The sequence below is a fragment of the Salvelinus namaycush genome, chromosome 2 (assembly GCF_016432855.1).
Source record: "Salvelinus namaycush isolate Seneca chromosome 2, SaNama_1.0, whole genome shotgun sequence".
NCBI classification, from domain to species: Eukaryota; Metazoa; Chordata; class Actinopteri; order Salmoniformes; family Salmonidae; genus Salvelinus; species Salvelinus namaycush.
The window spans coordinates 44434625-44722982 of NC_052308.1; the positions used below are offsets into that span (position 1 = coordinate 44434625).

Here is a 288358-nt window from a genome sequence, read left to right on the forward strand (position 1 = left end):
CTTCCACGCCGCAGCAGGATCATCAAGCTCCTATGCCTCATCCGGCTCACTAGGTTCCCACGTCCCTGCCGGTTCGTGGGGAGTTTACCCCAGCCGGCTTGCCCAGCGCCCATGTGTCGGCCGGCTTGCCCAGGTGGGACGCCGGGTGGCTCCCCTAGGGGGGGGTACTGTGACACCTGCTCCAGCTCTTCCCCCCTGGCACTCGAGGGCGCCAGGCTGCCCTGCATTACGCTCTCCTGCCACCATCATTTACGCACACCTGCCTTCCCTCGTCACGCGCATCAGCGATATTGGACTCACCTGGACTCAGTCAATCTCCTTTTTATTACCTCCACTATATTTGTCAGTTCCCCAGCTCTGTTCCTCGCTGCAGCATTGTTTGTCATCTGTCTTTGTGTTTCCCAGTTCTGACACTGTTCCTGTCCTGTTGCATGTCCGTTCCTAATTAAATGTCAACTCCCCGTACCTGCTTCTATTCTCCAGCGTCATTCCTTACAATTTGAGTATCATGTAGTAGCCTAAACCTATCGGTGTTACATTGAGCTGGGTGAATGGAATATGAATGACAGTCATCCAACATGCTGTAATAGAAATAAGGCCATGCTCATGAAATGACACTGACCGCCACTGGCATCAGAAATTGTCTACCACCCAAATGACATCCAGCCAACTTGACACAACTGTTGGAAGCATTGGAGTTAACATGGGCCAGCATCTGTGGAACGCCTTCGACACCTCGTAAAGTCCATGCCCTGACAAATTAACACTGTTCTGATACTTATTATTATTCAATGCTCCAAGGGGCTCGGCAGAGCTTTGTATTTCTCTGTCATTTCTAGGGAGACAGGCAACAATTCTTTCCTTGAATACACTGTGGTGAACAGTGGTTGCTGTTGGCAACCATTTCAGTCAGTCAGTCATTCAGCCAGTCAGTCAGTGAGAGAACAAGGAAATATAGTAAAGTGGATGAAAAACAAATAACTACAAGAGAGATTTTTCATTTTCTCTTTATTCTTTTTCCTGATTGGAAACAAATTGCAGGGTCATTATTTTCATTAATCACATTACATGACATGATGCACCAAAATGTTACTCTATCTGTTTACAGGAATACACTGAATAGAACACAAGATTTCACAATGGATACACGACTGATGTTTCGCCCATTGCACTTACAACAGTGAATGACTTGAGTTAAGACTTTTTCTGGATTTTTTGTTGCATTTTCTCTTTGCTTTTTCCTCTTATTTCAATCTCTTTTTTTATTTTTTATGAACGGATCATGTCCCATCACCTTTGAAACCTCCCGATAGAATGACAATAGAACGCCTGGATAAACTTTTGCCATGGAGGTATTTCTCCTTGTTTTACAAACACAATATGTATAGAAACTCTACAGAGACCAGATATGTTTTCTGAATACAAGTTGTTCCACTTTTGCCAACAGTCACATACACTGCTCATTTCATCATTATAATCATAATATTTAATCATAATAAATATTATATTATACACAAAAGCACAAAAGTTGGCAGCAAGTACAGCGTGGGGATGCACAAGACGGCCTTACTATGAACTCAAACGCTGTACAGAAAAATCCATCTGTATTTACAGTGACAATGTCTGTCTGTCTGTCCTTGTGTCTCGCTGGACGGCTACAGTCAGGGATGGCTGTTCTGTCACATGCACCTCTTCTCTTATCGACCACAACGTCTCCATGAAGATGGTGAGCATGCATCTATCTATACCTAACCACCACTAAGGACCCTCTGTGATTAATTCTACCCACACTCATTCATATTAATGACATGAGGTACTTGATTTGTTTTACCTCGCCTTGAAATTGTCAACACATTTCCTATTGGTGTGTCATATTTCTGTGTCTTTACAGACAGTATAGCGACAAACTGTTACCAGTCAGGCTTGTGCTTTCATTATAAGTGCCCTGATTTGGTAAACGACTGCCTTGGGGTCAGCAGCACGTCGAGTCTCTCGGACTTGGCTGACAGTACTGTAGGTTCCCTCTAGGTTCCCTGGAGGTTCCCTCTAGGTTGGCCTTGGATATGGAAGGTTCAGCTGTTCACTGATTGAGTTCTACACATGCTTCTGTTCATTTAAGGGCGTATCTTAACTTCAATTTAAGTCACATTTTCACTTAGTCTCCCAGTGAAATGAATGCACGACTAAGTGGAGGTTAGGATTTCCCCCATTGTTCCTCCAACTACTAATAATACCTTGATTTGTTGTTCTTTAAATGTACCTTTTAGTGGCTTCAAAGCACTTTAATGTTGTTTCCCACATCATATATTACCACATGAAGCCATCCCGATATGCAGTGAGGCATACAAAACAGTTCTATTTGTTGGACGGTCTGATCAACCAATCAGATACCAGAAACAACACCCTCCCACCCACCCTTCAGATTATACACCGACCGTAATACGCACAATTACATTTTACATGGAGAATTTCTTGACCAACTGCATCACAGGTTTGTATAGCAGCACGGATTGGACAGTCACTGTAAGCCGAACACGCCACGGCACAGTGGAAACCTGCTCGAGCCACACACACGCCAAGACTTAATGAGGTCATACAAACAGCCGGACGAAGCCAAGCAAACCCATGCTTTTAGCAACAAGATGTTGGACATTCATGACTGACAGTCTATACAGTTAACCCTTTGGCAACAAGTCCCCCGTATGGGGAGTGATGGGGTACTATTAAACATGCCACAAAAATAAAAACAAGTCTAGATTCAATAGTTCAATATTAAGATCCATACATACAAGTACAAACATGTTCATAACCGTTTTCTGACGTCTTTCAGTTCACAATGATGTTGGGAGTCGTGTGAGTAACATTGGTCATCATGATATTAAACTTTTTTGGAGTCTTTTCCAGTTTCAAAATGAATCATTGCATAGAACATTTGAAATGATGATTGCTTCCAACCAATCCTGTGTGTGTGTGTGTGTGTGTGTGTGTGTGTGTGTGTGTGTGTGTGTGTGTGTGTGTGTGTGTGTGTGTGTGTGTGTGTGTGTGTGTGTGTGTGTGTGTGTGTGTGTGTGTGTGTGCGTTAGCGTAAATGTCGAGATTTAGGTGTGTATGTGTGGTTATGCAACTCTCTCAGACACATTTACTGATGTTTATCAACATGTTTCAGATATTCCCAAGCACGAATTTAAGCAACATTAACACCATTGTGCTGTATAACGTTTTCTGCATGCTATTGCTTTTAAAATCAACCAGCAAATTATTCAAACACAAGATAATAAATAAGAAAACCATAGACCATTCAAATATAAATAGATTTACCAAAGAAAAACATGGAAAAAAAAACAGAATTCACAAATATAAATTCATAAATACACAAATTAATCATTTACATTATCAGTGTTCTAGCTAGATGTATATACATACAGTAGTATACATTTGTGCAAAAAAATTAATTAAGAAAGGTATGATATGGACGTCTCAAAACATATGAGGTATACAAGTAAAAAATATGTACCGAATAAGGCTCTTCTTTTCCCAAAAAATACCAGGCAAAAATGATAAGAAACTAAACAAGATGAAAATAAATCAACAAATAGCTCATAAAAAGAAACGAAACAACAACAATGTCCCAAAGTGCTCTGGGATTGACAACTGATGGCTTTGCGATGGCAAAAAAACAAAAAACAGCCGTGGCCACGCTTACTTGCGCTCCATTTGGTTCTCTCTTCTGTGTAGATCTCACACTCTCATTGGTGGGGCACACTGGTAGTGTCCTCCTCCTCTCACGATCCTACTCGTCTAGTAATGTCTAGTGGCCCCTCTTCTGGACATGGTGGTGGAAAAAGTATCGAAGAAGATATGGGTTTCTATTCGATTATTATTATTATTGTGCGTGCATTCCCATGTCCACGTGTACATGTTGCATTCTGTAGACATCATATCATCACAACAGGTGGACGAGAAATAAAAACACATTCAAAGAAAGGGTCATCGTTCCCTATACTGGAATGTAGAGATCATAGAAACCAAGCATTCAAGGGTTTAATAACAGGGGCATTGTTTGTTTGTTTTGTCTGTCGCCGTAGTAACATCTTGCCTCCTCCGGTGTAGTAGTTAGAGGGTCATAGTTAGCGAAGAAGTCTCTTTGGTACTAGTAAAACCTATGAGCTGTGCACCTCGATCTACCTCCTCCATTGCGTTATAATGGTGATGCTGTAAAAAGGCCCTTTGGGCACAAAAGCGTGGAGTCATGGATGATTCTGGTCAGATGTGGACTCCTCAGACAGACCCTGCATCCCAAATGGTCCCTTATTTCCTATATATGTCCTATATAATACACGACTTTTGACCAGAGCCCAATGGACCCTGGTCGAAAGTAGTGCACTAAATAGGGAATAGGGTGTCATTTGGGACTTGTCCCGAGTAGATGTGGATTCCTCAGACAGAGTGACTTCCCCTCAATGCCCTGTAGAGGGCACTATGAAGCTTCCCTCAACTACAAACGCTCCCATCTGGCCTGGTTTTCCAACAGGAGAACCTCAGCGAGTGATACAAGACATTCAGATGAAAAAACAGCATCCTCCGTTGCTGTCCCCCTGAGCTGAGAGATGCCGAAGCCAAGCCTAAGGTGTGTGACAGCTCCCTGTCCTGTACCTGGATCAGGACTTATATCTCTCAGGAAGCAGACAACCGACAGGGAGGTGAGGATTCTATCTGTCTTATTCACTCTCTTACGGGAGCTGTGAGGCAGGCTCTCCCTGGCATTCTGTTGATGTATCTGAAAACACAAGGTCAAAGATCAGTGTCCCTCACCTGGAGATCATTTCTACTGAGAACTAAAGGTTCCAAAATTCCGGTAACTTTCCCAAAACTCCCAGATTGTCCATCTTCGTTGGAAGATTCCCAGATTTTGAGTTTATTTCCTCGTGAATCCAGGAACCTTACAAATGGGATTTCTGGAAAACCAGGGATTTCTGGGAAACGTACCAAAATGTTGCAACGCTACGAGAACAATATGCACTGAATCTATACGGTATGTGTTGCATTAGGATCCAATATGTCACAGGCATTTGAATCATATGACAAACACAGGCAAAACACAGGGCATACCATTTACAGTACACAGAGATGTGTTCATTACTGTCCCATAGAGTTCCTGCGACATTATTTTGTTGACATTTTATTTGATCTCTGAGAAATGAAGCTAACTAATTGATTAGTCACTTTATATGTACGTACTGTATTCTAGACATACTGTAGCTCATCCTATGTAACTACTGCTGGACATCCGGTACCTTTTCCTACTTATACATTGTCCAGACTGCCTATACACGACCACATATTTATATTCAGGACTCTGACATTGCTCATTCTGATATTTCTTCATTTCTGTTTTTGTTTCTGTGTGTGTGTGTGGGGGGGGGGGGGGGGGGGGGGGGGTGTATTTGTGTATCAGTATTGCACTATTAGACACTGCATTGCTGGAGCTAGATATGTAAGCGTTTTGCAACACCTGCTTTAACATCTGCTGATCTGTGCATGCGACAAATAAACTGTGATTTGATTTGAACGATTTCAGGACTTGATTTCGCCTCAAGGGGGCAGCGGAGAGCTGTAGGGACTGTTATACTGTACCGCGGGAGGGGTAACTATGTGTGTGCGCACACGCCTGCCCTACAGGCAGACAAAAGGGCACACATCTACACACAATTCCATTCTCATTCCTCACACATGGTTCAGCTCAGTGTCCTTAAAAGCGAGAAAGAGATGTAAACATACAGTATGTTTCCCATGCCAATTAAGCCCTTTGAATTGAAAATGTCAATTGAATTGAGAGAGAGAAAACAGACAAAAGGAGAGGGAAAGAGAGAGAGAGAGAGAGAGAAAGAAACAGGGATAGAGACAGAGAGAACGAGAGAAAGAAACGGGGACAGAGAGAGAGAAAGAAACGGGGACAGAGAGAGAGAAAGAAACGGGGACAGAGAGAGAGAACGAGAGAAAAAAACGGGGACAGAGAGAGAGAACGAGAGAACCACTGTCTTTATTCACAGTATTCCCTTAAATCCCTGAGCCAGAGCTCATGCAGCATGGAGGGTCATCCAGTGGCTAACATTCTAGTGCCAGACTCTATTTACCATGGGAACCAATCCCACACCCTAATACCAGGGAATTATTGTAAAACTCTCTATAACAATACTTTTTGATGTTGAACAAAGTCATTTTTTTTATTTTTTAAAGCTCCGAGCTCTAAAATAAGGCAATAAATACAAGCTTCATCCTAATGTACTGAGTGTTGCTCGTGACCTTTCCCCTCATAGATTAGTTACGCTATACTTCTAACGCGGCTGTACAGTAGTAGGCCACACCCACCACGAGTTGACACCTCACTAAAAGAGACCACACCCCCTATCTAAGACCTCACAACTGGCCAAAGACAGTCACGCTGAGTGCTTCCAGTTTCACTACTCCCCCCTACGTGTCACTGGGCTAATTCGTTTGGCATGGCCCGGTGCCCCGGGTGGGTGGTCATTTCACTTAAGGACCAATGTAATGGCCTAAAATGTGCAAACTCCGCCCACCGGGCCACCAGGCCCTTGCAAAACAAACTCGCCCACTATGTCCCAAGCCCCTCCCTCCCCGGGCAGCCCACTATGTCCCAAGCCCCTCCCTCCCCTGGCGGTTGCAGCCAATCAGAGCCCTGCTGGGATTGTCAGTAATCCCCGGGGCTGAGAAGGCTTGCCTGCTGCTCAAAGAGGCACTGAGCTGGGTTTATCTCTAGATCCCTGCACTGGATCACAGGATCCCTCACCCCCTGCCCCACACACAGAGAGGCACCTGGCGTCACGGCCTATGATATCACGGTCAACCCAACCCAGATGCCATAATAACTAGTTCTAGTAGAGATAGCAGTGGCCAGAAAGAGAAAGCAGGGACCCTATTAGTCTTCATGTGTTTTGAACAGGGGCCCAATAGAAATGCATTGAAATGTATTTTGTTTGCAAAACAATTCTATAGTGCTACTCTCCGTGTAAGTCCGTTCTACCATGTAATGAGGGATTGTTTATAGGTTAGTAAATCATCATTCTGTGGGCTTCACAGTTTGTGTGTGCGTGCGTGTGAGTGTGCGTGCGTGCGTGTGCATGTCTGTGTGTCCGTGCGTGTGTGTGCATGGAAGGACAGTAAAGCCATAGTTAGTCTGCTCATCCATTGGCTAATTATAGTGCTCTGTGTGGACAAGTGAACAGGTAAACCTCCTGGACCTATCCTGGGCTCTAACCTCTGACCTCTCCAGCAGAGTGAGAACATGGACACAGTCATTCTGTTTACCTGACTTGACACAGCAGAGAACTAATTAACTGAAAATGCACAATAAACTGAGCACACAGAGACATACACACAGAGACACACACGCACACACACAGAGAGACACACATGCGCTGGATTAATGTACATCTGATTTCACTTACAGCCAGCAGAGGCAGCAGCAGAAGTCTCTCTTGAATAGTTTGCTCATGCTTGGGACTCCCGCTCTGACTTGATATCCATCCACTTCGTCCTCTCCTCAATCCTCTGCTCATGTCTGGAGATCCCAGCCAGTGCTGACAAAGCATCCACCCATTCTAATTCTGATCATGTTGTGTGCTCATGTCTGGGGAGTTCAGTGCTGACCAGGCATCCTTTGATTCCAGCCCTGATTGGTGGTAACGTGGGTTGAGTGAAAATAGCAAGTGGGAGAAAGAGAGCGAGAGAAAGAAAGAAAAGGAGAGAAAAAAAAAGAGAAAAACGCACCCAGCTGGTCAGACAGAATATACAATTACACTACTTAATGAGTCATCAGTTCACTCATGCTACTACATTATGCATTATGCAGACATGGATCTATGTTAATCTATGCAAATATCCAGCTGATACAACACTTTATCCATCACAGTGTGGGACTGCTGCCACAGCTTGAAGATACTGCCTGCATCCCGAATGGCACCTTATTCCCTACCTAGTGCACTTTTGACCAGATATCTATGGGCCCTGAGCAGACGTGGTGCACTATATAGGGAACAGGGTGCCATTGGGGATGCAAATCTGTATCCCGTACTGCATTAAACCTAACCTTAAACATTGGTGATAGTATTACTACTTTGAGGGGTGAGTATTTAACTTCTAAAAAGATGAAAGCTATTTCAATATATTTTAATATTTAATAAACACTCATATACATGGAAATAAGCAGAGGACAAGGGGGATCATGCTGTCCTTCCATGTACACACACACACACAAACGGCGGGACACACAGACATACATGTACACACATACACACACACAAACTGGGGCCCACAGAATGATGATTCACTATCCTATAAAAAAAATCCCTCATTACACCATTTTTCTCCGAAGTCAAGGCCCGCAGCCCCAATGTGTTAAGAAATGTATTCATCTCGCAAGGGAAGGGAGAGGTAATGAGATACTCACTGGTGCGCTCAGGTACCCTCCTCCTCCCTCCTCCTCCGTTTCCTTGTGATAGTGAAATGTATAAAATGCCGTAAACAGTTTCATAGGTTTTTCCAGTACCAAGCCTCCAATCCCTCTCCATCTCAACTCCTCATACCCTGCAAGACAAACACAAGCTGTCCCTCACCCCTGGGACTTCCACAACACACTAGCAAACTGCAAGTGTCAACTAAGTAAGCTTTACGTCTAAGAAAATCACAAAGAAATCCATCGCATTTACCCTCCTCTCTTCCGTTCACCAAAACGAAGTGAACTTCTTGCCGAGGCCAGAAATAGCTGTGTAAAAGAGATCGATGGGGAAGGGGTGGAATGAAAATAATGAAAAAATAATGTTTAAGACAGTAAGATAGTACATTAGTACATTTCACAGAATATTCTGTAGTAGGTGTGTACAGTACATCTTATAAAGGATCAATGTTTGTATTATATTCAATCACTAAGAAAGAACATCACCGACTAAGGACACACACACAGCGGTGTAAAGTACTTAAGCAAAAATACTTTATAGTACTACTTAAGTAGTTTTTGTTCACTATTTATATTTCTGACAACTTTTACTTCAATACATTCCTATAGGAAATAATGTACTTATTACTCCATACATTTTCCCTGACACCGAAAAGTACTTGTTACATTTTGAATGCTTATCAGGACAGGAAAATGCTCCAATTCACACACTTATTAAAAGGACATTCCTGGTCATCCCTACTGCCTCTGATCTGGCGGACTCACTAAACACATGCTTCGTTTGTAACTTATGTCTGATTGTTGGAGTGTGCCCCCGGCTATACGTAAATAAATCAACAAGAAAATGGTGCCGTCTGATTTGCTTGATATAAGGAATTTGAAATAATTTAAACTTTTACTTTTGATACTTAAGTATATTTTACCAATAACATTTACGTTTGATACTTAAGTACACTACCGGTCAACATCTTTTAAACACCTACTTATTCAAGGGTTTTTCTTTATTTTTACTATTTTCTACATTGTAGAATAATAGTGAAGACATCAACACTATGAAATAACACATATGGAATCATGTAGTAACCAAAAAAGTGTTAAACAAATCAAAATACAGCGGCAAGAAAAAGTATGTGAACCCTTTGGAATTACCTGCATTTCTGCATAAATTGGTCATCAAATTTGATCTGATCTTCATTTAAGTCACAACAATAAACAAACATGGTGTGCTTAAACTAATAACACACAAATTATTGTATTTTTATTGTCTACATTGAATACAGAATTTAAACATTCACAGTGTTGGTTGGAAAAAGTATGTGAACCCCCTAAGCCAATGACTTCTCCAAAAGCTAATTGGAGTCCGGAGTCAGCTAACCTGGAGTCCAATCAATGAGACACGATTGGAGATGTTGGTTAGAGCTGCCTTGCCCTATAAAAAAACTCACAAAATGTTTGTTTGCTATTCACAAGAAGCATTGCCTGATGTGAACCATGCCTCGAACAATAGAGATCTCAGATCTAAGAACTGTTGACTTGCATAAAGCTGGAAAAGGGTTACAAAAGTATCTCTAAAAGCCTTGATGTTCACAAATTGTCCACTCCCTAGGAGTGGCCGTCCTGCAAAGATGACTGCAAGAGCACAGCGCAGAATGCTCAATGAGGTTAAGAGGAATCCTAGAGTGTCAGCTAAAGACTGACAGAAATCTCTGGAACATGCTAACTTCTCTGCTTTTTAAATGTATTTTACCTTTATTTAACTGGGAAAGTCAGTTAAGAACAAATTCTTATTTTCAATGACAGCCTAGGAACAGTGGGTTAACTGCCTTGTTCAGGGGCAGAACGACAGATTTGTACCTTGTCAGCTTGGGGATTTAAACTTGCAACCTTTCGGTTACTAGTCCAACGCTCTAACCACTAGGCTACGCTGCCGCCCCCTGCTGATGAGTCTACGATATGTAAAACACTAAACAAGAATGGTGTTCATGGGAGGACACCACGGAAGAAGCCACTGCTGTCCAATAAAAACATTGCTGCACGTCTGAAGTTTGCAAAAGTGCACCTGGATGTTCCACAGCGCTACTGGCAAAATATTCTGTGGACAGATGAAACTACAGTTGAGTTGTTTGGAAGGAACACACAACACTATGTGTAGAGAAAAAACGGCACAGCACACCAACATCAAAACCTCAACCCAACTGTAAAGTATGGTGGAGGGAGCATCATGGTTTGGGGCTGCTTTGCTGCCTCAGGGCCTGGACAGCTTGCTATCATCGACAGAAAAATGAATTCCCAAGTTAATCAAGACATTCTGCAGGAGAATGTTAGGCTATCTGTCTACCAACTGAAGCTCAACAGAAGTTAGGTGATGCAACAGGACAACGACCCAAAACACAGAAGTAAATCAACAGCAGAATGGCATCAACAGTAGAAAATACACCTTCTTGAGCGTTCCAGTCAGAGTCCTGACCTCAACCCGATTGAGATGCTGTTGCATGACCTCAAGAGAGCAGTTCACACCAGACATCCCATGAATATTGCTGAACTGAAACAGTTTTGTAAAGAGGAATGGTCCAAAATTCCTCCTGACTGTTGTGCAGGTCTGACCCGCGACTACAGAAAACGTTTGGTTGAAGTTCTTGCTGCCAAAAGAGGGTCAACCAGTTATTAAATCCAAGAGTTCACATACTTTTTCCACCCTGCACTGTGAATGTTTACACGGTGTGTTCAATAAAGAAATGAAAACATATAATTGTTTGTGTGTTATTAGTTTAAGCAGACTGTGTTTGTCTATTGTTGTGGCCTAGGTGAAGATCAGATCAAATGTTATGACCAAGTTATGTATGAAGAAATCCAGCTATTTCGAAGGGTTCACATACTTTTTCTTGCCACTGTATATTTTCTATTTGAGATTCTTCAAATAGCCACCCATTGCCATGACAGCTTTGCACATTCTTGGCATTCTCTCAACCAGCTTCACGAGGATGTCACCAGGAATGCATTTCAATTAACAGATGTGCCCTCTTAAAAGTTCATTTCTGGACTTTCTTTCCTTCTTAATGTGTTTGAGTCAATCAGTTGTGTTGTGACAAGGCGGGGGGGGGGGTGGTATACAGAAGATAGCCCTATTTGGTAAAATACCAAGTCCATATTATGGTAAGAACAGCTCAAATAAGCAAAGAGAAGTCCATCATTACTTTAAGACATGAAAGTTAGTCAATGCGGAAAATTTAATGAACTTTGAAAAACTATCAAGCGCTATGATGAAACTGGCTCTCATGAGGATAAGTTCATTAGAGTTACTAGCCTCAGAAATTGCAGCCCAAATAAATGCTTCACAGAGTTCAAGTAACAGACAGATCTCAACATCAACTGTTCAGAAGAGACTTTGTGCATCAGGCCTTCATGGTTGAATTGCTGCAAAGAAACCACTACTAAAGGACACCAATAATAAGAAGAGACTTGCTTGGGCCAAGAAACACGAGCAATGGACATTAGACCGGTGCCAATGTGTCCTCTGGTCTGGAGTCCAATTTTGGTTGAATTTTGGTTCCAACCACTGTGTCTTTGTGAGACGTGGTGTGAGTGAACGTATGATCTCCGCATGTGTATTTCCTCCATGGAGGAGGTGTGGGGGTGCTTTGCTGGTGACACTGTCTGATTTATTTAGAATTCAAGGCACACTTAACCAGCATGGCTACCACAGCATTCTGCAGCGATATGCCATGCCATCTGGTTTGGGCTTAGAGGGACTATCATTTCTTTTTCAACAGGACAATGACCCAACACAGTTCCAGGCTGTGTACGGGCTATTTTACCAAGAAGGAGAGTGATGGTTCTGCATCAAATTACCTGCCCTCCACAATCCCCCGACCTCAACCCAATTGAGATGGTTAGGGGTGAGTCGGACCACAGAGTGAAGGGAAAGCAGCCAACAAGTGCTACGCATATGTGGGAACTCCTTCAAGGCTGATGGAAAAGCATTCCAGGTGAAGCTGGTTGAGGCAAAGGGTGGAATCTGAAATATTACATATATTTTTGATTTGTTCAACTTTTTTGGTTACTAAATGATTCCATATGTGTTATTTCATAGTTTTGATGTCTTCACTATTATTCAAGAAAATAGTAAAAATAAAGAAAAACCCTTGAATGAGTAGGTGTTCTAAAACTTTTGACCGGTAGTGTATATTTAAAACAAAATACTTTTACTCAAGTAGTATTATACTGGGTGACTTTCACTAGTACTTGAATCATTTTCTATTAAGGTATCTTTACTTTTACTCAAGTATGACAATTTTCCATACTTTTTCCACCACTGAACAAACACACACCATACAGAATTTGTTCAACTGTAATTCCTTCCACATCAGACTCTTGTTGTGTCCCAAATTGTACCCTATTCCCTCTATAGTGCACTACTTTTGACCAAGGCCCATAGGGCTCTGGCTAAAAGGAGTGCACTGTATGGGAATAGGGTGCCATTTGAGATGCACCCAGTGTATATGTGTCAGTTTTCCAGTATTCAGGCACTCAGGGCCTTACCATCACCCAGTTTCCCTGCCTGCTCGGCAGCCCCTCCCGCCCCTCCCAGGATATTGGTGAGAACGTTTCCCCCGTCCGCTGGGGGCTGGCCTGCCGCTGCACTGCCGATCCCACCAGGCCTGCTACCTATCCCTCCAGGAGGGGCTGCTTTAGAGCCTGCAGAGGAACAACAATAGCACTGTCAGATGGTATTTTTATTTATTTCATTTTTATTTAACCTTTATTTAACTAGGCAAGTCAGTTAAGAACAAATTCTGATTTTACAATGTCGGCCTACCCCAGCCAAACCCACCCCTAACCCGGACGACGATGTGCCAATTGTGCGCCGCCCTATGTGACTCCTGATCACGGCCGGTTGTGGTACAGCCTGGGCTCGAACCAGGGACTGTAGTGACGCCTCTAGCACTGAGATGCAGTGCCATACACCGCTGCGCCACTCGGGAGCCCAAGTATGTCAGGGGCTTGTCATTCTGTGTTTGGGTAGTATGTCATTCTGTGTTTGGGTAGTATGTCATTCTGTGTTTGGGTAGTATGTCATTCTGTGTTTGGGTAGTATGTCATTCTGTGTTTGGGAAGTATGTAATGTGACTATAGGGGAGATGTCAGTCTCACCAATGCCTGTGAGGGGGGGTGTGACTGTCTTGGGAGGCTGTGCTGCTGCTGCCCCCCCAATCGCTGCTGCAGGTTTCGCCCCCCCAATGGCTGCTGCAGGTGTAGCAGGAGTCGCCTGTCACAGAACAGAAAGAGAGGGGAACAAAATCATTACTGTCTAGCTGTTCAAGAGGTGGAAAGTAAGATGGCATACATTTTCACATGACATTCAATGGATCTTGAAATACCAACCTCATCCAAGATGTACTTACGGCTGTGGTTGGTGACTGGCCCGCGGTGGGTCCAGCTGGCTGCCGGCCTTGTGCCGGAGTCTGGCCAGGTTTATCCTGGTGCTGTGCCGCTCCTGGTCCTGCCCCTGGTCCTGTACCTGGTCCTGTCCCTGGTCCTGTCCCTGGTCCTGTCCCTGGTCCTGTCCCTGGTCCTGCCATGGGACCTGGCCCTGCGGTCCCTGGATTGGCCTGAGGCCCCCCAGCAGTGGTCTGAGGAAGCTGGCTCTGCTGCAGGGGCTGCTGCTGCTGCTGCTGCTGGGTGCGTTGTTGCTGCTGGCCAGGCTGCTGGGCTGGCTGTCCCCCGTCTGGCCCCTGAGACCCAGGCTGCCTGCCTGACTGGGACTGCCCACTGGAACGCTGCCCCTGCTGCTGGGGCACCCCTGGACCAGCCTGGGGTTGCTGCCCCTGGCCCTGCTTGGCCCCTGTAGAGGGCACCCCCTCCTGTCTCCTGGAAGATGAGCCCGGCGGCCTCTGACCCCTGCCCCCGGTGCCCTCGCGGTGGTGTCCGGAGGCCGGATCACGGGAGGAGTAGTCCCCAGAGTCCCGATCCCGGTAGCCCTCCCGGGAGGAACGGGGTTCCGAGCCTCCCCTCTTCTGGGTGGAGGAGGATCCACGGCCCTCAGAGCGGGTGGATGGGTCTTTGGGGTGTGTTCTGGAGGAGCGGCTGGACGACCGGGGCTCCTCGCCAGAGTGGCGGGAAGATGAGTGCCTCGCCGAACTGCCGCCGCTACTGCCATGGTAACCACGGTGGTCACGGGATGATGAGGTGGACGAGGGGTGGCGAGGTTGGTTGTTGTACTCATCCTGAGGCCACAGGTCCTGCTCCTCGGGGGGCTCGTCGTAGTCGTGGTAGGTGTGCTTCACGTTGGCGCTGGTCTGTTGTCTACCTGTGGAGATGTGGCCTGCGCTCCCATGGTGTCTGGAGCGGTTGGCGCGAGCCTCCCTCGGCTTCTCAAACCAGTCCGTCTCCTCCTGACCCAAATGATAGGCTTTTGGACAACAAAGATTAACATCAGTCAGTTTCCTTTTGTTTTGTTATGTGTAGAGAGGAGAAGAAGAGAGACATGCAGACTGAACTGAACCCATGCAGACGACAGACAAAAAGACGGGCCCAAAGTCTCAAAAACATGCAAAGTCTTTCAGAGTCAAACAAAAAACAGCAAAAACGTGTAAAATCACAAAACTCAAAAAATGGAAATGTTTTCAGCATGCAAAAACAGAAAAAGATATACGAAACATAGGCATATGCGGTTTATGCATTGGGCACAACATGCGCGTCTTTTCAAACAGTCACATAACAGAAGGAGCCGTCGTGCTGCTCTGAAGACCACACTTGGCATACAGACTCTTTCCAGCAGACAGAGAGACAGAGGAGGTCAGGCAGTTAGTGGCATTCAGCACCAGTTACCTTCGCTGTCCGACACAGCTGCGTGCATGTCGTCTACAAGGTATGGGTCATCTGGTTTGTACACGTGGCTCCTGGGCAGGTCCTTCATGTGGTGATCCTGGACGTCCGGCAGGGAGTGGCTAGAGCCGTACTGGTTCCTCACGTCATGGGGATCCCCTGGTACCCCGGTGCCGCCTCGTCCGATCCCCACAGGCTTCCCCACGGGGCTGAGGGGGCTCTCCTCCTCTGAGTTCCGTCCACCGCGGTTGCCTCTCTGAGACCGCTCCAAGGCGTCCCTCTCGTAGGACTTGCTCCTGTAGCCTGAGGAGTCCCTGGAGGAGATCTTGTCCATGCCATAGCCTGTCGACCGGGATCTCCCCGAGCCATACATCCGGTCCTCCTCTTCCAGGGCTTCCCGGCTTCCCGGCTGGCCGCCATAGTACTTCTGCTGGTCGTAGCCGCTCTTCTTCACCCCGGACCGGGACACCACGGTGCAGCTGCCGCCGGTAGAGGTGGTCATGGTGTAAGAGGCCAGGTCAGACTCCACGTCCCGCGCCTCCTCGATGGGGGAGAACTTTGAGATCTTCTGCTCCATTCCTTGCTTCCTGTGCTTGCTGCGCTTACCGGAGGAGACCACGGCAGGGGCCAGGTTCTTGGATGGGTGTTTCTGGGGCCCTGGGCCCCCTGGACGTGTTGTGCTGGGGTGTTTATTATAGTCGTCATAGTAATAAGAAGATCCCCCAGTAGTGCTGGTCCGGGGGTCCACAGCGCCCTGCTGGTGGTAGCCCGTGGTGCCTGCAGGCATGTACGGGTCCACAGGCTCATTGCCGTAGCCAGTCTGGCGCACGGGGCCGTTCTCACCGTAGCGTCCTCCTATTGGATGGCCAAGAGCATCAACAGCAGGGCCCGTGTTCTCTTTGGTCAGCTCGCTGATGTCGTCAATCATGACGTAGTTCCTGGGGATATTCTGCTCCAGGTTGGAGGTGTAGAGGCCGTCTGCAGCATAGGCTGATGTGGGGCTGTCCACTCCGTGGGTCAGCACAGGTTCCGGGGGGCGGTACTGCCCGTAAGCGTTGGGCATGGTGTTAGAGGAATAGACTGTGCCAAAGCAGGTGTCTGGAGCTGATGTGGCCACCGAGACGGCAGGGTTACTGATCACTTCGTAGTTGGTGGGCAGCTTCTGTTCCAGGTCAGCCAGGGAGGTCTGACGAGGCCTCTGGTGGACAGTAAGGATCTCAGCCTGGGGCTGATAGGACATCCCCTGGCCGGGGTAGGGGCTCTGACCTGGGTAGGGGAGGTGTTGGCCTGGGATAGAGGGGTTGGGAGGCTGGAAACCCTGGTGGCTATGCTGCTGCATGCCCAGGTCTGTATGGTAGGAAGGTTGGCCATAGCCCCCGTGGGCTGGGTAGCCTGGCTGGGTCTGGTAACCTGGGCCTTGGGGTGGGTGTGGCTGGAAGGTGCCTGGCTGGGGCTGGCCAGCTGTTGGGTACTGAGGGGGCTGGAAACCGATCTGTTGGTAAGCAGCGGTTGGCTGCTGTGTGGGTGTGGGCTGGCTTTGTGGGTACTGATAGGCCATGTAGGAGGACGTGGGCGGGTACTGGGAGGCCGGGCCGAGGTCGTTGGTGAACTGGCTCAGCGGCGCCGTGCTGGGCCTCGTCAGCAGACCGTTACCATCGAACGTCCCCGTGGCCGCAACCATCCTCAGGTTGTTAAGCTCGGTGTCCGACATGTAGTCACGGGCGTCGCCCATGCAGCGCATGTAGGCCAGCTCCCTCCTCTCCCTCTCCTTCACCAGGGTCTCCTTGCGCTGATGGATGCCTAGTTCCAGGTACCGCAGCTTGGCGTCAATCTCCTTCTCCTCCTCCTCCAGCTCCTGCTGCTGCTTGCGGAGCTTGGTAGACTCCTGCTCCACGGCCTTCAGCTCGCTCAGCAGGCCAGCCTTAGTGACCCCCTGGGCGGGCCTTGGCAGCACCCTCTGGGGCTGCATCCCCGGTGGGCTGCTGTACATGTGGGACATGGCTGGGGTGACGATGGGGAGACTGCTTTCTTCTGGAGGAGGGCTAGGCAGGGTCCTCTTCACCTTTCTCATCAGAGAGTTCTGCTGCTGCTGCAGGGTGGCCATCTGGAGCTAGAGGAAGAGAAGCACCATTAGGACGACACGCACATAACAATGAACAGAATGCCTGCATGGAAATCAGACTAATTGCACAAGTGCTTATGTGACGATTACAGTCCAGTCTCCCTCTTCTACTCATTGTAATTTTTTTTATAGCTTAATTCAGAAAATGTCAATTTCATAGAATAGCTTAGCATCAATTTAAGGTAAAATGTATAATTATGTTTCAAATTAGTTTGGGTCCATTAAAAAACACTTCCATCATAAATAAATGAGCAAAAATAATAACCAAGAGCAAGTTTCTTATTAAACAGAACTCTGTAAAAGATGAGTGCTACAATGGGAAGAGACCGTGAAGAATAATGTCCACGTGAGAGAGAATGGACAACCTGGGAGCGATTCTCAGGCATAAATAATGAATATTCTGATTTTCAGAGCCTTATAAAATTCTAATCGTAACATAGCCATCCACCTTTTCCTTACTTATCTCAAAACCAAATGGCAACAACAACAAACTAAGAGCAATAATAAATCATTGTTCACAGAAGAGAAAAAACAGTCGAACATGGCAAGATTCCTTCTTTCTACTTACAGTTTAGGAGTTGTGTAGACCCATGGTGAATTGAATACGTATCCGTGAGAATGCCATTTTTACAAATGTTGATGAATGGCCAGCACAAATAAAACAAGAAAATATATGCAAAACTCCTCTTATGATTTCTATGTGTGCCTGTTCCTCTGACAGCCTTCGCACCGAGTGCAGAAGGATCTGACTTTACTTTGACCAGCTGCTAACATGCCGGAAGACAGCAGGGCTGTAGCAGGATGCCTTCACATTGTGTCTCCCCTTGGCATGTCTAAGGGCTTTGCCAGATATAGCGGGGATAGCATGATGGAGAAAAAGAGGGATGGGGTGGGAGGGGGAGTGTGTGTGTGTGTGTGTGTGTGTGTGTGTGTGTGTGTGTGTGTGTGTGTGTGTGTGTGTGGAGAAAAAGAGAAATGATGGAGAAAAAGAGGGATGGGGTGGGAGGGGGAGTGTGTGTGTGTGTGTGTGTGTGTGTGTGTGTGTGTGTGTGTGTGTGTGTGTGTGTGTGTGTGTGTGTGGTGTGTGTGTGTGTGTGTGTGTGTGAAAGCTAGAAAAGGCAAAGTCGAAAAAATAAAATGATATCAGGGAAAACTATGGAGTGAGAAACAGAGAGGATGGTATAATGGAGTAAAGGGGAAGCTTGCTTGGTGCCTGGCATGGACAGCTGCTCTCCTGAGAACATTCTGTCACGTCCTTTGATGCCAAACCCTGTGTGATGCATATGTGCTCTCACACAAGACTCTAGTCTATTCAGTATCACTCTGTTCAGTATTGTGTTGTCTACTCTCTGTGCTCTCAACTGTATATAACACAGTTATAATAAAAAAGTTGTTTGAGAACAAATGCTTGATCTCTTCAAAATAATAAATGTATGTATTTATTTTCATAGCAGGTCATTATGATTTACAGTGTCTTAACCCTGTTAGTCCCAAGTATTTTTGCAAATGTATTTTTGCAACACACGAAAATACCTCTAGTTCTGGCTCAGAATGTTTGTTTCTCAATTTCTACATAATCTCTATATTTTAGAGAAGACAGGACATACACCAGTTGCTACTAAGAGTTACATCTAGGTCTAAACATGAGTTTACCCAGCAAACAGGGGATGTCCTAAGAACATTAGGCGACGTTCCCAATAGGTCCCTTTAAGGGTTTTGGCGAGACGTTATCCAACTGACGTTCTGAGAACGTTCTAGGAACATTGAAACATGACGTTAACCGAGGGACCATAAGAGCATGTTCAGTACAGGTCCCAGTTTGGTCACAGTATAACGTTATAAGGTATTTTGATGGTCATTAGGGAACGTTGGGAAAATGTTCCTATTTGGTTCTGATAGGATGTTATCCATGGGACATTCAATGACCACAAGGGGACGTTTCATGAAGGTCCCAAAGGAGCATTCTCTGGGGGACCTTTGTCTACTTCCTGTTAGTTACCAGGACGTCATTGAGGACCATGTTAGGACTTTTGTAAGATGAACCCGGGTATCTAGTGATGCCTCTAGCACTGCTCTTAAAAAAGTGTGCCATGGCTATAAAAAATTATATATTCTGAATCAGGGCAGGATAGATGTTACGTCTGCTTCCAACTCACAAACACGTAGATCCCCTGAATGCAGCTCACTTTCCAGCTCCCACTCTCAAACACATAGATCCCCTGAATGCAGTTCACTCTCCAGATCCCAATCACCTGAATTCTGATCACCTGTTCACACACCTGTATGTCATTATCACACACTATTTAGTTCAGTTCTTTGCACCCCATCATTGTGAGGTATTATTTGTTTTGTGACACATTTCTATTCGGAGCTCTGATTTTCTCTGAATTTAATCCTCCTGTGTGTGATCGTTTTTGCCTGCCTCACTAATGACGCCTTTTGCCTATTCCCTGCCTGTACCTTAGCCTATCGGATTTCCTGTTATCAACTTATTGCCTGATGTCCCGGACGACGTTATTAGCCTTTTCCCTGCCTGTACTGTTGCCTTTTTGGACCCCCTGTGTATGACCTTCTGCCTGCCCCTGGACCCAGCTACCTGCCTCCTCCTGTGTATGACCTTCTGCCTGCCCGCTGTTGCGCCTTCTTCACCACACTGTCTGTGTGAGTGGACTATTTCAGTTCGTCTGTGATGTGTACGCCGAGGAACTTAAAACTTTCCACCTTCTCCACTGCTGTCCCTTCGATGTGGATAGGGGGCTGCTCCCTCTGCTGTTTCCTGAAGTCCATGATCATCTCCTTTGTTTTATTGATGTTGAGTGAGAGGTTGTTTTCCTGACACCACACTCCGAGGGCCCTCACCTCCTCCCTGTAGGCTGTCTCATCATTGTTGGTAATCAAGCCCACTACTGTTGTGTCGTCTGCAAACTTGATGATTGAGTTGGAGGCATCTATGGCCACGCAGTTGTGGGTGAACAGGGAGAACAGGAGGGGGCTGAGCACGCACCCTTGTGGGGCCCCAGTGTTGAGGGTCAGCGAAGTGGAGATGTTGTTTCCTACCTTCACCACCTGGAGGCGGCCCATCAGAAAGTCCAGGGCCTCCAGCTTGAGACCTAAGGCCTCCAGCTTGATGATGAACTTGGAGGGTACAATGGTGTTAGATGCTGAGCTGTAGTCAATTAACATCATTCTTACATATGTATTCATTTTGTCCAGGGATAGGGCAGTGTGCAGTGTGATGGCGATTGCGTCATCTGTGGACCTGTTGGGGCGGTATGTAAACTGAAGTGGTTCTAGGGTGGCCGGTAAGGTGGAGGTGATATGATCCTTGACTAGTCTCTCAAAGCACTTCATGATGAAAGAAGTGAGTGCTACGGGGCGGTAGTCATTTAGTTCAGTTATCTTTACCTTCTTGGGTACAGGAACAATGGTAGCCATCTTGAAGCATGTGGGGACAACAGACTGGGATAGAGAGTGATTGAAAATGTCCGTAAACACTCCAGCCAGCTGGTCTGCGCATGCTCTGAGGACGTGGCTAGGGATGCCGTCTGGGCCAGCAGCCTTGCGAGGGTTAACACGTTTAACTGTTTTACTCACATCAGCCACGGAGAAGGAGGGGGGGGGGGCAGTCCTTGTTAGCGGGCCACGAGGGTAGCACTGTATTATCCGCAAAGAGGGAAAAGGAGGTGTTTAGTTTGTCTGGAAGCGTAACGTCGGTGTCCGTGACGTGGCCGGATTTATTTTTGTAGTCTGTGATTTCCTGTAGACCCTGCCACATACGTCTTGTGTCTGAGCCGTTGAAATGCAACTCCACCTTGTCCCTGTACTGGCATTTTGCTTGTTTGATTGCCTTGCGGAGGGAATAGCTACACTGTTTATATTCAGACATATTCCCGGACCTCTTTCCATGGTTAAATGCGGTGGATAGCGCTTTCAGTTTTGCGCGAATGCCGTCATCCAGCCACGGTTTCTGGTTAAGGTAGGTTTTAATAGTCACAGTGGGTACAACGTCTCCAATGCACTTCATTATAAACACACTCACCGAGACAGCGTATAGGTCGATGTTGTTCTCTGAGGCTGACCGGAACATATTCCAGTCCGCGTGATCAAAAGAAATCTTGAAGCATGGCTTCCAATTGGTCGGACCAGCTTTGAATGGTTCTCGTCACTGTTACATCCTGTTTGAGTTTCTGCCTATAAGACGGAAGGAGCAAGATGGCGTCGTGGTCCGATTTGTCGAAAGGAGGGCGGGGAAGGGCTTTGTATGCATCGCGGAAGTTAGAGTAGCAATGGTCGAGGGTATTGCGCATGCACGTAGAGTTTAGGTATACTTGTTCTCAATTTTGCTTTGTTAAAATCCCCCAGCTGCAATAAATGCAGCCTCAGGATGTATGGTTTCCATTTTGCATACAATCCAGTGAAGTTCCTTGATGGCTGTCTTGGTGTCTGCTTGAGGGGGAATGTACACAGATGTGACTATAACTGACGAGAATTCTCTTGGTAGGTAAAATGGATGGAATTCTAGATCGGGTGAGCAGAGGGACTTGAGTTCCTGTATGTTGTTATGATTACACCATGAGTCGTTAATCATAAAGCATACACCCCCGTCCTTCTTTGTCCCAGAGAGGTGTTCATCTCTGTCGGCGAGATGCATGGAGAAGTACCCCCCCCCCCATAGGTACGGACTCCGGCCGCAAAACCTGAAACCAAATGGGGAGGGTAGGGGGGTGACTAGTGTCGGTGGCGGCTCCGGTACGGGTCTTTGCCCCCACCCAGACCACGGGTCCGGCCATGGAGCCGGGTAGAACGCCGTGCCTGGACTGGGCATCGGCGCAGAGGAGGACCCCGGCCATGGAGCTGGGTTGGATGCCGCACCCGGACTGGGAACCGGCGCCGAGGAAGGCTCCGGCCATGGAGCTGAGTTGGCCGCCGTGCCTGGACTGGGCATCGGCGCAGAGGAAGGTTCCGGCCTTGGAGCTGGACTGAACGCCGTGCCCGGACTGGGCCCCGACGCAGAGGAAGGCTCCTACCATGGAGTGGGACTGGACGCCGTGCCTGGACTGGGCACCGGCGCAGTGGAAGGCTCCTACCATGGAGCGGGACTGGACGCCGTGCCTGGACTGGGCACCGGCGCAGAAGAAGGCTCCGGCCATGGAGCAGGACTGGACGCCGTGCCTGGACTGGGGAGACGCACTGGAGGCCTAGTGCGTGGAGCCGGCACAGGTGGTACCGGACTGGTGACACGCACTTCAGGGAGAGTGCGGGGAGCGGGCACAGGACGTACCGAACAGGCGAGGCGCACTGGAGACCTGATGCGTGGATCCGGCACAAGTGGCACCGGACTGGTGACACGCACTTCAGAGCGAGTGCGGGATGCTAACACAGGACGTACCGGACTGCGAAGGCGCACTGGAGGCCAGATGCGTGAAACCGGTGCAGATGGCACCGGACTGGTGTCACGCTCTTCAGCACGCCTGTACGGCAGCATTCTCATCGCTACCACCTCTCTCCGGAATCTTTCATCAAATTCCTCCTCCGACTCCCAAACAGTCTCTGGCACTCTCCGCTGCTCGACAGCCAGCTCCATGTGCCCCCCCCCAAAATAAAATCTTGGGGTTTCTGTGGCCGTGGTCCCCGGTGTCGTCGCTGTCCTTCCATACTCCTTGGCGACTCCCGCCAAGGAAGGGTATCGTGTCCTCTCATGTCCTCCCAAGTCCAAAACTTCCTTACCTCATTTTCACGCTGCTTGGTCCTTTGTTGGTGGGATATTCTGTCACGGCTGTCGTAAGAACGGGACCAAGGCGCAGCGGATGTTGAGTTCCACATATTTAATTCAAAGAGAAACTTAAACAAAATAAAATATAGCAATAAACGAACAACTAAACGTGACTACATGGTGCACATGCACAAACACAAAACAATATCCCACAAATGCAGGTGGGGAAAAAGCCTACCTAAATATGATCCCCAAATAGAGGCAACAATTACCAGCTGCCTCCAATTGGGAACGAAACAAACCACCAACCTAGAAATCTATAAACTAGATAAACCCCCCAGTCACGCTCTGACCTAAACACCATACAGAACCGAGGGCTCTCTATGGTCAGGGCGTGACATATATATATATATACACTTCCGTTCAAAAGTTTGGGATCACTTAGAATGTCCTTGTTTTTGAAAGAAAAGCTAATTTTTTGTCCATTAAAATAACATCAAATTGATCAGAAATACAGGATAGACATTGTTAATGTTGTAAATGACTATTGTAGCTGGAAAAGGCTGATTTTTAATGGAATATCTACATAGGTGTACAGAGGCCCATTATCAGCAACCATCACTCCTGTGTTCCAATGTCATGTTGTTGTTAGCTTATCGAAGTTTATCATTTTAAAAGGCTAAGGCTAGAAAACCCTTTTGAAATTATGTTAGCACAGCTGAAAACTGGTGTCCTGATTAAAGAAGCAATAAAACTGGCCTTCTTTAGACTAGTTGAGTATCTGGAGCATCAGCATTTTTGGGTTCGATTACAGGCTCAAAATGGCCAGGAACAAAGAACTTTCTTCTGAAACTCGTCAGTCTATTCTTGTTCTGAGAAATTAAGGCTATTCCATGCGAGAAATTGCCAAGAAACTTGAGATCTCGTACAACGCTGTGTACTACTGCCTTCACAGAACAGAGCAAACGGGCTCTAACCAGAATAGAAAGAGGAGTGCAAGGCCCCGGTGCACAACTGAGCAAGAGGACAAGTACATTAGTGTCTAGTTTGAGAAATAGACACCTCACAAGTCCTCAACTGCAGCTTCATTAAATAGTACCCGCAAAACACCAGTCTATTTGTCAACAGTGAAGAGGCGTTCCTCTGCAGTGTCTGTGTTCTTTTTCTCATCTTAATGTTTTATTTTTATTGGCCAGTCTGAGATATGGCTTTTGCTTTGCAACTCTGCCTAGAAGGCCAGCATCCCGGAGTCGCCTCTTCACTGTTGACGTTGAGACTGGTGTTTTGCGGGTACTATTTAATGAAGCTGCCAGTTGAGAACTTGTGAGGAATCTCTCCTGACATGAACTGAAGCCACGTCTCATGCCACTGGCATACTGAATGTTTCCTCTCCAAGCACTGTGATTAGACCTGTCAATTTTCTGTCATTACTGTATGTAGTCAATCAGAGACACACATACACAATCCCATTATTACACATCAATGATTTTACTCCTTGATTGTATTAACTCATTCTTAGCTCTTTTGTCTAACTGTGTAGTGTATTGTGTAATAGTTTTTTGTCCTCCCAGTCAAATCCTGTCCTGCCCTTAGCGGAAGTTGAGCTGTTCTCCAACAACATCCATCCATAACGAGCCTGTCCTGCACTGAAGTCAAGACTCTGAACACCACAACTCATGCCTCATACCCTCATTCAATCACTGCTGTGATCCCTTCCCAACACTGTTAGTATTCATCTTATTCCCATTCCCCATAATATCATACTATAAATGTCTTTGAGCAAGGCAGTTAACCCCCAACAACTGCTTCCCGGGTGGCCAATGACGTGGATGTCGATTAGGGCAGCCCCCCAGTACCTTTCTGATTCAGAGGGGCTAGGTTAAATGCAAAGGAAATCCCCCTTTCCCTTTCCCAGTACATTGTACAGCAAGCAGTTTAACAGTTAAACCGACGGGCCCCGTTGGCAATAAATTAATACAACCGAAAGCTTACCTTGACGTGGACGGGTTCCAGTGTTGGATAGACTTAGTCAGCTAGCGAACATAAATAGCATTCTTCTCTGCATGAGCAGGGTGTTTGAGTAGGCTAAATTAGCTAGCTGGATTAGCTAGCTGTGAAAGTGTTGTTGTTTTTTTTACGAACTATAAAGTACCTTCAGAAGGTAGTCATACCCCTTCACTTATTCCAAATGTTGCTGTGTCACAGCCTGAATTCAAAATGGATTAAATATATTATTGTCCTCATCCATTTACACACAATACCCCATAATGACAAAGTGAAAACATGTTTCAATACATTTAAGCAATTGTACTGAAAATGAAAAATATAAATATCTAACTTAAATAAATATTCACACCCCTGAGTCAATACATGTTAGAATCAGCTTTGGCAGTGATTACAGCTGTGAATCTTTATTGGTAAGTCTCTAAGATCTTTGCACACCTGGATTGTACAAATTTTGCGCATTATTATTTTAATTCTTCAAGCTCTGTCAAGTTGGTTGTTGAACATTGCTAGACAGACATTTTCAAGTCTTGCCATAGATTTTGAAGTCATTTTAAGTGAAAACTGTAACTAGGCCACTCAGGAACATTCAATGTCGTCTTGGTAAGCAACTCCAGTGGATATTTGGCCTTGTGATTTAGGTTGTTGTCCTGCTGAAAAGTTAATTTGTCTCCCAGTGTCTGTCCAGCAGACTGAGCCAGGTTTTCCGCTAGGAATTTGCCTGTACTTAAATCTATTCTCTTTCTTTTTATCCTAAAAAAACTCCCTAGTCCTTGCCGATGACAAGCATACCCATAACATGATGCAGCCATCACCATGCTTGAAAATATGAAGAATGGTACTTATTGATGTGTTGTGTTGGATTTCTTTACTACAACTTTTGCAGTTATACTTTAAATCAAATCAAATAAAACGTTATTAGTCACATGCGGCGTATACAACAGGTGTAGACCATACAGTGAAATGCTTACTTACGAGCCCCTAACCAACAGTGCAGTTTAAAAAAAATATGGATAAGAATAAAAGATAAAAGTAAAAAGTAATTAAAGAGCAGCAGTAATATAACAATGGCGAGACTATATACAGGGGGGTAACAGTACAGAGTCAACGTGCGGGGGCACCGTTTAGTTGAGGTAATATGTACATGTAGGTAGAGTTATTAAAGTGACTATGCATAGATGATAACAACAGAGAGTAGCAGCGGTGTAAAGGGGGGGGGGGCAATGCAAATAGTCTGGGTAGCCATTTGATTAGGTGTTCAGGTACCGCTTGCCATGCGGTAGCAGAGAGAACATTCTATGACTAGGGTGGCTGGAGTCTGACAATTTTTAGGGCCTCCTCCGACACCGCATGGTATAGAGGTCCTGGATGGCAGGAAGCTTGGCCCCAGTGATGTACTGGGCCATTCGCACTACCCTCTATAGTACCTTGCGGTCGGAGGCCGAGCAGTTGCCATTCCAGGCAGTGATGTAACCAGTCTGGATGCTCTCGATGGTGCAGCTGTAGAACCTTTTGAGGATCTGAGGACCCATGCCAAATCTTTTCAGCCTCCTGTGGGGGAATAGGTTTTGTCGTGCCCTCTTCCAGACTGTCTTGGTGTGCTTGGACCATGTTAGTTTGTTGGTGATGTGGACACCAAGGAACTTGAAGCTCTCAACCTGCTCCACTGCAGCCCCATTGATGAGAATGGGGGCGTGCTTGGTCCACTTTTTCCTGTAGTCCACAATCATCTCCTTTGTCTTGATCACATTGAGAGAGAGGCTGTTGTCCTGGCACCACACAGCCAGGTCTCTGACCTCCTCCCCATAGGCTGTCTCGTCGTTGTCGGTGATCAGGCCTACCACTGTTGTGTCATCTGCAAACTTAATGATGGTTGTGTCTGGCCGTGCAGTCATGAGTGAACAGGGAATACAGGAGGGGACTGAGCACGCACCCTTGAGGGGCCCCTGTGTTGAGGATCAGCATGGCGGATGTGTTGTTACCTGCCCTTACCACCTGGGGGCGGCCCGTCAGGAAGTCCAGGATCCAGTTGCAGAGGGAGGTATTTAGTCCCAGGGTCCTTAGCTTATTGATGAGCTTTGAGGGCACTATGGTGTTGAACGCTGAGCTGTAGTCAATGAATAGCATTCTCACATAGGTTTTCCTTTTATCCAGGTGGGAAATGGCAATGTGGAGTGCAATAGAGATTTAATGCCTTATTGCAAACAGGATGCATGTTTTGAAATATTTTTTATTCTGTACATCCTTTTCACTCTGTCATTTAGGTTATTATTGTGAAGTAACTTCAATGTTGTTGATACATCCTCAGATTTCTCCTATCACAGTCATTAAACTCTGTAAATGGCCTCATGGTGAAATCCCTGAGCGGTTTCCTTCCTCTCCTGCAACTGAGTTAGGAAGGACGTGTGTATCTTTGTCGTGACTGGGTCTATTGATACACTGTTCAAAGTGTAATTAATAACTTCACCATGCTCGAAGGGATATTTAATGTCTGCTTTGAAAATTTTTACCCATCTACCAATAGGTGCTCTTCTTTGCGAGGCATTGGAAAACCTCCCTGGTCTTTGTGGTTGAATCTGTGTTTGAATTGCAGTTCTCGACTGAGGGACCTTACAGATAATTATATATGTAGGGTACAGAGATGAGGTAGTCAATCAAAAATCATGTTAAACACTATTATTGCACACAGAATGAGTCCATACAACGTATGTGACTTGTTAAGCAAAGGTTTACTCCTGAACTTATTTAGGCTTGCCATAATAAAGGGGTTGAATACTTAATGAGTTAAGACATTTCAGCTTTCATTTTTAATTCATTTGAAAACATTTCTAAAAACAAAAAAATATGGGGTATTGTGTGTAGGCCAGTGACACAAAATCTCAATTTAATAAATTTAAAATTCAGTCTGTAACACAAAAAAATGTGGCAAAATTATGAATTAAGAGAATGAATACTTTCAAAAAAGCCCTGTAGCTGGCTCTGTGTCTGCTGCTTCTCCTTAACTTTTTAAGAAATTAATTTGTTCAAAACTGCTCAACTGTCTTTCTCTCTTTTTGAGTCAACTACTCAACACATTTTATGCACTGGAGTGCTATCTATCTGTACCTTATGCTTTCAGTACTAGATTCATTCACTGATGCTTTGATTGCGTGGACAACATGTCAATTCATGCTGCAAGAGCTCCGAATCCTCCGGAAGTCATCAAAATTACTGGGTAAGTCCATGGAAGGAGGTGAGAACCATTAACCTCCTAAGTGTTGTATTGAAGTCAATGTACCCAGAAGATGACGGAAAATTGCTGTCCTCCGGCTACACCATGGTGCTACGCCAGAGAGTCCTGTTGAGGATACTGTAGGATACTGTAGACCTTCTTTGCAAAACCGTGTGTTCTAATCTGTTATTTGGTGAGGTGAATATATTTTGTATATTTTTTGCAGGGTAGGACCTGTTGCATCTTTGCAACCGGGGGTCTCACAGGGTTTTAATGTTACTGAAGTGAAAGTGAAATAATAATGCAACTTATTACATACCTGACTGTTGGAGAGGGCCTGCTGATGATAAGGTGAGAACCTGTTCTTGGCAGGGTCTTCTGAGGTGGGGCTGAGGGGTTTGGGGTCTGACATGGAGCGCTGCACACTCTTGATGGGCCTGGGGAGGCTCTGATGACGCTGAGGGGACTCGGCAGTGAAGGCTTTCTGCTGGGGTGTGACGTGCGCCTTGTTGAGTTTCTCCTGGGAGGTGAAGGTGGTCTCCAGCATCCGATGGGGTGACAGCGGGGACACGGGGGAGTACAGCACCTGAGGAGACTTGGGAGGCTGGCGAGATGGGGACTCGTTCTGCTGCTGGCCTTGGTAGCCGATATCCAGAGGATCGGGTTTCCTCCTTTCAAACTTGGCCACCCCTTGGGGAGGAGATGGGGTGGAGCCTACCATCTGCATGGTGGTGGAGTATGGGCTGATGGTGGTGGGGACGCTGAGCTGAGGGGCCACCACCCCCTGAGACTGGACCTCTGGTTCGGTCTGACAGGCCAAGCTCTCACCCTTATGGGTCCTCTCTGGAGCAGAGATGTAGTGTAGTAGCTCCACCTTGTTTGTCTCAGCCGCAGTGATGTGGATTGCAGGTGAGACCCTGCCCAACTGGTCTGTCTCAGTCTGGCATGAGGAGTCATTGGTGGTCTGAATGGCTATGCTAGAGGAGGACACTTTGGAGATTCCGTCGGATTTGACCTCCGCGCTAGAGTCTGAGTGCTTGGAGAAGCGTGATCTCCTGCGCCTAACCGGTTGCTCCCACTCTGCTTGATCCTCGTCGTCTGTCTGGACGCTGCAGTCGGCGATGCGCCTGGTTCTCCTGCCCCTACGGTTCATATACCTGTCCTCACCATCTTCATCATCCGTCTGCACGCAGCTATCTGCAATCCTCCTCACTGGCTCCTCCTCTGCTTCATCCCTAAGACGAGGCATAGAGTTCCGCTTCTTCATGACCCTGGACTCCGCCTGATCCTCACTATTTCTGAAGGACATCTCAGAGGCAGAGCTAGGTATAGGCCTTGGGGTCACCACTGTTTGGACCACCTGCCCTTCCATGTGGGGTTGCCAGAACTGCACACTTTGGCCCTCCTGTTGAATCACCCTACCACTCTGGTCACAGATGATGAAACCTTGAGGGGTTCCTCCTCCAACTACTACCCCTTGAGCAGTAGTGGCTGTAGCAGGTGCTGCTGCCGATGAAGCAGCTGCCTCGGCTGCTGCGGCTGCAGCTGCTGCCTCCACCACTGCAGTCTTCTGCCTCTTCTGCTCCTCCAACTGCTGCTGGAGCTGCTGCTGCAGCGACTGAATCTGGTCCAGTTGCATCCTCTGCTGGGCTAGCTGTTCCCTCTGCATGACCAGCTGTGTCTCCCTTTCCGATTGCTGCTGATGCAGGACTTGCTGTTTGATGGTCTGCAGCTCCTGAATCTCGCGCTGCACCAGCATCTGTTCTTTCTCCCTGTGCCTCTGGAGCTCCATGCGGTCTCTCTCCAGTTCCTCATGTAGGCGCATTTGCCGAAGTTTCTCCAGCTCCACACGCTCTCGCTCCATCTGCAGCATCTGCTCTTGCTGCTGTCTCAAACGCTCTTCTACTTTTTCTAGCTCTGGGTCTACGGAAGTAGCAATAGTGGTGCTGGCTGCTGCAGCCTGGAGTGTGGTCTGGGGCTGGAGCTGAGTCTGATGCTGCACTAGAGCCTGGGGCTGAGGCTGAGTTATTAGCTGGGACTGGGTTTGAGTCAGGGATAAAGCTTGAGTTTGAGTTGGTATTTGTTGTTGCATTTGAGTTTGCATTTGTTGCTGTATTTGGGACTGCATTTGTTGATGGATTTGGGCTTGCATTTGAGTTTGTGTATGGGGGTGTGTCGTAACTTTCTGCGCTTGGATATGAGTTTGGGGGGTCTGTTGGTTTGCAGACTGAATTGGCATTGCAGTAGTTTGTACACTCTGTCCACCCATATGAGATACCGGGTGGGCCGGTGGTAAAGTTGCAGCTGTGTGCACAGCGACGGTTGCCAAAGGCTTCCCAAGGTAGACAGGAGCTTCCTGGGTGGAGGTGCTTGTGTCAGGTACATTTCCAGGAACGCCAGCTGTTGTAGGAAACTGGTTGGGAGAAGCGTAACCGTAAGGTCCCTGTGTAGACAGAGGCATCCTTGGGGTCACATGAGGCAACCTGGTGAGGCTAGCCAGTGGTACAGCAGTCACGCCTGCAGGGTAAGGTCGGTATATTCCTCGTGGCATGGGTCGCAGAACAGAGGAAGGCTGGGTGGTTATTGGCAAGGTAGAGGCTATTGGGCTGTTGATGGTGGAGTATGTCATGCCATCAGCTCCTCTCATTGCAGATGGATATAAGGCCCGTATGCTTGCTTGTCTGGCATTGATCAGATTGGTTAGGGCTTGGCCATGTGCAGTGGGCCTACCGTCAGGGCCATAGAGTAGGTTGGCTCGGATTGATGCTAAACTTTGCTGTAGGTTGAGCCTGGCTGCAGGGCCTGCTCCTCTTCCAGCACCATACTGCATCATGTCAGGGTTGCTGTACCGTTGACCGAACTGATCCATAGAGTTCAGAGCTGCACACATTCGGCTGATCTCCCTGGCAGTGGTGGCACTATACTGTGCCAGGTTGGCATCCGGTAAACCTGCCTGACCATAGCCGTAGTCTTGGTTGATGTTGGACATGGAGCCGTATCTTCGCAGGGGTAAGGGAGGACCTGTAACATCTCCTTCATGACGTAAGTCTGTGTAGGATCCATACTGCGCACCCATGCCAAGATATCCTCCTTCGTAGGTTTGATTCATGGTGCTCAGATCCACGGCCAGGTCCCCAGGGTCAGTCCTCTGATAGTACTGAAGCCCTGCATTAGACAGGTTGGTGTCAGACATGGAAGGTTGAAGTCTCCCTCCAGGGGGTATAGGGTATGGAGGGACTCCCTGCATTGGTTTAAGCTCCTCTGGTGCTCCTTGCATGCTTGATGTCTGGTAGCCATTATTTCCAGGTTGTTGTTGTTGTTGTTGATGATGATGTTGCTGTTGTTGTTGATGACGTTGTTGTTGTTGTTGTTTCTGCTGCTGCTGTTGCTGTTGTTGTTGTTGTTGTTGCTGCTGCTGCTGTTGCTGTTGTTGTTGTTGCTGCTGCTGCTGCTGCTGTTGTTGTTGTTGTTGTTGTTGTTGTTGCTGCTGCTGCTGCTGCTGCTGCTGCTGCTGCTGCTGCTGCTGCTGCTGGCTTACACTGTAATGTGGGGCAGGGGGTGGAAGGGCGACTTGGGAAGGTTCAGTGGTTAGATTTTTCTGAGTTAAGTTCCCTGCACAACTACCAGTGAAGGGTAGCTTGTAAACGACGTCACAACAAGCCACTTGGTTCTCTGGTTTCTGCATCTGTCCACCAGTGAGATCCAGGACCTGGGGAGGAGGAGGAGGCTCTTTGACCAGCTGAGTCACTGTGGCCACCTGAGATGTATTGCGGTCTTCCAGTTGGACCATCATGACATGGGGCTTTCCCGTGGACAGGTTCATGACCGTGGGCTTGTTCTTCAACTCCAAAGCAAGCCCACCCTGACAATAGTCATGCTGAGTGTTAGAGGAAGGTGGAGCCACAGACACTGGCTGAGGAGGTAAGGGAGATACTCTAGGAATTGCACTGACACTGACCACAGGCTGAGCAATTCCAATGCTTGTCTGGCTCACCACCAGGTCTTTCTTCAGCAACAGCGGCTGGACCTGGTTTGCTAGGTTATAGCGAGCGAAAGAGGACTGCTGGTGCTGCTGGAGTTGCTGCTCGAGGAGCTGTTGTTGCTGTAGGAGCTTCTGCTGCTGCATCTGGAGCTGCTGCTGCTGGATGCCCAGATCCTCCAGACATGCGTCAATCTTAGGAATGGACGGGTCAGTGATGGGTGTCTTAGTTTGTGTAAGACACATTGCTGATCCAATGCCTTGCCCCAGATCCATACGGTTCTGAAGGGGATCTCCGTAAACCACTGGATGCCCCTTCGGCTGAGATATAAACATGGAGGCTGCCACGGTGACTGTTGTTGGAGTGGACGCAGACACATGCGGCTGCTCTTGTGCATTCAGGTTCATGGCTGCATTCAGGTCCTGCACCGCTGTGTGACGGCTGGGTGGTTGTTCAGCATCGAGAGAATACCTCCTTGTATCAGTTGCCAGAGACGTTAGATCCATGCCCTGGTCAGTCATGATGATTGGGGCGGGCTTCATTGGTGCTCTCAGGTCCACCACAGATGCAGGTCCACTCGGATGCATTTGAATTTGGCCCTGCTCCACGACCCTAGAGGTACCTGGAACGTTGGAGATTCTACATAGGGAGATATTTTCCATTGACATTGACCCACGACTGTATGTGGTAGCTGTGGTTGTCATTGTCATGCTCATGCCAATATTAACCCTCTCAGATTGGGGCCTCTGTAAACCGGGTTGAGGGGTTTGGTGCAGTGGGTGCATTTGTGGGGATGTTGGGGAGCTTGTTGAAGGAGTATGTTGCTGATACATGGGCTGACGTATACCCTGTGTTGGCGAGGACAGGGGCGAAGTGGAAGAGTTTACAGTTAAAGGCTTGGCAGAACTGGTGGTGGTCTCAGAGCCCAGAGTTATCACCATTACTGGTGAGTCGGAGGAGGACTGTTGTCTTGTAAGGCGTGGCGACGCTGATCTTTGTGGCGTATGGGCTCCATGTTGTTGTGGCGGTATTGGGGAGGTTGGGCCACCAGCGCCAGGCTGAGAATGTTGTGGGGACCCCCCAGGCCCAGTGGGTCGTAGGGACACCCCAGGCCCTGTGGGTCGTGGGGACACCCCAGGTCCTGTGGGTCGTGGGGACACCCCAGGCCCTGTGGGTCGTGGGGATGGGGAATGAGTGGGGCTCTGTGAGGGAGAGGGAGCAGGGGAAACAGGAGGACTGGGGCCTTTAAAATAGGAGAAGAGGGAGGATGCGATGGAGGGCACTCCAGGGTCAGGAGGAGGCACCCCCTGTGCTGGTCCATGAGTACCTGGTTTTCCAGCTGTCGGGGGGATAACACCCCCTATTTTGGCAGTCTGCGTCCTCATCCTGTCTTGGGTTTCTTTCGATAGATGCTGTGTCACACTGATTCCTTGGGGGATCCCTCTTCCAGACCCACGTGGGTCGTTTGAGGAGAAGGAAACAGGTGCAGAGATCTGTGTGGGGCTGGAGCCAGGTGTTAGGGAAGCTCCAGTGTCTAGATGTTGTTTATTGCCAGGCTGAGGTGCCCCAGCCAGTTGCCTTTGTGGACTTCCTTGTTGTTGACCTGGCCTTCCTGGCTGTCCCTGCTGCTGCTGCTGCAGCATCTCTGCTTTCCTCATCATTTCTTCATAAACCTCCTCTGCACTTTTCAGTGTCTTGTCAGACGGTGAAGTGGCAGTAGGTTTTTCAGTGGGGGAGTAGAGAGACATGAACGTGGGGAGGTTGTGGTGGCTTCCTGACTTGTAGAGCTTGGAGCCCATCATTTCAAAGCCCTCTGCCTCTGAATCCATGGAAGGGGAGTACTCTGAGCAAGAGGATCTGTGGAGCTCCTCCATCTCTGCTGCCTGTCTCAGCTCCTCTGTTGGGGATGCATCCTCGATGGGAGAGAGGTTGCTGGGCGGAGTCTTGGATCTCTCTCTACGTCTCTGGGCCCTCAGCTCCTCTTTGTCTCTCTTAGTTTTCCTGGCTGTGCTGCGGATTCTCTGCAGGTCCAGATCTCTCATCTTCTCCTGCTCTCTCAAAAGCTCTTCTTCCTCCCTCAGCTCGTCTTCCTCGGATGAGTCCTCGATGGTGGGCAGGAGTGGGCCATGGGAGCGGTGGCGAGCCTTCCTCTGCTGCTTGGCTTCTTCCAGTCTTTGCCTGCGGCTGGGGCTGCTGTCACTGTCATCCTCCATGGAGGACACAGAGGTAGGGGACGTGCCGGAGGTGTAGCTGGGAGTGGTGGCAGGTAGGGTGGATGAATACTCCCCCCTGGACCGCTCCTCTGGTGATCCAGTCAGGCTCTCCATCTCCAGCTCTGGCTCTCTGAGGTCATGCTCTGAGTTGTTCAGCTCGATGGTCTTAAACCGCCGCAGGCCTCCTTGGGAAGCCATCATACCTTCGTCTTCTTCACCATCAGCGCCCTTGGTGTCCTCTTCAAAACTACTGGAATGGTGGGTGAGGCTGCGTCGTTTCTCCTTCCCCAAATCCTTTTTGTTTTTAGTTTTCTGGTAGCCGTACCCTTCCTCCTCCTCCATCTCATCCTCGTCAGCGCTCATTTCCATGATCTGCCTCCTCATGAACTCCTCATCTGTCATTTCTTTATGGGACTTCTTCTGCCTGGGCGGTAAGGGGGACAGACCACTCTCACTGCTGTCCTCCACATAGTCGTGGCGCAGCTTTGAGCTGAGATCGTCCGACACTTCCCCATCCGAGTTGTACTCCTCGTCCTGGCCAATGGACAGAGAGTGAGGCCTCCCCCGGCCCTGGTCTGCAGCGGCCTTGGACTTTGACTCAAGCAGCGGCCGCATGGAGCTCTCCAGCTTGGTTATCTCAGAGGGGCTAGAGGGGCCTCGTTCACTCAGCTTCAACCCCGGATCCTCCTGGATCTGGCCTGTGATCTCGCCCATGGAGCCGGATATCCCATCTGACGAGTAGCCCGTGTCACTGAGGCTCTGTGTGCTGGACTTGTTGGAATACTGAAGGAAAGAGAGAAAAAAAGAGAGAGGTCAGAGGGCGGTATTCGCATCAGTCTTTTTCCCCCTTGACTTAATTTATTTCTATAGCAAAAAGTCTATTACAGGCATCAGCGCACCCTTTCTTTCCTATCGTTTCACCTAACTCAACGGTAGTGTCACTTTTATGAGCATTTGTTTCACAGATGATAGGGGTTGGAATTAAAGCAATGGAGCTTATACAGGATATATTACTATTCTGGCAAGACACAAGAGAATAATTATATTGAAAGGAATTCAGTCATCTAAGCACATGCAACTATAACAGGTAATGTAATACATACAGTGCCATGAAAAAGTACTTGCCCCCTTTTCTGATTTTCTAAATTTTTGCATATTTTTGGTACTGAATGTTATCAGATCTTCAACCAAACCTCATATTAGATAAAGGGAACCTGAGTGTACAAATAAAATAAGTATCACTTTTTTTTGTTATGTATTTAATTAACAAAGTTATACAACACCCAATTTCCCTATGTGAAAATAATTGCCCCCTTACACTCAATAACTGGTTGTGCCACCTTTAGCTGCAATGACTGCAACCAAATGCTTCCTGTAGTTGTTGATCAGTCTCTCACAGCGCTGTGGAGGAATTTTGGCCCACTCTTGCATGCAGAACTGCTTTAACTCAGCAATATATGTGGTTTTTCAAGCATGAACTGCTTGTTTCAAGTCCTGCCACAACATCTGGCAGGACTTTGGGAGGATTGGGAGTCCCATAGGGCGGAGCACAATTGGCCCAGCGTTGTCCGGGTTTGGTCAGGGTAGGCCGTCATTGTAAATAAGAATTTGTTCTTAACTGACTTACCTAATTAAATTTAAAAAATCTATAATAATAATCTCAATTGGGATTAGGTCTGGATTTTGACTGGGCAAAACAACACTGATTGTGTGTTTTGGATCACTGTCTTGCTGCATGACCCAGCTGCGCTTCAGCTTCAGCTCACAGACGGATGGCCTGACAGTCCCCTGTAGAATTCTTTGATACAGAGCAGGATTCAGGGTTCCTTCTATTAAGGCAAGTCGTCCAGGTCCTGAGGCAGCAAAGCATCCCCAAACCATCACACTACCACCACAATGCTTGACCGTTGTTATAAGGTTCTTACTGTGGAATGCAGTGTTTGGTTTTCGCCAGGCATAATGGGACCCATGTCATCCAAAAAGTTATACTTAAACTCATCTGTCCATAGAACATTCTTCCAAGAGTCTTGACGATCATCCAGGTACTTCCAGGTGCTTTTTGGCAAACGTGAGTCAACTTTTTGGACCAGATGGGTCCCATTATGTCTGACGAAAACCAAACACTGTATACCTTTCTTAATAAAATAAATAAAATAAGTATATTTTTTTGTGTTATTTATAAACTCAGGTTCTCTTTATCTAATATTAGGTTTTGGTTGAAGATCGGATAACAGTCAGTATCAAAAATAGGCAAAAATAGAGAAAAATCGGAAAGTGGGCAAATACTTTTTCACGACACTGTATAAATATGACAAAATAAAAAGCTTGAGATAAAAAGTGACAAAAAAACGACAAACAACAATACAACGCACAAAGAAAAAAACATGATATTTTTGCTACATGCTTGTATAATACATTTTCCAATGCAATCACTGCAATACAGTTGAAGAATGACGGAAATAAATGAACAAGTTGATCAAAATATAATGATTAAGTAAAAAAAAAAAAATTTAAAAAAAAACGGGGCATTGCATGTTAATAACACTGATTAATCACGATCGCAATGCCAGAGAAAGATGACCATATTAAAAGGTAACACAGGCTTAACATTATGATTGATGAAAGATAAAGATACTAAACCTGGTGCATGATAAACAGCTGATGCTTGGGGATAGAGATGACGAGGAGAAGGGGGATAAGAATGATATGTTGCAATGATGATGATAGCAGTGGTGGTAATTAACATTTGAGTCATTTAGCTGACATTCTTATCCAGAGCGACTTACAGGGGCAATTAGGGTTAAGTGCCAAGGGCACACCGGCAGATTTTTTCACCTAGTGGGCTAGGGGATTCGAACCAGAGACCTTTGGTTCTAACTGCTAGACTACCTGCAGCCTCCTATTTGATATAATGTAATGATCATAGTGATGATAATGGCAGTGATGGTGATGATGCTGATGCTGCTGCTGCTGATGATGATGATAGTAGTGCTGAGTGATTGACCGGTTATTAAAAAACGAATTGACCAACATCATTAAAAAAATAAAAATAAACTATGTAATATACACAACTGAAATATTTTACTATTTCATAGTAATTTCATCTTTTTCTATTGATGTCTAGCCAATGTGGACCTGACGGAGACAATGGAATATTTTCAATGTTTTAGCAATTGAATGTTCACTATTTGTGTCTTTGAAATATCCATTAAAAAGCTCTAAAATCATTTTCATGTCATTATTTCATAATGCACTTAATCTAAAATTAAAAAATGAAAAAAAAATTCTATGATCAAACCGAAACCAAACCGACCTCAGAAAGCACTCATCGCTCAGCACAAGACAACAGACAGAGAAAGAAATGATTCAATTTATGGAAACATTTCATGATGAAGATGGTGACACTGACGAAGAGGATGACATTGATGATGACGACGTCGACAACTGTCAAGAATGACTGAAATGAAGGTAAATACAAGTCTGGCGGTAAATCAAGAACAATAACAGTGGTAAAGACGTTGAAGTTGCAAAGTTGCAGGTCGCTCACGTCATGGTGTTTTGACTTCTGCGAGTCTCCAGCAGGTTTTTTCTTTTCATCTTTTGATGTGGTGATGGTCTCAGGTGCTCCCTTCTTGGGCGAGGCTTTGACTTCTGCTTCCTTTTGAGTTTTGGTTTTCTCCTGGCCCTGCTGCTGTTTACCAGACTGCTTGTTGGGTACACTCTGGTTGGGTTTAGGTTGGGTAGGTGCACCCTTAGCAGGAGAGGGTGCACCCTTACTAGGGGTGGGTGCAGCTTTGGTATGGGAGGGTGCACCCTTGGCTGGGGAGGGCTGGGCAGGACCCTTACTCTGGGTGGTGGGTCCTGTCTGTTTGGCAGCGGAGGGTGCGCCCTTAGCAGGGGAGGGCTGGGCAGGACCCTTACTCTGGGTGGTGGGTCCTGTCTGTTTGGCAGGGGAGGGTGCGCCCTTAGCAGGGGAGGGCTGGGCAGGACCCTTACTCTGGGTGGTGGGTCCTGTCTGTTTAGCAGGGGAGGGTGCGCCCTTAGCAGGGGAGGGCTGGGCTGTTTTAGCAGGGGAGGGTTGTGCCTTAGCAGGGGAGGGCTGGGCTGTTTTAGCAGGGGACGGTTGAGCAGGCCCCTTGCTTTGGGCGGTGGGCCCTGCCTGTTTGGCAGGGGAGAAAGGAGGGCCACTTACTTGGGCACCCGGTGGTTTCTGTTGCTGTTGAGGACCAGTGGGCCGTAGCCCTGCCTGCTGATTGGGCCCTCTCTGCTGAGGCTGTGGTTGGTTGGCTGGAGCTGGGTGCCGTGGGGATCCCATTGGCTGAGGAGCAGGAAGTGGCGTGTCTCCCAGGGCCCCAGACAAAGCTCTCTGGGTCTGGCAGTTCAGACAGAGCCATTCTTTATTCTGAAACACAGACAGAACAAAAAGCGACATTTAGAAAACTGCATGGTACAGGATTGTATAAAACCAAACATTGTCTCCAAACTAAAGATTATACCACAACGATCATTCAAGAAGAAGAACATTTAAAGTCAAGAAGAAACAACATCAACAAAATACTTGTTGGCATAGTTTAGTTTAAAAGATATATATGCTGTTCACATTGACGCTCTCCATAGACTTTATCATACCATAGTGAAACATAATGGGGTAGAAGCAGGGCGGTGGTAGATGAAAAGAGGTGCTATACTTGTCAAACAACGTGAAAGTACGCTTGAGTAACATTGAGATGAAAGAGGACAGGAATAGCTAGCTGTCTACACTGCCGCTGTGCTCACAGCAGCACTTACAAATTAAGCGTGCCCTCCTAACCGGGAAAAAAAATTGTAAAAACACGACTCCCCCATAAATCAGCTGTCTGGTAGAAGGTTTAGGCTGCTAATTTCCACTGCTGCTGCGTCCCAAATGGCACCACATTCCCTATATAGTGTACATCTTCTGGTCAAAAAGTAGTACACTATATATTAATACCGGTCCCACTATGTCATTCTTCTTTCATATGGCTGTAATATACTGTAGAAACGATGTGGTCAGGCTAAGCAATAAAGTACTGTACAGTGAGACTACAGTGGTGGCAGAGAGCCAAGGCTTTTAACAGGGAGTGTACTGACTCTGAACACAGGGGACTTGTTTAACATTGACCTTTATGTTGATATGAGAGTCAACACATATGGAGAAAGACTGGTTACTCTTGCTAAAAATTGATTCGATAAAGAGGGAGTGATGGAGGGGTATAAAAAACTAAAAGCATCTTAGGGTACCATTACTAAATGAAAGAAATAGACACCCTCTCACACCATACGGTCAAAGACCAGCATAATAAAGACGGATTCAAAGGATCGGAACTTCTTCCGATTGTGATAAATTGGCCTCAGATTACAACAAGCAGGCAGTGGGATAAAGTCTCGGTTCAAGAAAGATGTTCCTTCCTAGATTTTGGGCAAACTATCTAAGATATATCTATGAAGAAGCGTGTTTGAGGTCAGATCAGGTGCTTCAAGCAGCAGCCGCAGCACAGACAGGTTAGGCCAGAGCTGGCTAAAGGACTCAAACCCCTGTAGTTGTTTAAGTCAACCCTTTCATCTGCATGAGAAGGCTTAATCACCAGACAATGTTAAGCGCTTTGAAGCACATAGGAAGACAGCCGCTGCATGAATACAAATCAGCACTATGGTTATTAGTGTTGAGACACACAGAGACCCAACTGCAATTAGTTCCACAGTCAACTGTTCAGATGTAATCAGCCCTTCACGGAGCAGATAACACTCATCGACAGAGAGTTACCCCTCACATTCAATCAACAGCAGGGTTCATCCAAAATGGCACCCTATATCCTATAGAGCGCACTCCTTTTAACCTGATTCCTATGGGCCCTGGTCAAATGCGGTTTACTATTTAAGGAATAGGGTGCCATTTTGGACACAACCAGATAGTCTCCAATGCACTGCCACCACACCTCTATGGGGGTATTGATTATGTCAACATTCTGCCTGCGGGAAAAAAAGGGTGTAAACCCATCAAAGACAGGATATTAGCAGAAACAGATTCAATTTCCGATTAAAAGAGCTGATCAATGAGACAGAACTACGGTGTCCGTATTAGGACAGCCTTAGTCTCAGCAGGAGTTGTTTTATTCTCAGATCAAATGGGAACATTTAAATGCTTCTATTACCAGGTTATGAAAAGCACAACGAGAGATGGTCGCACCATGTTTGTAGCCCAGGGCTCGTATTTACAAAGCAATCCAGGATCAGGCCCCTCCCTCCCTGTCCATGAAATCTTATTCATTAATGATTTAAAAGGCTAAACTGATCCTAGATAGCAACCATACTCTTCGACGCCTAGTGAAGCTGGGCCCAGAGCCTCAAGGCATGGAGAAATGGCATCTGTGTGTAACGTGTATCGTCGGCGTCAAGGCGATAACAAATAACCTCATAAACACCTCTATAGCCGATTACCATCGGTACCACTGTACCATAGATCCTATCTTTATACGGTGTCCATATTAGGACACCCTCCTTTATTGTTATGATGCCTTCTTTAACCTGCGAGGAGGAAATAAAGACTATAACAATAGACTACAAAACAGTCCCACAGCATAAAGCTCATAAAGGAAAGCACAACACAGGTGTTAAATGAGTAGAGGACACCACTGCAGTATACTTTAAATGTCACATTTTAAGCTAAAAATGTGTTAGGAGTTTGGATACACTCCAGAATTGAGTGTGCAGCAGCAGCATGAGGAATGGCAAGTTACAAGTGAGTTACTCTACCTGCAACCTGCTCCCTGCACAAAATGTGTAGAGATAGCGTGTTTATGTTACAAGGAGGGAGGAGATAAGGAAATAGAATTGATCATGAAAAAAAGAGAGAGAACGAGCGAGCTAACGCGCAACATTCAGGGAAATAATTTAGTCACTTTGTCTGTGTGTCTGGGCCATGGCCCCTGGAGGCTCCTGACTAACAGGCAGCCTGATATGGATGTTAATCTGAGGGCCCCAAAGAACAGCGGTTGACAGGTACAGTCTCTCCAGCGATAAGGCCTGGGAGTGCCACTCTCGCCACTACTCAGCTCCTCTGCCTTGGCCTTCTCATCTGATGAAAGTGAATTAGTGAATGTATTGGAGTTCGTATGATTGTGTAAATACAGTGCGAGGGTATGCGACTGCTTTTTGGGGTGTCAGTGTGTGCAAGGGTTTATCAGTCAATGTACACCTGTACTGTAAATGTGCAAGTGTGAGACTGTGCTGTAGGTGCATGAACAGTGATTGTTAACAGGCTTTAGAGCTGTGTTAACCTCATTCCCAGAAAATAATTGCAGGCGCATAGAACCTGTAAACACCGCGCAACAAAGTGGGACTTGAAAGGGGTGTGGTTGATGTCGAGGCAGGAGAGGGTGCGAGCCTGCTACAGCTGTATGAGATGGGACTTTGAAATATGGCGAAAATCGCCAATCAAAATAAACGTTCGATCACAATGGCCATATTGTTTTTGGGAAGCCCAATGGATTCTGAGTTCGGGGGCATACAAAGCACGTATGTGAAAGCTATTTCTAAGATGCATACTTTGCATCACTTGCACTGCTCGCTCCTTGAAGTCCACAATGTCGGCAGGACGTTCTAAGGGTTATGCTGGATGGTGAATGGACAGAGAGATCAGCCAATTAAAACCGGCGGTTGTTTCGTCCGCTCCTGCCATAGACTTCCAGTCAAGTCCCCGTTCTGAGGCGCTATGAAACCCGAAGGTTCGAGAGAGCCGGCTGGTGGACAAGATTAGAGCTGTGTGTGTGTGTGTGTGTGTGTGTGTGTGTGTGTGTGTGTGTGTGTGTGTGTGTGTGTGTGTGTGTGTGTGTGTGTGTGTGTGTATGTGTGTGTGTGTGTGTGTGTGTGTGTGTGTGTTTCCTTGCTTGTGTTCTCCAGTCTAGGCTCATTAGTAACCCAGTGTGGGGGGGTGCTCTGCTATGGTTGTGTAACACCATGAGGTGCAGAAACACTGAGGTGTACCTGAGCACCACACACACACACACACCGCTCTCTCAAACATATCTGGCACACCTTTCCAAACACACCGAGACTTACACATTCAGTAGAGGGATACCGATGGATGTTAAACTCTAACCGCGCTACATGAACGGGAATGAAGAAGCACCGGCAAGGAGTACGTTTACTGTGTTCGGAGATGACACCAAATGATGCAGGGGGAGCGCATCCATCTTCCGACCAATCAGAATATAGTCGACCATAAAACCCACCAGCAAACACAATCAAATGGCCAACAACACCACCAAGGAGAGAGATGGAGGGGGTTATAGGTCATCCTGTATTACATAAGCAGCAGAGAGTATCTCTAACCACAGCACCCTGTGAGCCAGATAATGCCTTCACTAATTCTGCCCAAATCCCGCAGAACATATACTGAAACAAAATGTAAATGCAACATGCAACAGTTTCAAAGATTTTACTGAGTTACAGATCATATAAGGAAATCAGTCAATTGGAATAAACTCATTAGGTCCTAATCTATGGATTTCACATGACTGGGAACACAGATATGCATCTGTGCGTTCTAATTGTCAGCGATAAAATGCAACTGTGTTCGTTGTCTGTAGCTTATACCTGCCCATACCATAACCCCACCACCACGGGGCACTCTGTTCACAATACTGACATCAGCAAACCGCTCGACCACACGACGCCGTACACTTGGTCTGCGGTTGTGAGGCCGGTTGGACATACTGCCAAATTGTCTAAAACAAGGTTGCATGGCGGCTTATGGTAGAGACATGTACATTAAATTCTCTGGCAAGAGCTCTGGTGGACATTCCTGCAGTCAGCATGTCAATTGCCCACGCCCTCAACTTGAGACATCTGTGGCATTGTGTTGTGTGACAAAACTGAACATTTTAGAGTGGCCTTTTATTGTCCCCAGCACAAGGTGCACCTGTGTAATGATCATGCTGTTTATTCAGCTTCTTGATATGCCAAGAAAAGGAGAAATTCTCACTAACAGGATGTAAACAAATTTGTACACATTTTGAGTGTATGGAAAATGTCTGGGATCTTTTATTTCAACTCATGAAACATGGGACCGACACTTTACATGTTGCGTTTATATTTTTGTTCAATGTAGTTGGCTGTTGAAGCGAGAAGGCGAAGGAGTGGAGGGAGTGGAGGCATGCCAAACAAACGAAACACGCTTTGTTTTTTTCTCTCCCTCAAGTGCTCTACTGAGGAGCTAAATATAAACAGGTGCAGGCAGGGCTCTCAGAACTAACCATCTGTGCAGTTTGCTTTTACGTGGAAAACCTAAATGAGATGGAAAATGTGGAATATGGTCAGAGTGTGCGTGTGATGGGTTTGTGTTGGTGTGGGTGTGAGGCGGAAAAAGGGAGCATGTAAAAAGACAAACAATTTACATATTTCGAATAATACACATTACACACTCAGGAGCACACACCCATACATGCATATTCAGACTCCACTCCCATACATGCATATTCAGACTCCACTCCCATACATGTATATTCAGATCCCACACCCATACATGCATATTCAGACTCCACACCCATACATGTATATTCAGATCCCACACCCATACATGCATATTCAGACCCCACTCCCATACATGCATATTCAGACCCCACTCCCATACATGCATATTCAGACACCACACCCATACATGCATATTCAGACCCCACACCCATACATGCATATTCAGACTCCACTCCCATACATGCATATTCAGACCCCACTCCCATACATGCATATTCAGACCCCACTCCCATACATGCATATTCAGACCCCACACCCATACATGCATATTCAGATTCCACACCCATACATGCATATTCAGACCCCACACCCATACATGCATATTCAGACCCCACACCCATACATACATATTCAGACTCCACACCAATGCATGCATATTCAGACTCCACACCCATACATACATATTCAGACTACACACCCATACATGCATATTCAGACTCCACTCCCATACATGCATATTCAGACCTGTCATGACGTTGGCAGTGGGGGTAGGTTTATGACAGTCATAAATACCTCTTTTCCCCCTTTTCCTTCTCCCTACTATAACTGATGTGACATAAGAAAACCCCTTGGTTAACATAGAGGTTCTGGGAACATCAGAAGTGGGGGGAAATGAACTATATTCTGGTAATCCGACCAACTGAACATATGCGGTGGTACTTAAGGTATATTATGTCAGTTCGGTTGCCCTCTGACACATTCTCATCAATGATAGAATGACATAAACTCTACTGTGGAAAGTCTAAACGTCAGAGGTATCGGATTCACATGGAATTGTTGTTTAATTCAAATGTTTGAATATGACATTATTTGTGAAGAGGTAAAATGTAATTTTAGCTTCCAAATGAGAGATCTGGACTTTCATAAGTGTTCCTCTGCTCACAGTGACCCGCCCCTGTGAAGAGGCATGGGTTATAAACTTTTCAGACACACCCCTCTCCCTCCACTATAAAAGCCATTGACAAGAATATAACTTTCTGTTCCGGGTACACTAGGATGACGGTCCTGTGTCAGAATGGTTCAGATAATAACTACAGAACTAAGCCAACATCAGCATGGACTTTGATTGTGAATGGTATGAACTTTGAACTCGTATTCACTACAGAAGTGATATTTCCTAGCCGTTGAGTTAGCAACAGCTAAACGCAGGTTAGGAAGGACAGTCCGAGTACTACACACAACGTTCCCCCAACGTATCCCGTGACTACCAGAGACATTCTTCAAAGGACAGAGGACTCGGGTTGGCGACACGGTCCATCTACCACCAACCTACTGAAGCGCAGCTCAGAGTAAATATTTATTGCATTTTCCTTTTCGAATGGGTGGTAATTTAGAATGCATAAGATACTGTATTTACGATAGCACAGCTCGCCTATGTTTCCAGTCTCCCGCCCTTTCACTAGGACTCAGCCCCTTCCCTTTGTGTAACAAGCTGTCATATCTATTCCGCCCGCTAGGGACGTTTTTCTGTATGACGTAATTTGTGATCAAGTTATGATTTAATTGTATATGTGTGATTCTGTGTGATTAGTTAGGTATTTAGTAAATAAATAATTAAACCCAATTTTGTATTGCTGATTCAACTTGTTAGCCAGGATTCTTGCAGATGATCAAGGATTTACAACTTTCAGATGAGACTGAATAAAATGACGATTAATGTGACTGTTATGGATGTAAAATCTTACTAAATCTTTAAGAGTTTATTCGAAAGATAACAGCTCTATAAATATTCTTTCGTGGTGTCCCTCTCTAGTTAATTAACATTTACATGATTAGTTCAATCAGGTAATATTAATTACGGAGAAATTATTTTATAGAATAGCATGTCATAGCAATTAATCTGGCATAGTCAAAGACACGACAGACCCCACACCCATACATGCATATTCAGACGCCACACCCATACATGCATATTCAGATCCCACACCCATACATGCATATTCAGACCCCACTCCCAAACATGCATATTCAGACCCCACACATGCATATTCAGGCCCCACACACATACATACATATTCAGACTCCACACCAATGCATGCATATTCAGACTCCACACCCATACATGCATAGTCAGACTCCACTCCCATACATGCATATTCAGACCCCACTCCCATACATGCATATTCAGACTCCACACCCATACATGCATATTCAGACTCCACACCCATACATGCATATTCAGACTCCACTCCCATACATGCATATTCAGACCCCACTCCCATACATGCATATTCAGACCCCACACCCATACATGCATATTCAGATTCCACACCCATACATGCATATTCAGACCCCACACCCATACATGCATATTCAGACCCCACACCCATACATACATATTCAGACTCCACACCAATGCATGCATATTCAGACTACACACCCATACATGCATATTCAGACTCCACACCCATACATACATATTCAGACTACACACCCATACATGCATATTCAGACTCCACTCCCATACATGCATATTCAGACCCCACACCCACACATGCATATTCAGACCCCACTCCCATACATGCATATTCAGACTCCACACCCATACATGCATATTCAGACTCCACACCCATACATGCATATTCAGACTCCACACCCATACATGCATATTCGGACTCACTCAACCATCCTAACACAGTAACATGGCATACAAACATGTGAAGAAGTTGGCCTGAGGTGTGTGTGTGGTCCCTGTGTACTGAAATGTCAGCTGGAAGACCCCCATCCATCAACTACAGGCTTCTGAGACATCCAGACATTTCTAGAACCTGTAAACACTTCCCCCAGAGCAGAACAAAGTACAGATTACTGCCCACTGTGACTGACCGCCCCTCTCCTCACTTCTTTCTGTCTCTCTCCCATCCCTCCGTCTCCCCTCTCTTTTCTCTCCCCCTCTCCTCTCCCCTCCCCTTCCCCTCTCCCAACACACAGTCTGGACAAGACTAACACCAGCCTGCAACAACGTCATGAAATCGATGCAAAAACAGATTAGGATTTGTAAGCAAGAGAAGGATGATTATGAAGCCAGTAATGTAAGGATGACAATGGGTCACTAGATAAGCTCTCCCATAGGGTAGGATGCTGTGTTGCTACAGAAAGTCTATGTCAATGAATGATGGCCTGGGTTTACAGGAAGTAGCAAACTGAGGCACACACACACACACACACACACACACACAACTCCCACCCACACACACACACAAATACACACCCTACCACCCTCCACACACACACACACACACACACAACACAGATGGTGCTGCCTGTCATACTGTGTGTTAGAGCGACTTCCAATAACAACACAGGCAGTCCCAGGCAGTAGAACACCATAAACACTCCACCGGTTCACAAAGGACGACGACGACTGTGGAAAGCAACGGAGTCATATCTGTGCTGTTTAACGTGTAGCTACATCGCTATCGGAACGAATTGTGTCGCGTACATAATGGCACCCACATCAAAGCCCAACCTACTCAATCACACCCACACAGACGTATCTTTGTGCGTGTGCACCCCTGCACGTGTGCGTATGTGCGTGCGTGCCTGCATATGTGCGCGTGTGTCTCATTTGCATGTGTGTCTTGTGCGGTGGGCTAGCTCAGCTCGTTAGTGAGATGATCTCGTTAGTGAGATGATCTCGTTAGTGAGTTGTTAACCTCATTAAGCCGCGGGGGGGTAGCAGCACAGGTCAGCTCATTAGAAAGCAATAGGCCCTCGAACACAATAGCACACACCCTTCTCGTTACAGTACCCTGGCTTTACGCCGTGTGAAAATATAGTAGTGCACTACACCGGCAGGGAGTAGGGGGCCATTTGGGACGCACCTCTAGTGAGGTGGGGTGAAGAGCAGGAGGAGGGAAACTGGGACAGAAACCAGAGAGAGGCCCCCAGGCCTCAGACCACGGAAATGCTGCATCGCTGGGCCCAGGTACAGGTAGCAGACCAGCCTGTTTCCTGGTGGTCACTGGTCATAACCTGTCATATGGAAACTGCAGAGGGTAAGCCGAGAGCTGCCTTGAAATGGCTGGTCTAGGATCAGCCACGAAAGAGAGAGAGAGGTGTGTAGGATGAGGGTGGGAGGAGAGATGTAGGTTTCCTGAAGCACTTTGTTTTTCCGCATAAAGATATACACTGAGTGTACAAAACATTAGGAACACCTTCCTACTATTGAGTTGCACCCCCCCTTTTGCCCTCAGAACAGCCTCAATTCGTCAGGGCATGGACTCTACAAGGTGTCGAAAGCGTTCCACAGGGATGCTGGCCCATGTTGACTCCAATGCTTCCCACAGTTGTGTCAAGTTGGCTGGATGTCCTTTGGGTGGTGGACCATTATTGATACACACGGGAAACTGTTGAGCTTGAAAAACCCAGCAGCGTTGCAGTTCATGACACAAACCAGTGTGCCTGGCACCTGCTACTATACCCCTGTTTTTAAAGGCACTTTAAATATTTTGTCTTGCCCATTAACCCTCTGAATGGCACACATACACAATCAATGCCTCAAGGCTTAAAAATCCTTCTTTAACCTGTCTCCTCCCCTTCAACTACACTGACTGAAGTGGATTTAACAAGTGACATCAATAAGGGATCATAGCGTTCACCTGGACAGTCTTTGTCAAGGTGTTACTAATGTTTTGTACACTCAGTGTACAGTAGCAGAGTATCTATTGCAGCCATAATGAATGGTTCTGGACATACAGAAACATAATTGTAGTTATGTGGTTCTGGAAACAGGGAGTGAGCCACAGCAGGATGCTTAGTGGTTATTCATTCTAATATTCATATTCTACGGGTAGAGGTCCTTCCATCCCGGCAGGGTCGGAGTTCATGTCCTTGGGGCCGGAAGAGCTAGTCTTTCCCCGCCGGCAATAATCAGGGGTTGAGAACAGCAGGTTATCAAAAGGAAAAAGGTCACCACGATTGATCCCCTCACACTCACAGAGGAACCTGCTTAGTCACTGAACCATTGAGTGCGTGCGTGCGTGCGTGCGTGCGTGCGTGCGTGCGTGCGTGCGTGCGTGCGTGCGTGCGTGCGTGCGTGCGTGCGTGGGTGCGTTCGCTTGCATGAGTGTGTATGTGTATGGGAACGTGTGTGCCTATGCATGTTTGTACATGTGTGTTTAAGACAAACAGGGCAGCCCATAACTACCAGAAATGTCATCAGAATGTCAACAGCAGGGCCTCCCGGGTGGCGCAGTGGTCTAGGGCACTGCATCGCAGTGCTAACTGCGCCACCAGAGTCTCTGGGTTCGCGCCCAGGCTCTGTCGCAGCCGGCCGCGACCGGGAGGTCCGTGGGGCGACGCACAATTGGCATAGCGTCGTCCGGGTTAGGGAGGGTTTGGCCGGTAGGGATATCCTTGTCTCATCGCGCTCCAGCGACTCCTGTGGCGGGCCGGGCGCAGTGCGCGCTAACCAAGGGGGCCAGGTACACGGTGTTTCCTCCGACACATTGGTGCGGCTGGCTTCCGGGTTGGAGGCGCGCTGTGTTAAGAAGCAGTGCGGCTTGGTTGGGTTGTGCTTCGGAGGACGCATGGCTTTCGACCTTCGTCTCTCCCGAGCCCGTACGGGAGTTGTAGCGATGAGACAAGATAGTAATTACAAGCGATTGGATACCACGAAAAATTGGGGAGAAAATGGGATAAATAAATAAAAAAATAAAAATAAAAAAGAATGTCAACAGCAAATGTGAAATTATGAAAGTGTGAAGCACAAATAAAGACACTAGGGAAAGGGTACAGGTGGTTATAGAAGCGTCAACACTTGTCACCTACGGAGGGAGCCAGAGAGGACACAGTCTCATCTGAATCATAGACAGGGAGATCAAGAGAGGCAGGAAAAGACTGGGAAATACACACAGCCATAACACCGATACACAAACAGAAACGCACAGAGACAGACAAACACGGATACGTGCTGTGAGTGACGCACACAGATCATCACAAACGCACACAGGGGCCTGAGGGCAAACACTTCATGTGTTGTGAAATCTGTTGAGAATGTATTGTAATATTTTTTTTAATTGTACAACTGCCTTAATTTTGCTGGACCCCAAGAAGAGTAGCTGTAATGGGGATCCATAATAAATACAAATACAAATACATACACAGACACATATACACGAAGACACACACAGGCACAGAAATTGCTCGTTGACACATTCTCATATAGAAATGTGAGATTTATACAGATTAGGTGCAAATCAACATTCCTTCATAATGCCTAGAAAAACCTATAAATTTAGCCTATCATAACGATATAATAATCCTACTCAGGCCGGCACAGAATTTGTCACCAAAATCTCAAACACACACATCGGATGTGTCTCAAATGGCACCCTGTTCCCTATATAGTGCACTACTTTTGACCAGAACCCTATGGGCCCTAGCCGTTCGCTATAAGGGAATAGGGTGTCATGGGGACGCCGCCATCTAGGATACTCCTGCCAGATAATCAGTTCCCAGCAGGACCTTCTCTCCCACATGCTCTCTCTACTGGGTGTAGGAACACACACTGGGACCATGAAATGTCAGCCGTCATTAAATGCCAAAACACACCCCAGTGGCCAGGAATTTCTCAGGTGGTCATTGTCAATATGTATTCATCTGCTCTTTCCTTCGTTGTCTTGTTCTCTCTTTTCTCTACTTCTCTCTCACACACACACACACTATGTCACACACATACACAAACACTCTCCCTCTCTGTCACACACACACACTCTCCCCCTCTCTCTCACACACACACACACACACACACACACACACACACACACACACACACACACACACACACACACACACATACTCTATGTCACACACATACACAAACACTCTCCCTCTCTGTCACACAAACACACACACACACACACACATACTCTATGTCACACACATACATACACACACTCTCCCTCTCTGTCACACACATACACACACACACTCTCCCTCTCTCTGTCACACACATACACACACTCTCCCTCTCTGTCACACACACACACGCACTCTCCCTCTCTCTCTCTCTGTCACACACATACACACACTCTCTCTCTCTGTCACACACATACACATAAACTCTCCCTCTTTTTCTCCTCTCTCTCTACCCCTCTCTCTTTCTCTCCCGCTCCCTCTCTCTCTTCACACCTCTGGCCCTGCTCCTCATATCTTTCTGCCACTTGTCACTCACAAAAGTGCTCGCTTGACAGCTATTAATAACCACTTTCACCCCACTGAAACAGCTTTGTTTTTATTCCTCCGAGTTTCCTACAACAGCATTTTTCAAACCTCTCCTCGGGGACCCCCAGCCGTTACATGCATTTGAACAATTCCAGGTATAGCACACCGGATTCAACCTGTCAACTAATCATCAAGCCCTTGACTAGGTGAATCAGGTGTGCTAGTTCAGGGCTACAACAAAATTGTGAAACGCCTAGGGTTTCCCTAGGAGAAACGCCTAAAGTTTGAAAAGCACTGGCCTACAGCATGCCCTCTTTAAGGCGCTATTGACGAGTTAGCTGAGAACGTCGCGAAAACGATGCGCGCGCTTCAATGGGCCAGAAGGCCCTGTAATGCACAGGTCAAAAGTAGTGCATTACATAGGGAACAGTGTACCATTTGGAATGCAGCCTGGCCAGGGGACCGTGTCTAACCTGTCCTGTCCTAACCTTCACCGTAAAAACAACAACCAAACAACTGTGATTGAGTACCTACTGTATGATGATTAATAAACAAAGATGGAGGTCATCATTAGTACACAGTGTAGTAGCTGGTCATCATAATGATGCTGCTCAGTAGAGGAGAAGCAGCCAGGTGATACTAAATGGCTGGCGTTGAACAGTGAAGGTTAGTGTGGCCCAGGGTCACTGTGAATTATTAACATCAGCAGAGCAGGGGGCCCCACTGCCAGCCAGGTGAGGCTGGGTGAGCCTTAGGGTACTGGGGAAATGTGTCACACACACACACACACACACGGGCACACACACAGAGCGGGCTCAGTAAACAGTGGGATCCTATCATTACTCTTTCATCACAATAGTAGTATTCAGCAGTAGAGGCTCCTGAGGAAGGGGAGGACCATCCTCAGTGAATTTCCTAAAAATAAAAATGGTAAAACATTTAAAAAGTTATCATATTAGACAAAACTATACGACCTATAATCACGTCACCAATTGAAACACACTATTTTGCAAAACCTAGTAGGCTTATGCTTCTCACCCCCATCCATAGACTATCAGAGCTCTTGCAGCATGAACTGACATGTTGTCCACCCAATCAGAGGATCAAAGAATGAATCTGGTACTGAAAGCATAAACCACAGCAAGCTAGCACTGCAGTGCATAAAATGTGGTGAGTAGTTGATTCAAAGAGAGAGAAAGACAGTAGTTCAACAGTTTAACTAATTAATTTCTTTCCAAATGAAGGAGAAGCGAGAGAGAGAGAGAGATTGTCTTTTATTTTTTACTTTCAGTTTCACTTACTTAAGCAAGCAAATGCAGCTAGCTAGTTTAGCCTACTGAAACACCCTGCACAAAAACACAGGGATGCTGTGTTAGCTAGCTGGCTATGACTTTCCAACACAGCACTGGAACACTTCCAAGGGAAGCTTTTGGTAACTGCTTACTGACTGTACACTGTAACGTTACTGCATGATTGTAGCGGGTTTACAAACACGTTAGTTATATTAGCTATGCTGACTATGACGTTACTTTAGCTATAGTGACAAAGATGTAGGTTGTGTGCAGCAGTTTGGCTTGGAAAGGTTTTTTCACCTGGTCACAAACAGCTGATGTGTTGTGCACTGAAGTCCACAAGCGAAGGGAAGATGTGAAGGGAGGAGAACGCATTGATGGGAGAAGGAATACAACGTGGCTGCTATGAAAGTGAACTGTGTCTACACGTGATCAGGGGTGTATTCATTCTGCCGATTCCGTTGAAAAATGTTTCTTAAACAGAAGCAAACAGAACAAAACGGGGATAAACATACCTGAATTTGTCCAAAATAAACTTGTGTTTGTAACTGTTGGACTAGTGATTACACCCTATATCAGGTAGATGCAGGCAAGAGTGTGCAAGGCGGTATTGAACGTAACTGTCCATGTGTCACTGTCTGTCACCTCAAATTTGTCTCTCGACCTAAAGTCAGAGGTTTACATACATTTAAACTCAGTTTTCCACAATTCCTGACATTTAATTCTAGTAAAAATGCCCTGTCTTAGGTCAGTTAGGATCACCACTTTACTTTAATAATGTGAAATGTCAGAATAATAGTAGAGAGATTTCAGCTTTTATTTCTTTCATCACATTCCCAGTGGGTCAGAAGTTTACATACACTCAATTAGTATTTGGTAGCATTGCCTTTAAATTGTTTAACTTGGGTCAAACGTTTCCGGTAGCCTTCCACAAGCTTCCCACAATAAGTTGGGTGAATTTTGGCCCATTCCTCCTGACAGATCTGGTGTAACTGATTCATGTTTGTAGGCCTCCTATCTCGCACATGCTTTTTCAGATATTCTATAGGATTGAGGTCAGGGCTTTGTGATGGCCACTCCAATACCTTGACTTTGTTGTCCTTAAGCCATTTTGCCATAACGGAAGTATGCTTGGGGTCATTGTCCATTTGGAAGACCCATTTGTGACCAAGCTTTAACTTCCTGACTGATGTCTTGAGATGTTGCTTCAATATATCCACATAATTTTCCCTCCTTATGATGCCATCTATTTTGTGAAGTGCACTAGTCCCTCCTGCAGCATAGCACCCCCACAACATGATGCTGCCACCCCCGTGCTTCACGGTTGGGATGGTGTTCATACATTTCTCCAAAAAGTATGTATCCCCATGTGTAGTTGCAAACCGTAGTCTGGCTTTTTTATGGCGGTTTTGAAGCTGTGGCTTCTTCCTTGCTGTGCGGCCTTTCAGGTTATGTCGATATAGGACTCGTTTTACTCTGGATATAGATACTTTGTACCTGTTTCCTCCAGCATCTTCACAAGGTCCTTTGCTGTTATTCTGGGATTGATTTGCACTTTTCGCATCAAAGTACGTTCATCTCTAGGAGACAGAACGTGTCTCCTTCCTGAGCGGTATGACGGCTGCATGGTCCCATGGTGTTTATACTTGCGTACTATTGTTTGTACAGATGAACGTGGTAACTTCAGGCATTTGGAAATTGCTCCCAAGGATGAACCAGACTTGTGGTCTACAATTTCTTTCTGAGGTCTTGGCTGATTGCTTTTGATTTTCCCATGATGTCAAGCAAAGAGGCACTGAGTTTGAAACTAGGCCTTGAAATACAGGTACACCTCAAATTGACTCAAATGGTGTCAATTAGCCTATCAGAAGCTACTAAAGTCATGACATAATTTAAAGCTGTTTAAAGGCACAGTCAACTTAGTGTATGTAAACTTCTGACTGGAATTGTGATACAGTGAATTATAAGTGAAATAATCTGTCTGTAAACAATTGTTGGAAGGATTACTTGTGTCATGCACAAAGTAGATGTCCTAACCGACTTGCCAAAACTATAGTTTGTTAACAAGACATTTGTGGAGTGGTTGAAAAACGAGTTTTAATGACTCCAATCTAAGTGTATGTAAACTTCCGACCTCAACTGTATGTTGAAAACTGTCATTCATAGGCTAGGTTGTAGCAACCTCATGATGGGTATAGGGAAGATTTGAGTATCATGTAGTAGGCTAAACCTATCACTGTTACATTGAACTGGGTGAATGGAATATGAATGACATCCAATTGTCCTCCATCTTAAACGGTTCTGACCACCACTGGTATTCAGTAACACCCTCACAGCACCTGTGTGTGTGTGTGTGTGTGTGTGTGTGTGTGTGTGTGTGTGTGTGTGTGTGTGTGTGTGTGTGTGTGTGTGTGTGTGTGTGTGTGTGTGTGTGTGTGTGTGTGTGTGTGTGTTTTCACTATCCTTGTGGGGACCAACATTTCTCACAAGGATAGTAAAATAAGGAAAATTCCAATAAGTTTTTCTCCAGTCCCCAAGAGGAAAAAGGCTATTTTAGGTTTAAATAGGGTTAGGGGTTAGGTTTAATAGTTAGCCGTAGGTTCTGGGGTTAAGGTTAGGGTTAAGGTTAGGGAAAATAGGATTTTGAATGGGAATCAATCAATCAATCAAGGATAGTAAAACAGACGTGTGGGTGTGTGTGTTAGTTATAAGGTTGCAGCCTGCCACACCCCGTCATGCTACTTCACACCCAAGCACTAACACAGCCAAGGTCAGGCCAAGTCAGCAGGTATGTGGGTTAATCCCCTGGGACTCCTTCAATGAGCGTCACATGACCAGGGCTGCAGGATTACAGAGGAAATGAAGGATCATCCACTGAGCCAGCCAAAGGGACTGAGCCACAGCTACTGCCAGGCATCGAGATACAGCGCTGCAGATCAGATCAGATCACAACTCTCATTGCATACAGTACATGGTCAGATCTATTTGGCCTCACAGGTGATTTGATACATTGATGCAATGATATAAGGGGTTTTTGAGAATGTGTATAGGACAATGAGCGTGGTGCATGCAGTGCCAGGGTTGTGGGTTCGATTCCCACTGGGGCCAATCATAAGAACATGTATGCAGCACTACTGTAAGTCACTTTGGATAACAGCGTCTACTAAATGGCGTCAATCATAATCATATAACAATTAATATTTATTAGGGCCGGGAATTACCAGGGACCTGACTATATGATATTATCACGATACTTTGGTACCGCTACGATATGTACTGCGATTCTCACTATTCTATATGTATTGCGATTCGATACTGCGATTTTATTGCGATTTAATGTTCCAAACATATTGTTCACTATATGTCTGCTGCAGAGAGACAAGAGAGAGGATGAGAAAACACATTTTGATGAGTCATGGAAATAAAAGTGCTGAAAACTATTTGGTGCAGGTACAGCCAGCCTACTAGTGCTAGCTAACACTACACTATCTACACTAGCAAATAAAATAATAATAACTAGGAGTCAAATATCGATAATATATCGTTCACAAATAATATCGTGATGTTCAATTGTATAAATGTTTTCCCTTATCAATAATATGCATCGCATTAATGTACCTGTGTTGTGAACCGTTCATTAACTTTCTCCATTCGAGGAATGCAGGAGGAGTACTTACTAATGTGTACAAACAACTCAGTTACTTAGGTGTTTAGGGTGGGGGATCACCTGACAGCACTTCCTGTCTCTCCACTAATCGGAGTGATGGATGGATTGCAAGATGGAATGTTCCTACAGTTACAGTAGTTTTTAATATCGCATTCCAGATCTGGACAGATTGTATCGCTGAGCAGAGCAGGCCTGTATTCACAAACTGTCTCAGAGTAAGAGTGCTGATGATCTAGGATCAGTTTAGCCTTTTAGATCATAATGAATAAGATTAGAGGACAAGCTCTCCATGAATCAACAGCCGTTATCCTTTCCTGAATGGCGGTTCTCAAAAGGACACAAACTTTGAGAAAGTGCCCAGTTGGATATTATCCAACATCGCGTGAAGTAGCCATTTGACAGGGCATAATTCCTACAGCAAAAAAAAAACACACTTCCACGAATCTTGGACTTTTGCAAAAATAAACAGCGTATTGACCCTTTTTAATAAAGCCTACACCCATAGAGTATGACACAGTTTCTTCAAGCAGAAACAAACTGTCACAGTCAGAGACAGAGTTAGAGTAATGCTGTAGGACAACAGTCTGTCATCGGACATTAACAGTGTGTCTCTGCAGTAACTCTTTCCTGGGGCTTGAAAGGCAGGGTGGAAGTAGGGCCAGGTCATGTTTTTATGCTCTTTATTTACTCCTTCTGTCCATCTGTGTTCGCCTCGGGACTGACAGCACACGGTCTGTCGTTCAGAACTGACAGCACCGTGTCTGTCGTTCAGAACCGACAGCACCGTGTCTGTCGTTCACCACAGACAGGGCAGGGTTTACAACACTGACAACAGGGTCTCCAAAAGTACAACACAGTCTCTTGACTAACATGACTGTCTAACTCTCAGCACTGACAACTTTGTCCCCGACACAACTGTACATGGATGGGGACGCTGACACAGCACAGACAGGGTCCCATAGTACTGACATCACTGAAATGGGACAAGACAGGACTAGGGGCCCAACATTTCCAGAAATCCTGGTTGGAAGATTCCCACAAACAGGAGGGAATACGGATTTCTCAAAAACCTGGGAATTTGTGGAAAATTTGTGGAATTTTGCAACCCTAGACAGGATGGTCTGGATGACGGGTCTGTCTCCTTTTTGCCCTTGAAAAAACATGTCTGGATCTGTGAGGAGTGGTGCCAAAGGAGCTGGCCTTTGTTTCCACTATCTACACATTAAACCCCAGTCATCCTCCAGACCAGAGCCCACTCTTCTTCCTGATGTACACAGAGCTGGGTTCAAATCGTGTTTGCTTTCTTTCAAGGACTTCATATGCACTTATAGTCCCAAAAATCCAACTCTGGCACTACAGGCAGGCTGAATCGAACACTCAACGTATTTGGGGGAAGGGCTGCTGTTTTACAGGCTCCAAACCAATTGTGCTATTTTGATTTTTTTTCGCATTGTTTTTAACTCATTTTGTACATAATGTTGCTGCTGCCGTCTATTATGACCGAAACGAGCTTCTGGACATCAGAACAGCGATTATGCACCTCGAACTGGAAGAAGATTTTTTCTTTAATGAGTCCGGTGCGAAGGATATTCTGCTTTGTCAAGACAAGGACCAAATCCCATCATCCGCGTGAAGAAAAGACGGAGAAAAAGGGGGAGGAGGGCGGGGGGCCTTTTAAGAATTTGCCGACAAGTAGGTAAACCCCCACTACCATCTGTATTATTGGCCAACGTGCAATAATTGGAAAACAAACTGGACAATCTAAGATTAAGACTATCCTACCAACGGGACATTAAAAACTGTAATATCTTATGTTTCACCGAGACATGGCTAAATGACAACACGGATAATATAGAGCTGGCTGGCTTCTCCGTGCAGGGGTGTGGGTGTGTGTCTATTTGTCAATAACTGCTGGTGCGCGATGTCTAATATTAAAGAAGTCAGGTATTGCTCGCCTGAAATAGAATACTTCATGATAAGCTGTAGACCACACTATCCACCAAGAGAGTTCTCATCCATATTCTTCGTAGCCGTCTATTTACCACCACAAAACGATGCTGGCACTAAGACCGCACTCAACAAGCTGTATAAGGACATAAGCAAACAAGAAAATGCTCATCCAGAACCAGCGCTCCTAGTGACCGGGGACTTTAATGCAGGAAAACTTAAATCCGTTTTACCTAATTTCTACCAGCATGTAACATGTGCAACCAAAGGGAATAAAATCTAGACCACCTTTACTCCACAGATAAAGACACATATAAGCTCTCCCTCGCCCTCCATTTGGCAAATCGGACCAAAATTCGATCCTCCTGATTCCTGCTTACAAGCAAAAGCTAAAGCAGGAAGTACCAGTGACTCGCTCAATATGGAAGTGGTCAGATGACACGGATGCTGCGCTACAGGACTGTTTTGCTAGCACAGACTGCAATATGTTCAGGGATTTATCTTATGACATTGAGGAGCACACCACCTCAGTTACCGGCTTCATCAATAAGTGCATCAACGACGTCGTCCCCACAGTGACCGAACTTACATATCCCAATCAGAAGCCATGGACTACAGGCAACATCCGCATCGAGCTAAAGGCTAGAGCTGCCACTTTCAAGGAGCAGGACACTAATCCGGATGCTTATAAGAAATCCCGCTATGCCCTCAGTTGAACCATCAAACAGGCAAAGCATCAATACAGGACTAAGATTGAATCTTACTACACCAGCTCGGACACTCGTCGGATGTGGCAGGGCTTGAAAACTATTACGGACCACAAAGGGAAACCTAGCCGCGAGCTGCCAAGTGATGTGAGCCTACCAGACGAGCTAAATTCCTTTTATGCTCGCTTTGAGGAAAGCAACACTGTAGCATGCATGAGAGCACCAGCTGTTCCGGACAACTGTGTGATCACACTCTCCGAGCAAGACTTTTAAACAGGTCAACATTCACAAAGCCGCTGGGCCAGACGTATTATCAGGACGTGTACTGGCCAAATGTCATTACTGACATTTACTGACATTTTCAACCTCTCCCTGAGTCTGTAATACCTACAAGTTTCAAACAGACCACCATAGTCCCTGTGCCCAAGAAAGTGATGGTAACCAGCCTAAATAATTACCGCACCGAAGCACTCATGCCGGTAGCCATGAAGTGCTTTGAAAGGGTGGTAATGGCTTACATCAACACCATCATGCCGGAAACCCTAGACCCACTCCAATTCGAATACCCTCCCAACAGATCCACAGATAACGCAATCTCAGTCGCACTCCACACTGCCCTTTCCCACCTGGACGAAAGGAACACCTATGTGAGAATGCTGTTCATTGACTAAAGCTCAGCGTTCAACACCATAGTACCCACAAAGCTCAACACTAAACTAAGGACCCTGGGCCTAAACACCTCCCTCTGCAACTGGATCCTGGACTTCCTGACGGGCCGCCCCCAGGTGTTAAGGGTAGGCAACAACACATCTGCCACGCTGATCCTCAACACTGGGGCTCCTCAGAGGTGCGTGCTTCGTCCCCTCCTGTACTCCTTGTTCACCCACGACTGCGTGGCCAAGCACGACTCCAACACCACCATTAAGTTTGCTGACGACACAACAGTGGTAGGCCTGATCACCAACAACGATGAGACAGCCTATAGGGAGGAGGTCAGAGACCTGTCAGTGTGGTGCCAGGACAACAACCTCTCCCTCAATGTGAGCAAGACAAAGGAGCCGATCGTGGACTATATGAAAAGGAGGGCCTAACAGGCCCCCATTAACATCGACAGGGCTGAAGTGGAGCGGGTCGAGAGCTTTAAGTTCCTCGGTGTCCACATCTCTAAGGATCTATCATGGTCCAAACACACCAACACAGTTGTGAAGAGTGCACGACACCTTTTCCCCCTCAGGAGACTGAAAAGATTTGGCATGGGTCCCCAGATCCTCAAAAAGTTCTACAGCATCATGACCGGTTAAAATCATCGCCTGGTATGGCAACTGCTCGGCATTTGACTGTAAGGTGCTGCTGAGGGAAGTGCGTATGACCCAGTACATCACTGGGGCCAAGCTTCCTGACATACAGGACCTATATACTAGGCGGTGTCAGAGGAAGGCCCAAAAAATTGTCAAAGACTCAACCAAGTCATAGACTGTTCTTTCTGATACCGCACGGCAAGCGGTACAGGAGCGCCAAGTCTCGGGCCAAAACGCTCCTTCCTTAACAGCTTCTAACCCCAAGCCATAAGACTGCTGAACAATTAATCAAATGGCCACCTGGACTATTTACATTGATACCCACCCCTTTTTTTACACTGCTCCTACTCGCTGTTTATTATCTATGCATAGTCACTTTACAAATTACCTCGACTAACCTGTAACCCCACACATTGACTCGGTACCGTTACCCCTTGTATATAGCCTCATTATTGTTATGTAATTTTCTTGTGTTACTGTTTTATTTTATTTCATTACTTTAGTTTATTTAGTAAATATTTTCCTAACTATTTCTTGAACTGCATTGTTGGTTAAGGGCTTGTAAGTAAGCACTTCACTTGTAAGTAAGCATTTCACTGTTGTGTTCGGCGCATGTGACAAATACAATTTTATTTTAATTTGATACACTGTGTGTCCATTTAATTAGAGAGGAAGGCGAGATCGAGGAAGAGGAGTGTGGGAAGAGCTATTTGTTTCTGTACTGAGTGTTCCAAAAGCCCTCTCTATTTCTGCTCGCTCTCTGTTTTCCCTTCTCTCATTAACAACACACAGACTAATACTGTAAACACACGGACACACACAGAACTCATATTGTACCAGTCAGCTGCTTGCCACGTTTCTACATTTCTACATCCACACAACACGTTTTCTCTTTATTTCATGCTCTTAGTTTTACGGTCAATCTGTCAAATCTGCTAGTTTGCAGGGAGTATAAGGAGGATGAATTAAGTGTTTAAGCCCCCCTTGCCACAGAGTCACGCAGCACACGGCATGATGCACACACCGACACACGGTGGTCAGCTCAGATAACTACTGGGGACATCTGCATACCACTGCTGGCTTGCTTCTGAAGCTAAGCAGGGTTGGTCCTGGTCAGTCCCTGGATGGGAGACCAGATGCTGCTGGAAGTGGTGTTGGAGGGCCAGTAGGAGGCACTCTTCCTCTGGTCTAAAACAAAAAATATCCCAATGCCCCAGGGCAGTGATTGGGGACACTGCCCTGTGTAGGGTGCCGTCTTTCGGATGGGACGTTAAACGGGTGTCCTGACTCTCTGAGGTCATTAAAGATCCCATGGCACTTATCGTAAGAGTAGGGGTGTTAACCCTGGTGTCCTGGCTAAATTCCCAATCTGGCCCTCAAACCATCATGGTCACCTAATAATCCCCAGTTTACAATTGGCTCATTCATCCCCCTCCTCTCCCCTGTAACTATTCCCCAGGTCGTTGCTGCAAATGAGAACGTGTTCTCAGTCAACTTACCTGGTAAAATAACGGTAAAATAAATAAAAAATAAAAATCTCACTCTCTGCTCATTCTGTATTTAACCTCATCTTTACGTGACAAATTAGAAAAAAAGGAGAGATCCTCTCCTCCACTCGTTCCCTACTCCTGTCCTCGCCATCACTCTTTCTCTTGCTCTCAGGATGTCTTTTTCAACTCTAGCAATCCTTCAGTCAGCACATGGGCTGAAGGAGTCCCTTCTAATGGTGGCAAGTCCTGGCCAAAGGGGGGTTGAGAACAATTTGTGCTGCCAAATCAAATTGAGGGAGATTTACACACCGGCCAATCAGAATGTGGTGTGATTAAATGCTGACAGAGAGGCCAGGAAGTTCTCAGCAAAGCAATCATCTGTATTAGCAGTATCTATTATCTCAATCATGTGTGTGTGTGTGTGTGTGTGTGTGTGTGTGTGTGTGTGTGTGTGTGTGTGTGTGTGTGTGTGTGTGCTTCAGTGTGTGCATTTGTTTAACAAAGACACTGCTTGACATTCCTACTCAAATGTTGTAGCACCTGTTACCAGAACCTAGACTGTATCCCAAATGGAACTCCATTCCCTATGTAGTGTGCATACTAACTATAAAACAGGTTTAACACACTGAGACGTTTAACAGACAGACAGACAGACAGACAGACAGACAGACAGACAGACAGACAGACAGACAGACAGACAGACAGACATCTCTCAGCAACATTACACTGATTAATAGAGCAGTCCACATTAGATCCAGAACAGCAATATAAAAAAAGACTGTTGTTCTGACTTTCCAGAAACTGGCCTCAATTTAGATTTTAAAAAACTGGAGTCCATCAGCCTCATATTAGAGTCAGAATGGTAGTCCTTTGGGCTTATCTACTGGCAGATCGCAGATCCTGGGCCTAGGGAATGACACAACAGGCAAAGGAATATCTTACGGCTGAAATTAGAACCAACATGGCGGCTATTTGGGCCAACTGCATCCAAGATGGTGGCTCCGTTGGTTAGTGCTCATTCGCGCTAATTTCGGAGCCTAGCTGCGAGGTCCGATTGGACACTAAGGGTTAATTAAACGAGGGGGTGAAAGTGAAGGGGACCTACCCAGGGTTCAAAGGTCAAACTCTAACCTGTGGTCCAGGAAGCTAACGTCAGATACCAAAATACACCACTCCTCACCAGCGGGTAGAGCGAAAAGAAATGACATCATAGTGATATCAGTTTGCGGTTGTGTAATGAGGTCATTTCAACCAGTTTCGACTAGTTTCGCTCGCTGGGTCTGTCCTGCTAGCGCTGATGCGTAATCCCTACTGTACCTTCAGTGGTATCTCTTATTAAACGTGCACCAAAAAAGCCCTGTGATCTCACTAATCTACCTATTAATATTTCATCTTCCTCTAAAAAGAGCTTGCAGTACCCAAGCCTTCAAACAGAAGAACATGCATAGCGGCATAGCCTACCTGCCTCTCTCTAAACCTGGATTGAACTTTACAGTAAGAGACAAAATGACTTAATCGTAAAGCTCCAGCACAGAGGCGTATATAGAGGTCGGTTCACTGCTTCTGTAAAAAAAGACTGTTCTTCTACAGTGACACAATGATCTATTGTAAATGCCCCAGTCCAACCCACTGATACTAATGTGTGTTCCAAATGGCACCCGGTTCCCTATGGGCCTTGATCAAAAGTAGTGCACTATAAAGGGAATATGGTGCCATTTGGGACACAGGATCTAGCCCTGTGACGTCTAAAAGGCCTAACAATAATTATCCCAATGGATGTCTATTTCCACTGAGTGAGCTCTGTGGTCTTTCTCACTGTGGGAGCTGTAGTGCTTCTACTAATGGGAGCTGTGGGAGGCTGTGGGAGGACATGTACTCTTGGCTGAGTGCTGCTGGATAGTAGCCTGGAATCCGAAAAGATATGCTCTGTATTGTGAAGTGAAACAATGGTGAAACAGAGCACATCACTTTGGATTCAGGCTAAATAGATAGATAGAACCAACAACAACATGGCCCTAGGTACAACACTTCTTGGTTCCAGGTACCTGGAACCAAAAAGGATTCTTCAAAGATCGCACATTTGTTTTTTTGCATTGTTTCACACTTTCCTTTGCCCTTTCTCTTGCACACTCCTCCTCCTCTCCTCCTTTCTCTCGGTACTAATGCCAGAGTTAGCGGGTGTACAGTCACATGTCTGAGGTGCTTTGGGGAACAGCGCAGGCGGAAGAGGAGTGCAAACGAGGTGAATGATGTGGAGAGACAAGGGGACTCAACGTGGAAGAGGGGGTGGAGGACCTGGTCCACCCCACCTCTGAGCCTCTGACAGCAGGGAGAGACACGACGCAGCAAGGGGCCCCTGGAGCATCGCTGGAGCTTGTTAGCACAGCCACCAGGCCTTGACGATGATGAGTAGTGAAGAGGTGATTAAGCCAACGCCGAGTATTCCTTATAGGCTCTCCATCCCTCATCAGACAGAGAGAGAGAGAGAGAGCAAGAGAGAGAGAGCGCGAGAGAGAAACAGAGGTAGAGAAACCGAGAGAGAGAAACCGAGAGAAAAAAGGAATGAAGGGCATCTTCAGAACAGGAGGACCATGAAAAAGAACCAGAGAGGAGAGGAGAGGTAACCAGAGTTCAATATGGTCAGTGGCTGTGCTCTCTGGAAAGTACATTAGATTCATCAACAGAGAGCTTATATTGCTGCAGGGCAGAGAGACCTCAGCACAGCCAGAGGCTGACCACCCAGTCATCTCATAAAAAATGTATGTCTACAGTTCACAGCATCCAATGAGAAATCAAACCAGCCCTTAGATATAGACCACTGCAGTATCTATAGACTAGAAAACCACCCCCTAATACCAAACAAATAACCAAGCAAATCCTTGGCATACAGTAGAGATGCTGTGTGAAAGTCTCCTGGATAAGCCAGCTTTGAGCCCCCTGCCTGCCGATCTTCCAACACAAAGGCCCCAGAGCAGAGTCGGGGGTTGGCGTTTAAGCTCCTCCAAAACCAGTAAACATATGTGCTGGGTGCCACATTAATCCACACAGGAAGCTGTCACAGCTGTTTGACACCTCCACTTCCTGTTGTCACCACACTAGTTTTTATTGGCCAATCCCAAATCACGCTAGGAACAGGGGAGGGCAGGATAAAAAAAGAAAAACAGATTTAAGGTGGACTGGTTTAAATGGACCTGAAATGATAAATATTTAGTGCAGTGCTGTTGGAACCATCTTAATTATTCCTGTACTCACAGGCCTGGGCAATTCCATTCCTCGGGGGCCTGAATGGTGTCACACTTTTCCCCCATCCCTAGCAAACACACCTGATTTATACTAATTGCGTTTTTAACTGAAAATCATGATTAGTTGATTATTGGAGACAGGTGTGTTAGCTGGGGCTGGGGCAAAAGTGTGACACCAATCAGGCCCCCGAGGACTGGAGTTGCCCAGGCCTGTAATTGTTGCACATAAACAAAGTGCCACCTTAAAGGAGAATTTCACTATTTAGGACCCTAATCTGTATTTTTGATGTAAATGGCATATTGTAGATTCCAGAGCCTCATTCTGGAGATCCAGGGTGTCCAGAAACATGTAGAAAGGCTCTAAAAACACCCAAATACGTCTTTACAAACAGCAACGCTCTCAGTATCATGATGCCGGTCTTTACACGCTGTACAAATTGTGTCATACCGAATTTGACCCACAAATTTGTAATCCATAATTTCCCGTGCATATTGGCGCGCTTACATGTACACTACCGGTGAAAACTTTTAGAACACCTACTCATCTAAGGGTTTTTCTTAATTTTTCCTATTTTATTAATTGTAGAATAATAGTGAAGACATCCAAACTTTGAAATAACACATATGGAATCATGTAGTAACCAAAAAAGTGTTAAACAAATCAAAATATATTTTATATTTGAGATTCTTCAAATAGCCACCCTTTGCCTTGATGACAGCTTTGCACAATCTTGGCATTCTCTCAACCAGCTTCACGGGGTAGTCACCTGGAATGCATTTAAATTAACAGGTGGACCTTCTTAAAAGTTCGTTATTTTGTTTGTTTGTTTCAAGTATTCTAAATAAATATGAATACTCACCACGCTGCGTATTGGTCCGATATCTCCTACTCCTCCTCAAACGAGGAGGACGAAGAAAACCGTTACAGAATCACCCACCACCGAAGGACCAAGCAGCGTGGTAACGGGCAGCAGCAGCGATCGCAGGACTCCTGGACCTGGGAGGAGATTCTGGACGGCAAGGGACCCTGGGCACAGGCTGGAGAGTATCGCCGCCCCAAGGCTGAGCTGGAGGCAGCGAAAGCCGAGAGGCGGTGGTATGAGTCTCCTGTGTATGGCTCTCCAGTCTCCTGTGGTTATTACTGCATTGTCGGAACTAGAAGCACAAGCATTTTGCTACACTCGCATTAACATCTGCTAACCATGTGTATGTGACAAATAACATTTGATTTGATTTGATTTGAGGAAGAAGCAAGAAAGCGAGGATGGAAGCCAGAGAGGCAGCCCCAAAAATTCATTGGGGGGAGGCACACGGGGAGTGTGGCTAAGTCAGGTAGGAGACCTGAGCCATCTCCCCGTGCTTACCGTAGAGAGAGAGGTTCCGGGCAGGCACCGTGTTATGCGGAGATTCGCATGGTGTCTCCAGTACGTGTGCATAGCCCGGTGCGGTACATAGCAGCGCCTCGTATCGGCCGGGCTAGAGTGTGCATCGAGCCAGGTGCCATGAAGCCGGCTCTATGCATCTGGTCTCCAGTGCGTCTCCTCGGGCCGGGGTACATGGCACCAGCCCTACGCATGGTGTCTCCAGTACGTGTGCATAGCCCAGTGAGCATTCAGCCAGGTAGGGTTGTGCAGGCTCGGTGCTCGAGACCTGTAGTGCACCTCCACGGTCCGGTCTATCCGGTGCGTTCTCCATGCACCAGCCCTCCTGTGGCAGCCCCACGCACCAGCTCTCCTGTGGCAGCCCCATGCACCAGCTCTCCTGTGGCAGCCCCACGCACCAGCCCACCAGTTCCGGCACCACGTACCAGGCCTCCTGTTCCAGCACCCCGCACTCGCCCTGAGGTGCGTGTTCCCAGCCGGTACCACCAGTTCCGGCACCACGCACCAGGCCTACACAGTGCGCCTTGGCAGGCCTGAGCCGCCCTCCTGTCCAGCGCCGCCTGAGCCGTCCGTCTGTCCCGAGCCGCCCGTCTGTCCCGAGCCGCCTGAGCCGCCCGTCTGTCCCGAGCCGCCTGAGCCGCCCGTCTGTCCCGAGCCGCATGAGCCGCCCGTCTGTCCCGAGCCGCCTGAGCCGCCCGTCTGTCCCGAGCCGCCTGAGCCGCCCTTCAGTCAGGAGCCGCCTGAGCCGCCCTTCAGTCCAGAGGCGCCTGAGCCGCCCTTCAGTCCAGAGGCGCCTGAGCCGCCCTTCAGTCCGGAGCTGCACCTCAGTCCGGGGCTGCCCCTCAGTCCGGAGCTGCCCCTCAGTCCGGAGCTGCCCCTCAGTCCGGAGGCGCTCCTCAGTCCAGTGGGGCCATTTATTAGGGTCCTCAGTCCAAGGTCGGAGGCGAGGGTCGCCGCTCTAAAGAGGCCACTGAAGAGGGTTAAGACTAAGGTGGAGTGGGGTTCACGTCCCGCGCCAGAGCCGCCACCGTGGACAGATGCCCACCCAGACCCTCCCCTATAGGTTTAGGTTTTGCGGCCAGAGTCCGCACCTTGGGGGGGGGGGTACTATCACGCCCTGACCATAGTTTGCTTTGTATGTTTATATGTTTTGTTTGGTCAGGGTGTGATCTGAGTGGGCATTCTATGTTGTATGTCTAGTTTGTCTATTTCTATGTGTTTGGCCTGATATGGTTCTCAATCAGAGGCAGGTGTTTGTCGTTGTCTCTGATTGGGAACCATATTTAGGTAGCCTGTTTTGTATTGTGGGTTGTGGGTGATTGTTCCTGTTTCTGTGTTTGTTCACCATACGGGACTGTTTCGTGGTTGTTAGTTTATTTCGTTATTTTGTTTGTTTGTTTCAAGTATTCTAAATAAATATGAATACTCACCACGCTGCGTATTGGTCCGATATCTCCTACTCCTCCTCAGACGAGGAGGACGAAGAAAACCGTTACAACTAGCCAGTCCACAACAACATGTCTACTGTAAACACAGAGCTGCTAGCTAGCTGCCGGTCGCTAATCTGACAAGCTAGCTCATAATTTTTTCTTTCAAACTACTCCATTACCAACATGTTTGACTACGAATACTAGGAGGAAATGTTCGAATTTGCAGGCGAGCGTTATTTATTTGAACCAGAATACACAGACGAAGATCTTAAACAGATGGAAGATGACAGAGAAAGGAGAGAGAGAGAGATGGAGCAGGCAGCGGCTCAGGCATATATTCAACCAGCAGCTGAGGCCCGACTCAGGACATCTGGGAAATGATGGTGTACCTGTGGGTAATGCCAAGCGATGCCCACTGAAGACAACTGTCTTCGCCTCAGGGAGTGGGACCTGCTTATACCAGCCTTGGAAAATCTATAATTGTCCAGCGACGAGACAACGTTGACCCGCGAGCCCACCCTACTCTGTGTAACCAGTTACAATGACTTTCCAGCCCTCATAAACCCAGCAGTTGTAGAAACTTTTTACCATGTGCCAAAAATAAACTGGAAGAAGAGAACTTAGCCAGAGGGACCTAATGGTCAGCTATCAATAAAGTAAGTACCGACAGTTTGTGTGTGATAAATAGACTTCCCAGCATTGCAGTATTCATAGGCTGTGTCAAATATCTAATCACCCATATGTTCATCAGTAGGCCTACATCATTTTATTCTGCTTTCGCACAGCTAGCTAACATGTTTATTTTTTTTTGGGGGGGGGGCAATATAGACTTGTGGTTTACAGTGGTCTTGGAATGGGGATTGAAAGGCGATTGACTTTGACGTGGTCAGAGACGAGTGTTACCCAGTTGCGTCGTCAGCACCATCCACAACAAGTACCCCTCACCCACCGGTGTCGACACTGGATTCAAGGAGGCAGATGGCGCATTCAGAATCCTTTGAAGAACCTTCCAATGATGGCTCATCACCATTCCCTTCCCTTTCTATATCTCCTTTTCTCATTCATTTGTTTTTTATTTGTTTACTGCAATCCTTCTTGTATCTGCCAATGTGTACAACATCAAATAGGCCTTACTATACATGTAACATATAGCCTTGAAAACCCCTGTGCTATGGATGTATAACAAGACCAAAAACAGTATAATCACTATGAATTATATTTTGGGGGGAAATAATACATTTCCAATTGAGGAATGAAGAACGTGTACAAGAGTTATATTTCACAGATGAAATACATAACAAAATATAGACACTATCTGTAGAAAATCCTCTCTGAACCCTCTCTCTGAACCTGGGAGTTGGGAAAACATTTCTGATTCTCAGGCTGCATCAAGTAGGTTACAATCCCTCGACTAGAGTCTGACTATTGTCTTGCCGTAGAGGGCTAAATGCCTTCTACGCTTGCTTTGTGGCAAGCAACAGTGAACCATGCATGAGAGCACCAGCTGTTCTGGACGACTGTGTGATCACGCTCTCCATAGCCGATGTGAGTAAGACCTTTAAACAGGTTAACATTCACAAGACCTTTAAACAGGTTAACATTTACAGACGGATTACCAGGATGCGTATGCAGAGCATGCGCAGACCAGCTGGCAAGTGTCTTCACTGACATTTTCAACCTTTCCCCGACCCAGTATGTAATACCTACATGTTTCAAGCATACCAACATAGTCCCTGTGCCCAAGAACGGCAAGGTAACCTGTCTAAATGACTTTCGCTCTGTAGCACGCACATCTGTAGACATGAAATGCTTTGAAAGGCTGATCATGGCTCACATCAACACCATCATCCCAGACAACCTGGACCCACTCCAATTCGCATACCGCACCAACAGATCCACAGATGTCACAATCTCTCTTGCATTCCAGACTGCCGATTCCCACTTGAAAAAAGGAACACCTACTGTTCATTGACTACAGCTCAGTGTTCAACACCATAGTGCCCTCCAAGCTCATCACTAAGCTAAGGACACTGGGACTGAACACCCCCCTCTGCAACTGGATCCTGGACTTGCGGCCGGGCCTCCCCCAAGTGGTGAGGGGAGACAACAACACATCCGCCACGCTGACCCTTAACACTCCCTGTTCACCCACGACTGCATGGCCGCACACGACTCCAACCCCATCATTAAGTTTGCTGACGACACAGCGGCAGTATGCCTGATCACCAACGATGATGAGACAGCCTATGTGGAGGAGGTTAGAGACCTGGCAGTGTGGTGCCAGGACAAATACCTCTCCCTCAACGTCCGCAAGACAAGGGAGCTGATTGTAGACTAAAGGAAATGGAGCGCCGAGCATGCCCCCATTCACATCGACAGACTGTAGTGGAGCGGGTCGAGAGCTTTAAGTTCCTCGGTGTCCACATCTCTAAGGATCTATCATGGTCCAAACACACCAACACAGTTGTGAAGAGGGCACAACAACACCTCTTCCCCCTCAGGCGGTTGAAAAGATTTGGCATGGACTCTCAGATCATCAAAAAGTTCTACAGCTGCACCATTGAGAGCATCTTGCATCACCACTTGGTATGGCAATTGCTTGGCCTCTAACCGCAAGGCGCTATAGAGGGTAGTGCGTACGGCCCAGTACATCACTGGGGCCGAGCTCTCTGCCATCCAGGACCTCTATACCAGGCATTGTCAGAGAAGGCCCTAGAAATTGTCAAAGACTCCAGCCACCCAAGTCATAGACTGTTGTCTCTACAACCACACGGCAAGTGATACCGATGCACAAAGTCTGGAACCAACAGAACCCTGAACAGCTTCTACCCCCAAGCCATAAGACTGCTAAATAGTTAGTCCGGATGACTATCTGCTTAACTATCTACATTGACCCTTTTGGCACTAACTTTTTTGACTCATCAAATACGCTGCTGCTGCTACTGTTTACTATCTGTCACTTTATTCCTAGTTATACGTATGGTGGAACAATTACTCAATTGTCACACTTGAGTAAAAGTAAAAATACCTTAAATGACTGAAGTAAAAGTGAAAGTCACCCAGTAAAATACTACTTGAGTAAAAGTCTCAAAGTATTTGGTTTTAAATATACTTAAGTACCAAAAGTAAATGTAATTGCTAAAATGTACTTAAGTATCAAAAGTAAAAGTATAAATCACTTAAAATTCCTTATATTAAGCAAACCAGACGGCACCACTTTCTTGTTTTTTTTTTATTGACGAATTTCCAGGGGCACGCTCCAACACTCAGACATAATTTATAGACAAAGCATTTGTGTTTAGTGAGTTCGACAAATCAGATGCAGTAGGGAAGACCAGGGATGTTCTCTTGATAAGTGTTTGAATTGTGTATCTATTATTACTTGTATTATTACGTGTTTTAATTTTCTATTATTTCTCTATTATCTTTCTCTCTGCATTGTTGAGAAGGGCCAATATGCGCACACCAGAAATGATCCGTTGAGTTCAACAAAATGGACTAGAACGTTGCGGATAAAGTCTAGTATGACAAAATGTCATGTGTACAACATCTAGAGACCTGCATCACGATACTGAGAGCTTTGCCATTTGTAATAAGATGTATTTGGGTGTTTTTGCAGCCTTTGTTCATGTTTTTGGGACGCCCTGGAACTCCAGAATGAGGCTCAGGAAATCAATTGCTTGTGTGGTAAATTTCTCAAAAATAAACTTTCTATAACATGCCATTTACATCAAAAATACAGATTGGGGACCTAAATTGTGAATTTCTCCTTTAAACCAGATTGGGCTTCTGACTCACTCATCAGACATTTAATGCATTGTTTTCAGCATTGTTGCCCTGCTTAATCATCTTACAAGGCTCACTCCAGACTATTCTCCGATGACATGTATTTGTGTGGGTGGATCTTTACAATGGTGTGTTGAGGTTAAGCACCATGCTCAAGGGGATAGCAGTATTCCCTTAACACGGATTACAAGTGCCAACACCCTGGCCTATTAGGTCACCCTACATCATCCTTCTCACTCTACCACTTCTATTCTCTTCTTTCTTCCCCCTCTCTCTCTCGCTCCCCCCCATCTCTCTCTCCTGCCTCTCCCCCCATTCTACCTCTCCTCGTCTCTTTCTCCGACACATACACCACACATACAAGCCTCCTCCGTCCTCCCATGCGTAGCAGGTCCTAACTGCTGCCTCTCTGAGCTGTTGCTGCTAAATCAACAGTCAACAGTGTGGGCATCAGGAGGGCTGAGTGCTCATGTTGCAACAACAACTGCAAGCAATTCAACCGGCAGTAATTGGCAATTCAATCAATGTGTCAACGGCAAGCAGCCTCCTACTGAGGCGGGGAGACTGGGGGAGGGAGAGAGAGAGGGGGGAACGAGAGAAGACGGGAGGAAAAGAGCAGTCAACGTGGACAGAGCAGAGGAGAGGAGCTGATATACCCAGACGAACAGCAACAGAGAGATAAAGAGAAACAAAGGACCAGCAAGATGGAGAAGGGAGATAAACAGAGAAATAAAGAGTGTGACCACCAGGCACAATAATATGCACTGATGTGATTGTGATGTGCACCCCCTACACACCAAACTGAAGAAAATAGATGGACACGCGGAGGGACTAGCTGAACTTGTCCAATAACAAACTCAAATTCTCATTGCAAAACGGTTTGGTACGGTTTGCACTAATGAATACGACCCAGGCCAGGGACACAATGCACTAGATCAATGCCTTGTAATGCTATTAATGGTGTATAGTTAAGATGGAAGCTAATTACGTTGCTGATAAAGCATGGTTCAGATGATGCTATCTGTGTGAGGTCTGAATGGCACTGCTAATCCCTATGTGGTGCACTACTTTTGACCAAGGCCCACAGGGCTCTGGTCAAAAGTAATGTACTATATAGGGAATAGGGTGCCATTTGAAATCTAGTCTGTCTCATCATCACAGGAGAATTAGGCAGGCCAGCTAAACCCATGGTCTCAGTGGGGAGATAGTATGACTTCATGCTCATCCTTTTCATTTGGCACAGCAGAGCCATGCAGGAGAGCTCTATGTGGGGCCTAATTTGACACCTGTGTGTGTGTGTGTGTGGGTGTGTGTGTGTGTGTGTATGTGTGCATGGAAATGTGCAGCTGGCGTTCGCGTGTGCGTGCCCACATCCGTTAGCACATGCCTTTGTCTACACTGCATGGCCAAAAGAATGTGGACACCTGCTTGTCGAACATCTCATTCCAAAATCATGGGCATTAATATGGAGTTGGTCCCCCCTTTGCTACTATAACAGCCTCCACTCTTCTGGGAAGGCTTTCCACTAGATGTTGGAATATTGCTGTGGGGACTTGCTTCCATTCAGCCACAAGAGCATTAGTGAGGTCGGGCACTGATGCCTGGCTCGCAGTCAGGGTTCCAATTCATCCCAAAGGTGTTCGATGGGGTTCATGTCAGGGAGCTGTGCAGGCCAGTCAAGTTCTTCCACACCGATTTCGACAAACCATTTCTGTATGGACCTTGCTTTGTGCACAGGGGCATTGTCATGCTGAAACAGGAAAGGGCCTTCCCCAAATTGTTGCCACAAAGTTGGAAGCACAGAATCGTCTAGAATGTAATTGTATGCTGTAGATTTCCCTTTGCTGGAACTAAGGGGCCTAGCCCGAACCATGAAAAACAGCCCCAGACCATTATTCCTCTTCCACCAAACTTTACAGTTGGCACAATGCATTAGGGCAGGTAGCATTCTCCCGGCATCCGCCAAACCCAGATTCAACCGTCGGACTGCCAGATGGCAAAGCGTGATTCATCACTCCAGAGAATGCGTTTCCACTGCTCCAGAGTCCAATGGCGAGCTTTACACCACTCGACAATTTGACGGACTGACTTGTTGGAAAGGTGGCATCCTATGACGGTACCACGGTGAAAGTCACTGAGCACTTCAGTACGGGTCATTTTACTGCCAATGTTTGTCTATTGAGATTATTTGTCTATTGTGTGTGTCTATTGTGTGCTCGATTATATACACCTGTCAGCAACGGGTCCACATACTTTTGGCTGTGGGGTTTGGCGGCGAACATGTGTGAGTGCCTTACGGTAGTGATGGAAACACACTCTAGCTCCATGCTGCCGAGGTAGGATGTGGGGGGTCTGCTCTGCGTTGGTGTTTCATCACCCCCTCACCCCTCTCCTCACCCTACTTCCTATGAGAGAGACCAGGCAGGCTGGGCATAGTGTAGCAGGCCTGGATGGACGGTGCCAACACACCAGTAGCCATCTGGCTCAGTATGGACCTCCTGTGGAAGAGAGCCTAGCTAGTGCCATCACCCAGGCAGCAACACTTCCCGATCTAGCATGCTCCCCAATGTTCCGGCATGTTCCGGCATGCTCCCCAATGTTCTGGCATGCTCCGCTATCATTCCATTGTTTGCTTCTTCGTGACAACACAGAAGCCATGGGTCTGCATCCCAAATGGCACCCTATTCTGTATATTGTGCACTGCTTTACAGAAGCTATTTGGGATGCAGCCATGTTGTGCCATGGCCAGGCGTGTCCAGGCATGTTCTATCGTGTGAGAACGGCTGGTGTGTTATCAAGGTCTTTACATGCCAGTCGTGATGGAGATTAAGCTAAACTGGAGCATTGTGCAACTGTGAGGAGGCAGCATAGCTGTGGGCGAATGGGAATCTTCGGTCTTAGTCAACGTTGTGGCCTAGTTAGGACGAGGAGTGGAGGCTATATTTATTTTATTTAACCTTTATTTAACTAGGCAAGTCAGTTAAGAACAAATTCTTCTTTGCAATGACGGCCTAGGAACAGTGGGTTAACTGCCTTGTTCAGGGGCAGAACGACAGATTTTTACCTTGTCAGCTCGGGGATTCGATCCAGCAACCTTTCGGTTACTGGCCCAACGCTCTAACCACTAGGCTACCTGCCGCCCCTAAATGTGCATTTAATGTTGCTCATAATGTTGTTCATAAAAATAGAAATATTGTATGTCAAGGAGCTGTGTAATTTACTACAACTATATATGTATTATCTATTTTATGTCTTATGTCAAATGTATATTCGACACAGGACCAAATGTTATACTGTAGGCTAAACGACTGTGTTACTGCAAATATACTTAATGTCTACTTAGTGTCTATGTCTTATAGAGGCCTAGAATGTATGTTAGACACAGACAGGAGCATTACCGTGTGGAAGAGCTTGATATTTACTGAAAGAGAAAGATCCATCTGTGAGCTAATGTGTTCCACTGAGACTGTATTACAGAGGGTAACCCTCTTCCCCCTTTGTCTACTCTACACCTACTAGACTGTTCATATTTGCTCTGTCACAGCTAGGCACTCCTGTGTATTTTAGGGGGTGGGGGGGGGGGGGGGCTGTGGGAAACAAAATTAGCGAGTGAGTGTGTGTGTTACATTATGCATGCGTGTGCGCGTGTCTGTGTGAGCAGTGAGCAGTTCCTGGCAGTCCCAGGCCTTTTTACACAGCCATAATCCCTGAACTACAAGAGGCAAATCAATTGACTGGGCAGAGGGTCAGTAATCCCCGGGTCAGTCGGCATGCCAGGCTGCAGCCACACACCCACTAGGTTCCAATGACCATACTAGCATACCACAATCCATATCTATTACAATGCCTTAATTCTAAGTAGACTAGTGCTAGACTAGTGTTGCTATTTGAATACAGCCACTGGCTACAGGGGTCTCTGCCTGGATATCACAAGGGCCACTCAGGGGCCATGGAGGGCCAAAGAGGAGCCCAGACAAAGGAGTGGACTTAACATAGCCACCGTGTCTTGGTGGTTTAGATTGAATACTGTACCTAGGTTTCACTTGGTGGGCGGAGATATAGGAGGACAGGCTCGTCGTATTGGCTGAAATGGAAAAGGTATCAAACACATCAAGCACATGGTTTCCATATGTTCAATATATATTTCTTCCATTCCAGCCATTGTGATTAGCCCGTCCTTTGACATGTCCGCTCACCAGCCACCACTGGTATCAAAGGACCAAGAACAACAGAGTCTCTACTTCCTAAGGCGGCTGAAGAAATTCATCATGCTGCCCCGAGTCCTCTCCGAATATTACCGTTGCACCATCGAGAGCGCCCTGGCATCACGGTCTGGTACGGGAATTGCTCCGTCCATGACCGCAAGGCCCTCCAGTGGGTGGTGAAGATGGCCCAGTACATCACTGGGACCGTGCTCCCACCCATCCAGAACATCTACTTGAAACAGTGCCTGAGGAAGGCGCATAGCATCATCAAGGACCCCACACAACCCAGCCACAAGCTGTTCTCTCCTTTATCGTCAGGCAGACGGTATTGGAGCATGAGGTCTGTTACCAACAAGCTCAGAGACAGTTTCTGTCTACAAGCCTTCAGACTGCTGAAAATTGAACTGGACTGACAACCTGCACTGACTCTCTGCACCTTAGCACAAATGCACTCACTCATGCACACACACACACACCCACACAAACACACATATACATCATAACTGCTTCAACCACCCGTGTTATACTGCTCAATTTATACACTTCCCCCCATCCCCCCCTTCCCAAAACACGTGTAAATATTGGACTATACATTGTGCCTTCCTGTATTATACTTATGCTAAAATGTTTATTCTATTCTACTGAGCCATTTACTTTATGTTCGTATTCTTATCTTCTATTATTTCTTATTGATGTTGCATTGTCGAGAAGGAACCTGCAAGTAAGCATTTCGTCGTACGATGTATCCCACGAGTATCCCGTATATACAACTAATAAAACAAGGAACACTTGTTTTATCTTCAATCAGCATAGATAGAAGGAGTTCTTACAAGATGGTGTCTAATGGTCTGAGATGGACAGAAATAGAGATAGTGACCTGCAGGGAGTGTCATCACACATATTTAGCCTAAGTCGTCATAGCTCTACAAAACCCCAAGCACTCATTGGATGAAGTACTTCATATGTCCCATTATCACTGTGCACGTGAAGCCCCAACACACTAGGGGTGATGTTGAAAGTGACCAAAATAAATACCCTGACGCCAGTGAAACAGCATCTCTCTCACACACACCCCTTACACACATACACCAGCACAAACACACACCATCCACCATCACACACACACACCATCCACCATCACACACACACACTCTCTGAACACCAGGGATCAAACGCAGCACTCTCCCTGTTCCACATTTCATACACTATTTATAATGTTCTCCCTGGATAAATTATTGATGAGCTATATTTTCTATTCCTCTCCCTGCACTTTCTGTACTGTTCTATGAAGGATCTAGTACCCTCACTAACAACCCACTCAGGGCCCGTCTCTCTCTGTGGCCTTTTCCATTGTTGCAAAAAGTGCAACACTTTTTGTTAACTCGAAATGACACAACGACAAGGTTCCAGTTTAACAAAGTTTACTCTACTATATGAACACACTACAAGGTAGCCATTACACTCAAGGCTCGGTCCAACAACGACAAGACTTCCTGCGCATGCGCACTCTTGACTGAGTGATAGCCCCGTAATAACAGAAATATAGGGATACTTAAAACACGAACTTAACAATCTCCCCCTTTTCTTTAAAGACAAATAAAACATCAACAACATAGTTAAATGTCCAAGTATTATTCAAGATCCCCATTACAAATGGGTTGTGTGACAGTTCTTATTTGTATTACTCAAGCTGCCACTTTCCATTACTGAGAGCCTGTAGGAGCGAGAGCCTGTAGGAGCACAAGACCGGATGCTCCTTTTTTAGTCAGACAGTCAGCAAGCTGTTCCTTTGTGGTCTACCACAGAATCCGCTGGATTCTCTGTGCTTGAATAAGTTCCTTGATGCTGCTAATCTCAAAGTCTTTTCTCTGTGACAGACTTGGTTGACTTCACAGCATCAACTAATGAGTAGTTGTCAGTGACACAAACTACAGGTAGGAAGTGCCGTTTTGTCCCACCAGTGATAACCTAGCGAAGCATCACGGAAGACAACTAGTTTCAAAGAGTCATCTTTTCCAACATGCTGAAACTTTAAAGTCACTTGTTGTGATTTCAGTTTACGAACAACTTTGTTTGCCTCATGAATGGTTTGTACAGTAGCGTGTTTTGTGTTAGATGCCAAGTTGCAACCATCAAACCAGGTCTACTCTGTCTCGCAGCCCATAAAATTTGTCCCATCTTTGACCTCAATTGACCAGCTTCAATTCCACAGAGGGGAATTCCTTTGTACGGCTCTTGAAGAATCCATGTGGATAGGTTGAAGATTCTTGATATAGCTCTCCTGTTGCATCAGTATTTTTCCATCAACTGTAATAAACTCTATGCCAACATAACAAAAATGATCATGCTCCTCACGGCCAACCTAGAAAACAGCTTTGAGGTGTGGAATCACAGTTGAATCAAAGGTCTGTGAGCCACCCCAGATAAAGTCATCAACATGACAGGCAAGTACTCCAGTCACATTGCAGTCTTGATCAAGCCAATAGAAGACTGCAGGATCCACTTGTGACATTTTTCCACCTGTATTCAGCATTGTTGCCTTGACTTTGTTGTACCAGTAGAGTGATCCATCTGCCAGTCCATACACACACTTTTTTATTTTCCACAGTGTTCCTTCACTTTTAGCTTCGGGCGGAGGTCGGATGTGAATGTCCCTTGACAGCTCTGTTCCCTGCAAAAATCCAAATTTGATGTCTATGGAATTAAGTTTCCATTTTTTCTGGCAGATCACTGACATCAGCAATCTGAGTGACTCTGAGGCGCATGTCGGTGAGTCTTTTGGGAGTTCTTTAGCAGCCAGCTCCTCAAAACCTCTAGCCACTAGACGTGCTTTGGGCACTATTCCAGTTAAGGATTCTTTAAGGGTACACACCCACCTTGTTGAGACGCACTTTTGGCCAATGTCTTTGACTTCCTCAAACACTCCATTTTTCCTCCAATTACTGAGCTCATCTAGCTTAGCTGAGTCAAATGACACGTCCTTTGTTTCAAGTACATCATCATTTTGAATGTCATTCTGTTTTTCTCGATTTTCCATTGGTTCAATGATATTATCTACAAGTGGCAGGTCAGCTGACCCTGTTGTACCAGAAAGTGTAGCTGGTTCAGAGTACTGCAAGTTGTACCAGCTCTTGTGTTTTGCTTTTCCTGCTCGTCCAATGACGGTTGCTGTATGTGGAATACCACTTTCTCTGTCCGTGTATTTAACAGTTTGTCCAGTTTTCAGATTGGAACAACCATGTTCTCTTAACACATGTGGCTGTTGAATGTTTTCCTCATTTGAACGCTCAACAGTATTACCTGTGGCATGGTTGAAGGTCTCTGCTCCATTTCCTGTGTTAGTTTCGGTGTCCATATCATCGGATGCGACATCTGGTAGGTTTGTGTCTGTTACTGTGTCCTTTTTGTCATTTTCATTAGGAGACTGATTCTCAGCAACAGCCCCTCTATCTTGTTGATCATTTACTTTCCGCAATCTTGAGTGATGCACCCTGACAATCATGCCTCCGTGCCTCACAAATATCACCACACCATCTTGACCAATGACTACTCCCGGTCCTTTCCACTCTTGACAGTCAACTCGTTTGTAGTACACTTTGTTTCCAGTTTCGTACTTCTCATCATCATTATTCCCTGAACTGCTGAGTAACTTCTGATGTCTGTTAACTGTATCATGTCCAAACTCTTTGTAAAGCTTTAACAATACTTTGTGTTTTTCTTTAGTGCTCATGTTCTCTGTGACTGTCAGAATCTTCATGTGCTCTGTGTCAGTCAGAATCTCATTTTTGCATGGACTCTGTGTGATGTCTTTGTCTAAAATGTTTACACAATAGTGGCCTGAGGTAGTAAGTTCAAGAGTCACTGGTTGTTTAAACATCACTGCCTTGTCATTTTTTATGTCTAGTACAGCCTCTGCCTTCTTGAGGGAAGCTTTGCTTAATAGTAAGGGGATATCTGTAGGGACCACCTCTGTTTCAATGTGACACTTAGTCTGACCAATTTTTGCTGGTATCTTAACTCTCTTGGTAGAATGGACAATTCTCCCGTCTCCAAATTTGAAAGCTCTGTTGCTTGGTGTGTCAATCATATTTTGTACTTCTTTCATATTTAGTTCACTGACATAGCTATCAAGCCATTTTGCACCACACACTGTCCGTGTACATGCAGTATCAATCACAGCAGATCCTAAGGATTCAACTATAAAAATCTCAGTATCAGAAGCAGATTCATTTGAAAACAGTGTAATGTTACACTGCTCTATCTCTGTGTTTACATTTTCCTCTGTTAGTTTAACTTGTTCATTTTTATGAGGCCAGTCTTTAACCCAATGGTAAGTGCTTTGACAAATTGCACATTTCGATCTCCTTCCATATTTGTCCAGTGGATTTGTGCCGGGAAATGGCGCCCTCTTCTGGTTGTCTTGAGAATGTGACTTGTTGGCGCCTTTTCTGTGCTGCTCGGTGTAATATGCTGCGTCACTCACTTGCATTCCATCTGTTATTGGCGCGACAGACGTCTTCTCACCAAATATTCTTTTTAGTGCCGACTTCATAGATGCAAAAGTCAGCACAGTACAAGCAGTCAAAGCCAACTGTTTCTCCCTACCATCTAGACAAGCAGTGTCTAGCAACTTGAACCCTAACACTGCATCTGGGAGAACCATGTCGTACTTGCGCATTCTATTGTACCTCTGTTCGAAATCAATGATGTAGTCTGCCATTGCAACCGAAATATCTCTCGTAACACTGTCAAAGTTTGAATATGCCTCGTAGGCACGGTCATTCTCTTCTTTGAGAAATACAGAATCCAGTGCTGTGATCAAAGTTCCCATACCGTCATCCTTGTTCAAATCCTCAACGGATATTTCCAGTGCTGTATCTCTCGCTCTTCCCTCGAGCGATAATACCACCGCAAGTGCTTGCTTTTTCGGGTCCAGATTAGTAACGCGTGTCCAGATTCCCAGTTCATTTTTCCAACTTTCGTACGACCTCTTGTCGAAATGACACAACGACAAGGTTCCAGTTTAACAAAGTTTACTCTACTATATGAACACACTACAAGTAGCCATTACACTCCAGGCTAGGTCCAACAACGACAAGACTTCCTGCGCATGCGCACTCTTGACTGAGTGATAGCCCCGTAATAACAGAAATATAGGGATACTTAAAACATGAACTTAACACTTTTGACCATAGCCCTGGTCAAAAGTAGTGCACTATATAGGGAGTAGGGTGCCATTTTGGATGTAAATACTGCTAAAGGAGACAGAACTGTAAGCAGCGGAAGGTAACCATTTCCTGCCATTATTAAAGTATTGTAATGACCCGGCTGGGTCATAAAGGGGGAAGAGACGGACTCTAGGTGTGCAGGTCAGAACACAGGTTTATTCATAAACTGGGCTATTGTTCCGGCCACAACCCACGCCGCTAAATGCCGAACGTACACAATGTTACCCTGTCGGGTTAAGAGTCACTCTCATAGGAACAGATCAAGGCACGAACAGAAGAGAGAGAGATGACACAGTAACCCCTATTTATGCATTCCCAAACCCCGCGGGATTACCCATCATACCCCCCCAACCTTTCCATCTGTCCTGACATATTTAACCCCTGCTAGTAGCCATGAGAACCATAACACACCCACAAACACAGAACACAATACCGGGTCGTTACATAGCCCCCCCCTTTCTAAACCCTAGCCCCTAGGGTTACACAACAAAATCCTTAAAACGACCCGGAGGTCGCATCAGTCTCTTGGGCCTCCCCGTGACTCTCACCGGTGAACCCCCAGAACACTCCTCTGCCCCAATGTCATTTCCAGCGCCCTCCGAAGAAGCAGCCCCCTCCCCAGGCTCAGGTTGCGCTAGAGTCTCCTCGTTAGACTGTTCCCGTGGGCTCACATCAGAGACCTCACTCCCATTCCCTACCGTTTTCCTCCCTCTGTAGGGTGCCAATCGATCCCGGTGGACCACCACCTTCCTGCTCCGTGGAGGGACCTCCACCCGGTACGTCACCTCCCCCACTCTCTCTATCACCAGACACGGCCCCACCCATGCACTGTCCAGCTTTGGGCACCGCCCCTTCTTGCGCGTGGGGTTGTGAAGCCACACACATTCTCCCGCTCCAAAGTGCCTCCCCCTAGCGCGCGAGTCGTAGTGGCGCTTTTGGCGCACCCCTGCGTTCTCGAGTTGCTCTCTTGCGAAGGTGTGAGCCGCTTCTAACCGGTTCTGCAGACGACACACATAGTTCGGGCCAGGCAAAACCCGGTCGTCATTATCAGGAGGGTGGCCAAACGTCAGTTCGGCTGGGGTGCGCAGCTCACGACCTAACATTAGTAGTGCTGGGGAGCACGCAGTCGATTCTTGAACAGCCGACCTACACGCCATAAGAATAAACGGTAAGTGGGTGTCCCAATCTCTCTGGTGTTTTGAGGTAACGATGGCCAGCTGCTGTGCTAATGTTCTGTTGAATCTTTCCACCAGCCCATCACTCTGGGGGTGAAGCGGAGTAGTGCGCGTCTTCTCCGCGCCTAACCGTCTACACAACTCTGAGAACACCCGTGACTCGAAGTTTCTCCCCTGGTCGCTGTGAATAGACTGTGGCACCCCAAACCGACTGATTATTCCCCCCACCAACGCATCAGCTACTGTCCCCGCCTCCTGGTCTGGGAGAGCGTAAGCCTCCGGCCACTTGGTGAAGTAGTCCATAGCGGTTAGAATCCACCTGTTACCGCTGTCTGTGGTTGGAAACGGCCCTACTATGTCTACCCCCAGTCTCTCCATGGGCTCCCCTACTGGGAATTGTTGTAGGAGGGCGTGTGACTGACCTGGAGGTCCTTTTTTAGCAGCACACTCGTCGCACTGCCTACAAAAGTCCTCAACATCCCTCCTGTGCCTGGCCCAATAGAAGCCTTTACGCATGCGCTTTAACGTTTTGGAGACCCCAAAATGCCCTGCGCCTACTCCCCCATGAAGCTGCTGTAACACGCTCCCCTGCAGCCTTTTGGGCACCACTACCTGCCACGTAATTTCTCCAGTCGCTGGCTTTTTCCACCCCCTCTGGAGCACTCCCTCAGCCACTCTAAGGACTGTGAATTTAGCCCACAGTCCTTTGGTGACTGGTGATAGAGGGGCTACTTCCCCCCACGGCGGTCGTCTTCTCTCTTCCACCCACCGCAGCACAGGACGCAGCTCTGCGTCCTCCTCCTGGCGACGCCTCCACTCCCCAACGTCCACAGCCTCCAGCTCCCGGCACTCTGTCACACTCAGCTGACTCACCGTGGCGGTGACTCCCTCCTCCCTGCACAGTTCTCTCTCTCGCTCCACCCGTTTGGCGCAGTACCCACAGCCATCCTCAGCACACGGGCGGCGGGACAAGGCGTCTGCATTGCTGTGGCGAAGGCCGGCTCTGTGCTCCACCTGGAAGTCGTAGGGTTGCAGCTCCTCCAGCCAGCGGGCAATCTGACCCTCTGGCTCCTTGAAGGAGAGAAGCCACTGCAGGGCGGAGTGATCCGTCCGGACCACAAACGGCAGGCCCCCCAGGTAGTACTTGAAATGGCGTACTGCTGCCACGACAGCCAAAAGCTCTCTCCTTGTCACGCAGTAGCGTTTTTCAGCCTTATCAAAAGTTCTGCTGTAATAAGCTACTACGTGTTCCCCATCAGGGCCACGCTGAGCCAGCACAGCCCCCAAGCCCTCATTGCTTGCGTCGGTGTCCAGGATGAACGGACGGTTCGGGTCTGGTGAGGCCAGGACAGGGGCCTCCATCAGGGCACGTTTGAGGGCCTGAAACGCCCGCTGGTGCTCTTCGGTCCACTGAAAAACAGTGTCCTCCTTGAGAAGGTGGTTCAAAGGAGCCGCTACCCCCGCAAACCCCTTCACAAACCTACGATAGTAGGATGCCAGCCCCAGGAAGCTCTTAACCTCTTTTTTCCCCCCTGGAACTGGCCACCCCCTCACAGCCTCTACTTTGTCTGGCATCGTGCTGATGCCCTCACCACCCAGCTGATGCCCCAGGAACGCCACCTCCCTTTGCATGAAATGGCACTTTCCCGGGTGTAATTTTAGCCCCGCCCCCGAGATCCTCTCCAACACTCGCCTAATTGCCCCCAGTGCCCCCTCAAACGATGTGCCGTGCACCAATATGTCGTCTAGGTAGACAACACACTCGTCTCTCGGAACCCCCGCCAGCACTCTGTCCCTGAGCCTCTCAAAGGTGGCAGGAGCATTACAGAGCCCGAAGCACAGCACCTTGAACTGCCAATGGCCCCTATCCGTGGAGAAGGCCGTTTTTTCACGTGCCCCTGGCGAGAGGGGCACCTGCCAGTAGCCACTGCGCAGATCAAGGGAGGAGAACCACGAGGACCCTCTCACGTGGTCTAGCGACTCATCAATCCTCGGTAGGGGATAAGAGTCTTTAGTGGTGACAGAATTTAGGCCCCTGTAGTCAACACAAAACCTAAGTTTACCCCCTTTCTTAGGCACCATGACGACCGGCGCGGACCATGGGCTATCTGATGGCTCAATGAAATCAGCCCGCAACATGTCCACAATAGCTGTGTCTGCTGCTTCCCTCCTGGCAAGGGGAATACGACGGGGCCGAATTTTAATGGGTCGGGCGTCCCCAGTGTCTATTTCGTGCTGGACTAGGTGCGTTTGTCCTACCTCATCTTCCCCCCAAGCGAAGCTATCTTTAAAGTCCAACAGCAGCTGCTTTAACTGTCTCTGTTGTCCCTCATCCAGACCCTGACAGTTCTTCAGCCACACAGCCTCGACGGCGTCGATAGCTTCCTCCTTCCCCCCGTCGGGCTGATGGGGTGAAGGAGCCAGTGTGTTTTGGGCTACTGGGCTGCCTGTGCTTGCACCATGATGGGGAGTGAAGGCCGTCGCCGCCGGAGACAGCTGCTGGGATGGCACAACGACCAAGGGAGCAGCCGGGATGACCGGTGGAGTCTCTGCAAGCTTGGAGGAAGACGGAGGGACAGCCCTGCCCCCTGCTGGCCCTCCCGAAGGCGACATTCCCACTGTGGGCCCCCCCGACAGCCTCAAAGTGCCCGACGCTAAGTCCAACTGAGCCCCACAGTTTTTCAAAAAGTCCATTCCCAGTATACAGGGGTCCTGCACCGCTGCTACCCACACCGGACACCCCACAGTTCTCCCCCCCACGGTCACAGATAGCTGACACTTCCCTAACATGGGGGCTAGCTCCCCCGTGACAGTCCGTAGCTGGACAAGGGTCGGCTCCACCCGCACCCCAACAGGTAGTATGTCTGGTCTCACCAGGGTTACTGTAGAGCCCGTGTCGACCAGGGCCAAACATTCCACCCCCTCTACCTTGACGATGACATTGCAGAAGGCCCCAACGGTGGTACGTCCCACCACAACTACAGGACTAGGAAACCCGGCGGCAGCTACACCCTGGGGGAGCAGGTCCCCACCCTCTTGTCTGCGCTGCTGGGTACCTTCTTTGCTTACAGTGGGTTCGGGGGCGGGGGGGTGGGCCCGCGCAGCCCCCTGCGCGCGAACCCGCTGTCGTTTCCCTGGTGACGGGGGAATCTGTCACACTCTCGCTGAATGTGGCCAGGCTGGCCACAACCCCAGCAGACAATAGGAGCTGAGCTGACACTGCGACGTTGCCTGGAGCCCCTCTCCATGACAAGCGAAGCAGTCTTGACTAGCCCGCCCAACTCGTCAACCCACTCCGGTTTTGTGACCCCTGGCACCCCAGCCACCGCTGCTCTCACCTCTGGTTGACTGGCGACTTCCACTCTCACTCCCTCACCCCAGATCAGCTCCCTCTTCCTGGCTATCTCCACTGCAGCCCGCAGAGATGGTGGGTCCGCCATCTGAACATGCTTACCCAGTTCGGTGGAAGAGAGCGCTCTAATAAAACTGTCCCGTGCCAGCTCGTCCTGCACCCCAATCGGCATAGTTGCATAAGCCCGCCTGGTCAGGCTCAGAATATCACTTGCCAACGCCTTTAATGATTCCCCCTGAAGTCTCTTTTTGTTACTCAGTTCAATCCGCAGCATGTTGGGCTGCGCGTCGCTGCCGAAACGGCCCCCCAATGCCTCCACTAGCGCACAATAGTCGTCCCTTTCGTCCGGGGCTAGCGTTAGCAGGCATTCCGACGCCTCCTCTGCCAGGCTCAGGGCAAGCTGTAACGCTTTCGTCTCGTCAGACCACCTCCCGGCTCTAGCCAACAACTCAAATTGAGTGAAAAAAACTTCCCATTTACCTTGTCCATTGAACTTTGGTAGTTTAGCCGCTACCGTGGCTAATGGCAATAGGTCGCCGCCATCTCTGTTTACATTAGCAGGCCCAGCCATTTCCGCACCCGGTGACGTCGATATCCCCGTCGCCGTGACGTCTGCTCTCGAGCGGTGTGAAGGAAAACCCGCCAGTTCTGCCATCTTGCTGACTGACAATTTAACTCCCGCCATGTGACTCTCCAGCCTTCCTACGGCAGTCGCCGCCTGACCCTCCCGACCGGGTACCCCCGAGCCCACAACGGACACTTTGTCCGACTCTTCCTTCATTTTCCGCCTCGCCCCAAGCATCATGACCGTAGATGCGAGTCACGCTAACGCCAACCCGGCCTATACTGAACAGCTAACTCGCCTAGTCTCTATCCCGTAGTTCGAAAGCACTTCTGACACCAATGTAATGACCCGGCTGGGTCATAAAGGGGGAAGAGACGGACTCTAGGTGTGCAGGTCAGAACACAGGTTTATTCATAAACTGGGCTATTGTTCCGGCCACAACCCACGCCGCTAAATGCCGAACGTACACAATGTTACCCTGTCGGGTTAAGAGTCACTCTCATAGGAACAGATCAAGGCACGAACAGAAGAGAGAGAGATGACACAGTAACCCCTATTTATGCATTCCCAAACCCCGCGGGATTACCCATCATACCCCCCCAACCTTTCCATCTGTCCTGACATATTTAACCCCTGCTAGTAGCCATGAGAACCATAACACACCCACAAACACAGAACACAATACCGGGTCGTTACAGTATAGTCCCATTCGGTATTAGATAGAACATCGCGGCCCTGGCCGCCTGTGGGGAAAACAACCTGTGGCTACATTTAAGAAAAGTACAACATGTCTAAAGATTACTTTTCGACATTGCCTGCTCCCGAGCGTTCTCACTATTTAGAACATTTTTATATTGTAGGCTTCCCTCATGCCCCTTTTCATGACGTGCTAGCATCCACGTGAGTGAGCGCTAGCTAGCTACCGACCGGAACATTAAGCTAGCCAAGACCAACACAAACAAAACGGACTATACAGCGGAGGTACAAATGGACTATACTAAACAAATTAAATGTCTTACCTGCAGTGGCGACCCGTCATTCAGGGCAGGTGGGGCAGAACCCTGTTTTGAGCCGCACATTTTTAGCAACAAAAAAATATGTTTTTGGACTTACCTGGTTTTTTTTTTTTTATCGATTAATTATTGCAATAATGAAGCGGGTCAACCCCACACTCTTGAGTGTTGGACCGAGTAACTTAACCTTTACACAAATGCAGAGTTCCCTCAAGCATTCTTAGTGTCAGCTATATAAAGAACTCTGCATTTGTGTAAAGGTTAAGTTACTCGGTCCAACACTCAAGAGTGTGGGGTTGACCCGCTTCATTATTGCAATAATTAATCGATTTAAAAAAAAAAAGATGATTGTTTGAAGAAATGAAAAAATTCTCTCTCAGTATGATTTTCCACGACAGTAGTGGTTTTGCTGGCATGCATCCCACATTGTAATTTTTTTTTGCCCCACCAAGATTTACATGCTAAAATCGGCACTGCTTACCTGTGATGAAATAATTTCCTCACACCTAGCTACTTGTACCCTACTTGGACACCAGGTACCCACATTTCCCACGTCGAATAGCATGAAGCCACAGGGTTCTTCTCACATTCTCTATTTCCCTATGTGGGAGCATTGCGAGCCGAACCGTAGGTCGGGATTTTATACCTGGTTACATTGAACAACACGGCAGCTTTTCAGCCTATTTTGATATTTTTTCACAATTCCTGACATTTAATCCAAGTAAAAATTCCCTGTCTTATGTCAGTTAGGATCACCACTTTATTTTAAGAATGCGAAATGTCAGAATAATAGTAGAGAGAAGGATTTATTTCATATTTTATTTCTTTCATCACATTACCAGTGGGTCAGAAGTTTACATACACTCAATTAGTATTTGGTAACATTGCCTTTAAATTGTTTCACTTGGGTCAAACATTTTGGGTAGCCTTCCACAAGCTTCCCACAATAAGTTGGGTGAATTTTGGCCCATTCCTCCTGACAGAGCTGGTGTAACTGAGTCAGGTTTGTAGGCCTCCTTGCTCGCTTTTTCAGTTCTGTCCACAAATTGTCTATAGGATTGAGGTCAGGGCTTTGTGATGGCCACTCCAATACCTTGACTTTGTTGTCCTTAAGCCATTTTGCCACAACTTTGGAAGTATGCTTGCAGTCATTGTCCATTTGGAAGACCCATTTGCGACCAAGCTTTAACTTCCTGACTGATGTCTTGAGATGTTGCTTCAATATATCCACATCATTTTCCTCCCTTATGATGCCATCTATTTTGTGAAGTGCACCAGTCCCTCCTGCAGCAAAGCACTCCCACAACAGGATGCTGCACCCCCGTGCTTCATGGTTGGGATGTTGTTCTTTGGCTTACAAGACTCCCTCTTTTTCCTCCAAACATAACGATGGTCATTATGGCCAAACAGTTCTATTTTTGTTTCATCAGACCAGAGGACATTTCTCCAAAAAGTACGATCTTTGTCCCCATGTGCAGTTGCAAACCGTAGTCTGGCTTTTTATGGCGGTTTTGGAGCACTGGCCTTTCAGGTTATGTCGATATAGGACTCATTTTACTGTGGATATAGATATTTTTGTACCTGTGTCATCCAGCATTTTCACAAGGTCCTTTACTGTTGTTCTGGGATTGATTTGCACTTTTCGAACCAAAGTACATGCATCTCTAGGAGACAGAACGCGTCTCCTTCCTGAGCGGCATGACGGCTGCGTGGTCCCATGGTGTTTATACTTGCGTACTATTGTTTGTACAGATGAACGTGGTACCTTCAGGCATTTGGAAATTGCTCCCAAGGATGAACCAGACTTGCGAAGGTCTACAATTTTTTTCTGAGGTCTTGGCTGATTTCTTTTGATTTTCCCATGATGTCAAGCAAAGAGGCACTGAATTTGAAGGTAGGCCTTGAAATACATCCACAGATACACCTCCAATTGACTCAAATTATGTCAATTAGCCTATCAGAAGCTTCTAAAGCCATGACATCATTTTCTGTAATTTTCCAAGCTGTTTAAAGGCACAGTCAACTTAGTGTATGTAAACTTCTGACCTACTGGAATTGTGATACAGTGAATAATAAGTGAAATAATCTGTCTGTAAACAATTGTTGGAAAAAATTACTTGTGTCATGCACAAAGTAGATGTCCTAACTAGAGGTCGACCGATTAACCGGAATGGCCGATTAATTAGGGCCTATTTCAAGGTTTCATAAAAATCGGAAATCTGTATTTTTGGACGCTGATTTTTTTTAATAAAAAAAGAAAGAAATTACACCTTTATTTAACTAGGCAAGTCAGTTAAGAACACATTCTTATTTTCAATGACGGCCTAGGAACGGTGGGTTAACGGCCTTGTTCAGGGGCAGAACGACAGATTTGTACCTTGTCAGCTCAGGGATTCAATCTTGCAACCTTACGGTTAACTAGTCCAATGCTCTAACCACCTGCCTCACGAGGAGCCTGCCTGTTACGCGAATGCAGTAAGAAGCCAAGGTAAGTTGCTAGCTAGCATTAAACTTATCTTATAAAAAACAATCAATCAATCATAATCACTAGTTATAACTACACATGGTTGATGATATTACTAGTTTATCTAGCGTGTCCTGCGTTGCATATAATCGATGCGGTGCGCATTCGCGAAAAAGGACTGTCGTTGCTCCAACATGTACCTAACCATAAACATCAATGCCTTTCTTAAAATCAATACACAGAAGTATATATTTTTAAACCTGCATATTTAGCTAAAAGAAATCCAGGTTAGCAGGCAATATTAACCAGGTGAAATTGTGTCACTTTTCTTGCGTTCATTGCACGCAGAGTCAGGGTATATGCAACAGTTTGGGCCGCCTGGGGCTCATTGCGAACTAATTTGCCAGAATTTTACGTAATTATGACATAACATTGAAGGTTGTGCAATGTAACAGGAATATTTAGACTTATGGATGCCACCCGTTAGATAAAATACAGAACGGTTCCATATTTCACTGAAAGAATAAACGTTTTGTTTTCGAGATGATAGTTTCCGGATTCTACCATATTAATGACATAAGGCTCTTATTTCTGTGTGTTATTATGTTATAATTAAGTCTATGATTTGATAGAGCAGTCTGACTGAGCGATGGTAGGCACCAGCACGCTTGTAAGCATTCATTCAAACAGCACTTTCGTGCGTTTTGCCAGCAGCTCTTCGCAATGCTTCAAGCATTGCGCTGTTTATGACTTCAAGCCTATCAACTCCCGAGATTAGGCTGGTGTAACCGATGTGAAATGGCTAGCTAGTTAGTGGGGTGCGCGCTAATAGCGTTTCAAACGTCACTCGCTCTGAGACTTGGAGTAGTTGTTCCCCTTGCTCTGCATGGGTAACGCTGCTTCGAGGATGGCTGTTGTCGATGTGTTCCTGGTTCGAGCCCAGGTAGCGGCGAGGAGAGGGATGGAAGCTATACTGTTACACTGGCAATACTAAAGTGCTTATAAGAACATCCAATAGTCAAAGGTATATGAAATACAAATGGTATAGAGATAAATAGTCCTATAATTCCTATAATAACTACAATCTAAAACTTCTTACCTGGGAATATTGAAGACTCATGTTAAAAGGAACCACCAGCTTTCATATGTTCTCATGTTCTGAGAAAGGAACTTAAACGTTAGCTTTTTTACATGGCACATATTGCACTTTTACTTTCTTCTCCGGCACATATTGCACTTTTACTTTCTTCTCCAACACTTTGTTTTTGCATTATTTAAACCAAATTGAACATGTTTCATTATTTATTTGAGGCTAAATTGATTTTATTGATGCATTATATTAAGTTAAAATAAGTGTTCGTTCAGTATTGTTGTAATTGTCATTATTACAAATACATTTTAAAAAATCGTCCGATTTAATCGGTATCGGCTTTTTTTGGTCCTCCAATAATCGGTATCGGCGTTGAAAAATCATAATTGGTCAACCTCTAGTCCTAACCGACTTGCCAAAACTATAGTTTGTTAACAATAAATTTGTGGAGTGGTTCAAAAACAAGGTTTAATGACTCCAACCTAAGTGTATGTAAATTTCCAACTTCAACTGTACATAAAACAATCAACGACAACGTTAGCTCTTTTACCATGAAGGTCAATGGGAAAGAATGTTTGTTTTCCCCAATTTGTGGGCGTGGTTGAGGAGAATTCCTTTTTATGATGTGAATATCAACTTGGAGTATAGGGGCTGACACTATAATCATAGTTATTTGAGTCAAAATAACATTCTCTATTCTACATGCTCTGATGAAAATCCAAGGTTGTGTGCCCAATGGCACCCTATTTAGTGCACAACTTTTGACGAGAGCTCTATTGGCTCAGGTCAAAAGTAGTGCACCACATAGGGAATAGGGTGCCATTGGCAGCCTTAGACACAGGAGGATAAAGCTTCACACTCCTATGCACACACACACACACACACACACACACACACACACACACACACACACACACACACACACACACACACACACACACACACACACACACACACACACACACACACACACACACACACACACACACACACACACACACACACACACACCTGCCTGCAGGACCACAAACACATTGTTTTCTATCAGATGGTCTGTCTTTTATAGACGCTGTCCGCAGTGTGCTGTGACATTTTACATTTGTATAAATGTCAGGAAATCTGGTAATATCGCAATCACACACACACACACACACCCAGGAGCAGACACACACACCCAGGAGCGATCATATACACACACACACACCACCAACTCCATTTAGACCCAGATGTAAATTAGACCAGTCTGCTCACACATCAGTAGAAAAAAAAAAAAAATTATGTTGTTTTATTTACCTGCACAACCAGAGGAACAATGACACTATAATAATATAGAATACACTAGAATAATACAGATTACAATAGAATAATCTCCCCTGAAAGCCAGCATTGGGGAAGTAACTAACACACACTCACAAGGACATCTTATTCACTAGAGACCCATAGAAATCCCACAGCTCTGATTGATGTGAATCACATAGGCTGCTGTAACATACAGGTAACTGACAAAATAATGGAAACACTTGAGTAAATTAGTATTTTGAAAGTAGGTGCTTCCACACAGGTGTGGTTCCTGAGTTAATTAAGCAAGTAGGTGCATTGAAGCTGTTCTGTCTCATGGTGGCCCAACGCCCTATTAAGACACTTTATTTTGGTGTTTCCTTTATTTTGGCAGTTACCTGTAAAATCTCTCTCTCTCTCTCCTCTCACTCATTATCTCTGTCTCGCACTTTCTTTTTCTCCCTCCCGCTATCTCTCTTCATCTCTCACTTCCATGCTCTCTCTCACACACACGGTCTTTCTCGCTCTCTTTCAGTAAACTGTACAGATTAAAATGGGAGCTAAATCCTCATTTGATATACACTACAGTACAGTCTATATATCCAATGGAAATGAATTATGCATTATGGCTCTCATAGGGCTGAGAGGCATTGTAATCCCAAAAATAATCCCAGATTTTCTACCCCACACTCGTAGGGAAAAAAAGGTGTTATCTAAAACCTAAAAGGGTTCTTCGGCTGTCCCCGTAGGATAACCCTTTGAAGACCCCAAACGAGTTCTACCTGGAACCAAAAGGGGTTCATCCTGGAACCAAAAAGGGTTCTCGTATGGGGATAGCCGAAGAACCCTTTTGGAACCCTATTCTCAGAGTGTAAAGATTTCCGGGTTTTCTTCAAAAGCCATGGTCAGATGAATGATTCCTTTCCACTCTGTTATGTATACAGTCACCTTACTGAGTGCAGTGTTGATACATGCAGTAGCTCCGGGCTCACAACGCAGATGGTCAAACACAGAGGGTTAGCATAGGGCTCTCGTCAAAAGTAGTGCACAATAGGGAATAGGGTGCCATTGGGAACGCACACGGCAACACCAGCAGGGCTGCACTCACTTGAGATCCACACACAAATCTTCCATTGACGTCAATGTATTATTTATATAATGTACGGGTAAAGAGCACAGGCCACGTTAGGATTCGGCGCCCCTGTGACCAAACACATAGGACAGATTTATTCGAATCTCGGTCACCCAGAACTAAAATTGTGCATAATTGCGCCAGTGTTAGAGAAGATACTAGAACGAGGAGCGGAAGCAGAACGATGAGTTTGACCCTGTCTCTTTGCAAGTTACAGGCATGTCTATGGGCCAAGTGTTCCCTCCTCTTCTGGAATTCGAAAGATGCGAACACCTGCAAAATCGGGATTTGTCTAAATGACCAGTGATGGAAAATCTGCACACCGGAACAAAGTTCCTTGTTTAGTCGTTGACAGATGCTACGATACCAGTTATGTTACGTGCATCTGCCCATGAGAGACTAGACTTCTTAAAATAACCACACACACACACAAACACAATGACAGATCACAATGCCCAAGCCTGTATGCAATGAAACTTATGTATTGTAGAGTACACCATGTAAACCACTGACTGGTCTACAGTGGTCCCGCTTAAATGTAGAGACAAGCTATGAAATGTTCTGATTGGTCAAAGGCAGCACCTGCTAGACCCGAGGGGTATATGGGTTGGCTAGTGGAGCTGTCTGTCTGGTGGGGAATGTGGGTTGGCTAGAGCAGTGGTTCTCAAACCTTTCCTCAGCGACCCCCGGCCATTCCATGTATTTGATCTATTCCAGAGCTAGCACACTTGATTCAATTTGTCAACTAATCATAAAGTCCTTGACTAGGTGAATCAGGTGAGTTAGTTCAGGACTACAACAACATTTTGAAACATTTGGGGATCTCCGAGGAGAGGTTTGAGAACCACTGGGCTAGAGAACCTGTCAAATGGTGTCGTGCTGAACGCTGGTTGGCTAAAGGAGCTGTCCGGTGAGGTGGTGCTGAATGGGGGACGGCTATAGGAGCTGTCCGGTGATGTGGTGCTGAATTTGGGTTGGCTGGAGGAGCTGTGTAGTGCAGTGGTGCTGCATGTGGGTTGGCTCGAGCAGGGTCCACTACACAGCGGATTCGACTAATCAAAGCTTGATGATGAGTTAGTTGGTCATTTGAATCAGCTGTGTAGTGCAAGGGCTATAGGAGCTGTCTAGTGCAGTGGCGCTGCTCCTCTCCTCCTTTCCCCATGCATTCGACCAATTACAGCCACACCCAGAACGAGAGAGAACGAGAGAGAGAGAGAGAACAGCCACAAATAAACCTGGAGGGAGGGTGAAAGAGATCAAGAGAGGGTTAGCCTACAGCCAGGACAGGAAAGAGGGTGAGACAGGAAAAAAAGAGGGAGAAGGCAGGAAAAAAAGAGGGAGAAGGCAGGGGAAAAGAGGGAGAGTGTTTATGTGTGTTAGTCGGGGAAGCATACAGAAGAATCAGCACTCTCCTTACACAGTTCTCTAGCCCTTACCAACAAACCTGCAGATACAGATACAACATAGGCATTGTACCAATTACATTTACATCCGAATCTGTCACAATAGAGCCCAAACAAAACCTAGTCTGCTGATGCAATCTTCAAACACACAAAGGTTTCAGACTGACGCTGCCGTAGAGTTACTCAACACCACAGCGAGACATCTCATCACTTCACTCCGAAACTTTCTGTACTCTTTGGACGTCTCATGAAACTCCTCGGCTCGGCTTGTTCAGCTGCTTCTGAATCCACCCAGGCATCAAAGCAGCGCCTGACAAACGATGTCGCCATGTTTCCATAGCGATCTATCTATCTATCTATAATTGGCCGGAGCCACTGCTACTGGCAGCCAGACGCCGAGGAAGACAAGGCAGGCCCATAACAAGCCCAACACCGGCCACTAATCTTGTTATTACTGCCATCATTCAATTGGGCCTGATTTGCATAATTAAGCTCCGTGATTGGCCTGACTCCTGATTGGCCTGAAAGCCTAACGAGCCTCTGTTCTAACGAGTGGCTTTTTATTTTTTGGTTCTATTGGAAAGAATCAGGGGGTGCGCCTTTAACCCTGTGAGACCCAAGCATAAATCCAAATGAGGATTAAAAAAATGTATTACCCTTCAGGAATACTTCTAATAGGCCTCTGATGATGAAAATAATACATTTTTGGAATTTCAAGTTTGTAGAATAATTGTATGTAAGCTTTGCAAAAATGCACCATTGACCTTCAATGGCGGGGCAAATTTGAATTCTATAAAAAAAATCACATCAAATTGGATCAAAAGTGTAAAATGAGGTCATATTTTGTCTGAAATTGCTCAATTGTTCAACTTGATCTATCCAAACGTTAGTATGTTGCAAACAAATTCATACTTTTTTTGAAGGATCAACTATTTTCTTTTCTGCGTATGGAGTACATTGAACTTATTTTTAGTAATATTTGGTTGTCCTTTCCAGTTGAACTTGGAGAGATAGCCATCCTATCTCACTTCTTCACCATAAAATGAATGCTCGTCGATGGCAGTATTCTGACCTCATAAACCAATCATTTAAAAAAAAATATATATATAAATGTTTCTTCTTTTGATACGTAGAGAGAACATCAAAGCATTTTGTTTTCCAGATTTTTATTATTTGGAAAGGAAACAACCTCACTTCTGTATTAACATATGAATGTGTCCCCGTGTCTCATTTTTGCAAACCTTTAAGCTCAATTATGTGTTTTTGGAATACTTACAAAACTACCTCTAGCTCAGAATGTTTGTTTCTTAATAAATACAAAAAAAAATCGACATAATCATCTTAGAGAAGACAAGAAAAAAAATGTCAAGTCATGGGCTTGCATGGATGGCTACCAACATCCAGTATGCTTGTTTTTTATATATTTTTTTCTTGGACCTTTATTTAACTAGGCAAGAAAGTTAAGAACAAATTCTTATTTTACAATGACGGCCTACCCCGGCCAAACCCTCCCAACACTGGGCCAATTGCGTGCCGCCCTATGGGACTCCCGATCACGGCCGATTGTGATACAGCCTGGGATCAAACCAGAGTCTGTCGTGACGCCTCTAGCACTGCGACGCAGTGCCTTAGACCGCTGCGCCACTCGGGAGTCAGACAGTATGCTTGTGTAGGGGGGGACCAGTGTGATCTCAGACGAGTGGACAGTTTTCTAATGTTTCAGAGGCTACTGATGCCACAATAATACTGACACACACCAAATACTACTATTTGGGTCTAAGGAGATGAACTAGGTAGTGATGACATCATTTTTTTAGTTTAGGACCGGTACTGGATGCAATTTAGGCAGCGTCGTATTTTTACAACCGTGGGTTAAGAGGGTTAAAGGGGTGAGTCACTCACACTGCCTTGTGAATCACCATAGGTCTTTCATTATGACTCATTGATATTAATGAATGAGTCATCTATTACTCAGAAAGGATCAAACCCAATTTAGTTTTATTGGCCATGTCAATGTCCCTAATGGCATCCTATTCCCCATGGGCCCTGGTCTAAACTAGTGCACTACATCGGGAATAGGGTGCTATTTGGGATGTAACCTAAATCTCCCTTTCCACCACAGGGGGGACTGTTGTGAGTCACAGCGCATCACTTCTGGAGCGACACAATCCCACGTGATTACTAGAGACAGACAGGAAGCAGCAGGAAGAGTGCCCAATAAACCACGGTTTGTATTCATTAGGGGCATTCAACGGAAAATGTTTGCAACAGAAAACAAAAACAAGTTCAAGTTGTCCCTCCCTGTTTCAGTCTGTTTTCTTTCGTTTGGTGCCTAATGAATACAACCCAGATGTATCGAATAGTAATGCCCCTGACACACACCCATGGGGAAGCTTTAATAGAACGCAGGTTTAAGAAAGACAGAGAAAGACTAGGGCAGCCAGAGTGAGACATATTCTATTGCACTATGACATGGCATTTTTATAGAAACACATCCATAAACTATTCTATCATCTATTTCACCACAGATGGCCCAGTTTTATCACAGGGCACTTGGCCCTTATTCAGACCTGATCAAATCCACCCACATACCTCACACAAAGCCACAAAGCTGTGTATCTCCCTCTTACACACTCCCACACACACACACACCCACACACAGGAAGAGAAACCACAACCAACTGAAGACTCCGATGATTAGAGATTAGAGATGAGACCGCTCTTACCTCCAGATGGGGTGCAGGGTTGAATCCACACAGGTTGCAGACCTGGGCGTGACACTGGGTACAGGTGTTGTAGTTGGCCGGCTCGGCCGTCACCCCCACGTTGAGACTGGTCTTACACAGGGGACAGCAGGCACCTTTGGCCTGCTGCTGGGGGGGTTCCTGTTGGGGTGCGTGGGGTCCCTGTTGGGGTGCGTGGGGTCCCTGTTGGGGTGCATGGGGTCCCTGTTGGGGTGCGTGGGGTCCCTGTTGGCCAGAATGAGTTCCTAGTGGTTTCCCAGCCCCAGCTGCAGGTCCCTGGGGTCCGGCTGGTTTGGGGGCAGGTTTGGGGGGCTGTTGGGGCTGCGGCGGAGCAGCTACTGGGTTATCTGATATGAGGGTGCTGGCCTGGTTGAGGAGGGAGGCACCGAAGCCACCGAAGCCTCCAAACAGCTTCCCAAAGGTCTGCTCGGGGGCGGCGGCCGGGGGCGGAGGCTGGCGTGACGGGGAGCTCCCTGCGCTGCGGGTGTGGTCCTGGCGGAGGGGCAGGGGCTGGTGGGCAGGGGAGCCACGGAGGTCAGGCTGGGATGGGGCTTTGGCCATGCCTGGGAGAGGGACAGCTCCTGGGGGGAGACGAGCCCCACCCTGACCCTGGGCCTGGGCTGGAGCAGGGCCCCCTGGACTTCTCTGTTGCTGAGCGGTCTGTCCCGGGCCTGGACCAGTCTGTCTGTTAGGGCCCGGTGGGGGCTGGGCCTGTGTCGGAGCCTGGTGCTGGGTTAGAGGCTGTGCCTTATGTGGGGCTTGGGGCTGGGGCTGAGGTTGGACCTGGGGCTGAGGTTGGGGCTGGGGCTGGGGTGGGGGCTGAGTTTGAGGTTCAGAGATGGGCTCTGGTTTGGCTTGGTGAGACGGAGAGTGAATCTGCTGCTGGCTCTTGGAGCGAGGTGTCTCCATGTCCATTCCCAAAGCTCTCTGCATCTGGCAGTTCAGACACAGCCACTCCTGGACCTACGGTAGCAATAAAGAAGAAATAAAACCGCATTAGCAAGAGATATCTATACAGAGTACTATACATACCCAGTGTCACCAACTGAATTCACTCAAATCATTGCGCGTTACCCGATTGGTTTTATTAACAAAAATCAATACATCAATTTCTGAAAACTTTATAGACAATCAATGGATGTTTTTAAGGAACAAATCATATGTCAAATATACATTGAGCAAGAGAACTGGAGCCGTATGTATCAAGCGTCTCAGAGGTCATGTCCCCCTGTCCGTAAAATGCAATCGAAAAAGCAGAACTGATCCTAAATCAGCACTCCTACTCTGAGAAGTTTGATACACCTTGGCTTGTCTCACTAGGAGCCTCTTGTTGGTAAACAGCAGGGCTGATAAATGACGACGTAAGCTTACTGACACATGGCATGGGATCTACCCCCTTCTGTCCTCTCTCACGCTGTCTTGTCTCAGTCTTTCTCTCCTCACTTCCCTCTTCCTCCCTTTGCCTTTCATGTCTTCGCTGTCTCTCTCTCTGCCCCTGCCCTCTCTTTCTCCCAGCTTCTATTTCTTCCACCTTCTCTCTCTCTCTCTCTCTCCTTCTCCTTACTCCCTCTTCACCAGGCAGATACTGTAACAAGACAGGAGTGACACGCCCCCCCCTCTCCCTCTCCCCCACAATCTCTCCCCCGCCCTTCTCTCCCTCTACGAGTTGAAAACCACACCGTCCCTGTCCCCTGTTCCCGCGCCATGATGCGCGGGAACAGGGGACATGGAGGGTGTGGTCTTCAACTCGGACCTTCAGAACGCAGAACCATGTGGCCCCTAGTTTCACTCACAAACCATACTAATAATGTTCACTAATAATATATGCCATTTAGCGTTTAGCTTTTATCCAATGCGACTTAGTCATGCACGCGTATATTTTTCATATGGGTGGCCCAGAACAAATCCAACCAACGATTCATGGCGTTGCAAGCACCATGCTTTACAAACGGAGCCACACACACACACAGAGATTCACACACACACAATGTCAACAACAAAAAAACAAAGGCCCTGTCTTCCCAGACATCCCTGTTTCATCAACGAAGTATGATTTGAGAGGACTAGCTCTTTCATTTAATGAGTAACGGTGCGTGGGTGAAATCACTGGGGAAGCCAATACAGAAAGAAAAGCCATATTACAACCTATGTGTTGTGATAATGGTGGCGTTTACTCTAAAACCTGTTAGTTCATTTGCCTTGTGACTGTGATATATAGCCCTAAATGCCGAGACAATAGGAAGACACAGTGGCAGAATAAATTCAACCACACATTTGTTTCATTACAAAACCGGAGAGCAGCATCTGTCCAGTGAAGTCTATGGCTGTCATACAGTACACTCTTTTAGTTTTTGTTGTCCTAGGCTACCTGGCTAAAATACTTGCTTGCTAGCCTAACTTCCTTTCATGGGCAGCTAGTTCACATTAGCATACTACATCTAGCTACGTGTTGAACTTCCATCCTCTCAGGCCAGGGGCACAACAATGTATGAATTTATGGTTGGATCAGAATCGCCGTTATAATCACTGGCCAGTACTGAGAATTTAGTAAAACCACAAGTCTAAATCTCTATCTCCATCCATGGCTAATTTAGGAAAGGAACGATTTTAGCTAGCTAGCTATCTAGCCACTGGAGGACAACAATACAACGAGATGCAAAACAATTCAAGTTTCTGTCAATAATAACACTTGCCATGTGATGTGATTGGCCTGAAGCCAACGTGTTTTTTTTTGTGCACCAAGACCATTCACAGCTGAGGTCACTCAGTTTAGCTCAATGCTGATTGGCTATTATTTTATAAATGTTTTATTAAGGGAGGCCAAATGCTCGCTGGCTTCCCTTGCATTCAATGCTACGGGCGGCAACAATGTAATGCTCTTTCTGACCAGACAGCATCAGATAGATACGCTACACATACTGAGGCAGAGGGGCACTGTTTCGTTTGGGCGGATGCTTTCTCCGGTGAGATACATTCAGCCTCTTGCAAATTGAAGGAAATGTATGAAACACAGAGAGGAAAGATACATTAGTTTCTATGTTTTTTTTCTTGATAATTTTTTTTGAGAAGCCTGGCTTCCCTTGGCATCCATGAACACACCGCCACATTTAATGGCTGTTTATGGTCTGTGGAAGTGATTGCAAGTAAATGAGTCTGTTCTTACATCATTAAGTTTCTCATTTGTACTGAGACGTAATGAATCTTGTCTTGCATATTTTTTCTCTGTCTAGCCAGTCTGTCCCAGCCACTATTGATCATTGCTCATGAATATGATTCCCTTATTACTTCCTTCTGTGTTATCGCTCTGAAGTTCCAATGTTGAACCCCTTCAAAAGCACACAGACACACATTTCGGTATTTCATTTCACTCAAAAACACACATCTGTCTAATTCCGCTCACAAACACACAGACGGACACACAAACTCATATATTCACTCATACCCAGAGACAGACACACACACACACAACATGTCGCCTAAACATGCAGTTCTACCAAGACATACACAGAGTTGTATACGGAAGATTTTTCGATGCGATATGTATTGTATTTACGTATATCACTGTTGGGCTAACATGTCCAGCGACAGCCAAGATGCCATGGCTGTGTTGTGACATGCAGTCCACACCCACTTGGCACACACTGGTTGAGTCAACGTTGTTTCCAAATCATTTCAATGAAATGACTTTGAACCAACGTGGAACAGATGTTGAATGGACGTTTGTGCCCCAGTGGGGAGTGCTCTAGATCTGTATCTGACTATCCTGTACTATCCTCCACAGGACTGGTCGTGTCAAGCATATACAGTAAGTAGTGTCCCAAATTGCAACCTATTCCCTATTTAGTGCACCACTTTTGAGCAGAGGGCAGTGGTCAAAAGTAGTGCTCTAAAAAATGGGCCTGGTCAAAAGGAGTGCACTAAATAGGGAATAGGGTGCCATTCCAAACAGGGCCCTGGTCAAAACGAGTGTACGAAATCACTTCCAGGGTGCCATTTGGGACACACCCATGGACAGCTAGAGCATATTACAACTCCAGCCAGCCAGGCACGATAGCGTAGAATCATTATGCCTGGTTGGTGAATGCTATAAAAAGAACCCCTCTCGCTGCATGGTGAAGGATGCCTCACCAGATCATACTAAACTTGAAATTACCCTGATATCACATTTGTGAAAGAACTGTGTGAATTGCTGTTCAAATAGTCCAGAGTTCACGAGGTGGAAGCTAAATGAGTATTAGCTATTAGCCACACCAAGTGTGAATGAGGGCTGGTCCCAAACCGATTCCTGTGTGAATGAGGGCTGTGAATGAGGGCTGGTCACCCGATTCCTGTATTGAACTACTTTTAACCTTTGGGACACAGCCGAGATCTCGTATTGTTGCCATAAGCCCGGCTGGACCATAGTAATGGAGAGGGCTGAGAGGAGAAGGTTGTTACAGCTATTATTGAGGAGTGCATATTTCCCATGAGGCCTTTGTTGATATTTTGTTCACTGGGTCAGGTGGTCAATGACAACAAGTCAGTGTGTTCCTGGGTCAGTCTGTCTGTCTGTCTGTCTGCCAGTGTGTGTGTCAGTCATTCAGTCACAGCAGTATCCCACACCCTGTTTTAGTCCCTGTAGTCTCTCTGAGGTTGGAGTGACGAGGCATTACTTTGAACAGTCAATCAACCCGGCGCGCTCACAAACAACAGTGTGCTGCAGGGAAAATAGATATGCAAAAAAAACAAGCCAGGGCCTTGATCAAATCAAGGTTGAAATCTCTCTCTCTCTCTCTCTCTCTCTCTCTCTCTCGTTACCCTCCTCTGTTATAGTTTCTCTCGTTTTCTCTCTTTCGTAGCATCTCTTAAGACAATTACGTTAACCTTTATGAAATCTGATCTTTTGTGGAGAGCCAGCACTCGTTTACCTATCTCTCTCTCTCTCTCTCCCTCTGTCACTCTCTCTCTTTCTCTCTCTCTCTCTCTCTCTCTGCCTGTTCTGAGGCAATCATGTGAGTCTTTATAAAATGTGATTTCTTTTTTTCCCTTCATGAAAAAGGCATGAAATTACAGCAACACTATCGCGGTCTCTCCCCCATTTAATTTCTCTCTTCTGCCCTCCCTCCATCTTGGTCTCCCTCTACATCTTTATCACTCGTTCCCCTGTCCTCATCTCTCCATCGCCGCCCTCTCAATCTTCATTTCTCTCCCATCTCGTCATCCATTTTCCATTACTCTAGTAGTGGCTGGTAGTGTGTGTGTATGTTCTGCATCCTGTCACCTCCTGCCATGGATTGAAGCACAAATTACACAGCAGCGCTTCAGATAGCAATGCTTCATATTCATATTCAGATAGATAGATAGATAGATAGATAGATAGATAGATAGATAGATAGATAGATAGATAGATAGATAGATAGATAGATAGATAGATAGATAGATAGATAGATAGATAGATAGATAGATAGATAGATAGATAGATAGATAGATAGATAGATAGATAGATAGATAGATAGATAGATAGATAGATAGATAGATAGATAGATAGATAGATAGATAGATAGATAGATAGATAGATAGATAGATAGATAGATAGATAGATAGAGAGAGAGAGAGAGCGTGCGCGCGTTTGTGGAAATGATTTAGCAGTGAGAAGCCTACAGAGAGCTGGATATATACCATATATCACAGGAATAGACCACAGCACTACCATACTACAACACACACTGTCTAAACACCAGCGGAAAATAAATATGTTAATAAAGTCTAATCGGGATCTATTTTTCTCATACGCCATTCCTCTTTCTTTTGCTCCACTATCTTTGCTGGCTGCCATGTCAAGCTAATGCTAAACATCATCAGGTCTCAGCCAGCCACACCCTCAGTCAAGCAGACAGGCAGACAGAGACACTATCTACGTCTGGAATGGCACCCTATCCCCTGCATAGTGCACTGCATAGGGAATAATTTGGGACGCAGGCAGACACAGTGGTTATGTGAGAAATGGTGTAGCAGACCGAGACAGACAAAACAGACAGAGACAGGCATAGGGGGCTCTGGTCAAAGGTAGTGCATTACATAGGGAATAGGTTTTCATTTGGGCCGCAAGCAGACACAGTGGTACTGTGAGGAACGGTGGATCGGACATAGATGGACCCAGACACAGCAGTAGACAGACGGAGAAGCCATGCCCTGCAGACCAAACTCCTGCAGTACCACCAAGCTGCAGCGGGCTAGGCTACATGGTGCTGCTGAACACTGCAGTCTGGGGAGAAAGGAGGAATTCGAAATGCAGTGGTTTATCAACTAGCACAAAACTGGGCCAGGAGACATCAAAAGGCCTCCCTGTGCCTTTGTAGCGTACACACACACAAATGATGCAAAACACAAACGGGGCGCACACACTTTCTCCAAAAGGCGCTTCCCTCGTTACTAAATGTTGCTAGGCTGGCATTCGAGTTCTGAAGCAGAAACCTTCAGCGGCTGGAAGGAAAACGATGATAGGTGTCTTGAAGGTGATTAGTGGAAAACCTCTCCGTGTTGTGAAAGCCACATCTCGATGTTGTACACCAGGAAGTGACAGGACGTTACAGGCCCAGCAGGGGCTCCGCTAGGGATCCCATAGGACTGGCATCAGATGGAATAAACTCACAGAGTAGTCTGCTTCTCAGTGGTGGCTGGTGGCACTTCGAAATCGGAGGACGGGCACATAGTCATGGATTGGAACGGAATCAATAGAACGGTATGGTTTCCATGTGTTTGATAGCGTTCCATTCCAGCCATTATTATGAGCTCCACTCCCCTCACCAGCCTCCACTGATTCTGCTGCTCAGTGTACGACACCCGTGTTTATCAACCTCCGGTCCGTGAGATGTTGCGGATCGGTTAATAAGATAGTTAACGCCCTAAGTTACAGTAAAGTCAGTTCTACAGAGCTCGGTGTAACGCAAGCGCCCCCCAAAAGAGGACAAACCCTTGTTTCGAGAAACCATGTGTTACACAGAATATTGGGCTGAGTGTGAGGTTTGACTTCGAGGCAGAGAAGCACTCTGTTGACGTTGAAGAGTGAAGCTCTCTGCTCTCCAAATAAACGGAGCCTTCAGCCTTGGTGAGGAATGGGCACATTCTACTGAAGTGAGGTATGGAACGTCTGCCCAAATGATGCATTGGACAGTTCTGCTAGCTTAAGGGAACACATGGAATATTCTATTCAGATAAGGTATGCAATATTTTGTCAAATGTGTGCTTGGAATGTGAAGTCCGAGGTGTGTCTTAGATGGCACCATATTCCCAACAACTGCCAACGTGCCACCATTACACTCTTAGAAAAACAGGGTTCCAAACGGATTTTTCGGCTGTCCCCATTAGGATAACCTTTTTTGGTTCCAGGTAGAACCCCTTTTTGGTTCCAGATAGAACCCTTTTGGGTTCAATGTAGAACCCTCTGTGGAAAGAGCTCTACATGGAACCCAAAAAGGGATATTTCCGGAACCAAAAAGGGTTCTTCAGTGTTCTCTTATGGGGACAACCGATAGACCCCACTAGATTATTAATAGCACCGTTTGTTCTAAGTGTGTATGGGCCCTAGTCAAAAGAAGTGCACTATATGGGCAATAGGGTACTATTTGGGGAACAGTCAGGGAGATTCTTAGAACGCTGTGGTCTAGTGAGGTACAGTTTGTAACTCTCTAGTTACCAAGGTTAATTATGGAACATTCTGCAGAGGTGACACGCATTTAAAAACAAAACACACACACACAGATGCATGCATACACACACAGACACACACCCGCGCACACACACACACGCATGCATGCATGGACGTACACGTGAACACACACACCCACACATGCACACACACAGACCAGCCCCCTACCCTGGGCGGCAGCTGTCATTCTGTCCCGTGGCTGGCAGCCTGTTATAAACCCTTATTTTATCTGTCACTGCTACAGTATTTAACGAACTAACTCAACCCACAGGCTCCTGCTACAGTATTTGCCTAACTAACTCAACCCACAGCCTCCTGCTACAGTATTTGCCTAACTAACTCAACCCACAGCCTCCTGCTACAGTATTTGCCTTACTAACTCAACCCACAGCCTCCTGCTACAGTATTTGCCTAACTAACTCAACCCACAGCCTCCTGCTACAGTATTTGCCTAACTAACTCAACCCACAGCCTCCTGCTACAGTATTTGCCTAACTAACTCAACCCACAGCCTCCTGCTACAGTATTTGCCTTACTAACTCAACCCACAGCCTCTTGCTACAGTATTTGCCTTACTAACTCAACTCACAGCCTCCTGCTACAGTATTTGCCTAACTAACTCAACCCACAGCCTCTTGCTACAGTATTTGCCTTACTAACTCAACCCACAGCCTCCTGCTACAGTATTTGCCTAACTAACTCAACCCACAGCCTCCTGCTACAGTATTTGCCTAACTAACTCAACTCACAGCCTCCTGCTACAGTATTTGCCTAACTAACTCAACTCACAGCCTCCTGCTACAGTATTTGCCTAACTAACTCAACCCACAGCCTCCTGCTACAGTATTTACCTAACTAACTCAACCCACAGCCTCCTGCTACAGTATTTGCCTAACTAACTCAACCCACAGCCTCCTGCTACAGTATTTGCCTTACTAACTCAACTCACAGCCTCCTGCTACACTATTTGCCTAACTAACTCAATCCACAGCCTCTTGCTACAGTATTTGCCTTACTAACTCAACTCACAGCCTCTTGCTACAGTATTTGCCTTACTAACTCAACCCACAGCCTCCTGCTACAGTATTTGCCTAACTAACTCAACCCACAGCCTCCTGCTACAGTATTTGCCTAACTAACTCAACTCACAGCCTCCTGCTACAGTATTTGCCTAACTAACTCAACTCACAGCCTCCTGCTACAGTATTTGCCTAACTAACTCAACCCACAGCCTCCTGCTACAGTATTTACCTAACTAACTCAACCCACAGCCTCCTGCTACAGTATTTGCCTAACTAACTCAACCCACAGCCTCCTGCTACAGTATTTGCCTTACTAACTCAACTCACAGCCTCCTGCTACACTATTTGCCTAACTAACTCAACCCACAGCCTCTTGCTACAGTATTTGCCTTACTAACTCAACTCACAGCCTCCTGCTACAGTATTTGCCTAACTAACTCAACCCACAGCCTCTTGCTACAGTATTCGCCTTACTAACTCAACCCACAGCCTCCTGCTACAGTATTTGCCTAACTAACTCAACCCACAGCCTCCTGCTACAGTATTTGCCTAACTAACTCAACTCACAGCCTCCTGCTACAGTATTTGCCTAACTAACTCAACTCACAGCCTCCTGCTACAGTATTTGCCTAACTAACTCAACCCACAGCCTCCTGCTACAGTATTTGCCTAACTAACTCAACCCACAGCCTCCTGCTACAGTATTTGCCTAACTAACTCAACCCACAGCCTCCTGCTACAGTATTTACCTAACTAACTCAACCCACAGCCTCCTGCTACAGTATTTGCCTAACTAACTCAACCCACAGCCTCCTGCTACAGTATTTGCCTAACTAACTCAACCCACAGCCTCCTGCTACAGTATTTGCCTAACTAACTCAACTCACAGCCTCCTGCTACAGTATTTGCCTAACTAACTCAACCCACAGCCTCCTGCTACAGTATTTACCTAACTAACTCAACCCACAGCCTCCTGCTACAGTATTTGCCTAACTAACTCAACCCACAGCCTCCTGCTACAGTATTTGCCTTACTAACTCAACTCACAGCCTCCTGCTACACTATTTGCCTAACTAACTCAACCCACAGCCTCTTGCTACAGTATTTGCCTTACTAACTCAACTCACAGCCTCCTGCTACAGTATTCGCCTAACTAACTCAACCCACAGCCTCTTGCTACAGTATTCGCCTTACTAACTCAACCCACAGCCTCCTGCTACAGTATTTGCCTAACTAACTCAACCCACAGCCTCCTGCTACAGTATTTGCCTAACTAACTCAACTCACAGCCTCCTGCTACAGTATTTGCCTAACTAACTCAACCCACAGCCTCCTGCTACAGTATTTGCCTAACTAACTCAACTCACAGCCTCCTGCTACAGTATTTGCCTAACTAACTCAACTCACAGCCTCCTGCTACAGTATTTGCCTAACTAACTCAACCCACAGCCTCCTGCTACAGTATTTACCTAACTAACTCAACCCACAGCCTCCTGCTACAGTATTTGCCTAACTAACTCAACCCACAGCCTCCTGCTACAGTATTTGCCTTACTAACTCAACTCACAGCCTCCTGCTACACTATTTGCCTAACTAACTCAACCCACAGCCTCTTGCTACAGTATTTGCCTTACTAACTCAACTCACAGCCTCCTGCTACAGTATTTGCCTAACTAACTCAACCCACAGCCTCTTGCTACAGTATTCGCCTTACTAACTCAACCCACAGCCTCCTGCTACAGTATTTGCCTAACTAACTCAACCCACAGCCTCCTGCTACAGTATTTGCCTAACTAACTCAACTCACAGCCTCCTGCTACAGTATTTGCCTAACTAACTCAACTCACAGCCTCCTGCTACAGTATTTGCCTAACTAACTCAACCCACAGCCTCCTGCTACAGTATTTGCCTAACTAACTCAACCCACAGCCTCCTGCTACAGTATTTGCCTAACTAACTCAACCCACAGCCTCCTGCTACAGTATTTACCTAACTAACTCAACCCACAGCCTCCTGCTACAGTATTTGCCTAACTAACTCAACCCACAGCCTCCTGCTACAGTATTTGCCTAACTAACTCAACCCACAGCCTCCTGCTACAGTATTTGCCTAACTAACTCAACTCACAGCCTCCTGCTACAGTATTTGCCTAACTAACTCAACCCACAGCCTCCTGCTACAGTATTTACCTAACTAACTCAACCCACAGCCTCCTGCTACAGTATTTGCCTAACTAACTCAACCCACAGCCTCCTGCTACAGTATTTGCCTTACTAACTCAACTCACAGCCTCCTGCTACACTATTTGCCTAACTAACTCAACCCACAGCCTCTTGCTACAGTATTTGCCTTACTAACTCAACTCACAGCCTCCTGCTACAGTATTCGCCTAACTAACTCAACCCACAGCCTCTTGCTACAGTATTCGCCTTACTAACTCAACCCACAGCCTCCTGCTACAGTATTTGCCTAACTAACTCAACCCACAGCCTCCTGCTACAGTATTTGCCTAACTAACTCAACTCACAGCCTCCTGCTACAGTATTTGCCTAACTAACTCAACCCACAGCCTCCTGCTACAGTATTTGCCTAACTAACTCAACCCACAGCCTCCTGCTACAGTATTTGCCTAACTAACTCAACCCACAGCCTCCTGCTACAGTATTTGCCTAACTAACTCAACCCACAGCCTCCTGCTACAGTATTTGCCTAACTAACTCAACCCACAGCCTCCTGCTACAGTATTTGCCTAACTAACTCAACCCACAGCCTCCTGCTACAGTATTTGCCTAACTAACTCAACCCACAGCCTCCTGCTACAGTATTTACCTAACTAACTCAACCCACAGCCTCCTGCTACAGTATTTGCCTAACTAATTCAACCCACAGCCTCCTGCTACAGTATTTGCCTAACTAACTCAACCCACAGCCTCCTGCTACAGTATTTGCCTAACTAACTCAACCCACAGCCTCCTGCTACAGTATTTGCCTAACTAACTCAACCCACAGCCTCCTGCTACAGTATTTGCCTAACTAACTCAACCCACAGCCTCCTGCTACAGTATTTGCCTAACTAACTCAACCCACAGGCTCCTGCTACATTATTTGCCTAACTAACTCAACCCACATCCTCCTGCTACAGTATTTACCTAACTAACTCAACCCACAGCCTCCTGCTACAGTATTTGCCTAACTAACTCAACCCACAGCCTCCTGCTACAGTATTTGCCTAACTAACTCAACCCACAGCCTCCTGCTACAGTATTTGCCTAACTAACTCAACCCACAGCCTCCTGCTACAGTATTTGCCTAACTAACTCAACCCACAGCCTCCTGCTACAGTATTTGCCTAACTAACTCAACCCACAGCCTCCTGCTACAGTATTTGCCTAACTAACTCAACCCACAGCCTCCTGCTACATTATTTGCCTAACTAACTCAACCCACAGCCTCCTGCTACAGTATTTACCTAACTAACTCAACCCACAGCCTCCTGCTACAGTATTTGCCTAACTAACTCAACCCACAGCCTCCTGCTACAGTATTTACCTAACTAACTCAACCCACAGCCTCCTGCTACAGTATTTGCCTAACTAATTCAACCCACAGCCTCCTGCTACAGTATTTGCCTAACTAACTCAACCCACAGCCTCCTGCTACAGTATTTGCCTAACTAACTCAACCCACAGCCTCCTGCTACAGTATTTGCCTAACTAACTCAACCCACAGCCTCCTGCTACAGTATTTGCCTAACTAACTCAACCCACAGCCTCCTGCTACAGTATTTGCCTAACTAACTCAACCCACAGCCTCCTGCTACATTATTTGCCTAACTAACTCAACCCACATCCTCCTGCTACAGTATTTACCTAACTAACTCAACCCACAGCCTCCTGCTACAGTATTTGCCTAACTAACTCAACCCACAGCCTCCTGCTACAGTATTTGCCTAACTAACTCAACCCACAGCCTCCTGCTACAGTATTTGCCTAACTAACTCAACCCACAGCCTCCTGCTACAGTATTTGCCTAACTAACTCAACCCACAGCCTCCTGCTACAGTATTTGCCTAACTAACTCAACCCACAGCCTCCTGCTACAGTATTTACCTAACTAACTCAACCAACAGCCTCCTGCTACAGTATTTGCAGTACAATACACTTCACTTCAGCCCCTGTTGAAAGGCCAGGATCCTATCTACAATGACTGGAAAGAAAGAAGAAATAGGCTGTTCCACATGACACCCATAGGGCTCTGGTCAAAAGTGGTGCCTATATACAGTGGCAAGAAAAAGTATGTGAACCCTTTGGAAATACCTGGATTTATGCATAAATTGGTCATAAAATTTGAACTGATCTTCATCTAAGTCATAACAGCAGACAAACACTGTCTGCTTAAACTAATAACACACAGACAATTGTGTCTTTATTGAACACACCGTGTAAACATTCACAGTGCAGGGTGGGAAAAGTATGTGAACCCTTGGATTTAATAACTGGTTGACCCTCCTTTGGCAGCAATAACTTCAACCAAACGTTTTCTGTAGTTGCGGATCAGACCTGCACAACAGTCAGGAGGAATTTTGGCACATTCCTCTTGACAAAACTGTTTCAGTTCAGCAATATTCATGGGATGTCTGGTGTGAACTGCTCTCTTGAGGTCATGCAACAGCACCTCATTCGGGTTGAGGTCAGGACTCTGACTGGGCCACTCCAGAAGGTGTATTTTCTTCTGTTGAAGCCATTCTGTTGTTGAATTACTTCTGTGTTTTGGGTCATTGTCCTGTTGCATCACCCAACTTCTGGGTGATGTCCGGTTGAGCTTCAATAGGCGGACAGATAGCCTTACATTCTCCTGCAAAATGTCTTGATAAACTTGGGAAATCTGTCGATGATAGCAAGCTGTCCAGGTCCTGAGGCAGAAAAGCAGCCCCAAACCTTGATGCTCCCTCCACCATACTTTACAGTTGGGTTGAGGTTTTTATGTTGGTGTGCTGTGCCTTTTTTTCTCCACACATAGTGTTGTGTGTTCCTTCCAAACAACTCAACTGTAGTTTCATCTGTCCACAGAATATTTTGCCAGTAGCGCTGTGGAACATTCTGGTGCTCTTTTGCAAACTTCAGAAGTGCAGCAATGTTTTTTTTTTGACAGCAGTGGCTTCTTCCGTGGTGTCCTCCAATGAACACCATTCTTGTTTAGTGTTTTACATATTGTAGACTCGTCAACAGAGATGTTAGCATGTTCCAGAGATTTCTGTAAGTTTTTAGCTGACACTCTTGGATTCTTCTTAACCTCATTGAGCATTCTGCACTGTGCTCTTGCAGTCATCTTTGCAGGACGGCCACTCTTAGGGGGAGTGGCAACAGTGCTGAACTTTCTCCATGTATAGACAATTTGTCTTACCGTGGACTGATGAACAGAGATACTTTTGTAACCCTTTCCAGCTTCATACAAGTCAATAATGCTTAACCTTAGGTCTTCTGAGCTCTCTTTTGTTCGAGGCATGGTTCACATCAAGCAATGCTTCTTGTGAATAGCAAACTCAAAAGTTGTGAGTGTTTTTGTTAGGGCAGGGCAGCTTTAACCAACATCTCCAATCTCGTCTCATTGATTGGACTACAGGTTAGCTGACTCCTGACTCCAATTAGCTTTCAGAGAAGTCATTAGCCTAGGGGTTCACATACTTTTTCCAACCTGCACTGTGAATGTCTCAATTATGTATTCGATATAGACAAGACAAATACAATAATTTGTGTGTTATTAGTTTAAGGAGACCGTGTTTGTCTATTGTTGTGACTTAGAGGGAGATCATATAGAATGTTATGACCAATTTATGCAGAAATCCGGGTAATTCCAAAGGGTTCACATACTTTGTCTTGCCACTGCATATCGAATAGGGTGCCATTTGGGACGCGGACATAGACTAGAAGAAAACATTTTTTTAAATGACACACTTTTCTTTTTTTTTTTACGTAACTTACTCAATGGAACACCGAATGTTATGGGGGAAAAAATATCCGGTGGTTTTCTTTTGATTTTCTATTGTAGTGTCTGAAAGATTCAGTGTGTTGTGTCTCGGTGGGATGCTTGACCAGTTTAGGCCAGTCTACTGACTGGAGCACACTACCTCACAACACCTCGACTCTAGACTCTGCTGTGGCTAATTATTGGTAATAGGGTTGTAACCGGTAACTTGCCAGAAATCCCGGATAGAAGATTCAACATTTCCTGCTTATTCCCTCCTGATTCTGATAATCTTCCAACTGTGATTTCTGGAGGGAAAAAAATGAATTTGGTGAAAGATTTTGCTACCCTAGTTGGTAGGTTTGATGAAAAAAATATATTTCCATTGCATATTAGATAGACATGCGCTCCAGTATGAACGTCTTGATATCTTGTATTTACTGTCAAATTCCAAGATGCAACTAAACGTGTGGATACACACGATAATGAGTTATTATAACGTAGAAGTATGGTGTTTAATACAGTTGGTGTTTAATGGAATTAGGACATGTGGGTTTCATGGAGAGATAGTAGCAGAAATCCCAGAGCCTCGGGATAGGAGGGTTTAGGATGCGTCCAAAATGGCAACCTATTCCTATACGGGCCCTGGTCAAATGTAGTGCACTATGAAGGGAATAGAGTACCATTTCGGACGCAAGCCCTATTCTCCGTGCTGCAGCTAGCCCAGTTTTCAGACCAGGCAGTTTTTCCAACTAATCTTTCAGCCAAAAGCCGACAAGCTCGCTCTCCAGTTGGTTTTCATTGTTTGACTAAATCATGAATGACTTTGTAATTAAATCTTGATTCCATCATGTTCGCTCCTCATGTGAATTCTCTGAAATCAGCCGATCCTTCATGGCTTCACATTATGGTTTAACCACGTCTGATTTTTATCGCCTTATGCTCTAATTTCATTTCCGCCTTTTCTATCTGCTCTCTCCCTCTTTCTTTGCTGCTTTTCTTATTATTTTTCTCTCCAGGGCTATTATCTTCCACTCTTCAATTCAGTTCAATTGAAATGGCTTTAATATCCCCAAACCAACGGTTATTGATGCCATGGCAAAGATAGCATGCGATACAGGTCTTCAAAAAAGGGACATCTCTCTCTCTCTCTCTCTCTCTCTCTCTCTCGCTCTCCCACTCTCTCCCCTCTCCCTGATGAAAAGATCAGCCTGTGACAGCGGAGGATGTTGTTATTGGGACACCTGACTCCCCCGCATAAGACCAGCATGTTATCGTCACATTCACTTAAAACAAAGAATTCAGTGCTGTCTGATGCAGTCTTATCTCTGTCATAGTAGCTCTTGTTCTATCTAATGCAAATGCAACGCATATGCCTAAAACACACATACACACACTGGTACACACGCATGCATGTGCATACCAACAAATACACGCATGCATACACCATACACACCACACACACACACGTACAAATATAAAATGGGGTCCGGAATAGTTTTTTAATTATTAGATATATTTTTTTAAATGTAACCTTTATTTAACTAGGCAAGTCAGTTAAGAGCAAATTCTTATTTACAATGACTGCCTACCCCGGCCAAACCCGGACGACGCTGGGCCAATTGTGCGCCACCCTATGGGACTCTCCATCACGGCCAGATGTGATACAGCCTGGATTCAAACCAGGGACTGTAGTGAGGCCTGTTGCACTGAGATGCAGTGCCTTAGACCTCTGGGCCACTCGGGAGCCCAAATTGACACCCTTGATAAAGATGAGCAAAGAATACTGTATAAAATAAATCATTCAAATACGGAGCTATATTGTATTCTCAAAAATAGCTCAGAGAAAGAGATTTTATTTAAGAAGTAATATTTCTTTCCTAAAAAAGATACGGGTCAATATTATTTAATATTATTATTGTTTTCAATGCCTTTCGATATCTCACCTTGCGAGGATAACAGCAGAGGGCCTTTTTCAAAAATGTTTTATAAGTTGGAGAACACATTGAGAGGGATCTTTCCAGATCCTTGAGATCCTTCGTCTGCATGTATGTAAGCATCAATCTAAGTACACCATTAGTGAGGATCAAATCAAATCAAATTTTATTTGTCACATACACATGGTTAGCAGATGTTAATGCAAGTGTGGCAAAATGCTTGTGCTTCTAGTTCCGACAATGCAGTAATAACCAACGAGTAATCTAACCTAACAATTTCACAACAACTACCTTATACACACAAGTGTAAAGGAATGAAGAATATGTACATAAAAATATATGAATGAGTGATGGTACAGAACGGCATAGGCAAGATGCAGTAGATGGTATCGAGTACAGTATATACATATGAGATGAATAATGTAGGGTATGTAAACATATAAAAGTGGCATTGTTTAAGTGGCTAGTGATACATGTATTACATCAAGATAGCAAGATGCAGTAGATGGTATAGAGTACAGTATATACATATGAGATGAGTAATGTAGGGTATGTAAACATTATATGAAGTGGCATTGAGACAGAAGCTGTTTTTCAGTCTCTCGGTCCCTGCTTTGATGCACCTGTACTGACCTCGCCTTCTGGATGATAGCGGGGTGAACAAGCAGTGGCTCGGGTGGTTGTTGTTCTTGATGATCTTTATGGCCTTCCTGTGACATCGGGTGGTGTAGGTGTCCTGGAGAGCAGGTAGTTTGCCCCCGGTGATGCGTTGTGCAGAACTCACTAACCTCTGGAGAGCCTTACGGTTGTGGGCGGAGCAGTTGCCGTACCAGGCGGTGGTACAGCCCGACAGGATGCTCTCGATTGTGCATCTGTAAAAGTTTGTGAGTGCTTTTGGTGACAAGCCAAATTTCTTCAGCCTCCTGAGGTTGAAGAGGCGCTGCTGCGCCTTCTTCACCACGTTGTCTGTGTGGGTGGACCAATTCAGTTTATCTGTGATGTGTCTGAGCCGTTGAATTGCGACTCTACTTTGTCTCTATACTGACGCTTAGCTTGTTTGATTGCCTTGTGGAGGGAACATGTTTCCGGTCACCTTGCCCTGATTAAAAGCAGTGGTTCGCGCTTTCAGTTTCGCGCGAATGCTGCCATCAATCCACGGTTTCTGGTTTGGGAATGTTTTAATAGTTGCTGTGGGTACGACATCGCCGATGCACTTGCTAATAAACTCGCTCACCGAATCAGCGTATTCGTCAATGTTGTTGTTTGACGCAATACGGAACATATCCCAGTCCACGTGATCGAAGCAATCTTGAAGCGTGGAATCAGATTGGTCGGACCAGCGTTGAACAGACCTGAGCGCGGGAGCTTCCTGTTTTAGTTTCTGTCTATAGGCTGGAAGCAACAAAATGGAGTCGTGGTCAGCTTTTCCGAAGGGAGGGCGGGGGAGGGCCTTATATGCGTCGCGGAAGTTAGAATAACAATGATCCAGGGTTTTACCAGCCCTGGTTGCACAATCGATATGCTGATAGAATTTAGGGAGTCTTGTTTTCAGATTAGCTTTGTTAAAATCCCCAGCTACAATGATTGCAGCCTCAGGATATGTGGTTTCCAGTTTACATAGAGTCAAATGAAGTTTGTTCAGGGCCATCGATGTGTCTGCTTGGGGGGGAATATATACGGCTGTGATTATAATCGAAGAGAATTATCTTGGTAGATAATGCGGTCGACATTTGATTGTATGGAATTCTAAGTCAGGTGAACAGAAGGACTTGAGTTCCTGTATGTTGTTATGATCACACCACGTCTCGTTAATCATAAGGCATACCCCCCGCCCTTCTTCTAACCAGAAAGATGCTTGTTTCTGTCGGCGTGATGTGTGAAGAAACCAGCTGGCTGTACCGACTCCGATAGCGTGTCTCGAGTGAGCCATGTTTCCGTGAAGCAGAGAACGTTACAGTCTCTTATGTCTCTCTGGAATGCTACCCTTGCTCGGATTTCATCTACCTTGTTGTCAAGAGACGGGACATTGGCGAGTAGTATGCTCGGGAGCGGTGCGCGATGTGCAGAGAGCCTGACCAGAAGACCGCTTTGTCTGCCTCTTTTATGGCGTCGTTGTTTTGGGTCGCCGGCTGGGATCCGATCCATTGTCCTGGGTGGTGGGCAAAACACAGGATCCGCTTCGGGAAAGTCGTATTCCTGGTCGTAATGATGGTGAGTTGACGTTGCTCTTATATCCAATAGTTCCTCCCAACTGTATGTAATAAAACCTAAGATTACCTGGGGTACCAATGTAAGAAATAACACGTAAAAAAAAAAAATACTGCATAGTTTCCTAGGAACGCGAAGCGGCCATCTCTGTCGGCGGATCACTCACACAACTAAAGGACAAAACAGAAAAAACGTCTGATGAAACTGCAGTTCCTCACAATAAAATGGCAGCTCTTAAGATTGTTCAATTCAAACCACAGGTTTTCAATGGGTTTCAAGTTCTGAGACTGAGATGGCCGTTGCAAAATGCAGATTTTGTGGCAAATATAACCATTTCTTTGTGGATGCTGATGGGGTTATTGTCTTCCTGGAAGATCCACCTGTGGCAAAGTTTGTCCTGGTACTGGATAAAGTTCATGATGCCGTTGACCTCAACAAGGGCCCCAGCACCAGTGGAGGCAAAATAGCCCCATTACATCAACAATCCACCACCATATTTTACAGTAGGTATGGGGTTATTTTCGTTATTTTCATGCGTTCTCATTTCAATGCCAAAACCCACCACTGGTGTGCGAGGCCACAGAGCTCTATTTTCAGGTCATCTGACCAAAACACCGGTTCCAATCCAAGTGCCGAGACCATCTAGCAAACTCTAGGAGTTTACATTTGTTGGATGACATGAAAATAGAGGTATTTTTGAGAATACAGTATAGTATTTGAATTACTTATTTTTTTAAAGTCATTTTTGCTCCATCTTTATCAAGGGTGTCAATCATTTCGGACCCCAATTTACATGCACATGAGGGCGCACGCGCGCACATGAGGGCGTGCACGCGCACAACATCCATCTTCCCTTTTCAGATGACTAGATGAGCATGGAGGATTGACAATCCTGCAATTGGTTGTTGGCATATCATGGCCATATGTTAGACCCTGTTAATGTCACTCTAAATTGCATGGCTGTCATGACGCTGTTTTTATGCGGCCTCGTCTTCAGCCTCACACCACCAAAAATGTCTGCGTCTCAAATGGCAGCCTATTCCCTATTTAGTGCACTACTTTTAACCAAATTATATTCGGGAATCGGGTGCCATTTGGGAATCATCCAATGAGTTCCATTCCACCAGGATCAGGATGGCACATCATAAATCAACTGTGAGGGGAAGTCAGAGCTGCTGTGTGCTGAACACTAGGACAGTGTCCCAAATGGCACCCCATTCCTTATGTAGCGCACTACTTTTGACCAGAGCACTCCTATTCTTCCTCCTCCTCTTCCTCCTCCTCATCATCAATATAGAGCGACACAGACAATGTAATGTCATTGCACCGTAAGTAGATCTGTGCTGTGCAGTAGGCAGGCAGCCACGCAGACCGACTCAGTCCATGGTAACTGGGTTAGAGGTTAAATCTCATGGTCCTGTGCTTTCTCACGGGCTAGATCAAGCGGAACACTCTGCCTCTCTCTCTCTGTCTCCCTGACAGCCTGTGACAAGCTCACCCAGGGCTCAGCTGAAAAAAATACCAACACCCACGGACCACACTGCTCCCTCGGTTTCTCTGTCTCTCTTACCCTCTCTGTCTATCTATTTATCTTCCTCTCTCTCTCTTTCTTACCCTCTCTGTCTTTATTTATTTCTCTCTCTTACCCTCTCTCTCTCTCTGTACAGTAGCTCTTTGGTCCCCATCTAATTCCGTTCAATTTCACTCTTTCTTCCCCTCTCTGAACCCCACCTCCGCTCATCTCTACTCCTCTCCTCCCATTCTCTCCTCTATTTCTTATTCTCTCCTCCCCTCCTCATGTATCCTCCTATTCTCTCCTCTCTTTCCCATTTCAAGCCGGGGGCATCTCATCTCTATCTCTTGTCCACTCTTATTTGCACACACTCACTCCAATATATGTTCATCTCATATACAGTACAGTACACACTCTCTGTCTCATCCCACACACGCACACGCACACACACACACACACTCTCTCCCATTCAGTCACAGACACATTGCTGCATCTCCAGAGGGCCAGTGAGTAGTGTGGTTGGAGCTGGTCCTGGGTCAGTGCCCAGTGGATGGCCAGTCACAGTCCCAGGATTAATTACCTTACTGTGGGTTATTTACCTTGGCCCTTACCTGGCCCTCCCAACAGGCCTTGGTCCTCGCCACTGGAGGATTCATCACCATCACCCCACCTGCATTATCTTCTCTCTGGAACACTGACTCACTGAATTGCCCATAGGGCTCTGGGCAAAAGTAGTGCACTAGTTAGGGAATAGGGTGCCATTTGGGATGCAGACACTGACTTCCTGACTCACTGACTCTATAAAAACCAACCAACCTGACCAAATGACTCTGTTATAACCTGGACCACCGTCTCTAACCACATTCTACAACCCTTACCACATTCTCTAAACCGGACCGCATTCTCTAAACCGGACCGCATTCTCTAAACCGGACCGCATTCTCTAAACCGGACCGCATTCTCTAAACCGGACCACATTCTCTGTTCCTGAGGTCCTGACCCAAACTCATCAGGCATTGTGAAACATGATGATACACAAACAATATCTTGTATAACTGTTAAACAGGTCTATAACTTTTTTTTAAATATATATTCCCCCCTAACAGTTCCACACAGCCGATCAGAAGCAGGTCCTACCTCGGTGAGGTGCGGGTTGGGGTTGAAGCCACACTGGTTGCACACCGTGGATCGGCACTGGGTGCAGGTGCTGCAGTTTGGCTGGTTGTCCTCCGTGGTGCCCGTCAGGTCGGCCGTCTTACATACGGGGCACAGCTTGCTGCTGGGCATGGGGGCGATCTGGGGCACGGAGTAGGGTGAGGTGGGGGTGACGGCGGGGGACACCGATGGGGACCGTCCTGTCCTGCTACTACCCACGTCCACCTGGAGGTTCTTGCGGGCAACGTGGCTCTGACCCTGCTGCTCCCTCTGGGAGGCCAGGCGGTCCCCCGTCCCAGGCCCAGTCTGGACCCCCGCCTTGGGCCCGGACCCAGGGTCTGTCTGGGGGGGTCTTCCAGAGATGCTGTGGAGGACAGACACACGTTAGACTCTCGCGAGAGGATGTTAGGTTACACCTCAGAAAAACAGGCCTTTTTGGGGTCAAAGATTGAACTGAAACCTCTTAAAGTGTTAAACGGGGAGCAATGATTTTGAATATCACAAGTATCAACATTTAAACACATCTATTTTTTTGGTCATGAATCCTGAATGAAAGGGTCTTGCAAGTTGCCAATTTGCTTTGGCCAATACCAATATGGGCACGAAAAAGGAAAGACTGTGTGAGCTGGAGAAATTGACTGTTTTCTCTTGGTGAGATAAGAGGAGAACAGCGTTTGGTTCCTTCAAAGAGCGGTGAATGTTTTTTTCCCTTTCTGCTTCACTGCTTCCTCTTCCTCGCCCACAGTTTTCAGCCTTCTGACCCCCTGGCAGTGGAAAAGACAGGCTGGGTCTCACATGGCACCCTATTCCCTATATAGTGCACTACTTTTGACCAGAGCCCAGGTCATAAATAGTGCACTAAATAGGGAATAGAGTGCCATTTGAGGCACAGCCTCAGTTTCCCCTACAGTATAGTAGCTCTGGAGATGGAAGGAAGAAGTAGGCAACTGAACAAACACTCGCCCTCTCCATCACACACACACATACACACACACACCTCGCCAACCCCGCAGTCCGAGTACTGAATCAAGCATGCATACATGTAATTCAAGTAGTGGTTTGTGTTGAGTCTATATGGAATAAATGTGCTGGTGTCTGCAGCCTATGAGAGGTTTAGATAGTATTGAGTCTTGGGTATGGTAGTGAATTGCATTCACCTATGTTCCTTAAAATGCCTTTCCGGTGAATTGTCTCTGTGGACTTAACGCCATGTCTCTCTCTTGATGGAGAGGGGAATGAAAAGACAAGACGAGAAGTTGGTTTAACCAGACGTTAGCAGCACTAACAACTTCCCCTCTTGTCTCTTTTTCTCTTTCCCAATCTGCCCTCTCTGCCCCGCAGACACCCGCCCATGGATTGGCTACAGCAATTCAAATAGAAATCCTAGCTTTTCCGCTTCCCTGTGAGAACAACAACGCTACGCAGGCCTTTGTTTTGATGCTCGCGTCTTCTTCAAAGTCCAGGAGTCTCCATCAGTAGTCAGGACTCTGTTCGGCAGCACACCACTTCCAGGGCGGGAGAAGGAGATGGAAATGAGGGAAGAGGAGAATGAAAATAGAACTGTTTGTGACAGTGAGTCACTGAAGACGGGCTGAGCAGAGCAGCCGGTTGTGAAGCAACTCAAATCACCTGTCTCTCTCTCTAGGAATCGTTCTGTTCTCCGAAGACCTGCTCACAGAAACACTAGCACTATAAAGGCTCGACAAGAAGTCTCCTCGACAATGTCTTCCTGGCAGTGTTCCGTATCCACAATAGAATCCGTAATAATGAGCCGAATGAAAATGAGCTGAGCGAAAATGAGCTGAGCTAGGCTCCCGGTTACATCAAATATACATCTACGAGATGTCAAATGTCTTATTAGAAGAGCGTCAAGCCTGTTGTTCTACATTGGCAAAGTGAGGGAGACCTCAGTCGTAATCCCAATTGGACCCTACCGTTGCATCTTTCCAACGACAGAAAATAAATACACACATTCTGCTATTGAGTGACCAGCATGGTTGTAATACTGACCATCAGCTATCACCGTTCAACTCGCGGAAACCGATGCATTTCTCCATTCCATCGTTTACAATTTTATTACTAACAAACTGCAACTAGTTTGGAAAGGGGTCAAATAAAGCAGTATTAAAAAATATGTTTGGTGGCAACTAATATGTTTTATTTGGGTTAAAAAACCTATTGTTATGCTAATAAAGGCTTGTAGAGTGGAATCCCTTGTGGTCCTGACAAAGCCCAAACCTCAGGCGTTAAACAAACAAAGCCCAAACCTCAGGCGTTAGACAAAACATCACAAACACACACACACACACCAGGCATTAAAACATAACGGCAGGGAGCCACGAGTGGGATAGCAGCGCTCTATGGGATAGATCTCCCCATCCACCTCTTCAAAACATCCACCAGTGAACAGCACTCTGTTGAAAGCAAAGCACCTTGGGATTTTTGCATCTGTTGTTATTAAGCAATGAGAGGAAAGGCAGGTGGTTTGCTTTATCCCAGAGTGAAAAGTATAAACGCTTGGTGCAACTCTCTCCGATAAGCGTCGCTCTGAGTCTGATGCCAGTGGAAGTGAGTAGGAAGCAGAGCCTTTTGTTGGTGTGCGGTGAGAGTGAGAGAGCTCGGCCTAGAACCACCGTGCCAAATACCAATGCTTACCTACACAGCTCGACAACGCATCTGCAGTAGGCCCACCGATGTACAGTGTGTGCAGCAATTACCTTCAGTGAAGGCTACTATAGAACACACTATTCTGAGTACAGACAGATATCTATGTTCTCAGTCATTACAAATGAATCCACTGTGTGCAGTGTATCCTCTCAGTACGGAGGCCTCTACCCTCGCTGCACATTTTCAACACGGATAATAATAGAATCATATAGGCCATTTAGCAGAAACTTCTATTCAAAGCACTTTACAATCATGCGTGCATACATTTTTTTTGTATGAGTGACCCCAGCGGGAATCGAACCCACAGTCCAGGCGACGCAAGCGCCACGCTCTACCAACTGAGCCACGGAGAAAATGGACCAAGACACAATTCCGGTACAGACAGATATTCAGACACTGTCGGAGGTACAACCCCAGCTGCTGTACTCAGCACACAGAGCTCCTCCGTGAAGAGACAGACGGAGCTGACCTCCTCAGCACCAACACAGGGCTGTGCTCACTAATGGCGCTTCATGTGGGACCTTTTAGCAGTGAATTATTCCAATCTATACGGAATATATATTGAAATAAATGGACAGGCAATTACCATTTCCTTTATGAACATGGTCAGTGGCAGGGAACTCAATATTTCAGCAGCAGGAGATGGTGCTGGGGTGTCTCTCAAATGTTACCCTATTCCCCTTTATAGTGCACTCCTTTTGACTCGTAGGTGCTGAAAGTAGTGGAACTATATGGGGAATAGTGTGCCGGTTGAGATGCAGACCGGGTATCTCTGACACCCTCCCATCTTTCTCCTGGTAGAGTTAATAGTCTGGTGAAAATCTCACACCCCAGAGAGTTTCTTAGTTTGTTCATAGATTTACATCATCCCCTCTGTCTTCTACTGGAAGGGAAATGTCTAGCCAGCTGAGAGTGAGAATTAGATTGTCTCTCTCTGTCTGTCTGTCTGTCTGTCTGTCTGTCTGTCTGTCTGTCTGTCTGTCTGTCTGTCTGTCTGTCTGTCTGTCTGTCTGTCTGTCTGTCTGTCTGTCTGTCTGTCTGTCTGTCTGTCTGTCTGTCTGTCTGTCTGTCTGTCTGTCTTTCTGTGTGTGTGTGTGTGTGTGTGTGCATTTGTTTAACAAAGACACTCAAAGACACTGCTTGACATTCCTACTCAAATGTTGTGTGTGTGCACGAAAAAGAGGGATAAGTAGGAACGTAAGAGTGAAGGTCTCGATGTGAACGTAATACGTGTGTACAACATGTTCAGTATTGTGAATGCTCTCCGTTCCAAATATCCGTGTACTGTATGTTTGTGAGATTCCATGGCAGTAAACTGGGAGTACATACATAGGCATTTATGATACAACCACCACCTATCATCACTATCAGCATGATCAAGTCAACCACTGATGCTCTTTTTACTGTGGAAACAACATCACGGATCATTCAGAGACGAGGTGAAACGTCACAAAGGATAAATAACGGTAGGGAAGAGCTTGTGTGTTTATCACAAATGGCCCCCTGTTCCCTTTATTGGGCCCTGGTCAAAAGTAGTGCACTACATAGGGAATTAGGGCACCATTTGGGATGCAAAGGATACAATTGCTGATTAGCAACAGCTACTCCCATGGGCCTTGTGGAGGGGTATCTGAGTAAGCCTAGAGACACGTGGTTGTCTGGCAGCTACAGCTTGGAGTGCTTGGGTTCATATCATAGACCTCTGTTTTTTCTCTAGGCCATTTCTACGACTACTGCTTAACATGACCAGATGTTCAGCTAAATGAAAAATACATTCTGCATAGTGCAATCTATGCTCCCATGTGCTTCATTGGCATTTTCCACCCTCATCACGTCTGATGAAGACCTAGGTGTGAAAACGTTGCCAATCAACTTCAGTGGCTCAGTCACCACACACACACACATGGCTTGCATCCCAAATGGCACCCTATTCCCTATATTCTCTATGGGCCCTGGTCAAAAGTAGTGCACTATATAGGGAATAGGGGGCTATATGGGACGTGGATTTAGGTCTCACCTCTGTTAGGCAGTTTGTCGGGAATGTGAGACGAAGATAGCAATGAGCCTTTAAAACCACCTACTGGGCTTTTTTAATGAAACATGGTAATGGGTTTCTATCTCTCTCGCCCTCTCTCCCTACCTCTCTCCTTTCCTCTCTCTCCAGAGAGACGGCTACACACATATATGTTGCAGTCTCGCACCGATTGATTTGCCATGGGCTATTGGCTGAGATATCACCATAAAACATAGCCACGGGAAAATGCAGAGCGAACAGCACCAACCGTTAACCCATCTGTGGTTGTCACAGGCTGGGTGATTTGTGATGTACATGTAGCACCACCCAGAGAGACAGAAATTCACTGATATGCGAGGAGGAATCTGAATTGACGTTCACAGAATTCACCTACTACACATGCAAAAATAGGCATACATACCGCCTGGACTAGCCTCCTGTGATCCAAAGGGTGTACTTCACTGAAAGGAGGGGCCCATAGGATTTTTGAGGGGGATACCCCGGAGCCCCCCCCCCCCCCCCCCAGATGGCATTTGAGCATGTTATAAGTCATGGCAAAAATGTTATAATTACAGGAGATTTGCAGTAAAACGGCAACATTTTCTTGTAGCCTCATGGCAAGATGTGTAGAATACCAGGACATTTGCTTTAAAATGCAGAATTTTCTCAGCCTCATCGCAAAATCTGTAGAATAGCATGAGATTAGCTATAAAACTGAAAATGTTTCACTCTGCCCCATGGCAATATGTGGAGAATTGCAGGAAATTAGCTTTCAAACAGCAAAATTTTCGCTCAGCCTCATGGCAAAGCATGTAGAATAGCATGACATTAGCTATAAAACTGCACATTTTTCTCTTTGCCCCATAGCAAAATGTGTAGAGTTGTAGAAAGTTAGCTGTTTGTTTCCCCCAAAATCACATATATAAATTATATACATTTACACACTACTGCGACTAAAAGTATGTGGACACCGAACATCTCACTTCAAAATCATGGGCATTAATATGGAGTTGGTCCCTGTTGCTGCTATAACAGCCTCCACTCTTCTGGGAAGGCTTTGCACTAGATGTTGGAACATTGTTGCGGGGACTTGCTTCCATTCAGCTACAAGAGCATTAGTGAGGTCGGGCACTGATGTTGGGTGATTAGGCCTGGCTCGCAGTCTGTGTTTTAATTCATCCCAAAGGTGTTTGATGGGGTTGAGTTTAGAGCTCTGTGCAGGCCAGTCAAGTTCTTCCACACCGATCTGTACAAACCCTTTCTGTATGAACCTCGGTTCGTACACGGGGGCATTGTCATGCTGAAACAGGAAAGGGCCTTCCCCAAACTGTCGCCACAAAGCTGGAAGCACAGAATCGTCTAAAATGTCATGTTATGCTGTAGTGTTAAGATTTCCCTTAACTGGAACTAAGGGGCCTAACCCAAACCATGAAAAACAGCCCCAGACCATTATTCCTCCTCCACCAAACTTTACAGGTGGCACTATGCATTGGGGCAGGTAGCGTTCTCCTGGCATCTGTCCAACCCAGATTTGTCCGTCGGACTGCCAGATAGTGAAGCGTGATTCATCACTCCAGAGAACGTGTTTCCACTGCTCCAGAGTCCAAAGGCGGGTTTCAATGCTCGGACATTGAAACCCATTTCATTAATCTCCCGATGAACAGTTCTTGTGCTGAGGTTGCTTCCAGAGGCAGTTTGGTAGTGAGTGTTGCAACTGACAGATGATTTTTACGTGCTACGCGCTTCAGCACTCGGCGGTCCCGTTCTGTGACCTTGTGTGGGCTACCACTTCGCTGCTGAGCCGTTGTTGCTCCGAGACATTCCACTTCAAAAGAAAGACAATTTTAAGAACTGGAAAGGTGGCATCCTACAACGGTGCTACATTGAAAGTCACTGAGCTCTTCAATAAGGCCATTCTATTGCCAATGTTTGTCTATGGAGATTGCATGGATATGTGCTTTATTTAATAAACCTGTCAGCAATGGGTGTGCTGAAATAGCCAAATCCACTAATTTGAAGGGGTGTCCACACACACACACATACTGTACATACATGTATACACACACATATATATATACAGTATATATATATATATATATATATATATATATATATACACACCTTTATATAGAATATATATATATATATATACACACACATATACACACAGTACCAGTCAAAAGTTTGGACATGCCTACTCATTCAAGGGTTTTTCTTTATTTTTCCTATTTTCTACATTGTAGAATAATAGTGAAGACATCACAACTATGAAATAACACATATGGAATCATGTAGTAACCAAAATGGTGTAAAACAAATCAAAATATATTTTGTATTTGAGATTCTTCAAAGTAGCCACTTTTTGCCTTGATGACAGCTTTGCAAACTCTTGGCATTCTCTCAACCAGCTTCATGGGGCATTCACCTGGAATGCATTTCAATTAACAGGTATGCCTTGTTAAAAGTTAATTTGTGGAATTTCTTTCCTTCTTAATGCGTTTGAGCCAATCAGTTGTGTTGTGACAAGGTAGAGGTGATATACAGAAGATAGCCCTATTTGGTAAAAGACCAAGTGTTTTCTTCAAGTGCAGTCGCAAAAACCATCAAGCGCTATGATGAAACTGGCTCACATGAGGACCGCCACAGGAAAGAAAGACCCAGAGTTACCTCTGCTGCAGAGGATTTTTTCATTAGAGTTAACTGCACCTCAGATTGCAGCCCAAACAAATGCTTCACAGAGTTGAAATAACAGATACATCTCAACATCAACTGTTCAGAGGAGACTGCGTGAATCAGGCCTTCATTGTCAAACTACTGCAAAGAAACCATTACTAAAGGACGCCAATAATAAGAAGAGACTTGCTTGGGCCAAGAAACACAAGCAATGGACATTAGACCAGTGGAAATCTGTCATTTGGTCTAATGAGTCCAAATGTGCGATGATTGGTTCCAACCGCCGTGTCTTAGGTGAACGGATGATCTCCGCATGTGTAGTTCCAACCGTGAAGCATGGAGGAGGAGGTGTTATGGTGTGGGGGTGCTTTGCTGATGACACTGTCTGGGATTTATTTAGAACTCAAGGCACACATAACCAGCATGGCTACCACAGCATTCTGCAGGGATACACCATCCCATCTGGTGTGCGCTTAGTGGGACTATCATTTGTTTTTCAACAGGACAATGACCCAACACACCTCCAGGCTGTGTAAGGGCTATTTGACAAAGAAGCAGAGGGATGGAGTGCTGCATCAGATGAACAGGCCTCCACAATCACCCGACCTCAACCCAATTGAGATGGTTTGGGATGAGTTGGACCGCAGAGTGAAGAAAACGCAGCCAACAAGTGCTCAGCATATGTGGGAACTCCTTCAAAACTGTTGGAAAAGCATTCCAGGTGAAGATAGTTGAGAGAATTCCAAGCGAGTGCAAAGCTGTCATCAAGGCAAAGGGTGGCTACTTTGAAGAATCTAAAATATATTTGGATTTGTATAACACTTTTTAAGTTACTACATGATTCCATGTGTTATTTCATTGTTTTGATGTCTTCACTATTATTCTACAATGTAGAAAATAGTACAAATAAAATAAAACACTTCAATGAGTAGGTGTGTCCAAACTTTTGACTGGTACTGTATATACAGTGCATTCGGAAAGTATTCAGACCCCTTGACTTTTTCCACATTTGGTTACGTTACAGCCTTGTTCTAAAATATATAAAATAACTAAAAAATCCTAATTTATCTACACACAATGCTCCGTAATGAAAATAAACAAACTAAAATATCACATTTACATAAGTATTCAGACCTTTATTATTATTTATTCAGTACTTTGTTGAAGCACCTTTGGCAGAGATTAGTCTCTGCCTCAAGTCTTCTTGGGTATGACACTACAAGCTTGGCACACCTGTATTTGGAGAGTTTCTCTCATTCCTCTCTGCAGATCCTCTCAAGCTCTGTCACGTTTGATGGGAAGCTTCGCTGAACAACAATTTTCAGGTCTCTCCGGAGATCTTCGATCGGGTTCAGGTCCGGGCTCTGGCTGGGCCACTCAAGGACATTCAGAGACTTGTCCCGAAGCCACTCCTGCGTTGTCTTGGCTGTGTGCTTAGGGTCGTTGTACTGTTGGAAGGTGAACCTTCAACCCAGTCTGAGGTCCTGAGTGCTCTGGAGCATATTTTCACCAAGGATCTCTCTGCACTTTGCTCTGTTCATCTTCTCCTCAATTCTAACTAGTCTCCCAGTCCCTGCCACTGAAAAACATCCCCACAGCATGATGCTGCCACCACCATGCTTCGCCGTAGGTATGGTTCCAGGTTTCCTCCATATGTGACACTTGGCATTCAGGCCAAAGAGTTCAATCTTGGTTTCATCAGACCAGAGAATCTTGTTTCTCATGTGCCTTTAGGCACCTAAAAAAAGTGGGCTGTCATGTGCCTTTTACTGAGGAGTGGCTTCCGCCTGCCCACTCTACCATAAAGGCCTGATTGGTGGAGTGCTGCAGAGATGATTGTCCTTCTGGAAGGTCCTCCCATCTCCACAGAGGAACTCTGGAGCTCTGTCAGAGTGACCATCGGGTTCTTGGTCACCTCACTGACCAAGGCCCTTTTCCCCCGATTGCTCAGTTTGTGATATCAGTTTTTTGTGATATCAGATTTTTTTTGCAAAAAAACAATAATGTTTTCACTTTGTCATTGGGGTATTGTGTGTAGATTGATGAGGATTGTTTATTTATTTTTATACATTTTAAAATAAAGCTGTAATGTAACAAAATGTTGAAAAAGTGAAGGGGTCTGAATACTTTCTGAATGCACTGTATATAAAGTATATTATTTGGGGGGGGGGCTTTCACTACCCTATGTGTTCTGTCTCAGACAAGGCTTACATACAGGCAAAATAAGCCTATATACTGTACATACTACATGCAAAATACAGGCAGCGCTATCTGCTGATGGTATTCTGGTCTTCAGCTTGTGTTATCCAGTCACAATGATGTTAGAGACCATCAGTCTGACAGTTATCTACACACACACACACACACACACAGACAGGTCTTCAGCTGAGCATCCTGTGTGTGTGTGTGTGTGTGTGTGTGTGTGTGTGTGTGTGTGTGTGTGTGTGTGTGTGTGTGTGTGTGTGTGTGTGTGTGTGTTACAAATGAATAATGAGTAGCAAATTAATATTAATAATAAACACACAGTAGGCTAGGCTACATTATACAATTGACAAAAGACAATATGGGGAGGGAAAGCGACTTTTCTTCTTCACGTGAGGCATATGATTCACTAGATTCGGCGTTGATGTAACATTAATCATGAACGTAGCATGCAAACTTGACTTTGCACTCATACGTGGGAAAATATTTACGTTTTATTTACGACATGGTGCTCCAACAGCGCAACCGACCATGTAAAAGGTGTGGCGATAGAAATGATTCAAGAGTTATGGGAACACGTTGACTCAATATGCTTTCATCCCATCACCCCGTCTCTAAAGTACAGTATGTTACTAATCTATCGTTTTTTCTTTTTCTATTGGAATATTCTCTACTGAAGAAGTGATGATTGTATTTTCTACTAAGGTTCTAACGGTCGCCTTTTAGACTGCTATTTAGCAGGTGTTGTAGTCAATTGACGAGAAAAAACGGTTGCTCTTTCTCTGAATCTACGTCACGTGAAAAGACCACTACAGTCACTGCAGCTGCTTTTCCTCACACGTCACGCCCATCGTGGAATCAAAGTGTAAAAAACAATGGAATCCCTTATCTACTAAAAGGGATATATTTTAGAGATCACCAAAAGAGAATGTAAAAAAGTATGAAGGTGGTGTTTCGCTTCATCGTAAAGAGATGGCCCCTCTAGTATAGCTACAACCTGATAGCCCAATCTCACGCACACTGTGCAAGAGCGGGCGTGGAATCTTCATCAATGAAAATGTTCAATTTGGTGGCTACAATATGCTTACGCACGCTATAATTATACAGTATAGAGCTGTGACCATTCATGATTTAAAATGTCTACCTTCTCTTTATAGCTTATACAGTAGCCGACTGCCTTACTTTAGCTTACCCGCCTGTTAACGTGAGATTTTAGCCATTTATGCATGACTGTTGCATCACATTTGTACAAGTAACCTATTCAACAAATGGCTACATTGCAAAACTAGGAATAACCTAGCCTATATGGACAATATGTGTTGACAACGATATTGTAAATAAATAATTAAAAACACCAGCTGTAGCCTATTTTCTCCACACTCTGACAAACGGCCACTATAGTCTATAGCTGATCGTCCACTAAAGGCTACGCTACATGACATGCATCACGATAAATAAATATCCTGGAAACAGAAACATTGTTGTTTTATTGTCACGGTTCTGCAGAGAACTGTCCCAGATAGTACCTGTTAATCCCCGGGCCGGGTCCGGCCCCCGTCCCTCCCGTTGGCGCACCATTGCTGGGCTTGATGAGCTGTCCAGAGCCTGCTGGTGCTGAAATGGAAGTCGGAGCCCCCGGGGAAGGAACAGTAGAGCCGGGCTGTCCCGGCTGGCCCTCTCCCTCGATGCTGCCTTCGTTCCCCATCGTCTCGGAAGATGATTCGGAGGAGAGAAACGAAGTTGTAGAGGGTTCTACAGTTAGAATAAAAAACTCTGAGGAAACTCAACGCTGCTCCCCTTCCGCCATCATCACCTATAATTCTGTTTCCTGCACGGAGCACGAGCACTGACGGAAAGACAGAGGACGCGCGCTGACGCAAAAGGGAGTGAGCGCGTACGGGCGCGTGCCCTTAAGTCCTCGTTTGTGTCGCCTGCCAAGACACTTGAACCGCATGAAAAACATGACATTTTCCAATATACACTGCTCAAAAAAATAAAGGGAACACTTAAACAACACAATGTAACTCCAAGTCAATCCCACTTCTGTGAAATCAAACTGTCCACTTAGGAAGCAACACTGATTGACAATAAATTTCACATGCTGTTGTGCAAATGGAATAGACAAAAGGTGGAAATTATAGGCAATTAGCAAGACACCCCCAATAAAGGAGTGATTCTGCAGGTGGTGACCACAGACCACTTCTCAGTTCCTATGCTTCCTGGCTGATGTTTTGGTCACTTTTGAATGCTGGCGGTGCTCTCACTCTAGTGGTAGCATGAGACGGAGTCTACAACCCACACAAGTGGCTCAGGTAGTGCAGCTCATCCAGGATGGCACATCAATGCGAGCTGTGGCAAGAAGGTTTGCTGTGTCTGTCAGCGTAGTGTCCAGAGCATGGAGGCGCTACCAGGAGACAGGCCAGTACATCAGGAGACGTGGAGGAGGTCGTAGGAGGGCAACAACCCAGCAGCAGGACCGCTACCTCTGCCTTTGAGCAGGAGGAGCACTGCCAGAGCCCTGCAAAATGACCTCCAGCAGGCCACAAATGTGCATGTGTCAGCATATGGTCTCACAAGGGCTCTGAGGATCTCATCTCGGTACCTAATGGCAGTCAGGCTACCTCTGGCGAGCACATGGAGGGCTGTGCGGCCCCACAAAGAAATGCCACCCCACACCATGACTGACCCACCGCCAAACCGGTCATGCTGGAGGATGTTGCAGGCAGCAGAACGTTCTCCAAGGCGTCTCCAGACTCTGTCACGTCTGTCACATGTGCTCATGTGCTCAGTGTGAACCTGCTTTCATCTGTGAAGAGCACAGGGCGCCAGTGGCGAATTTGCCAATATTGGTGTTCTCTGGCAAATGCCAAACGTCCTGCACGGTGTTGGACTGTAAGCACAACCCCCACCTGTGGACGTCGGGCCCTCATACCACCCTCATGGAGTCTGTTTCTGACCGTTTGAGCAGACACATGCACATTTGTGGCCTGCTGGAGGTCATTTTGCAGGGCTCTGGCAGTGCTCTTCCTGCTCAAAGGCGGAGGTAGCGGTCCTGCTGCTGGGTTGTTGCCCTCCTACGACCTCCTCCACGTCTCCTGATGTACTGGCCTGTCTCCTGGTAGCGCCTCCATGCTCTGGACACTACGCTGACAGACACAGCAAACCTTCTTGCCACAGCTCGCATTGATGTGCCATCCTGGATGAGCTGCACTACCTGAGCCACTTGTGTGGGTTGTAGACTCCGTCTCATGCTACCACTAGAGTGAGAGCACCGCCAGCATTCAAAAGTGACCAAAACATCAGCCAGGAAGCATAGGAACTGAGAAGTGGTCTGTGGTCACCACCTGCAGAATCACTCCTTTATTGGGGGTGTCTTGCTAATTGCCTATAATTTCCACCTTTTGTCTATTCCATTTGCACAACAGCATGTGAAATTTATTGTCAATCAGTGTTGCTTCCTAAGTGGACAGTTTGATTTCACAGAAGTGGGATTGACTTGGAGTTACATTGTGTTGTTTAAGTGTTCCCTTTATTTTTTTGAGCAGTGTAGAAGCAATTTAAACATGAAACTGTCATTCATCTCCATTTCCCACTGCATGTTACGTAGGCGTAGTGTTTGTTAATAGGCCTACTATGCTCCATGGAGAGGCGTGTCTCTCTAACAGTGGACCAATTAGAGTGGTGCTCTCCAGGTTGTACAACCTGTTATGCTCTAAAGCGCTGAGATGGATTGAAAATAATGACCACTAAATAGAATAAACCAAATCTTCTATGAAGCCTGCACGTTCTCTTCCTCGTTAAAAGGCTACAGTCTCAAAGGGCACTAGACAGATTATGCATCCAAAATGGCACCCTATTCCCTATTTAGTGCACTGCTTTTGACCAGGGCCCATAGGGCTCTAATCAAAAGTAGTAAACTATATAGAGAATAGGGTGCTATTTGGGTGTTAGCCAGCCGCCCTGTCCCTTCCAGTACCCCTGTCTGTCCTTTCTGGCCGCTGTTTCTGTGACTATTGATCAGTTAACTGTTGATCAGTTCCAGGCGCTGTGCTCAGCTCTGCAGGACCCAGCAGATGTCATTTCCTCCGCAGCTAAGGCTACTCCATCATTGATAATGCTATCTACAATCTCTCCCCTCAGCACCACTCTCATTCATTCACACTCCTGCGAAAAACCCGGTTGTCACTAGCTTCTATAGCCACAAAGTCATAAACCCTGCCTATTTAAAAAAAAAAATGTATCTTCTTAAAGTTGGATTTGAAACTTAACCTTAACCACACTGCTAACCCTAACCTTAAATTAAAATGAATGATAAAGGTGGTAAATAATAATCATGTAGAGCAGTGTCGGCCAGTCCATTAGGCAGCCGCCTAGAGCGGCAGTTTGAAGAGGGCAGCATTTTCCGACACACCACCAACAACACATAAAACTTCACATTATTCTGCCCATAAACAATGATAACTTCTCTCACCCAGTGGCATAAGGGCTATTTAGGTGAGTGCCTCGTGATAAGCAGTGCCCAGTTTGCCAAAGGCAGGGGCGCAAAATATTTAGCTTGTCCATGCCCTGCGCGCCTCTCCAGGGTGCTGTTGGAGAGACGCAGCACAGTGGCAGAATGAAATCAACGGGCAGAATGAAAACAGGCATATGGTCAAGACTTAGGTTAAGGTTAAAATGAGGTATAGTTTCAGTGAGGTTAAGGTTAGGATTTGTGAAAGGCATAAAAGTTAACATTGGGTTAGGATACCACCGTCTGCCCCGATTCATTTCCTGCCTAAAATAATGAAAAAGAAAATGCCAACTCCAATGTAGTCATATCAACGCACTGTTGGCTCTGGGTGAATCGGTGTCCCAAATGGCACCCTATCCCCTACATAGAGCACTACATCTTCAGGGTGCATGGCCAGCTCTATCATGGTGGTGTGACAATGCCATTGGGTTAAGGAAGATTAGAAGAAGAAACCAGTACACCGGAACAAGCCCTATTTAATACACTCAACATTCATAATAACACTTTGGCCCTAAAAAAAATGTTTAAATAACAACCGGAGTGGGTTTTTTACTTCATAATGTTGAGTTGTGCTGACTTGACCAAAGCTAAGATTGAGGCTAGCTTGGATTATGTCTTCCTGGTTGTAGGTCTATGTATAATGCTAGGTATTACAATGTGCCTAAACGTCTCCAAAGTGACACTACATTGGAATGAACCCATGTGGCGAGAGGCCTTGCTGACCATGGAGAAGTGTCGATGATATAACTGTGTGACTAAGGGGGTTCAGCAGCACATCCTGGAGCCATTGCTACACCTCGTGGACATAGGCAGCAACTCAACAAAATGGCAGCTTGGACATTCTCTACACTCACTCATCTCAGTTGTGCTGGCTGGCACATAGGGCCACAGCAAAGGCTCTTCAATTCTATCGGTCTCTGGCCATCTTCACCGTGGCCCTGCTCTACTGATGTGGCTGGAGCTCAGTCTCGACTGTTCTCTGCCATGGTGTCTTGGGCCTCCCCCGCTTACGTCTGCCCTCTGGACTCCAGAGGGTATTCTTCCTTAGGAAAGTCTCCAGCTCCAGCGGTGTCTCAACATATAAAGCTCTTGTAACGGTCCTCGCTATATGAAGCATGTTACAATTCCCACCAAGTGGATGAGTCCTATTGGCACGAAGCGTAAGTAAGGTGTTTGCGTTCCACGCCTCAGCGGGTTCGCTTTCCGCTCACAACACTATTCAAATCAGAGAGGATGGTCACGGACTAAACTCAGTCTGCTAAGAGGATGGAAGTCTCTGTGCAAGTAATGGAATAAATGCAGTCAAAGCCAAGCCCATGTGATATGTTTTTATCAAATATATGACCCAGAGCTATGGCATGATGAGAAGTGAGGTCAATAGTGCTTTTGTGGAGTTCATTGTAGTATTCATGTGACTAGGATTTTTAAAAACCACTTCTGTTACCACTGATGCTGACAGATACATATGTACAGAAACATACAAACTGTTTACACACTCCCCCACACGCATCTCATGCTCTCCAACATTAGAATCTACATTTAGAGATCATTTACAGACTTTAAAAAACATGAGTAAATCTCATCCATTCATTTACAGGACCTCGAAAGGGGATACAGTATATTCCAAATTGCACCTTATTCCCTATATAGTGCACTACTTTTGATCAGAGACCTAAAGATAGTATACTAAATAGGAAATATGGTGCTATTTGGGACGCATCGTCGGGTACTGCCAAAGCATTATACAAGCAAGCAAATAGCGGTGAACCAGCCCTTCTTGACAGGAAAGAGGAGTCACATCACATGATCCGACCAACTCCAAGACTTCCCAGAAGCTTCCTGTGTCCCTCACAATCAGTTGTCACACCTTTGTGTTCATTAGGCACCAAATGGAAGAAAAACAGACTGAAACAGGGAGGAACTACCTGGAATTGCAAACTCATTTTCATTTGCAAAACGTCCAAAAAGTTTGCCGCCGCGTGCCTAATGAACACGACCCAGTCCACAGTGTGATGGCACAGACAGAGGTCCTTTTACATGGAAACTAGGAGTGCATCCCAAACTGCACCCAATTCCCTATATAGCACCCAACATTTGATCAGGGCCCATAAAAAGTATTACACTATGTCGGGCTCTGGTCAAAAGTAGTGCACTAGGGAATAGGGTGTCACTCAGGACACAATCTAACATACAAAATTACTCTTCTGCTTACAGTAAAGCAAACAACCTGATTAAACTAATCAACAGATGGTCCATTGGATGAAGTCAGAGACTGACACAAATACAGCAATATGAATGAGTCCTTTTCTCCCTGACGTCACAAGACAGTGTCATGAGTGCAACAAGGGTTTTTGTATTTTCTCTGCTGTGATTGGTGATCGGTGATCCCGAGCAAGCACTTCCTGGGGTCACTGGCGCTTGGCCTTGTAGGGTCGCGAGCGTTTCCTGCGGTCTGGTTTCCTCTGTTTGTGTAGACGGCCGATGCTCACTCCCTGACGACGACGCACAGAGATATTCTGCTCGACCAGACTAGCCAACATGCCTGGAGACAGAAGGAGAGCGAGAACTTGTAAAATTGGTTCCTGTAAAATTGCCTATGATCTAGTAAAATGTTATATCACATTTCCTACAGGAAATCATATAAAAACACTTGTCAGAGAGGAAGACATGGAGAGAGTGTACCATTATGTGGACTACTCTCAGGCAGTGTGGGTCCCTGACTGGACAGTAGGGAGGTTAAATATAGAACAGAGATCAGCTAATACACAGAGAGAGAATAAGACTGGATGTGTGCATGCATGAAATTCCACCTTTCGTTCTACCAAGGGAAAGAGTTGAGAGGTGACCTTACCTTCTTGGGCCAGCATGGATATGAAAGTACAGATGAACTCGTCATAATTATGGGTCCTTCTCTGGTCATCGATCTGGTCAAAACACAGTTCAACATTTCCATTAACACCCACACAGCTTTGGATTTCTGTGACCAGCTCATTAATCCCACTTACTTAGGAACTTGATTAGAATGTATTATAACCTTGTATTTCTTCCTCTTCTCCACCTCCTCCTTCAAAAACACTTCATAGTTGGCGATGTCCGCCTCCACACATTTCAGCAGAGCGAGCAGCTCCTGCAGGAAAACAAGAGGGAGAAGAAATCAACTGGCTGACATTTGGTTATAAACATCAAACTGTTACATACAGCAAGTCAACCTTATTAACTATTAGACACACAATACAGTGAAAGACGATGAATTGGAAAACAAAAGGCATACAAAAACGAGTGGAAAACAGGACAATAACTCGAAAAAAGGTTTGACGAGCCATAAAAATACAGAAATCTCCAGGGATGTTTCTAGCGAGAGAGAGAAGAAAAAAAAGAGACCTACTTTAGGAGAGTATTTTTCCCCGGAGGGCTTGTTGCTTCCAACGGATTCCGTGGAGATGATCTTTTCCTTTCTGGGTTTGACGTCTTTGCGCTCCTCTTTCACCTCCGCCGATGGTCCCTCCTTACCGTCCTCCTTCACACCTTCCCCCCCTCCTGCTGGGTTGCTCCCTTGCTCTTTTACCTTCTCTGGAGTGCCTGCCTTCTCTCGCTTGGACCCCTCAGGTGGTGTATCAGCTGCACAGGCATAGAAACAACATCTATTGCGCAATAAACCCCAACAAATATTCATTATTGCACACTGTATAAAAAAACGTTTAGGAACCCCCCCAAAAAATAGAGTTTCTTATTAGACAAGTTCAGGAAGTTCCTCCCCGTTTGTCCATTTTCTTTCGTTTAGTTTGTAGCGAATATGTCCCAGCTATCAACTCGCCATCAGATTCAGTGGTGTCACCTTCCATACATTTCTGTCTGGCTAATAGGAATGTGCATCTATCCTTACAAGACGATTTGATGGACCCCGGGTACCCACATTCCCCACGTCGAATAGCGTGAAGCCACAGGGTTCTTCTCACATTCTCTATTTCCTATGTGGGAGCATTGCAAACCGAACCGTAGGTCGGGATTTTATACCTGGTTACATTGAACAACACGGCAGCTTTTCAGCATATTTTGTTATTTCTACAGTTGAAGTCGGAAGTTTACATACACCTTAGCCAAATACATTTAAACTCAGTATTTCACAATTCCTGACATTTAATCCTAGTAAAAATTCCCTGTCTTAGGTCAGTTAAGATCACCACTTTATTTTAAGAATGTGAAATGTCAGAATAATAGTAGAGAGAAGGATTTATTTCAGCTTGTATTTCTTTCATCACATTCCCAGTGGGTCAGAAGTTTACATACATTCAATTAGTATTTGGTAGCGTTGCCTTTAAATTGTTTAACTTGGGTCAAACATTTTGGGTAGCCTTCCACAAGCTTCCCACAATAAGTTGAGTAAATTTTGGTCCATTCCAAAATGTTGCTGGTGTAACTGAGTCAGGTTTGTAAGGCCTCCTTGCTCGCACACGCTTTTTCAGTTCTGCCCACAATTTTTCTATGGGATTGAGGTCAGGGCTTTGTGATGGCCAATCCAATACCTTGACTTTGTTGTCCTTAAGCCATTTTGCCACAACTTTGGAAGTATACTTGCGGTCATTGTCCATTTGGAAGACCCATTTGCGACCAAGCTTTAACTTCCTGACTGATGTCTTGAAATGTTGCTTCAATATATCCAAATAATTTTCCTGCCTCATGATGCCATCTATTTTTTTAAGTGCACCAGTCCCTCCTGCAGCAAAGCACCCCCACAACATGATGCTGCCACCCCCAGTGCTTCATGGTTGGGATGGTGTTCTTCGGCTTGCAAGCCTCCCCCTATTTCCTCCAAACATAACGATGGTCATTATGGCCAAACAGTTCTATTTTTGTTACATCAGACCAGAGGACATTTCTCCAAAAAGTACGATCTTTGTCCCCATGTGCAGTTGCAAACCGTAGTCTGGCTTTTTATGGCGGTTTTGTAGTAGTGGCTTCTTCCTTGCTGAGCGGCCTTTCAGGTTATGTCGATATAGGACTCGTTTTACTGTGGATATGTACTTTTATACCGGTTTCCTCCAGCATCTTCACAAGGTCCTTTGCTGTTGTTCTGGGATTGATTTACACTTTGAGTACGTTCATCTCTAGGAGACAGAACACGTCTCCTTCCTGAGCATTATGATGGCTGCGTGGTCCCATGGTGTTTATACTTGCGTACTATTGTTTGTACAGATGAACGTGGTACCTTCAGGCGTTTGGAAATTGCTCCCAAGGATGAACCGGACTTGTGGAGGTCTACAATTTTTTGGGCTGATTTCATTTGATTTTCCCATGATGTCAAACAAAGAGGCACTGAGTTTGAAAGTAGGCCTTGAAATACATCCACAGGTACACCTCCAATTGACTCAAATTATGTCAATTAGCCTATCAGAAGCTTCTAAAGCCATAATTTTCTGGAATATTCCAAGCTGTTTAAAGGCACAGTCAACTTAGTGTATGTAAACTTCTGACCCACTGGAATTGTAATACAGTGAATTAAAACTGTTGGAAAAAATTGTGTCATGCACAAAGTAGATGTCCTAACCGACTTGCCAAAACTATAGTTTGTTAACAAGAAATGTGTGGAGTGGTTGAAAAACGAGTTTTAATGACTCCAACCTGAGAGTATGTAAACTTCCGACTTCAACTGTACATGGGCTCCGATAGGATTCATGAACGAATAGTGCGATTCGGTTTGATTTGAGAGCGAATCGATGGGATTCGGTTTGATCCGATTCGATGCACTAACATTTGTTGCATAAACACATTCATTTTCCATTCTAAATTCAAATCTGCTGCTGATAGAGCTCATGAGTTGGGGCTCTCTGAGCTGGATCTGTCTGAGAGGGCTGTGTGTGTGTGTGTGTAAATTACATATGTCTATGGTGTAGGTACTATGTAGGCACCTGAGCTATAAGGGAGACTAGGTACCACCCCACTACCAGTTTGGGGGGGGACAATGTAGCCAGTTTTGTGTCGCCCCACTTTGATTCTGAAATCATCACCCACTAATTAACTTGTCATTTTTGCAGATTAAGTGTTTGAGCTAGCAATGCATCAATATTTATTGTTTCCAAATTAGCTATTACATAGCACACTTTAGATTTCACCCCCGCAAAGGACATCCAGCCAACTTGACACAACTGTGGGAAGCATTGGAGTCAACATGGGTCAGCATCCCTGTCAAACGCTTTCGACACCTTGAAGAGTCCATGCCCCGACGAATTGAGGCTGTTCTGAGGGCAAAAGGGGGGTTGCAACTCAATATTAGGAAGGTCTTCCTAATGTTTGGTATACTCAGTGTACACCGTTTAAAGCTAAACTACCAAAACTATTGGCGATGGTGAACAAATCAAAATAAAATCTATTGCCAGCAGGGACAGCCAATGAGAGTTGTCTCTCCTGTAGCTTACTTCTATTCTGGTAAAAACACAATTTAACAGTGCATAGATAACTATAACCTAGCAAATTATATAGGTTGTCACTCAATATAGCCTAATATCATGCAAGATCAGGAACAGGTTGCCTACCTCACGTTGGTCAGCGCGTGAAGCTGGGCACAGTGTGCAGTTTGACTAGGCTACCGATATGGCCTGGGGTTGTTCGGCATGCAAACTGAATTGTAGACCAATGACTGTCAACACAGTTACATGCAGTTCGACACTGAAAGATGAGAGGCATTTTCAGAAGGTAAAAATAAGGTAAGATGAGCAAAACATTTTAGTCAACCGGCGATTTGTAACGTTTGAATCGATTTTCTGACTGATGCATGCTACATTTGGATCGGTTTGTGGGCCGATGCACTTGTTTCTAAAAACATTTGAAATCGGGGGCCGGTGCGCATCGGTGAATCGTCACATCCCTACTAGTTAAGGCATTGTTCAGCTCTTGCATCTCCAGAGCTGTGTCAGTCTGGTATTAGATTAGTATAATCCAGGTATTAATATGGCTTATGTAATTAGGTTTGAAGGTAAGCAGCTGCTCTTTGATAATTAATTTATGATGATAATCTTAAATCCGAGTGCCCATGTTCGCTTCCCCACATGTCCAGTCTCTTACTCTCCCTATCTTGCACACACACACACACACATCCTCACCGGGTGGCGGTACAGCATATATAACACCATCCTCCTGTAGGTGCAGCAGGGCGGTGCTGACGGAGGGCCCCAGCTCTCTAACAGCCCGGTTGTGCCTGGCGTCCAGCCTCAGCAGACCCTCATCCTCCCCGAACAGCACCCGGGACAGGTGGGACGCCACGGGGCTGGAGGGCCGTGTGGCCGCCTGGGAGCGAGCCGGGGAGCGCAGTGGCGAGTTGAAGGCGCTGCCCATCTCCGAGGCGGTGTCGGTGCTCTCGTTGCTTGGCGTGGGCGAAGGCTGCGAGGTGGCGGTGATCACGATACCCCCCGTGCGGCCCTCGGTGCGGACCGAGAGGGGTGTGGCCAGAGCATCCTTCCTCTGGACTTCCTTCTTGAGTTTCTCGGCCAGGACACTCAGCGCCAGCTTGGTCTCCACGCCACCGCCACCTACACGGCCCGTACGTGAACGCAGGCCCGCCTTCCGCCTGAACCTAAACACACCAACACACACATGAACATATGCGAACATTCAAGTTACAGAGGGGAACATTTTGGACTCAAGGAAAAATGTGGTATAACCCTTTTTAGTCTGAATAACACCATCAACTAAGGCCTTTACCACAGTCTTAATGGAAACACCATGCGATAAGGAGCTGACCATAGAAATAGAATGGAAATAGAATAGAAAGAGTGACCATAGAACTAGAATAGAAAGAGAGTGACCATGGAACTAGAATAACTCTAGTTGTGTGGAGCTGACCTGGTGGGTGTGCCTGCTGCTGTGCCAGTTTCTTCCTCCTCATCGTCATCGTCAGAGAAGGGGGGCTGGTTTGCGCCAGGCACCCGGGGACGACCTACCCCCGTCACCCCTGCCGCAAGGTCCTCTTCCTCCTGTCAATCACAGAATAACCAATCATCTACCTTGTCACGGCAAACATATAGTATTGGTCCATGGGGCCAAATCCTAACTTGAGATGTGTGTACCTAAGTCAAGCCTGTCGTGACAATCCATCACACATTGATGTTAATGAGACTTGAGTGTGGAAATTTGAGATGTGTCACATCTTAACCCATCCCCCTCCTGCTGACCTGCATGGGGGACTTGGCGTAGTTGTGGTTGTCCAGGAAGGCGGGCAGGCGCGGGACGATTAGGGTGGGGCTGTTGACAGGCTGCGTGGCTCCCCCTCCCCCCGCTGGGGCGGTTGGTTTCCCCATGGCCTTCCCCTTGCCTGAGGGGCTGGGTGTCGACTGGGACTGGGCTGCTGCAGCGTCCGCAGAACAGGGGGAGAGACAGTCATGAACTCAGGGACATCAGTGGAACTGTTGCAGCACATCATACCCTGAGACATTCCCTTCATGGTGCACTACTTTTGACCAGCGCCCATATGGCTATGGTCAAAAATAGTGCACTACATAGGGAATAGGGTGCCATTTGGGAGACAACGACGGACTCGCAGAAACCCTTTCTCATGTCTATAAAGAGAATCTACATTGGGGAGGTTGGAGGTGAATGTAATACCTGTGGGAGGAGTCTGCTCGGCCCCCTGTGATGTAACAGGTTGAGGCTCTGCCTCTTCTTTTTTGATAGCAGGGGGCGTGTCCTCTGAGGGGGAGGAGTCCTGCTGCTTTCTGTCCTGGACGAGCTCTGGCTGGGTGACCCGGATCAGCTGGAGAACAGGTGACATTCATGTCAAGTCAATCGGACACACGTGGTCTATTGGTCTGGGTGCATTCGTTTTAGCTCGCCAGGGGCACTGGCTGGGTAGAGTTGGCACATTTTAGACCATTCTATTGATCCTAAAGTCAAATCTCTGCTTAACCAGGACAAAGGGCAAGCTAAAAGGAACACACCTGATGAGATACACACACACCCACCCACACTTTCTCACTGGGGTGTATCAATTGGCTCCTCTGTGTGGGTTTCCTGACCTGCTGTAATCCCTCCAGAACCATCTGTCTGTTCCTCTTGAGGATCTCTAGTTTGGACTCATACTTCACCCTGCGGTCAGGAACCACTGCCATCAGGTTGAAGCGGATATCATGGTATGGCTCTCTGAGAGGTGAGAGAAAGTGTGTGAGTGTGTGTGTGTGTGCGTGTGCGCGTAACATCTCATTCAGTGTTACTGAGGCAAGAGATAGGCCTCAGGCTCACCCAGCTGTGGCCAAGCCAATCCTCTCCATGATGACCCGTCGAGCCTTATCCGTCCACTCCTCCTCCTCTCCCCATGGCCCTGAGAGAGATTGGCGGAGGAAGAAATGTTTAGAATTGACTTCCCCCCCCCCCCCCCTCCCCACGCTGCTTTCATCTCGAGCCCACGTGGTCACCCTATGGGCCCTGGACAAGAGGAGTGGACTACATAGGGAATAGAGTGCCATTTGAAAATGAGCCACTGTAGTCTCACAGTATTTCGTCAAGGGTTGTATTGCCACACAGTAGGTGAGAGAAGTCATAGTCATGTGCTTTACATGACATTACAGCGCTATGAAGACACTAGGCCAGGGGTTCTTAAAATGTATCAGCCTGGGACCCAAATTAGAAATTCTGTGTTTTCCTGGGACCCAAGCTTATGAAAACATGGACCTATGCATAATAATTGGTACATTTCATTGCCCTGATGCCTAAAACAAAATAGACAAAAACAAATAATTTTATGAAATACCCATATACAGTTGAAGTCAGAAGTGTACATATACTTAGGTTGGAGTCATTAGTCAGAAGTTTACATGCACTAAGTTGACTGTGCCTTTTAACGGCTTGGAAAATTCCAGAAAATGATGTCATGGCTTTAGAAGCTTCTGATAAATGATGTAAATTAGCCTGAGTCAATTGGAGGTGTACCTGTGGATGTATTTCAAGGCCGACCTTCAAACTCAATGCCTCTTTGCTTGACATCATGGGAAAATCAAAAAAATCAGCCAAGACCTCAGAAAAACAGTTGTAGACCTCCACAAGTCTGGTTCATCCTTGGGAGCAATTCCCAAACGCCTGAAGGTACCAAGTTCATCTGTACAAACAATAGTACGCAAGTATATCGACATAACCTGAAAGGCCGCTCATCAAGGAAGAAGCCACTGCTCCAAAACCGCCATAAAAAAGCCAGACTACGGTTTTTGGAGAAATGTCCTCTTGTCTGATGAAACAAAAATATAACTGTTTGGCCATAATGACCATCATTATGTTTGGAGGAAAAAGGGGGAGGCTTGCAAGCTGAAGAACACCATCCCAATCTTGAAGCACAGGGGTGGCAGCATCATGTTGTGGGGATGCTTTGCTGCAGGAGGGACTGGTGCACTTCACAAAATAGATGGCATCATGAGGGAGGAAAATGATTTGGATATATTGAAGCAACATCTCAAGACATCAGTCAGGAAGTTAAAGCTTGGTCGCAAATGGGCCTTCCAAATGGACAATGACTCCAAACATACTTCCAAAGTTGTGGCAAAATGGCTTAAAGACAACAAAGTCAAGGTATTGGAGTGGTCATCACAAAGACCTGACCTCAATCCTATAGAAAATCTGAAAAAGTGTGTGCGAGCAAGGTGGTCTACCTGTCAGGAGGAATGGGTCAAAATTCACCCAACTTATTGTGGGAAGCTTGTGGAAGGCTACCGGAAACATTTGACCCAAGTTAAACAATTTAAAGGCAATGCTACCAAATTCTAATTGAGTGTATGTAAACTTCTGACCCACTGGGAATGTGATGAAAGAAATAAAAGCTGAAATCTCTCTACTATTATTCTGACATTTCACATTCTTAAAGTAAAGTGGTGATCCTAACTGACCTAAGACAGGGAATTTTTACTAGGATTAAATGTCAGAAATTGTCAGAAATTGTGAAAAACTGAGTTTAAATGTATTTGTCTAAGGTGTATGTAAACTTCCGACTTCAACTGTAAATAGCAATTCATGTTTCATTTAGCAATTCAATTCATTTTCCACCTTTAAAAACACTCCTACATATAGGTCCAGGTTGGAACTGTTGCTGTTTAAATTCAACAACAAATATTCTGACTGGAATAAACGGATTGATCACCTCACACAGATCACAATCACACAGTAGACCAGAAAACAAACATACAAAACACACACAGAGGTGCATGGCTGGTTGAAGTTTTCAACAAGCAGGTCTATTCTGGGCTCCGTTTTTGACAGTGCAACTCGGAGGTCATGCTCAGCATCGAGTCCGTTTCTGTACTTGTTTTTTTAAAGATGCCAGAGTTGAGAACCCTGACTCACATAGGTATGTGGTGCCAAACTGGATCAAAACATCTACTGCTTTCTGTCAGGCAGAAGACAGATTCCTGCTGTAGATGAGCAACCCAGAACTGTGCGTGTTTGCCTCAAAAAGCATCTTGCTTTAAATCAGTAAATTCCAGAATCAAAATGATTACTTGTATTTTAACACAACAGTTTCAACTTAACTTGCTTTCAACAATAATTTCTACAGTAAGATGTACAGTCGTCCTGATCATTTTCCATCTTCATCTGTACTGCTACTTAGGGTTGCAGTAGCTGGCTAGCTTGCTTTGGCTAATATTAGCTAGCTAGCTATTAGCTGTGTCCAAGGGGATTGTTTGAAAGAGAAACTGACATCGACTACTATGAAAGATAGTACTCCCTTATTTCCGCTGATCATCACCTGTTATAAAATGACAACAATGCCTTCCTAGCTGACTTACTTTTCCACTGTCGAAGCACTGTTTCCTGAAGCATTCTGCCCTGTTCTGAAAGAACTCCCTGGGCTCCTCATTATTTCTCAAAGTTTGTATGAAACCAAGAGAGAAACTCATCACTGTATTTGCATTTCATGACAATTGTGCTCAGTCAAAACTTGTGGCTAGCTTGAGTCCATTTGATGACAGCGGTGAGTGATGGCGAGTGGGAATGACAAGTCAGTGGCTGACAGCGCCTCATCTACTGCTGAATGACAGCAGCGTGATCTTCAATAAAACTGCAGAAAAAAGATTGGGTAAACTGCAAAGCACACAGGCATCTCCCTCCCACTCGCGCAGCTGCCAAACTGAGCAGAGACACCGCTGCTCAGCTGAGAGCGCACTGAGCAGAGACCGCAGTTGCACTTAACCAAATCAATTCCAGTAATTACATGAAATAATTATACATTTACTCAGGACAAATCGCGAGCCGCAATTAACAGGTCCGCAACCCACTTTGGGTCGTGACCCATACTTTAAGGCTCCGCTAGGCTGTCTCAACGTGAGTGAGCAGTACTACGCTGCTTCCCTTAGTCCATCACAGCGTGCAGTCTCACCGTGGTCAATGGGGTATGCCTTGAGGCCGTCTAACTCAAACAGTCGGTCTTTGATGGGCACGTAGCTGACAAAGTGGAACGCTTCCATGGTCCGCACGGCACTAATCCCATTCTGCTTCTCCGGCAGGTGCCTGGGCTCCGGTCTCCATGGAAACAAGAGAAGGAAGAATCAATCATGGGTGGCAGTCACATTTGTACAAATCAGGGTTGTATTCATTAGTGCACAACGTAGAAAATGTTTTGCAACAACAAATGAAAACAACTGTTTCTAATTGGACAATTTCAGGTAGGTACCTCTCTGTTTCAGCCTGTTTTTTTTTATGTGCCTACTGAATAAAACCTAGTTGTAGGAAGGGGCATACTCAACAGGGAGGGACAAACGCAGCAGCACCTCCTACCTGGCATGGCTGTTATGTGCTTTGGCCAGCTCTGGGGCATTTCCAATGGCGTAGCCTTTACTCTGAAAGAACACGAAAGAATGCAATGTAAAATTTTATTATAATCATAACACCACAGCAGAAATTGGAGAGAGGTAGGTGTGTGTGTCCTCACCTCTGGACCGAAGCCTTTAGTGAAGGTCTTCATGCGACTGAGGGTAGTGCCCAACTCAACCCCACTACAGTTCAGGAGCACGCTCAGAAGTGCATGGGTGGCACAGGAGTTGGGGATCAGCTGGGCACAGAAAGAAATAACCGTGTAAAGGAACTCAATGACAGAAAGAAAATAAAAACAATGCCTTCCTCTGACACAGTAGGAAATGATGGAATGCACCACATTCTGACAACAATATAGCCTCCATGCATGCAAATCACTATTACTGCAAACTGACTGGCCTGAATCTTATAGTCAAGGACTAAACTCACCTGGTGGGCAAAGAACATGTCATTAACAATGTCATCATCAATGACAGAGGTCTCATCCATCAAGGTGGAGACTTTCCTCCTAGACCTTCGCTCCTCAATCCACTTGAACAGGAAGATGAAGCCATAGACAGGACTGGGTGGGGGGGGACAAGAGTCAAGGACATCAGAAAGCTGTCCACATATTTGAGTTTATACACAAGTAGGCCTAGGCTATATATACAGTGGGCTGTATATATAATGAGGTTTTCAGAGAGTTTGACACAGTGACACTAGCTTGATGACCATTGCTCCATACCTTGGACACTTGCTTTGTAGGTCGTATATCTCCTCCACCTGAACCCCCTTCACGCCTACATTACAAACACACATGCAAAATACACAAAGGGATACTCAAACTATGTGGTGCTCACACTTATCCAGTACAAGTTTACTTTATCAACCAACCTGTCAAATCAACTCACCAAAATCCTCCACCAAGAGCGTGAATAGCCCTGCACAGATTATAAGAAAACACGTTAATTGAAAATGTAACAATGGCTTCGATCATACAAACAGAAACATTGTAGGTAAGTCCTCCTGCTGGTGCAACTAATGAACAATGTAACGTTATAGTACTAACTAGTGTGGAATTGATATATTACAAGCTACAGTAGCTAGCTGACTCATAGCCCTGCGTATAAATCTATATACCGTAATTTGCTATTAAACGTATTGTGTTTACTGGCAGTAAAACAGAGACGATCAAACAATCTGATTGTAGATTAGATTATATGACAAAGAATTGTTCGCTAACGTTAGCAGCTAACGCATTAGCTTCTTACCCGGGTCACTCTCGAGTTCCAGCCACCCTTTGTTCATTTTTGTATGTAATTACAGTCCATCGACATTTGGCTAAGTACTGAGCCAGTCCATATTCACATAACCACTACAAAAGTTTTACCCAATTAGCTAACGGAACGAAGACATATTCATTTCTAACACAAAAGAACGACAGCTTGGACGCTTTAATTGGACGTCATTTATGTGCGACTTTGATATGGTCGTATTCAAGACTACTATTCTTCTTCTTCGATTAAGTTTAACGGCGGTTGGCATCCAATAAATGTTGCATTACCGCCACCTACTAGACTGGAGTATAACTCCCCTATACCTAGCATATAATTTTGTTTTGTTTTTTTGAATACAACAAATACCCTACCATCTAACAGTAGACTCCCCCAAAAATAATAATAAATACCATATTCCAGTATTTAAATATATTTAGTCCTACTTCAGGCCAACAGTCTGAAAGGATGGGACACCACCCCTTAACACACCCTGTAACTCTTCTGATGTCAAATCAAATTGTATTGGTCACATACACATGTTTAGCAGATGTTATTGCGGGTGAAGCGAAATGATTTTCAGTAAGATTGGATTTTTGGATAGTCTAGCACAAATTCCTCTCTGCAGCTGCCACCACAACCTCTATTTTCTGCGACTTATGTGGCAAAAATCCAATCTTACTGAAACATAGATCACTTGTTGGTTTTATCCCTCTGTACTGGTACAGGTCTACTACTCACACCACTCCTCTCAGGATCCCTTCCCCTTTATTATTATTATTTATTTTTTAACTAGGCAAGTCAGTTAAGAACAAATTCTTATTTACAATGACGGCCTACCAAAAGGCAAATGGCCTCCTGCGGGGACGGGGGCTGGGATTAAAAATAGAAATATAGGACAAAACACACATCACGGCGAGACAACACAACACTACTTAAAGAGAGACCTAAGACAACAACATAGCAAGGCAGCAACACATGACAAAATAGCATGGTAGTAACACAACATAACAACAACGTGGTAGCAACACAACATAGTAGCAGCACAAATTATGGTACAAACATTTTTGGGCACAGACAACAGCACAAGGGCAAGAAGGTAGAGACAACAATGCATCACACAAAGCAGCCACAACTGTCAGTAAGAGTGTCAATGATTGAGTCTTTGAATGAAGGGATTGAGATAAAACTGTCCAGTTTGAGTGTTTCTTGCAGCTCGTTCCAGTTTCTAGCTGCAGCGAACTGAAAGAGGAGCGACCCAGGGATGTGTGTGCATTGGGGACCTTTAACAGAATTTGACTGGCAGAACAGGTGTTGTATGTGGAGGATGAGGGCTGCAGTTGATATCTCAGAAAGGGGGGAGTGAGTCTTGCGACAGCTATACAGAGATGACCAGTTTACAGAGGAGTATAGAGTGCAGTGATGTGTCCTATAAGGAGCATTGGTGTCAAATCTGTTGGCAGAATGGTAAAGAACATCTACCCGCTCGAGAGCATCCTTACCTGCCGATCTATAAATTATCTCTCTGTAATCTAGCATGGGTAGGATGGTCATCTGAATCAGGGTTAGTTTGGCAGCTGGGGTGAAAGAGGAGCTATTACCATAGAGGAAACCAAGTCTAGATTTAACTTTAGCCTGCAGCGTTGATATGTGCTGAGAAAAGGACAGTGTACCGTCTAGCCATACTCCCAAGTACTTGTATGAGGTGAATACCTCAAGCTCTAAACCCTCAGAGGTAGTAATCACACCTGTTGGGAGAGGGGCATTCTTCTTACCAAACCACATGACCTTTGTTTTGGAGGTCAAGGGTAGAGAAAGCTTGTTGGACACTAATAAAGCTTTGTTGTAGAGCATTTAACACAAAATCCAGGGAGGGGTCTGCTGAGTATAAGACTGTATCATATGCATATAAATGGCTGAGAGAGCTTCCTACTGCCTGAGCAATGTTGTTGATGTAAATTAAGAAGAGTGTAGGGCCTAGGATCGAGCCTTAGGGTACTCCCTTGGTGACAGGCAGTGGCTGATACAGAAGATTTTAAGACTTTATACACTGCACTCTTTGAGAGAGGTAGTTAGCAAACCAGGCCAAAGAACCATCAGAGACACCAATACTCCTTAGCTGGCTCACAATAATTAAATGGTTTACTGTATCAAAAGCATTGGCCAAGTTTAAAAAAATAGCAGAACAACATTGCTTAGAATCAAGGGCAATGGTGACATCATTGAGGACCTTTAAGGTTGCAGTGACACATCCATAACCTGAGCGGAAACCAGATTGCATACCCAAGAGAATACTATAGACATCAAGAAAGCCAGTCTGTTGATTATTGACAAGTTTTTCCAACACTTTTGATAAACAGGGCAAAATAGAAATGGGATCAGATTGATCTCCCCCTTTAAATAAAGTACAAACTGTGGCTGCCTTCCAAGAAATGGGAACCTTCCCAGAAAGAAGAGACGGGTTAAAAAGGTTGGAGATAGGCTTGGCGATGATAGCGGCAGCAACCTTAAAGAAGAAAGAGTCTGACCTTTTTGGGTCAAGTTTAAGGAGCTCCTTTAGCACCTCAGACTCAGAGACTGCCTGCAGGGAGAAACTTTGTAGCGGGGCAGGGGAAAAATACGGAAAAGCATCAGGGATAGTCGCATTAGAAGGGGTGGGAGATGAGGAAATGTTGAACTGGCAAGGAGGCATGGCTCAGTCAAATAGGAATCCTGACTTAATGAAGTGGTGATTAAAGTGCTCAGCCATGTGCTTCTTGTCAGTAACAACCACATCATCAAGGGTTTGTTCTCCAGGTCTTTAACCGTTTTCCAGAACTTCTTGGGGTTAGACCCACAGAGAGAGAACTGCTCCTTAAAGTAACTAACTTTGGCCTTCCGGATAGCCTGAGTGCACTTATTATTAATTTGCCTGAACGAGAGCCAGTCAGCCTGCGTATGTGTGTGCCGAGCATTTCGCCAAATGCAATTCTTGAGGTGGAGTAACGCCGCAAGATCACTGTCGAACCAGGGGCTGAACCTGTTTTTAATTCTCATTTTCTTTATGGGGGCCTGTTTGTAAACAATACCACTGAAAATATCAAAAAAGAAGGTCCAAGCATCTTCGACAGAGAGAATCAAGTTGATTCTATACCATTTTACAGAGGCCAGTTCATGAAGGAAGGCTTGCTCATTAAAGTTTTTTAGCAAGCGTCTATGACAAATCAGGACAACCGTGATCACTAAGGTCATTACAGAAAACACCAGACTACCAATGATTATTTGTGAGGATAACATCAAGGAGAGTAGCCTTTTCTGAGTGTTTGGAGTCATACCTTGTGGGATTGATAATAATCTGAGAAAGATTTAGGGAGTCCCATTGCTTTAGGACTTGGTCAGGTGGTTTAAGCATGTCCCAGTTTAGGTCACCTAGCAGGACAAATTCAGACTTAGTGTAAGGGGCCAGGACCCATCTTACTCTACTTTCTTCACTGCCTCAGTATATGACAACTTCTGCACTACTCTAACTCTGGAAACCTCAACCTGCCTCTCTCGCACCCCTGGGCACCCCCACAATTAACACAAAGCACTACTTTCTCCAATTCTACACATTAATTTGTCTCATGCCCTTCTGCACACTTCTCACACATAGGAACCTCCCTCCTACACACTACTGCCACATGCCCATACGCTTGACACCTGTAACAACGTAATGTAGTCGGCATAAAAGCTCATACAGGATAACTTATATATCCTAACATCACTTTGTCGGGCAAAGACTCAACATCAAAACTCAAAAGAACAGACAATGACTCTTCTGTTTCTCCACTCACGTCACCCTGTCTGCGTTGCACCAAACGATGAGCATCACAACCCCGGTTATCTTCCCCTTCAGTTGGTTAGCTTTCACATTTACCGCAACCCCAGTAATCACTTCTTTGAATGGCACCCTTTTCTTGAGAGCAAAACAATTCACATATCTTGGCCCCATTCGTTTAACTCCTGCTCCCTCTGACCAGCAGAAATACATACAATTATCACAATACCACTTCTGGTTACCCTCACCGATTCCACAACTCTGAAACAGCACAGCACCCACCATGAAACGTCAAATGGATCAGCCAAAAGTCAAGGGTCCACTTTTTCCAAAAACTTCACTCTTACGATCACAGACTCATCTTTATCCTGACCCTGGGTGCAAGCCCTGGGCTCCAAGAACTTCACCACACCTACCACCTCCGATACATCGCCCTCATTCACTTATATTTCAACTCTCTCTGCGTACACGTTCTACCATTCTTCTTTAACAAACCATCTCTTTTTTTAACCAACTCAAACTCACCCTCTTCCTCACTCTCTCTCTCTCTCTTAGACCTCCTCTGCCTCTCTTTTTCCCTCCATTCCTCCTCCGTATTCCAAGTATAACGCTCCTTATGAGAACACTGCACTTCTCCTGCATTACACATTGTTCTTGCCTTGTCAAGGGACGCCATTTAACCGGCTGACTCAATCTTCTTACAATCAGCACGAACCCCTCAGGATGTATCGTTCAACAGTGCATCCCACTTGTCACCGCACAGCTCCGTATCAACCTCAAGACTACACCAGCAGATGGCGCAATAACATACTTTGTCGTGATGTGCATTAATAGAACAATTACATGCTCTAATTTCTATGCTATTAACTTCATGATTTAGTGTTGGCGAGTATAGCATAAACTAAAATCAAATATGATTTTTTGGACCTTTCCTGACAGCAGTTTTTGGCTTCTTTTAAACAGTTTTTGTCATTCGAGTGTGCCTTCGGGAACCGACTTCTAGCGAGTTGTTTTTCCATCTGTGCAGGGGAACCGTGTTACTGTTACCCTTGAAGAAACAGTGAGGGGGAAATTAAAAAAAATACAGTTTGTAAAAAATAATGTATTAATCATAAGCATATCATCAATTCGATTTCCTAAGGGAATGCAAAATGTAAGTACATAGTTTGACAACTTTTTGATCCGAACTTCATTTTAGTTTTAGGTTAACAATGTTACATAAGGGGATTTCTTGATTAGCCATCCTCTGGACAATAGACGTTGGCTGAAAACAGCGGCGAATGTATGGCAACATGACGCTAGCTCACTAACAACAAGCTAGCTAGCTGCTCAAACACGCACGAGTTAGCTAACGTTAGCAGGCAGTATTTGGTACGACTCGTTTGTTAATTTTTATGCAACTCGTTGAACGTCAGCTAGCTAAACTGCTGTTAGCTAACTAATTGTGACAAATTAGCTAAGCTAGCTAGCGTAAAATACATTATCTTGGATTGTGATCTGTTTATAGCCAGACATGTAGCTAGCTACGTTAGCAACAGCATCTCTTAGCAATATTTCATCTCTGATGTGCGTTTTAATAAGCCAACATCTCGATATCCGGCTAGTTAGCGTGCTAATAACAGTAACTATTATGTTGATTTTCGCGAGTTAATAATGACATATCTGACGATGGGCACAAGGTAGAAAACAACAAGTAACTTTAAGCCAGCTAGGTATTTGCTAATGATGCGCCCCTATTCTAGCTAGTTAGCTACCTGTTTATGGTTGCACGTGATGGCTACATACAGAAGCTAGAGTTGGTTATTATCTCTTGCATTTAGCATTTTATGTAACACACTGCGCTATAATTGCTCAATTGTGTGTGTGACAGAGAGGGATTGACAGTCAGAGGTTAATGTTGGCATCCATATTATATTGATTAGCAGGAATATTGCCATTGTTGTTTGGAAACAAAATCTCAGTCAGATATATTCCTGAACTGTCTTTTCCATGTTACATTTTTGGTATTGCACCACAATAACATATTTTTTTTCTTCTCCGAAATTCAAGTAACACACAAGTATCACGCCAAGGTGCAACAATATCTTTATGTTCTATGATTTAACATTTGACACATTGAAATGTCAACAGAATGTAAAAATATACAGGGGTTGATATTGATTTGCCCTTGGGAGTTTTGATATGCAGGTGAGAAGAGATATATCATCCACATGCTGCTCAGTGTAGTGGTCATATTTGATCCTGGACATACATGTGGGTCGTTCCATGTCATTTCAGCAAGCTATGACACCCACCATCTTAGATTGTTCTTAAATCGTTCGAACTTTCGAACTTCAACAGATAAGATTAGCATTCCTGCAACATTATTTGGTTGAAATATTTTGATCTCTGAGAAATTAAGCTAATTGATTGCACCCAAATTGACAATTTTAAATGAATAGGATTCATATAATATATATAGTACCTAACATCTGATTTGGAGAGAACTTTTTTTCTAACAGTGAATAAGACGAGGAATCCAATGAAATGGTCAAACGCCACCCACAGACCCCCCCACGACAATCCCAACCCAACATCAGTATCAGTTCTCAATATCTGATAAGTATTACAGGCTGACTACGCCGCTCGCGTCGGAAAATACAAATCTATATTATTCAATTATTGCACCCACACTGCTCACGCACGCCAACGAGCATCTGCGTTGCCAAGGGCTAAAATAGAAGTCAGTTCTATTTCTGATGCAGATCGCGCTGCAAGTCCTGCCTCTTCCATCTCCTCATTGGTTTATAGAAGCAGGTACCCACGTGCCATCTCCTCATTTGTTATACCCACGTGGGTGACTGAAAGACGAACGAGGTCGGTGGCGGTAATGCACCTAATTTATGAAAGTTGCCAATCGCAATATAAAGTCAAGAGAAGAAAAAGCCTAGAAGGAGGAGAGATGACTAGAAATGATTCGGTTGGCCGTTTTATGTGTGGATTAATTGTCGGAGTAGAGGACCTTGTACATTTCAGGTAAAATAACAACTCAATGTTTATATCCCAGGACAAATTAGCTAGCTAAATAGGACAAATTAGCTAGCAAGTGCACGCTAGCTAGCTAAATTGCCATAAAGGTTTAATGCTTTTCGACCTGTCCCCAAATTAATGTAATTGGTTCAGAGTTTGTTTTGATATTTTAACCTGCGTGTCGTGATCGCGTTTGGTGTGGGGGAACAAAATGCATTTATGCACAATGGCACACGCGCACAGCCGGTTTGGGTTCCGTGTTATGGAGCTGTGGCTCAGATTATTGTTTCTTCATCCTATGTAATGTATTCTCATTGACTTTTGTGGCCCCCCCCCCCCCCCCCCCCCCCCCCCCCCCCCCGTTCAGAGAAATTAGTCATTGAAGTTGTTAGGTTTATGTCCCATCCTACATCTTGATATTACCAGGTTCTGACCACTAAATGGTCTCTGTTTATCATATATGCATAGTCACTTTAACTATACATTCATGTACATACTACCTCAATTGGGCCGACCAACCAGTGCCCCCGCACATTGGCTAACCGGGCTATCTGCATTGTGTCCCACCCACCACCCGCCAACCCCTCTTTTACGCTACTGCTACTCTCTGTTTATCATATATGCATAGTCACTTTAACCATATGTACATACTACCTCAATCAGCCTGACTAACCGGTGTCTGTATGTCGCCTCGCTACTGTATATAGCCTGGCTACTGTATATAGCCTGTCTTTTTACTGTTGTTTTATTTATTTACCTTCCTATTGTTCACCTAATACCTTTTTTGCACTATTGGTTAGAGCCTGTTGGTTAGCATTTCACTGTAAGATCTACACCTGTTGTATTCAGCACACGTGACAAATAAACTTTGATTTGATTTGATTTCTTGCTGACAAGGCTGTATTTCCGCTGCAGTCATTTATGTGGCGTCGAGCCACCGCAAAATCGCCACCATGCCCAAAAAATATGGAACATGAAAAAAATATTCCTACCAAGGCGCACTGAAGATGATAAAACAGTCCACATTTAATTTTCCTCTGCAAACAACTAACGAATAGAAAAATCAAACTACCCCATAGTAGATATTTATCTATTTACATAGTCGGCTTTGATTCAAGATTTCCATTCCTACTTTATTTATTTAAAAACGTCTAAATAGGCCCAGAGTTAACAGCGGCAACCTTGGGGTAAACCGACACCCAACCTTAAATTGTGATGAGACAGACTACATTTTTAGTTGAACAAGAGTAGTGGCAACCAGGGAAAGTGTTGGAGGGGAAAATGGTGACGTGAAGTAGGTTCTGTGACAAGTACAGACGGGGCATATTACCCCCAAGTTACCCTAACAGATAGGCCTACATATAGTCACTGTGTTTAAGTTTTTTTGGGACATACAATTCAACAGTAGTATGCTAGCTAGTTAAAGTACCTAATTTGGGATCTATCTAATGATTAGCCCAATAGGGTAAATGCAGATAGGCTGAAGCATGGGGTTGCCTACTGTATTTATTTATAGCCACTATGCTGCATCAGTTGGGCCTCGGGTGATTATGCTTATTGCTAATAGCATACCTGGTAATATAGGCTATATGCATGGACCAATATGTACAATGAATTTTAGCAATATATTATTGGACTCATTTCTGTAGGTGGAAGTTATATTTTAAAAGGTGTCAGCATAATTTTATTTTAATTCAATTTGGAGTAGTAAGTCACCAGAACTCAGCCTCCCATGACCTTTTCCCCCCACTGCTACACATTTTTCCAAAGGAAATACTGGGACACGGTCTGACGGAAACCCATGCTTTGGTTTTGTTTACCTGGCTAACGTTTCAGCATTTATGGTACAAATCCACATAGGTACCATTGGGAACTTGTTTCTCTTCCCAATATTAAAGATAAAACTTGGCTGGGGAAAAAATGACAAATAAAAAATATTTTACAGTTCCATTTGAGGACAAAAACACTGAATGCTGCGCCACACAGGTTACAAAAAAGCTTGGAAGACATCTTCGATGTACCGATCCCATGACACTGGGTTTATGAACTGATATACAAAACAACTATTGATTTAAAAAATATTTTTCAATTAAAATGATTATACAAAATTCTTGCTACCAACAAAATGTTATATATATATCTACATTCATACATGCATGCATACATACAGTGCATTCGGAAAGTGTACAGACACCTTGACTTTATCACATTTCGTTACATTGCAGCCTTATTCTAGAATGGATTAAATTGTTTTTTTCCCCTCATCAAGCTACACACTACCCCATAATGACAAAGCAAAAACAGGTTTTTAGACATTTTAGCAAATGTATAAAATCAAACTGAAATATTACATTTACATAAGTATTCAGACCCTTCTCAGTACATTGTTGAAGCACCTTTGGCAGCGATTACAGCATCGAGTCTTCTTGAGTATGACGCTACAAGCTTGGCACACCTGTATTTGGGGAGTTTCTCCCATTCTTCTCTGCAGATCCTCTCAAGCTCTGTCAGGTTGGATGGGGAGTGTCGCTGCACAGCTATTTTCAGGTCTCTCCAGAGATGTTAGATCGGGTTCAAGTCTGTGCTCTGGCTGGGCCACTCAAGGACATTCAGAGACTTGTCCCAAAGACACTCTTGCGTTGTCTTGGCTGTGTGCTTAAGGTTGTTGTTCTGTTGGAAGGTGAATCTTCACCCCAGTCTGAGGTCCTGAGCGCTCTGGAGCAGGTTTTCATAAAGAATCACTCTGTACATGGCTCCGTTCATCTTTCACTCAATCCTGACTAGTCTCCCAGTCCCTGCTCTTGAAAAACCTCCCCACAGCATGATGCGGCCACCACCATGCTTCACCGTAGGGATGGTGCCAGGTTTCCTCCAGACGTGACGCTTGGCATTCAGGCCAAAGAGTTCAATCTTGGTTTCATCATACCAGAGAATCTTGTTTCTCATGGTTTGAGTCCTTTATGTGCCTTTTGGCAAACTCCAAGCGGGCTGTCATGTACCTTTTTTCTGATGAGTGGCTTCAGTCTGGCCACTACCATAAAGGCCTGATTGGTGGAGTGCTGCAGAGATGGTTGTCTGGAGCTCTGTCAGAGTGACCATCGGGTTCTTGGTCAGTTTGTCAGAACGAAACGGTTCCATATTTCACTGAAAGAATAAACGTTTTGTTTTCGAGATGATAGTTTCCGGATTCGACCATATTAATGACCTACGGCTCGTATTTCTGTGTGTTATTATGTTATAATTAAGTCTATGATTTGATAGAGCAGTCTGACTGAGCGATGGTAGGCACCAGCAGGCTCGTAAGCATTCATTCAAACAGCACTTTCATGCGTTTTGCCAGCAGCTCTTCGCAATGCTTCAAGCATTGAGCTGTTTATGACTTCAAGCCTATCAACTCCCGAGATTAGGCTGGTGTCGGAAGTTTAGAGAGAATGTTTCTTCACCATTGGGTACGACATCCCTTCTCCTAAAAGTGTGCACTTGCACACATCTCCCCCTTAGATTGAAAAGCATAGGATCGGTGTAAGTTATGGCTGAAGGGAGTTTCTACAATTTGTTAAAATCTTGACGTGCCCACTTGGGAGAATGCCTCTGTCTGCCAGTGTGGGAGGCGTGGGGTTTGTGACACTCAGACCTGACAGTCGTTGCATAACCATCTTAAGGAACAGTGTACAGGCCTTTGTATGTGAGGTGAGAGAAAACGGGAGCGACGACTATAGTCTGTGTGTCTTTGGTTAGCCTATATATCCTGCTGTTTAACACAGTCTGTCTGAGTGGCAAAGGCCTGTTATGTAACTGAGCTCTTATGTAATTGGCCAGCTCGCTCACACTCTTGCCGCCTCGCTCGCTCACACATATTCACACATACTCACACTTCGACACACACTCACAGAGCTCCCTTTCCTCTTTTTCTCTCTGACACTTTGAGAATGCCTTAGGAAAGACGAAGGTAAAGCAACCCACCAAGCAACGACAGTTTGTTTTACTGTACTGCTCTATTTCATGCATCCCTCTGTCATAGATGATGAATGTACAAAATTTATCGATTTATTGATGCTAATAACCAGCCTGTTTTACCCAACATAGTAATTTCATACCTCAGATCAAACTCTCCCCACTTTGCCAAGCTGAAAGGGATAGTTCACCAAAATGACATGGGCATTTCCATGTAAAAATGACCCTGAGCACCAACATGTGAAGTTCATAGGAGCATATCAAATGAAAGCTAAGAGTCTATTTATATATATTTTGAAATCACGGCATATGTAAAAAATTTCACCGTTTTCCATCCTAAAAAGGAGGAATAAGCAGACTTTTGATTTCTGGTCAAACAGATGGAAAGTGGTCTTAGAAAACAACTACCAGAAAAAAAAGTATTTAAAAGTTATTAGAAATAGATCAAAACAAAATAATGTTGACGTGAAGACGCCTGACAACTAATATCAACACTTATATTTAGTTCTGGAAGTTTAAGAAACATTGCCTTGTGCCTTGAAATGCCGTTACCAAAAACCCACGTCCTCATGATGAGGGAAGATAATGAAAGTTCACAGAAGTAACAAGTACAGGTAGCCCTATCAATTAGTTAGTGTTTTTACTGATATCAATTTTGTTTATTAATTAAGTGAATAAAACTCAAAATTCTGTTATTTCAGAAGAATTTGTCATGGGAATTTCTACAATTGAATTGATTACATTGGGAAATCATAGTAGTCACAAACCACAGTTGGGTTCACAAGTTTGGACAGTAGAGCAGTGTTTCCCAACCCTGGTCCTCCAGTACCCCCAACAGTACAGTTTCATTGTAGCCCTTGACATACAACACCTCATTCAACTCATTGAAGGCTTGCTGATAAGTTAACACGTTTAATCCGGTGTGCTTGTCCAGGGTTATGATACAAATGTGTAGTGTTGGGGATACCGGAGGACCAGGGTTGGGAAACACTGCAGTAGAGTACAGTAGTGTTGTCATGATACCAGCATTTTTACTTCCATATCAGATTATTATCACAATACTCAATACCAAAACTATACCATGGAAAGGAAAAAAATGCATATTTGCCAAAGTCACAGAATGGCATTTGGTCCAGACAGATAAACTCATCTACTCCATTGTTCAATCGGCGGGCATCTTTTGAGTTCAATATCAAAAAAATTATTCTGAGACATTTTTCAGAGACAGCCATGTATGCATTAATGAATCAATTTGACTTAGTTTTTACCAATATAACTACATAACCACATATTGGTAATAATTGTATTTGAATGGTATATCTCTTCATAAACTGGTTAAATCAAGATGTAGCCTAGGCCTGTTCACAATACAGGTAGAATGCATATTCAATAGGAGTGTGTGCATGCATTGAGTTAATGAGCTTGTTTTGGGCTGATTTCATGGGGCTAAAGATGACAAACAATCTGTTTCCTTTCAGTTTGGGACTTATTTTATTGTACTGTTCAACAACATTTGCATAGAAGTAGTTTATTTTTTATAAAAGTGAGCGTTGTCTCTTTAACCAGTAATGACGTCAATCACAAGACAAGAGAGGAGCAGCGCGTCGGAGCCCTATTCAGTTCGCTGAGGCAATAGATAATCTTTGGGAGAGACGTGAGTGAGCGGTCGATCAGCTTTGAAGTCATAATATTTAGCGTAATGATTTGCGAACAAAGTCCTGGGGTAGTGAATTTATGTTGGCTTCAGCTGTAAGCTAGCAAGGATAGTTCGCCTACAAAGCTGGAAGATACCGGTATCGTCATGCATGGTAAAGTGTTCTAGCCAGACCAGCCTGTATGGGCATTGTTTTGCAAACAGTAATTAACAGTTTCACAATGCCGTGTCGCATTATTCAAGTGTGTTAACTTCTGTGCAGCGTGAGTGGGGAGCTAACATGATGCAGGCTAAGTGGAGCAGGCTCGCGCTATAAGGGGTACATCGGCTGCGCTGGTACAGACTTGAGCCGCGAGACACATTTGAAAGAAGTACCGAAAGTAACAAGAATTCTAGTACCAAACCATTTTTCATGTTCTACTATCAAAAAGGTACCGAAGTTTTGTTATACCGCGCAACACTAGTACAGTACAGTAAAGAGAATTAGAGTACAATACTGTACAGTAGAGTACAGTACACAGTAGAACACACGAGTTGAGTACACTATGTTCTGTATTGTGCTGTACTAAACTCTACTTTATTGTACTGTGCTGTACTAAACTCTACTTTATTGTACTGTATTCTTCTGAGCTCTAATGTGCTGTACTTTGATGTCCAAACTTGTGAGCGCTCTGGAGTGGCGCAGTGGTCTAAGACAATGCATCTCAATGCAAGAGGTGTCACTGTAGTACTTGGTTCAGTACCTGAATCCTGGCTGCATCACATCCGGCCGTGATTGGGAGTCCCATAGGGTGGCACACAATTGGCCCAGCGTCGTCCGGGGTAGGCCGTCATTGTAAATCAGAATTTGTTCTTAACTGACTTGCCTAGGTCAATACAGGTTCAATAAAAAGAAACAGACCTCTATGATTGGTTCAGATTTGGTCCAGTCTGGACCAACCTCTTGTTTGGGGGTGGAGCTCGTTAAAATATGTGTGTAGAATAATACCCAAAGATGCAAAGGAGGATATTGCATATTTCTACCTTTTTTGTGTACATATTCAGGATACATCACCATGAAGAGAATGACATTCACATCCATAGGTTGCGTTTCTGTGTAGTACAGCTCAGGGACCCATGATGTAATTCTGTTACCGGGTTTAAATCCACTCCGCTTTAAGCGATGTGTTGGGTTAAATGCGGGAGACACATTTCAGTTGAATGCATTGTTGTACAACTAACTAGGTACCCCCCCCTTTCCTTCCTTTGCTTAATGTAGTTCAATAACCAAAATAGATTTTTTTCCCAACTCAGCATGTCATGTCGTAGCTGACACACCATTCTTTCTGCAGATATTGTTGAATCTTTAATTCGCAGCAGATATTTCAGTTTTGGGGGAAATATGGACGCATAAAAAGAACTGAGGGAGATTATACAGAAATGTTGTTACCTAACTTCGTATCTGCACCGTTTTTACAGTAAATGTGTTTTTGTAAAGTAGTTCAACTTGGAAATCAATGGTTGTTGTTTGGCATACAAATCTGAGTCTGTAATTCTGTTACCATGGAATTGCCCACATATTGGTTTCCTTACCTTGATTTAGCCTAGGTGAACGATCCCTTTTTAAAGGGGGTCTCCATTTTGTTGTGCTTTGTTTGACCGTTGGCTTTAAGCGATGTGTATTGTATTGCAGGTACTCCCAGTGACTATGTGTGTAGGTAATGCTCTCTGAGCCCTGCAGGACGTCATGTCTGAAGAGGCCATCTCAGGAAGCGACCTGGACCCCAGCGTTAACAGCGAAGACGAGGATCTGGAAGAGGAGGAGGAGATTGAGGATGAAGATGAGGGTGACAACGATGGAGATGATGAAGATGATGCAGTTGGTGAGTGACATGGCTGGTGTGTTGCCTCTGACTTAATACTCACAATTAATACTGGTTCAGAACAGAAGACATTCTAGAAGTGGTTCTGATTCAATCTAAAGACGAACTCCGTTAAAGGTGGAGTCGGGGGTGCACGTTGTGAACAGCGGAGTCGGGCTGACTTCCGCTACAACTGAAAGCGCCAGGCTAAACTTCTACGCCGCTGTAATGCCGCAGCTGTTACGTGCTTTTACATTGCAGCGGAGTGAACCATGCACGTGCGCAGATACTGTGTACGAGTGCATCGTCTCGCATTGCTCTCACCAGCAATATTCTCAGTTCATGCTGCTGCTCGTGGCAGCGTCATATCGCCGAGTCTCAGTTTAACAATGGTTGCAAAGCTGCCAGCTGCTCAGAAAAAGTGATTCAACTAGTTTTGAAGTCTGATGCAAAACATAGGCTGTCTGTATTTCAAATGCGATCTAATGTAGTCAACCAATCAGTTAAAAAGTCTGGCACCCTATTCCCTACGTAGTGCCCTACATGAGGGGACCTGGTCAAAAGTAGTGCACTACATAGGGAACAGGGTGCCATTTGGGAGGGAGTCAGGCAGTGAGCCGGGCACTCGGGAGAGAGTCTGATCCGCCATGGCCCACATTGCCAGACGGACCAGTTTTGAGCGTGTTAGAGCAGACAGAGCAACAGGTAGGAGAGTTCAGGTCAGGGTTTGATGACTGCTGCTGTAACGAGACTTCCAGCCTGGAGCTGCCGGCATCTGCTCTGAAACTACGTGTTCAATGCCAGGAATGTGAGAGGCTGCCAGGGGTAACACCAGGCAACCCCCGCTCATACTCATACACTCGGGCCTGACTGTCGAGAAGCATGGGAGTGTAATGAAGACACTGGCTGCATCAACAAATGGCACCCTATTCCCTATTTAGTGTACTACTTTTGTCCAGGGCCCATAGGGTCAGAGCCTTGTGAAAGCCCCACTGACACACACACTCAGCCTGGCTGCCTGGGTGGAGGGGAGTCTAATGAAGACACTGGATGCGTCACCAATGGCACCCTATTCCTAGTGTACTACATTTGACTGATTAGACGTAGTGCACTATTTAAGGGAATAGGGTGCCATTTGGGAGGACAGACACTGTCTGTAACGTCAGTCTGACTGGGGCCGGACAGTAACGTCAGTCTGACTGGGGCCGGACAGTAACGTCAGTCTGACTGGGGCCGGACAGTAACGTCAGTCTGACTGGGGCCGGACAGTAACGGTCATGAATGGACCATAGAGAAGATGATCGGTTGGCCCAGTAAACAATACAAGAGTTAGGATTTAGGGATGGTTTCCCTGATAAATCATTAAGCCTGATCCTGGACTAAGAATCTTGTTCATTGGAGATTCTTCAGCTCATTGACCAGACACAGATTAAGCCCAGGCCTGGATTTTAGAATTAGTTGATTGATTGTCATTCTCTGCTCCTCTCTCCCACAGATTGTCCAGAGAGTGGCGAGGGCAGTACAGAGACGGAGACCCAGGGAGGGAGGGTCTCCCCCTCAGCTACCTCACCCTCGGAAGAGACTCCCTCTGAGCCCCCGTCTCAGCCCCCCTCCAGGGCTTCCTCCCGGCCCAACTCTAGGCCTGAGTCTCGCTCCCAGCCCCCCTCTGGCCCCAGTTCCCAGCCTCCTTCTCGCCCTGAGAGCCCCAGCCAGGACAAGCCGTCTGCGGCCAAGAAGAAGAAACCGAGGGCCTCAAAGTCCCAGGCCTCAAAGTCCTGTCCTGAGACCCCCAGCAAGGACAAGACCTCAGTTGGCAAAAAGAAGAAACCGAGAACCTCTAAGTCTAAGGAGCCTAAACCTGCTAAACCCTCGAAGACAGTACACATGAGGAAGAACATCAGGTATGTACACTCATCTGTTCGATAACAGGGGATTGAAACCACCTCTAACCACCTCTATCTCCTCTAACCCATCCCCCTGTCCTCTACTTCTCTCCTCTAACCCGTCCTCATCTCCTTCTCTCTCCTCTAACCCGTCCTCCTCTCCTCTAACCCATCCCCCTGTCCTCTACTTCTCTCCTCTAACCCGTCCTCATCTCCTTCTCTCTCCTCTCTAACCCGTCCTCCTCAACTCTAACCCATCCCCCTGTCCTCTACTTCTCTCCTCTAACCCGTCCTCATCTCCTTCTCTCTCCTCTAACCCGTCCTCCTCTCCTCTAACCCATCCCCCTGTCCTCTACTTCTCTCCTCTAACCCGTCCTCATCTCCTTCTCTCTCCTCTCTTACCCATCCCCCTGTCCTCTCTTCTAACCCATACCCCTGTCCTCTCCTCTAACCCATACCCCTGTCCTCCTCTCCTCTAACCCATCCCCCTGTTCTCCTCTCCTCTAACCCATCCCCCTGTCCTCCTCTCCTCTAACCCATCCCCCTGTCCTCCTCTCCTCTAACCCGTCCTCCTCTCCTCTTCTCCTCTAACCCATCCCCCTGTCCTCCTCTCCTCTAACCCATCCCCCTGTCCTCCTCTCCTCTAACCCGTCCTCCTCTCCTCTTCTCCTCTAACCCATCCCCCTGTCCTCCTCTCCTCTAACCCGTCCTCCTCTCCTCTTCTCCTCTAACCCGTCCTCCTCTCCTCTAACCCGTCATCCTCTCCTCTAACCCGTCATCCTCTCCTCTAACCCGTCCTCCTCTCCTCTAACCCGTCCTCCTCTCCTCTAACCCGTCCTCTCCTCTAACCCATCCCCCTGTCCTCCTCTCCTCTAACCCGTACCACTGTCCTCCTCTCCTCTAACCCGTCCTCCTCTCCTCTAACCCGTCCCCCTGTCCTCCTCTCCTCTAACCCGTCCCCCTGTCCTCCTCTCCTCTAACCCATACCCCTGTCCTCCTCTCCTCTAACCCGTCCTCCTCTCCTCCTCTCCTCTAACCCGTCCTCCTCTCCTCTAACCCGTCCCCCTGTCCTCCTCTCCTCTAACCCGTCCTCCTGTCCTCCTCTCCTCTAACCCGTCCTCCTCTCCTCTAACCCGTCCTCCTCTCCTCTAACCCGTCCTCCTCTCCTCTAACCCGTCCTCCTCTCCTCTAACCCGTCCTCCTCTCCTCTAACACGTCCCCCTGTCCTCCTCTCCTCTAACCCGTCCTCCTCTCCTCTAACCCGTCCCCCTGTCCTCCTCTCCTCTAACCCGTCCCCCTGTCCTCCTCTCCTCTAACCCGTCCTCCTCTCCTCTAACCCGTCCTCCTCTCCTCTAACCCGTCCTCCTCTCCTCTAACCCGTCCTCCTCTCCTCTAACCCGTCCCCCTGTCCTCCTCTCCTCTGACCCGTCCTTCTCTCCTCTGACCCGTCCCCCTCTCCTCTAACCCGTCCCCCTCTCCTCTAACCCGTCCCCCTCTCCTCTAACCTGTCCTCCTCTCCTCTAACGCCATCCCCCTGTCCTCCTTCTCTGCACTAACCCATCCCCCTGTCCTCTCCTGTAACCCATTCTTCTGTCCTCTAACCTATCCCTTCTTCCTCTCCTCCCAACAGGACGCTGCTGAAGGAGCACCAGATGGAGGCAGTGACCAAAGCAGCCCAGCAGGAGGAGTTAGAGAGGCTGAGGCGTCTGGAGCAGCAGAGGAAGGACTTCATGGCACCACCCGTCCAAGAGTTTTCTCCAGCAGGTGAGAGTCCTATTTCAGCCTGAAGCCCTCTGGACACTGACTGTCATAGAGGGGCTCCATTTCGTGGTTTGTCATAGAAAGGATTCTGTAGGGCCCTATAAAATATTGCATTTTTTTTTGCCTGATTCCGTTTAGGTTTTTCCCAAATTCCATTTTTCTCTCTCCTGTTTTTCCAGGTTTAAGTTCTTTCAAATGTTCATGTTTTTGCTCTCAAAATCACTCTTTTTTATATATATATATAAAAAAACAACCCAATTGGATGTTGTAAGTCCACAACAATGCTTAAACCACATCAGGAGACCACTTTTGAGGTCTCGGAAAATCTAAGAAATTCAAATTTTCGGGTGTAGTGACACTTTAATTAAATTGTGCACCAGCAAAGAGGCCATTGTTTGGGTAGCGACGTTTCTGTAGCGCTCATGTGATGGCAGAGTTTGTAAATTAGAAGACTTCCAAACTTCTCTGCCAATAACAGCTTGTTTTCAGTTTTCCCCTCCTCGCTCAGCACACTCCCATACAGTCCTAGCAAAATGATTTCTTGAGAAACTGCTCTTTTGACCATTTTAAATGAAAACATAGTCTACTTTGTAGTTAACATTTAATTGAGAAGGTTTTTGGGAAATCCATTCCGTCTCTACTAGAAGATGGCTATCATTAGCATCACCTCTGACAGGTTCTCTAATCGCTGACTGCATTCCTGTGCCGTTTCAGAAAGTTGCAGGAAAATATGAATCATTGATGCATTTTGTTAATGTCTTATGAATAACCTGGGCAAATTAATTACTTTTCTAATAAGCTGAATACATTTGGTTGATTTCCTACCAAGTTCAATAAATGTTTTAATATTGTTGAATACAGTTTTAATGTCTGGATTCCGTCTGCGTTCTCCACAACGCGGATTTTATAGAGCCCTAATTCTTCCACCCCATGGTCGAGGGAGATTTATTTTCCTAACCTCTCACTTATTTCCTGTCTCTCTCTCTGTCTCTCTGACTTTATTCACATGGAACGTTAAAATCCCTTACGTTGTCAAAGTAAAAATAGCAACAATGGTCGGTGCGCTATCTCTCATCTCCCCCTCTCCTCCAGTGGAAGCGGTGTCAGGGAGGCCTGGAGAGGAGGAGTTTCAGTGCCAGGGGTCGTTAGAGGCTGCTTTCCTAGCCAGGCAGGACGTAATCTGCCTGGACAGCAGCGACAGCAGTGGAGAGGAGGAGGAGGACGCCAAGCCACCAGCTATCCCCACTATCACACCCACTATCAGAGACGGTAAGACCAGTAGAAGGACTGCTAAAACAGAGAGAACAACCATCACACTCTGTCTAGTAGGGTTGTCACGTTGCCGGTATCATAATACTACGATACTCGATTTTCCATGGCAAAAAACACAAAGCAGACTTAACTATTTGGTCCTTTTAAAAGGGGTAGTTTGGAATTCTGTCAATGAGGCCCTTCATCTACTTCCCTGTAGTCAGATTAACTTGTGGATACCATGTATGTATCTTCGTCCAGTGTGAAGGTTAGAGGTAGTTTTGCGAGCGTTAGCGCAATGACTGGAAGTCTACAGGAACAGCTAGCATGCCAGCTGTTCCCATAGACTTTGTCATTGCGCTAACACTAGTTAGCAATGGTGCTAACGCTAGCTACTTCTTTCAAACCAAAATGGTATCCACAAGTTTATCTGACCCTCGGGAAGTAGATAAAGGTCCTCATTGCCAAAATCCCAAACTATCCCAGTGATATATGTTTTGTGTGCTAATAGCTTGGGAAATGTGACTCTGGGTGACGACACAAGGCTGTTTGTTTCCATTTAGGACTGTTTTCCTTGAGAAACGAAGTCCGCTTCTTATTTGATTGTTTCCTTGCTTCCTACTTGCTTCCATTGTTTCCTACTTTTGAGTATAGTGATACAGGTATTGTGACAACCCTACTATCTACACTACAGGCTTCGACCCAGACATTCTAGGTGAAACCTAGTTATAAGGATCCTTGGTTAGACAAACAGGAACATATCACCCACAGTTCTTGGTTAGTACTAAAAATGCTGTATCTAGAGGGAGCACAGACCTCATAATTACTTCATAATCTATGTGAGTCATAATATCATTTTTAGCTGTCAGGTTATGAATGCTTAATGTCATGAATAGATAGATATACATTTCCCTGCTCTGGACCAAGCCTTCTCTACGTTGGAAATAAGTGTGCTATAAAGCTTTCACTTTTTACATTTATTTTGTTTTTTTTACCCTCCCAAAAATAAACAAATACATCTAATCAATCAAATCCTTCCCCAACCCAGACGTGATCGAGCTGAGCTCTGGGGACGACGACACACTGCCGATCAGCAGCGATTCGGCCAATGAAGATGAAGGTGCGGGGGGCACGGAGGAGAGCAGCGGAGCGCACATCAACGACTCACTCAACCAACCAGACGCCCAGGGGAGGGTCCTGGTCAACATCAACCACCCAGCGGAGGAGGAAGACCTGTACCTCGTCCCACAGCTGGCTCGTGCAGTCAAACCTCACCAGGTATTACAGGGGAGCTACACTGGGCCGTCACTACGGTCCAATTTCCCGTACACAGATTAAGCCTAGTCCTGGATTAAAAAACCTACCTTCTCTCACTGGTTAATCTCCATTGAAAGTGTTTTTTAAGTCGAGGACTAACGTCAAGCCATGTCTGGGAAACCGGTCCTAGTCTTCTAGCTGCTGCAGTGGATGCGTGACTTTGGCCGGCGGGGAGCAGAGCGTGAACCACTTTGTCAAGGTGGTCTCGGGCATGAGCCAAATATCGAATTCGTGAAAAAAGAACTGGTGTAATTTTACACTTAGGCTTCATTGCCATTTTGGGGGGGGAGCGTCTCCCGCTCTGCAAAAGTAACGTGGCCAGTGTAGCATGCCTGTTAGCCCTTACCCTGCACCGCGAGACGCGGAGGCCAAGGTGTACCGTACACGTATGAAGATAGTTCAGAAGTGACACCATTCACCTTTTCCATCGCCGGTCTGCTCTTCACTCGGCTCTTGATTCACCTCTCGTGCTCACCCTTTGCTTTCCATCTCTCTCTCCTTTCCTCTCCCTCCCTCCCAGGTTGGTGGGATCCGGTTCCTCTATGACAACCTGGTGGAGTCTCTGGAGCGCTACAAGGGCAGCAGCGGGTTTGGCTGTATCCTGGCCCACAGCATGGGCCTGGGCAAGACCCTGCAGGTCATCTCCTTCATAGACATCCTGCTGCGACACACCGGGGCCCACACCGTACTGGCCATCGTCCCTGTGAGTTCACCGATAGGGAGAGTGGTTGGGTGTGTGGTTTGAGTGTGTGTGTGTGTGTGTGTTTCTCTTTGTCTCTCTTCCTTTCTCTCTCCCTCTGCTCTCTGTGTGTGTGCATCTATCTAGATTTTTCTCTCTCTCCCCCAGGTGAACACGCTCCAGAACTGGTTGGCAGAGTTTAACCTGTGGCTCCCATCACAAGAGGCCCTGCCCCCTGATAGTGACCCTGCCACAGTCGCAGGACGCACCTTCAGAGTCCACATCCTCAATGACGAGCACAAGTATGTAACATTATATAGTAGAGCTAGCTAACACACTGGTGTGTGTTATCTCCATAACACAAAACACACTAACTAGTATGTGTGCGTGTTTACCAATTTTGACTTGTGTGTGTGTGCGCCCTACAGAACCACGGTGGCCCGGGCTAAGGTAGTGGAGGACTGGTCACGTGGCGGGGGCGTGCTCCTGATGGGTTATGAGATGTACCGCCTGTTGTCCCTGAAGAAGAGCTTTGTGGCGGGCAGGAAGAAGAAGTCCAAGAAGCCCCAGGGACCCGTCATCATCGACCTGGACGAAGAGGACAGGCAGCAAGAGCTCATGAAAGGTCAGGGGTTAGAGGTCGCTGCAGGGCCAGCTGTAGGTGATCTAGGGCCTGTAGTAGTCTGAGTAGGAGTGCTGATCTAGGATCAGGTCCCACCTGTCCATCTAATATTATTCATAGTGATCTAGAAGGCAAATCTGATCCTAGATCAGAACTCTTCCGTGAGACCCCTGAAAATGAGAAATTGCATACCAGTATAACGAGGAAACAATACAGTATAGTGAGTTGACGTTGACGTTGGAGAATAATGCGTTATCGACATCTGCATAAATTACCATTATTCAAATGCCAAGGCTGATGTATTTTCTGCACATCAATAACATCATAGTAAATGAAAATGATGGTATTAATCACTACTGATAGTACATTAGAGAACGGTGTTATTTGATTTATTCATCAGGCATTCCCGTAAGCTGTGTTTTACTCTCTCCTTTCTCACACACCTACACACACACACACACTCTCTCTACTCCTCAATACATTTCCTCAACCTGTGCTTTGCGCTCTCTCCACCCCTCCTCTCCACCTACCCACCCAGGTATCGAGAAGGCGCTGGCCAGGCCCGGTCCAGACGTGGTGATCTGTGACGAGGGCCACCGCATCAAGAACTACCACGCCAGCACCTCACAGGCCCTGAAGAACATTCGCTCCAGGCGACGTGTGGTCCTCACGGGCTACCCTCTCCAGAACAACCTGATAGAGTACTGGTGCATGGTGGACTTTGTCAGGCCTGACTTCCTGGGCACCAGGCAGGAGTTCAGTAACATGTTCGAGAGGCCCATTCTGAACGGGCAGTGTGTGGACAGCACGCCACAGGACGCCAGGTTGATGAGATACAGAAGCCACGTGCTGCATAGCCTGCTGGAGGGGTTCGTCCAGAGGTAAGTTCCACGAATAGGATTTCTCCTGACTTTCTCCTGACTCCTGACTTTGCTCACATTATCCTCCATTCACATATTATTTGCACAACCCTTTCCCCTGACTTAACCAAAATCCTGATCTCAAGTTGTCCAGTAGCCATATGTATCGCGGGTCTCAAAGTAGCAGTGCTGGTCTAGGATCATCTGTCTATGTAATCTTGTTCATTGTGACCTAAAGGGCAAAGCTGATCCTAAGTCAGTACTCCGGCTCTGCTACATACATACATATACGACCCATTATCGCATTACTCAAGAGCAGAGAACAGCCTTACTGGTGTTTAGGGAGAAGATTTTGGGTGACCCAGACATCATCCCCAATCCCAAATCAACCCCTAGCCCCTACTCTCTCCTATAGCTCTTTGAATTGTCTAGGTATACTTTCTAGTAATAAGCTGATCTTTGCGCGTTGTTTCCTCCGTGTCTGTCCCAGGCGAGGCCACGACGTGCTGAGGGACCAGCTGCCCTCCAAGGACGAGCACGTGATCATGGTGCGCCTGTCGCCCCTGCAGAGGGCCCTTTACGCTGAGTTTATGGATCGCTTCAGAGAGGCAGGCAACAGCGGCTGGCTGGGCCTCAACCCGCTCAAGGCCTTCTGCGTCTGCTGCAAGGTTAGTCTGAGATGGCTTCACTGGTGCTGTGGGGTTAGACAGACAGACAGACAGATACAGAGAGCCAGGTAACAGCAGCTACACAATTTCGGATGATTTGGAGATGAAACGCAGGGACAAATGCTAAAACTGGGGATATTATCTTGCATTGGATTTGTGCTACAAATTCTAAAAAGTTAGCATTTGGAGACAGTGGCCAGGTAAACAAAACCGAAGCATGGATTGCTGTCATATCTTGTCCATAGACTGCTTACAGGATAAGGAAACCAATATGTAATTTGGGTGAACTGTCCCTTTAAGCAATCAGCCTAATCTTGACACCTGGACCAGAGTAACATTATTTTAGTCCGTTCATTAATCGTGTGTGTGTGTTTAGATCTGGAACCACCCTGACGTGCTCTATGAGACCCTTCAGAAGGAGAACCTGGCCAACGAGCAGGATTTGGACTTGGATGACATCACGGCGGCCGCTAACCCCCGCTGCGCTGGCCTGAAGGCCAAAGCGGCCGACTCGGCCAACAGCCGGTCCAACGTTACCCTGCCCCCGCTCAACCCCATCCAGGAGAGAGCCAATCAGGTCATCACCTACGAATGGGTACGCCTTGACACCTCTCTCTGTCTCTGTCCTCCCCACCCACCCGCTGGTTGGTTGGCTGGAATTATGTCATGTGCTTCTCCTGAGTTAGTCTGGTCAAACCACACCGAATGTTGCTGTGTCTAGTATCAGGCTACCTTAGTGTTGGGAAAAATGTAAAATAACACCATTATTGCAAAATTATTGCATGAATTTCCACTGTGGGGATTCTAACGTAGGGCTGTTACTTTGACTGTATTTACGCCACACCAGCAGTCATGATGGCAGTCAAATTCCATGTGACCCTTTAGTCATGGTAATTAGGCTTTTCCAAGGTCTGATGCTGCTGATGGTCATTCGTAGTCTACCATACTTGCTAACTGCCTGGTACTCAGTGCTCTATTGTCCCTCTAATCACTCTGACATCAATGCAAATGTTCTCAAATATCTAATCAAACACTTCATGAGAGCCCATGTTTACAAATGAAGCATTTGTGTTATGTGAGTCCACCAGATCAGAGGCAGTAGGGATGAGCAGGGATGTTTTCTTGATAAGTGTGTGAAATTGACCATTTTCCTGCATTCAAAATGTAACGAGTCCTTTTGGGTGTCAGGGAAATGTATGGAGTAAAAAGTACATTATTTTCTTTTGGAATGTAGTGAATTAAAAGTAAAAGTTGTCAAAAATGGTAAAGTACAAATACCCCCAAAAACTACTTAAGTACTTTACACCACTGGTTTCGAGTTTGGGGATGATAATTTTCAACATCAAAATGCACCTTTTAATAAAAGCATTACGTGCGTAATCGTATTTGTGTGCACATTTGCGCTTGTGATCTACTGTCGTGTGGGCATTGCTGTGCTTATTAATGTGAAGAAATAGTCTAATAGTTTATCAACATTTTATGCTAAACGTTCTCATCTGCTGCGTCAGGCTCATTGCTTAACTTTTTTTTTTATTATGGTGATTGTATTAATTGGGATCTATCGCATCCCACAACTGTCCCGGACTATGTTTGGAATATTTATTTCTCGCACAGAATAGGTAAACTTTTGTACTATGGGGGATAATAGATTGACATAGGCTAGTGCTTTTGATGTTCGTTAGGCCTACTCATCTTTTTGGTAAATGTGGACAGTTCTTCCGATTATCTTATATGTACCTCGGAATTGGATAAGGACGAGCGCAGTTGCGTCTCCGATGTGTCTGTCTTCACTTGTAGCCTGTGAGAAAGACCCGATCACGTGACTGAGAGCCATGTGAGTGAGAGAGGTGCTTCGGCACGCAGTGGGGAAAAGGAAATTCTAATTATTATATTCAGCCCAAGGGCACAATGGCCACTGGCTGCAAAACATGTATTTTTTTAGGTGGCATTACGGCCACACAAAGATGATGCAGCCGGGAAATTTGAGGCATTATCAAGTACTTTTCAAATTGTGAATGAGAGACTGGTGAAGTGTGTACAGCCTGCGCAAAAAACAAAACAAAGCAGAGCTCAAACCTTTCAAGCTACTTTTTTCAAATCATCATTAGTTGCATCATGCAGCCTTAGAATGTATTAAAAATCAAAACATATAGCCCAATGTTTGTATCACAACTAAAGTTACATTTAATAACTCTAAATTAAGCATATTGGAGTACCTGTGTCTTTGGTAACCTCTCAACACAGAATAGCCGTATGTGCGCACTCCCTCAAATCGTTTGGAGAAAATATCCTTCATTTTATTCAGCTATGTTCAATTGTATTCTTCATACTATAATATAAAATAATGCCACGGAATTCTAAGCAAATCTTGTCTGCTAAATGAACTGGTGTAGCCCACAGCCATATGGCATAGCCGGATCAGGGCCTAAAATAAAGACAACTCTATTCTGTTCTTCTGAAATAGACTCCATTTTCTTCATATGATGTTTCTTTAGACCTGTCTAAAAAAAAAAAAAAGTGATTTATTGTGATGGTGTAGGCTATATTATATGGATTTATTATACATTTTAAAATGTAGATGTTCCAAAGGTTTGCATCACTGTCTTGTAGGCTATGCGTGGAAGCCAGGAGATGCTAAATGTTTTTATGTTAATTAACAGTCAATTACCGTGAGACCGGCAGTTATTTACTTGACAATCACCGGCTGACAATGTGACCGACCACAGCCCTATTCTAACGTTATATTGTAAAACGTTAGACCTTCCCTTGGTGTGGAAGAATGGACAGCTTCACTCACCCACTTCCTGTCCTGTTCCATCTCTGTTCAGGCCAAGGACATCATGAGCAACTACCAGACTGGAGTTCTGGAGAACTCCGCCAAGATGCTGCTGCTCTTCCATCTGATCGATGAGAGCGTGATCAGAGGAGACAAGATCCTGGTCTTCAGGTTGGACCTATTCCTACGGCTGTTTCGGAGTGTGTTTATGTACATCATCGGTTTGAATGAAGTGTTTTCTCTATGAGCGTACCCTTATACTCTAACAATGTTGACCTTTTTTCTTGCAGAGGACGGAAATGTGTGTTTTTGCTTTTTAACCTAGAAGTATCCATATGGTTGTAGTTAACTGACTTGAATGTGTTTTTAACGTGTGTGTGTCCATCAGCCAGAGCTTGTCCACCCTGACTGTCATTGAAGACTTCCTGACCAGACGACCAATGCCAGCAGGCCGTGTCTCCCCGGACAACCATGGCCAGAACCAGACCTGGGTCCGCAACATCAACTACTACAGTGAGTCGTCGTCATCGTCCACATGACCCTGTTCCCATGGCAACCACTACTCCCGGGGCGGTGTCAGTGTCGTCGTTCCCATGGCAACCCTTTGACTCTCTTTCTGTGTCAGCTCAGCTGTGAACCAAGATCCAATTTAGATGCCCACTAACGTACTCTGTTGTTCCAGACTATTAGACCGGAGTTGTTTTCACGGCAAATTGTCCTGTGACATGTACTTGGCTTCAAACTGATAACTTTACTCATCTACACTCTCACTTCGACATCTCAACCATCAGGGCCCATATTCATAATCTCAGAATGGGAGTGCTGATCTAGGATCAGGTCACCTCTCTCCATTCGTTATAATCTCAGCCCAAAAAAACAATGAATGAATCTGAGCGGCCCAGGTGTTTTATTTTGCTTTATGAAGTCATACGGCCCCCTACTGCACTGACCACCGCACTACACTAGATCCACTAGTGAAGTATTTTTGCATCCCAAATGGCACCCTATTCCCTACATAGTGTACTACTTTTTACCAGAGCCCTACATGGGGAAATAGGGTGCCATTTGGAACGCAAGACGATTTGACTGGAATCGTCCCATGATGCTGATGTGGTGAATGTGTCTTGTCTGTCAACCCCCAGGGTTGGATGGGAGTACGTCTGCTTCAGAGCGAGAGAGACTCATCAACCAGTTCAACGACCCAGAGAACACCTCCACGTGGGTCTTCCTCCTGTCAACGAGGTACTAGACTGTACACACACACACACTGATACGCATAGAAGTGAAATTGCTGTGATCTGATGGCTTCTGCCCTTTCTAATAATTATATTTCTATGCTTATATATTGTTCAATCAAATACACAACAAATGCAGTGTTAACACAGGCAGCCCAATTCTGATTGTTTTTCCTCTAATTGATCAGATCAGATCAGCTCGTTTGCCTATAATTGGGCAAACGATCAGAATTGGGCTACCTGTGCAAACGAAGACAAATACACTCAATTAGACACTCACTCACACAGATATTTTTTCACACACACAATTGCATATATTCCCCCTTTTGCATACACTTGATCAGCCGTTCACTTAGGCATATATACACACACACACACACAGGGTAACACACACACACTTGTGCATGTTGTTAATAAGCCTGTGTTGTGTGACTTGCAGGGCGGGCTGCTTGGGGGTGAACCTGATCGGGGCCAACCGGGTGGTGGTGTTTGATGCGTCGTGGAACCCGTGTCACGACGCCCAGGCGGTGTGTCGAGTGTACCGCTATGGCCAGAAGAAGCCCTGCCACATCTACCGCCTGGTCTGTGACTTTACCCTGGAGAAGAAGATTTACGACCGACAGGTCTCCAAGCAAGGCATGTCTGGTAAGAGGGGGGGTACAGTGATGCACGATATGACTGTGTGGGTGTGGAAATTGCTGTGTGTGGGAATTAATTTGAGATACTTAAATCGGAATGAATGGCAGCGTGTAGAATTTGAAGTTGAATTATGAATGACGGCATAGTACAAGCCAGGAGAGTCTAATTAAGCAATTGGGCCCGAGGAGGTGTGGTATATGGCGAATATACCACGGCTAAGGACTGTTCTTTTGCATGATGCAACGCGGAGTGCCTGGACACAGCCCTTAGTCGTGGTATATTGGCCATATATCACAAACCCACCAAACAGCCTTATTACTATTATAAACTGATTACCAACATAATTAGAGCAGTAAAACTAAACCTTTTGTCATACCCGTGGTATACGTTCTGATATACCATGGCTTTCAGTCAATAAGAATTCAGGGCTCAAACCACCCAGTTTTTATAGTTGGTCAGTAACACACTGTGATTGGTTGTGTCCAGACCGCGTGGTGGATGACCTGAACCCGGTTCTGACGTTCACCCGCAAGGAGGTGGAGTCTCTGCTGCACTTTGCAGAGGAGGAGCCTGACCCGACCAAAGCCCCTCCCCAGCCCCACAAAGAGATGGAGACGGTCATCAGCCAAGCCTGTCAGCTCTACCCCCACCTCATCACTAAGGTACGCTCACACACTCACTCTCTCACAGATAAACACTGTCATGCATCACTGTACATCATTACTATGGTACACGCGCAATCGATCAACCCTGTTGATCTGTACCCTACCAGGAACCCTTCCACCATGAGTCTCTGCTGGTGGACCGGAAGGAGTCCAAGCTCACTAAAGCAGAGAAGAGAGCCGCTAAGAAGAGCTACGAGGACGAGAAGCGTGCCTCCGTGCCCTACTCTCGCCCCTCCTACGCCCACTACTACCCAACCAGTGACCAGACCCTCATCAACATCCCAGCCTTTAACCAGCGCAACTGGTGAGTGACAATCTCTCTCCATTCTCTTACCTGCGCTATCACAGCACTAACAGACAGGTAACTGCCAAAATAAAGGAAACACCAGCATTGTATCTTAGTAGGGCATTGGACCACCACGAGCAAGAACAGCTTCAATGCTCCTTATACACATGGAATTATAGATATACCTCTCCTTAATGCAACTGCTGTGTCAGATTTTGAAAAAACGTTACGAAAAAAACAAACCATGCAATAATCTGAGACGGCGCTCAGAACAATAGCCAAATTAGCCGCCATGTTGGAGTCAACAGATACGAAATTACATCATAAATATTCCCTTACCTTTGATTATCTTCATCAGAATGCAGTGCCAGGAATCCTAGTTCCACAATAAATTGTTGTTTTGTTCGATAATGTCCATTACTTATGTCCAATTAGCTAATTTTGCTAGCATGTGTAGTACACGTGTCCAAACGCTCACGCAGATGCAGGCAAACGTTGGACGAAAACTTCAAAAAGTTATATTACAAGTCGAATAAACTGGTCAAACTTAGTAGAGAATCAATCTTCAGGATGTTGTTATCATATATATCCAATAACGTTCCTACCGGAGCATTCTTTTCAGTCTCTAGAAGTAATGGAACGCATGGCGATATCATGAGGAAAGTGCGTGACCAAGAACTGGCACTCTGCCAGACCACTGACTCAAACACCTCCCATCCGGTCCCACAACACAGCATAAGCTTCATTCCACGTTCTACTGACTGTTGACGTCTAGTGGCGTAGGAAGTGCAAACAGATCCATATATTACGGGGAATTGAATAGGCGATGACTTTAACATCGACCACTCTCAGAATTCTCACTTCCTGTTTGGATTTTTTCTCAGGTTCTTGCCTGCCATATGAGTTCTGTTATACTCACAGACATAATTCAAACAGTTTTAGAAACTTCAGAGTGTTTTCTATCTAATAATAATATGCATACATTAGTAACTGGGACTGAGGAGCAGGCCGTTTACTCTGGGCACCTTTCATCCAAGCTACTCAATACTGCCCCTGCAGCCATAAGAAGTTAAGGACAACAAAGTCAAGGTATTGGAGTGGCCATCACAAAGCCCTGACCTTAATCCTACAGACAATTTGTGGGCAGAACTGAAAAAGCGTGTGTGAGCAAGGAGGCCTACAAACCTGACTCATTTACACCAGCTCTGTCAGGAGGAATTGGCCAAAATTCACCCAACTTATTGTGGGAAGCTGTGGAAGGCTACCCGAAATGTTTGACCTAAGTTTAAATTGTTTAACCTCTTACGTCTGAAATCCCATTAATTAGCCATTTTGCCACAACTTTGGAAGTATGCTCCAGGTCATTGTCCATTTGGAAGACCCATTTGCAACCAAGCTTTAACTTCCTGACTAATGTTGCTTCAATATATCCACATAATTTTCCTGCCTCATGTTGCCATCTATTTTGTGAAGTGCACCTGACCCTCCTGCAGCAAAGCAGCAAACCACAACATGATGCTGCCACCCCCAGTGCTTCATGGTTGGGATGGTGTTCTTCGGCTTGCAAGCCTCCCCCTTTTTCCTCCAAACATAACGATGGTCATTATGGCCAAACAGTTATATTTTTGTTTCATCAGACCAGAGGACATTTCTCAAAAAAGTATGATCTTTGTCCCCATGTGCAGTTGCAAACCGTAGTCTGGCTTTTTTATGACGGTTTTGGAGCAGTGGCTTCTTCCTTGCTGAGCGGACTTTCAGGTTATGTCGATATAGAACTCGTTTTACTGTGGATATAGATACTTTTGTACCCGTTTCCTCCAGCATCTTCACAAGGTCCTTTGCTGTTGTTCTGGGATTGATTTGCACTTTTCGCACCAAAGTATGTTCATCTCTAGGAGACAGAACGTGTCTCCTTCCTAAGCGGTATGATGGCTGCGTGGTCCCATGGTGTTTATACTTGCGTACTATTGTTTGTACAGATGAACGTGGTACCTTCAGGCGTTTGAAAATTTTGTGGACTTGTGGAGGTCTACAAAAAAAATGTCGAGCTCTTGGCTGATTTTCTTTTGATTTTCCCATGATGTCAAGCAAAGAGGCACTGAGTTTGAAGGTAGGCCTTGAAATACATCCACAGGTGTACACCTCCAATTGACTCAAATTATGTCATTTAGCCTATCAGAAGCTTCTAAAGCCATGACATCCATTTTCTGGAATTTTCCAAGCTGTTTAAAGGCACAGTCAACTTAGTGTATTTAAACTTCTGACCCACTGGAATTGTGATACAGTGAACAATTGTTGGAAAAATGACTTGTGTCATGCACAAAGTAGATGTCCTAATCGACTTGCCAAAACTATAGTTTGTTAACAAGAAATTTGTGGAGTGGTTGAAAAACGTGTTTTTAATGACTCCCAACCGTATGTAAACTTCCGACTTCAACTGTAAGTGTTCAATTTGGTTGAGATCTGGTGACTGAGACACACACACTCTTTAAACCCCCCATGCTCATTTGAGACCTCTCTTTCAAAGTCACTGAGACGTTTTATTCTAGCCATAGTAGGTCAAAAACATTGGACAACTGGGTATTTTTATACATGACTCTAAGCATGATGTTTATTGCTTAATTAACTCAGGAACCACACCCGTGTGGAAGCACCTGCAAATACTTCAATAGGGCTGTGCAAGCCTAAACTACTACCTATCCAAACAAATGATCCCTTTAAATCATTGTAACAACTGGCATTTGACAACAAAAATCACCAAATTCCTCTTGGATCACTTGAATTAGGATCTGTATTTGTCTATTTCGTAATATTAATATGTTTATATATCAGATATTATGCATTTTATCACAATTTCCACCGTTTTCAAAGCCCCAAAAGTTGTAAACAAACCAATTTCTAATAATTTAACATTGCTCACATAATGAAAAGGCCTGAGTCGAACATAATTCATAGATTTCAAATGTAATTGTTAAAAGGTATTTTCTCATTACCTTAATGAATCTTGTTTTCTGTCATCTTCTGAATCTTCTTTTTTGTCAAAATAACTAGGTTTTCTGTAGGGTGTTCACCCATAAAATGATTTAATTCATTGTTTATGAATCGTACATGGTTTAAAAGTTAGACGTTTACTCAGAGGATTAAGCACGATTTAAAGTAAATAGTATGTCATTATGGCCATGGTCAAAGAGTGGTCGCTGCTCAATAGAACACTGTCACTGCTCCATGGGCAGAATGGCAGTAACTTCAAACGTCAAGTGACAAGCTAGCTAGTGGCTGCAGCCTCGTGTGTGTGATAACATGGGCTTCTCTAAATGAAATCCACAGAATACCAAACAAAATTGAGCCTCACTTTTTCCACATTTTGTTATATTACAGCCTTATTCTAAAATGGATTGAATAGTTTTTCCCCCCTCATTAATCTACACACAATAACCATAATGACAAAGCAAAAAACAGGTTTTTAGAAATGTTTGCAAATTTAATATCACATTTACATACGTATTCAGACCCTTTACTCAGTACTTTGGCACATTTGGCAGCGATTACAGCCTCGAGTCTTCTTGGGTATGATGCTACAAGCTTGGCAGAGTTTCCCCCATTCCCATTTGGGGAGTTTCTCCCATTCTTCTCTGCAGATCCTCTCAAGCTCTGTCCAGTTGGATGGGGAGCGTCGCTGCACAGACATTTTCAGGTCTCTCCAGAGATGTTTGATCGGGTTCAAGTCCGAGCTCTGGCTGGGCCACTCAAGGACATTCAGAGTCTTGTCCCGAAGCCACACCTGCGTTGTCTTGGCTGTGTGCTTAGGGTCGTTGTCCTATTGGAAGGTGAACCTTCACCCCAGTCTGAGGTCTTGATCGGAGCAGGTTTTCATCAAGGATCTCTCTGTACTTTGCTCCGTTCATCTTTGCCTCGATCCTGACTAGTCTCCCAGTCCCTGCCGCTGAAAAACATCCCCACAGCATGATGCTGCCACCCATACTTCACTCTCGGGATGGTGCCAGGTTTCCTCCAGATGTGACGTTTGGCATTCAGGTCAAAGAGTTCAATCTTGGTTTCATCAGACCAGAGAGTCTTGTTTCTCATGTTCTGCGAGTCTTTAGGGGCCTTATGGCAAACACCAAGCAGGCTGTCATGTGCCTTTTACTGAGTAGTGGCTTTCGTCTGGCCACTACCATAAAGGCCTGATTGGTGGAGTGCTGCAGAGATGGTTGTCCTTCTGGAAGGTTCTCTCTTCTCCACAGAGGAACTCTGGAGCTCTGTCAGTGACCATGGGGTTTTTGGTCACCTCCCTGACCAAGGCCCTTCTCCCTTGATGCTCAGTTTGGCCGGACAGCCAGCTCTAGGAAGAGTCTATGTGGTTCCAAACTTCTTCCATTTAAGAATGATGGAGGCCACTGTGTTCTTGGGGACCTTTCAATGCTGCAGAAATGTTTTGGTACCTTTCCTTAGATCTGTGCCTCGACACAATCCTGTCTTGGAGCTCTACGGCGGTTCCTTAGACCTCGTGGCTTTGTTTTTGATCTGACACGCACTGTCAACTGTGGGACCTTTATATAGACAGGTGTGTGCCGGTCAATTGAATTTATCACAAGTGGACTCCAATCAAGTTGTAGAAACATCTCAAAGATGATCAATGGAAACAGGATGCACCTGAGCTCAATTTCGAGTGTCATAGCAAAGGGTCATGGTAATGAGGCCCTTAGCTAAATCTGCAAATAATAGGAGACAACCATTATGAGTCAGCAAACAATTGACCACATCACTAAAGCCCATTCATACATGTTGGTAAGGTAATGGTTTGAAGGCATACAAGCAAAGAAATGAACTTAAAGGTGCTTCACATAGAGGTTCTGCATTGTGTAATTTCAGAAAATGTCCATAATATATCTCGCGCTAATAGTGGAATGATGGTGTTTGACAGTATTACTTACCCGTCAGTGTGGTGATTGGGTGTGATATTCACCTTTTGATTTCTCCCGCTAGAGCGGCATCAGTTGCTGTTCTGTAGCACCTTTTTAGCTTGTGCTCATCTAAGGACTACTCATCTAGATGATGCATCATGGGTGAATGAAATTGTATTTAAAAACTGATTGAGGTTTTACAGGAACTTGAAAAAGTGTTACGGTAATGAGACATGTCCACAGACACTGTTTTTATGTAATAAATATTTTAGTCAAATGTAAACTTCAGCTAGTTTACCGTTGTTATGAATTATGGAAATACTACAGCGACATTGTGTTTTATTATAATAAGTTTTTGTTTTTTCTAAATTAAATTTGTATAAAATGACCTGAGAATTTAATCCGGACGCATTTCGGTAATGAGAATTAGGGGTGAACGTTTACAAAATTCTAAAGAAAATATATAAAAAATTAGACACTTTAACATAAACTATGCATCTTACTCTTGAGAACAATAGTATATTTTTGCAGGTGCATCATGGTTTTGTAACTATTTTCTACAGACATGGTTAAAACTGGTTTCATGAGATTCATCCTTCTAGCCTCCAAATTCAACCATGCCATCTGAACCACATCAGACTGTGTATGATCCTCATCCTTGTGTGTTTTGAATCCACTAGGCGTCCCAGAGCTCGGGGTGATGAGAAGCCCGTGGCCAGCGTCCGGCCCGTCCAGTCCACCCCCATTCCTATGATGCCTCGCATGGCGGGCATGGGCGTGGCAGGCTCCAGCTCAGGGGTCGGCTACCCCGTCAACTACCTGCAGAAGGCTGGCGTCTACGTCCAGAGGATTGTCACTACCACTGGTACAATACATTTCCCTGCGGGGACATTTAAAAGTTTGAATTTAATAGAATTGGTGTTGATTAACACTGATACGCTTGCCCTGGTCCTGTTCATTAGGGCACACTGTAGCAAAATGGTTTGCGACGTAAAATGGAAATGAGCTTTTCTTATTGGATTACGTTTAGATAGTACCTCCCCTTTTCAGAGCACTTTCTTACATGTTGTGCCTACTGAACACGGCCTAAGGGTAGGTTTTAAGAATTGAAGGAATAATTGAAACACTGTGGGGCTGCATTAGGATAGACCCTATAACACCGGTCTATGTCCCAAATAGTACCCTATTCCCTATATAGTTCACTACTTTTGACCAGCATAGGGAATAGGGTGCCATTTGTCATGCAGCTATGTTAAGTTGACTATTCCAACTTGAAGCAATTTTAGAAGGTTAGAATAATTTCATTTTTTTTTTTAAATGATACAAAATCAGTATGTCTTTAACTCCTTGTTTTTGACCTCTCAGATATAGTGATCCCAGGAGCCAACAGCACCACTGATGTCCAGGCCCGTATCGGTGCAGGAGAGAGTATCCACATGATCAAAGGGTCAAAAGGTAACAAGATCACAGCCTACAGAGCCTTCAGAAATTATTCATACCTCTTGACTTATTCCACATTTTGTTACAGCCTGAATTCAAAATTTATTCAATTTTTTTTTATCACCCATCTACACACAATACCCAATAATGACAAAGTGAAAACATGCTTTTAGAAATGTTAGCACATTTTTATTGAAAATGAAATATCAAATTTACATAAATATTTACACCCCTGAGTCAATACTTTGTAGAAGCATCTTCAGCTGCGACTACGAGGTCTTGTTGCTCAGGTTGGTCGGACGGCCAGCTCTAGGCAGAGTCTGGGTTTTTCCATATTTTTTCCATTTGCCAATGGAGACCACTGTGCTCTTCGAAACTTTCAACACTCTAGAAATTGTTTTATACTCTTCCCCAGAGAATTTTTTTTAAATAATCCATTTTGAATTCAGGCTGTAACACAACAAAATGTGGAATATGTCAAGGGGTATGAATACTTTCTGAAGGCACTATATACAGTGCATTTGAAAAGTATTCAGACCCCTTTTTCCCCACATTTTGTTACATTACAGCCTTAATCTAAAATGTATTAAATACATTTTTTTCTTTCATCAATCTACACATAATACCCCATCATGACAGAGGGAAAACAGATTTTTAGAAATGTATGCAAATGTATAAAAAACATACCTTATTTACATAAGTATTCAGACCCTTTGCTATGAGACTCGAAATTGAGGTCAGGTGCATCCTGTTTCCATTGATCATTTTTGATATGTTTCTACAACTTAATTGGAGTCCACTTGTGGTAAATTCAATTGATTGGACATGATTTGGAAAGGCACACACCTGTCTATATAAGGTCCCGGAGTTGACAGTGCATGTCAGAGCAAAAACCAAGCCATGAGGTCGAAGGAATTGTCGGTAGTGCTCCGAGACAGGATTGTGTCAAGGCACAGATCTGGGGAAGGGTACCAAAACATGTCTGCAGCATTGAAAGGTCCGCAAGAACACAGTGGCCTCCATCATATTTAAATGGAAGAAGTTTGGAACCACCTAAACTCATCCTAAAGCTGGCCCCCTGGCCAAACTGAGCAATCGGGGGAGCAGGGCCTTGGTCAAGTAGGTGACCAAGAACCCGATGGTCACTCTGACAGAGCTCCAGAGTTCCTCTGTGGAGATGGGATAACCTTCCAGAAGGACAACCATCTCTGCAGCACTCCACCAATCAGGCCTGTATGGTAGTTGCCATACAGAAGCCACTCCTCAGTAAAGGGCACATCATCCCTACGGTGAAGCATGGTGGTGGCGGCAGCATCATGCTGTGGGGATGTTTTTCAGCGGCAGGGACTGGGAGACTAGTCAGGATCGAGGGAAAGATGAACGAAGGAAAGTACAGAGAGATCCTTGATGAAAACCTGCTCCAGAGCGCTCAGGACCTCAGACTGGGGAGAAGGTTCACCTTCCAACAGGACAACGACCCTAAGCACATAGCCAAGACAACGCAGGAGTAGCTTCGGAACAAGTCTCTGAATGTCCTTGAGTGGCTCAGCCAGAGCCCGGACTTGAACCCGATGGAACATCTCTGGAGAGACCTGAAAAAAGCTGTGCAGCAATGCTCCCCATCCAAACTGACAGACCTTGAGAGGATCTGCAGAGAAGAATGGGAGTAACTCCCCAATTACAGGTGTGCCAGGCTTGTAGCGTCATACCCAAGGAGACTCGAGGCTGTAATCGTTGTCAAAGGTTCTTCAACAAAGTACTGCGTAAAGGGTCTGAATACTTATGTAATGTGATATTTCAGTAAAAAAAATATACACTGCTCAAAAAAATAAAGGGAACACTTAAACAACACAATGTAACTCCAAGTCAATCACACTTCTGTGAAATCAAACTGTCCACTTAGGAAGCAACACTGATTGACAATAAATTTCACATGCTGTTGTGCAAATGGAATAGACAACAAGTGGAAATTATAGGCAATTAGCAAAACACCCCCAATAAAGGAGTGGTTCTGCAGGTGGTGACCACAGACCACTTCTCAGTTCCTATGCTTCCTGGCTGATGTTTTGGTCACTTTTGAATGCTGGCGGTGCTTTCACTCTAGTGGTAGCATGAGACGGAGTCTACAACCCACACAAGTGGCTCAGGTAGTGAAGCTCATCCAGGATGGCACATCAATGCGAGCTGTGGCAAGAAGGTTTGCTGTGTCTGTCAGCGTAGTGTCCAGAGCATGGAGGCGCTACCAGGAGACAGGCCAGTACATCAGGAGACGTGGAGGAGGCCGTAGGACGGCAACAGGACCGCTACCTCCCCCTTTGTGCAAGGAGGAGCACTGCCAGAGCCCTGCAAAATGACCTCCAGCAGGCCACAAATGTGCATGTGTCTGCTCAAACGGTCAGAAACAGACTCCATGAGGGTGGTATGAGGGCCCGACGTCCAAAGGTGGGGGTTGTGCTTACAGCCCAACACCGTGCAGGACGTTTGGCATTTGCCAGAGAACACCAAGATTGGCAAATTCGCCACTGGCGCCCTGTGCTCTTCACAGATGAAAGCAGGTTCACACTGAGCACATGTGACAGACGTGACAGAGTCTGGAGACACCGTGGAGAACGTTCTCCTGCCTGCAACATCCTCCAGCATGACCGGTTTGGCGGTGGGTCAGTCATGGTGTGGGGTGGCATTTCTTTGGTGGGCCGCACAGCCCTCCATGTGCTCGCCAGAGGTAGCCTGACTGCCATTAGGTACTGAGATGAGATCCTCAGACCCCTTGTGAGACCATATGCTGGTGCGGATGGCCCTGGGTTCCTCCTAATGCAAGACAATGCTAGACCTCATGTGGCTGGAGTGTGTCAGCAGTTCCTGCAAGAGGAAGGCTTTGATGCTATGGACTGGCCTGCCCGTTCCCCAGACCTGAATCCAATTGAGCACATCTGGGACATCATGTCTCGCTCCATCCACCAACGCCACGTTGCACCACAGACTGTCCAGGAGTTGGCGGATGCTTTAGTCCAGGTCTGGGAGGAGATCCCTCAGGAGACCATCCGCCACCTCATCAGGAGCATGCCCAGGCGTTGTAGGGAGGTCATACAGGCACGTGGAGGCCACACACACTACTGAGCCTCATTTTGACTTATTTTAAGGACATTACATCAAAGTTGGATCAGCCTGTAGTGTGGTTTTCCACTTTAATTTTGAGTGTCTCCAAATCCAGACCTCCATGGGTTGATAAATTTGATTTCCATTGATAATTTTTGTGTGATTTTGTTGTCAGCACATTCAACTATGTAAAGAAAAAAGTATTTAATAAGAATATTTCATTCATTCAGATCTAGGATGTGTTATTTTAGTGTTCCCTTTATTTTTTTGAGCAGTGTATATACATTTGCAAAAATGTATTTTTGTTTTTGCTTTGTCATTGTGTAGTTTGATGAGGGGGGGAAAGGTCATGTTAAAGTATGGCTGTGATGTAACAAAATGTTGATAGAGTAAAGCGGTTTGAATACTTTCCGAATGCACTGTATACTGTAGAAGCTGTGGCCCCATATTTACCTGCATGTCGTCAAATTACTTCTCTACATACTCTAAAAAATACTGTACACACCTTAGAGAGTGGTTTACAACAGCTACATGGGCACCTGAATTCCCCAAGTTATCTCATTTAGATAAAGGGCTCGGTACATTAACCTAAGCATCAAAACTGACTGGTGCTTCCTTGCAACCTTATGTTTGTCTGAATACCTTTTATACTTTTATTAGTTGTTGTCGTGAGAGGAGAGCTTGCAAGTAAGCATTTAATTGCACTGCGTTAACTTTTCTGTATCCTGTGCATATGACAAAGTTTGATTTGCTATCATCCATTAACTGGAGTCTTCCTCACAGGTACCTACATCAAGACCAATGATGGCAGGATTTTTGCCGTCCGCTCAGGGAAGCTCAGCAGAGCAGTGCAGGGAGGAACTGCTACCAACAGAGGTGCACTATAAGTTAAATTACATTACATTTGATAAGGAATCCTTTTGACAGGATATGATAGATCCAATTGACTTGGTGTACAGACTACAGAGAGAACCAGAGTGGACCTAGTACCGAGCCCTGGGGGTCACAAGTAGTGAGACCTCATCAATATGCAGACTTAAGGGAATCTATTTGTAGCACTGTTTGAAAAATGAATAGTTACTCTCCATTTTTACCCTCTATTTTCCTCAGGTTCCCAGGTTTCACTACTTCACGCCATCGGTAACGGCTGTTCGTCTCCCGCGGAGCGCCAACGGCTGACCCCCGACAGCGCCTTGTGGCCCTCCACCCCCGAGAGCCCCGAGATCCTACGCGAGCTCAGCCGCTACGCCGTCACCGCGGATACCGTCACCGTGGGCAATGAGCTGCCATCACCATCGGACACGTTTACAGGGGACAGAGGGGGAGGGGGAAGAACGCAGCAGCACAATCAAACCACAGAATCGGACCACAGCCGGCAGTTCAGAGATGACATCGGAATGAGCATCAGCGACGCTCTGCAACGCTCCAAACGCAAGATGGCCGAGAGCCGTGGACACAAGCAGGCAGGGGGCAAACGCAGCTCGACAGCAGCCGGTTTCCCCGGCCTCTCCCTGGGCAGCGGCGGCCTCAGCTTCCCCCCCCTGAACCAGGCCTTGGAGGGACACATGAGCCACCCGCTGCTGATGGGAGGCAATTCCTCATCCCCCTTCCTCCAGTCAGCAGGACAGACTCTGGGAGACCTGCAGGCCATGTTCCCCTCGGCAGGGGCGGACCTCCTCAACCACGCCTCCTCAGCCACAGGAAGCAACGGACACCTCCCCTCCTCCTCCACCACCTCCTCCTCCACCAACACCATGCCTGTGTCCTCTGCCTCCACCACCCTGCCCCCCTACCTAATGAATCCCAGTGTGGCCGACCTTCTGTCCCCAGGCTTCCCTCTGAACTACAGTCAGTCCCTGCTGCCTGATCCCAGGATGTACCCCAACACCCTGGGAGGAGGCCCAGCCAGCTCTGGAGGAAGCTCCAGTTTCCTCTCCCACTACCCCTCTTCCCCCTCCAGCCTCCTGGGTGCAGCCCTGAGCCGGCCTGACACCCATCACATGTCCACGGACAACGGCGGCAGCAGCTCGGACGATGACGTCATCGAGGTAACAGGACAATGAGCCAGCATTCGTTAACCCTGAGTGGATAAGTTGCAAAAACAAACAACTCCCCGCCCTAACCTGGCTAACCCTCTTAGCCCCCCTCCACACACACACAAACACACACACACACACAGACTCCTATGAGCGGGCAAGTGAGAGGGAACGAGGCGTACCTCAATGTGCTTACCAAGACAAAGTAACAAAATCCTTATGCTGAATATCTTACTGAAGATTTGCCCGAGCCCCTGAGGTTGGTGAGCCTGAGCACCAGAGACCATGGATGGGAATGGATGGACTTGTTGTTGTAGGGGACCAGTTGGTTGAACATGGGGCTTCTAAGCACTGCCTCCACCGCTATGTCTTCTAGCATGGCCGTGCAGTTATTTTACCCCCATGACGATTACTGAGGCCTGTCAGGACTCTATCTCCTCGGAGCGCACATCAGATGGTACTATGTGATCGTCTGTTGGACCGTTTGCATTCAAAATATAAAAAAATGTGATTTTAGAGCCGTTAGCTGTTTGATAGACATTGTAGCAAACCCAGTTGGAAAGGATGAGAAGACAATATACACTCCCCTATAAATTTATTTGGACAGTGAAGCTAACATTTTTACATTTGCCTCTATACTCCAGCATTTTGAATTTGAGATCAAGTTTTTCATGAGGCAACAGTACAAAATATCACCCTTTTTTTTGTGTATTTTCATACATACAGTGCCTTCAGAAAGTATTCACATCTCTTGACTTATTGCACATTTTGATGTTACAGCCTGAATTCAAAATAGATTGAATATGTTTTGTGAAAACATGTTTTGAAAATGAAATACAGACATCTCATTTACATAAGTATTCACCCCCCTGAATCAATACTTTGTAGTAGCACCTTAGGCAGTGATTACAGCTGTGGGTCTTTCTGGGTACGTCTGTAAGAGCTTTCCACACCTGGATTGTGCAACATTTGGCCATTATTCTTTTCAAAATTCAAATTTGTTCATCATTCAAGTAGATGTAAGTCAAAACTAACTTGACCACTCAGGAACATTCACAGTCTTCTTGGAAAGCAACTTGTGTAGATTTAGCCTTGTTTTGTAGGTTATTGTCTAGCTGAAAGGTGGCTTCATCTCCCAGTGTCTGGTGGAAAGCAAACTGAACCAGGTTTTCCTTTAGGATGTTACCTGTGCTTAGCTCCATTCTGTTTATTTTTTATCCTGAAAAACTCCCCAGTCCTTATCGATTAAAAGCATACCCGTAACATGTGGTACTCAGTAATTTGTTGCATTGGATTTGCCTATACAATACACTTTGTATTCAGGACAAAAGGTTAATTGCTTTGCCACATTTTTTGCTAAATTACTTTAGTGCCTTGTTGCAAACAAAATGCATGTTGTAGAAGATTTTTTTTCTGTACAGGCTTCTTTCTTTTCACACCGTCAATTATGTTAGAATTGTGTAGTAACTACAATGTTGTTGCTCCATCCTCAGTTTTCTTCTATCACAGCCATTCAACTCTGTAACGGGTTTAAAGTTACTATTGGCCTCATGGTAAAATCCCTGAACGGTTTCCTTCCTTTCCGGCAACTGAGTAAGGAAGTACGCCTGTATCTTTGTAGTGACTGGGTGTATTGATACACCATCCAAAGTGTAATTAATAACTTCACCATGCTCAAAGGGATATTCAATGTGTACTTTTTTTAACAAAGGGGTTGAATACTTATTGACTCAAGACATTTCAGATTTTCCTTTTTGAATTAATTTGTAAACATTTTGAAAAACATAATTCCACTTCGACATTGTGGGGTATTATGTGTAGGCCAGTGACAAAAAAATCTCTATTCATTTTAAATTCAGGCAGGCTGTAACAACAAAATGTGGATAAAGTCAAGGGGTGTGAATATTTTCTGAAGGCAATGTATCTGTTTTACCATTTAGAAATGAAAGCACTATGTGTCTAGTCCCCCCATTTGAATACGTAATATTTTTTTTTACATAAGTATTTGGACATTTACTTAGTGTATTAAAGTAGTCAAAAGTTTCTCCGTGGTTGGTCAGTACCTTTCTCGGTCTGTGATGTCATGTCAAAATCATTGTGAGTGGAATGGATCGGGCCTCAAGGTTCTGTTTCTCCACTGGAATAAAATCTGCAATTGGACATGGAATAAGCCTACTGGAGTTATTATGTAACTCACACTTTTTTGTGGAGTTTCAGTTTACGCTCTACTCCCTATTTCACCATACACTCCTCACAACCTCCACTCTACCCACCCACTACTGCTTACTTCCTTGTCCTCTTCCTTACACCCTGTTTCTAGTTGATCATGTTTTTTTCCACCTCACTTCGGAACCTCAACCTTTTTCTAATTGGCCATGTCTTGTGTCTATCAAATGATTTAGCCAATCATCCCAGTCCTTTTAACAGGGAACACTATTTCCTTGGAGAAGGAATCCCCATCCTCCCTCTCAATCCAAATAGTTTCACTGTGCTTATTATTTCTTAGTGTTATCATGAAGAGAACATGATCTATATGTTGTTTAAGTAAGTGTTATTTTATAACAACTTGATAATGTTAGCTTGCCTTGACTAGTTTGTCATTTATCTTACTGTATGAATTTACCAAGATTCTTTATTTATAATGATGGAAACAAATTCATCTGCTGTATTATTTTTATTTTTTTTTATTACTTTTTTTCCCCCTTCTCTTTTATCCACGTTGATCTTTTGACCCGTGTCTGTGGAAGAGCAGAGCATTGGCACAGACTGACTGTGTCCCTCCCGTCACCCCCATATGACAACTGTGTTACTTCGTTAATGTTATTTTAACATAATAAAACACACTTCTCCTGCGTTGTTACTTCATTTTATTATTACACTGACAATTTTTATGGGCTTTGTATGTTCTACGCACAGATGTTTTTTGAAGTTACAGTGCATTAAAGTATTCAGACCCCTTGACTTTTTCCACATTTTATGTTACAGCCTTATTCTAAAATGGATTAAATAGATTGTTCTCATCAATATACACACAATACCCCATAATGACAAAGCAAAAACAGTTTTGTTTAGTTTTCTTTGCAAATCTATAAAAAATAAACTGATCACATTGACGGAAGTATTCAGACCCTTTACGCAGTACTTTGTTGAAGCACCTTTGGCAGTTATTACAGCCTTGAGTCTTGAGTATGACGCTACAAGCTTGGCACACCTGTAATTGGGGAGTTTCTCCCATTTTTTTTTTCTGCAGATCCTCTCAAGGTCTGTCAGTTTGGATGGAGAGTGTCGCTGCACAGCTTTTTTCAGGTCTCCAGAGATGTTCGATCGGGTTCAAGTCCGGGCTCTGGCTGAGCCACTCAAGGACATTCAGAGACTTGTTCCAAAGCCACTCCTGCAATGTCTTGGCTATGTGCTTAGGGTCGTTGTCCTGTTGGAAGGTGAACCTTCTCCCCAGTCTGAGGTCCTGAGCACTCTGGAGCAGGTTTTCATCAAGGATCTCTCTGTACTTTCCTTCGTTCATCTTTCCCTCGATCATGACTAGTCTCCCAGTCCCTGAAAAACATCCCCACAGCATGATTCTGCCACCACCGTGCTTCATCGTAGGGATGGTGCCAGGTTTCCTCGACGTGAAGCTTAGCATTCAGGCCAAAGAGTTCAATCTTAGTTTCATCAGACCAGAGAATCTTGATTTGCATGGTCAGAGTCCTTTAGGTGCCTTTGGGCAAACTCCAAGCGGGCTGTCATGTACCTTTTACTGAGGAGTGGCTTCCGTCTGGCACTCTACCATAAAGGCCTGATTGGTGGAGTGCTGCAGAGATGGTTGTCCTTCTGGAATGTTCTCTCATCTCCACAGAGGAATTCTGGAGCTCTGTCAGAGTGACCATCGGGTTCTTGGTCACCTCCCTGAACAAGGCCCTTCTCCCCCGATTGCTTAGTTTGGCTGGGCGGCCAGCTCTAAGAAGAGTCTTGGTGGTTCCAACCTTCTTCCATTTAAGGATGGAGGCCACTGTGTTCTTGGGACCTTCAATGCTGCAGAATTATTTTTTTTGCTACCCTTTCCCAGATCTGTGCCTCGACACAATCCTGTCTCGGAGCTCTATGGACAATTCCTTTGACCTCATGGCTTGGTTTTTGCTCTGACATGCACTGTCAACTGTGGGACCTTATATAGACAGGTATGTGCCTTTCCAAATCATGTCCAATCAATTGATTTAACCACATCTCAAGGATGATGAATGGAAACAGGACGCACCTGGGCGTCAACCTAATTCATTGGATTGAATGTCATATCTCATAGCAAAGAGTCTGAATACTTATATAAATAAGGTATTTCTGTTTATTTTTTATAGATTAGCAAAAATGTCAAACCTGTTTTCGCTCTGTCATCATGGGTTATTGTGTGCAGATTGAGGATTTTTTTAAATGTAATACATTTTAGAATAAAGCTGTAACGTGGAAAAACTCAAGGGGTCTGAATACTTTCCGAATGCACTGTATATGCACATGGAAACATACCAATATGCAAAATGTATTTTTTTATTGAAATTACATCAAAATATAAATTTGACAAAACATGTCAACAATGATCAGTAATAATCTACAGTATATTCCATGAATTATGTTCAACTCGACCTTCAATTGCACTCTTGCAGCTGGAAATCTATGAAACGCCCATGTGAGGATAATGGATTTGAATATGATGCGGTTATGATGAAACTATGCGTACATCCTTTCATTAAGACAATTGAGGGTAATGGATTTACAGAATGTATGGGAGCAAACACTACGCTGTTTTTTGACACTTCATTGCAGTCAGCCTACCACATCAGTAAATATGACATCTTACGTATTTGGCTGGAATTTCACACCTTAGTGTAAACTAGCACACAAATGCATCACCTTATAAAAACAAACCAATCACAAAAAATGTGCATTGGTCCATTCAAGCCTAAAGGCAAATAAAATCAAGCAGCATCAGTGGCCTCTAGGAGTTGTTTTGCATAGTTAACAACCAATATTAGTACTTCCTTAGACACATAACAGGCTTTCTTTGTCTCCTTGGCTCTCGGATACAAAATACTACTGTACTATACACTACTAAATACTCAAAAAGACCGAGGCCTGTCATCACATGGGGGAAAAAACAGCTAAGCTATGCTCATTGGTGATTCCATGCACTTCTTTTTGCTCAAGGTAGAATTAACATACAAAGACCAAACTTTGAAATTAGAAATAATTCAGCAGTAGACGTAACAAAATCCTCATTTCACCAATGTAAGGCACTGGTACTTTTGGGCATTAGGCAGAATGCAGGTTGGTCTTCAAAAGATATCCCTACGGCGAGCCTTACAGTAAAGCTTTATTAAAGCTTCATTTGAATACAGTAATAGTTTATGGCTGCTGTTTGTGAGCTTGGTTTTGGCGGCCTGCCTGGTTAGGACACCAGCCGTTTCTTAGCCATGTAGGTATTGGACACCTGGCTCATGATGACCAGGGTGCTGAGGGTAGGGCACAGTGCTGCCAGGTACCAGGTGTATCCTCCCACAGCACCTGTAAACCACACTGAGCATATGCCCAGGAGCAGACTGACACTTCCCAGCAGGTAAGTGACAAGGCCAGACGCTGCGTGGTAGCGCTTCAGCTTAGCCAGGGACCACCCCTTAGCCAGGGAGTGGTAGAGGAGGGGCAGAGCGGCCAGAGACTGCACCCCAACAACACACAATGTCCCCAGGCCCACCAGGCCGTGCCACGAGGCGAAGTGGGGCTTGCCATTCAGGTGTTTGTTGTAGAAGATGGATGCCAGGCCCAGGGTGGCACAGCTGGCACAGAGGCACTGCAGGATCCAGTGGACACGCCCCTTGGTCTTGTGGGAAAGCTTCTGAATGGGAGAGCAATGTGGAGAGAAGAGGAGCACAGCCTCTGTCATGCAGAGGGAGAACTAAGAGGGAAGAGGGGGATCAAGAGATGGGGAGAGAACGGCAAGAAAAGAAGGTGAGAGTGGTGGAGGAAAGATGGAATGACCGTGAACTGTTGTAACACTTCTGAGACATTTGAATGAGATGAATTCACAGATTACATTATGCACACACAGATGTGTCACCTTACCGCCAGTGTCATCAGGAAAGGGTGCCAAGAGAACAAACCTGAAAAACAGATCAACCCCGAAAATATTGTCTCGTTTCATCAACTCAATATAAAGTATTCCATGTGTTATATGCAGATATGGAACAGCATTGATGGGTGCTCTGCTTCTGGCGCCAAGGCTAGGTTACTCACTTGTTCCAGGCTTGGCCAATACCGTGATAAAAACAGTGAAGACAACACAAAGCACGTGAGTCAGTATCCCACATGCGACTTTCCCAAAACTGTAAATTCGGGGCTCTGATTCGGAGAGTTTCGCCATGGTTTCCCGCCTTTCCCTCGTACAAGAGACGGACAGGTAGAACTGTGCGCATCCAACGTCAGGGCAATTACATTTGAACCCACAGCTACCTTTTTACCCCACAAGGGGGAGTTGATTCCTTTTCCTGAAAACAGAAAAGCTGAATTTTTTGTATATTCCTCGAAACACATAGTGAAAGTTAATACCAAAGCATAACACCATTAAGTTCCTCACTAAATTGATTCAGTAAAGTATAATATGCTTAACGAGAAAGCTATTGCAAACCGTTATTGACAAGTGAGAGTGGGATAAGCACGTCAAACAGTAGCCTACCACAATAACCACACGTTTTGCTAAATAAGACTAATACCTACCGGAATGTAAATATTTAAATTGCATAGAGATTATGAAAATGGTCCTTAATTGCGCACAATGTTCTATTCTCAATCAGCATGACTATGCGACGTTTGCTTGACGTTGAAATTCGGGCTGCGGTGTGACGTGGAAAGAATCACTATACGCTTCCTACTTTCTCAGGTGCATTTTGGGGATTGTAGTTCAGTTAAGCAGTTGCGTTCCAGTATTTCAAAGCTTTTGGAATGCACTGAGCGCATTCTTCCTTATCATGACCCGACTACATAAAGAGAGGTGTTAATTACTTAATTTCCATTGTGGAACAGGCTGGATTCCAACTGTTGCACCAACACTGTGTTATATTCAGAAGGAAATGCTAAAAAAAAAGTAATGATCATGGAGCACAAACCATCAGCTGGCCTACATTGTCTTTTCTTCACTGCACTGATTAACCTTTCCTAATCATTATTTTACGGGGAAAGTCGGATTTTGCCAGTAGAGCAACCCCCGAGCAGTAGGCCTAGAGAATGAACAAGGAATCAAGAATACAACAGAATGTCCAGAAGTAGTTTGCTAAATCTTGAATAATGCAGTCTGTAAACTCATCATGGTGCATAATGATCTCTCTGTGGAGCCATGGTATGATTGTAGCATTGTGCTGTGTGTTGCGCACTGCTGTTAAATGGGCACCTGGAATAGGCTACCGCCCATTTCAAACTGCACCACTCAATGGACACAGTGCTCCTCCATTCACTACTCAATGTGCTCCAATTCCTCCCAAACAAGCATGAGACTTGTGCAACACGGCTAGACACTAGAATGACACATTCTCACTAGGGCATAAAGGCCCTCGTCCACTCAGATACACTGCAACCAACTAGTCCTGCAGATAGCTGAAATAATTGTTCCATTTTATGATACAAGTATCAAACTTGGTACACTAATACTAGATAACTTAAGGAACATTTTAAAGATTGGAGGCAGTCTGGGAAGCCTGTCAATCACCAGGGAGGCCACTTTCAAAAAACAGCTGCCATCCGAATTTCCTGTTAGAAGAAAATAGGGTAAAATCATTCTAAACAATATAAAAATGACATTAATGTTATCTACCCACTAAATAAACTCCACAGATAACATAGACAATAATTCTGATCATAAAGTACTCATAAGACGTTAATAGGGGTCATATTGAGGTAATTTTGACTATAGTCCAGCAGCTACATTACTTTTTTGGGTACTTTGTGATAGAGCCACCAACTTTCACACACTAGGGCATGTCTAAAGTATTTTTGGCAATAATGTTGTGGCCCTTTTTAACAACTTTTCTACAAAATATTTAAAAGATATATTTTATTGTGTTCTCTAGACCCGCTCAAACATTTTAATTAATCATTGGGTTGTATGTACCAATTATTTATGGAGATATGGCCATGTGAATCCTGTCCAATATGGCCCTATGGAGCTGGTTGGTGGTCATTTTGGAAAACGATGTATAATCATGGGTATAATGCTGCCGGAGCACACCAGAACGATGAATCAATGTCTCGCAAGAACACTTAGTAAATGATTCATTATGATTCTGTATAACAGCCTGAGCATAATAGCGTACTACAACATTACTGTAAGACCAAAAACACCACGTAATTTCTTATGACATTTATGGATGATTGTACTGAATGGTTGCGTTTTTTTCTCATGATGCTGCTATAGAATAAATGTGCACAGATGTAAACAATATAGGTAGGTTAGTCTGTAGCTTGTTAATATCATATGCTCTGAAATCCGCTAAAAGAGTATTTACTCTCATCACTCAAGAAGGTTTATATGCATATTCTCATGAAACTGAGTGATTAGAATATTATATGTCATTGCAGTCAGTAGACTACAGGGAACACCCATATACCTTTTTAGAGTGTTTACATGTAAACTATTGGAACTAACAATAAAAAACATTTCCAAAACACTGTAATTTGGCATGCGTTTGCACCACTTGTCTACTAAAAGTTTAAAGGATACGTATATTTTTTGGTCCATTTCATTGTGTTTTTAGACCCCCTCAAACATTTTAAGCCATCATTGGGCTGTATGTGCCAATTATTTATGGATATATAGCCAAGTGAATCAAGTCCAATATGTAACCCACCACCTCAATTCGGTCTTATGTAGCAACATTTTAAATTGTGTTTTTTTAAGTACAGACTCAGAGCTACAGTATGGCATATCATACACTGTAGTTGAGGTACAATGGGAAAGTCATTCTGTTTTGAAAGTTGATTAACTTGTAACCCCACTTTTGAGAAAATGTCCCTTGAATGATTTGGTACACCTACTGGAGAGCTCTTCTTTGTCAACACCCATTCAAGGTGATTTGTCACATGCACAGGATACAGAAGGTGTAAACAGTACAGTTAAATGGTTACTTGCATATTTGCATAGTAGCAATATCAAAAATAGAAAGTGTGCAGATAAAGATATTGTATAAATATTTAAAAAAAATATTAGATTATGCTTACCCAGACACACCTGGCTAACTTGATGGGTCATGTAATCATCTGGCGAAGTGGAGTCTTTTGTTTAGACATGTAGCTAGAAAGCTTGCTAAACAATTAACCATAATCCCAACCCATACAGTACAAATATATTGTCATAGCTAGCCACCATGTATGAAATGCTGTAGTATAAGTCTGCTGGTTAATAAAGTTAACCAACTATATTTAATGTTAGCTAGCTAGCTAACATTAGTCTATAACTAGCAATGCAAATGGGTTTCTGAGATACAAATAATATTACTACACATATCAAACACGTAACGCTAGCTAGATAGCCAGGAAGCTAATGTTTGCTAGCTAGCTAACAATACGCTTAAACTTGCAATGAAAATTAGTTTCTGACAAAATTAGAAACGTAAAGTATAATATCTGAAAATGTAGCTAGACCAAATCAAATCAAATCAAATTTTATTGGTCACATACACATGTTTGGCAGATGTTATTTCGGGTGTAGCGAAATGCTTGTGTTTCTAGCTCCAACAATGCAGTAATATCTAACAATTTCACAACAATACACACAATACACACAATATAAAGTAAAGGAATGGAATTAAGAATATATAAATATTTGGACGAGCAATGTCCGTGCGGCATAGACTAAAGTACAGTAGAATAGAATAGAATACAGTATATACATATGAGATGAGTAGTGCAAAATATGTAAACATTATTAAAGTGACTAGTGTTCCATTATGTCACATCTATTCCCGCTCCCCCTCTCTGGTGCTCATTGTTGCCAGTTTACTTATTATTACGCACACCTACCACCATCGTTACACGCACTTGCGCCTCATGAGACTCCCTGGACTCCATCACTTCTATGATTATCTCCCCTATATCTGTCACTCCCTTTGGTTCTTTCTGCAGGCAGTATTAGTTATGTTTCTCATGTCCAGACGCTACTCTTGTTTTGTATTGTTCCATGTTTTTTTGTATTATTAAATTCACCCCTTAGACTTGCTTCCTGACTCCCAACGTCTGCGTTACACATTATTAAAGTGGCCAGTGATTTCAAGTCTATGTATATAGGGCAGCAGTCTCTGAGGTGCCTGTGATGGCTAGTTAACAGTCTGATGGCCTTGAGACAGAAGCTGTTTTTCAGTCTCTCGGTCCTAGCTTTGATGCACCTGTACTGACCTCGCGTTCTGGATGAAAGCGGGGTGAACAGGCAGTGGCTTGGGTGGTTGTTGTCCTTGATGATCTTTTTGGCCTTCCCGTGACATCGGGTGCTGTAGGTGTCCTGGAGGGCAGGTAGTTTGCCCCCGGTGACGCATTGGGTAGACCGCACCACCCTCTGGAAAGCCCTGCAGTTATGGGCGGTGCAATTGCCGTACCAGGCGGTGATACAGCCCGACAGGATGCTTTAAATTGTGCATCTGTAAAAGTTTGTGAGGGTTTTAGGTGCCAATCTAAATTTCTTCAGCCTCCAGAGGTTGAAGAGGCACTATTGGCCTTCTTCACCACACTGTCTGTGTGGGTGGACAATTTCAATTTGTCAGTGATGTGTATGCCAAGGAACTTGAAGCTTTCCACCTTCTCCACTGCAGACTCTTACCCGTATGCATGGATGAACGCTTGTTTGGCCCATTATGTCAAGTCACTCCGGTTCATACTGACAGTGTGCAGAAAGTATTCTATCACAACTTTTTCCTACAGATCTTTGTCAATAGTGCCTGCTAAATTCAGGGCAGCAATTTTGTTGAGCGCAGCAGCAACACTTTTGCAGTTCTCCATGGCTAACATTATATCTTTCAAAAAAGCCGCGGTAGCAAGGATCATCTACACATACTGAGCAGCTCATGTTATAGACAGAAGCATGATACATGGCAGACCAATCCGAACGCATCTCTCGGTATGTCCAGCCCATCCATTATCTCAGCCAATAATGGCTAGCGGGAAGGTTCCTGACTTTTTCAGTTGTTAAACCAACTAGGCTCATAATTAAAACATTTTATTTGTATTTACAGATGCTATACAAGTTTGTTATTAAGGCACATGAAAGTTCATATGTTCCAGAAGACATTTCTGTCAAAAAACGCATTTTGATTTAAAAAAATATTATTTTACATTCAAATGCCTCTCCTGTGAAGTTGTAACACGCGACATACACATAGCTTGAGTAAAGGTAAAGATAACTTAATAGAAAATGACTCAAGGAAAGTGAAACTCACCCAGCAAAATACTACTTGAGTAAAAGTCTAAAGGTATTTGGTTTAAAATATACTTGAGTATCAAAAGTAAATGTAATTGCTAAAATATACTTAAGTATCAAAAGTAAAAGTATAAATAATTTCAAATTCCTTAGATTAGGCAAACCAGACAGCACGATTTTCTTGTTTTTAAAATGTACTTATAGCCAGGGGCACACTCCAACACTCACACATAATTTACAAATGAAGCATTTGTGTCAAGTGAGTGCGCCAGATCAGAGGCAGTAGGGATGACCAGGGATGTTCTCTTGATAAGTGCGTGAATTGGACCATTTTCCTGTCCTGCTAAGCATTCAAAATGTAATGAGTACTTTTGGGTGTCACGGAAAATGTATGGAGTAAAAAGTACATTATTTTCTTTAGGAATGTAGTGGAGTAAAAATAAAAGTTGTCAAAAAATATAAATAGTAAAGAAAAGTACAGATACCCCAACATTTTTACTTTAAGATATGTTTACTTAAGTACATTACACCACTGGGTCTTAAGACTATTTTATGACCAGAATGATTATCTATATTATCTGTGGAGTTTATTTAGTGGGTAGATAACATTAAAAAGTAATTGATGATTTTATCCTATTTTATTCGAACAGAAAAACCGAATTGCAGCCATTTAATAGAATGGCACCCCTGGTTTGATACTTGTATCATAAAACGGAACGATTTCGGGTATATTTGGTTCTTATCTGCTGGACTAAATTGTCTCTTCACTCACATGTGGTCGTAGTATGTTCTCCATCTCTCTCTCTCGCTCTCTTTCTCTCTTGCTCTCTCTCTCTGTTTAATTATACAGTACTTGTCTCTTTGTTTCTATTTCAACTGTGTACAAATGTGCAGGAAGGATACAAAATGTTTGACATCATGATAAAGGTGTATTTTACTTCCTCTTGCCTTCTATTGTCCCTCTCAAGAATGAGAAAAAAAGTATGTTTATACAAAACAACTCATCAAATGTAGGAATAAACTATTTTATAATTTATGAAATGGTTTCGGTTCAGGACTTCCAACTGGGCCAGTGTTAATAATGCAACATGTTTCTTGTCAAATTAGTTTTGCATTCAGTTCACTAATGTTGGATTACTGGTCAGAAAAGAGCCTGCTCAGATTGATGCTTTGAAATGAGTGGATTAATTTCGGACTCCAGCAGGCAGCAACCATAGCAAAGCAGCCATTCAAAACCAATTAACATATTTTTCCAATGGGAAAGAAGGAGAGGATTCCTTCCATTCTTGTAACCAATGGCCCAGTGCCAGACTCACTCTCTCACTCTCACTGCCCAGTGTTTGTTATCTACTGTGGGCCTCTCAGAGACCCTCCCTCCCTTCCCCTTGATGAAGACAGCGTTTCCTCTCTGAGCAAGGAAGAAGATAAAGGATAACATAAACTCACACTGGGTTCATCATAAAAAGGAGGGAGCATGATAGTTAAAGGCCTACCGTGCAGAGCAGTTATCCTATTCACCTGCTGTTCATTACTCCATTCATTAATCTTGTTCAATATTGTCTGCAAATGCTATACTAAAAACACATTACACTTTAATATTCATACAATGTACACTAACATCTCTGCTTTCATCTTCACTGTGTGGTTTTGGAGAACAGAGCTCCATATTTCTAACCCGAGGCTTCTCTTCGGGTGATTTCCAAAACATTGAATATTTAATCAGTGAAACAGCCAATTTGACTAGGGCCAGGCTACATTTCGGGGGGTTAGGGTGACAAAATGTCTTGGAATATCAGATCTTTGAAATATTGTAGAATGCAAAATTACATAGGAGGCCTAGTTAATATCACATCTTATAAAGTGGACTGTTAGATCTCACTTTCTCCCACACCTTGCGGATCGATTTCAGCAACTTCAGCAATGGACAGCTCCCCACTGGCATGCATTTACAATTTGTTTCATGTGAGCACTAACATCATTTCTAGGAATTTAGTCTATATAAATACCACATATAGAAACATTTTGCTTTGTTTGATGGAGAACAGCCTTCATGGCATGAAGATTGAGGAACAACATGAAACACGACAGTTAAATACCGGATTAGGCAGCAGTAATCTGACCGCTACAGAGTGCATGCGCAAACATCGAAGAGAGTGACTGTCAGGCAGTTTTGAGGGGAGAAAAAAACGAATTTATGGACCTCAACCTTGGACCCCAGTCAAAATGTAGGCTACCCACGATTAATGCCTAACCAACAATGAGGAGGTGGACACGAAGAGAGGTGAGTTAGTTGGGTAGAAAATACATTTTTACAAATGTGCTGTTTGTGGTGCATCATGTTGGGTCGCGCGCGGTGTCAGTAAACCTGTGTCAGTAAACCCGGTCCCTCGGAGAGCTCAGCGGTCGGATTGAAACTGGTAGTTAACTGGTCGTTATTAACATGGTCATCGATAATAGTGCTGTTCTGTGATGTATAGGATAGTTTTAATAAAATTAAGTTCATAGAAACTGTAGGCTACCTAATAATCTTCGATGTGATGACCTCAATAACAACTCCGATGGTAAATTACAATTTAACATCAATACACATAGGCTATATTTTAGTCTAGTCATTATTATAAACGCTGCAAATATGGTCGTGTCTGTGTAACTAATTTGTAACCAATGTGGATAGTTGTTGCGCTGCGCTGCACGTAGTGGTGACCCAGTTGGCCAGGTGTAAATCCGTGCAGCTCTTGTTCTTATTTGTGTCACTGAATTAGTCTATAAGAGACACAAAAAGGGTGCATTGAAGGGGGAACGAAAAGTTTCAACAACAGCTTGGGTTGGGAGAAAACATATTGAAATGAACTGCATTCCTAATATTAAAAAGATAGGTACTTTGCCCTGGTCACAGCTAGGGCACCAGTGGATTTAGGGTGTCCTCTGTCAGGGCTCCTCTTTTATCTGAGATATATCTATTTCAATTTAGAGGGAAGGAATCCCTTTATTCTATATACAGAACCTATAGTGTAAATCAGTGGTTTCCAACTCCATTTTGCTCTGCCCGGAGTACCCCTACCTGAAGTACCCCCTCATGTGCATTTTACCAGTAGGGCTAGGGTCCCATGAGTGTTCGCAGCTATCCCATAGGGATAGGCCAAGTACCCCCAGGGGTCCTAGTACCCCTGGTTGGGAACCACTGGCCTAAATGAGCATGCTGCACATGCTTGGGATAGCAATGGATAGGCTATTGTAATTCACCCTCTCAATTGTATGCATTCCCTAGTAGAATAGTGCCTTTTTTGTCTGCAGTCTATAGTCAAGTATTGTTTTTCCCTCATGTCAATCCCTGCTGAGTGCCTCTTTCCCAACAGTCACAGGAACACAGGTGGCCTGCAATGTTGTCATATTTCTGTCATGTCAAAGGCTATGCTCTCCGCTGCGCTCTCATGCAGGATTAAACTAGTCATCTTGTCCCACATTTTATATAATCTTATTAATTCTAGCTTTGGCCAAGAAATATTAATCTCCTGTTTTTTTTCATTTATAGGATATATATATATGTGGTAGTCAGAGCCAGCTGTATTCTACCAACAACTTTTGTTGCCTATTGAAGTGTTAAACATAATTGAAATGTTTCTCTAGTTTTGGTGGATACAAATGAGGCCTGTGATGGCATGGTGAAGGGAATAATTGTAACAGCTGGTATAGACTGCAGTCAGAATAATGCTGAGATGTGATGAAGTCTAATTGTTATTATAGAACTCCGGTATGATTCCTTTTTTTGAATTCCCTCTGATTTAGAGAACCAGCTTGGTCTATGACAGAGCCTGAAGAGGACTCCATGGACACCTGTTCTGGCACATTACACATCACACCGGAGATGGACTAAACCCAGATAGCCTCAGTCAACACTTTCTCTGCACCATAGACATCACCTCATCTGACATGGTCAAAGATCTAAATACAGATGCTGCGACGGCCAGTGGATGGATTAGTGCCAGCGAGACTGAGCCGGGTGTAGTCCATGCGAACCATGGGAAGTGAGCCGCCACAAGCCGTTGCCCGGCTGTTTGCCTGGGTAAATGGCATGTCCAAGTGTGAGCTGATTGAGCTGAAAGACCTCAGCCTGAATGATCGCATTGAGCTGGCACCAGACCCACCAGCCTCTCTGCCCCCAGCAGCGCCCCTGACCCCCAGGCAGGTGAGGGCTCCGGAGAGGCCCAGCCACGTGGTCCGGCTGGTGGGGGACAGTGTGAGTGTTGAGGGACCCTCGTGGTTCACAGGTCAGGTTGGAAAGGGACATGACTTCCAGCCCTGCAGCTACACTCAGATCAGCTGGTGCGATTTGTGTGGTGAATTCATCTGGGGCCTTTACAAACAGAGCCTGAGCTGTGCTAGTGAGTACCAATCGTGTGTGTGTGTGTGTGTGTGTGTGTGTGTGTGTGTGTGTGTGTGTGTGTGTGTGTGTGTGTGTGTGTGTGTGTGTGTGTGTGTGTGTGTGTGTGTGTGTGTGTGTGTGTGTGTGTGTGTGTTTTTGTATGTGTGCGCGTGTATGATCACTGTCTGTGTTTTCAAGGTTTGGGAGTAACGGATTACATGTAATCCGTTACATGTAATCTGATTACCAGCAAAAATATTGTAATCAGATTACAGATATATTTTTTTAAACTAGATGATGACTCCTTAGATGACTTTTAAATACACAAAGGATGTTTGTGAAAAAATATGTCATGACAGGTTTCTGTTTTCTCAATGACATTCAATCAGCATTTTAAAAAGTTGCAAGTTTAAATTTGTTCCACCTGAGCAAGTCTGACCACAAGTCAGAGACTTTTTGTCTTCTTCTAATGCCTCTTAAGGGGAAAGTAATCAAAAATAGTAACAGAAAGTAATCAGATTACGTTTTGGTAATCCAAAAGTTACTTTAATTATGGTTTTTTTGTGGGGGGGCTGGTGTTTCTTTTTTTGCGTTAGGGACCACGTGAGCATGGGATAAAGTTTCTTCCCAAAGAGTCGTTGGACTGCATGCATTTCTGAATCTACAACAGCATTCAAATGTATATGTGTTAAATATGTGTAGGTACTATGGGGCTGAGTACAGTAAACTGTATAGTCAAAGCCACTCATTCATTAGTCTCGCTTCCCAGTGCTACTAATGGGCTCCGGGCTGAAGTTTCCCTTCATAGAGATCTAGAATCATATTTCGGCCCCCGAATTCAAAATTGACCTCAGATCAGTGTCTAGGGGTAACTTCGCCCTACAAAGTGTTGGGTAGCTACTCTGAAAATATAGCTTTTATTTTACTTAACCTTTATTAACTAGTTAAGTCAGTTAAGAACAAATTCTTATTTACAATGACGGCCTACCCCTAACCGGGACGACGCTGGGCCATGGGATTACCAATCACGGCCGGTTGTGATACAGCCTGGAATTGAACCAGGGTCTGTAGTGACGCCTCTAGCACTGAGATGCAGTGCCTTAGACTGCTGCGCCACTCGGTAGCCCCCCAAAGGAGAGTTTTACAAGCTACCAATTACTTCACACTGGAAGAAGTTAAGATACACTAAATCTACCCTTTAGAAAAATAGAGTTTACTTAACTAAAGTTACTTTGAAAAAGTAGTTTACCACATCCAAACTACTTCATGAAAAATTATCACATGTAAATCTGAAATGTCATAGACTACAAATTACAAGAACACTTCACTTTGGGGTCATATGTTAACAGAATGTGTCATTTACCCTGTTAAACACAACAGTTATGTTTTAAGTGAGAATCAGGCACGTCTGATGCCAAAAAAAGAAAGGAAATTATTGCCTACTTCAACAATATTTTATTTTAGTAAAAAAAAAGTAGTTTTCAGTTCCAGTAGGTAGCTACACCGCTACATGGCAAAAACAAGTAGTTAACTACTGAAAACACTACCTAGATTTAATTTTAGTTCAACTACTACCAAACGACTGCAAAATGTAGTTAAATTACTAGTTGAACTTCGTGTAGTTTACTACCCTTGAACACTGACCCTAGAACACCGACCCATGGTGAAGAGTCTCCTCATTCACGGTTGATGTGGTGGGCAGAATCAACAGCAGGGGGCAGTGACGACCTATATTTACTGTGTTGCTGCTGACCCCAATGCCACACCATCATGAGAAGGCTGGGAGGGTGAATTCAGTTAACTTAAAACCCCTTAGTGTCCATCCACAAGATGAATGATGATTGGCAGAATAAACCAATTTGAGGCAAAATGGTTGATCAAAAATGTGTGAATGTTAATGGTTGAAGCAATCGACCATCCTCTAGTCCTCACGTGAGCCATCTCCCTCTCTCTCTCTCTCTCTCTCTTTCTCTCTCCCTCTCTCTGTCTTCTCTGTCTCTCTCTCTCCCCAAAGACTGCAGTTACACCTGTCACTTCCAGTGTCGACCCTTTATCCAGTTGGATTGCAGCACCGATAGTAGACTCCTCACTACTGACCAAACAGATGTTTCTGAAGACACCGTAGAGACAGACACTGACGTGGATGTGGTGAGTAAGAGATACAAGGTGTTGCAGTGTGTCTCTATTGTTTGTCAGTTTCCTTTCCATTGTAAATGTTATTTCAACAAAGGAGAGGGAATTCATGCAGAACATAATATATAGTTGCGGTTAGTAGAAGGGGTAAAAGGGGCTACAATATGTAGTGTTTGTGTATTGTAGAGATAAACCAAGGTCCAAGGTCTGTACTAATCCAACAGAACACGTTCCTGTGATTTGTCTCTATGTGTGTGGGGGGAGGGGGGGGTTGTCTAGGCCTACTGCTTTTTAGTGCCATGTGCTCACGGAGAAAGAGATTGTATTGCCTTCCTCCTGAGACTGCCTGCCAGGACAGCCAGAGACTCATCAAGCAATTTAGGAGAGGGGTGGAGAGGAGGATGTTGCTTGGCAACATCACAATAAAACAGCTGTTCAGCTTTTGAATCAGAGAAAAAACCTATCCTTACATGCATAAAGCATCAAATAATAAAGTCAACACATTTTAATATATTATTCAACACGTCTGTTCTGCTACATATTTTTCTAGGCCGATGTGTAGGCTAGTCTCTTCTTGACAGCACAGGAGCCAGAACAGTCCAATGTGTTTGTTGTAGTTTGACTATTGTTGTTTTTGTGGTGTGGTCTGGACGATGGCCACATGACCAATTGCTGTCACAGCTGGACTTTCCACTTGCTACATTTTTCACGAGAAACAAGGAGGGGCTTGCGCGTATGATGGCAGTAGGGGGAGGGGTTAGACGCTTATTCAGTCTGTTAATTTCACGGTCTGGAAGGGGCAATGGGTGGGACTCAAGAACCACATAGTACTCCCCATCAATTCTAAATCATGTGAAGAACTGATATAACGGAACGAGTAGAGTAGTAGTGGGAATGGTAGAATATTAGAACGTGTAGTGATGAGCTTTTGGTTAAATTTTCCAGTTCAAAGTTTTTCTCGGGTGGATATAATTAATTAATGAATTAGCTAGGCTATGATTGTGAGCACTGATGAAAATTGGCGATGGGATCCACAAATATGTTAATATTGTAATATAGAGATATGGCGTTAAAAGAGGCAATGGAAAAGAACCTATCATTTGAGATGACTTGGGGCAGCACGACCAGCAGCGGATACTGTAGCCAGGATGACTCGGACTCGGAGCTGGAGCAGTTTTTCACAGCGCGCACATCCTTTATCAGAGTCAAAAGGAAAAAGGTGAGGCGTCCGCGGCAATTAAAAAAACTCAAGAGAAGTCTGGTCTATCAAGTTGATAACGTACTATCCCCCAAATCATATTTGCCTTTATTTTCTAATGACTATGTAGCCTAAAAGTTTGTGCAATGTCTTTGTTGATAGTCTTCATAGTCTGTTGTCAAAATAATGTAGTTTTTTCAGTTCTAAGTGTAGCTGGCCTAATAGGATTTTCTACATGTACATTGCTAGACTCATTTGTGTAATACAGTGACTTAAACATATGTTAATGAATCATAGGGAGAAGGGAGATGAGGCTTTTGTCCCATAGGTTTTGTCCTCTTCAAATATTTGAATAATGCATGAGTTTATCAAATCAAATTGTATTTGTCACACGCGCCGAATACAACAGGTGTAGACTATACCGTTAAATGCTTACTTATGAGCCCTTTCCCAAAAATGCTGTTAAAAAGTTAATAATAATAATAAGAAGAAGAAAATAAGAAGAAAAAAAGGAAATAGTAATAAAATAAAATAACAATAACGAGGCTATATACAAGGACTACCGGTACTGAGTCGTGCAGAGGTATGAGGTAGTTGAGGTAATTTAGGCAATATGTACATGTAACATATTCATATTCATTCCGCGCTGAGTAATAGGCTACCACTTAAATAAATTAGCTACAATAGTTTCAAACTGTACAGTTTTCAGCTCATTTGCATATTGTCATGTCATGGCCACTAGCCTACAACAGTCTCAAATTTACCCTATGGCTATCTACTAGGCTATTACATATGTTGTCAAACTATTGCCATTTGATGCAAGAAAGTAACACACACACAGAAACTCTGTTACTCTACAGAGTTTTCTCAGGTAATATGCAGGTATGTGCAAATGGGGTGCTTACAAAGCTTTACACTGTCCCATTTGTAAATGGCTGTTTTTCCAGATGGTAATTATTCCGTTTTTGCATGACACACTGGAAAATTGGTACAAAGAGATATTGTGATACTGTGTGGAAATTCTTAATAGGGTGGTTGGAACTGGCAGATATATACCACCAAAGCCTATATTTAACCTTTGTGTGTGTGTGTAGGGTGTGTGTGTGTGTGTGTGTGTGTGTGTGTGTGTGTGTGTGTGTGTGTGTGTGTGTGTGTGTGTGTGTGTGTGTGTGTGTGTGTGTGTGTGTGTGTGTGTGTGTGTGTGTGTGTGTGTGTGTGTGTCCTCACTGACTTCCTCTCCTCTGTTCTTGTGGAAGGCGGGGTTTCCTGATGTTCTTGCTAGTTGTGCTTGGTAGGGAGAGAGCAAGGCTGGACACAGCTTCCTGCTTGATGTATCTGGCTTTAAACCCAAGGGAGTGAACTTGCTGATTACTGTACAGAAAGAGAGGTTGTGTTATGTGAAAACGTTATGCCAGAGGACATAGGCTGTTGTACTATTGTAATACAGTACCATGCACTAGCTACTGTACGCAGAACGGACATAGTCCACGTTGACTTACCACATGGCTAAACCAATAGCTTGTTTCATTAAAAACTATTTGGGAGATGATAAAGCCGGTTTGTGATAAAGCTGTAGAGTAGTCTCTCTGCTGACATCTTGTGGTTGGATAGTCAGTGAGCTTTGGATTTTGATTCTAGACTATAGGTCATGGAAGATTGGTTTTGATATTCATCTTCCTCCTCTATTTAAGATTGAACCTATTGACTGGGTGAAACAAGTGCTGTCTGTCGGTGACATCCAGCAGAAGGTGAAGGAATATAATGCTCAGATCAACAGCAATCTCTACATGGTGCTGGTAAGGGATTGTAATTGCATGCACACACACACAAATGTACACAACAACAATCCCCAGTTAACCTCATTCTGTAGATGAGTTGCTGTAAATAATGTCCTGTTTCCTGTGTACGTATGTGGTAATCTGTAAGTTAAAATTTGAGTTCCTGAGGCACGTTATGTTCACATTGTATTGACATGTCCATTGACAATCCGTCTAAGGACTGTGTTCCTGTATCCCTCTTTCAGAACCGAGACCGATCATACACTGGCTTCATCAGGGTCCTTTTTAAGCTGACTCGGCCCGTGTCACTCCCACCCGCTCGGAAGGCGTCTTCACCACAGGAAGAGGGACAACAGGAGGGGGAGATTAAGCACCGGACATCTTTCTACCTCCCCAAAGACACGGCCAAACACCTGCACATAAGCTCCCAGACGCGGGCACGTGAGGTCATAGAGGCCCTGCTCAATAAGTTCACCGTGGTGGACAACCCTGCCAAGTTTGCTCTGTTTGAGCGCAGCGAACGTGAAAACCAGAGTGAGTGTCCGTAAGCAATGTAACCTAAATGCACTGTCATGAACATGCTCAAATCATTCCACTCAATATGATACCAAACACAATGTAATAAAGTGTCAGTGTCACTCTCTCCCCTCCCATCTCTCTCTCTCCCCTGCCATCTCTCTCTCCCCTCCCCTCCCATCTCTCTCCCTCCCCTCCCATCTCTCTCTCTCCCCTGATATCTCTCCCATCTCTCTCTCTCCCCTCCCATCTCTCTCTCCTCTCCCCTCCCATCTCTCTCCTCCTTTCTCTCTCTCTCTCTCCCCTCCCATCTCTCTCTCTCCCCTCCCATCTCTATCTCTCCCCTCCCATCTTTCTCCCCTCCTATCTCTCTCTCCCCTCCCATCTCTCTCTCCCCTCCCATCTCTCTCTCTCCCCTGATATCTCTATCTCTCCCCTCCCATCTTTCTCCCCTCCTATCTCTCTCTCCCCTCCCATCTCTCTCTCTCCCCTCCCCTCCCCTCCCATCTCTCTCTCTACCCTCCCCTCCATCTCTCTCTCTCCCCCCATCTCTCTCCCTCTCCCCTCCCCTCCCATCTCTCTCCTCACATCTCTCTCTCTCTCCTCCCATCTCTCTCTCTCTCTCTCTCTCTCCTTTGTCTCTTTCTTTCTTTTACTTTTCTAGTATACCTTCGTAAGCTGTCTGATGACGAGAGGCCGCTCCACCTGCGTCTGTGTGCCGGACCCAATGAGAAAGTCCTCAGTCTGGTGTTGAAAGAGAATGAGACGGGGGAGGTCAATGTGAGTACACACCTCTAAAACACGCGCACACATGCACGTGCACACACACACACACACAGACACACACACACATTAAGGCTCTTGTATGCTCAATACTGAAATGATGTGCATTGAAAAGTGTTGACAGTGATTATGTAACTTTACTCTTTGAGTTGCTCTCTCTCTCTCCCACAGTGGGATGCATTCAGCTTTCCTGAGCTGCGTAATTTCCTGCGGATCCTTCAGCGTGAGGAAGAGGAGCACGTCCGGCAGATAGTCAAGCGCTACGCTCTGGCCAGGGATAGGATGAAGGAGGCCATGGCCAGCATCACCACCCCCGGCTGATGTGATGGCATGATGGGTGACATCATGGTAGAGAGGCATACACACTGTTGACCAGCGGCCACCAGGAGCATGGCACACAATGACACTCTTGAGTTCAAAGTTCAAATGTCTTTAGTGCTGTCCCTGCTGTAGCAGATAGAGCACAGCACAGCAACCCCTGCAGCTGTGAAGGTCAACTAGGGCCAATAGGGGGTTAGATAGGGGGCGACATCGGAAGTCAGAGATCAATCATGAACACGTCTTTGAGACAGACAGGGTAATAGCAGTGCAAGTTAGGAGAGAGAGTAGAGCTATTTAGTGCAAACCAGTAGGCTACTGCTACGTGTTGTGTGGCCTGGATTGGGCATTACTGTGAAGGACAGGAGGAAGTTATCTGAGGAATGAGGACAGACGATACTGTCATTGACTGGACACCTAGGAGATTTCCTGGTCTGGACACTGCTTAACTGGAGAACTGGAGTTTTTCACTGGGAACATTGTATGTTGCTGCTCAGTTGTTGTGGGGAGGATTCGGTAAATAAAGATGTAACTGTATTGAGCTGTTGTTACTCTCATATTTCCCCTTTGTAATTAATAACAGGATCCTTGAATGTGTCTGACATGTCAATCTGTTGCAGACCAGGGTTGTGTTCAGTAGAGCATACTGCAGCAAAATGTTTTGCAATTGAAAACAAAATTCTGTGTTCTTACTGGGACAGTTTTGGTCTCTCCCCGTTTCAAAAACGTTTTCTTCCTACTGAACATGGCCCAGCTTTCTGGGAAGCCATCTGCCCTAATTACTCAGAGAAATCCTGTTAACTTTTAATTAGCTTTTAATGCATGTTTTATTATGGGAATGAAATATCTAGGGAACAGAATCTATGTTGTAATGTGTTCATACATCCACCTCTAATAAAAATATAACACATGATCTACATGTCATTGAATCTTTATTTTGTTATCAGTGTTGTTGTCATGTTTTACATTGCCCACTTTAGAGTAGGCTATTATTTTTCTTATCTGCTCTCTCTTTCCTCATCATAAAGAACTTTCTCGAACCTTCCATTCTGTATAAAAAAAACTGACGGGAAGTGACGTAAGTACATGCCCTCCATATGATGGAAGTGAGGGAGAGGGTAAAAACGGTGACTAGCATTTTCAGTTTGAGAGAGCTAACGTTAGCTACCTGTGCTTCGAAGACATTCGGCGTCTAAGGAAGTTATAAAATACGACTAATTGACATCAAGCTGAAATTACTCGGTATGTCGACAGTGAATGTTCTTGCAAGCATGCAACCTAAATCAAAGGGAGACGTTTAACGTTAGCTAGCTGGTTAATGTTACCTTGACAGCAAGTATGGAGTTTTGTAGCTAGCTAACGTTAGCTATCTGATATTCTAAAAGGCCCTCAGCTACCATATCACAGACACGATGGTATGTTCTGCCAACCAACTCAAGACTTCAACCTGTCTCAGATATGAAATGCTACTGCTGTAAACAGGTCGCTAACCGATAACGTTAGCTGGCATTGCTAGCTAGCTAATTGGTTTTGAAAGCTAATAACTAACGTATGCATGTAGTTAGCAGATGATGCTAAAGATTCCATGTAATCTGGCTAATATGATTTTTAGTTCAAACAGCAGCTGCCAGAGAAACATGTCACCATTCATCAACGGCTGCTAACTTCCTTTCTCTGTAATTCCTTTAAATTGTAGCTACCTACTGTCTTCTACTTTATAAATAACATCATTGTCTCAAGACCTGTCAACACCTACATCGAGCATCAACTCGCTACATCTCTCCTGGGTGCAGTCCGGCCAAGAAAATAATGTCCTACAGTTGAAGATGGGCGGGAGTGGCTCCAAAACCAAAGGTTATTGGCCTTTTGCAGGTTCAGGCAGTGGTGATGGTGATCCGACCAAAGAGGGAGTCGACGAACAGTCGCTGGCAAGGCTCCGAAGTTTCCGAAATGGGACGCCCTTCGTGTTTACCAGATGGAGGTAAGTATAGCATCACAAGTAGCTATGTCATCATAACATAAAGCACATGCTACAAGTCAGAAGACCAGTCACATCTCAGGATTGAGCAAGATTTGAATGTCCTAATTCAACTTTAAACTGAAGCCAATATTGTGCACTTACACAATAGTGTACCCTTTTTATAGTGTAGCTTTCTAGAAACTTCACCCCACAATGTCAGTAGCTCTAGGTCTGTGTCTCTGGGTGTACGTAGATCAACACATGGCACATGTTTGACATTCCTTTCTAGCTCAGTGTGGCAGTGAGCGACAGGAGGGGTTTAACCATGCAACATCTGTACTGGGTAGACATTTGTCATGCTCTTATTTCTCTGGACCCCACCCAGCAGTAACCTTTATCTGCCTTCAGCTCCCTGTACTTTGACGAGGATGGAGACCTGGCCCACGAGTTCTACGAGGAGACAGTTGTGATGAAGAATGGCCGTAGGAGGGCCAAACTGAAGAAGATCCAGAAAAATCTCATACCTCAGGTAACAGGCCCTTCTCTCAAACTGTCAGAATACAAAATTCAGGGGTGTATTCACTAGGAAACGAACAGGATGAAATGGGGGTCCTACCTGAATTTGTCCAATAGAAACTGCTTGCTATGGTGTGCACTCATGAATACACCCCCGGTATTTTTTTCCCCTGCGGAAATGTAATTAGCATTAATAAAAATCCCCATATCTGTCAGTTTAAGCTATAGATATTTGATTTGTTGCATTGGATGAGCCTCAATCTGCACATGTCACACTTCCGCATCATCCGTGAAAGGTGACGGCGCTAGAGCAGTGTTTGTCAGACCATGAGACATCCTGAAAATCAGTTCTCACAATCATCTGTAGCGTCCGAACGGTTTGGCCTACACACTAATATGACCTCTGTGGAAAGGTGAGACTCTAGGACGCCCGAAGGCTTGTCTGAAGGTCCCCTGGTACCAGTAAAGTACCAGTAAAAAAATAAAATAAATGTTTTTAATGAGTTAGTTCCAAAAACAAGGGGTTAAATACATATACTTTAAAAAAAATAACTTCCTTTAGATATTTGTTCCATCTAGTGAATGTTATTCAATGCGTTTGTTTGTGCTAATAGCAGTAAGGCAAACATTTTTGTTTTATATTTTTTTGATACTTCAAGGGGTCTTAAAATTCAAAATCAAATAGCTATATGATCCTTGGTATGACCTTCTTAAAACAATTACATATAGCTTAGTAGAACCCCCTCTCCCAGCTCAGACTGTTAAGGGTTAAACATGAATTCCATTATTTTCTGATGTCGTCCTCTAGTCATCTAGTATGCATGATTTAAATTGTCCCGTCCCCAAACCAGTATATTCAATACGGCAATATCCTGATCACATCTCTGAATGTTACGGGCTAGGTAAATAATGAATGATCATGTGCTTAGTTTTGTGTTTTCTGTCTCCTTTCCCTTCTAGGGAACCATAAAGCTGGATCACCCCTGCATCCATGTGGATTTCCCGGTCGTTCTCTGTGAGGTTTGAGGAAGCCTGGTTCCATGTTTTGAGACCAGACTGACTAGCCACTGTCAACTCGGTCCCTTTGTTTCCCCCTCCACCTATACTTTACCCTGAAGCCCTACCCTCCTCTAATCGGCCATGGTCTCCCCGTGATGTTTGGCCGGGGCGCCCTGACCTGTGAGGACAGATGTGCTGTTGCTCAACACGTGTTGAGACTGCATGACATGCGGCTCTGTAAAGTGTGGCCCGTGTGCAGTTGCGCAACACACAGTAGTGAGTGGTCACTCACGAAGTCCCATCAGTGATCTGTAAAAGATGGATGATGATGAAGACATCATTCTGGTCGCGCTACCCTCAACCTATTCAATATATACAATGCAGGTCCTGTGTGTTAGTGGATAGGAAATGTGACAATGTGTCTCCTTGTCTGCTTGTCTCGCATTAGTGTGCTCTGGTAGGATGATCCACTGTACTTTGTAAGGAGAATGTAAGAGGCCAATTGACCCATGGGCTGTTAAGTAGAGTAGTGTCTCTCAGAATAGGCCGGAGGTCCTATATCTTTAAACCCCGGCCTAGAGTGAATTTACCATCTGTACGGAGCAGCGAGGGGAACAGATATTAAGGTGTGAGATTTTCCGTTACCTGTTCAGTCTTCAGAGCATCCAAAGTAGAGTTGCAAAATTCTAGCAACTTTCAATAAATTTCCTGGTTTTCCAGAAATCACTGTTGGAAGATTCCCAGAATGGGCAGGAAATCCATAATCCCCCAACCAGGACTTCTTGAAAACCAGGGAATTTATTGAAAGTTCCTGGAATTTTGCAACTACTTTGGATGGGGTAATGATGGGGCTTAACCCATTAGGGCAAAATTGAGGTCAGCGGTATAGGAACATTTTAATGGACATTTTACGTCCAGTCCTCGGGGGGCAAGTGGGGTGTCGCACTTTTTCCCCATCGTTAGTAAACACTGCTGATTTAAACATTCTAAACTGAAGATCATAATTAGTTGATTATTGGAGTCTGGTGTGTTAGCTGGGGCAAAGGTGTGACGTGTTTGATTGACTGGCTGTGGTGGTCAATCCTAATCATGAAGCGTCTCAGAGTAGGTGCTGATATAGGATCAGTGTTAACCCTTTGAGATTATAGTCAATCCTACTCCGAGCCGCTTTTTAAATATGGGTCCAAGCATTGACTTGAGTCTCTCTGGGAAAGTCCTGTTCCTTCGCTGCTTTGGGCGATACATTTAATTGTTAATTTATTATAACTGTTATACAACGGCTTTGTTTAAAAAAATAAATCACAACTCAAAATGTATCTAATTGTGTGTCTGTCCCTTTTTATTTCTTCCATGCACCATTACACAAAGACTGCGTTTACACAGGCAGCCCAATTCTGATCTCTTTTTTTTTTACTGTTCAAATCAGCTCTTTTGCCAATAATTGGGCAAAAGATCAGAATTGGGCTGCCAGTGTAAACGGGCTGCCAATGTTTCCCTAATTTCAACCGTGGAACTTCTGTGTCCTCTGCCCCTGACGTGTATAAAAGCCGATTTATGGTCATTCCGGAGTCTGTTGGCCGTACTGCGATGCGGGCATCTGCAGAAGTTCGGGCGTTCATACTTGCGCTTCGCAGAGCTGTTGTCAAGGAAGTGAGTTTGTGTTTATACAGGACATACTGTCCCCACCTACCGTCAACCAATCATGCCAATGTGGAGTGAAACGCAGCTCTCCGCATTGTTACATTTGTGAGGCGCAGGGCGATGCGGTACGGAACTAGATTTGGTGTCCAGAAGCTCCACAATTGAGTCACACCCTCCATAAGGAGTTTCTGGATGCAATTTTGGAGTGCCTGGATACAGCCCTTAGTTGTGCTATATTGGCCATATACCACAAATCCCAGAGGTGCCTTATTGCTATTATGAACTGGTTACCAACAAAATTGGAACAGTAAACAAGTCATTTTGCATCATACCTTTCAGCCAATCAGCATCCAGGACCCAAGCTACCCAGTTTATAAGTCATTTGATTCTGCAGAACCTTTGATATTTCCCTTTAACCTCCAGTAGTAGTGATTGGCTCAAGCATTTCCCCTTGTGACCCCAAAAGAAAGGAGATTTTTTATTTATTTTTTATCTCTGCCAGCCTGGTCTTAGACTAGACGTAACATAGTAAACGTAAATCCAGGACACTCAAATTAGTATGATATGTTATGTTTGGTATGGTTACATAAGACAGATGGTTACTTAAGGCAAAAACAAAAGTAGGGGTAGATGGGTGGCAAACGGCTAGCAATCCAATGGTTGCGAGTTCAAATCTCATGGACAACTTTAGAATTTTACCTAATTAGCAACTTTTGAACTACTTACTACTTTGCATCTTCTTAGCATGTTAGCCAACCCTTCCCCTAACCTTAACCCTTTTAGCTAACCTTAATCCTTTAACCTAACTCCTAAACTTAAGCCTAACCCCTAGCCTAGCTAACATTTGGCACCTAGCTAGAATTCATAACATATAAGTTTGGATTTACATACAGAATAATATTAAATGCTATGAGACCAGGTAAGCTCATGTCCAACAACCACATTGTTCTGGCCAACCAATGAGAGCATTGCTCTAAGGGACATTTCCAGATGATTGTATTATCAGCCATTATCAGCCAGTTGTATTGAAGTGTAGGAAGCTTGCCTTATCTAACAGGTATAAACTTCCAGACCTTTCCCTGAAAGATCAACATTGGGCCAGAGCATGTTCATGTTCACCAAGGCACATTCTATTGAATTACCATGTCCACAGACACACACCTCTCTAGCCTGCCTCACAGGGGGATGTTAATTGGATTTCACAGCCCCTATTGGCCACTCTCCCACACTGGTCCCCTGCAGTCTCATTTCCTTGAGTTAATCCCTGTTCCGAAGACAGGCGCTGAGTTCCCTGGAGACAGCAAGATGGGTTTTAATTGGGTAAGGGGTGGGAGTTTCAAATCGAGTAATTTATTTACATTTACATTTAAGTCATTTAGCAGACGCTCTTATCCAGAGCGACTTACAAGTACATACATTCATACTTTTTTTGTACTGTCCCCCCGTGGGAAACGAACCCACAACCCTGGCGTTGCAAGCGCCATGCTCTACCAACTGAGCTACACGGGACCGTGTGCCATATGGGCCCATGTAAGCCTGTTTTATATGCTTTTGTCTGATAAATTGCTACCTGTATCCTCAGTTAACTATGAGCTCAATGGAAGAGGTATAGATAGTGGTCAAATCTAGCTGAACATCAGCAGAGCCTTCTAATACCGTATGTCTCTATGTAAACAGAAGGCTCTGGACATGACTGTGCTTGGGTTCTGGGTACAGATGACTCCTGCAGTGTCAAGCCATAATATGAAATGCACTGTTAGGGAAGTGATTGAGCTTGTTTGACATTGCAGCTGACATGATGCATTTTCAATAAATTATGACTGACTGACTGATCTACAAATAATACTGAATAGGATGCAAGGTGATTTGCAGATCAGTCAGTCGGCAGTCGCCTGCAATGTTTACCAAGTCCTTTAACTTTAGTTTGACAACCAGGGTGGTACAGTGGTAGGGTGCATGGGAGGGGAGGATGGAGTTCATCAATCAATGTGAGGTTGTGTTTTTACACATTCTATGTACCTTCTCAAGTGGTCCTTCCACTATGTCAGTGTGTTTGATATTCCAGGTAAGGGGGTTTACCTGTGTGTGTGTGTGTGTGCTGCATATAGCATGTCGTTCTCTGTTGTAAATGGTGTCTGATTGCTAGCAGATGACACCACAGTAATTACACTGACTTCATTAAACTCCAGAGCAGTGGCTACATGCCACAGGCTGCTGCTGCAGTTTCTCTCCCACTGATCGGAGCATATGTAGACTGGAATGCACGACTTGAAAAGTTGTCACTGTCATTCACTATATTGTGTCTATGAAAAGTGAATAGTAGGTTGCATAGATAGAATCCGTTTCACTAAGATCACAAATGGCTCTGACCTGAACCCTTATTTTACTCCAGAGGTTAGCATTAGATTTGTCCGACATGCTTCAGAGACATTGTTTTGCATTTCACATTATGGAACTATTGAAGGCTTTGAATCGCTAACGTGTTTACACAAGATGGTTTCGTCTGAATGTTCCCTTGACCCTGGCACAGTTGGCAGCTGAAGATTGTGCCCAGGCAGTACCAGTACTGTATCTTCAGCAGCAGTGTGTGGCATCATGTCCTTGGCTGGTGTCACACAAACGGGTACTGTGCCGACGTGCGTTTGTCGGTGTCACACTGTCACAGCAGCCACAACCCACTAATGTTCCTGTTGTTTTGGGGGGCCTCTTCCTGTCCTGTGCCGATATGCTGAGAGGAGAAAATGCAACCTGGGGAGGATGTCACTGACGTCCAAATGGTGGAATAAGTGACCCCAACTACTGCACAGGAAACAGCGGAGGGCAACTCTCACCAGGGGTGTGGGTATGAATGTGAATGTTTGTATTTGTGGGGCTACCTTTCACTCACACACCTTTCACTTATGTATGTGTGATGAAAATTGTATGTTTGTGCTTTTCTAATAACCAATTTCTGTGTTCATGCAAGTGACTGATTAAATGTGCCTGGGAGGAATCCTCACTATCAGTATCTGCAATTTGGCAGTATGCCCAGAACCTTGTTTTGAGAACAAAAGGGATATCTCAGTTTCAAGGTCTCAGTTTGGAGAGAAGAAGCCTCGTGAGCTATTGGTCGGTCACATGCATGAACCAAATGTTAATGATGAATTAATTATGAATAATGAATAAGCAGTATATAGGAGAACTAACGGGACTGCCCCGGTGGAGCTTACTTCAGACCGGTACTATATGCATCTAAGTTTGACTGTGACCTCTCCAGCTTGCTGTTAATAAACAATGATTCATTTAAGATTGACTTTGAGTGTTCCATGTGTAGAACTTACACGACATATTATTCAGTTGAAAGGTGTTAAAATAAGCCTGTGTCTTTTTCAAAACTATGTTTTGTGTTATTTGACCATCTGAAGGTGTATTGAGTGTGTGTGCAAGGGTCAGCAGAATGGTCATGCCCACTTCATGCCATGGGAATTGTTCCTCATGCAGAGCTGTCTGAGTTATTGTTCTGCTTAAAGGATAAAAGAATGCTGGGTCAGGATCCACTCCACTTTATTGCTTTTATACACGTTTTCTTTTTCTTTCTTTACCGACTACAAAAAACTCTGAGAAGAGTCGCTGTGTATACTGCGTCACAGGAGGGAGATGAAACAGCGGTGAAGTGTTTTTTTGATGTCTCTGCACTTTTCCTCAAAGCTGGAATAATATTCCAGAGGTTGGGTGAAGGGTTATGCAGAGGTGAAATGGAAAGTTTTGGTGTGTTCTGAAATGTTGAATCTTTCTGTGGGGGACTTTCGAGAAGCCCTAAATTCTCTTTGGGCCGAAAGTGAACATGAGTGACCTATTTGTTCATGTTGGCTGTTATACAACCATATAGCTTTTTCCCACACATAATATACACCAAGTGCACAAAACATTAGAAACCCGGTGTGGTCGTCTGCTGCAATAGTCCATCCATGACAAGGATCGACGAGTTGTGCGTTCCAAGATGCCGTTCTGCGTCATTATTTGTCTGTTTGTGGCCCGCCTGTTAGCTTGCACGATTCTTGCCATTCTTCTTTGACCTCTCTCATCAACGAGCTGTTTTCGCCACCACAGAACTGCTGCTGACTGGATGTATCACCATTCTCGGTAAACCCTAGACACTGTCGTGTGTGTGACATACTGGATCCAGAGTGCCTTGCACTGACTATCATACCATGCTCGAAGTTGCTTAGTTCACTAGTTTTGCACATTCTAACATTCAATCGAACAGTAACTGAATGCCTCGATGCCTGTCTGCCTGCTTTATATAGCAAGCCATGGACAAGTGACTCACTGTCTGTAGGAGCGATCCATTTTCGTGAACAAGGTGGTGTATCTAATAAACTGGCCAGTGAGTGTATATATATATATATATATATATATATATATATATTTATATATACACTGAGTATACAAAACATGACATACTGACCAGGTAAATCCAGGTGAAAGCTATGATCCCTTATTTATGTCACTTGTTAAATCCACTCCAATCAGTGTAGATGAAGGGTGCGGAGACGGGTTAAAGAAGGATTTTTATGCCTTGAGACAATTGAGACGTGGATTGTGTATGTGTGTCATTCAGAGGGTGAATAGGCAAGACAAAATATTTAAGTGGCTTTGAACTGGGTAGCATAGTAGGTGCCATGTGAACCGGTTTGAGCGTGTCAAGAACTGCAACGCTGCTGGGTTTTTCACACAACAGTTTTCTGTGTGTATCAAGATTGGTCTAACACCCAAAGGACATCCAACCAACTTCAAATCAAAATCAAGCTTTATTTATATAGCTCATTTCAGACATGAATGCAACACATTGCGCTTCACAGGAAAAAAACATAAATAAACTATGAAAATAAAAACAGAAGTATTTACTACATAACCAACACAAGAGGATAAAAAAGTAACGATAAAAACTGAGACTAAAAAAGTACCCTAAGGACAAGCAAAGCCAATCGTGGATTGATTTAAAAACAAATAGAAAAATCTCAAAATTAATTCAAAAACTAACAGGCAGTCAGTGCAGAGAATTTAAAACCAGTGTAAAGTGTGCTCTCCGTCTGGTCTTGGTCAATACCCGTGCTGCAGCATTCTGTATGTTTTGCAGTAGATCAATGGCTTTCTTGGGTAGGCCAGACAGGAGATCATTACATTAGTAGTCAAGCCTGCTTGTAATAAAAGCATGGATGAGTTTCTCTGTATCAGCCTGAGATAGAAACAGCCACACCTTGGCAATGTTCCTCAGGTGGTCACATTCCTAGCGTGTGATTTGAAATTTTGAGTTCAGTATCTAAAATGACACCTAGGTTTATTTCCTGGTGTTTTATATTTATTGCTTGTGAATTCAGATGTGTGGCCAGATTCTCCCTCTGTGCTTTGGCTCCAATAATAAGTACCTCTGTCTTGTCTTGATTTAGCTGGAGGAAGTTGTGAGCCATCGAAGTATTTAAATCACTAATACAGTCTAATCATTTATCTGCGGAGCTAAAATCCTCTGGTGACACAGAAATGTAAAGTTGTGTATCGTCTGTGCAGCAGTGAAAATCAATGCCGTACTTTCTGATAATGCTGCCAAGGGGTAACATATGTCAACTGAACAGTACAAAAAACTATCAACCATTTAAATAGGTCCTACACCAATTTAGAACTGGACCAGAGAGGCCAACCCACCTCTACAGTCTTTACAGAAGTACATCATGGTCACCAGTGTCGAGTGCAGCACTTAAATCCAGGACTACGACAGAGAGCGGTTTGGCATCTGTGTTGGCTCTAATATAAATTTACCACTTTAACTAAGTCTGTCTCTGTGCTGAGGTGGGCACCGAAAACCAGATTGGAATAAAAAAAACTACATTTGCTGTTTTTTTGGGGTTGATTTGCCGAAAGAGAGCTGAGCGGAATAATCCAGATTTAATTTCTTCAGAAGGGGTTTCACCATAGCAGTTTTTAGTGCAGTGGGGAAAGTGCCTGTGAACAGGGAGTGAAGAACAATGGCTTGCACTTCTTTAATTATGCAATTAAAAACTGTTTTGAAGAAGGTGGTGGGGATATGATCAAAAGGGCAGGTAGAAGGTTTAAGTTGTGATATCACTTTCCTGAGCATGTCTGTGTCAACCACGGAAAATAACTCATGTCCATTTCCCTGGAGGACATTTTTCTTTCAGTTCAGGGAAGAAGAAGTACTTCTAGAATCACACTTCTGAGAAGGGAATCATATTTTTTTTCTTTCTGGCTGTCAGCAAGCCACTCCCTTCAGAATGTTTTGTAGTTGTCATTCCACTGAATTTTGCGTAATGTTGCATTTAGGGAATTACCATGACACATTTTGTGGGTGGGACTGGAGCCAACCGAACTGTAAACGAATGTAAACACATCAGGAAATGCAAGGATATTAAAGCAAACGAAAGGCAAAGAAAGACAAGGAGCCATTTGGAAAGACAAGGATTCAAGGAGCCATTTTCCTCTACATCATGTGGCTTTTCTGTTATCCCTGACCATCTCTTATGTCCTCACAGGGCTGTGGTATTATGGGGATGCAGATGAAGGTATAGCCAGTGGGTCAAAGGTCAAATTCCCCATGCAGGACAGATGGACAGGAGTCTTTGAATTGGCCCCATCTCGTCTCAGTTTACCTCTTCAGGGGTGGAATTCAAAACTATTACATTTTGCAAAAGTGGAATGCAAACTATTTTGATTGGAGACATCCAGAGGTTCTTCCCAATTCTATCCTATAGTTCTGTAATGTTAAATATGGTGACGGCAGAGAAAGGGATAATTACTACCATCACTAGCAGTGAACGTCTGTAACAAGGCAGTCTTGACGCCAGTCGTTCTAAATGTATCCATAGAAACTAACTAGAATATGGTGTGATGTCTGGTAGTGCAAGACTAGTACAAAGGTACTGCTAAAACCTACATAAAGTTCAGACTGAGCAACCTGTTGAAGATCTGAACTTGATGATAATAATTAACATAGTTAATACCTTGAGTAGTACCCTATTTTTACCGTAACCCATGTCACTCCACTAACTGGCACTAATGATTATTCACAAGCTGCCTTTGACCTATGGCCTAGGAACTGTTGCTTATGCCCAGCGTATAAAAGCAGCTTTTGTTTCTGCCTACAGTATATAGGGACACACTGAGGACAGGGTCTATCACTCAATGAGAAAGTGACTATTATATAGGGCTCAACACATTACAGCACAAAGTGGCAATGTTCCTACCACAGAGGTCTTATGTGTCAATAGCTGGACAATGGGAGATGCTTTGGGTCGTCCTGCAGTCAGCTGATCAGTGACAAAAACAAAGAAAACCCCTGGCTTAAAAGCTAAACTCTATCATGTACCTTAATACACGAACAGGATTTTTGTAGGGTTTGTGCCTTTGAGGATTGTCTTGTAATAATTTGTATTGTATAATAAGTATCTCTATGCTTCATAGAATTTATACCTAGTCCAATACCTAGTCCAACAACCTGTCAGTCTACTCATAAATGAAGGGAAAAATCTGAATTTACTTGTGAGCGTGAGAGGAAAGGAAGTGCCTCTTGGTTTGTTTGAGCCCCTGGTGAGAGTGGTATATTTTATTGAATTCATGAGCCTGGGGTCAGGTTGTCAGGGTTATGGGGGAGGGACAGAGGTGGGGTCTGCCAAAGGTTGAAATAAGATGTAAGGCTGTTTTTTCTAACATAGAGAGAGAGGCAGTGCACCTCTGCCTGACCTACTGGCACATTCAAAGGACTTTCAATGCAGGGGGACCCAAGACATTTAAGCCAATGTTATAAGGGGGAGAGCAACTGGTCTATACTACACATACCTCTTCGGTAGATTTCAGAGGAAAAGGACTGTAGCCTCTGTTGGGTAAGTGGGAGACAGATTCATTCAACAACTGATTACAGGGTCACATATTTGTAGCACATATTTGTCTGCGTTCTTATTTTTTTTTAACTCTTATAAAAAATGATGTGCTCTACTCCTTGAATCAGTTATCCCAGCATGATTAACAGCTGTATTTCAGACACAGTGTGTGTTATCTGCTATGACAGGAGGCACATCACGTTAATGCATTTTTAACAATACCACACACAGGCCTCAATGCGTAAAGTAATTTTAATTAGATAATATTTCCTCTAACAACTGTTTTCAGCTTTTTCATATATGTTTAATGTGTGTGTGTATGTGTGTGTGAGTTAGTGAGTGTCCGTGTGTGCATACGGGCGTGTGTGTGTGTGTGTGTGTTCTATGTACGGGAGACAGTCGTGTTCAGAAGTGGAAACTATGTGTTTGATGTAATTGATACCTTTCCACTGATTCCGCTCCAGCCATAACCACGAGCCCGTTCTCCCCAATTAAGATGCCACCAACCTCCTGTGGCACACATCTGTGTCAATAGCTGCCTAGCTGTGGGTGGCATACTATGGCACTGATTGCATTTTGCTAAATGAAAGCAGCAATAACGCAGTCCCTCTCTACTGTAGAGGCTTCACTACTACTGTAGGCTAACTCCAGGTGTGTTAGTAGCAACTCCAAACTAAAGCCCCGATTACTGCTCACTCCACAGGGCTTAGAGAGGAGCAAAGAGCAAGGCTTTCAACCATGGACGTTCAGTGCAGACAGACTAGCCTACAGACAGATACACATGGCACTGATGTAAAGCAAGCCCTGTTTAAGATACCTTTAGGTATCACAGATCACTTAAAATGGTCTGGTCTTCTGTGTTCCCTGTACTGAAATGGCATCTGTGAAGAAGCAAACAGAGAGTGAGAAAGAGAGACAGAATTTCCTGCTTTAGGTTTTGATATGCTTGGTCAGCACCCACGGGAGAAGTTTTCCCAATCTACGTTTTTTTGAACCCGCCAGGTGAGTCAGCACCGGGAGTCAGTGGTTCCAACTCTTTCAGGAACAGCAGCTATGTCCACAGCAAACTCAAAGGCAGCTGACATCCTGCTTTCTAGGGGGTGAACCGTGGATGAAAGGATGTAGTTACACAGCTGTACGCTTTATTGCTGCAAGCTTTATTGCAGTTTCCTGAAAAGTTGTGAAAAGTTGTAACGAGTAGCTATGATCACATAGCTTTTCAGTTCCCAGAAAATTATCAGTAAGGACTACAATATTGTGATTGAATTATAACACACACACAGACTAACAAGCCATCTACCGCCAATAATGTTTATATGCTCGTTTAAAGTGGACATCCACACTACTGTAATGCTGTTATTACTAGGCTAGCTAGTAGTCGTTGTACAGTAGTTCAGCTCAAGCAGTGCCAGTGATATCCCTTCCTCAGCGAAATTGGAAGACTAAACCACTATTGAAATTTAAGGGGTGTAATCGGAAGCAAATATCAAACCAAAAAAGCCATAGAAAGATATTAGTATTGCTTTAACATAGACATTTCCCCCCCCATTCATTAGACCACTGACATAGATGTTTTATTGATCCGTAAGACAAAGTAGCCTAAACATTGACGTCAATTTCGAAATGTATCGCCCATTTCCCGTTGAATAGAACGAGCAGTGCTGAACTCGTAGCACCTAGAATACTTTTACTTGGAAGTTGGAACTGGGCTCAATGTCGAACATTAAGTGACGTAGGCCACATAGGATTTGCACGAAATATAATATGTTGTCAGCAAGAAAACTGCTGGAACGTTTCCATCATAATGATATGTATACCAGGAACTCGGCAGAGTCGTCTATCTCGTTTTTTGTTTGAAACCACACGAGTGGAATAAACCGGTGTCCTGGGACCGAGAGAGTCGTGTGCTACAGGTTAGAATCACTTGGTCAACTAATGTTGCTACATTTCGAGCGAGTAGTGTGATATTATTGCCCAGTTCGTAACTGTATCACACACTGGTCCGTTCTATTGTGTTTGGCTACAATGTAGTAGTACGTAAACGCAGGACTGTGAAACTAGCTCTTGCTAACTTTGTCGGCGTTTACCGCTACAACGTGTGCTCGAATGCGTTTGTGGTGAATTTCGTATTCATATAACGTTAATTACTTCACAAACGTATTCGTTTAATTTAATGATAATTATTCAGACAAATCACATTGTGGGAAACTGGCGAGCTGGTTTGGTTTTACATTTGAGTGTATTGTTCTATTCGGATCGTGTCAAAGGCAGCAGAAATTGACACCAAAAACTTGAATTGCATTCAGTTCTACGTCCGGCAGAAATGAGCGTTTGGATCATAAAAGTTTCCTCTCGCGACCTCTAGGCCTACAAGCCAGTGTTGAATAAAATTATATTTTTTACTTTACCGGTTTTCCATGTGGTTGTTTTTTTCCCCAGGTAGGAATGTGAGACAATATAGCCATAGGAAAGTATAATTACCAACTTTTCAAAGCGTTTGTAGTGCGAGAGTTCCATCACCGGAATCATGCTCACAAGACTTAAAAAAGCATGCATACTTGCCAATAAAATGGTTATGTGCATGCTTCAGGTGATATAAATCTGAGCACACTAAAAGCACTTAAACGTTTATTTAATTATACTTTCCTGTGTATATATTGTCTCACATTCCTACCTGCAAAAGGGCCTACCGCACTGGACAACCGGTATTGTAAGTTAAAATATCATTTTATTAAAAAATGTGGCTTGTAGGAGGCAATTTTACAAACAAATGTATGGAATTAATCTGACTGTGAAGCAAATGTATCAGTCTGATTGCCAGGCAAGGTCAAATGCAGTCATCAGTATTTGTCGACATGGACAGAAATAAGATATTATATACCCATGCATTTGTAACAGTATAGCTTCCGTCCCTCTCCTCGCCCCAACCTGGGCTCGAACCAGGGACCCTCTGCACACATCAACCACAGTCACTCACGAAGCATCGTTACGTCACCGATTGAAACACTATTAGCGCGCACCCGCTAACTAGTTAGCCATTTCACATCGGCCACACATTGTCAGTTAGTTCTGTGTCTGTCTCTGCCTATGCTTTTATTTGAGTATTTTTACTGTAGACCTACTAGGGCTGTCCCCCAAAAATAAAACATCTTGCTGGACCGAAAGTCATCCTATAATTAAATATTTTAAATGTGTATTTTTTCCATATAGACACAACCGATGTGTTTCAATAAAATCAATTATATGCATTGAGCTCGTCTGATGCTTTAAGCTTACCATTTGATGAATAAGACCAATTCCTTAAGAGGGTGCCAGAGATCCAGATAACCGAAATAAAAAACCTAACCTGACCCAACCTCCTGCTGGCTTTTGCAGACTCTGCCATTACTCTCCTGAAGTTGCTGGTAATAGGCTACACGAGGAGGCTGCAAAAAATTTTGTGAAACAGTTTAATTAAATTTATAATAACGTCTCCATATCTCAAAATCATTGTAATGTGGTTAATCAAAATTCTATCTAAATGAAAATGATACTAACCTAAAAAGTTACTTCCATTGCCAACTATGTAAAAATAGCCTACATAAAGCCAACAAATAAAAACATTGCAGCCTGCAGGTAAAAAATAATATACTGATAAAAATAAATATCTGAAATCACATTGGCTACACACGGCCTGTCTGCAGCATACTAGAAACATTGTATTAACTTGGGTCAGGCCCGAAACTTGTGCTAGCGAACTTGCAACATTGAATAAAATATTCTGGGCCCTCAGTTTTCAGCGGCTAATGAGCTCGTGACAGACACAACTGTAGGCTATTTGCGCAAGGGATAAGAAGCAGTGCTTGACTTGGGCAGGAGCTAACCGGAGCTGAGTACCAGCACCTCAAATTTTCTCCTGCTTGAGCTCCTGTTCCTCTTATTAGCTCAGAAGTATTGTAGAGTTCATATATCTAAATATAAACAGTGCCCGTACACAAAATGAGTACTGGAACGTATTTCAGTCCAAGTCCAGCACTGATAAGAAGTAATCAGGTAGACCTATTTTATGATGTTCCATTGGATCAGAGCATTACATTTTTCCCTTTCACGGTTAGAACCAAAAATCAAAAATTTGGACTCATCAGATTAAAGGACAGATTTCCATCGGTCTAATGTCCATCGCTCGTGTTTCTTGGCCCAAGCAAGTCTCTTCTTCTAATTGGTGTCCTTTAGTAGTGGTTTCTTTGCAGCAATTTGACCATGAAGGCCTGATTCATGTAGTCTCCTCTGAACAGTTAATGTTGAGATGTCTGTTACTTGAACTCTGAAGCATCTATTTAGGCTGCAATTTCTGAGGCTGGTAACTAATGAACTTGTCCTCTGCAGCAGAGGTAACTCTGGGTCTTCCTTTCCTGTGGCGGTCCTCATGAGAGCCAGTTTCATCATAGGGCTTGATGGTTTTTGCAACTGCACTTGAAGAAATGTTCAAAGTTCTTGAAATGTTCAGGATTGGCTGACCTTCATGTCTTAAACTAATGATGGACTGTTGTTTCTCTATGCTTATTTAAGCTGTTCTTAGACTTGGTCTTTTACTACTACTACTACTTTGAAGAATCTCAAACATAAAATATATTTTGATTTAACTCTTTGTTTTGGTTACTACATGTTTCCATATGTGTTATTTCATAGTTTTGATGTCTTCACTATTGTTCTACAATGTAGTAAAAGTAAAGAAAAACACTTGAATGAGTAGGTGTGTCCAGACCTTTGACTGGTACTGTGTGTAGTGTATATATATTTGTTACTGCTCGACTAAAACAATCTCGGTCGACCAACAGCCTAACAACTAATTGGGGTCAGCCCTAAGGCTTACATTACCTTTAATCAATCAATGTTAGTAGAGTACCAAAATGTAACTTTAAATGTCCCTCTATCTTACACATTATTATACCCTGTCATGTTGGATGGTCATTTCCAGTATATGTGTGCCAATGTTGATTTGCTGTCGATAACACACCCACTCTTGCTCAAGGGTAATTATTACACAACACAGTGAGAAATAGTTTTTGTGAAGGCACCTAAGGGACAGTATACAGTAACTAAACATGCCCTTTCATTCAGCAATAGCTTACTTTGGATCAAGGCCAAATTATATAGTCTATACAGAGAAACTAACTGGAGAGACTGATTCCGTTGGCTGTGTTTTTAAAGATCTGCATTGTCATTGTGTGTCTCTTCCAGGGCAGAGAAGGTGGTCATGGGGTTAGCGCTTCACACTCTCCTGGCCCTGACTGTCCAGCTTCCCTGGCTGCTGCTCCTGGCTCTGCTCGTTCCCAGGAATGTCCGAGCTGAAGAGCTGAAGCCCACTAGATGGCCCCTGTTCTCCCAGAAGCCTTTGCTCCTCGCCTGGAATGCCCCAACGGAGGACTGTGGCCCCCGGCACGGTGTGCATTTCCCGCTGGAGCAGTTCCAGATCGTAGCTTCACCCAACGAGGGCTTCGTCAGACAGAACCTCACCATCTTCTATAAGGACCGGTTAGGGCTGTACCCGTATTACGAGCGTGACGGCACCGCGGTGAACGGTGGAATCCCTCAGGCCGCCAGTCTCATGCAGCACCAGGAGAAGATGCCCGAAGGTGTGCACAAATACATACGCGAACCAAACGCCAAAGGCCTCGCCGTCATTGACTGGGAGGAGTGGCGTCCGCTGTGGATCCGCAACTGGGACGTCAAGAACGTGTACCGGGACCAATCCCGGAAACTAGTGGCCGAGAAAAACCCGGATTGGCCCCCGGAGCGAGTGGGGAAAGTGGCTCAGCAGGAGTTTGAGCTGTCGGCCCGAAAGTTCATGCTGGAGACCCTCAGGCTGGCCAAGAGCCTGCGGCCTAACCAACTGTGGGGGTTCTACCTGTTCCCAGATTGCTACAACCACGACTACCGGAGCGGCCTGAACTACACAGGCCGCTGCCCTAATGTGGAGGTGGCCCGTAATGACCAGCTCACCTGGCTGTGGACTGAGAGCACGGCTCTGTTCCCTTCAGTCTACATGGGCAAGGTGCTGAGCTCCACCAAGTTCGGGCGCCAGTTTGTCCGGAACCGGGTGAAGGAAGGGATGCGGCTTGCTTCGGCGGGCGACGGGGTGGCACGGCCCGTCTTCGTCTACACCCGGCCTACGTATGCCAACGAGCTGACTCTGCTGACTGAGGTGAGGGCCCGACGTTGTCTAATTCTGTACCTATAGATATTAGGCTACTCACCACGACCATAGCTTGTGCTGTGCAGAGACCTGATATCACTGTTATTGTTATTCCAGTAAGATGTCAGCCTGGCGCACAGTAGCTTTTGAAATTCTCAGCGGACTGTTTCTATAGCTGCTTTTCTCAGTTAATTCTTCTGTAGGTTTTATGGCGGACTACAACCCCCAAAAAGGTATATTGCCGCAACCAACTGGACGGGTTGAAAACAAAAACGAGGTAAAGAAAATCCATATGTGATAGTTTCCCTAATCCTTAATCCACCCAAATAAAAATAGTACATTGACAAAAACAAAACTCCCACTTCTTCCTTCTTTCAAATCTCCATATCTTCGTTCTAGGGCCTGAGAGGGTGGTACGGCTTGTGCCAATATTCCATGTAACTCCACCGTATCCACAATATCTATCTTCCTGGACCTTCTCTCCACCTTGGCAGTGCCATTAATCACCATAGCTATAAAGGCCACAAAGTCCACCTTCTTAACCTTTAAAATATCAGGGTCCTGCTGGTGAAAGGCAACCCCTGCAGCCTGCAGTGAAGGCCTTTCCACCACCATGGACTCTTCAGGAGCACCATTCAAACCCTCAACCATTAACAGCTGCTGCATATGAAATGCTCTGGACAGCCCTGCATTTGGCCACCTCATTCTCTTTTACCCTTGTCAGGCAATCGAAATATGTAGCTTCATGGTTCCCACCACAATTGCAACATGTCACATTTTCCTCACTTTTAAAACGCACGATATGTTCTTTTCCACAACTTGGCCATTTCGGGCTTCTCCCTTCTGCAAACACTTGAAACATGTCCAAAAGCCTTACAATGATCACACTGCATTGGTCTTGGGATAAATGCTCTGACTGTAGTTTATATAACCCAACTGCAGGGAGAAACTCCATATAATGTAACTGCCATATAGACTGTTAATTCTTTTCACCCTTCACCACACGATTCATCCGACGTGCATCAAGCACTCCAGGGATATAACCCCACGAGACGCCAGCTATAACCCCCTTAAGGGGTGCCCTGTTCCGAAGGGACACTTCAAACTTATCAAATCGGGTGAGATGCAACGCATGTTCCTTTCTGATCCGCAGAAGCACAAAAAATCGAAACAAGCCCGCCTCTCGTGAACCTCACAGCCTTCACTTTACCCATCACTCTCTCCACCAGTTTGGATAGCTGAAATGGTTTCTTCAAGATTGGTACTCTGCTCAACTGCTCCTCATTAACAAACCGCACTCCTACAAGATACGAAGGGACATTCTCATCACTGTACACTACTTTGCTCCGTTTCCCATTCTTTTGGACAATACTCCAATTGTCCTTGATTTTACCACCATTAGATTCAGAATCCACTTCATTGTGCGCTTCCGCCATCTTTTTCCAGCCTGTTTGAGTCCGCTTTCTTTGTCAACAAAAAGATGCACTTGAAAGCCACCCTCAGCATCTCTGGTCTTCTGCACCCCAATGCATTGTCTTAGTTTAGTGAGTGTGTGTGTGACTGCATGGCTGTGTTTACACTATTCTGATCTTTTTTTCACTAATTGGTCTTGACCAATCAGATCAGCTCTGAAAAAGATTGGATGTGGAAAGATCTGATGTGATTGGTCAAAAGACCAATTAGTGGGGGGGGGGGGGGGGGGGGGGGGAGGGAGATCAGACTGCCTGTTTAGATGCAGCCAATCACATTTCCATAAGAGCATCAGTGTGCGGTCTTTCTGAGTGATGTGGATAATCACAGACCGGTTCCTTCTGGTCTTGCAAAGCAGGTGTTACTCTTGACAGGGCCTAAAAATCTAACGATCCATCATCAAAATGTTCTCCGGTTTTTAAATAGGGTTGATGAGAGGAGCCTCCCTGTGAGATGTCAAGACCACATACAGTCAAGACCACATACAGTGTTAAAGGCTTTATACCCTGTCGAAACGTTGGTTATAAAATGACTTCCTCTGAGCTCCTAGAATGTGCGGCTCTCCTTTTTTCTCTTTTTTCTTTTTTAAAGCCCATGGCTTACATAATGTCAGGTGCCAAATATAGAACACACACACACACACACACACACTCATTACTAGCAACAGAGTCGCCTGTGTTTCCCCAGAAACCTACATCTGTCTGTCTGCGGTTTCTACACCAAATATCATTACCCATCGCCAACTTTCCAATAACACACGCGTGCACATAGCGGCACACAAAATACTGTGTCTCAAGCAACTGATCCTTACCCAAACTAGAGTCACAAACTAATTGATAGGCTTCTAGGCTGTTATAGTTGTTAGCTGTTATACTGTACATGTAAACAGAACTGAAAAATGACTGGTAGCAGGAATATACAATGAGTGTACAAAACATTAAGAACACCTTCCTAATATTGAGTTGCACCCTCTTTTGCCCTCAGAACAGCCTCAATTCATCGGGTCATGGACTCTACAAGGTGCCAAGCGCTCCATAGGGATGCTGGCCCATGTTGACTCCAATGCTTCCCACAGTTGTGTCAAGTTGGCTGGATGTCCTTGGAGTAGTGGACCATTCTTGATACACACAGGAAACTGTTGAGCGTGAAAAACCCAGCAGCGTTGCAGTTCATGACACACTCAAACCGGTGCGCCTGGCACCTACTACCATACCCCGTTCAAAGGCAGTTAAAACATTTTTTATTGCCCATTCACCCTCTGAATGGCACACATACACAGTCTGTCTCAGGTTAAAGAAGGATTTTTAAGCCTTGTCTCCTTCCCTTCAACTACACTGATTTGATGTGGATTTAACAAGTGACATAAGGGGATCATAGCTTTCACCTGGACAGTCTGTCATGTTCCTAATGTTTTGTACACTGTGTATATATTGTATACTTATGGTCATATATACATGTAAACGGGAGTAATAGTGACCAGTAGCAGGATACATAGATACTAATGGCAATCAATGAAAAACAGCGTAGTGGTAGTAATAAATCTAATTGATAATAATTTTAGCAGCAGCAGTGTAGGTATTAGGGGGAGCAGTAGTTGTTAGCCATTTAACAATGTTATGGCCAGGGGATAGAAGCTGTTTAGGTGTCTGTTGGTCTGAGCCTTGATGCACCGGTACTGCCTGCCGGGCTATGGAGAACAGTACATGTCTCAGGTGGCTGGAGTCTTTTGGCAATTTTTGTGTCTGGTGGTGATGTAGGAGTTGGTACTAGTGTGTGTGGTTGGTACTAGTGTCTGACTGGATGAATGAGGTGCCGTCAGGCAGCCGGGTGTTTACTTTCCCACTGGACCACTCTTCACACAGACACACTGGATGGGAGACGGACCGAGAGAGAGGTTTTTTTGCGTGTCGGAATATTCTGAATGAATGAACGAGGTGTCACGGTTAGCCTATAGGCCTGTCGACGCCATGCTTGATTTCTTCGTTGGAGTGTGTCTGAACTGACAACTCCATGATATAATTGCCCTAAATCTCTCCATGTTGAACAAGTGTGTGAGAGCGAAAGGATGTGTGTGGGAGAGTGACACATCTGGTGTCTGTGTTTTAAATCAGGGTGTCTTGAGAATATATTGGATGATTCAGAATGTCGAGTATAATGGAAATGCGTCTCATCTGGCGCTACTATTGACCAGAGCTCATTTATTTAACCATTATTTAACTAGGCAAGTGAGTTAAGAACAAATTCTTCTTTACAATGACTGCCTTGTTCAGGGGCAGAACGACAGATATTTACCTTGTCAGCTCGGGGATTTGCTCCAGCAACCTTTCGGTTACTGGCCAAACTCTCTAACCACTAGGCTACCTGCCGACCAGCTCTATGGGCCCTGGTCAAAAGTAGTGCACTATGAAGGGGACAGGAGTGCCATTTGGGACGCAAGCGTGAACTGTAAAGGGCATGGGTGAGCTCAGCTGGTCAGTGTTAACTAAATGATGACATGTTCCTGTTCATAGAGGGCAGGGTGTGTGTTTCAAATCGATTACGTTCAACGTCATAGTGGTCAGCCACTGACTGACTGACCTACAAATCACCTTACGTCATGAATGACCACTCATTTAAGATTTGTAGATCTGTCAGTCTGGTCGCTGGCTGCAATGTAGTCAATCTCAAACATGGCCAGTGTGTTCATAATGTGCTGCCGGACTGAGTGTGTGTGTGTTTCTGCAGACAGACCTGGTGTCCACCATTGGGGAGAGTGTAGCCCTGGGAGCAGCTGGGGTCATCGTCTGGGGAGACCATACCTACGCCAGCAGCAAAGTGAGTGTTCTCCTTCAAGAGCTATTTTGATCACGAATAGATTATCCATAGCCTAGTTTGAGTCATCAATCTGGTGTTCCCCTCTGTAAAGTACCTACAGCAGCAGCAATGGGAGTGTTCTCCCTGAAAAGTCCCTATTCCCTACATAGTGACTCAAACTATTCATTATCTAGGAATGACCCCATTTGGTGTGCTTCCCAAATGACACCCTATTCCCTACATAGTGCACTACTTTTTGACCAAGGCCCTGTAGGGAAATAGGGTTCCATTTGGGACACACTCCTATTTGATCATTCATAGATTATGCATAATGACTTGAGTCATCAGTCTGGGGTTTATTCATTAGTCGCAGGAACCAAACTGAAGCCAACAGCGAAAACAGAACGAAACTGGGAGGGACCTACATGTTTTTTTTCAATATAATCAAGTTTTTGTTGCAAAACGTTTTCTGTTCGGAGTCAACGATTTCCGTTGAAAAACGTTTTGCAACGGAATCTGACTAATGAATACACCCCTGGTGTTCCCCTCAGGAACAACTATTTCCTGTCCGTCTATCCACAATTTAAATGTTACTGTGTGTTGGTCCATTCTGAGTCTGCACCTGTGTTTCACTCTCTCGCTCTCCTCCCTCCCTCCCTCAGGCCAGCTGCTCCAGTCTGAATGACTACCTACGGGGTCCGCTTGGACAGTACCTGCTTAACGTCTCTACGGCAGCAGAATTGTGCAGCCAGCAGCTGTGCACCTCCCATGGCCGCTGCCTCCGCACACTCTCAGACACTGACGCCTACCTGCACCTCAACCCCCTCACCCACAGCATCAGCGTCCAGGGTGGCAGGCTGAAGGTGACAGGTCAGCTAGATCAGGGGGAGCTGGCTAGGTACAGGCAACACTTCCAGTGCCAGTGCTACAGCGGGTACAAGGGCGAGGGCTGTGCCCAGAGAGAGCTGGGGAAGAGTGCTGCCGCACCTGTCTGGGGAGTCTGGTCTGTACTCACCCTGTTGCTCCCTCTAGGGCTTCTCACTCTGCTCCACTGAGGGAGGCGAGCAGGAGCTGACAACGTGCAATATGGGGGGAAACAACCACGTCTTGGTCCTGGCCTTTGCTGGGCCTCAGGGAGATTCCTGGTCAGGGATGGGCTCTAGCTGTTCTGTGGGACTGATCCATATGGAGAAGAGGACATGGGAGTGCCATTTGTCAACAAGGTGAAGGAGGGGACTGAGATGCTCCTCAGTACCCTTCAGTTACCCACGCAAGCTAAAGGGACAGTATGTGAAGTGGGAAAACAATAGGCCGTCTATTTTTGACTTGATGTTTTTATTGTGAGTGCTGTGAGGTAGAAAGGAAGGTCTATGCTGGACTGGTCTATTCCTCCCTTCACCAGATCTGGAAGACATCTGGAGCTAGCAGCCAGAACTAGAACTAAGATGTCTGTAATGTGTATGAATGCTGACCTCAACTGTATATTGAGTGTGTGTGTCTGTGTGAACTGTGTCATTTAGAGGTTGTAAGGTTACTACGGGCGGCAGGTAGCCTAGTGGTTAGAGCGTTGGGCCAGTAACCGAAAGGTTGCTAGATTGAATCCCCGAGCTGACAAGGTAAAAATCCGTCGTTCTGCCCCTGAACAAGGGGCAGAACCCACTGTTCCTAGGCCGTCATTGAAAATAAGAATTTGTTCTTAACCGACTTGCTTAGTAGTTTTTATACATTTTTTTATTTAACTAAGGTAGTAAGATTACTACTAGTGAGACTAGTTTGTTAGAATGTTCCTCTCTCTCTCTTGCCTTATGTGGAACCGAGGGAATTGAGAAACCTCAACAACAGAAACTAACGCACCACACAACAAGAATGCTACTTTTCGATGGAGACTGTTCCACTGTGAAGCTTTTGTCCAAAGAGACCTGCGCTGTGCTTGGATAGTCCTACCTCTCTCGGCTAGACGGCTATACCTTCACCCAGCTCTGATCTAGCAGAACTGCAGATAGGAGAAGGAAAAACGCAATCTAAAAAAAAAAAAAAAAAAGGTTATCTTTTTATATCTTTTCGTAACAATCTCTTTTCCTACGGTCTTATTTTTTTAAGTCTGTAATGTTGTGGTGGAAAATAACTGGAATATTTGGAACTGACTCTCGAATATTCATGAGCTTCAGTATTGTGGCAACGAATACCTTTAATCTATATAGCTGTCTTTCTGTGTCACACGCACTGCTTTTGCGACATTTTAATCACATTAGCAAGAAAGACTCATCTAATCATTTTCAATTCATATTTTTAGCCAACCTGTCCTTTGACATTTGTGAACACACCACATCGGCACAGATGACACGGTATGCCAGTGTCTTTCCAAAAAGTGTGTTTGGCCTAACATGTCTGTCATCCTTATTCTGGTGCCTCTACCATCTATCTTTTGTAGATGTTATTTGAGGGTCTGTGAGGATTGCAAACCAAAACTGAAAGCACTGTTTTGCCATTTGTTTCTACTCTATTCTTCCTTCTGTTGCCTGAAACCAAAATTCCTTCGAAAATGGCTCTGGCCTCATGCATGTTTTTTATCTAGAAGGAATACAGCTTTTGTCAATTTACTTTTTGTAACAGGTTTAGGATAACTTACACAGCAGGTTAGGAGAATTAGGTGGGTTTGCTGAAATGCACAAAAAAAATCTACTTTGACGTCAATTTCACAAGCTGTATCCCATCTAGATATGACCCTCCGGGCGCTTTTTCAGGGGACCACAGTCAGACCTCCAGGGGGCTCTGTGTTGGTCATCTTCACTGCTCTTATTTATGTCCCAAACATGCTTCTCATTTACTGTCACATGTGGATTGGATGTAATTGTAATTAGTAGTTATTTACATTTAAACTTGAAATATAAAAAGGCTCTCAATGAATTTGAATCTTGGATTTATGCTGTTCTGTCATTATTTACATCATGGTGAGTCAGAGTTTAATCACTTGCCACGTGTTGCAGGGTGAGCTGTTTCAAATGTTTGTCCCCCATGAATGATCAGTATAGAGAAGCTAAATTGAGTTTTTGTAGGATTTTACCATGTCATCATAAAAACTATAACATTATGATGTTATCACGTGAGGGCCTTTGCCACTTGGTAGCTGTTCCTTGGGCTCCTCCCCTCTGTGCCTTTTACCTTCCTTTTTTCCCCCTCTTGATTTTTTTTCTTTCTTCCAAAAAGCAATATTGGGCTGAGAGTACAGAGTGAGCCTTGTTTTATAACTAAAACCAGACTGAGCCTCTGCTTCCCCCCCCCCCCCCCCCCCCCCCCCCCCCCCCCCGTCAAAGTTGATCCAATGTTTTGGCACGTGTAATACCATTGATGTGTGTACAATTGGAATATTGAAGGGAATGTGTGGACAAGATGTGAATTCCATGAATCAATAGATTATACTCTGAACAAAACTATAAACTTAACTTGTTGGTCCCATGTTTCATGAGCTGAAAGAAAAAATCCCCAAAATGTTCCATATGCACAAAAAAGCTTTTCTCACAAATTTGTTTACATCCCTGTTAGTGAGCATTTCTCCTTTACCAAGATTATCCATCCACCTGACAGGTGTGGCATATCAATAACCTGATTAGACAACATGATCATTACACAGGTGCACCTTGTGCCGGGAACAATAAAAGGCCACTTTAAAATATGCAGTTGTCACACACACAATGCCACAGATGTCTCAAGTTGAGGGAGCGTGCAGTTGGCATGCTGACTGCAGGAATGTCCACCAGAGCTGTTGCCAGAGAATTGTATGTTCATGTCTCTACCATAAGCTGCCTCCAACATTTTTGAGAATTTGGCAGTACGTCCAACCAACCTCACAACCACACCAGCCCAGGACCTCCAAATCCAACTTCTTCACCTGCGGGATCATCTGAGGAGTATTTGTCTGTAATAAAGCCCTTTTGTGTGGAAAAGCTGATTGATTGGCTGGGCCTAGCTCCCCAGTCTGGCTGCGCCCCTGCCCAGTCGTGAAATCCATAGATTCGGGCCTAATGAATTTATTTCAATTGACAGATTTCCTAAAATGAACCGTAACTCTGTAAAATCTTTGAAATAGTTGCATGTTGCATTTATATTTTTGTTCAGTATATGAATGCTTGCAAGACTGCTATTATTATATATTTTTTTAATCAAACATGTCATAGTGGCAACATATTGTAAGTAAAGCCATTTAAATCTTTGGCTTTTCACAGGATCTTTATTCCTGGAATATAACGTGTTTATTCACAGGAAAATATGTATCCTTACTTTTTGGGGACATTTTCTGTGCCCTTGTACTAGTTTTTTTAAGAGGGGAAAAACAAAGATATTGTGACATGCCAGATTTGTGGATGGTGAGGGATGAACACAATACCATCCTAGACTAATGTTTCCTTAATATAGAAGCATGGGCCACAACAATGCTCCGTGATCTCCACCATGTGGACACTTTGGAACAGAAAGGATAGTGATTCCTCTTTATTACACCATATTTTTTTTGTATGTAATCGACATGTGTTTCATTGTTCACTTTCAAAGTAATACAAAAGAGTAAGAACTATACTACAAAGTATGCATGCAAGCTTCCTAACTGCTACAATAACAATACCAGTATGTTGAAGGATATTTGGAGATATGAATGGGGGGGGGGGGTATATGATATAGGAAACAAGATAACAAAATAAATATTTTTGATGTTATAATTTTCTTTGTGAAAATGCATGACAATACAAGATACAGCAAGCCATAGCTCACTAGAGCTGGGCGATATGGACAAAAAAATCCATATCACGATAAATTGCCTGAATTGATGCAATAACGATAAAATCGCACAACAAGTTTATAACGATGTGGACCACCGTTTTTTTTTTTTTAAATGATCGTTTAGTACTACTAGTTTGATGGTTGTAACCATCAATTGTCCCATTAACAATCACCCATATTAGCAAACGTATTTAATTTCAAATGTCACATTTCTCTAGTATAGGCTACTTATCTTAATGAACGATATCAGCTAAATGCATGCGATAAGCGATCGGTGCGGTCAGTGTTGATCATTTTCAGTTTATCGTCCCAGCTCTACAGCTCACTATATACAAAAACACACCAACGAGTTCTACAAAATAAAATGAAGTTTCACTTCTAAATCTGTCAGGTTATCAACCCCAAAGTAGGTTATTTAACAGTTCCATATCGGAATGAATCCATCATTTTATTTCTTTGTACACAGCAGTTTAGTAGACGGTGCCTCTTTAGATAGTAAATTCCTCTGAAAGTCTTTTTACAAACGTAGCAGGTATGTTGCTGCTGCTTGGAGTGACTCTGGATGAGCTTTAGTAGGGCAGATGCTTCAGATCGACGCAGTTTCCACTTGGAGCTCTCAGAAAATCTGCTCTCCTGCTTGGGCGTTTTGTGGCGGTGAGTGTTCAGGTATTCCAACCACTTGTTCCTGTGATTTCTTTCATGCTTCTTGAGGTTGTCCGCCCGGTGGAATACTTTGTAACACATTGAGCATGAGAAGGGTCTTTCAGTGGAATGTGTGTGCTGGTGGCGCTTCAGATGATCCGCCCGACCGAAGCTTAGGCCACACGCCTCACATTGGAACACCTTGCCAGCCTTAGTGTGAGCGTGATACCTATGTCTCCTGAGAGCGTTACGGTCCTTGAAACTTGTCCCACAAGCTTTACAAAGAAAATGTCTTGATATGATGTGCATTTTACCGAGGTGGGTGTTAAGGTCCTCCTTCCGCCCGAATGTATCCCCACAACAATGACAAAGGTGAGGTTTCTCGTTGGTGTGCAGGCTCTCATGCCGCCTCAGGTGCTCTCGCCTCTTGAACTTCGTACCGCAATTTGAACAGACATGGGGAGTTTTATTCGAATGGATCATTCTGTGTTTTCCCAGATTTTTTACTGTACTAAATGTCTTGCCGCACCGGTGGCATGTATAACCGCCTGGTTCTGGATGAGCAACTTCACGATGCAACATCAGTTCCTCTTCTTGTTCAAACCGCTTCCCACACTGCTGGCAGGCGTGGTTTCTCACCTGATGAGTCTTTTCATGTGTACGCAACTCTCCCGGATCCCTGAATTTAACACCACAATCGGAACAGACAAAGGAACTGCCAGAATGAGAATAGCTGTGGCGCTTCAGGTGATCCTTTCGGCCAAAGTGTTGGCCACATTCCTCGCAGTGGTACACCTTGGATGCTTTCCTGCGGTCTTTGCGATCCTTTAAACACTTCCCGCAAAATGTAAACGAAACGCGATATATGAAATATTCCCCACAATTCTTGCAAATGAATTGTCTCGATCCATCTTCCTCCGTCTCTCCTACACTGTTAAAGTCTATTTCAGGTTCCTCCTGACTTGTTGACTGATTGTCAACCCTTCGTGTCTGCAAGCCTTTCAAGGTGTCTTTAATGATATTGCCAACCGCTTTAAGGATTTTGCGGTACTGGTCCGGGTGTATGTCCCTGGCATGATTCTCAAACTCCAGTCCACTGGTGAGGTGTAGGACACAGAGTTGACAATAGAAAACATCCCCATCTTGGCTCACCCTACCTGCCTCTATGAAAGCCTTTACATGCTTACGCAGGTGGAAACACTTATGCTTTTGGAAAAGATCTGCCTTTTCAAAATGGCGGTCACATTCACAGCACGTTAAAGCATTTGTGTTTTTATGCAAGTTATTTTTCAGATGATAAATGTTCTGGTGCTTGGTGCGAGTTGTTTGCTTGTTGAATGCTCTACCACAAACCGGACATCTAATATTTTCTTTCGCTTCTGGTCCGTGCTTCTGTTTAGGAGGCACTCCTTCACTTTTGCCCTGTGCCCAAGCATGTCTTTTCTGGTGTTTTTGGTAAGATTTGAAAAACTTAAAAATCTTCCCACAATCCAGACAAGGAAATGGAGGAGAACGTTTAGTGTCAGGCGTTTGCTGTACTGCAGAAGATATTAAAATACATGCATCCTGATCATTCTGATCCTTAGTATCTTCGCTGTTCTTCCTGTTTTTCTTGTTGGCCCTTACATGAGTTTCTGTGGCATCTTTCCTATTGCCTTCAAGACGTATAATAATCTTGGAAGTTGAAAGTTTCCTCTGTTTTTTTTGGCTTCTTTTGGTTATCGTGATCCTGTGAGTCTTCTCGTGCTTTATGAAAGAAGTTACGTATTTGAACTCCTTACCACAGTGCTTGCAGGTGTGAAGGCCTTTCATTTTCTTATTGACACTTAGGCCAACTGCTTTGATCGACTTACCCTTTCTTCTTCCTCTCGTTCTTGGTACAACGTGAGTGTCCTGGTGCTTTGTAAATGAAGTTAGGTATTTAAACTCCTTCCCACAAGTCTTGCAGGTGTACAGGGCTTTGATATGAGTTTCCTCATGTTTTCGGAATGAAGTTAGATATTTGAACACCTTCCCACAAGTCATGCAGGTGTGCAGGGGTGAGACACCTTCTGTTTCCATTGACTTGGCCTTCTGTCTTCCTCGCTCACTTGCTACATCACATATTGAGTGAGCGCTTATCAAGTGCTGCTCCAGCTCCGGTTCGCTAGTGAAGGAGGCTTCGCAGGCATCACAGGGAAAGAACTGGAGTTCCACATTTGCAAAACCTTTACAAAAGACAGAAGCAACAAGGACAACGTTTAAATGCTTTTGACCTTGTATGTATTTCTATAACAGTTAATAACCCAGTTAATCGCAAGTTAGCCTAACCCACAACCCAATAGCCTTGCCGTCTTCTCTTACCATGCCCATCATCATCATCCTCATGAAAGTCAGCATTCATCTCCATGTCCAGGCTGCCATGGATACTTTCAGGTAGGTTGCTGTCCTTTACCTCGAGAACAAGCAAGTCTGGAGAGACGTCTGAGATCTCCAAGGTCATGATCTCGCCATTGGCATATCCAGATAGTGAGCTAGGAGGGTCCTCGCTCTCCAAATCAATGGACTCCATGTTATCGTCTTATCCTGAGCGCACATACACACACAAAATAATTGTACAAACAACTATCTCTTTAAAGATGTTAGATAACGCAGAATGCAAGTGTTCGGGGACCTCAAATTGCCTGGTACTCGGACTCCTTGCTCCAGCCAAACGCTACGCCTCCATAACACCTAGAGTGTAAAATGCGCAAAATGGTACGCCGCATCATCTGGATGTGTGTGCAACAAAAGTTCAACATTCACCTTCTGCTACCGTTTCTGTAAAGCCGTCTACGCATACTTTTGATAAATCCAATTTGTATGCACCACACAGAATAAACTGCAACTGCAACGCAGCATTCCATTGGAAATTAATGTACTTCTGGTGTACCAAAACACAATGAAGCTGAACGCCACGATCACACCAACAGCATTTTTCGTTTTGGTACATGGTGCATATGTTGGATTTATCGAACGTATACATCAAATTGTATGCGTAGACGGCTTGACAGAAATGGTAGCGTTGAACTTTTGTTGCGCACACATATCCAGATGATGCTGCATACTATTTAGCGCAATGACAGTGTATCGCCACCGACAGTGTTATTGTGCAAAATGGTACGCAGCATCATCTGGATATGTGTTCAGCAAAAGTTCAACGTTCACCTTCTACTACCATGTCTGTCAAGCCGTAAACGCATACAATTTGATGTATACGTTCGAATGTACTTGTGGTAGCTAGTTAACGAACGACAGAGCAGCGGGAAATATTGTAGTGTGTGTCGTCCGGCTAGATCTCAAATGTTATCATGGCCAAATTAACTACATTATTTGGTTTGACTTAACTTACATGTTATTTGTATTGTTATTTAGGTTAACTAGCTGTGGCTAAACTTCGCGGATGTTGGCTTTAAAAAAAACGAACCATTGTTTCAGTTTTCAATCCAACTAGACTACTTTCAAGGTGAGTAACTATCTATTAAAATACCAAACTTCCGCAGAGAGCCTGAGCCCACGATAGCTAATAAATTCACTAATGTACCAGATACAAACCTAAAACAACATCGAGTCACTCCGTTTGCTATCTGCAGTAGCTACCCCGCCATGTTGTCGTGCAGCCCACAAATGTGTTCGATTAGAAACAACAGTGTAATTGCTGGACTTGATCGATATAAAATAACATTCTCATCAATAGATCTCGTAGATGTCATTGTTAATAATTAACTGTTACTCAGCTATATTAATTTGATATCTTTTTTAAATGTACCTTGATTTGATTTGGAACGAAAAAAATGCAGAATAATAATTCCTTTTCGGAATTATTTATTCGAAACACTTTATATAGAATCTTCGGGACACGTTTGTCTACAATGTGCGTTTTTGATATTGTACTATATTTCGTTTACTTTAGGCATATGGGATTACTGTTTCATTATTATTTTATTACACATTTCATGAATCAAGTCATGTGAATACATGTTCAAATGATCAGAACGTAATCATATTTTGGTATACACTACCGGGCAAAAGTTTTAGAACACCTACTCATTCAATGGTTTTTCTTTATTTGTACTATTTTCCACGTTGTAGACACATGGAATCATGTAGTAACCAAAAAAAAGTGTTAAACAAATCAAATTAATTTTATATTTGAGATTCTTCAAATAGCCACCATTTGCCTTAATGCCAAGAGTGTGCACCGCAGTCATACACATACATGCTGAGCACTTGTTGGCTGCTTTTCCTCTCACTCTGCGGTCTGACTCAGCCCAAACCATCTCTATTTGGTTGAGGTCGGGGGATTGTGGAGGCCAGGTCATCTGATGCAGCACTCTATCACTCTCCTTCTTGGCAAAATAGCCCTTACAAAGCCTTGAGGTGTGTTGGGTCATTGTTCTGCTGAAAAACAAATGATAGCGGGACTAAGCCCAAACCAGATGGAATGGCGTATCACTGCAGAATGCTGTGGTAACCATGCTGGTTTAGTGTGCCTTAAATTCGAAATAAATCACAGACAATGTCACCAGCAAAGCACCCCCACACCATAACACCTCCTGCTTCACGGTGGGAAATACACATGCGGAGATCATCCGTTCACCAACACCGCATCTCACAAAGATACGGCAGTTGGAACCAAATATCTCCAATTTGGACTCCAGACCAAAGGACAAATTTACACCGGTCTAATGTCCATTGCTCATGTTTCTTGGTCCAAGCAAGTCTCTTCTTATTATTGGTGTCCTTTAGTAGAGGTTTCTTTGCAGCAATTTGACCATGAAGGCCTGATTCACACAGTCTCCTCTGAAAAGTTGATGTTACTTGAACTTGTAAAGCATTTATTTGGGCTGCAATTTCTGAGGCTGGTAACTAATGAACTTATCCTCTGCAGCAGAGGTATCTCTGGGTCTTCCATTCCTGTGGTTGTCCTCATGATTGCCAGTTTCATCATAGTGCTTGATGGTTTTTGCCACTGCACGTGAAGAAACTTTCACAATTCTTGAAATGTTCCATATTGACTGATCTTCATGTCTTAAAGTAATGATGGACTGTTGTTTCTCTTTGCTTATTTGAGCAGTTCTTGCCATAATATGGACTTGGTCTTTTACAAAAAATAGGGCTATCTTCTGTATACCACCCCTACCTTGTCACAACACAACTGATTGGCTCAAACGCATTAAGGAAAGAAATTCCACAAATTAACTTTTAAGAAGGGACACCTGTTAATTGCAATGTATTCCAGGTGACTACCACATGAAGCTGGTTGAGAGAAAGCCATGAGTGTGCAAAGCTGTCATCAAGGCAAATGGTGGCTGCTTTGAAGAATCCAAAATATATTTAGATTTCTTTAACATTTTTTGGGGTTCATAGTTTTGATGTCTTCACTATTATTCTACAATGTAGAACATAGTAAAAAATAAAGAAAAACCCCTAAATGAGTAGGTGTTCTAAAACTTTTGACCGGTAGTGTATACTGTATATATGTTGCCTGGACCAATATACAGTTGAAGTCGGAAGTTCACATGCACCTTAGCCAAATACATTTACCTCAGTTTTTCACAATTCCTGACATTTAATCATAGTAACAATTCCCTGTCTTAGGTCAGTTAGGATCACCACTTTATTTTCAGAATGTGAAATGTCAGAATAATAGTAGAGAGAATTATTTATTTCATCACATTCCCATTGAGTCAGAAGTTTACATACACTCAATTACTATTTGGTAGCATTGCCTTTAAATTGTTTAACATGGGTCAAATGTTTTGGGTAGCCTTCCACAAGCTTCCTACAATAAGTTGGGTGAATTTTGGCCCATTCCCCCTGACAGAGCTGGTGTAACTGAGTCAGGTTTGTAGGCCTTCTTGCTCGCACAAGCTTTTTCAGTTCTGCCCACAAATATTCTATAGGATTGAGGTCAGGGCTTTGTGATGGCCACTCCAATGTCAATTAGCCTATCAGAAGCTTCTAAAGCCATGACATCATTTTCTGGAATTTTCCAAGCTGTTTAAAGGCACAGTCAACTTAGTGTATTTAAACTTCTGACCCACTGGAATTGTGATACAGTGAATTATAAGTGAAATAATCTGTCTGTAAAAAAATTATTGGAAAAATTACTTGTCACTTGTTTCATTTGTAGCCATGAAATGCTTTGAACGGCTGGTCAGGGCTCACATTAACGGCATCATTCCAAACACCCTGGAACCAGTCCAATTTGCATACCGCCCCAACAGATCCACATGACACAATCTATATTGCAATTTACACTGCCGTCTCCCACCTGGACAAGAGGAACACCTACGTGGGAATGCTGTTCATTGACTACAGCTCAGCTTTGAACACCATAGAACCCTCAAAGCTCATCACTAAGCTCAGGACCCTGGGACTAAACACCTCCCTCTACAACTAGATCCTGAACTTCCTGACGAGCCACCCCCAGGTGTTGAGGGGGCCCCTCCGGGTGCGTGCTTAGTCCCTTCCTCTACCACCTGTTCACCCACAAATGCGTGGCTCTAACACCATCATTACGTTTGCTGGCGACACGACGGTGGTTGGCCTGATCACCAATGACGATGAAACAACCTATAGGGAGGAGGTCAGTGACCTGGCAGTGTGGTGCCAGGACAACCGCCTCTCCCTCAACGTCAGCAAGACAAAGGAGCTGATCGTGGACTACAGGAAACAAAGGCCGAGCACTCCCCCACATACATTGATGGGGCTGTAGTGGAGCAGGTTGAGAGCTTGAATTTCCTCAGTGTCCACATCACTAAGGAATTATCATGGTCCACACACACAGTCGTGAAGGCATGACAACACCTCTTCCCCCTCAGCTGGCCCCTCAGATCCTACAAAGATGATACAGCTGCACCATTGAGAGCATCTTGACTGGCTGAATCACCGCTAGGCATGGCAACTGCTTGGTATCCGACCGCAAAGCGCTACAGAGGGTAGTGCGTAAGGCCCAGTACATCACTGGGGCCGAGCTCCCTGCCATCCAGGACCTCTATACCAGGTGGTGTCAGAGGAAGGACCGCAACATTGTCAAAGACTCCAGCTACCGATGAATGTTATCGATGCACCAAGTCTAGAACCAACAGGACTCTGAACAGCTTCTACCCCCAAGACTGCTGATTAGTTAGTTAAATAGTTAACCAATAGCTACCCGGACTATCTGCATTTATCCCTTTTGCACTAACTCTTTTGACCCATCACATATACTCCCTGGCCAGTTTATTACACTACCACATTCACAAAAATAGATCGCTCCTACAGACAGTGAGTCACATGGGCCGTGGCGCGCTATATTAAGTAGTCAGGCAGGCATCGAGGCATTCACTTACTGTATGATTGAATGTTAGACTGGGCAAAACAATTGACCTAAGAGACTGTGTGTGTGGTACGGTCGTCGATCCAGTATCTCAGAAACGTCCGCCCTCCTGGTATTTTCACACACGACAGTATCTAGGGTTTACAGAGAATGGTGCGACAAACAAAAAACATCCATTCAGTGGCTGTCCTGTGGGCAAAAACAGCTCGTTGATGAGAGAGGTCAAAAGAGAATGGAAAGAATCGTGCAAGCTAACAGGCGTGCCACAAACAGACATAATGTCGCAAGAGTGGTGTGCAGAACTGCAATTTCGGAACGCACAACTTGTCGATCTTTGTCACGAATGGGCTATTGCAGCAGGCGACCACACCAGGTTCCACTCCTATCAGCTAAAAACAAGAAGAATCGACTCCAGTGGGCACGCAATCACCAACACTGGACAATTGAGGAGTGGAAAAACATTGCCTGGTCCGACAAATCACGGTTCCTGTTGCGTCATGCTGATGGCAGAGTCAGTCCCACTAGCCTCCTCTGATAGCCAGTTAGAATCATGGATTCTCATTGAATTCCACAGATGCTTATTCACACTTTTTATAGTGCTTTATCAGTTGGTTTCTCTTCTCCTCTCTCACTCTCCCTTTTTCTCTTAATCCTTCCCTCCCTCCCTCCAGGATTTGGCAACTCTCCAGACTTGGATGCTCTGAAGACGGATCAGCCCCGGGTGGACATCCTAGGGAGGTTTATGGAGGCGCTGGGCGTCCGGACAACAGTGCTGCTGAGCCCATCTATGACCGGCCACTGCTCCATCCCCTTCCTCCATCCCCTCCCCCCTTCCTCACGAAACACGGTGCCCAGCTCCACGGCTTCATCCCCATAGACCCTGTAGGAGCCCGCAACTAACCCTCAGCAGTACCAGTGCATCCAGGCGAGAACTGTAATACTGGATGCCTGGGTGGGTGATATAGGAGCTTTACAGGCCTGAGAGTGGGTCCATTACAACTCAATGAGTATTTACATTTTAAGTCATTTAGCAGATGCTCTTATCCAGAGCGACTTACAAATTGGAAAGTTCATACATATTCATCCTGGTCCCCCCGTGGGAATTGAACCCACAACCCTGGCGTTGCAAGCGCCATGCTCTACCAACTGAGCCACACGGGACCACATGTATCTGGGATTCTAAGTTTTTCACTAGCAAAAATGGCATAAAGTGAACCAATATAAAAATAAACCTCAATAAAGCAAAGAATTGGAGTAAATTGTGGGAGGAACTAGATACGCTATTTTGGGGCTTGAGACCCAGCCAGCTTCCAGTGTGATGCTACTAGTAGTAGTAGCAGAAGCAGTATGAAAATGCTGTAGGAAAGATGGCAATGATGAAGCATAAATACATAGTTGTATTTTATTGACTTTCTAATGGTTAGGCTACATAGTCGCTCTTAACCAGTTAGAATCTGACATAATGGTCTTGGGCACAGAGAAATGCACCAATAACAACAACAGGATATTGTCGTCTTGGATTAGTGCAAGTCCTTGATTGGTTTAAGATTATCTTTGGCTGAGTTTACTACGCTCAATCACAGTCTGAGTTTGTGTGTTTTAACTCTATTCAGAATGAAATTGAATTACAGAGCACCTCTGTCAGTAATTAAGATTTGATATTTTTTTGCTAAGGATATGCAGGTTTTGTTTACATGTAAGAAGAAAAAAAAGTTAAGAAAAGAAAGTTATACAATGGAGTCCAAAATGATTGGATCCCTTGATCAAGATGAGCAAAAAAGACTGTATGAAATAAATAATACAAATACTGAGCTATATTGTATGCAGACAAACAATTAAAACTGATATCAATTAAAGTGATTTTGTTTAACACATAATAAAATAAAATCTTTAAAAAAGATAGTGGTCAAAATGATTGGATCTCCCGTTTTCAATACTCCCACACCCTCCCCTTGCGAGAATAACTCTAGCTGATTTGCTGCTTTTCAGACAATTGAGAAATCGATGCACATCCTCAACCAATAAAACGAAATCTCTCAGATTCTGCTGGTGACATCATTTCAAAGATCGACCACCATATTTTGCAGTCGGAATGACGAGGTATTTTCCGGTGGATTGAATTGAAGAGGGCAGTCCATAACCGCAGACAAAGGATATCAAGGATCTGGAAAGATTCTGTATGGAAGAATGGTCTAAGATCCCTCTCCATATGTTCTCCAATCATAAAACATTTTAGAAAAAGGCTCGGTGTCGTTATTCTCGCAAGGGAGGGTGCTGGAGTATTGAAAACGGGATCAAATAACTTTGACCCCTATCTTTTAAAAAATGTATTTTGTATTACTTGTTAAACAAAATCTATATCTTCGCAACTGTATTAGTATAAAATATTATAATATAAAACATGTTTTTACACACAATATAGCTCAGTATTTGTATTTATTTTATAGTATTTTTTTGCTCATCTGTTTCAAGGGATCCAATCATTTTGCACCCCACTGTATAACTGACCTGTTTATGTTGTGCATCCATGCAAAATGACCACTAGGTTGCAGAATGAAGCTACGAGTATCTGTAATGCATTGGCACAATGACAGTCTGTTTTTATCTGTTGAGAACAGCACGCCCTCTTTGTTTTATGATATTGATGTGTCAATTAAATCTCTCTTTTTTTACTCTAGTCTAAGTACTACCGTTCATAAATGTACATCAAAACAGTAATGCAAGGTTGTAAAATTCGGTTGGATGATTCCCGGATTTCCTACTTATTCCATCCTGATTCCAGGAATCTTCCAACTGGGATTTCGGAAAAATGTTGGGAAGGTTACCTGCATTTTTCAGCCCTCCACTAATATATTGTATTGTGATCCCTGCTTTCTTCTATTTCCCTATGCAGACTCATACTCTGTGTTTGGAGCACTGGACACCAACCTGGGGGCCCAGTCCCACAAGAACCTCATGCAGCTCATACACCACTCAGTCCTGAAAATGGATGGGTGCACGCCCTGCCTGCTACATGGATAAAACTTGGGAGTTCCACCAATCACTGTTAGACTTTCTCAGCAAACTGGAGTGAGTGGAGAAGAACCTTTGTGGGAAAGAAGAGCAATACAGGGTTGTGTTTGCATGGAAGCGGAGGAGTGTTATGCAATTCAGATACAAGGAAAGTAGTCCTCTGGGATAATAGGGCAAAGGTTGCTTTGATATGATAAATTACCCCCCTAGTCACCCTGGTGGAGTTGCTTCCATTACGATGCTTTTGTTAACATACCGTTCAATAGAAAGCAACTCTAAAATAAGTTTGCTCTTTAAAAGGCAAGGAGAACCCTTGAATAGGTTTGAGTTGAGCTTCTAGTACAGTATATGCACATTCAAAGTATTTATTGTCCTACAGGCACCATTATTGGTTCCATGATAAAAATCAGTTGACATGATGATAAAGAGGCTAAAAGAGAGCTAGGGAGATAGTCCCAGGGTCGTATTCATAAGTGCACACCATAGCAAAATGTTTTGCAACAGAAAACTAAAACTAGCGTGGGTCCCGTGTGATCATTCCAATTAAGGTGCTGTATCTACTAAATCTGTGGAAAGCTGTTAAAACCAGAAAAGTATACTCCGTTCCATTTTTTTGTTATGACAATGACCACTACTTATTTTATAATGACATTGTACATAATAGGTGATTTTGTTTTTCATTGGATAACAAATAAAAGCCTCAAAAGTTAATTGGCTTAAACAATCATGTCCTCTATTTGAGTTGTGTTGTTATTGTGCTAAATGTCCTTTAATAGGACTTCAGAAAACAGTTACGTATTTAGTAATTGTTAGTTAACAAAACATACACGTCGGGAGCAAATATACAAGTAGCCTGTTTTGGTACTGATGCCGACGATGAGAACAATCGATGGAGATCGATTGCACATCCCTTGTACTGAATGTTACAAGTCAGCTGCCAAGACAGTCAGAACGAATGTGTGCGCTTGAGCATTTAGGCCTATATTATTATAATTTTTTTCTTTCTTTGAATTAGTTAATTCAACTCTTTTGATTATTCATATCGTAATTGTTTATATTTTTATAAATAGATTCGGCTCTACTGATATGCGAGCCGGCTCGTTCGCGAACTAGAGCCGACTCGTTCGCGAACGACCCATCACTACAAGTAAACAGTGACAGTGAACTTTCATTCAGGGAGGTAGTCAGTCGTGATATATCAAGGTAAGGGTCTCGTGAAATCGTCTGCTACTCTGTGTGACGTTTACATACGCTGTCTTTTTTGCCTAATACAGTACTGTTAGCTAGTTAACTAATGTATTATTTAGCTAGCTAACTAATGTATTGTTTAGCTAGCTAACGTCAGCTAGCTAATCCTTGGCTTGGGAGGCATTTTGCTAGCTAAGCAGGTTTCCACTGCTAGTCATGTGAATGTGGCTGCACTGTGTTTCGCATAGCATGCACAATGTCCCCATGCTGAAGTTCACTAAAATATATTGGTTGATTTGCAAAATGGCTTGTTGAAAAGGTAATCGCTACATATGGGCTGCTCTCACTGATACACACACGGATGTGTACCTGTAGCCTACATCACTCAGAGCCTGCTTCCTCTCTCCCTGCTTAAGACAGAGTTACTATGTTGCCTGATAAGGATGGATCAGGTGGTTGTGGTGGAGGCCAGGCCACATCGGGAGAAGACCCCTCAGTGAACCTGTTTAGAGAGTACCTCTGCCTCAGGACTGTCCACCCAGAGCCTGACTATGGTAAGTTATGGATCTGTGTTTATATACCGTGGCTGTAAATCTTCTATGATTATGTCTGCATCCTAAATTGGACATTTTCTCAATATAGTGCACTACTTCTCACCATATAGTAGGGAATAGAGTGCCATTTGGGAGACAATGTCATACTGTGTGGACAAGGTTTTGTGTACCACCACCACACAGTATCATAGGTCTAACCAAAAAGCATGGACCAGATTGAGCCGCTCTCCATTATTTACAGTGCATTCGGAAAGTATTCAGACCCGGTCACTTTTTCCACATTGTTACGTTACAGCCTTATTCTAAAATTAAATGGTTTCTCCCCCTCAATCGACACACAATAGCCCATAATGACAAAGCAAAAATAGGTTTTTAAAAACCTGTTTGGCCACTACCATAAATACCGGAGTTGTGGAGTGCTGCAGATATGGTTCAGTTTGGCCGGGCGGCCAGCTCAAGGAAGAGTCTTGGTGGTTCCAGACTTCTTCCAATTAAGAATGTCCATGTTCTTGGAGCTCTTCAATGCTGCAGACAATTGTTGGTACGCTTCCCCAGATGTGTCTCGGAGCTCTACGGACAATTCCTTCGACCTCATGGTTTTTCCTCTGACATGGTCTGTGAACTGTGGGACCTTATCTAGACAGGTGTGTGCCTTTCCAAATCATATCCAATCAATTGAATTTACCACAGGTGGACCCCAATCAAGTTGTAGAAACATCTCAAGGATGATCAATGGAAACAGGATGCACCTGAGCTCAATTTCCAGTCTCCTAGCAAAGGGTCTGAAAACTTATGTAAATAAGGTATCTGTTTTTTATTTTTATTAAACTTGATAATTTCTATAAACCTGTTTTCACTTTTTCATTATGGGGTATTATGTGTAGATTTACTTTTTATTCAATAAATTTTAGAATAAGGCTTTAACATAACAAAATGTGGAAAAAGTCAAGGGGTCTGATTTTTTTTTTTTTTTTTTTTCATCTTTATTTAACCAGGTAGACTAGTTGAGAACAAGTTCTCATTTACAACTGTGACCTGGCCAAGATAAAGCAAAGCAGTGTGACACAAACAAAGACACAGTTAGACATGGAATAAACAAACATACAGTCAATAATACAATAGAAAAAGTTTATATACAGTGTGTGCAAATGAGGTAGGATAAGGGAGGTGAAGGCAATAAATAGGCTATAGTGGCAAAATAATTACAATATAGAAATAAACACTGGAGTGATAGATGTGCAGAAGAGGATTGTGCAAGTAGAGATACTGGGGTGCAAAGGAGCTAAATAAAATAAATAACAGTATGGGGAAGAGGTAGTTGATGGGCTATTTACAGATGGGCTATGTGCAGTGAACTGTGAATAATTTACGAATGCACTGTAGCTACCATAAATAATTGATCTACTGTACAATCCATTCTTCAACCGTTACCACTGGACTATATAACGCTGAAAGGAAAAAATCTGACTGAAGGCCAGCAATTGGCTAATTATTACCTACAATGGTGTAAGGTCCACTTCTTCTCGGTGGAAGACATTTGAATTTATGCACGTCTTTAACTTTAGGCTGAGATCTAAATGGCACCCTATTCCCTATATAGCAGACTACTTTTGTCCAGGGTCCATAGGTCACTGTTGGGACTAATACTAGGGTGTCAGGAAGACCTGTGTTTCTTTTCTCTCTGTCAGTGTTGTACTAAATGTCCTATGAGTATGTTCTAGCCGGGGTTGGGAAGATGACGTTCTAAATGTAATCCTTTACAGTTACTAGTTGCCCCAAATTGTTATCAGTAGCGTAACTTTTGGATTACCCATACTCAGTAAAGTAATCTGATTACTTTCCCCTTAAAGCTGCAATGTGTAACTTTTTGGGAATGTGTCTGTTAAGGCGATAGCATGCTTCAGTTCGACTGGCGCCTAACCGAAGGAGTGTGCTCGCGTTCTCCCTTAAAAGACATTCGCTTGAAAAATTTGAAAGCGGCAATAGTACTGTTTGTCCGTTTTTAGACGCCGTAGCCAGTATACTTCCTCAAAATAGTCCGAATTAATCTAACTAAAGAAATCTTAGTCGTGCAATTTGACATCTAACTAAAATGTTTGTAGTGTTTTTATATCAGAAAACGTGCACGAAAACGAAACAGACTTTTTTTCTTTTTTTTTCTTGAAGAATCCCTACTGTTGACCCAATCACTGACGAAGGGGCGAAGACTTCGGCCCCGAACTTCGGTTTGCCTCCAGAAAAAAACGTGTGCCCAAACAACCTAAGCGCTCTCCGAAAACTAACAAAAACGTCACAAAATGTCATATATGCATGCACTCCACCGGACTGTTTCTGCTGGGAAGCATGCGGACGCCTTTAAGCCTATGGATTGACCAATAAAAGCCGCACTCGTGATCTTCTTAAATTAAACTTGTTTTTGACTGTGATGTGGAGCACAATACCACAGAGGAGTTTAGAAAGGAGGAACCCTTAGATTCTTATTCCATAGGCTGGTATCTGCACCGTGCAGCTATTGCAAGAGTGTATTTTTCACTGGCTGTCCACTGGTTCTAAAACAATGATTGATAAGCACCTTTAACTTCTTCATATCAACCATTATTGGGTGAAAGTACACATACGTTTGTGAACAGCCATCCACAACAATCACGGCGCAAATAGCTAAATGAGAGGGCAGCAGTTTGATTCATATCATTGTGCACTGTAGATGTCAATAAGTGATATACGTATTGCCCATAGGCTACAACACTGCTGTCGTCCTTACCTCCAAGCGTTTATTAAAATTGTATGTACATTCTTTGGATGTCGACAGCAGTCGCACTGTTGGAAGACATGGCTTGGACTGTTGCCTATTCCTGCTCTTTTCCCATGACCCTTCAAATGGATTTGGTGTGCAATCAGTGGTCTCTGATTTGTGGTCAGACTCGCTCAGGCGGAAAACAAACTTAAACTTGCGCCTTTTTTCAATGTTGATTTGTAAGTCCTTGAGGAAAAAAGGTGTCATAAAGATCTTTTTCGCAAACATAATTTGTGAACTTAATAGGAATCCTAGAAGTAATTCTCTAGTTTTTCAAAAGTATATGTAATCTGATTACAATATTATTGCTGGTAATTTAACAGATTAGTTAGTTTTTTTGTAATCTGTTACTCCCCAACTGTGGTTATAGCAGTAAACCTTATGTTATTTCAGTGTCTGTGTTGTCTGTGACTATTAGCCTAACTCCAGTCTTTGCCACTAAAAATATTGAGTTTAGAGACCCCTTGATTGAACTCAAACTGGAAAGGTAATGGTTACAGATAGTCAGTCTTTAATAGTGGGAAAACAAAATCTAAGTAATTATTAAAACAGGAGAGAGAGAGAGAGTGTGTGTGTGTGTTTTATAACCGCGGAAGTTAATTTAAAACCGGCTACATTCAGACCAACACATATTCTACTCATTACTGTACCTATGTGTTTTGGTTTTCTGTATGAGACCACTATAAACCTTGTCATGGTGTAACAGTCTTGGCCCTTGGGTTGTGTTTATCTTTTTACAGATGCTGCTCTGAGGTTCCTGGATAGAATAGCAGAGGAGCTTGGGCTGCCCATGAAGAAAATTGAGGTTTGTGTGGTTGGGTACATGTTTTTGACATTCAACTCTTTACACACTAGACCTCATGTCAACTCCTCTCTCTGTCCTCCTCACACCTGTCTGTAGGTCTGCCCCGGTAGAGTTGTGTCTATCATGACCTGGCAGGGGACCAACCCTGCTCTGAAGTCCATTCTGCTCAACTCCCACACTGACGTTGTGCCTGTTTACCAGGTAAAGACCTGGGCCTGTATTTGTAAAGCATATCAGAGTAGTACTGATCTAGGATCAGTCTCGCATGGACAGGGGGGACCTGATCTTAGATTAGCACTCCAACTCTGAGATGCCCCTGGAACCCCACTGTCTTCTTTACCACTAGTACGAGGGGAAAAGCAGGGAAAGGAACTCATCCTATGAATCTGTCTCATTCCAGGAACACTGGAAGTATGATGCGTTTGCTGCTGTGAAAGATGCAGAGGGCAACATCTACGCTCGAGGAACACAGGACATGAAGTGTGTCACCATACAGTGAGTGTGATGTCATAACCACCCTGTTGGGATATTTGATCCTAACACAACTGGTCAAAACTCTCATTTAAATAAAGGAAGTTATGCAACATCTCAAGCTAGAGAAAATACGCTACTCCGTTAGGGGATCTGCAATTACATTTTATAATATCTGACAACCTTTACAATCCTTTGTAGAAGACATGGACCCAGCTAATTCCACAACTCTATAAACGAAGCCAAATTATTTTTACTTTTTTTACTTTTTGATTTGTATTTTTTGTATTTTTTACTTTTTGATTATATTACTCATTGTATATCATGTCTGGTTTTGGGGTGGGGCGCTGTTAGAGCATTGGGGGGTTGGAGTGGGTTTGATTTCGTATGGGACTGTGTGTGTTCTGCCCTCTACCTGTTTTGCATGTGTTATCGGTATAATCATAATGATGGGGGGGGAAGGGAATTAGGAAAGTTACCAGAATCTTGCAACTGTAATCCAATTTCGATGTTACCAGTGTCCTTCACATCTCCCAGTTTTTGTTTGACTCATAACCAACAAGGCTACTGCTCGACATCTCTCATAGGTATATCCAGGCCATCAGAAGACTTAAAGCAGAGGGAAGGACGTTTATGCGCACCATCCACCTAATGTTTGTGCCAGGTAGGATGAGCAGTCATTGGCTAAGACTGGCTTCTCAGAATGTAATACTGTGACAACACTCTAATAATGTAGTAATTCCATGGGTGTGACCCAAAAGGCACCCTATTCCTTATATAGTTCTCTACTTTTGACCAGAGCCCTATAGGCCTTGATCAAATGTAATCCACTATATAGGGAAGAGGGTGCCATTTGAAACTCAGCCCCTGTCATTTGACAAGGGTATAGACATTTTTAAAAGCACTTTTGACAACTTCTGTACATAAATGTGATTGCTTGAGATAAGCTGTATTACTCTTTGCTCTGGATTTGACACTTTGAATGTCTTAGATGAGGAGGTCGGAGGTCACAAAGGAATGGAGACGTTTGTGAAGCTCCCAGAGTTTGAGAAATTAAACATTGGCTTTGCACTTGACGAAGGTAAATTAACAAAAAAACCTAACTGTACCACTTATTAACACCCAACTATAACCGAGGCCTGCATCCCAAACGGCACCCTATTCTCTTTATAGTGCAGTACTTTTGACCAGGCTTCATAGGGCTCTAGTGAAAAGTAGTGCACTATATATACAATGCATTCGGAAAGTATTCAGATCCCTTAACTTTTTCCACATTTTGTTACGTTACAGCCTTATTCTAAAATTGATGAAATATTTGTTTTCTTATCAATCTACAGACAATACCCCATAATGACGAAGCAAAAACAGGTTTTTAATCAATTTTGCTAATTTATAAACAGAAATACCTTATTTATGTAAGTAGTCAGACCCTTTGCTATGAGACTCTAAATTGAGCTCCGGTGCATCCTGTTTCCATTGATCATCCTTCAGATGATTATACAACTTGATTGGAGTCCACCTGTGGTAAATTCAATTGATTGGATATGATTTGGAAATGCACACACCTGTCTATATAAGGTCCCACAGTTGACCGTGCATGTCAGAGCAAAAACCAAGCCATGAGGTCGAAGGAATTGTCCGTAGAGCTCCGCGACAGGATTGTTTCGAGGCACAGATCTGGGGAAGGGTACCAAAAAATGTCTGCAGCATTCCAGGTTGCCAAGAACAGTGGCCTCCCTCATTCTTAAATGGAAGAAGTTCGGAACCACCAAGACTCTTCCTAGAGCTGGCCCCCTGGGCAAACTGAGCTATCGGGGAAGAAGGGCCTTGGTCAGGGAGGTGACCAAGAGCCCGATGGTCACTCTGACAGAGCTCCAGAGTTCCTCTGTGGAGATGGGAGAACCTTCCAGAAGGATAACCATTTCTGCAGCACTCCACCAATCAGGCCTTTATGGTAGAGTGCCAGACAGAAGCCAATTCTCAGTAAAAGGCACATGACAACCCGCTTGGAGTTTGCCAAAAGGCACCTAAAGGACTCAGACCATGAGAAACAAGATTCTCTGGTCTGATGAAACCAAGATTGAACTCTTTGGCCTGAATGTCAAGTCTGGAGGAAACCTGGCACCATCCCTACGGTGAAGCATGGTGGTGGCAGCATCATGCTGTGGGGATGTTTTTCGGAGGCAGGGACTGGGAGACTAGTTAGAATTGAGGGGAAGATTAACGGAGGAAAGTACAGAGAGATCCTTGATGAAAACCTGCGCCAGGGCGCTTAAAGCCTCAGACTGGGTTGAAGGTTCACCTTCCAACAGGACAACAACCCTAGGCACAGAGCCAAGACAATGATTGAGTGGCTTCAGGACAAGTCTCAATGTCCTTGAGTGACACAGCCTGAGCCTGGACTTGAACTCGATTGAACATCTCTGGGAGACCAGAAAATAGCTGTGCAGCGACGCTCCCCATCCAACCTGACAGAGCCGGAGAGGATCTGTGCCAAGCTTGTAGCGTCATACTGTATTTGCAAAAATGTCTAAATGTGTGTAGATTAACGAAATATTTTATTTTATTTTTTTTAATCAATTTTAGAACTAGGCTGTAATGTAACAAAATGTGGAGAAAGTCAAGGGGCCTGAATACTTTCCGAATGCACTGTAAGGAATAGGGTGCCCCTTGGGATATATTCGGACTATCCAGCACTGAAACAAACACTTCTTTAGGCCCTATACTTCCCTTCTGTCACCTGATGTCTGGATGTGTTTTTTTTTTTTTTAGGTCTTGCCAACCCTGGGGAAGCCTTCACTGTCTTCTATGGCGAGAGGAATCCCTGGTGTAAGTATCAGCCCTGAGTATTCGAGAATCTGGCCCTAGCTGTAACAATGACGAAGGATCAAATACACACGCACACCCAGCAGTACACACAAGAAATGTCTCCTCCTCTCACGCTGGCCTTAGTCTGTCTGTGATCATATGTCAATTAGTCTTTCCTCGATACCTGTCTCCTCGCCTCCTCCAACCTGGACTCTGGGGTAGTAAATGAAAATCCTGGACACTCAAATAAACAATGATATGTTGCGTATGGTATGTATACTGAACAAAAATATAAACACAACATGCAACAATTTCAAATATTTTACTAGGTTACAGGTCATATAAGGAAATCTGTCAATTTAAAATAAATTAATTCGGCACTAATCTATAGATTTCACATGACTGGGCAGGGGGCAGCCATGGGAGGGTGTATGCCCACCTACTTGCAGCCAGGCCCACCCACTGTTGAGCCAGCTCCAGCCAATCAGTGAGTTTTTTTTCCCCCCACAAAAGGGCTTTATTACAGACAGAAATACTCCTCAAAACTCCCCCACCCCCCTTAGACGATCCCGCAGGAGAAGAAGCCAAATGTGGAGGTCCTGGGTTGGCGTGGTTACACGTGGTCTGCGGTTGTGAAGCCGGTTGGACGTACTGCCAAATTCTCTAAAACAACGTTGGGGGCAGCTTATGGTAGAGAAATTAACATTTAATTATTTGGCAACAGCTCTGGTGGACATTCCTGCAGTCAGCTTGCCAATTGCATGCTCCCTCAAATTCACATTTTAGAGGCCTTTTATTGTCCCCAGCACAAGGTGCACCTGTGTTTTTCTCCATGATGTTTAATCTGCTTCTTCATATGCTATACCTGTCAGGTGGATGGATTATCTTGGCAAAGGTAAATAATAAAAAAAAAAAACATTTTTCAGCTCACGAAACATGGGACTAACACTTTACATGTTATGTTTATAATTTTGTTCAGTGTATTTATTTGTGGATGTCCATCATCCATTTTGTATGATGTTAGTAATTACAATTTGTATAATATGTTACAACTTGCAATTTGTACAAAATGTTACGAATTCCAATTTGTTGTGGCTAACGCTAGCTAGGTTTGGGTTAGGTTAAAGTGGTTATGGGAAGGGTTAGCTAAGTAGATGCAATGCAGCTAGTAAGTATATAGTAATTAGCTAAAATGCTAAAGCTGTCTGTGATGCGATTCGAACACGCAACCATTGGGTTGCTGCTAGACCTTTGCCTTTTACCAACCACTCTAATTTTGTTTTTGCCTTTTTAAAGGGGCAATATGCAGTAGCTACATCCTGTTTTGGCCTTAAAAATTAAGTGGCAGGGAGGAGTTTTGTTATTGTTTCAACTGCTGATTGCTGCTTTAACATTTTAGCCATTTAGCAGATGCCCTTCACAGGAGGTTGGTGGCATGTTAATTGGGGAGGATGGGCTCGTGGTAATGCCAGGACGGTAATAAGTGGAATTGTATCAAATGCATCAAACACATGGTTTCCTTGTGTTTGCCATTCCATTTACTCAGTTCCGGACATTATTATGAGCCGTCCTCCCCACAGCAGCCTCCAATGATGCTCTTATCCACGTTAGGTTATATGTAACCATATTAATTTGAGTGTCCCAGATTTTAGTTTACTGTGTTAAGTCTAGTCTGAGACCAGTCTGCCGTCTCAAATGGATTGGAGAAGGTCCAAGGGTCCTCCAGTCAGACCTTTCCACCAATGTGTTCTGAGAGAGGATGTGAAAAAAAAAAAAATTCTGAGAAAGAGCCTGTGTGTCTGCTTCCCCTCAGGGATAACGGTCCACTGCCCAGGCAGTCCTGGCCACGGCTCCAGGTTTGTGGAGAACACGGCTGCAGAGAAACTGGTAAGACTTCCTTTATTCACAACTAGAGGGACTTTGAGTGTGTCACAAATAGCACCTTTTTTCCTGTGGTCCCTGGTCAAAAGTATGGGCACTATATAGGGAATAGGCGGCAGGTAGCCTAGCAGTTAAGAGTGTTGGGCCGGTAACCGAAAGGTTGCTGGTTTGAATCCCAGAACTGATTAGGTGAAACATCTGTTAATGTGCCCTTGAGCAATGCACTTAACCCTAATTGCTTTTGTAAGTCACTCTGGATAAAAGCGTCTGCTAAATTACTAAAATGTAGGTCACCATTTTGGACACAGCCCTTGTCCCCACACACAATATAGTTCACTTGGCCAAAGACAGCAGAAAAGGGTGCTGATTCTGATCACTTGGAAGACGATGTCAATGACCTCACCTGCTTATGTCTGTCTCCCTTCCTCAGCGCAGTATTATTAACTCCTTCCTGGACTTCAGGGAGAAGGAGAAACACAGGTCAGTAAGGCAGGAAGAGGGATGAGTTCAGTCACTAGAGGGAGCCATAACTACTTAACAGGAATGTGATTTTTAGTGTTGTGTGTGTGTTGCAGGTTGAACACCAGCGAGTGTTTCACTCTTGGTGATGTCACCACTGTCAACATGACCATGGTGAAAGGAGGCGTGGCCTACAACGTCATCCCTGCCGAGATGGACGTCAGCTTTGACTTGAGAATACCACCCACGGTCAATTTGCAGGTGTGTGTGTGTGTGCCTTTGTCTATGTGTGTGTGTGTGTGTTAGGGAGGGACATTTTAAATTATCAATGTTGTGGAAGCTATTCTGAATATATAGTTTACCAAGTTACCAACCACTTCACACTGGGAGAAGATAAGCTACACGAAAAGTAGTTCACTACATCCAAACTACTGCTTCATAAATGATCATATCTAACTCTTAAATGTCATAGACTACAATTGGAGTCAAATGTTAACATCATGTGTAATTTACCCTATGAAGCACAAAAACTGTTTCAAATGAGAATTGGGTCTGATCCTGAAAAAGTGTGGAAATATTTGCATACTTCACCTATATTCTTACCTTTCTTGCAAAAATGTAATTAACTAATGAAAACACTAATGAACAAAAATATAAACGCAACATGTAAAGTGTTGGTTTCATGTTTCAACTAAAAGATCCCTGAAATTTTCCATATGCACAAAAAGCTTATTTCTTTAAAATGTTGTGCATACATTTGTTTACATCCCTGTTAGTGAGCATTTCTCCTTTGCCAAGATAATCCATCCACCTGACAGGTATGGCATATCAAGAAGCTGATTAAACAGCATGATCATAACACAGGTGCACCTTGTGCTGGAGACAATAAAAGGCCACTCTAAAATGTGCAGTTTTGTCACACAACACAATGCCGCAGATGCCTTAAGTTGAGGGAGCATGCAGTTGGCATCCTGATTTCAGGAATGTCCACCAGAGCTGTTGCCAGAGAATTGAATGTCCATTTCTCTACCATAAGCCACCTCCAATGTTTTAGAGAATTTTGGCAGTATGTCCAAACGGCCTCACAACCACAGACCACGTGTAACAAAGCCAGCCCAAGATCTCCACATCCGGCTTCTTCACCTGTGGGATCGTCTGAGACATCCACCCGGACGGCTGATGAAACTGAGGAGTATTTCTTTCTGTAATACAACTCATTCTGATTGGCTCCTCCACCTCCAGTGGGTGGGCCTGACTCACAAGCCACCCATGGCTGCGCCCCTGCCCAGTCATGTGAAATCCATAGATTAGGGCCTAATGAATTTATTTAAATTGACTGATTTCCTTATATAAACTGTAACTCAGTAAAATCTTTGAAATTATTGCATGTTGCGGTTATGTTTTTGTTCAGTATAGTACAGCTACCGCCAAGCTACTGCAAATGTAGATAAATTGCTACTTGAATTACATGTCGTTCACGACTTACCAACACTGGAATTTATTTCACTATTCGAATAATATCCTGATAAAAGAAAGACAATTCTAAAAAAGAAAAAAAAATTGCTCTACTCTCTTGACCAATCCGAATGAAGCAAAATTCCACAACAGCAGACAGTGCGCGGTTGTTTTTATATCGGTCGTCTTTGATTAACAGTAGCCTAGGCTAACAGCAACGCGGTGAAAGTCTGATGCTCCCCATCATACAACGAATTCTGTTTCCCAAAAAGTTTTCTGGTGAGTGTTGCATCTATATGTATCAGGTCTTGTGGACCCTCCATTGGTACTAGGCTAATCGCTATTTGAAGTGGGGGAAATGGCATACCATTGTCAGGGCTGACTTGAGGTCTAAATGATGTTAAGAGGGAAAATGAGCTTGAAAATAAAACAATCACTTTGTGCATCCTCAGAACTGTAGGCTACTTACATTGCGCAACTGTAAATGTGCTATGTACTGTCAAAGCCACGTGACGTCTGAATCCGCAGTAGCCAAGTGCGCCGTAAATAAACACTACATTCTTAAGTTTGTTTCATTTAAATTAAGCATTTCAAATGTCATGGTATATCTGTGTGTGTAACAATGTAACATGGACAATTTTTAATTTAGAAAACTTTTCAATTGTTAAAATAGGCCCAAAAGAAATTATCCAAAAACGATTACTCTGTGTTCGAGTACTAGCTAACAGCTAACGTCCGTTTGGCTATCCGGATATTCTGTGTCCATCCCTACTGCGCGTGGGTTGTTATTATACGTAGTTCAGCGCAATGTTATCTTCACCATTTCAAATATTTTATTCCATTGTTAGGAGTTCGAGGAGCAGATTAAGAAGTGGTGTAAGGAGGCAGGAGAGGGCATCACGTATGAGTTTGCTCAGGTCAGTACAATAAAATGCATCTCTCCATACACGCACTTGTATATGAGCATGGAGACAACTGATCACAGATCAGTAAGTAGAGTATGCTTTAAAGTGTTCTCATTTGGGTCATATTCAGTAGATACGAAATTGAAGTAAACGGACCCAAACGGGGAGGGACTCCCTGAACTTTCCAATAAGAAACGCTTGTTTTGTTAAGTGTTTTGCTACGGTGTACATTAATGAAAACGACCCAGTTGTAAGATGTTCTGTGTCCTCCACAGAAACACATGAACCAGAATTTGACATCCACAGATGAGAGCGACCCCTGGTGGAACGCCTTCAGCACAACCTGCAAAGCCATGTGAGGACACACACTAACACACACACTCACACACACTCAGTAAAGGCGAGCTTAATCTGAATTTCTCTCGCCCCAGGAACATGACTTTGGAAAAGGAGATCTTCCCTGCAGCCACGGACAGTCGCTTCATCAGAGCGGTGAGTTAGAGCAGTGGCACATGGGTAATGTAGTGTGTAAACCATAGGATTGGCCGATTTATACCAGGTGATTTGGAAATACCGACGGTATGATTTTCAATACTGTTCTTTGGGGGGGCGCATCCTGGGGGTTACGCCACTGCTTATAACTATAAGTTAAGTATAACTAAGAAATCTAAGATGTGTCAAATAAATGATCTCCAGCTCAGGGCTCCAGCTATGCATTTGACTTGCTAGGTGTCAAAATCAAGCTTCTTGGTTACAGCAATCCCCTCCTAGATAAAGATCCCTGTTGCCTGAATTGTTTTGTGCATTGAATTTTTTTAAAAATTGTATTATTTTAATAATGCCCCTTGTGTGCACTTCTGGTAATACCGTATACCTTGGTATGGTACAGAAACGGTATGAAAATCAGGATACCACCCAACCCTAGTACACCATAACATCTTACTTTCAAACACTTAGAACTGCGTGTCTTTTTATGCGTTTATGACCTCAGGACAGAACATGTTTTGTTTTTGTAGAAGCTGTGTCCAAATGTGGTGTTCATTTTACATGATCATTAGGAGAAGAAATGCATCATAAGTGCCACAAGCCAGAAATCTCCGTGGAGACAAACCGCAGTGATTTGAATGAGCTAAATGCGGTTCTCCCTTTTTAAATGCATCCCTCTTGAGACTGATACAATATTTGGTAAAATGATAGAGCGAGGGCCCTTACTGGGTAAAATGTATGTTTTCAAAGTTATTTAATGCCGATTTTATTCATTGAGGCAAAAAATGTGTCAGTGTGTCGGATATTAGTGGCAATGCTTTCTTTACAAAAAGTAGGATCTCTCAAAATCATGTTTGTCCTGCTGTAGGTGGGCCTCCCTGCCATCGGCTTCTCCCCAATGAACCGGACACCCATCCTGCTGCACGACCACAACGAATATCTGAACGAGCAGGTCTTCCTCAAAGGCATTCAGGTGTACGAGAAGCTAGTGCCAGCATTAGCAAATGTGCCCGCTCTGCCTTGCGACGTCTAGAGCAGCCATTCTTAACTGGTGGGTGATGCAAATTTGATTACATTTTGGTGAAGATTTTTTTTTTTGTCATTCGAATATTGGTTGACGACTGAGGCAACCCAGTTAAATGTGGGTCCCGAAACCAAACCAGTTGAGAACTGCTAGTTTAGAGGTCGAAGGTCAATACCTTGGCTACTTCACATCCTGTGTCTCTGAACCTCCTCTTGGCACGTGTAGGTCTGCTCTGACACCTCTCACAGATAAACAAATCTTGAATAATCCAGATGGTTTTGAATAATCCAAAAGGCAGCGCCAAAGAATGAGATGAGATTACTTCATACAGATTTAATTTAAAATAGTCAAATTTAGCACTTCACATTTGTCTCTGCCTTTTGTGTGCATAACATTTTATTTTCAGACCGTACATAGCAACTCAGGACAACATTATACCATTGCATTACTCATTACACGTTGTAACAGCCTTGTAACAACATTGTACTTAAGAGAATGTGTTTCATGCGTCAGTGTATTATTTATTTTTTTGGAAAATGAATTTATGTGCCTGCTATTTGATAGAGCTGATTTGAATAAAGATATCACTTTATTAAACTGTTGTGTTGTTATGTGATTATCGAGTGTTCATGTTTTCTGCCAAGGGACTGCAGATAGGAAAGAGCAGTGTAGCTAAATCTGTTCAGACAAATAAAAAAACAGAGTTGGTATCATGCACACCACACAGCTCAAAACACTAAGACAGAAATATCTTACAACATGAGCCCAAGATATTTTAGTAAACAGAATAAATAAAGCAGAGGAACTGAGGAGTAACTGTGTTGTAGCCAGGTGGAGGCTGTCAGCACCATAATAAGCACCATAATGTGTTTATCTCGGGTATGAACCAGCAGTAACAACATTGCTGCTACTCAGACTCACAATGACAGTAATGGGGAAGATTTGAAATGTGATCCTCATTGAGTTACAATTATATGTTTTCAGTAGAAGCTTCAACATTCTTTAGAATAATATAAGTTGGTTTGAATTTCTATTTATAGTGCCTCCCAGTGCCCCTGTGAGTGTTAACTATCCAGTTCTGCCTTTTTGTATTCTAAGGTCATGTTAATTATATTTTGGTTTGGGCAATTTCTTTTTTTTTTAAATCTTTTTTTTTACAAATGTCAATCCAGTAAACGACTAGGCATAAGAGGCTTGACTGACTGAGAAAAGGTTGTTTTCTGCTCCCAATTAACCTAGTCTGAGACCGCAGGGTTGTGTCATAGACATATCCTCAATATGCTGTGGTGGAACTGCATGATACTTGTGTGATGTAACGGTTGAGACTGAGTTAACATGACCGGAGGTCATAGGAAGGTTACGGTCTGGCTGATATTACGCTATGTGTTCACGGTCCGTCCCGACTTGACAATGTTCCCTGTGTCCGTGCACAAAACCAAAGTACTTATTAATGTAGGGCTATTATAACTCGGATTTGGCTACACACACAGACACATGAAGTGTTGAACTACTGTTCAATTCCCTTTTAGAGAGCCATTCCAATTAACAGAGTAGTGCCCTCCTAGGGGGGATCAGCAGGAAGAGAAGAGAAGAGGTAGTGGTTGGTCAGTAATTAGACTGCTCTCCCCAGGATGTGGCAACAGGATTAAAGCCTGCAGGGCTGTCAGGGAGAGTCCTCAAAGCTGTAACCTCTAGCACCCCACCGCCCCCTCACCCCTGCCTGGCGATTGGAGAAACAGGAATAGATGCTGCCACACTCTCGTGTCAGTCTGCTTAGTAAGAGAGAGCTGGGATTTTCAGTAGATGTCTTCAATTACAACTTCCTCAATATGTGTTGGCCTGCCCAAATATCCTGCAACTCCACCTTATAATTATAGTACAAAAGTAATTGATTGACCTTTGTATTTTGCACAACAGCGGGCATTTTTCAACTTATCGTATCATGCTTGCGTTTATCCTATACTTCCATATGTGGTTTTGTGTGTTTTGATATGTCCTTTTATGTTGTACACAAATTGCCTTTTGGGGACAAAGATTTAATGAATTGAACAAAACACTATTTGTGTACCCAATTTTCAAAGGTGTACTGACATCAATCTCACATGACTCTGTGTCTTTGATTGCCTTTTATCCAGGAGAGCATTTTGCATCATCATGATGATGTGGCCGGTGACACTTTGCCTCTTGAATGTCCAATATCTTCCAAACTTGAATGCTGATGTGCAAGACATTTTGTCACTGTATCAACAGTGGACTAATGGGGGGAAAAGTTGAGTTCCCCTTTTAACTTTGATAGCATTAATCAATGTGGGGAGAGCATGCATACGAGTTCATCTTACACCTGCTGGCATTGCCTCCCTGCCTGCGGGAGAGGTCCCTCACATGGGGCACACGCCAGCCAGCCAGAACTCAACAAGCTGCTTTGAAGCAGAAATCTCATGTAACCTTTAGAAGGTCAGTTTACCAGCAGAGAGCTGAGTTCTTCAGTCTATATTTCACGAAGGAACACTAGGGGCCGAGGCACAGAGGGACCTGTTACATTCATTAACTGGCACAAGGCCATTGCTCAAGTAAGCAATGTACTGTTAGGCTTTTTCAAGCTTGAAGAGACGGTTAAATAGAAAGCATTGAATTGACGTTTTGTCCAGTCGGTATAGGCTACATTGGCAAGTCTCCCACGCACAGTGATTTATCCAAGAAGCTCGAGTTCTTACACAGTTGCGCATCAGTGGGTTCACATGATATCGGTATGATATAGGCTATTAGGCTATCCAATAGCCAGAAGAGGTAGGAGGAAGTACAGTAGGCAAACTGCATTGCATAAGTTTCCTTCATGCATATCAAGTTTCCTTTTAATCTCTACATCACTAGGCTTAGCACATTCAAATAAATATAGGCATAGTAAATCACATTTTAGATGTTTAAAAAAAAAAAATTATGAAAATCATTTTTGTCAATAAATCTTGAAAGCATAATAAATACATGTAAATGTTTTGTGTTTGTGAATTAAATTAAGTGACAATGCGGTTGAAGTCTAGCTCATCTGTGAAATTGAGCCTATATCACATTGGATTCAAAGTGGTCCTCTTCATGCGTGAAATAGAGAGGCTACACTCGTGCCTGTGCGTCGGATGCTGCTGAGACTAGTGCAGAGTGGGCGAGTGAGCGACTGCGGTATCTTGGCAGGAGCATCAATCATAGGCTAGTCCACATTTGTTTACCGTCGAAATCAGCAGGCGACCCGAAATAAACTCGAAAGGCGATTGAACATGAACGTTGTGGGATCTTAGTTCACATTTTTCCAAACCAGTTTTCAAGATTTTTAATGGAAAATGGCGATATGCACTCCGTCTTGCAGTATTGTCTGCTTGGTATCTTTCCAGATTATCTTGATTTTTACTGTACAGTGGCCTGGCGCCGATGGTCTCACGTTCCCCCAGCAATACACGTAAGTATTCTATATCACTGGCTGCTCAGCTGTCACAGACAAAATGCGTATTTTGAGGTCCAGCATTTGATTGCCACGTTGGGTGACCGTCATTGTGCTGGTGTACCACCTCTGCTTTCCTATCATTAAATTAGGTTCCTCGCATTGTATTTCTGACGTGAACATATTTCCCCGCTATGCTGCGACTGCTCCTGCAAACGAGGAACGGGCAATAAAACAGTCAATTTAGGATGTTAAAGGGATGTGGACCGTTGCTTTCTGTCATACACAATACATGAAGGAATCACATACAAACACTGCACTATTCACCAATTACCATTGACTACATAAATAATTTCCCGTTTAGCCCAACGGTTAAGAGCGTTGGACTATTAACGGAAAGGTCGCTGGTTCGAACCCCCGAGCTGAATAGGCGAAACATCTGTCCTTGAGCAAGGCACTTAACCGTAATCGCTCCTTTAAATGGCTCTGGATAAAAACGTCTGCTAAATGACTCAAATGTAAATGTTCTAGATGTGTCATTTTTGTCATATCATTGGCACAAACAATATTGTTTGCTTGCTAGCCAGTCTCTGTCAACAGTCTGGTTGGCAAGAGCAGGCTGCGTGGCACCTAATTGATGGTTGTTGTGTTCATATGTGGCTCAATGGGAGTTTAGTCGTCGCAACATCTCTGTGTGTCTCATGATGTCAATGCAGTGCTGGCTGCTGTCTTTGATCAAACTGGGCAGCATCAGGCTTTTTTTTTTTTTGCTTTCCTTCCAGACGGTCACAATCCTGAAGGGAATATAGGGGAGGTCATTTGTTTTTGGACATGGTAGCATATAGCTGTGCTCCACGACTTCTAATGCTGTAAAATCTTTCGCTTTTGTTTGGGATTCAAGCATGTGGAATCCGAATGACACATCAACATCATGTGGACATGCTTTTATTTGGGATGTAGGTCTAGTTAGGTAGCCTATGAAATGTGGGTTTTTGTTTGGTGCTTTGTGCAGAACGACATGCATGTCTTGATGGTTTGCCGACAACTTGATGGTATTGCATTTTCTATAGGGAGCCGTGATGATTGTGTGTGCAGGGTTACAGAACACTGTTGTTCAATACATTTATTGTACCGTTTTTATTGCACAAACGACATACATTCAAGTGTAGCATACAGTCTCGACAAAGTCACTCACTCCAGTCCTCTCTTTGAAAGCCTTTAAATTTGATCAAGGGTTTCAGAGGAGTGCTGATCTAGGATCAGGTTCCCTCTGTCCATGTAATCTTATTCATTGTGATCTAAAAGGCAGAACTGATCCTAAATCAGCACTCCTACTTTGAGACGCTTGATACGTATCATATGTATCAAGCTACTCAAAGTAGGAGTGCTGATTTAGGATCAGTTTTGCCTTTTATGTGGTTGCTGGGACTACGACCACCAGATCTGGAAGGTAATCTGGGGCTAAAGCATGTCTTGCTTTAAAATGGATCTATAGAAAGAATCAATAAAAACCTCTGTAGCCATTAGCCCATGTCCACATGTCAAAATAGACAATCTCTGTGCCCTAATTGGTCTGTGAGAGGAGCTTAAACACTAGCCGGAAACAAGACAGGTAACGGTGACTTAAAGGAAGTAAGTAACCTACAGTTGTAAGGCATGGCTTACTCTGGCAGTTGCAGTGAGTCCGACAGTAATAATGCCATTCTAGCTATGCTTGAAGCTGATTTTAATAAGCCTGCGTTCAAAATGATCCTCAATCTGTCCATAGGGGAATAGTCATCACTTTGTACCCTACTTTTAATCATCCTCTTCCCAGCTCTTCTTCTCCAACCTTTAACCCTTTCACTCGTAAGCACAGCTGACACTTAACTGGAGACCACAGCTTTCCGGGCCTTTCTCCAGGCTCTGCAGTCAGGCAGGCAGGCAGGCATGCACTCACCAGATGGGACTGGGATCTTTGGGACAGTAGAAGGAAACTCTGGGCCAATGACAGCTGGAGATACTGGGAGCGGTTTGTTGTGTTCCAATGAGAGCAATGGTCTTTGGCGCAACAGGGGAGGTGTGGGTGTGTGTGTGGGGGGGGGTGTGATGAATTGGGTTATTGTGGGAGGTACATAAGGTTGTCCTCTCCTTCTTCCCTCTGGTTATCTGCTGAGTGAGTGCAGTGAAACAGCACCACTTCCCTCAGCCCTGGGTCTCTTCATGTAAGCTAAATGAAGCAGAATCGCTACACTGAAGAACAGCAGCTCCCTCCAATTAAGAATGAATACTGCAGCAGTCAGGGTTTATCCCTTTTCTCCATCCCTCCCAGCCCCCGTCCTTCCCTCCCTCCCCTCCGTCTCTTTCTCACACTTGCTCTTCCTCAGAATCTCTCTCTCCTGCCCCTCCCCCTCTCGGATCACCCCACCCTCTCTGAGTATCCCATCCGCTCCCCCTCTCTCCTTCCCTCTCCCTTTGGAAGTGAATATGGGTCACAGCGGGCCGTGTAGTGCTACTCTCTCTCTCTCTCTCTCTCTCCGGTCCCTGGAGAGATGGATGGATGGTAGGTAACAGAGGAGAGGCAGGAGCATGGCAGGCAGCTAGCTCCGCAACACACAGTTCTCTGATGTCCCAGTGGGGCCCAGGAGGAGAGGAAATGGAGCGCACTAAGAAAAGCCAGGATCGGGCTTCAGCTGCTCTGAGTCACACAAGCTGGGGCATCCCAAATGGCACCCTATTCCCTATTTAGTGCACTACTTTTCTAGCGCACTATGACGGGTCCCGGTCAAAAGTAGTGCACTATACAGGGATAAGGGTGTAATATGGGATGTTGCCACAGTCAGAGAGAGGACTTCTGCTCTGCTCTGCTGTTCTGTGGGCACTAGCAGTAGTCATGTAACCAAGCCTGTTTAGTCATGCACTATCATATACTAAAGGCATTTATTACCACCCTACTCTTCCTTTTTTTTTAAATGACCATCTTTGGTCATATCATATCACATATTATGTCTGTCTGTTTGTGTTCGTCAACAAACAGGGGATGCTCTGCAGCTCAGATTGCAACAATCATGAAACAAAGCCTGTTTTGCCACCCTCTCCTTTAAAACAATACCATCTTTGGTCATATCATGTCTATCTTCCTGTGTCCAGCATCTCTTGCGTAATCATCAGACAGTAGCCTCATTTGCATCAGACAGGACTACGGCTATTTTTAAATCGTTAATGAGTCTGTTAGTCGTTGATGGCGCTTCGATGTGTCATCCAGCAGCCAACGTCTGGGAGCGGAATGCATTGTCTTTCTACAGTATCTGTCTGCATCAGCTCTTCTCTCAGCCAGCTGTAGTGGTGTCGGTTACATTGTGACTGGCTGTGTTGTGGCTCCATCGCCGATGATTCACGAGCGTGTTTATACTGTAGCCTGGCTGTTACAGTTGTTACCCACTTGATTCTTGTGCTGCTGATCATGACTCATCTGATACTTGCTACCTACACTGTGTGCCTATATATAGCCCTTCGACTTGATTTCACAGTGTACAAGTATGGACAGCTGAACACACTGTGTTCTTAATGCACAGTCTGTTTTTAATAGGCAGAGTCTAGGCCTATATATCTTGATGTGGTAGTGACGTGTTTATAGACCTACTATATCTACTGTTTAGCATCGGAGTCATAAACCCTCTTTTGGAACACTGTAACTGAAGATTGTTCCAGAAGTGTATTTGCTGTGGTTGTTAAGGTGTAGCATAAGGCAATGGAGTGCAATAGTGTGTCCTTCGATTGACTCGCTCCACCATTTTACTGCAGCATTTCTCAGGCCCGACGAAGCAACGAAATATGGCCCTCATATTTTTATCTCGCTGAATGGGCTCATCAATGATTAATGCTCCACAAAGTACTTGAGTCAAGCATTGGGGCTTTGCATTTCTTTTTAGTATGTTTAGTCAGGTGGTTGAATGTGCTTCTTCTTCTGGCTTTGTTGCAGGAGAGAATCTCACCCCACCAAGGGAGTGAGAGGAAACGGATGTTCTTGGCTCGGAACCAACACTCCGAGAGTTCCTTTGCTTCGACTCCACTTTTGACCAAGGCTAAGTCCCAAATGGCACCCTATTCTCGAAGTAGTGCATTTCTTTGGACCAGGGCCCGTAGCCTCCACTTTCTCTCTTTAGCATTTGTTCGAGTGGTGTCGTCATTTCCATGTGTTAGGAGGGGAATGGGAACTGTTAAAGCTGGTTACGGGGATCGCAAGCAAGGTCCTGGTCATAACAAACTCCTGTTGTCTCAGTTTGGATGGGGTTTAACATGCAGATGTGCTGGTATTGGGTGACACCTCACCTCCATATTGTGTGTCCACAGAATCATGCACTGGGCCAGGCGCATCGAGCAGGAGATCGACAGAGTCTTCCAGCACATCAGCGGAGCCCAGCAGCTGAAAGGGGTGAGTGCTCGCCTAACCTCTCTTCTCCAGGCTAAAAGCTACCGCATATCATGTTTCAACAGGGAGAGGGACAGCTTGTCAATTTGAACTCATTGCCCCTGATTGTCAAGTCGCAGAAGATGTGTGTCTGAGTTGCCATCTGTGTACTGTAAGATATACATGTGGGTGTGTCTTCTGCACTGAGAGAGTTGTGAGTGTGCACGTGTGTGTGTGTGTGTGTGTGTGTGCACACGCATGTCTGTGTATGTGTGTGTGCCTGTGACCATACTATGACAGGTGACTGAACAATACAACATCCTTTAACATATACTGTACAGTAGCCGAATCGTAAAACTTGGATCAGCTGTAGTGGGCCAATGGGTCCTATACATGGTGAGGGATGGGTGTCCTCGATGCTGTGAGTGAGCGATGACTGATGGTCGTGGCTCGTGTTCTCTGTGTTGGTGTCAGAGAAGAACAGATGGTCTGGCAGCCTGCAGTAAATCCTTGATGGGAGCCATGCACCTTTTCCTCATTCATTTACCCATAATCCTGCCCAGTGTCTGAAACAGCTCCGGGAGCGAATGTTCCACTGCCTGGCGCTACACAGTGTAGGCCGCAGGAGAATCCTCTGCTCTTTTGAAAAAGGCCCATGAATTGAACTGAACCTTTATCTATTTTATCCGTGGTTTCTACCCAAACTCGGGTTTCTACTCAACTGCGAGTAGAATGGCGCTGGAGGAAATAGATGCTGTTTTATGGGCTCCTGACCAATTGTGCTATTTTGTGTGTATTTTTTGTACAACATGTTTCCGCCATTGTTTCCTATGTCCGAAAAGAGCTTCTGGACATCAAAACAGCAATCACTAACCTTGATTTGGATGAGGATTTCTACTTCAATGAGTCGGCAGCGAAGGACTTACTGCTCATTCCGGACCAGGCCCAAATCCCCGACATACAGAGAACAAAGAGGCGGCGTTATAGAGGCCGGCGTGCAGGATATCTGACGAGACTACGGTCGGCAAGTGGATAGACCACCTCTACCCTCTGTTCTATTGGCCAACGAGCAATCACGGGAGAATAAGCTGGATGAGCTCCGTTCGAGACTATCCCATCAACGGAACATGAAGAACTGTAATATTCGATGCTTTTCGGAGTCATGACTGAACAAGGACATGAATAATATTCAGTTAGCTGGGATTTCTGTGCATCGGCAAGACAGAACATCAGCGTCTGGTAAGCTCAGGGAGGAGGTCTCTTTGTTAGCAATGCCTGGAAGTCTCTAGGTTCTGCCCGCCTGAGTTAGGATACCTCATGATAAGCCGTAGACCATACTATTTCCCAAGAGATTTTTAATCTATATTTTTAGTAGCTGTCTATTTACCACCACAAACCGATGCTAACACTAAGACCACACTCAACTAGCTGTATAGGGCCATAAGCAAACTGCACATCCAGAGGCGGCACTCCTAGTCGCCAATGATTTTAATGCAGAAAAACTGAAATCTGTTTGACCTCAATTCTACCAGCATGTCACTTCTGTAAATAGGGGGAAAACAACTCTAAATCACCTTTACTCCACACACAGAGACGCGTACAAAGATGCATACAGTCTGTAATACCTACATGTTTCAAGCAGACCACCATAGTCCCTGCGCCCAAGAACGCCAAGGTAATCTGCCTAAATGACTACCGCCCGTAGCACTCACATCTGTAGCCATGAAATGCATAGAAAGGCTGGTCATGGTTCACATCAACACCATCATCCCAGAAACCTTGGACCCACTCCAATTCGCATACTGCCCCAACAGATCCACAGATTACGCAATCTCTATTGCACTCCACATACGCCTTTCCCACCTGGACAAAAGGAACACATACGTGAGAATGCTGTTCATTGACTACAGCTCAGTGGTCAACACCATAGTGCCCTCCAAGCTAAGGACCCTGGGACTGAACACCTCCCTCTGCAACTGGATCCTGGACTTCCTGATGGGCCACCCACAGGTGGTGAGGATAGGCAACAACACATCCGCCACGCTGACCTTCAACACATGGGGCCCCTCAGGGGTGTGTGCTTATTCCCCTCCTGTATTCCCTGTTCACCCACGACTGAGTGGCCATACATGACTCCAAGACCATCATTAAGTTTGCCGACGACACGACGGTGGTAGGCCTGATCACCAACAGTGATAGGGAGGAGGTCAGAGACCTGGCAGTGTGGTGTCAGGAGAACAACCTTTCCTTCAACGTGAACAAGACAAAGGAGCTGATCGTAGACTAAAGGAAACGGAGGGCCAAGCATGCACCCATCCACATCGACAGGGCTGAAGTGGAGTAAGTCGAGAGCTTCAAGTTCCTCGGCGTCCACATCATTAAGGACCTATCATGGTCCAAACACACCAACACAGTCGTGAAGAGGACAAGACAACGCCTCTTCCCCCTCAGGAGGCTGAAAAGATTTGGCATGGGCCCTCAGATCCTCAAAACGTTTTACAGCTGCATCATTGAGAGCATCTTGACTGGCTGCACCCCCACTTGGTTTGGAAACTGCTTTGCACCCGACTGCAAGGCGCTACAGAGGGTAGTGCGTATGGCCCAGTACATCACTGGGGCCGAGCTCCCTGCCATACAGGACCTTTATACCAGGCGGTGTCAGAGGAAGACCATCAGAATTGTCAGACTCCAGCCACCCAAGTCATAGACTGTTGAACAGTTAATCAAATTGCTACACGGACTATTTACATTGACCCCTTTCTTTTAGTTTTTTGGAGCTGACTCCATGCACTCTCACTAGACTACTCACACATACTACACTGACGATCCAACACACACACACACTACATACGCTCACACACACAAAACACACACACATGCATATTGATCACACACACACACACACACACACACACACACACACACACACACACACACACACACACACACACACACACACACACACACACACACACACACACACACACACACACACACACACACACACACACACACACACACACACACACTCCCTCACAAATAGGCACTCTTCACATGCGCTGCTGCTACTCTCTTTATTATCTATCCTGATTGCCTAGTCACTTTTACCCCTACCTACATGTACATATTACCTCACTTACCTCAACTACATCGTACCCCTGCACATTGACTCAGTACCGGTACTCCTTGTTTATCAAATCAAATGATATTTGTCATTTGCGCCGTATACAACAGGTGTAGACCTTGTCGTGAAATGCTTACTTACAAGCCCTTAACCAACAATGCCGTTTTAAGAAAAATAAGAGTTAAGAAAAATATTTACTAAATAAACTGAAGTAAAAAATAAAAGAGCAACAATAAAAGAAAAATAACGAGGCTATACACAGGGGGTACCGGTACCGAGTAAATGTGCGGGGGCACAGGTTAGTCAAGGTAATTGAGGTAATATGTACATGTAGGTAGGGGTAAAGTGACTATGCATAGATAATAAACAGCCAGTGGGACCCCTGTATTGAGGGTCAGCGTGGCAGATGGGTTGTTACCTACCCTTACCACCTGGGGGTGGCTCGTCAGGAAGTCCAAGATCCAGTTACAGAGGGAGGTGTTTAGTCCCAGGGTCCTTTGAGGGCACATGGTGTTGAATGCTGAGCTGTAATTAACGAACAGCATTATCACGTAGGTGTTCCTTTCATCCAGGAAAGGGCAGTGTTGTGTGCAATAGACATTGTGTCGTCTGTGGATCTGTTGCGGCCTAAATATCAGTATAGGCGCCAAGCCTGCTTGTGAACAGTAAAAATCAGCACAAAATCAATAATGGCATTCTAATGATATAAGTGTCGATATGACAGCGGTCAAAAATAGTATATTACTGACAGTTATTGGACACATTATTTGTGGCCTCGCTCGTGCTTACAATATGGTGTGCATCTTCACGCAACAGTTGGATCTCATTTAGCTGTTATCCCTTGTCCTAACAGTCACCACAAATCTTCGACACTCTCACTTGATTGCAACACTTCCCACAAACAAGTCGCTTGGAGCGGAAACAGGTGTCGTGGGTTCTGTTTCCCGAGTGCATCTGCCCACCTTGCAGCTTCTCCTCCCCGGGAGCTGTGCTCAATTTTGGCTCGAGCAATGGCTCGCGTTCAATCTTTGCTGCTCTCTTGGCCCTCATATGTCTCTCACGTAGCCCGTGTGCCAGACTCATGATGACGTTTCTTCATGCACTGCTTGAACAACACGTGTACGTTGATAGCAGCCAAGTCAAGCATGTTGAAGAACACAGTAACAGGCCAGCGGCGAGTTCCTCCTTACACCTAGTACAGCAGTGCCATCTGATCTAAAACATTATCCAACACTCGCTCACCTGCTGCCCGATATGGATCCTTTCCCAGATATGGAATGCCGTTCAGCATGAATCAGAATCATTTATTGTTATTTAACCAGGAAAAGTCCATTGAGACCCAGAGTCTCTTTTTCAAAGGAGACCTGGCCAAGAAGGCAGCAACAATTAATACATTACAGAATTAAAAACATACAGCAATACAATACAACAACATGATCCAGGCTAAACATAGCATTTACACTCCTCTGTAACAGAGTCTCCCATCAAAATTGTATATTCATTCAGTGGCACTAACTTATCTAGATGAAGCATGGATTGTAGACTATTCCATGCCTCTGGTACACAAGACGAGAAGGCAGTCTTGCCTAATACTGTAAATGTCCTGGGGACTTTAAGTAGCAACCACCTAGCAGACCGAGTAGGGTAACTACTGGTTGTGAAGGAGACCTGACTACAGAGGTAAAGGGAGTTTACCCAAAAGGGCTTTGTAGATGAACACATACAAATTTAGCTTTCTGCACATATAAAGTGAGGTCCAACCCACCATTTTGTACAAGGTGCAATGGTGGGTGAGTGACTTGGCATTTGTAATAAAGCGTAAGAATGCATGATAAACAGAGTCCAGTCACTGTAAGACAGAGGAGGTTGCATGCATATACAACAAGTCACCATAATCAATTACAGAGAAAAAAAAGTGGCCTGAACAAGCTTCTTTCTACCCATAAGCGGGAAGCAAGCCTTATTACGAAAATAAAAACCCAATTTCAATTTAAGCTTCCTCACAAGCTTATCCATATGAACTTTAAAGGACAACTTGTCATCCAACCATATACCTAGGTATTTGTAGGATGACACTTTTTCAATGGATAAGCCACTAGATGTGACAATGCTAACCTTCTCTGGCTGAGTGTGAACTCTGGTAAAGGTCATGAATTTAGTTTTTTGTACATTCAAGACCAGATTGAGACCATAAAGGGAGACCTGCAGTGACTGAAAAGCAGTCTGGAGCTCTTCAACAGCCTGAACCAGCACATGAATATATGACTGTATCATCTGCATATAGATGCAACTTTGCTGGTTGCATCCCATTTCCCAAATCATTAATACAAATTGAGAACAACACAGGAGCTACAATGGAACCCTGGGGCACACCTCTATTAATCTCAAGAAAGTTAGACTTGTGATTGTCAGCATATACACATTGCGTTCTGTCAGAAAGATAGTTACTAAACCGATTTACTGCCCCTTCACTGAGACCAATGTTACTGAGTCTAGCTAGCAACAATTCATGGTCAACTGAAAAATAAACATCTGATCTTATAGCAACACTAACGCAGCATGTGCATCCATTCATCTTGGTCTTGCCATTGTAAATGATGCGTACTCTCACTGTGTAGCCTACTCCAAGTAGGCCTAGAGTAGACTAACACAACTGATTGGATTCGGTGGACTGATAAAGGGTACACCATTTTGAGATTATATATCGAAAAGATCAATACAATAGAATGGCCCGCCCTGTTCTTCATTCACAATTGGTGAAATACATAATTATGCGTCGTTCGCTTCCCCTCACTCATCGAATCACCCATTCTCCCCTTTTCTCCCCCATCATACTATACTTAATTTATTTTGTCTGTTGTTACATCCTTGAAATTAGTTTCGGTGTAGTTTAGGTTCAGTTTTGAGGCAATTATTGGGGTGATTATCAACTGGACATGGCACATTCAACTATTGGAGAAGGAGCGGAGCAGGCCAGGGAAAATCATTCCAAATATTACATGCCCCCAAAAACTGGTTCTAACTCCTGTTCTGTTTGTGAAATTAAGAGTCTAACAATGACAGTGTGTTATATAGACTTATTTAGGGAAAGTCAAGGACAAGGGAGACATGACTTTAAAAATGGCAGTAATTAAACATTACAATCGGTTTTGAGATATTATGATGCTCTGATTTTCTGGTGTTAATATACACAATCACAAATAAATCCATTCATATTTTGTTTAGGAAGGTCATAAAAAAACATGACACAAGGCAATTTATTTCAAAAGAATTACACCTAAGTTGTTCATTTAGCAGACATCACAGGCCCTGCCCTACCACAGTCAACACACATATTGTTTTTAATCTTTGTTTCCATTGAACATACAAATAAAGACATTTAAATTATATATATATATATATATATATATCTATATATATATATATACACTGCTCAAAAAAATAAAGGGAACACTAAAATAACACATCCTAGATCTGAATGAATGAACTATTCTTATTAAATACTTTTTTCTTTACATAGTTGAATGTGCTGACAACAAAATCACACAAAAATTATCAATGGAAATCAAATTTATCAACCCATGGAGGTCTGGATTTGGAGTCACACTCAAAATTAAAGTGGAAAACCACACTACAGGCTGATCCAACTTTGATGTAATGTCCTTAAAACAAGTCAAAATGAGGCTCAGTAGTGTGTGTGGCCTCCACGTGCCTGTATGACCTCCCTACAACGCCTGGGCATGCTCCTGATGAGGTGGCGGATGGTCTCCTGAGGGATCTCCTCCCAGACCTGGACTAAAGCATCCGCCAACTCCTGGACAGTCTGTGGTGCAACGTGGCGTTGGTGGATGGAGCGAGACATGATGTCCCAGATGTGCTCAATTGGATTCAGGTCTGGGGAATGGGTGGGCCAGTCCATAGCATCAATGCCTTCCTCTTGCAGGAACTGCTGACACACTCCAGCCACATGAGGTCTAGCATTGTCTTGCATTAGGAGGAACCCAGGGCCAACCGCACCAACATATGGTCTCACAAGGGGTCTGAGGATCTCATCTCGGTACCTAATGGCAGTCAGGCTACCTCTGGCGAGCCCATGGAGGGCTGTGCGGCCCCCAAAAGAAATGCCACCCCACATCATGACTGACCCACCGCCAAACCGGTCATGGGCGCCAGTGGCGAATTTGCCAATCTTGGTGTTCTCTGGCAAATGCCAAACGTCCTGCACGGTGTTGGGCTGTAAGCACAACCCCCACCTGTGGACGTCGGGCCCTCATACCACCCTCATGGAGTCTGTTTCTGACCGTTTGAGCAGACACATGCACATTTGTGGCCTGCTGGAGGTCATTTTGCAGGGCTCTGGCAGTGCTCCTCCTGCTCCTTCTTGCACATGGCAGAGGTAGCGGTCCTGCTGCTGGGTTGTTGCCCTCCTACGGCCTCCTCCACGTCTCCTGATGTACTGGCCTGTCTCCTGGTAGCGCCTCCATGCTCTGGACACTACGCTGACAGACACAGCAAACCTTCTTGCCACAGCTCGCATTGATGTGCCATCCTGGATGAGCTGCACTACCTGAGCCACTTGTGTGGGTTGTAGACTCCGTCTCATGCTACCACTAGAGTGAAAGAACCGCCAGCATTCAAAAGTGACCAAAACATCAGCCAGGAAGCATAGGAACTGAGAAGTGGTCTGTGGTCACCACCTGCAGAATCACTCCTTTATTGGGGGTGTCTTGCTAATTGCCTATAATTTCCACCTTTTGTCTATTCCATTTGCACAACAGCATGTGAAATTTATTGTCAATCAGTGTTGCTTCCTACGTGGACAGTTTGATTTCACAGAAGTGTGATTGACTTGGAGTTACATTGTGTTGTTTAAGTGTTCCCTTTATTTTTTTGAGCAGTGTATATATATATATATATATATGTATATATATATATATATATATATATATATATAGGGTGCCTTGGTCCTCCTTTCTTTTTGACGACACATACACTACATTACCAAAAGTATGTGGACATCTGCTCGTTGAACATCTCATTCAAAAATCATGGGCATTAATATGGAGTTGGTCCCCCCTTTGCTGCTATAACAGCCTCCACTCTTCTGGAAAGGCTTTCCACTATATGTTGGAATATTGCTGTGGGGACTTGCTTCCATTCAGCTACAAAAGCATTAGTTAGGTTGGGCACTGATTTTGGGTGAGTCGGCATTCCAATTCATACCAAAGGCGATGGGGTTGAGGTCAGGGCTCTGTGCAGGCCAGTCAAGTTCTTCTACACAGATCTTGACAAACCATTTCTGTATAGACCTCACTTTGTGCACTTGGGCATTGTAATGCTGCCACAAAGGTGGAAGCACAGAATTGTCGAGAATGTCCTGTAGCGTTAAGTTTTCCCTTCCCTTCCCTTCACTGGAACTATGGGGCTGAAAAACCCCAGACCATTATTCCTCCTCCACCAAACTTTACAGTCAGGCCGATCATGTATAACATTGTCAACCATCAGAATATTGTCAATTTAATCGTGTCTTTAGCCTACATCTATTATTATTATTATTATATGTGTGAAATTAGTTTCAATATAGTTTAGATGTAGTTTGGTTGGTCCAGCTGGGCGGGCAACTATTTTCTTACAGTCAGAAAATACGTTATCTTATTTTAGTATTTACAGTCTATGTGCTTCTAGATCAATCAATACATATTTCTTTTTTATTGTCAACCCCTTTTTATCCCCAATTTCATGGTATCCAATTGGTAGTTAGTCTTGTCTCATTGCTGCAACTCCCGTACGGACTCAGGAGAGGCGAAGGTTGAGAGCCGTGCGTCCTCCGAAACACAACCCAACCAAGCGGCAGTGCTTCTTGACACATTGCCTACTTAACCCAGAAGCCAGCCGCACCAATGTGTCGGAGGAAACACCGTGCACCTGGCGACCATGTCAGCATGCACTGCGCCCGGCCCGCCACAGGAGTCGCTAGTGCGCAATGAGACAAGGACATCCCTGCCGGCCAAACCCTCCCCTAACCCGGACGACGCTGGGCCAATTGTGCGCCACCCCATGGGTCTCCCTGTCGCAGCCGACTGCGACAGAGCCTGGACTCAAACCCAGAATCTCTAGTGGCACAGCTAGCACTGCGATGCAGTGCCTTAGACCACTGCGCCAGTCGGGAGACCCATCAATATATTTTCTGACTGAATTTGGTGTTCTGAGGTTTCGTATTACCTATTTTAGCATAAGAAATGTGTTAACTTAGCAATTTATTATTTACTATCAAATATTTATACAATTAAAATATAAACGGTCAGAATGACCATCATGGCCATTCAAGTAGTTATGGAATTCCGGCGCTCTGAGTGTTAAATCAATTTGTATGTCACTGGCCTACACACAATACCCCATAATGTCAAAGTGGATTTTTTTGTTGTTGAAATATTTACAAATTAATTTAAAATAAAAAGCTGAAATGTCTTGAGTCAATAAGTTTTCAACCCCTTTGTTATGGCAAGCCTACATAAGTTCAGGAGTAAAAATGTGCTTAATAAGTTACATAATAAGTTATATGCAATAATAGTGATTAACATGATTTTTTAATGACTACCTCATCTCTGTACCCCACACATACAATTATCTGTAAGGTCCCTCGGTCGAGCAGTGAATTTCAAACAGAGATTCAACCACAAAGACCAGGGAGGTTTTCCAATGCTTCGCAAAGGAGGGCACCTATTGATAGATGGGTACACATTTTAAAAGCAGAGATTGAATATCTCTTTGAGCATGTTCACATTATTATTTACACTTTGGATGGTGTATCAATACACCTAGTCACTACAAAGATACAGGTGTCCTTCCTAAATCAGTTGCCGGAGAGGAAGGAAACCGCTCTAGGATTTCACCATGTGACACATGTTGACTTTAAAACAGTTTTAAAACAGAGTTTAATGCCTGTGAAATGAGAAAACTGAGGATGGATCAACAACATTGTAGTCACTCGACAGAGTGAAAAGAACGAACCTACAGTATAAAAAATATTTCAAAACATGCGTCCTGTTTGCTACAAAGCACTAAAGTAATACTGCAACAAATGTGGCAAAGCAATTCACTTTTTGTCCTGAAAACAAAGTGTTATGTTTGGGGCAAATCCAATATCACTCTCCATATTTTCAAACATAATGGTAGCTGCATCATGTTATGTGTAACGTCCTGACCAGAGTTCTTATGTGTTTTGCTTGTTTAGTGTTGGTCAGGACGTGAGCTGGGTGGGAATTCTATGTTGTGTGTCTAGTTCGTCTGTTTCTGTGTTCAGCCTAATATGGTTCTCAATCAGAGACAGCTGTCAATCGTTGTCCCTGATTGAGAATCATATATAGGTGGCTTGTTTTGTGTTGGGGATTGTGGGTGGTTGTTTCCTGTCTCTGTGTTTTGTCTGCACCAGATAGGTCTGTCTCGGTTTTTTCACATTTGTTATTTTGTATGTTGTTTGTATGTTTCACTTGTTCTTTAATTAAACATGTTGAACACTAGCCGCGCTGCACTTTGGTCCTCTCCTTCACCCCTGGAAGAAAGTCGTTACAGAACCACGCACCAAACTCGGACCAAGCAGCGTGGCAACAGGCAACAGCGGCAGCAGCAGCAGCAGCGGGAGCTAGCAAGGCAGAGTGGCTGGAAGCCCGAGAGGCTCCCCCAAAAATTTCTTGGGGGGGGGGGGGGGGGGGCACACCCACAAAATAACAAATGTATGGCTGGGTCAAGTGGGAGATTTGAGCCAGTTCCCCGTGCTTACCAGAAGGAGCAGTGGGCTAAATTGAGGTACGAGTCGGAGAATGTGGAGGAGTTATTGGACAGATTGGAGGAAAGTGAAAGGATGGGAGATTATGAGACATTTGATGAGTTGTTGGTGATATTGGGGGAGAGCGAAGAGAGAGAGATGTTGGTTTGGCGTAGTATACACGGTACTCTCCCTGAGGTGTGTGATTACCGTGGAGAGCGGGAGTACGGGCAGACACCGTGTTATGCGGAAGAGCGCACGGTGTCTCCTGTACGTGTGCTTAGCCCGGTGCGGGTTATTCCACCTCCCCGCACTGGACGGGCTAGATTGGGCATTGAGCCAGGTGTCATGAAGCCGGCTCAACGTATCTGGCCTCCAGTACGTCTCCTCGGGCCGGCATACATGGCACCAGCCTTACGCATGGTGTCCCCGGTTCGCCAACACAGCCCAGTGCGGGTTATTCTACCTCCCCGCACTGGGCGGGCTACGGGGAGCATACAACCAGGTAAGGTTGGGCAGGCTCAGTGCTCAAGGGAGCCAGTACGCCTGCACGGTCCGGTATATCCGGCGCCACCTTCCCGCCCCAGCCCAGTACCATCAGTGCCTACACCACGCACCAAGCTTCCTGTGCGTCTTCAGAGCCCTGTTCCTCCTCCACGCACTAGCCCTATGGTGCGTGTCTTCAGCCCGGTACCACCAGTTCCGGCACCACGCACCAAGCCTCCTGTGCGTCTCCAGAGCCCTGTTCCTCCTCCACGCACTCTCCCTATGGTGCGTGTCTCCAGCCCAGTACCTCCAGTTCCGGTACCACGCATCAAGCCTCCTGTGCGTCTCCAGAGCCCTGTACGCACTGTTCCTTCTCCCCGCACTCGCCCTGAGGTGCGTGCCCTCAGCCCGGTACCACCAGTGCCGGTACCACGCACCAGGCCTATAGTGCGCTTTGAGAATTCAGTGTGCCCTGTTCCTGCTCCCCGCACTAGCCTTGAGGTGCGTGTCTCCAGTCCGGTACCACCAGTTCCGGCACCACGCACCAGGCCTACTGTGCGCCTCAGCAGGTCAGAGTCGGCCGTCTGTTCAACGCCGCCTGCACTGCTCGTCTGCCCAGCACCGTCTGTACTGCCTGCCTGCCCAACGCAGTCTGAACTGCTTGTCTGCCCAGCGCCGTCTGAGTCATCTGTCTGCCCAGCACCGTCTGAGCTGCCTGTCTGCCCAGCGCCGTCTGAGCCATCTGTCTGCCCAGCGCCGTCTGAGCCATCTGTCTGCCCAGCGCCGTCTGAGCCATCTGTCTGCCCAGCGCCGTCTGAGCCATCTGTCTGCCCAGCGCCGTCTGAGCCATCTGTCTGCCCAGCGCCGTCTGAGCCATCTGTCTGCCCAGCGCCGTCTGAGCCATCTGTCTGCCCAGCGCCGTCTGAGCCATCCGTCTGCCCAGCGCCGTCTGAGCCATCTGTCTGCCCAGCGCCATCTGAGCCATCCGTCTGCCACGAGCCATTAGAGCCGCCCGTCTGTCCCGAGCCATTAGAGCCGTCCGTCAGTCAGGAGCCGCTAGAGCCATCCGTCAGTCAGGAGCCGCCAGAGCCGCCAGCCAGTCAGGAGCCGCCAGAGCCGCCAGCCAGTCAGGAGCTGCCAGAGCCGCCAGCCAGTCAGGAGCTGCCAGAGCCGCCAGCCAGTCAGGAGCTGCCAGAGCCGCCAGCCAGTCAGGAGCTGCCAGAGCCGCCAGCCAGTCAGGAGCTGCCAGAGCCGCCAGCCAGTCAGGAGCTGCCAGAGCTGCCCTCCAGTCATGAGCTGCCCTCCAGTCATGAGCTGCCCTCCAGTCATGAGCTGCCCTTCAGTCATGAGCTGCCCTACAGTCATGAGCTGCCCTACAGTCATGAGCTGCCCTACAGTCATGAGCTGCCCTCCAGTCATGAGCTGCCCCTCTGTCCTGAGCTACCTCTCTGTCCTGAGCTACCTCTCTGTCCTGAGCTACCTCCTAAATCATGTGGGGGCCTTGGGGAGGATTCTTAGGCCAAGGTCGTGGGCGAGGGTCGCCACTCAAAGGACGCTAAGGAGGGGGACAAAGACAGTGGTGGAGTGGTGTCCTCGTCCACCGCCGGAGCCGCCACCGCGGACAGATGCCCACCCAGACCCTCCCCTTGAGTTTTAGGGGTGCGTTCGGAGTCCGCACCTCAGGGGGGGGGGGGGGGGGTACTGTAACGTCCTGACCAGAGTTCTTATGTGTTTTGCTTGTTTTGTGTTGGTCAGGACGTGAGCTGGGTGGGAATTCTATGTTGTGTGTCTAGTTCGTCTGTTTCTGTGTTCAGCCTAATATGGTTCTCAATCAGAGACAGTTGTCAATCGTTGTCCCTGATTGAGAATCATATATAGGTGGCTTGTTTTGTGTTGGGGATTGTGGGTGGTTGTTTCCTGTCTCTGTGTTTTGTCTGCACCAGATAGGTCTGTCTCGGTTTTTTCACATTTGTTATTTTGTATGTTGTTTGTAGTGTTTCACTTGTTCTTTAATTAAACATGTTGAACACTAGCCGCGCTGCACTTTGGTCCTCTCCTTCACCCCTGGAAGAAAGCCGTTACATTATGGGTATGCTTGTAATCAATAAGGAATGGGGAGTTTTTCAGGATAATAAAGAAACTAAATGGAACTAAGCACAGGCAAAATCCTAAAGGAAAACCTGGTTTAGTCTGCTTTCCACCAGACACTGGAAGATGAATTCACCTTTTAGCAGGATAATAACCTAAAACACAAAGGCCTCATAGCTAAGTTAAAAAGGCCTGTTATCAAAAGGAATTTGAAAACCTCAAGCAGTTTCACAGCACAGTGCAACATTTGATATAAAATATATAAAAAGTATGATACACTTTCTAAAATATACACAAACAGTTATGAATAATCAGGTGTTTTTTATCGCTACAATTTAAGAAATAAACAGTTGCTCTCAAATTTCTCATAGTTTCAACTCAATGTAGCCTAAAGCCTGAAAAGCAGCCCTGCTTGACACTGGTAGGCCTACTACCACACTTACTGTCTGTAGTCCTTGCAAACTGCACTTTATACCGGAAATATGCACAGCGCTTCATAATTCTCTGAACTGTAATAAAAGGGGCCTCTGATACAGATTCCAACACCTTGCCCCAAACCTCAACAGGGGGCTTGAAGTGATATTGATTATAATGTTTCTGGAACCAATTTACATGACATGAGAAATGTGTGTTTTTATGTGCTGGGCCAACAAGCACATCATAAGTGAACAACTGTGTATGCATGGTGTTAACTCTGCATCTGGATGAATGCATGGTAGGCCCACCTGTCTATCAGTGGCAAATGTTCTGTCTGTCAGTGTCAAATCTCAATTAATAGACTATAAAGTTATTGAGGTGTCAAATCTCAAATAATAGATAGGTCTATTCATACGATCTTGTCATGTCTTGAATTCTATTTCGCTTTGGTGATCTTGAACATGGAAAAATACAGTCTACCAACTGCAATTGACATTACTGTGAGGTTTAAAAAAAAAAAAAACGGATTTTGTCCAATTAAATAGTACACATTTAACTTATTATTAACAGTTTTAGTTAAAAATTATAAAGGACCAGTGCTGTCAAAAATGTGGGTCTCGTGTGTTTAATATACATTTCCACACTATGAGGTTGAAATAATACTGTGAAATTGTGCAAATTATGATAATGCCCTTTTAGTGTAAGAGCTGTTTGAAAAGAAGGCTTGTTTTGGTGGGATGGAGTTTTGGCCAACTGTCCCGTATTAGCCAGGATGTCCCTTATATTGGGCTAAATTGGTTTGTCCCATACGGGATCTCCCTTGTCCCGTATATTCATCCAATCACAGTATAGCGTAAACGTACCAATTCCTGCAAGGTCATTTCTGTTGTTGTTCGGTTGGTTTGGCATATCAAGGAATATGGATAAACCTGCAAAAAAAGAAAAGACAGTGCAGCAACAACGAACAATGGGAAGTAAATAAGACGTGTGTTAAGCCCGTCAGTGGTGACTAGACGAAAGCTTTCTGTACTTTATGCCGTCGGGAATTCTCAATTGGCCATGGAGGGGAGAATGACCTAACTCGGCATGCATCCACAGAAATGCAGAAGGCCACGCTGGCTAAAGGTGCTAGTAATATATGTCCATTCTTCGTGACGTCTACTGCGGAAAATGCTTTGTTTCATGACTCAAATGTTGTGAAGAAGATGCACTTGGGAAGAACGAAAGCTGAGATGATTGCAATTCATGTTTTAGGAGCAAAGAGTGTGCGGGATATTTTGGATGATCTGTCCCCGACCGAAGGTGAGGCGGTGTATTTCTCAGTTGCCAGTGATGCTTCAAACAAGGGAAACAGAAAAAGGTTTCCAGTCTGCGTGAGATATTTATCTGTGTCTGATGGATTGCAGTGCAAGTTACTTGACGTAACTGCAGAGCAAGGGGAACAAGTACTTCAAGGGGTCAGAGCGAGTGACGTCACCAATTTGAAATGCTATTAGCGCGCACCACCGCTAACTAGCTAGCCATTTCACATCGGTTACACATACATCAAGCTCTGATGAACTCTCTGGAAAAGCATGAACTGGATATTAGACACATCACAGCCTATGCAGCAGATAATGGCAATGTCAACTTTGGAAAACACCACTCCGTTTACCAGTTATTGAGCAGTGCCAACAATCGCATTCTGAAAGCTAATTGCCCAGCTCACATAGCTCATAATGCCTGCAAGCACGCCTGCGATCAGACAATTGTTTTAAAGATCTACAGCCACTTCTCAGTATCTGCTTCCCGAAGAGAGGAACTGCGTGCATTTTTTGCCTCTGTTGACATTGAGTGGCGTGAAATTCTGCAACATGTTTGCAGTAGATGGCTCTATATTCATCCAGCTGTTGATCGTCTCCTGTAAAGCTGGCCAGCTCTTACTTCATACCTCAGGTCCCTTGGGGAGACCTGTCCTGTGACACTGAAGACTATTTTTGAGTATGAAGAATTAACGGAAGCTGCTGAGATTTATCTGTGCTTTTTCCACAACGTGGGGTGTGTATTTGACCAACTCATAAAAAGCTGGAGGAAACAACGCTCTGCATCACAGATGTTTACGAGGAAGTCCAAAAATTCAAAATGAAGATGCTTCAGCGGAAACAGGACAGCTTATTTGGATACCAGACCAAGCAAAGCAGCTGATGGACAAACAATTCTCAGCACAAAGGTCCACACAGCAACAGGACTTTGAAGTTCTATGACACTGTCATTACATACATTGACAAGTGGTTTGATTTCTCACCAGAAAATGTAATGTTGAAACTGAAACCGATCGGCCTCTATGAGGAGCTCTCCTTCACTGACCTGGAGCAGGTGGTGGTTGCCCTCAAAATGACAGAGACAGTCAGTATGGACGAACTCTATGAAGAGTTTGTGCTAGCCGGGAGAAAATACAGAAAGCCAGACAGGATACCACAAAATCCACCAGTGAGAAGGGGTGTCACGAGAATTATGTTCTCGATGTTCATAAACCAATTCAATTAAACTACTCAGTCTGCTAATCAGGATTTGTAAGATATTGATTGAAATGAAACAGACGGAGGCCCAGCTAAAATAGTCAATAAGGTTTATTCACGAGAGCGCTGGTTAGTTGTACAAAACCATTCATTTTATACTGGCTTCTTACGCACATACTTCCACACAAACAGTATTCATCATACGCACATACTTTCACACACAAACATTTGGTATCCTACGCACACACTGTCCTGCTACCCAGCCGACAAAGTTTAGGGGACGTGAGAATCGTGAGATCGTGGGACCCTGGGAAGTACTCTCAGTGGCCCCCAGCCAAGGTCGGCACCGAATCTTGCTCAGACAGTCTGTTTTTAAGATACTATAATACAGATATATTGTTATACTCTAATTCTGACTAAAAACTACACTCACGGATATATAATTCTACTGACTAAAACCACACACATCATTAGAATAATCTCATGATTCTAATCAATTTCATACA

At 44.7% G+C, this 288358-nt stretch overlaps 9 protein-coding genes and 1 long non-coding RNA gene across 14 annotated transcripts; 6 read left to right on the forward strand and 4 right to left on the reverse strand.

Moving 5' to 3' along the window:
• Window positions 1–12992: 12992 nt before the first annotated feature.
• bsnb (bassoon (presynaptic cytomatrix protein) b) lies at window positions 12993–129894 on the reverse strand. Its single transcript, XM_038965688.1, has 18 exons — window positions 129716–129894; window positions 118616–118997; window positions 97843–98110; window positions 97418–97728; window positions 97130–97351; window positions 38089–38943; window positions 33435–35324; window positions 32554–33386; window positions 32307–32472; window positions 31973–32210; window positions 30627–31558; window positions 29871–30386; window positions 28657–29750; window positions 28601–28607; window positions 15302–17378; window positions 13876–14882; window positions 13625–13739; window positions 12993–13168 (listed from the first exon to the last, which is right to left on the reverse strand). The coding sequence occupies exons 1-18, from the start codon at window positions 129892–129894 to the stop codon at window positions 12993–12995; spliced, it is 11268 nt and encodes a 3755-aa protein (XP_038821616.1).
• A 4125-nt stretch (window positions 129895–134019) lies between these two features.
• Window positions 134020–146939, reverse strand: LOC120063723 (ubiquitin carboxyl-terminal hydrolase BAP1-like). Of its 2 annotated transcripts, XM_039014021.1 has the most exons (17): window positions 146730–146939; window positions 146370–146399; window positions 146204–146258; window positions 145909–146041; window positions 145598–145717; window positions 145444–145505; window positions 145046–145188; window positions 141928–142006; window positions 141705–141828; window positions 141295–141442; window positions 140865–141037; window positions 140536–140666; window positions 139797–140266; window positions 136085–136317; window positions 135734–135826; window positions 135551–135623; window positions 134020–135241 (listed from the first exon to the last, which is right to left on the reverse strand). In XM_039014021.1, the coding sequence occupies exons 1-17, from the start codon at window positions 146764–146766 to the stop codon at window positions 135108–135110; spliced, it is 2238 nt and encodes a 745-aa protein (XP_038869949.1). In that variant the 5' UTR covers window positions 146767–146939; the 3' UTR covers window positions 134020–135107. The 2 variants fall into 2 exon arrangements, 1 of the variants encoding a protein (XP_038869949.1); XR_005478541.1 differs by lacking the exons at window positions 134020–135241; window positions 135551–135623; window positions 135734–135826 and adding an exon at window positions 139230–139362 and having other exon boundaries at window positions 136234–136317; window positions 141627–141828.
• Window positions 146940–151587: 4648 nt separating this feature from the next.
• LOC120063736 (helicase ARIP4-like) lies at window positions 151588–187894 on the forward strand. The gene is made up of 22 exons (XM_039014035.1): window positions 151588–151681; window positions 160818–161007; window positions 162482–162887; window positions 164500–164633; window positions 165723–165899; window positions 166930–167159; window positions 167719–167901; window positions 168046–168179; window positions 168306–168502; window positions 169038–169380; window positions 169850–170027; window positions 170404–170622; window positions 172856–172974; window positions 173192–173316; window positions 173946–174045; window positions 174478–174683; window positions 175164–175339; window positions 175450–175646; window positions 181213–181397; window positions 181898–181987; window positions 185852–185944; window positions 186179–187894. Exons 2-22 carry the CDS (start codon window positions 160872–160874, stop codon window positions 187129–187131), a joined length of 4581 nt encoding a protein of 1526 aa, XP_038869963.1. The 5' UTR covers window positions 151588–151681; window positions 160818–160871; the 3' UTR covers window positions 187132–187894.
• Window positions 187895–191624: 3730 nt separating this feature from the next.
• LOC120026186 (cytochrome b561 domain-containing protein 2) lies at window positions 191625–193995 on the reverse strand. Its single transcript, XM_038971014.1, has 4 exons — window positions 193861–193995; window positions 193381–193631; window positions 193210–193247; window positions 191625–193042 (listed from the first exon to the last, which is right to left on the reverse strand). Exons 2-4 carry the CDS (start codon window positions 193505–193507, stop codon window positions 192539–192541), a joined length of 669 nt encoding a protein of 222 aa, XP_038826942.1. The 5' UTR covers window positions 193508–193631; window positions 193861–193995; the 3' UTR covers window positions 191625–192538.
• A 6699-nt stretch (window positions 193996–200694) lies between these two features.
• Window positions 200695–210543, forward strand: rassf1 (Ras association domain family member 1). 2 transcript variants are annotated; one of them, XM_039014043.1, is made up of 7 exons: window positions 200695–200822; window positions 202328–202923; window positions 204919–205052; window positions 207927–208031; window positions 208259–208547; window positions 209194–209309; window positions 209484–210543. In XM_039014043.1, the coding sequence occupies exons 2-7, from the start codon at window positions 202551–202553 to the stop codon at window positions 209631–209633; spliced, it is 1167 nt and encodes a 388-aa protein (XP_038869971.1). In that variant the 5' UTR covers window positions 200695–200822; window positions 202328–202550; the 3' UTR covers window positions 209634–210543. The 2 variants fall into 2 exon arrangements, with proteins under 2 accessions (XP_038869971.1, XP_038869977.1); XM_039014049.1 differs by lacking the exons at window positions 200695–200822; window positions 202328–202923; window positions 204919–205052 and adding an exon at window positions 205828–206256.
• A 175-nt stretch (window positions 210544–210718) lies between these two features.
• LOC120063764 (tumor suppressor candidate 2-like) lies at window positions 210719–214426 on the forward strand. Of its 2 annotated transcripts, none has more exons than XM_039014060.1 (4): window positions 210719–210872; window positions 211327–211611; window positions 211999–212119; window positions 213067–214426. In XM_039014060.1, exons 2-4 carry the CDS (start codon window positions 211457–211459, stop codon window positions 213130–213132), a joined length of 342 nt encoding a protein of 113 aa, XP_038869988.1. In that variant the 5' UTR covers window positions 210719–210872; window positions 211327–211456; the 3' UTR covers window positions 213133–214426. The 2 variants fall into 2 exon arrangements, with proteins under 2 accessions (XP_038869988.1, XP_038869994.1); XM_039014066.1 differs by lacking the exon at window positions 210719–210872 and adding an exon at window positions 210890–211045.
• A 9854-nt stretch (window positions 214427–224280) lies between these two features.
• Window positions 224281–234694, forward strand: LOC120063780 (hyaluronidase-2-like). The gene is made up of 4 exons (XM_039014079.1): window positions 224281–224530; window positions 227838–228801; window positions 232987–233076; window positions 233718–234694. The coding sequence occupies exons 2-4, from the start codon at window positions 227854–227856 to the stop codon at window positions 234108–234110; spliced, it is 1431 nt and encodes a 476-aa protein (XP_038870007.1). The 5' UTR covers window positions 224281–224530; window positions 227838–227853; the 3' UTR covers window positions 234111–234694.
• Window positions 234695–237187: 2493 nt separating this feature from the next.
• LOC120063790 (zinc finger protein 709-like) lies at window positions 237188–242111 on the reverse strand. Its single transcript, XM_039014090.1, has 3 exons — window positions 242044–242111; window positions 240814–241035; window positions 237188–240677 (listed from the first exon to the last, which is right to left on the reverse strand). Exons 2-3 carry the CDS (start codon window positions 241019–241021, stop codon window positions 238240–238242), a joined length of 2646 nt encoding a protein of 881 aa, XP_038870018.1. The 5' UTR covers window positions 241022–241035; window positions 242044–242111; the 3' UTR covers window positions 237188–238239.
• On the forward strand, window positions 241608–249542 carry LOC120063796. The gene is made up of 3 exons (XR_005478549.1): window positions 241608–241954; window positions 246484–246764; window positions 248706–249542. It is a non-coding gene; the product is annotated as an uncharacterized LOC120063796 (long non-coding RNA).
• A 361-nt stretch (window positions 249543–249903) lies between these two features.
• Window positions 249904–264268, forward strand: LOC120063802 (aminoacylase-1-like). Of its 2 annotated transcripts, none has more exons than XM_039014116.1 (15): window positions 249904–250027; window positions 250433–250566; window positions 254101–254165; window positions 254262–254366; window positions 254566–254660; window positions 255224–255300; window positions 255628–255717; window positions 257409–257465; window positions 259258–259331; window positions 259756–259805; window positions 259901–260045; window positions 262088–262156; window positions 262420–262499; window positions 262576–262636; window positions 263499–264268. In XM_039014116.1, the coding sequence occupies exons 2-15, from the start codon at window positions 250440–250442 to the stop codon at window positions 263661–263663; spliced, it is 1260 nt and encodes a 419-aa protein (XP_038870044.1). In that variant the 5' UTR covers window positions 249904–250027; window positions 250433–250439; the 3' UTR covers window positions 263664–264268. The 2 variants fall into 2 exon arrangements, with proteins under 2 accessions (XP_038870044.1, XP_038870038.1); XM_039014110.1 differs by having other exon boundaries at window positions 249923–250027; window positions 250429–250566.
• Window positions 264269–288358: the final 24090 nt, after the last annotated feature.

What these genes read in the sequence shown, in the direction of transcription:
- LOC120063736 (XM_039014035.1), top strand. Translation starts at nt 160,872, where the DNA reads ATGTCTGAAGAGGCCATCTCAGGAAGCGACCTGGACCCCAGCGTTAAC. An exon ending in CACACCCACTATCAGAGACG is followed by an intron (nt 165,900 to 166,929) that starts GTAAGACCAGTA and finishes TCCCCAACCCAG; the next exon opens with ACGTGATCGAGCTGAGCTCT. An exon ending in CCGTACTGGCCATCGTCCCT is followed by an intron (nt 167,902 to 168,045) that starts GTGAGTTCACCG and finishes TCTCTCCCCCAG; the next exon opens with GTGAACACGCTCCAGAACTG.
- LOC120063780 (XM_039014079.1), top strand. Translation starts at nt 227,854, where the DNA reads ATGGGGTTAGCGCTTCACACTCTCCTGGCCCTGACTGTCCAGCTTCCC. An exon ending in AGCTGACTCTGCTGACTGAG is followed by an intron (nt 228,802 to 232,986) that starts GTGAGGGCCCGA and finishes GTGTTTCTGCAG; the next exon opens with ACAGACCTGGTGTCCACCAT. An exon ending in ATACCTACGCCAGCAGCAAA is followed by an intron (nt 233,077 to 233,717) that starts GTGAGTGTTCTC and finishes TCCCTCCCTCAG; the next exon opens with GCCAGCTGCTCCAGTCTGAA.
- LOC120063723 (XM_039014021.1), bottom strand. Translation starts at nt 146,766, where the DNA reads ATGAACAAAGGGTGGCTGGAACTCGAGAGTGACCCGG. An exon ending in ACATGTTCTTTGCCCACCAG is followed by an intron (nt 145,718 to 145,908) that starts GTGAGTTTAGTC and finishes TTCTGTGCCCAG; the next exon opens with CTGATCCCCAACTCCTGTGC. An exon ending in GGCATACCCCATTGACCACG is followed by an intron (nt 142,007 to 145,045) that starts GTGAGACTGCAC and finishes AATCTCTCTCAG; the next exon opens with GGCCATGGGGAGAGGAGGAG.
- rassf1 (XM_039014043.1), top strand. Translation starts at nt 202,551, where the DNA reads ATGCGAACCATGGGAAGTGAGCCGCCACAAGCCGTTGCCCGGCTGTTT. An exon ending in CAGACACTGACGTGGATGTG is followed by an intron (nt 205,053 to 207,926) that starts GTGAGTAAGAGA and finishes CCTCTATTTAAG; the next exon opens with ATTGAACCTATTGACTGGGT. An exon ending in CAGCGAACGTGAAAACCAGA is followed by an intron (nt 208,548 to 209,193) that starts GTGAGTGTCCGT and finishes TTACTTTTCTAG; the next exon opens with TATACCTTCGTAAGCTGTCT.
- bsnb (XM_038965688.1), bottom strand. Translation starts at nt 129,894, where the DNA reads ATGGGGAACGAAGGCAGCATCGAGGGAGAGGGCCAGCCGGGACAGCCC. An exon ending in CAGCCGGACCCCAGGGACCT is followed by an intron (nt 97,352 to 97,417) that starts GCAGCTGGGGCT and finishes GCACCCCAACAG; the next exon opens with GGACCCCATGCACCCCAACA. An exon ending in CACGACCCACAGGGCCTGGG is followed by an intron (nt 33,387 to 33,434) that starts GTGTCCCTACGA and finishes CAACATTCTCAG; the next exon opens with CCTGGCGCTGGTGGCCCAAC.
- LOC120063802 (XM_039014116.1), top strand. Translation starts at nt 250,440, where the DNA reads ATGTTGCCTGATAAGGATGGATCAGGTGGTTGTGGTGGAGGCCAGGCC. An exon ending in TGGCTTTGCACTTGACGAAG is followed by an intron (nt 255,718 to 257,408) that starts GTAAATTAACAA and finishes TTTTTTTTTTAG; the next exon opens with GTCTTGCCAACCCTGGGGAA. An exon ending in ACACGGCTGCAGAGAAACTG is followed by an intron (nt 259,332 to 259,755) that starts GTAAGACTTCCT and finishes TCCCTTCCTCAG; the next exon opens with CGCAGTATTATTAACTCCTT.
- LOC120026186 (XM_038971014.1), bottom strand. Translation starts at nt 193,507, where the DNA reads ATGGCGAAACTCTCCGAATCAGAGCCCCGAATTTACAGTTTTGGGAAA. An exon ending in ATTGGCCAAGCCTGGAACAA is followed by an intron (nt 193,248 to 193,380) that starts GTGAGTAACCTA and finishes TCTGTTTTTCAG; the next exon opens with GTTTGTTCTCTTGGCACCCT. An exon ending in CTTTCCTGATGACACTGGCG is followed by an intron (nt 193,043 to 193,209) that starts GTAAGGTGACAC and finishes CTTCCCTCTTAG; the next exon opens with TTCTCCCTCTGCATGACAGA.
- LOC120063790 (XM_039014090.1), bottom strand. Translation starts at nt 241,021, where the DNA reads ATGGAGTCCATTGATTTGGAGAGCGAGGACCCTCCTAGCTCACTATCT. An exon ending in GGATGATGATGATGGGCATG is followed by an intron (nt 240,678 to 240,813) that starts GTAAGAGAAGAC and finishes TCTTTTGTAAAG; the next exon opens with GTTTTGCAAATGTGGAACTC.
- LOC120063764 (XM_039014060.1), top strand. Translation starts at nt 211,457, where the DNA reads ATGGGCGGGAGTGGCTCCAAAACCAAAGGTTATTGGCCTTTTGCAGGT. An exon ending in TTCGTGTTTACCAGATGGAG is followed by an intron (nt 211,612 to 211,998) that starts GTAAGTATAGCA and finishes ATCTGCCTTCAG; the next exon opens with CTCCCTGTACTTTGACGAGG. An exon ending in AGAAAAATCTCATACCTCAG is followed by an intron (nt 212,120 to 213,066) that starts GTAACAGGCCCT and finishes TTTCCCTTCTAG; the next exon opens with GGAACCATAAAGCTGGATCA.